The 288,358-nt window shown below is 35.6% G+C and overlaps 1 protein-coding gene, 1 long non-coding RNA gene and 1 other non-coding gene across 3 annotated transcripts; 2 read left to right on the forward strand and 1 right to left on the reverse strand.

Moving 5' to 3' along the window:
- The first annotated feature begins 29,321 nt into the window (after positions 1-29,321).
- On the forward strand, positions 29,322-242,643 carry OLFM3 (olfactomedin 3). The gene is made up of 6 exons (XM_077120087.1): positions 29,322-29,827; positions 208,484-208,630; positions 214,433-214,588; positions 219,178-219,397; positions 234,728-234,834; positions 235,959-242,643. The coding sequence occupies exons 1-6, from the start codon at positions 29,759-29,761 to the stop codon at positions 236,634-236,636; spliced, it is 1,377 nt and encodes a 458-aa protein (XP_076976202.1). The 5' UTR covers positions 29,322-29,758; the 3' UTR covers positions 236,637-242,643.
- LOC143651132 (U2 spliceosomal RNA) lies at positions 41,564-41,754 on the forward strand. The gene has a single exon (XR_013159869.1). It is a non-coding gene; the product is annotated as a U2 spliceosomal RNA (small nuclear RNA).
- Positions 106,289-125,966, reverse strand: LOC143649418 (uncharacterized). The gene is made up of 4 exons (XR_013158985.1): positions 125,872-125,966; positions 123,106-123,205; positions 118,865-119,158; positions 106,289-106,410 (listed from the first exon to the last, which is right to left on the reverse strand). It is a non-coding gene; the product is annotated as an uncharacterized LOC143649418 (long non-coding RNA).
- Positions 242,644-288,358: the final 45,715 nt, after the last annotated feature.

Raw genomic sequence — 288,358 nt, forward strand, 5'->3', positions numbered from 1 at the left:
ATTTTGAGGAAGATTCATCTATTTTATCTCTCAAAGTGTTTTTATCAAGAAAGGATGCTGGATTTTGCCATATGCTTTTTCTGTATTGCTTGAGATGATCATGTAGTTTTTTCTTTGAATTTTAATGTGCTATATTACAGTAATTTATTTTTGAGTGTTGAGCCACCCTTGCATACCTGGGATAAAACCTACTTAATCATGGTGTATAATTCTTTTAATGTGCTGTTGGATTTGATTTGTAAGTATTTTATTGAGAACTTTTGCATCTACATTCATTAGAGAAATTGGTCTTTAATTTTCTTTTCCTGTAGCATCTTTGACTGGCTTTGGTTTTAGGGTAATGTCAGCTTCATAGAATGAGTTAAGTAGCATTCCCTTTTTAATTTTTTGGAAGAGTTTGTACTGGATTTGTATTAATTCTTGTTTGAAACCTTGGTAGAAGTCACCTATGAAGGCATCTAGTCCTGGACTTATACTTGTTGGAGGTTCTTTTTGTGTGCATGTGTATGCTGTATGGCTGGAGTCACTTTTGATTCTTTTTCCATGTGAATTCTGTTATTGCAGAACCATATGTTGAAAAATTTGGGGGGAGTGGGGGAGGAAATGTATGAGCTGGAAATCATGGAAGGTTTTTAATGACCATTTCAATTGCTTGAAATTTACTTGATTGGTTTGTTAAGGTCTTCAATTTCTTGTAGAGTCAGTGTAATTGTTCATGTGTTTCTAGGAAGTTGTCCATTTTTGTAGGTATACAGCTTCTCAGTATTCTCTTATCATCTTTTTTTTATTTCTGTGGGGTCAGTACTAATGTCTCCCTGCTCTCATTTCTAATTTATTTATTTGCATCTTCTTTTTTTCTCTTTGTCAATCTTAGTAAGGGTTTGTCAATTTTATTGTTATAATTTGTTTCTCAAAGAACAAATTTTTAGTTTTGTTGATTCTAATTTTTTCATTCTCAATTTCATTTATTTCTGCTCTAATCTTTGCTATTTCTTTCATTTTGTTTGCTTTGCGGTTACCTTGCTATTCACTTTCTAGTTCCTCCATATATATACAATTAGGTATTCAACTTTAGCCCTTTTTTTTTTTTAATGTGGGTATTTAGGGCAATACATTTTCATCTCAGGTTTGTCTTTGCTGCATCCCATAAGTTTCAATATGTTGTCCTTTCATTTTCATTTGTCTCAAAATAGCTACTGGTTTCTCTTGTAATTTCTTCTTTGATTGTTTAAGAGTGATTTCAATCTTCACAAATTTGTAAGTTTTCCATTCCTCTTCCTATTAATGATTTTCAATTAATTCCATTATGATCAGCTAAAGTGCATTGTATAATTTCAATCTTTTAAAATTTATTGAAACCTAATTTGTGATCCAACATGGATATATCCTAGAGAATGATCCATGAAGACTTGAGGAAAATGTATATCCTGCTGTTGCAAGGTGCAAAATTATGCAAATATCTGTCAGGTCTAATTCATCTATCATATTATTCAAGTTCTCCATTTCCTTACTAATCCTCTGTCTTAATGTTCTGTCTATTGATGACAATGTTGCTCTGAAGTTTTCAACTATTATTTTAGGGATGTCTATTTCTTCTCAGTGTTGCCAGTCTTTCCCACATGTATTTTGGGGCATTCTAGTTAGGTGCATATCTATTTATGATTCTTATTTCTTTTTGGTGGATTGGCTCTTTTATTAATATATTATGTCCTTTATCTTTTTAACAGTTTGAATTTAAAGTCTATTTCTTTCTGACATTAGCATAGCTACCCTTGCTCTTTTCTGATTAGTCTCTTTGCATGAAATATCCTTTTTCAATGTATTAATGAATCTTAAAAACTTTAAGCTGAACAAATAAAGCAGGCATAAAAAATATATATTGCATGATTCTATTTGATGAAAATTTTGAAAAGCAAATATGATTGAAGGTAACAGAATATAGAGCTTTCCTGAGGCCAGGCTGACTAAAAAGAAGAATAAAGAAACATTAAACTTGATCAGTTTAATGATTTTATCTTCTTTTTTAGTGAGACACAACTTAATAACACAATACCAGGTATTAAAATATTTGCACTTTAAGTACCTTGTAAACAGTTCAAAATTATTGACTTTCCTTCTGTATAATATATACATTACTAAAAAATAAGAATTGTATAATCGTGAATGTCTCCATGTATATACCTAGAGCAAAAAAGAGAAAGCAACAAAAGTGATTTTATAAGTAAATAGTTATTATAATTAATATATGTCCTAATATTAATTATAATAATATTTACATACAAAAATCATGTTTGAGGTCATCAGATATATAATATATAGTTTTTTATTTTTAAAGTGAATATTCTACAGATACATATACTTAGGTGTGTGTTTATGTGTGCGGGTATCAAAGACATATATATATATACTTAATTCTTATTTTTTAATGCTCTTGTAATCTCTACCACAATTCCCGAATAAAAGAGCAGGTATTATTATTCAATATTGCATGCACAGATTTAGAGAAACCCTAAAGACAACAAACATCCATTATAGTTACTATTTTTGAAGCACCTTTTATGTACCAAGCACTTCAGATCTACCATATCATTTTCTTCATTCAATAGCTCATTTTGAAAGCATTCACCCAAGTATTTTAAAGATAAAGTAACTGTGATGTTTAAACCACACAGCTATTTTGTCACAGGAAAGGGATTCAGATCCTTTCCTTATGATATTTAAACTCAAGTTCTTATGATTTTTTTCCACTATGATATATGCTTCGTGACATTGAATGCCATTGCGTGTTTAAATTGCAAACACCTGATTTGGGATTTTAAGATTATGGTGACTGTATAATCCTCTTTATCATGTCTAATTTTGTCATTTTTATATATTATTATGTTAAATTTCATATTATTTTGGAATTTTAATAACATACTATACTTATTATTGAAAAATAGGAAATAAAAAAATAGGAAGTGAGTATTTAAAATATGAATGCATATCTAATGACCAATGTACTTTTACATTTAAAATAAAAACATCCTTTGATTAACTATATTAGAATCAGAATTATTTTCAAGAATGGATAATGATGCAAGAATATTAGTCATTCATTTTCTGTATTAAGGGGAATCTATGATTTGTTTTTTAAAGTATCAGGGCTTTCCTGAAACACCAGAAAATATACACCAGGAAAAATTAATGCATTTTAAATGTCTTTAAGTTAAAAGTAATGTAGCGTATGATAACAGGAGAAAACATTTCCTCATGCTCTGCTAAGCCCTCTTAGCTTCCCAGTCCATCTGCTCTACGATAAAGTCCACTCACGTGAAGATGTCTCAAGGATCTAAACCTTGGGCCCACACATCTCTTTTGAATTTCAATCCTGAATACTCAATTTCTCCTGTGTCTTACACTTAATATACCACTAAACACTATGTCCAAAATGAGAAGACTTATATGCCCCAAGTGTATTCTCTAAGTAATAGCAATACAACTCTACTGGTCCAATCCTCTAAGCCAAAGGTCTACAGAGCATTTTTTTTACCCACCCACATTCAATTAGTCATAATCCTGAGAGTTCTACCACTATTTCCTCAGTAGCATTCAGATCCTTCCTTGACCTCCCTTTCCCATTCTATATTTTTTTCTAAGGAGGAGTTTATGTACATTGTTATTTCTTTCCTAAATATTCAGAAGAATTCACTAGAGAAGACGTGGAGTTTTCTTTGTGTTCAGGTTTTTCATAAGACTTTAAAGTTTTTAATAGGTAGGAGACTGTGGTTATTTGAAGCTGTATATGTCCCAGAAAAACTTGTTCTTAAAGTTATTCCATTCCTGTAGTTGTACAACCCTGGTAAGTAGGACTTTTTGATGAGACTACTTCACTTAAGGTGTGATCCACCTTATTCAGGATGGGTATAAATCCTTTTACTGGAATCCTTATAGGCAGAATGAATATATATATAGAGAGAAGAGAAAGCCATTGAAGCAGGAAACTGAAAATAACAAAACCTGGAAGAAAAGGGAGAGACCAGCAGCTACAGCCACATGCCTTGTCATATGACAGAGGAACAAAAGATCTCTGGTAGCCCATCTTTGGGGAGAAAGCATTACCTTCATGTTTCCTGATTTGGACATTTTCTTGACTTGAAACTGTAGGCTAATAAATTTCCATTGTTTAAATGTAAAGATTTGGAAAGCTTTGGTCTTTTATGAGTTTGTTTATTTCATTTGTGTTGTAAAATTTATTGGTGTAAAGTTGCTTACATTAACAGCAAATTATCTTTAAAATATCTGTAGTGGTTACCTTTACATTCTTAATATTGAAATTTTGTGCTTTACCTTTTTTCTTTTTTTTTTTTGTAATGACTAGTTTTGCAAGAATTTATACACTTATTGATCTTTTCAGAGAATATAATTTTGAATTGGAGATATTCTTTATTATACATTAATTCTCTGTGCCATTGATTGCTGCCCTTACTTCTATTATTAGACTATTCTGCTTCTTTGCATTTGATTTATTGTGTTTTTTTACCTTCTAGAGATGCTAGAGATCTGGAAACTTAGGCCACTGATAATTAACACTAACAAGTTTAATGTTATCATTTCTAATGTATTATATAACAATTATATATTGTATTACATAGCAATTCTAATGTATCATTTCCAATTTATTAGAACATATTTTGAAATGTTTATTTCTTGGAATTCCATATGTTTGAGAAATATCTCCATTACTATTAGTTTCTAAATAATTTCTCATCTCTAGAATAATAATTTTTTTATTAATTAAAAAAAGAATTAACAAAACAATTAGAAATCATTCCATTCTACATGTACAATCAGTAATTCTTAATAACATCACATAGTTGCATATTCATCATTTCTTAGTACATTTGCATCGATTTAGAAAAAGAAATAAAAAGACAACAGAATAAGAATTAAAACATTAATAGAAAGAAAAAAAAAACCTATACCTCACATGCAGCTTCATTCAGTGTTTTAACATAATTGCATTACAATTGGGTAGTATTGTGCTGTCCATTTCTGAGATTTTATATCCAGTCACGTTGTACAGTCTGTATCCCTTCAGCTCCAATTACCCCTTCTCTCTTTTTTTTTTTAATTAACGGAAAAAAAGAAATTAACCCAACATTTAGAAATCATACCATTCTACATATGCAATCAGTAATTCTTAACATCATCACATAGATGCAGGATCATCATTTCTTAGTACATTTGCATCGGTTTAGAAAAACTAGCAACATAACCGAAAAAGATATAGAATGTTAATATAGAGACAAAAATAAAAGTAATAATAGTAAAGTCAAAACAAAACAAAACAAATCAAAACAAAAACCTATAGCTCAGATGCAGCTTCATTCAGTGTTTTAACAAGATTACTTTACAATTAGGTATTATTGTGTTGTCCATTTCTGAGTTTTTGTATCGAGTCCTGTTGCACAGTCTGTATCCCTTCAACTCCAATTGCACATTACCTTACCCTGATTCTACCTCCTGCTGGACTATTTTACCAATGACATATTCCAAATTTATTCTCGAATGTCTGTTCACATCAGTGGGACCATACAGTATTTGTCCTTTAGTTTTTGGCTAGACTCACTCAGCATAATGTTCTCTAGGTCCATCCATGTTATTACATGCTTCATAAGTTTATCCTGTCTTAAAGCTGCATAGTATTCCATCGTATGTATATACCACAGTTTGTTTAGCCACTCTTCTGTTGATGGAGATTTCGGCTGTTTCCATCTCTTTGCAATTGTAAATAACGCTGCTATAAACATTGGTGTGCAAATGTCCGTTTGTGTCTTTGCCCTTAAGTCCTTTGAGTAGATACCTAGCAATGGTATTGCTGGGTCGTATGGCAATTCTATATTCAGCTTTTTGAGGAACCGCCAAACTGCCTTCCACAGTGGTTGCACCCTTTGACATTCCCACCAACAGTGGATAAGTGTGCCTCTTTCTCCGCATCCTCTCCAGCACTTGTCATTTTCTGTTTTGTTGATAATGGCCATTCTGGTGGGTGTGAGATGATATCTCATTGTGGTTTTGATTTGCATTTCTCTAATGGCCAGGGACATTGAGCATCTCTTCATGTGTCTTTTGGCCATTTGTATTTCCTCATCTGATAGGTGTCTGTTCAAGTCTTTTTCCCATTTTGTAATTGGGTTGGCTGTCTTTTTGTTGTTGAGATGAACAATCTCTTTATAAATTCTGGATACTAGACCTTTATCTGATATATCATTTCCAAATATTGTCTCCCATTGTGTAGGCTGTCTTTCTACTTTCTTGATGAAATTCTTTGATGCACAAAAGTGTTTAATTTTGAGGAGCTCCCATTTATTTATTTCCTTCTTCAGTGTTCTTGCTTTAGGTTTAAGGTCCATAAAACCGCCTCCAGTTGTAAGATCCGTAAGATATCTCCCAACATTTTCCTCTAACTGTTTTATGGTCTTAGACCTAATGTTTAGATCTTTGATCCATTTTGAGTTAACTTTTGTATAGGGTGTGAGAGATGGGTCTTCTTTCATTCTTTTGCATATGGATATCCAGTTCTCTAGGCACCATTTATTGAAGAGACTGCTCTGTCCCAGGTGAGTTGGCTTGACTGCCTTATCAAAGATCAAATGTCCATAGATGAGAGGGTCTATATCTGAGCACACTATTCGATTCCATTGGTCGATATATCTATCTTTATGCCAATACCATGCTGTTTTGACCACTGTGGCTTCATAATATGCCTTAAAGTCCGGCATCGCTAGACCTCCAGCTTCGTTTTTTTTCCTCAAGATGTTTTTAGTAATTCGGGGCACCCTGCCCTTCCAGATAAATTTGCTTATTGGTTTTTCTATTTCTGAAAAATAAGTTGTAGGGATTTTGATTGGTATTGCATTGAATCTGTAAATCAATTTAGGTAGGATTGACATCTTAACTATATTTAGTCTTCCAACCCATGAACACGGTATGCCCTTCCATCTATTTAGGTCTTCTGTGATTTCTTTTAACAGTTTTTTGTAGTTTTCTTTATATAGGTTTTTTGTCTCTTTAGTTAAATTTATTCCTAGGTATTTTATTCTTTTAGTTGCAATTGTAAATGGGATTCGTTTCTTGATTTCCCCCTCAGCTTGTTCATTACTAGTGTATAGAAATGCTACAGATTTTTGAATGTTGATCTTGTAACCTGCTAATTTGCTGTACTCATTTATTAGCTCTAGTAGTTTTGTTGTGAATTTTTCCGGGTTTTGGACGTATAGTATCATATCGTCTGCAAACAGTGATAGTTTTACTTCTTCCTTTCCAATTTTGATGCCTTGTATTTCTTTTTCTTGTCTAATTGCTCTGGCTAGAGCCTCCAACACAATGTTGAATAATAGTGGTGATAGTGGACATCCTTGTCTTGTTCCTGATCTTAGGGGGAAAGTTTTCAATTTTTCCCCATTGAGGATGATATTAGCTGTGGGTTTTTCATATATTCCCTCTATCATTTTAAGGAAGTTCCCTTGTATTCCTATCTTTTGAAGTGTTTTCAACAGGAAAGGATGTTGAATCTTGTCAAATGCCTTCTCTGCATCAATTGAGATGATCATGTGATTTTTCTGCTTTGATTTGTTGATATGGTGTATTACATTAATTGATTTTCTTATTTTGAACCATCCTTGCATACCTGGGATGAACCCTACTTGGTCATGATATATAATTCTTTTAATGTATTGTTGGATACGATTTGCTAGAATTTTATTGAGGATTTTTGCATCTATATTCATTAGAGAGATTGGTCTGTAGTTTTCTTTTTTTGTAATAGCTTTGCCTGGTTTTGGTATGAGGGTGATGTTGGCTTCATAGAATGAATTAGGTAGTTTTCCCTCCACTTCGATTTTCTTGAAGAGTTTGAGGAGAATTGGTACTAATTCTTTCTGGAACGTTTGGTAGAATTCACATGTGAAGCCATCTGGTCCTGGACTTTTCTTTTTAGGAAGCTTTTGAATGACTAATCCAATTTCTTTACTTGTGATTGGTTTGTTGAGGTCATCTATGTCTTCTTGAGTCAAAGTTGGTTGTTCATGTCTTTCCAGGAACCCGTCCATTTCATCTAAATTGTTGTATTTATTAGCGTAAAGTTGTTCATAGTATCCTGTTATTACCTCCTTTATTTCTGTGAGGTCAGTAGTTATGTCTCCTCTTCCATTTCTGATCTTATTTATTTGCATCCTCTGTCTTCTTCTTTTTGTCAATCTTGATAAGGACCGATCAATCTTGTTGATTTTCTCATAGAACCAATTTCTGGTCTTATTGATTTTCTCTATTGTTTTCATGTTTTCAATTTCATTTATTTCTGCTTTGATCTTTGTTATTTCTTTCCTTTTGCTTGCTTTGGGATTAGTTTGCTGTTCTTTCTCCAGTTCTTCCAAGTGAACAGTTAATTCCTGCATTTTTGCCTTTTCTTCTTTTCTGATATAGGCATTTAGGGCAATAAATTTCCCTCTTAGCACTGCTTTTGCTGGATCCCATAAGTTTTGATATGTTGTGTTTTCATTTTCATTTGCCTCGAGGTATTTACTAATTTCTCTTGCAATTTCTTCTTTGACCCACTCGTTGTTTAAGAGTGTGTTGTTGAGCCTCCACGTATTTTTGAATTTTCTGGCATTCCGCCTATTATTGATTTCCAACTTCGTTCCTTTATGATCTGAGAAAGTGTTGTGTATGATTTCAATCTTTTTAAATTTGTTAAGACTTGCTTTGTGACCCAGCATGTGGTCTATCTTTGAGAATGATCCATGAGCACTTGAGAAAAAGGTGTATCCTGCTGTTGTGGGATTTAATGTCCTATAAATGTCTGTTAAGTCTAGCTCCTTTATAGTAATATTCAGATTCTCTATTTCTTTATTGATCCTCTGTCTAGATGTTCTGTCCATTGATGAGAGTGGGGAATTGAAGTCTCCAACTATTATGGTATTTGTGTCCATTTTCCTTTTCAGTGTTTACAGTGTATTCCTCACGTATTTTAGGGCATTTTGGTTCGGTGCATAAATATTTATGATTGTTATGTCTTCTTGTTTAATTGTTCCTTTTATTAGTAGATAGTGTCCTTCTTTGTCTCTTTTAATGTTTTACATTTGAAGTCTAACTTGTTGGATATTAGTATAGCCACTCCTGCTATTTTCTGGTTGTTATTTGCATGAAATATCTTTTCCCAACCTTTCCGTTTCAACCTATGTTTATCTTTGGGTCTAAGATGTGTTTCCTGTAGACAGCATATAGAAGGATCCTGTTTTTTAATCCATTCTGCCAATCTATGCCTTTTGATTGAGGAATTCAGTCCATTAACATTTAGTGTTATTATTGTTTGGATAATATTTTCCTCTACCATTTTGCCTTTTGTATTATATATATATCATATCTGACTTTCCTTCTTTCTACACTCTTCTCCATACCTCTCTCTTCTGTCTTTTCGGTTCTGACTCTAGTGCTCCCTTTAGTGTTTCTTGCAGAGCTGGTCTCTTGGTCACAAATTCTCTCAGTGACTTTATGTCTGAGAATGTTTTAATTTCTCCCTCATTTTTGAAGGACAATTTTGCTGGATATAGGAGTCTTGGTTGGCAGTTTTTCTCTTTTAGTAATTTAAATATATCATCCCACTGTCTTCTAGCCTCCATGGTTTTTGCTGAGAAATCTACACATAGTCTTATTGGGTTTTCCTTGTATGTGATGGATTGTTTTTCTCTTGCTGCTTTCAAGATCCTCTCTTTCTCTTTGACCTCTGACATTCTAACTAGTAAGTGTCTTGGAGAACGCCTATTTGGGTCTAATCTCTTTGGGGTGTGCTGCACTTCTTGGATCTGTAATTTTAGGTCTTTCATAAGAGTTGGGAAATTTTCAGTGAAAATTTCTTCCATTAGTTTTTCTCCTCCTTTTCCCTTCTCTTCTCCTTCTGGGACACCCACAACACGTATATTTGTGCGCTTCATATTGTCCTTGAGTTCCCTGATACCCTGTTCAAATTTTTCCATTCTTTTCCCGATAGTTTCTGTTTGTTTTTGGAATTCAGATGTTCCATCCTCCAAATCACTAATTCTATCTTCTGTCTCTTTGAATCTATCATTGTAGGTATCCATTGTTTTTTCTATCTTTTCTACTTTGTCCTTCACTTCCATAAGTTCTGTGATTTGTTTTTTCAGTTTTTCTATTTCTTCTTTATGTTCAGCCCAAGTCTTCTTCATGTCCTCCCTCAATTTATCGATTTCATTTTTGAAGAGGTTTTCCATTTCTGTTCGTATATTCAGCATTAGTTGTCTCAGCTCCTGTATCTCATTTGAACTATTGGTTTGTTCCTTTGACTGGGCCATATTTTCAATTATTTGAGCGTGATCCGTTATCTTCTGTTGGCGTCTGTGCATTTAGACAGATTTCCCTGGGTATTGGATCCAAAAGTTTGGAAGATTTTTCTGTGAAATCTCTGGGTTCTGTTTATCTTATCCTGCCCAGTAGGTGGCGCTCGTGGCACACGTTTGTCTGCGGGTCCCACCAGTAAAAGGTGCTGTGGGACTTTTAACTTTGGAAAACTCTCGCCGTCCGGGAGGTTCGCTAGCCGAAGCGGCTTTGAAGGGTTCAAGCCGGCCCGGGGTCCGAATACGGGGAGGGTTGCTGGCCGCCACAGCCCGGGAAAGCGCCCGTCCAAATTTCCTAGTTGCCCGGGCAACAAGCGTGGCGGGAGGGCGCCAGCGGCAGTGGCCCACCTGGGAGAGTGCACGTTCCCGGGGAGTCACGGGTTTGGAAGGGGCCTCCCCCACCCGTCACCATTCTCCGCGGCCTGGGGATTTCCGATCCAATTCTCTCAGTTGGTCCGGGGGGCCACGCGTGGTGTGGGCGCCAGCCGCCGCGGTTTCAGGGAACCGCCTCTCCAATTCTCCCAGCCGGCCCGGGAAGGGGGAAGGGAGTGACTCCGGCCGCTTGCCGCCCCCCCCGGTGAAGTCCGCACGCCTCGGCGATCTCACCCGAGCAGCTTCTCTCAGCCAGCCAGCCGTTCCAGGATGGGATACGCTGTCTTTTTTTTTTTTTTTTTTTTTTTTAAACATTTTTAAACATTTTCTTGTTTTATTGTATTCTGTTTCTCCGTTTTTTGTTACATGGGCTGGGGCCGGGAATCGAACCGAGGTCCTCCGGCATAGCAGGCAAGCACTTTGCCCGCTGAGCCACCGCGGCCCGCCCTACACTGTCTTTTTTATCTCTGTTGTGGCTTTGGGCGCTGTTCTGTATCGTTTCTACTCCCCTAGTAGCTGTCCTGGAGAAGAAACTAAGATCTGCGCGTCTTACTAAGCAGCCATCTTCCTAGAACAATAATTTTTTGACCCACATGTTATTTGGAAATGTATTACTTAATTTCCAAACAATAGGGTCATTTACTCTTTCTTTCTTGTTTTATTGATTTCTAACTCATTCCACTAAGATCAGTGATTATTTCCTCAATTGCTGAGTTTTCTTTATGATTCAGAATATAATCAATTTTGCTAAAGTTAAGCATGCACTTTAAAATTATGTGACTTTTGTCATGGTTGGATTCAGAGCTCTATATGTGTCCAATAGGCCAGCCTATAAATTGAATAGTTGATAAATTAATAAAATCACTGATTTTTCTCATTCTCCTATCAACAGTTGAGAAAGGCATGCTTAATTTTCTTCTTCTGATTATGATTTTATCTGTTTCCTTTTTTGGATATTCAGTTTTTGCTTTATATATTCAGAACTATTTTGGGTTAAATAGATTTATAGTAGACTTATCTTTCTGATAGATTGACTAGTTAAAAAATAAAAAAGTCCCTGTGTATATATAGTACAAATTCTTAATTTAAAATTTGATTTCTTGGATATGAGTATATCTACTTTTTGTGATTAGAGATTACATGGTCTTTCATTTAATCCTTTCAACTTTCAACCTTTCACAATCTTATTTCTGGCACATAGTTGCAGTTTGACATGAATTTTCTTTTAAGGATGCAATTCCACTGTAATATGATTTCTATACTGAGTGTTTAGAAATCTTAATGTTGTTGCTTTTAAAGTAATTCCTCCCCTTTGATTAGTTTTAAGATTCTTCTCTTTGTCTCTAGTTTTTCAACTATTTTACTATAATATACTTTAGATTTACTGAGCTTCTTGACTCTATGGCTTAATATCTTCCTTCAGTTTTATATAATTTTGTTACTGTCCTTCCCAATATTACTTTTCCAAAGTTTTATTTCTTTTCTTATGAGAACCAGTGATATACATATTAGGGAGTCCAAAATTAGGGAGTAAATTTGAGTTTACTAATAATTTTCTGCTGTGCCCTATATTATGTTAATTCCATTCAGTGAGAATATAATTTTGGATATTGCAATTTTCAGATAGTAGAACATTTATTTCATTCTTTTTCTATAGATTGTATAGATTCTTGAAAAGAATCTATAGATTCTTTTCTTTCATATTATCCACCTTCTTTTTCCTCTCTTTTGTTAAATATATTCATAACAGTTATTTTAAAGTCCCTGCCTGCCTATTTTAATATCTTGATCACATAGATCTGTTTCCATTATCATATATTTTCTGATAGCATATCTAATAATTTTTCATTGATTGCTAGACATAGTGCATATAAATTCTAGAGGCTCCAGATGATATTACCTTCCATAATACTGCATTCATGCTTTCTTCTGCTAGGCAGATAGATTGATGGACTATGTCTTAACCCATATAATGACTGAGCTGAATTGAGTCCAGGCTGCCACTTTGGAGAAACTAAGTGTTCTTCTAATTTCACTTTGTTCTTGATATAGCTTTTCATGATTCAACTGGGTATTTCCATGGGGTCTCTGACCCTTGGAACATCTTTTTTCTTCTAAGCACCACATTTCAGATATCTTCAGTTTGACTGATTAGCCTCTCACTTGCACAGATTTGGAAACCAACTGTTCATTGAGTCTCCTCAAATCTTCAATTTTGTTATTCCAATTCCATGTCACTGCCAAGAGCTGTGATAGTTTAACTCAGCAGTGCATATGTTCAAGCCCAGATTCTTAGCTCTCAGAATTGGTAAATAGGACTGAGGAAAATAGTAAGGGTTAACAACTAGTCCTTAAATATAACTCTCCATTTTATTTAAACAAATGATTTGTGTGTTTTGTCACTCTGTTTTAGATTTTCTCAACAGAAATATTTTTCTGCTACAAATAACTACACTTTACCTAGAAAGTATCCCTTATTATGGAAGCAAAATCACTCAAGCTTGAATTCAACAAAATTTCAATAGATCCACTACCTGATCCTTCGGTGTGAGATGCAATGTGGCATGTGGTTGAGGGTGATACTTTTCTTCTCCTTTTTTTTCTAATTGTAATATTTTCAACCCCCAACTCTCTTGGTTAAATTTCTACTTTTTCTTACTAGCTGTCATGTTCCCTCCTGCTGTTTTTGATCACTAACTTCTCCACCCCCCAAATTTTGAAAACGCAAAAAGCAAAAATCAAGTTTTGTTTTGTTTTGTTACAATACCCTCCTTGAATGTTCAAAAGAGCAAATGGCAAGAAAAATGGAAAAAAATGAAACTTGATCTCAGGGAAATGATAGACAACATAAAGGTACAAGTATAAGAATTATTGGTGCTGGAGAGAAGGGAAGAGTAAGGGAATAGGAAGGCTTAAGCTATAACGGGGGGAGAACTTCCCAACTCTTATAAAAAGACATAAATATCCAAACCAAACAAGCCCAATGAACTACAAATAGACTAAATCCAAACAGGTCTCAACATATATTTATCAGAATGTCAAATCTTGAAAAGATGCAAAAAAGTCATGAAAGCAGCAAGAGAAAAGAGATTTATTACATACAAAGGAAACTATATAAGACTGAACTCAGACTATCCAACAGGCACTATGGAGGCAAGAAGGCGATGGTATAATATATTTATGATTCTAAATGAGAAAGATTTCAAGCCATTAATTCTTTATCTTGTCAAATTGTCCTGCAAAACTGAGGGAAAGATTAAAATTTTCACAGACAAACAATAGCTGTGAGAATTAGTCAACAAGAGACCTGGACTTCAAGAAATAGTAAAGGGAACTCTCTTGGCTGAAAATAGATAAGAGAGGAAGATAGAGGAGGGTACAGAATTGAAGAGTATTAGCAAGGGTAACTTAAAGGATAAAAAGGGAGGGTAAAGAATATGTAGATCTGACAAATGAAAGCTATAAAATAAGATGCTAAATTCAAGAGTAATAATTTTGAGTAATAATTCTGAATGTTAATGGACTAAATTCACTAATTAAAAGGCACACATGGACAGAACAGGTTAAATATTACAATCTACCTATATGCTCTCACCACTTATCTTAGACTCAAGGATACAAACAGATTGAAAGAGAAAGGATCAAAATAGATGTTCTATGCAAACTGTAACCAAAAGAAAGCACAAGTAGCTATAGTAATATCAGATAAAATAGATTTAAATGTTATAATATCATAAAAGATAAGGTTGTCTAATGTTAACTGTAAAACCATTTGTATCTTATATTTAGAATTCAAGAAACTCTATGTGTATCTGTAGATTTTTCCATGTTTATCTTAATTTTAAATTGGTTTATGAAATTTACTGTACAATCACAGGCTTTATAGTGATTATGTGGATCTTTACTTAAATGTGCTATGGATAAGCTTATGGATAACCATTTTTGGTGGTTCTAAGTTTTTTGTTCTAATATCTATGTTTTGGTTCTAATATTTAAATAAAATATTTAAATCTAAAAAAAATAAGTACTCAGTACTAAAGCCTCACTGATAAAATAATGTGTTGGGAAACAGATGTTTCAAGTACAACAGAATGAAGTTATAACATAATTTTTTCTTCATGAATATATATATTATATTCCTCTGCATGTATTAGGGTTTTTAAAATATTTAATGCAGTTTCATGTTGACTTCAGCCCACTAACCTTCACCCCACGTAACCCTTCCTTATATTGGTGATCTTTTTTGGCCTTGTCCTTATGACAGGTTGTTGGGAATTCCTTTGGTCTCACTAAAGAAAACCATTTTTACCATCTTGTCTCATCTTTAAGTTTGTCTCTATCAGGATTAATACCCTCTTCCTGAGCCATTCAATAAAAACTAAAAATTCCTTTTACTTTTATAAACACTAGAGATGCCAGTATACCAAAGTACAAAAGACTAATTAACATACAATGATAAGGTCTCTGTAGGAGGAATGGTCAATGTGAGCCATATTTAGAAGATAAACTTTATAAATTTCTTCAAATGTTTTCTCACTGAACAAAAATGGTAATTCTTTTCTATAGATAGTCACTTCCCTTTAAATTGCAAAACTGGGTAATGAGAAATTTAAATGAATCCATGTCATGTGGACACATATTAAAAGGGATTATTTGAAGCCAGGGGCCTGTGTTGAGTTCTGATTCTGTCATCTGTTTACTATGTTACCTTAGGTAATGCAAAAGATAATACACACTCTTTTTGACTATTATTTTGCTGAAATGCAAAATAAGGATAAAACTACTTATCCTGCAGCATTGTTAAAAGGTATAACTGCAAAATCATGTAATCATTCATCTTTTATTTAGTTCCTATTTTGAGTACTATATCGAATGTTATGGAAAGAGATGTAGCAAATACAGTTCCAGGCCTACAAGCCATTAAAGTGCCCAGTGAAGAAAACAGAGACGCAGATGCAATTTTACAATTCAATGTGATAAATTCCATGACACAAGCAAGTATAAGATGCAATAGAAATCTAGATATGGTAAACTAAAACAGCCTAGAGGGGAATGGGAAAAAATAAATTGAGATGTGAAGTCAAATACAGAAGCTGGGAAAAGATAGTCAAGATAGAAGGAGCCATTTTTGTAAAATCTTCTTGTGAGAATGCATGGCATTTTGGAAAACTTACCAGAAGGAGAGTTAATGCTAGAAAGGAGGGTTGGCTGCAATGGCAGAAACCCTAGCCTGCCATGCAAGGGATTTATATATTGTCACAGAGTCAGTGAAGAATCAAATTTGCAATTTGGAAGGCTCGCCACATTCTTATTAAATGTTCAATCATGATTATACAAATGATAATCTCCTGCTGACCCTAAAGTCATAGATTTGAAGAGTATTAAAATTAATTAGAGAATAGAAACACAGCATAGCCTCACTATCCTAAATTTTCCAGTAACATTTCTCTTGTGTCTGACTAAAGACCAAAGGACTAGTCATTAAGCTCTATGAACCAAAAAAAAAAAAAAAAACACAAAAAACCAAATCAATGAGTTTTCATGCTATCCCTATGACAAACTACGTAATCTACCTAATTTCAGCACATTTCCTCTTCTTTCAACACTTCCAAAACAGTAAACTCTGAGTTTCTTCATAAAAGTCTATTTCAAAGTGCTACCATGGGTTGAAGGAAAACATAGATGTTGGGTGGATTGAAGGAGGTATGTGAACATAAGTTATGTAGCAGGACATGGGTTCATTTTTTCTTCAGTAGGTCTAACCTAGACTATATTTTCTAAGTTCATGAGTTTGTCATTCCAGCAAAAATTAAAATCCCTGATAAATAAATTATTTTTAATTAATTTTTATTTTATAAAAATCCATTTTTTTTTACTTGCTTTAATAGTCCAGCACCCTGGCTTAAGGTAAAATTATATTGGTTTTACAAGATACGCTGCATAAAACTATGTTGATTATTATCTGGAATTTTGTGATCATCAAGATTTTGTTAAAGTTGAATGATGGCTTAATTTTTCAAGTATTGAAGTTAATAATGACAGTTCTATATCCTAAAATGTTTTAAGAAGCTCATTTACAAAAACACAGCATTCATGCATTTGTATTGCCTCTCCTTTTTTGGGGGTAGGGGACCATTGTAATAATTTTCAATTAATTCTCAAAGATAATAGCTAAAGAATTAAAGAACTTTGAAATGCATGACAATAAGGTTTATATAAATGAAAAGATTCATATTATTTTAGAGGAGGAGTTTCTCTATGAGAATGGATATCTGTGTTCCCAGAATGGCGCCAATGATCTGATTGTCTGATTCTGGTACAAATTTTTTTGCCAAAATTAACATTTATAAAATAAAAAATTAATAGCTATAGTTTATGAGTATATTTTGACATCAGTTTTCTCACCAGCCAATCCTAACTCAAATGATCTTATTCTTTATAAATTTAAATTTTTTGATTTATAAAAGGTGAGTTTTTTTTTTTTTAACACTCATGAAAATACCTGCTGTTTTGTTTCTTTCTTTGTGCATTTGTTTTGGTTAATTTGTATTTGGGGGGATTGCAAAAAGGAACTTGTTCTAAAAACAAAATAGCCAGGTTTAATAAAAGGATAGAAACCAGTGGATCATTTTATGTAACAATCAAACACAGTAAATATTTGGAAACCTACAAACCAATGTTACTAAAAAGTGCCATAAAGATGCTGTCTCCCTTTGTATCATTAAAAAAAAGATACATTTCATACTTTTCTACTATTACAAAGAAGAATTTGTTGAAAGTACAGAAATTGATAACTTTCTTTCATTTTTCCTATTTTATTTATTTGTATTAAAATGAATGCATCAGGCTATTATACATAGAGACAGACTTGATACTTCTCCTTTTCCAAGCTCAAACCCAAATAAGAGATTTTAAACCCTAAGTATCAGCACAACTTGCAAATACCTCTAAAGTGGCAAGTACGTCCATAAAAGGAAGACTTATCTCTACAGAAATATTTTTCCTACAATAACAGAATATACCAGCTTGTCCTGGCCTGAGACTTCAAAATTATACATTTACAACACTGTCTATGAAAGTTGTTTGATTTGGTTCCAAAATCTAAGGGTAGAAGTTAACAAAAATAACAACTAGAGCACTGCATACAAACACACCAGGAATTTTCCCTACGTGATTGAGAAAGAGAGGACCTCATGCATTTGAAAATGATTAATATACCCTCCTTTGAGGAAATATTTCTGGTTGATGGCATGCCAATATGTTCAAATGAGAGAATGGTCATCAGGCTGTTGGTTTTCCTGAAATAGTTTTACTTCAAGAAAAAATACACGGTAGCTTTGTACAGCCACACGTAGCAGAATAACTTCAGCTTATTGGAATTGATGTACACTTTAAAAGTTACGAATCTGGAGTTTTTGATTGTTCAATCACACTTGGGTCTTGGCACTTGAGATTCCATATTCTTAATTCAGTGGGTTGGCTGGAAGTACTTTCTATTTAATTGTTGTTAGGTCCTGCCTGCACCTGGGCATTTTGGTAAGTATTTATTGTAAAATACCTTTCATAATCTTATTTAAAAAAAAAAGCTTTTAAATCAGTTGGCAAACTCCAAGCGACTTTGTATTTTGATCACATTCTGTAAATTTAAGAAAGCAACTTCCTGGTGGCTTTGTAAAAATAAATTCGTAAGAACTTCTAGCTCAACCATTTCAGTCATCTTTGCATTTCATTGTTTTTACTAGACTATTTTATGGCTCTGGAGAGACAGAATTTAATTTGTAGAAAATTGAGAGCTATGCAAATAATTTCTACACATAGAAACACAAAACCTGTCTGGTTGAGGTTTAAATAATTTCCTTTCTCCACTGTGATAACCGTCAGCTTTGCATCTATTAAGCAAATTCGTTTCAGCATTGCTAATGACCTATAAATGTATCTGCTCTGTGGATTCGCCTTTGAACCAGTACAACACTTTTCTGGTTCTTTCATTAATTAATAAATTAAATGAAATCTTTGGCACATGTTTAGTTTACATTTCTATGAGAATTGTGATTTTTAACATTTAGAAGTTATCATTTAATAGTTTTTACTACTTTAAAATAGTTATTTTGTAAAAATAATCATGGTGTTTTTTTAAGTGAATATATTCTTTAAAAATCAGTCTGCTTTAATATTTTCCCCGTGCCATCCTTTAATACTTATCCATATTCTACACATCTTCTAAAGGCCAGATCAAATATTTTCAAGATCAATGCTAAAATATTTTATTCCTCTGAACTCAGAGCCCTTATGAGTCAAAAATGTATTCAAAAATTGATTTTGCATTACACTGGGATATATTTGTCTTTGTAAGCTATTTAACTTTCCATATATCAATGCCTGATTTCTCCACGTGAGACAATGGTTTTAAGTGTTGGGACTCTGTCTTTGTTTTGTCCACAATAAGGCTTTGTACAGGGAAGGAGTGTAAATATTGGGTGATTTGATTTGTTGATTTAATTAATGCTCACACTGTCTGGAAAGGCTTGCAGATTTTGCTCATTATCAGAAAAACAATAACCTTTCTATGAACTAACCATATAACACCCAGAGTTCTAAGATCAATACAATTTTAGATTAATTAATACAAAATTAATTAATTTTGCTCATCCCAACAAGTTTATGTTTAGTGAACTCCAGTAGGTTACGGGGAATGCCTTCTTGGCTTGCTTTTCGCTTTTCTTTAATCAGGCTCAGCCTATTTTTAAGTCACTCTGCTAGTCTTCCACCTCCATGCCTGAAAAGAACACAAGCACCTCAGAGTTCTAAGCATGACTATAGACCTGTGTTTCTCAACTTGTTTTAAATTTGGCTCCCATAAGGAGATTAATTAAAGTTAAATTCTCCATAATGAGCATAATTAAGTACTAAGGAATAAAAAACTTTTCATGTGTGTAAATTGAGCTGCGGAGGGTGAGAATAATGGAAGACAGAAGACTTTTTCTTCCCCTCAAAACCAATTTTTTGCTCTGTTAAGGGCAATATTGCCCAGTTTTAGAACACATGCTATAAGGCCCTTTCTTTTCAGGTTTGCTAGAAGTTACAATTTCAGAGGACAACTTTAACTTTTTAAAAAATTTGTACCTTTTAAAAAGGTATGAATTCAAAGAACCTTTCAATTTTGGTTTAAATTTACACATGATTATGCTAACAAAATCTACCCCTCTTTTTCTTTTTTTTTTTTAAACACCCTCACTGCAACTGATTGATGTGAGGGTGGGGGAAAAGAGGGTAAAGAGAAAAAAATGCTCTTCTTTCACATTGATATTTTTTTGTTCTCTCACTATTATTTTTTACCATTTCTAAATAAGATGTTTTATCTATAAATTCTCAGGGAACAAGCATAATGCATACAAGTAGTCCGTCTGTTTGCCTGGATTCTTTGTACATGCCTTGCAGTTACCCTGGTTTGGTTAACTATTATCAGGCCCCCCAACAACACGGTTCACCTTTCGCTTCCATGGTATAATATGTCCGAGGAAATGCATAAGGCACAATTGGCTAAAGGCTCTTCAGTCTACTAATCACTATTTAAATAACAGATGTTCAGGGAGATCAGTGACCAATCATGTCACTTCTCTTAAAGTAAATCAATAATTGGCCATATCACTGCCATGCACATGTTCAGTTCACAACAAAGCTGTAGTTTGCTGCCTGCTTGCCTTCCAATGAGAAACTTACAAGACATTTTACTCAATGCATAAACAAAAGGCAGAACTGACCGAGAAGGTAAAAACACAGGAAGAAATGAAAAGTGATATCACCGGAAATGGAAGAAATGAAAAGTGATATCACCGGAAATGTAAATAAAGTTATAGAAGAAACAGCTGACCATGGACTACTGCCACTGACACTATTCCACACTTGAAATGCAGCCAGAGGAGTTCAGTGAAACTGAACTTATCAACAAAAGAAGAAAAGAAAGGAAAAAAGATGTTCTAGAGGAAGTGACGATGTCAAAACACTTCACATTAAGGGAACTCACAGATATTTCAGAACATTGAAAACACAAGAGCTAAAGTATTAGAAGCTGTTTCAATCTTAGAAAAAGTATGACACTTCTCAAAGACATAGAAACGTGTTTACATATGGTATCATATGTCATGTAACGAAACAAATTTCAAACTGCTTTTGATAATTGTTTTACGTACATAAAAAACTTGTTCCCGAGGTTTTAAATTACAATGCAGTAAACACCTACTAGTTTGATTCATTTCATTTAAACATTTACAAACCAAAACATGAAAGTTTGTAATGTTTTGGCAAACTTTTTAAAGGTCATAGAACAACTGTAGTTTCTCCAAAGGTTTCAAGATTTCATGGCGGTCGAGAACTCTGCCTACTGAGCCATGGTGGCCTGCCCAGTGCATACTCATTTTTACCCTCACATATTACTGGGTAAGGACTGCATAAATTCTATTCCTTCTAATTCACTACAAAGAACTTTGTGGCATTCATTCACTAACTTCCAAGTTCTGATAATTCTAAGTTCTTTTCCCATAAATGTACCTATATTATTTAATTTATATTTTCTATTACTGCAACATTTTATTAGACCATATATGAGTGTGGTTATTTAAGCTTGAATTTGATATGCTGATTCCTTAAAGAACTAGAAAATTAGCTAAAGGTGTTTTCTGAATTTTTCTTCCTATTTATCTCCCTTGCATATGAATGGGTTCTGAAATATTACTGGTATCCATGCTGGTAAAATTTTTTCTTTCCTTCTTTCTCTCAACTTTCTACTAGTATCTGCCTGTTATGGTTTCCCTACCCCTACTCAAGTCACCTCACACTTTATCTTGCACTAAGGCTGGTCTGGATGATAGATATTTTAAAACAGAAGTAGTAGCTGCAAGAAAAGCAAAAATGGAGAGATTCAGGTACTAGAAATAGAAATCCCTGATGTAAATCGGATTTCAAAATATTTTTTGTTCCATTGCCTCTTTTCCAAGCAAAGTTTCCGACCTATTCCTGACCCAAGCATTGTGGTAAAATACATTGCATAATTTTTTTTTCACTAAAATATAGACCACCTTCACATATGACCTTTGTGGAAAAAGACATCCCATTAGCATTTATTCGTAATTTTTAAAATTTATTTTCCTGTAAGATCAAAGGTGGAAAAGAGAACTCCGTTAATAGAAGGACAGATTTTTTCTGTCAGTGTTTTTCCTTGGATAATACACAGTAGAATGATTTAAAAGACTTCAAAAGGACTTTGTGTGGATGTGTGTTCATGTGTGTGGATGTGTGAAAAACAACAGAGTCAGACAACGATGTCTTGCTGTGGTAACATTAAAAAAATTTTGTTTGGATTTTTTACCTTGAACCCCCAAATATTAGCTATACTTGTCACATGGAGCCCAATTACTTACCTTTCAATAGCTTGCATGGTTCTTTACACTGGGACTTATATAAGCAAACTAGGATTACATAAAATTGTCTGAAGTCAGTTCCATGATAACTTGACTTTGGTATAAAGTTACCTTAAGCCTAATATCTCCTCATATAGTAAGGATATGCATTAGAAATCTAATAGAACTTCAATTAATTAGTTGGGATTCTTATTCAAGATTCAAGTTGTTTCTCAGTCATTTATGTGCATGATCCATATTTAGAGAACTTCTTAGTGCTAGAGATCCCAATTCAGATGGACTTAGATAGAGCTGAGAAATCTTTTCTTTCTAGCAAGCATCTCAGATCATTCCGGCTGGTGCATTGAAGGCTGAATTTTTAAAAGTTGAGAAAAGAGATCTGTCATTATTCAAAGCCATGAAAATCAAAGGCAATATAATGAAGGTGTTAAGCAGAGTTTATGGAGTCAGATTGCTTGACTTCAGCATTAAAACTCCATCTTTCAGTAAATGTGTGACTGTGGTTAAGCCAAAAATTTTTCTCTATGCTTTAGAGAAGCAAAATGGACATTAGAGCCAACTCTCTTTCAATGGGTTTTTCTGAGGATGATGTGAGATAATCTTTCTAAAGGATTTAGCATAGTGCCTTTTGCAGGAAATGCTAAAAAGCAGTCTGCACTGATTTTCTAGCTCCCCCTCAGGTTCTGCAGACCATCTTCATCAGCTTTCCCGGGGTCCTGATCCCATGTGAAAATTCACTGTAAGGTGCCCATGTATCAGAGTTGTTAAAATTAATTGCAAATTATTTGCAATGGCTTCTAGATTTACTCTGTTTAAATTTTGAAAGGCAGAGAATTTATCCATTGCTTCCTTCCAACACAAACTTTTAAATGAATATCCCTAGTTAAGCATTATATAGGAAATTTTCCTTTATCTAATTGAATATCCCTGCATCTCCTTGTCATTCGCTGCTTTCTCAGTTCTACTAAAGAAGTGGCAATGTGGTGGGAAGATGATCTTCTCACTTGAGACAAGGATAAATGTATTTTTTTCATTGAGCTGAGTAATACTATCAAATGATCCTATAACTGTGGAAGCCCGTAATTATATAGGCACATTTCATAGGCAGATGGATAGACTGTCCACCGCTCCTCAGTTGACCCTGCTAGTACTTAGGTCTTTACAGCATCTAAATTTTGAACCAAATAAGAGATAGATATAGAAGTTTGACAGATCTCAATAGTAGTATTATTTTTCATGTTTTATTTTTGTAAAATGTACCATACTTGATGCTTTTCAATGTTATTTTTATTCTCTATATTATATTGAAACATTTAAATCAAGTTTATTTTAAAAATAGATGTATGACATTTTATTTCTTCCTTCCCCATTGAGAGGCATTTATGCAGTTTCTCTTATTTCCATGTTACCGACAATTATGTGAAGCACATTTTAGCAGGTCTTCTTATGCACGTATGGTAGATTCTCTATAATATCTGCAAAGAATTATAATTTCTGTGTCTTAAGCTGTATACATTTTTAACTTTACTCTACATTGCTTAATTTTTCTCCCAATTGATTTTCCAGTTTTCATTCCCCCTAGCAGTATAGGAACACAACATTTTCTCACATTCCAGCCAACACTCAATGCTGTCAGCCTTTTCATTTTTGCAAAACTTAAGAATATGAAATGAGTGTAAATCTCTCTTTTTACTAATGAGATTGGGCATATTATCATATCTTTTCATTTCTATTGTGTTTGCAGTGAATATCGTCAAGTTAAATATTTCTTGGGACACCTTATTAAAAAATCCATATAATTGATAGAAAATATTTTAGGAAGAGATTATAGCAATGTAAATAGATTTAATAAATTTAAATTTAATAAATAAATAAATTTAAATTTAATTAATTCTTAAAATAAGTAGATAGCATCATAAATACCTAAGTTGAGTGTGAGAACCTCTGTCAGAATTCTAGGGCTATTAGTAATCCCAGATCATTTTAATAAAGTGTTAATGGTGGAGATGCTCTGAAGTTGGACATAAAAATCCAGGTGAATATTGTTTTATTTTAGGTTTACCTTTAATTATAAGGATCTAACGCTTCACCATCTCAACCCAAAGTAAGTATGGGGAGAGAAGTTACTGGGATTACTATCTTAGCAGAACCTAGAATTCCAAACTTCTTTTTCCCAGCCCTGTGATAATGTCAAAAGCTCTGCTAAGTTTCTAAGTGTCAGATGCTTTTAGTGGAAAACTGGTCCTAAAGAGCAGGCATTCCCTTCTATGATTCCATATTCATCCAGACTTTGGTCTGACATTTAATGAATGTCAATGCCTTCTAGCAGTTAGTATTGATATTTTACCTGGAATTTTCAATCATTCTCAGTTGAAGAGCTGAGTTGGTCCAAATTCTCTTCTATTACTGAAAGGAGAAAATATTTGTGTTTATTTGCAAATATGCAATTATTGCCTTTTCCCCTTTATCCCCGCTAAATTACATCTATATCAAAATCCACCTCAAAATCCTAGTTCAAACTGATTAGTGATTGGTAGGGGAATTTCCAGTGAGTGCAGAATATAACCCCTTTTGTTAGAGAGTTTTAAGTATGGCTGCCTTCAACTTTTTCCCTTCCTATGTACATCCTTACGTGGAGATTCGAAGCCAAATTATTCTGAGTTTAAATATGGGCTGATGTGAATTCTGAGACTTCTTAGGTGATGAGAAGCCTTTCAGATTCTGCCTAGACTTATTATATTTATTTATTTGTTTGTTTGTTTATTTTTAGTATGCTATATGATGGAGTCACATTTTGTTATTTTCCATGTGAGTATTCCATTACTGCAGCACCATTTGTTGAATTTTTGTTTGGTTGGTTGTTGTTTGTTTGTTTTCCTTGTTTGTTTTGGGGGAAAATGCACAGACCGGGAATCTAATCCAGGTCTCCCACATGGTGGACAAGAATTCTACCACTGAACCACCTTTGCACCTCATGCCTAGGCTTTCTAGAATATTAGCTCTTTGGATGCTATCTCAAAATCTAGCTGCAATGCTGTAAGAAGCTCAGTACACATGGAAGTATTCTAGTCAACAACTCAGTTGAATTCTCAGTTGACAATCAGAATCAACTGCTGCCATATGAGTGAGACATCTTGACATAACACATTTTATTATCTTGCTTAAATTCACTAAAGTAACCAATATCAGGTGACAATGAAAACAAAAGTAGACTTGCCATTTTATTCCTACAATAGAACTCTTCTGAATTTCTATTGTAGCACCTAAGAAACAAAGAGCTTCATGGACTTCTTCTCCATGTGCTATGGATTGCTAAAAAAAGATGTAGCTTACAGTGTAGTCAACATGAGTTTATGGGCATATGAGAGGATTTAATTATATAAAAAGTGACTAACTGAAAACAATACTCAGAATTATGGATTGAGATTAAGAATTCATTAAACATATTTTAAAAACAGATATTGGAATAAGTAGAATATTGTTGAGTTTGTGTTTGTTTGCAGCTTTAGTTTTTCAGTTGTACATTTTAATACAGCTTTTGAGTTATTACTGAACTGATTAATCTCTACAAATGACTAAGCTTCTCTTAAGGCAAGTAAAGTTCATCTGTTTTTATTTGTAGGATAATTACCATAAATTACTTGCTTTGGATCTCTGTGTTATCATTTTCTTCTATCATATTTTTTTGGAAAGGTTTCTTAGAATTTCTTATTAACTTCTTGTTACAAATGTTCTCCCAATACCAGGAAATACAGGAAAGCAGAAAGTGAAAAGGAAAAATGTGCCTATATAGGAGTTTTGGCTCACTCACTAATATTGTGAATCATATATGAGAATCATACATGAATGTTTCCAGAAGAAGCATTCGTGCCTTAGGAGTATACATGTCGACCTTAAAGTCATAAAATTGATATGATTATGTACTTTTCTTACTTTTTGTGGGTCTATTAAATACAGCTTTCAGAACTCAAATAAGCACGTGTACTTCCTGCTAATAGTGATCATGGTTTATTTACAGTGTGCCAGGCTGTGCCATAGGTTTGAAACTGGAGCAATGAACTCTGGCCGACCTAGTGATGAACTAGATTGTTATGTTCTCTTTATTACAGAACTTACACTAGAATAAGGAAGACACAAATAAACAATAAGCAGACACATTGATTTATGTTTACTCCATTTCAATAATAATATATTGAGCTCCTAATAATATACTGTCAACTCTGAAGATAAAGATGAATAAGATATGGACTATGTCTCCAGGAAGTACCAAACAATATATGTGTTCATAGCTGTAAGTATGAAATTCTAAGGTAGTACAGAGGTTAGAGCAAGTAACTTAGCAGGTTGGTCCTGAAAAATGATATTTGAGTCAGACTTGGTGGAGGTAGGGTAGAGATGAGAAAAGATAGAAGATATTCTGTCTACACAAAAGCACATGCAAAAAGCAAATAATATTTTTTAAATGTGGCAATCAGTAAATAGGGGATAAAAATGAACTATTATAACCTTCAAGCCACCTCACCCTTAAAACTTCCTTTTCAAATTGTGCAGTCATGTGAACGATTTAAAAATGGGTGCATTCTACAATTCCTGGTGCTGCTCATAAGCTCACAAGGTGTCACCCTGGTAACTCTTTTGTGAAGCTGCAGCTCAGGAGACAAGCTCTCACCATGACCAATGAAAAACCTAAAGAAGGAGTCAAGACTGAGAAAAACAATCAAATTAATTTGAAAGTGGCTGGAAGGATGGTTCTGTGATGCAATTGAAGGTTGAGAGGCATACACCACTTAGTCAACTACAGAAAGCTTATTTTGTAAGACAGGGGTTGCCAATGAGGCACATCAGATTCTGATTTGTTGGGCAGCCAGTCAATGAAACAGACATAGCATCACAGTTGGAAATGGAGGATGAAAATACAACTGATGTGTTCCAGCAGCAGAAAGGAGGTACCTAGTAAGAAGGAAGCCTGCTACTTTACTCCAGAGCTCTGTTCTTACAGATCAAGAACACAATCTCAATTAGAAAAGCTCCAATCTGGTTCCATCACATCCTAACTAAAACAGTATAATTTTCTCTATTCTTTCATTTTACCCTTTCCTGATCCTTTACTGTACATAAAATAACTAGTGTATTGCACAAGCATATTGTATGCTTTTAAAACTAAATGGTCAATAGTATGTTTTGATCAATGTCAAATGGAGATGGGATGTGAAAAAATACAGATTCTGTGAAAACACTCCTTTTCTCCATTGGTGGCATGTTCTTCAGCACTTTTCTTTATATTTCATTGCAAAATGAAGGACAATTTAATAACTTTTTTTTTTATGTAAGGCAGTCTGCCTTTGAAGCAGGGATAAGTTGCATAAAGGAAATGAAACTTACTTTTCCCTCCAAGTTGAGCATCTTGTCATATGATAAACATCTTGTTTTTTTTTAAATGGGTGAAAATTATAATTTTAGGATATTGGGCATGAATAATTGAAACAATTTCCTCTTTGCTGATTTTTGTCTGAGTGGGAGGGGGTAGGAGAGGGATAAATTTAGGTTAAGAAATAAATGTAAAAACAGAATAAAAGCGTCATCTATAGCTATGCTCTAGAAAGTTATTTCAATGCATGCCAGACATAACCCTGCAGTTTCATCTATTGCCTCAAAGCCAGAGTTATCATTAAATAAATTAACAGCATCTATAATTAATTCCACTTTTCAGCATTATTCTGCAATATCTTTTCTGTATGGTCCATCCCATCAACTTGAAATGCCACATTTATTTTCTTTTTGCTATTTATGTTTTGTAAAAAAAATGACCTAAAAGAATCACACATATATATATATATATACACACATATTCATAATATTAGGATAAAAATAGATACAATATGAAATAAATGCAATCTGATGCAAAAACGTTGGGGATTATGATTTTCAAAGGTGTTTGAATATTAACTGAGATTTCTGTATTAAAAATATTTGGAGAATTTTTTAGTATATGGTTGGTGCAGATTGTGTACACAGTGTATCTGATTTCTTAACCAATTTGTCTTTTATTTAATGTGGAAGTAAAAGGAAGCAAAATCTATAGCTCCAATTTAGATAATTAATCCATAAGAAACATCATTCCTAAAAAAAAAAAAATCAGCAGACGACACAGCTCAAGGGATATGAAAGGCGTAATTGCATGAAAGGAGGGTTTCAGAGAGGTTGCCAACTGTTCCACATCTTTTTACCTTATGGAAAAGAACTCTTACTTGTGCTAAAGTAAAAAAAATTGAAGTTGCTTGAGTATAGTGAAATGCTGCAGGTTGAGTGACAGAGTTAGTTTGCTATTTGCCCTTTCTCTGGTCTGGCTAAGAAGGTATTCCACCTCCTCTCTTAAGTCTTAGAAAAAAAAGAAGCACTTAGAAGCTTAGAAATAATCATTTTTCCCACCCCACTGCCCATCCATACACCACTTAATTCTTCCTCAGGCAAAATCAGAGGTCAGACTGACATACTAACAGGGAAATTGTATTTCTGGGTATGATTGTGCATGTGTGCATGTGTAGGGGGGTGTTTCAGTAGAGGTGATCACTATCCTGCTCACAAGCAAAAGAAAAATAATAAAGCTTCTTCATTTATTTTCACATAGTATCTTCAGATGACCAAACATATATAAACAGAGTCTAATACCTAATCAAATAGATTTATTTCATTGGGCCTTTCATAAATAGTGTAATATACATATATAATAGCTACTCATTGTCTGCCCCGGATAGAAAATACACACTGGTAGTCTGCACCGCAAACTTTTGTTTGAAACAAAGTCAGGTCCTCTGTCAATGACAACAGAAGGTTCCAGTGCACTATGACCTGTTTCATAATCCTGTATCTAGCCGACTCTCTATTTCTCTGCAGTTCAAGTTGCCAGCAGATGCTGAACTGGAGCGCGAGAGGCAATCCTTGCTTGGTTAACAAATTCCCCACGAAATACCACCCCAAACCCCCAGGAGCTGTAGTGATGTCATATCCGTTGCCCAGGTCGTCACACTTCTCTCAGCAGTTACACACACACACACTCTCTCTCTCTCTCTCTCTCTCTCTCTCTCTCTCTCTCTCTCTCTCTCTCCTCCCTACCCCCTCCCTCCCTCCCTCCCTCTCTCTCTCTCTCTCCCTCTCTCGTTTGCTCGCTCTCTGTCGGGCATTTTTCTCGGGGTGAAGGGGAGGTGTCAAAACTTTTGCAGTGGGCTGGCCAGAAAGCTGCGGAGGAGAGGGTAGAGTGTAGCGCGCGTTTTGGAGACGTTTCAGTATCTCGGTCAGCGCCCACTGCAGCCCAACCCACTCTCCTCAGCAGCCGGACTCCCAGCTCTGAGAATGCCTGCGGAATGATCGCCCCCCAGGGCGGCTGCCGCTGCTGCCGCTGCTACCACTACTGCTGCCGCTGCTGCTGTTGTTGCTACTGCTGCCACCGCCTCTGTCTCCACTCTGCTCCCTCTGACTGGCAGGCGGAAAGTGCAACTGACAAGAGAAAGGTCTCTGCAGTGCGAGCGGAGTGGCTACATAAAAGAGAGTAAAGAGGGGGCAAAACCCCAGATCAGAATGCAGGCGACGTCCAACCTTCTCAATCTCCTGCTGCTGTCTTTGCTTGCTGGATTAAATCCTTCCAAGGTATGGGCAATATTTTAACTCTTGTTTGAAATAAATGTGCAATATATAGCAAAACGACCAAAAATGCTAATCAATGTGACAAAACGGCAAGGGAGACAGTTCTCCCAGCTACCTTATGTTGCTTGGTGTGTACCCACTGCTTGGAAGCTAACAAGGTGAACTACCGGAGGAACAGTTCCTCAAGGTAGAGTCCTGGCAAGAGGGGGGAGCCATCAGGAGCGAATTCTATGTGTATGGGCAGTGGGCAATGCGGCTCTCGGGGGAATTGAGCTTATTCCGTGTCCAACTGCTTTATGTGCTCTTCGAAAGTGGACGGCTCATGCAAAGGAGTTTGCGATTGAAACAATGCAATTTGTAAACGTGTATTAGGAGCCGGTGAACCGTTTCTTTGCTGAAAGCAGGGAAGCGTTTTCATGCTATCCTGATCAATAATACTCACATCGCGGACGTGCTGCGGTTTGTAGCCAAAACATTTTGGGATGCTGCTTATAACACACAGGGCAGAACAGCAGAGCTACACTCTGCCGTGGCTTAGAGGCCGTTAGTGAAAGGAGCTTGTGTTTGCTTGCTTCTTTCTTTTCATTAAGGAAATTAGCGGGTACTACGGAAGTTCTAATTACCAGTGTTAAGAAACAAGAAGTGAGAATCCTATCAGACTAAGGAGGGCAAAAGAAGAATGAGTTGTCTCATAGCTGTTGAACTCTGAAAATTATCCACTACAGGCAATTAAAGTGAACGTTAAGCTCTTTTGATAAAAAGGATATGTGGGGAAACATTTTCTTTTTGAGAACAGTCTTGCTAGAATGAGGTAGTTTGAGAGTTTCAGCATTCTAAGAAAATCATAATTTTCTGGAGTAAGAGAAAAGGCATCTCAGTAAAAAGAGTGAGACAATTTGTCTATTATTTTACCTATTTAAATAGTCAAGAACAATTTTACACTGCAAGAAAAATAACACTGTTATAAAAAACATGTAAAGCCGGATGTTTGAATATTGTCATTTTTAAAGCTTTACATCATCCATGTAGTGTAGAGAAAATGTTTCCTTTCATAATTCAATAGAAATATGACTTAACCAAGCATAATCTAATACTGTGGTTGACTGAATATTTCTAGGCCTAACAGTATATGTAAAAACTTAGAATTATGTCATGTAATTATCCCCTTACCCTTTGCATATTTGGGGAGAGGATGATAATTAAATTTCGTTTTAAAGCTATGACTGTACCCATATTATCACTGTGAAAGCTTCACATGATGTGTGTGCCAACTTAATGATCTTAATGACATATTTTACATACTAAGTGGTAGCATTAAAGTATTTTACACGAAGGTAAAAATGTTGATTTTACCTGTATATTTTTATGTTGTTATACTTTTTTGTCTCCGCATCCATAGGGACATATTCCCCTACTACTCTCATTGGTAAAAACTTTTGAACACTTTAAATTATATATCCCATTTGCAATATCAATGATAAAACAGTTTTAGGAAGTAATTATTGAGTTGCTACAGAAAATCCATTTGAAAGTAAGTTTCATTCAAGTTGTTCTTTAAAATGGGTTCAGAAATAGGGTTTTGGTAGTAGTTGCATATGTGATTTGATTTATCTGTTATCTTTAATGAATAAATATCTTCAGGGATTATTCCTTATGCTTAATGTATATAAACAAAGTAAGTCTTCTGTTAAATATAGCGATAAATCTACCAAGTAACAACACATGTTTTGGTCAATATGATCTCCTCTAGTTTTGATGAACTTAACTGTGTGCATTCAATGGTATAAAACTTCCCTTCAGACTTAACTGTGGTGTTTGGTTTTTGTATTCCTGAGCTGAGAAATACATGGAAGAAAAGGAATACATTAACTTTTCAAATTGTCCTGCTCAGCTTCTAGAGACTACAATACAGTGTGAAAATGATAGAAGATGGTATTTTGTTCTACACTATATATGCCATTATAGAGAATATTGAAATGTTCATAGTAAGTAACTTTAATGTTGGAGAAGACTTTAGATTGGTAGGCAAGATGTTCTTTAAAAAAAGATGAATAGAAGCTACACTTGTATGTTTTATCAAGTTATTTCTCATCACCAAGCTATAGTGTCCACCCCACCTCAAATCACAAAGAGCACCATTGTGTTCAGAAATAATTGTCAATTAAGTTACAAACTAGGAATTTTCTCACATTTTTATTACCTTAAAAATTACTTAAGGATTTAGATAATAAAATCAGCATTAATCATGCAAATTATGCCTTGTGAAATTGAAATTAAACACCCAATAATATGATACCACAAAGGCCACAATTATTGAACACATCAGTAATAATTTATGTAAGAAGACATCAGTGTGCAGAAATTCTAAATAACTGCATGCTAATATTTTATGACTGATATATTTCATAATTACATTTTCAAATAAATTCATTTACCTTTAAGTAGTCTTCTATATTATTAAACTTTAATTCTATAGCAAACCTTTGTATAATCACACATGGAGACACAAGTTAGCAAAATAGCAGAGCTCTTAGAAGTGAACAGAGTCTTTTATAGATGTGGAATTGTCAGCATATCAAGTGGTGGAACTCTAAATGCTTCCTGAGTGTTAATTTACTTGCAAACAAAAAGACTTTCTAACAACAGTGCTAATGCCATTTCACAAGAGGCCATATAATGTTTGTGTTTATGATTTTGTTTGTGATTAAAGCTTACAGATCTTATGTGGTGTCTTATAAAGTGCTTATGTATCGCCATCTTATGGTAAGATAAGTTACTTGAAAATCAGTTCTACTTTTAAATGCAAAGAAAACCCAAGTTTCTATGTTCATAGGGAAAATTTTCCACATGTACTTACTTTCTTTTCTCTCATTATATTAGAAAATTGTCAAGGTTAGTATATTCCTTCAGCAAAAGAATGCAATTCGCCACTAATTAACTACTTATATTTTTACAGAGACAGATTATCAATATTCCTCCCTACAAAACTACTAGAATTATGTTTTCTTAATTAATCTAATTTACAAGTTTCCAATTCTATTTAGAAAATTCATGGGCATATCATTTTACGTATCTTAAGAGGTGTCAGTGAATTTCATTTGTATTAAAGTGTTTAAATTGTAGTCAATATGCTAAACTATCATTCAACAAATCCATTTTAAAAAACTGAAAGGTTTGTAGGGATTCAGTTATTACTCAGTTTCATAGAGAAAAGATATTTTTTGCGTAGGAAATTTCTGAAGGTGGCTGCTAGATGGCATCTCTGTGCTTTTAAACTGAAGGCTTCGAGTTCAGTAATGACCTTGATAGTACAAAGAGTGGACTTATTTTCCTTTTACAAGAAAATTTAAGCAGACTATTGTTTGAACATTTGAACAAAATCCCTGTGACTCAGAACCATCACTTTCTCTGCTCTGCTACACTGACCTATGAAGAAAAGGAGACATAAACATGTTTATATAGGTCTCAAACAGAATATTTACACTAAAGGCAGATACCAGTGAACAGTTAAAAAGTGGGAACTTGGACATTTCCACACATTGAATTTCCACGCAGTGAATACTGAACTTTAAAGCAGTCACACTTGCATCATAAATATACTGCAAAATGTTCTGGTAGGGAAATCATGTGTAGGTTGAAACAGCATTCGCTATCTTCTTACCTACAAGTATATCAAGGAATATCACCTTGATACTAGCTCCCAATACAGACACAAAAAACAGAACAATGAGTCAGCAATAATCATAAACATCAAACTCTTCTCACTGTCCAGAACAGTTCTGACAATTAAAACTCTTGCCCCAGATAAAATGTTTGCTTTAAAGCAATATAAACGCTACGGGAACTCAGAGAAATTCAGTAATCATATTCTCAAATGTTTTGTAACATGATGTACAATGTATAAGTGCCCCATGCTTTGGTATTGTTAAAGAAAATAATCAAAGACTTAAATTGCCTAGAGGTAGCATTTCTACATTAATCTAGATAAAGTTCTTATTCTTACCACTTTTAAATGAAACTGAGAAAGAATGAAGACAACAAGAAAAGTACATTATCATTGTCAATTTGCCTTAAAGTCACTTTAAAAACCCATCTCCGCCTGTGAATCCTGTGTCTGGAAACAGCTATGCAATAATGCTGGTTGGAATGAAAATTCGGATTGGATAGCATTTGCAAGGGACCTGTAATTATGCACCAGTGCACTCTGATAATGGTAAAACGTGAAAAGTTCAAGGCAGCACATCTATTTTGAAAGAGCAAATGGCTTCCTACTCTCATTTAACTCACATTTTTTACCCAGTTAAATTTTTATTTGGGAGGAAGCAAATATTCTTTCTCAAAATGGTGCTACTTTCTTTCATTTCTTTTTAAAAATTCTTATCCCCTGCGACTCTGGAGCTGTCCCCTTTATAAAGTGACTGCGGTGATGGTCAATGCTCGGTCGGGAGTGAAGCAGACAAGATGAGAAGCATAAAACAGAGGGATTAGTTCCTACTTTACCATTGACAATATATGCATATATATGACTTCCAAGAAGCTGTTTAACCTCTGTCGATTTCAAGGTCCTCACCTGTAAAATGAGTGGGACGGAAGAGCTTAAGACAGCTGTTATAAACTCTGGAATGGTTCTATTTAATAATCTGATCATTACATCAAAAAATTGACAAATACTTTTGTAGGATCTAGTTTAGAAGATCATAAACTCTATGAGACTGGTACTCACTTGGTGATATCACCAGGTAATCATTTGGTAATATCACAAAATTGTCATCTTTGGTATTTGGCATTCAGAGCCTTTTCTTCGCTTTCCTACTTCAGGCTGTGCTACCCTCACCTCCCTTCCAATCGTGGCACACGTGGTCCAAGTGTTCAGGCTTCCGTCCACTCATCTATCAACATTTACTTCTCTGAAGACATTATTCTGTAATCTAGTGGGACTGTAAGCCAACATGTTAGCCACTTCAACTGTAGGTATTTTATTAATGAAAAGTTCTTTAGTGAAAAATGAAATGAGAAGTTGTTTTCCCACAAAGGACTTCCCATGTCTACTGAAGAGGTACAGGATGTAACTGGGAAGGCTACTTCTTTCATTCTTCTGGGTTTTTTTATAAAGGAGTTTTAATCAGATATATCACATACCATAAAATCCACCCAAAGTGTACAACCAGTAGCTTTCAGTATAATCAGAACTGGGCAATCGTCACTACAATTAACTTTAGAATGTTTTCATTACTTCAAAAACTAAAACCCGCACTACTGAGCAGTCATCCCTCTATCTCTCTATCCTTCCCCAGCTCTACATGCCACAATCTAATTATCTTTCTAGATTGATTCATATTTACATTTTGTTGAGATGGAATCATATTATATGTAGTACATTGGGTCTAGCTTGTATTATAATGTTTTTTTTAGTTCTTATTCTTATTTTTATATAAAGAAGTTGCAGGTTTATAGGAAGATCATTTAAAAACTACGACGTTCCCAAATACCCCTATTGTGAGACTTTGCTTTAGTATGGTACCTTTGTTACAATAGATGAAAGAACATTAAAATAGCACTATCATGGGGTATGAGGGTAGTTCAGTGGTAGAATTTTTGCCTGCCATGTGGGAGACCTTGGTTCGATTTCCGGCCCGTGCACTTCCTAAAAAATAAACAAACAAAAATAACCAACAAAAATAAAAAAAAACAGAATATTCAACAAATGGTGCTGTAATAAAGGGATACTCACATGGAAAAGAAATGAAATGTGACCCCACCATATAGCATACAAAAAAATAAAATAAAATAAAGTAGCACTAATAGCTATAATCTACAGTTTACATTAGGTAATTTTCTGATTTATTATCCTATTAATAGGTTGGATTAATGTCATATATTTATTATACTTCATGAAAGAATATTCTGATACTTGACTTTTAACCCAGGCCATTGCATACAGGATTCACTGTGTTAAACAGTCCCATATTATATCTTCAATCTTTAATTCTTGTAGCATACATGACCCAAAAGTTTTTCAAATCATGAACACAGAATGTCCTTCCTTTTATTTCGGTCTTCTCTGACTTCCTTTAGGAATATTTTGTAGGTTTTGTGTACAGGTCCTTTATAACCTTGGTTAAGTTTATTGATAGATATTTGATTCTTTTAGATGCTATTTCAATTGGAATATTTTTCTTGATTTCCTCCTCAGCTTGCTCATTAATAGTGTATAGAAGCACTGCTTTTTCTTGTGTGCTGGTCGTTTACCCTGTCACTTTGTTGAATTCATTTTTTACCTCTAGTATCTTTGTTTTCCATTTTTCAGGACTTTCTATTATATATTGGAACATGCAATTTGGAAATAGTAAAAGTTTTATTTCCTTTCTTCCAATTAGGATGCCTCATTTCTTTTTCTTGTTTAATTGCTCTACCTAGAATGTCCAGTACTGTGGGTTCCTGAATATTTTAAAAATTCTTTGTGGTTAATTTTGGGATTTTAGTATACAACCTACATCTATAATCTACCAATTTGAAAAGATATTAACTTCGTTTCAATAGCACACATTCTGTGCTCCCATTTTTCCTGGGCTTCCCCTCCTTATTTTGCTTTTGTCCCACTTTACCAGTTTATATTTTTCATGTCCCTTATCAGGAAATGTACCTTTTTCTTGTTCAATTGTATCCTGATTCCTATATGAATTAGAGAGTAGAATTGCACATTGAGGAAACAATACTACCATGTTTTGCATTTACCGTTTTAATTGCACTTACTGATGATGCTCATTTCTTCACATTTCTTCATGCCATTCTCCCTTGTCTTTTCCTTTTAACTTGCAGAACCCCCTTTGGTAACTTTGTGCCTCTTGTTTATGAACTCTCCATTTCTGTTTGTCTTTGAATACTTTAAAATCACCTTCTTTTTGTTTTGAAGGACAGTTTTGTCAGCTACAGAATTTTTAGTGGGCAGTTGTTTTTCCACTTTGAATACATCATACCACTACCTCCCTGTCTCCATAGTTTCAGAGGAGAAATGGGGACTTTCTTATTGTAGATCCCTCATAAATGACAAATTGTTTCTCTCTTACTTTTTTCAAAATTCTCTCTTTATCTTCAGCATTTGACATTCTGATGAGTAATGTTTTTCAGAGTGGGTTTATTAGGACTTGTTTTGGAGTACATTGTGCTTCTTGGACACATATAATTATGCTGCTCATAATTGTTGAGAAGTTTTTGGCTATTATTTGGGAGGGATATTTCTAAAAGTATGACATATCCTGCTGTTGACTTTCCTATTCAGAAGGCAGGCATGTCCTTAAAAATTTTAGACCAGCAATTATTAGGAATACCTCAACTTTTGTACTAAGAAAATGCATAAAGGATATGGCATTTGATTTACTGAAGTAGTAATTATCCATCCTTTGCTTTTTTAAAAAACTTAATTGGCTACGGGGAAATTAAGAGACATGAAAACTAGACAGTTGTCTCGGTGGGTTAGCCTAGATTATATTCAGTCATTGTAATATGTGTGTATTTGCAAAAATGTGTATGTGTGCATGTGTACAAAAGTATTTCCCTAAGTCTGAAGTATTAAGGTGACACTGAAGTCTGTTTAAACACTCATTGTCATATGATCCAGATTCAAATCTAAAATATGGTGCTGAAATGGTGGTTCTTGAAATTTTAGTCCACCTAAAACTGGTTAGCCATCTATCCAATCTATGCCACTTACCCATTGAAAACATTATTTTCAGGGTGCTAAAATTATCTGATGATTTTTTAAAGTATTATTTTTACAATAGCATTTCCAAACTAATAACAGTGCATAAAGAACACTCAGCTTGAAATAACGACAACTGGTTTTAAGTCCTAACTGCAACTTTTCATGAAGTCTCTTGATTTCTCTGAAGTTCAGGTTTCATAACTATGGAATAAATAAAAAATCAATAAAACTTACATAGCTATTTATGAAATTAAATCATATAATTTATGTAAAAATATATTTCAAACCATAAAGTTCTATGCAAATAACCTATTTACATAAATCAACCTATACCCAAATCTAAAGTCTATTGTGCAGTATATGTTAAGAACTCATAATTATAAGAGTCTCTCTTGTTCTTTCAATCTTACTGTTTCTCTTCTCAGGTTTTGGAAAGGTGAATGCTATATAAAGTTAACAGCATGATTCCAAAGAACAGTCTATAATTTTGGTCAGAGCTCCAATTTTAACTTGTTACCTTAAAAAAAATGACATCATACTTGCATCCAAAAATGTACCTATTATAAGTTTTTAGGAAAAATACAAGGAATGAAGGATGATTGTATAATAGCAGAGCCAAATAACATCAAGAAAAAAAAGTTTTTAATCTAATGATGGAGAAGGAATCACAGAGAGGATGGATAAATTTAAGCAAAGAATTTGCCACAAAAAAATTGCTTTTTTGACCAACCTACAAAGCACAGGCTTCTTGTGTCTTTGCAAAGTATGCCAGAGATAAAGTAATTTAAATCCTCACAAAAGTTCAAGAATATCATTTAAGAAAGAAGGTTAAAAATGGGATTTCCTAGAGTTAGTCAATCTAAAAATGTTCAGGGCAAAATGTCATGGAGAAGCAAACACTTTAGGAACACTGTTTCCTGCTCTTTACTTCTGAATTACTCTCTTTTTCCCTCTGTTTGTTCTGGTCTTCTGCTGTTATAAGAAACACTTCTACAAAGTCCATGGAAAGACTCTGGCCACCCAATTAGCCATTGTAACAACATTTCTACTGATGCTGCTCGTTCAAAAGTAAGTTCACCCTAGAAACTTCGTGTATTTATGTGACAACCCGAAACTCAGTTGGAGCTCTGAAGCTATGAATGTCAGCAGTAACCCTGTGCTGGGCTGGAAGGATGTATGGACCCTAGAAAAGCCATGTTTTCATCAAAATCCCATTGAGAATAATCCCTATTATGTTTGAAACTGTAATTAGATGTGTGATTTCATCAAGAGTGGTTGTTAAACTGGATTAGGTGACGACATGTCTCCACCCATTTGGAGTGATAAGTTTCTGGAGTCCTATAAAAGAGGAAACATTTTGAAGAATGAAGGTGATTCAGAGAGAGCAGAGCAGAGTGACATAGCTATGAGAAGCAGAGAGCCCACAAGCCAGTGACCTTTGGAGATGAAGAAGCTGGTGGATGACACCACATTCGCCATGTGCCCTTCCAGATGAGAGAGGAACCCTGACCATGTTCCCCATGTGCCTTTCCAGATGAGAGAGAAACTCTGACTGCGTTCGCCATGTGCCCTTCCAGATGAGAGAGGAACCCTGACCACGTTCCCCATGTGCCCTTCCAGATGAGAGAGGAACCCTGACCACATTCCCCATGTGCCCTTCCAGATGAGAGAGGAACCCTGACCACGTTCCCCATGTGCCCTTCCAGATGAGAGAGGAACCCTGACCACGTTCCCCATGTGCCCTTCCAGATGAGAGAGGAACCCTGACCACGTTCCCCATGTGCCCTTCCAGATGAGAGAGGAACCCTGACCATGTTCCCCATGTGCCTTTCCAAATGAGAGAGAAACTCTGACTGCGTTCGCCATGTGTCCTTCCACTTGAGAGAGAAACCCTGTACTTCATTGGTCTTCTTGCGCCAAGTATCTTTCCCTTGATGCCTTTGATTTCCATTTCTATAGACTTGTAACTGGGACATTTTCTTGGCCTTAGAACAGTAAACTAGCAACTTATTAAATTCTCCTTTTAAAAAACCACTCTGTTTCTGGTATATTACATTCTGGCAGCTAGCAAACTAGAACAACCCCATATAGGTACTGTTTAAAAAGTTGGAAAAGTGATCCTACATTGAGTAGAGATATGAATAAAGCTGATTTGGATAGGACTAAGTTATATCAGAATACAGGGTAAAGGATGAAATCACCCATATTTTAAAACTTCAACTTCTGTGTGAGACTAAAGAGAAAGATGTTTATCGAGTGCAAAATACATATTTTGCCCAGTATATTTCCTAATTTAACTTGTATGGTCAGTTTAGTTGAAAACCATAAGTACATAGAATCTTGAATAGGGTGTGATATTTTCTTGGTTTGTCCAGGTTAACGTGATACCCTGATAAATCCCAAAGAAATTTGGGCTGTGAATAAAGAAATATTTGCAAAGCCCCCTTGGTCGGCTGGGGAGAAAGGAGGAAATATTCACCTTCCCCATTTGGAGAATTTCTGATATTCTTGGAAGCAGTGAGGACAAACAAAGCAATAGAGCAAGCCCTCGATCTTGGGATTTGACCCTGTGAAACTTATTTCTGCAAAGGATAGGCTAGACCTACTTAAAATTATGCCTGAGTCACTCTAGAGAGTCTCTTTTGTTGCTCAGATGTTGCCTCTCTCTCTCTAAGCTAAATTGGCAAGTGAACTCACTGCCCTCCCTCCTACATGGGACATGACTCCCAGGGGTATAAATCTCCCTGGCAATTTAGGACAGTAATCCCAGGAAGAGCCAAGACCCAGCATCAAGAGATTGAGAAAGCCTTCTTGAACAAAAGGTGGAAGAGAGAAATAAGACAAAATAGAGTTTCCGTGGCTAAGAGATTTCAGAGTCATGAGGTTATTCTGAAGGTTACTCTTATGCATTACATAGATACCCCTTTTTAGTTTATGGTGTATTAGCGTGGGTAGAGGGACATACCTGAAACTGTTGAGCTGTGTTCTAGTAGCCTTGATTCTTGAAAACAATTGTATAAACATACAACGTTTGCAATGTGACTGTGTGATTGTGAAAACCTTGTGTCTGATGCTCCTTTCATCCAGGGTATGGACAGATGAGTAAGAAATATGGATAAATAAATAAATAAATAATAAGGGGGACAAAGGGTAAAATAAATCGAGTAGATTAAACTAGTAGTGGTCAATGAGAGGGCGGGGTAAGGTGTATGGTATGTATCAGCTTTTTCTTTTTTTAAATTTCTTTTACTGGAGTGATGCAAATAATCTAGACAGTGATCATGCTGATAAATACACAACTATGTGATGATATTATGAGTCACTGATTGTACACCATGCACAGAATATAGGTGTGTGAAAATTTCTCAATAAAAATATTTAAAAAACAGAAAACAAGTAAGTTCATTGTAGTAACCCATGAGTTTATTCTTTTATCAATTTAATCCATGTAGTTAATACAAAGAGTAAAAAAATACGAATGCAACTAATAGAATATTTAAAATAGCCCTTTCTTATGAGAAACTAATTTTAAAGAAAAATATATTTCAAAAACACTTGCACACTGTACCATAATAAGACTAATTGTCTTGTTACTTGCTTATAAGAGGTTGCACACCCTTTGGGAGGGCGAAAATAAAGGAACAGTATAAGGACATCTCTTCACAAGGCCAAGTAATTTGAGCAGCACTAATAAATACTCAAAAGTATTTTTGAAATAAAGAAATAGTTTTCTAAGAACATTTATCTTTTTTTGCTTTAAAAACAAGATGCTGTAAATCCCATAGCATGGGGCCATGCATTCTGTTATTCTTATGCCAAGCCCTCAGAAGACTAAAAATAAACTTAGAGGACAGATCATAGATGCTATTGTGACCAGGCTTTTGCCTTTTCCTGGACGGTACTTTCCCTTTACCAATATGTCCAAATCTTACCTTTATTTTGAGATGCAACTAAAATTTCACTTCTTCCGTGAAATCTTCCCTCACACTTTCTTTACCCCAAGAGGAGGTAATTATATTAAACCAAGAATTTCTAGGATTGCTTCTCGTCCTTTTGATTAAGAGAAAGTGTAGTATCTGTTCTTATCAGTTTAATATCTGATACATCCTCTATCCGAGGACAATATATTAAACGGATTTTTGGAGCAGGGAGATGGAATAGGAGCTTGCTCCATCCACTCCACGCATTGGCTTGGTATTGCAGTACTTCCAAGAACGGTGCACCCCTCCCTCAATTGCGACGTGAACTGACAGACTTGATTTTTTTTCCCTGCTGTCCGGACTTTCTCCTTCTCTTTACCACAGCGGGATGTCCAGAGCTCCTTTCCGGTCTTTCCCCCTGAGCTGCTTGTGCTGTCCTTTCTCCTTCGTTTTCTTTTTTCTTTTCTTGCTGCTGTCACGTCCTTTATTCGTGGGGATGGCCAACCCAGGTTTCGCGCAAGTAGTAAATGCTAGGTAGTAAGTCTTGTGTGAGCACTTCACTTGTGCTGCACGCAAGCCCTTTGTTCACTACCTTCTTCAATCTATGAGAGACCTTCCCCTTCTCACCATCAACTGGGTCAGCTGCTAAAATCTTTAAAAAATAAGAAAAATTAAAAAAAAGAATTTCTAGAAGGAAAGATCCATGCTGTATTTATCTTTGCATCTGCAGCCACTAGTATTGGTTATGACAGAGAATGGGTGTTCAATGAACACAGAGAGAATTGAATTTTTAATTCCTCAAATTCACAAAACACTTTATTTCCAATCATTCTTATTATACTTATCATTTTTAAAAATTATATTGTTTATTATATTGTATCTTCCCTACTAATCTACAAGGTAGCTAGGGGCAGGCTCGGTGTCTTGGTCACTATCTTATCCTAGGCAGAAATGCCTGGCAACTAGCACAGTGCTTTATTCAGGTAAGATATTTAATAAGTATTTGTTGAATGAACAAAAGAATAAATTAAGAACAAATAAGTCAAGGAACACCTAAAAGACTTTCATACCTGGGTCAAACGATACATGAATATCATCCATGTTTTGTTTTTGTTTTTTTGTCCATGCTGCTATTAGACAAAGATATTAGAGAAAGAGAAGTTAGCTTGATTTTAAAATCTTTGGATTCAAGGGTTTAAAAATATCAGATCATTTATCTTGAAAAGTATGGTGAGCTTAGGTCTTTAAAAATTGTTGATTAATCCCCCTTTCGATTCTTTACTGCTGTTTTTGATTTGTGAAACTCTCTGGGATGCTACAACCTTAATACTCTTGGAAATCACTTGCTGTGTTTCATGATATTCATTTACAAAGTTAGTACACTTCCTATTCCTTGGTGTTTGAATAAATGTCTACTTTATTTGCATGGGTTTATAATTCTAAACATTTTATTAAAGTCTATTTATTATTCTGACTAAATTTTATGTAATGCCTCAGCACTGTTTAACAAATCAGTATATTATCTCTACTTATGTATCTTTTTTAGGAGACTGTGATAATCATGCTTGAGGATCTAAAATATTCTATTGAAATATTATCTTACTGATGTATTTTTTTAGTAATACAATTGAAGGAAACAAAATATTGTTTCCACATATGCACTAGATGCAATATATGAGCATAACAGCACCATACTGAATTATGATTTCTAATTGTTAAAAGTAAATATACAGTGGTAGAATGTTTGCCTTCCATGCAGGAGACCTGGGTTCGATTCCCAGACCATGCACCCCCCCCAACAAAGAAAATAAACGTAAGTAAGTAGAGTGAGATTCTTCTTAATAACTTCCAAACCTGATCAGAAAGTTAAAATATTCATGATTAACTTTATAGGTTGAAATGTTTGAGATTGTGTCAGTAGTAACATTATTAAATAGCACAAATAAACAACTACTAGATAATCCCTAAGGGAAGGCATAAATTGAATACACATTCTTTTCTATTTTTCCAACTTGGTTGAGGTAATTAAGAAATATTATCCCAGGTTGATTTAAATAACATTACTAAGGGGACCAAATCTAGATGACAGGATTTCTTCAAATAGAGAATTTGTATTGGGGAAATGTTGATTCACTGGCACCAAAATATCACTGTTGAAATATTGCCCTACAAAAAGCGCCATCACTTCTGGGAATTATGTCTTCTCTGCCTGTGGTTTCTTAGAGAATTGTGTATCTGGAATTAGTACCAATGGTAAGTACTTTTACACTTGCATATATTTTGTGGCACAATGACTAACTTCATAGTGTGTATCTTCGTGATATAAAAAAATTGAAATATTATCTGGCTTAGGACCCACTGGTGACTTTTTTATTATATATGTTATTTATTTTTCATATAGTGCTATAGATAAATTCTGCACTTCACAACAAGTTGATTGCTAGACAAAGACAAAAAATAAAATCACTCTGGTTTGATTCTGTATACCTTAAAGCACTCCAGCGATAAACAAGAGGAAATGTTTATAGAGTTATGAAGCTAGTGCCAAAGAGATAGCTGTTGTAATATAATGTCTAAAAACTAGGCAGAAACTTTTTGAGTTAAGAAGTCAAGTGAATGGAGTGAATCAGTAATTTACTCATGCTGTCCCTTATTGGTGCCAAAATGTCATCATTTTCCTTTCAGCCAGAAAAGGAATAGACTCCAGCACTAAATATTTCTCTAAAAATAAATAATGGAATAATAATTTAGGAAGTTATTAAAGAAATTATAAATGTCTATTGTAACATGGAGGCAAGCACATTAAATATAATTAAAAGAAAAAGAGAACCTGAGGGAAGGTAAGTGTTTGTGTATCAGGGATGTTTTGAAGATATTACAGACTATGCATAAGTCTGCCAATTGTGTCTTTAAACATTTCAGTTGAAGTTTGTTGCCTCCTACCAGCCACATAATTATTCTGTTATTAATTTGTGATCTGGTTACCTCACTATTATTGCTAATCTTTGACATTTTCTCTGGAATAGGATCTTCCTGGTTCATCTAATCTTTAATAGCTCTTAGTAAGAGGATATAGAAAGACAAGAAAACATTCTCAAGCTCCTTTTCCTTTCTTTAATTTAATCTTAAGTTTGCAGATAGAGAGCAATAGGAATTCCTGCATTTTATTCATTTGTGAATAATAATTTCTATGATTATTATAAATATCATTTATAAATAAGTTGCCATATTTTCCTTTCAAGGGACTCAAACTAAAAAATATCAATATAACATATAAAATGGAGGTAAAAGAAGAGACACCATATCAAATGAAGGCAAATCATATACTATTTATGATATTGTGGGCAAGCTGCTAAATTAGGAGTTAGAAAATCTGTGCCTAATTTCAGCTCTGCAACTAACTTTTTGTATGACTCGGGACAATTTCCTATGTTTTATTGGTATCCATATCTTCATGTACAAAATGAGGATGTTGAACCATATGTTCCTTGTTTTTAGCATTCTAAAATGTGACAAATTAATACCTCAAAATGTAATTCATCATCCCTTCACCCTCCTTCCTTTTACTCATAGTCTCTCAAATTGTCAAAATAAAAGATAAAATATAGGCTTCTTTTACTTTGCTACCAGAAGTCAAAGTTAATGTCACTGAAAAAATCATTGTCATTTGGTTGTATATATATATATATATATATATATATATATATATATATAGTTTCACAAAAGATAAATGTAAAAATATATAGGTTTATTTTCAGTTCCACAGAATGTTTGATGTCTACTTGTATCCCTTTTCAAGAGCTTTTGAAACTTAATTGAAAGGTAAATAAATGAGTGACCCTCATTGCTTTTCAAGTCTTCATGTTACAATAGTCAAAGCAAAAGAGACTCTTTGACTATAGGAAAATAGAAAGGTCATGTATTTCAACTCTGCATAAAAGGCAGGCATTTCCTCTATAACGTAGCTGATTTCCAAGCCTCTGTTTTATGTTTCTTATATTGGAGAGCAGGACAATACTCAAAAGATCAGATCCAAAGTCCATCAAAAATAATTTTTAAAAAGTTTTGCTATAAATTGAGTTACAATGTTCAATGATATTTTCTGCTACTGACTTAAGGATCTTTCTTTTGCTGAAATCATAAGAAAAAAGTATATTGACTCTAGTAGACAGAATAATGGATCTGCAAAGATGTTCACCTCCTAATCCATAGAATCTGTGAATATGTTACTGTGACCTCACATAGCTAAAAGGGTTTTCCAGATGGGACCAAATTAAGGATCTGGAGATGGGAAGATGATCTGGATTATCTGGGCGGGCCTACTATAATCACAAGGGTCCTTATATGATTAAAATAGGAGGCTTAGAATCAGAAAAAGGAAATGTTATAACAGAAGCAGAGATTGAAATACTGTACTTTGAAGATGAAGATAGGGACAACAGTCAAGGAATGTGGGCAGCCTCTAGAAGTGGACAACTAAGAAAACATTTTCCCTAGAGCTTCCAGGAAGAAATCAACTCTACCAACATCTTGACTTTAGTGTTTTGAGACTTATTCTGGATATCTGCTTGAAAAACTATTAAGACAATACATTTGTGCTTAAGTCTCGAAATATGTGGCGATTTTTCCCACAGCAATGGGAAACTAATACATTGGCCTACATGATATTAATGAATGTATAAAAATGAAAGTGTAAAAACCAATGTGAGTAAGTCAAATAATGCTATAGTCTACAGCTGTGACTTATGAAGGTTAGAGAGACATTGAACATGCAGTTACAGAGTACGGTTGGGGTCTGATATTTAGGAAAGAAATTTTATAATATAGAAATGAAATTTGCAAATTGGATAAGACTAATTGAATTACATAAGTTTGTATTTCCATAGTTAATGTTTATAAGATATAAAGTAAGTTTTTTTTTTTTTGGTTAGTAAAATCTGCCAATAGAATCACATGCTCAGTCTGTTAAGAACAAAATGAATTTCATTTCATTTCTTAATCAGCATAGAACTTTTAAAAGCTTTGATGCCAAGCTCTTTATATGGCTTTGTGATCTACCTTTTTTCACTGTGTCAGTGAAAATACTGATAAATAGGCTGCCTGTGCTTCAGTAAATGGCTCATCCCTGCCTTCAAATCCTCTTTCTTATCCTCTTCCTCCTCCTCTTCCTACTTCTTCTTCCTCCTCCTCCCCTTCTCTGTCTACTTCTCTCATCCTCCTTCTTTTCCCTCATCTACCTCCTCCTCCTCTTTCTCTTCCTCTTCTTCACCAGTAAAAACCTGATCTATCAAAACATTAGCACATCCTCAGTTCAAAGCAATTTCTTTAGAGAATCAACATATGTTACCCAGTAAGGACACAGCAAACTTTTGACGATTTTGTGGCCATTCCCACAAAATATAAAAAAGAGTCTCCTTTTATATACTGTTGAGCAAACATTTTTGTGTTGTTGAGTTTGCTTATTTAATTTTAAATAATTAAGATTTGTTTTAGCTTTAAGAAACTTGTAATAAGAATAATTAGTCCAGAAATAAGCTATTCTCCATAGTCTTGATTATATTATGTGATGAATAGGTCATTGGCATACATATTATAATCATTTTTTTACACATATTCATGCTTGACAGTAGTCTAAGAGCTTGAGATGAAAGACTTTGTTAAAAGGTATAGTTATTGCCCCCCAAAATAACTGTTTTACATTGGAGGATCTCTAAAGGTATATTAATAACTGTAGGACTGTATGAGTTGTCCAATAGCAGAGACTCCCGGGATAGGACACAAGTAAAGCATGGGGAATGGATATCAACATCAGAATGGGGGGTGGGGAAATGAGAGAAATTTTCCTGGAGGAGGTGGTGCTTAAAGGAGGATCAGCCAGGCAGGATGGAGAAGAAAGGGTATTCCATTAAAAGGTAACATATATGGAGTCACAGAGATATGAAATAGCCTTGAAGCATTGAAGAGCTTCTTTATATGAGTTGTGCTCTTTGACTTCTAATTATATTGGAATCAGGATCAACTGATGCAAAGGGGAAAAGGAGAGAATGTGTCATGGCATTAAACGGTACAAAAATGATTACTCAAAGGGTCCAAGAGTTGACCTCTTATTTTAAGTCTTATATAGATTTAAAATATACCTGAAATTTAGTTCTCTTAACCCCAAAAATCACAATGATAAAATAAACAAAGCACAAAACAGTATGTAGATATAAAGAACTGTATTTATCTCTCTATATCTATTCATCTATCTATTTATTTCAATTTATCTAGCTAGCTAGCTTTGTGACCATGTATCTATTTTAATAAAAAAACATAAAATACTGAAAAGAATCGCAATGTATATCTTACTCCAAGATCTCTATAATATTGCAGAAATTGAGTTCTCAGCCTTGTCCATATCATGACTGATTGGATCCCCAGTTTAGACATGTTCTTGGTCTTAGATGCCTTCTTGTGGGTATAAACCTGTTATGAATGGGATCTCTTGAAGATGTTATTTTAGTTGAGATGTAGCCCAGAGTGTATGTAGGGGCTGCTTAATTCAGATTATTGGAGTCCTTTATAAGCAGAACAAATTCAAACATAGAGAGAAAGCCATGGAGAGGAGCCAGAATTGCAAATCAACAGAATCAGAAGAGAAAAGAGAGGACATCATCATGTGATAGAAAAGCAAAGGAATTCAAGGATAGCCGGCCAGCCAGAAAACCACCAGCTCTGAGAGAAATAAGCCTTCTAGCTTCTGAAACAATGAGTCAATAAATTCTTGTTATTTAAGCCAACCTATTGTGTGGTATTTTTCATAGCAGGCTGGTAAACTTAAGACAAGTAGTGGCTGATGATTCTCTGAATTGTGGATGGCATCACAACTACCATACATGAAAATTATTATTGCTACTCATTTATTAAAATTGTTGTAATTTTTTTATAACAAGCCTGTTGTTTGGATGGTTTATTCCAAAGAAATGATCTTCTACTATATTTTCATCTGTTACTAGATGATTCTGGCTTGGTTAAATTGGCCTGAATTTGGCATCACCTTAAATTTTTAATCAGGGTGAATGTTGATTTCAAATTCCTTTTACCAATTATTTTTTTGTTATGGTTCAAATTGTATGTATCTTGGGGTAAGAGGAGTTTCTTTCATCTTTATTTTTCTTTTTCCTTCCTTCTTTCCTTCCTCACTTCCTTTATTTCTTCTGTTCATTCAAAAAAAAATACAATAAACTCCATCATGATATGAAAATTGGGGCCCAAAAGTTCAAATCATATAAAATCTGTTGACATAGCTAAGATAACAAGATTACTATGGTGAGCCTGATATGGAGGTTTGGAGCCAGTCATGGATTACATGAAATCTGCATTTTAAAGGATATATGCGTTAAAGATTTCCAGTATAACTTTAGAATGTCTGCATGTGTTAGCACTATCTATAATCTAGGAATATGGCTGTGACCAACATGACAGAAATCTCTGCCATAATGGAGTTTATGCTTTATTTAAAAACAAACAAATAAACAATAAATATTATATGGAGGGAAAAACAAAGCACAAAAGAGTAGGAGGCAGTGCCATGCTGTAGAGTGGGAGACAAATCATCAAAAAGTCCTCACAGTAAATGTGACACTGAGCAATGACAGAAAGGAAGTGAAATAGTGACCCACATAGTTATCTGGAAAAAGAGCACCTCAAGCAGTTAAAATTTTGAGTACAGACTCAATAAAGCAATAGCATGTGCAACATTTTGAGAAAAGGCAAGGAGGTTAATCAATGTCAAGTGAAATGAGCAAGAAGGAGACAGAGGAAATGAAATCAGCATTTTAGTGGAAGGGTGGATTATAGGCATCCCTGTAGATGGTTTTAAGACTCTGTTATGAGAAGATAATGTGGATTTTGAGCATAGCTATGACATGATACAATTTATTTTATAAAAGGATCATTTGGCTGCTATGTGAAGAATTTATTTTGGGAGGCAAGGAAGAAGTAGAGACACCAACTGGGATAAAATAGCTAGATGGGCGTTGAAGGTGACTAATAGAATTTGCCAATGAATTGGAAGTTTTATATGAAACAGTGGAGTCATAGATGAGTCCAAGATTTTTACTTGAGCAACTGGAAAGAAATATATTTATTGAGATGGGAAACACCAGGAGAAGTGATTGGGAGTTCAGCTTTGGACATTCAAGTTGGAGATGACTATTAGACATTCAAATGGAATTGCTGAATAGATAGTGGTATTTAGAATTCAGGGGAAAGATAGAAACTGAATATATCATTTGAGAGTAATCAACATTATTTAATCTTCTGAAAGTGGAGGGAATTCCAAAGAGAGTTCTTTTGTATATAGAACAAGCCTATCCACTAACCCTCAAATATTTAGGACCAAAAAAGATGAGGAGAAACTAGTAAAAAAGATTGAGCGGAAAGCCATGAGGTAGAAGGAAAACTTGGAGAAGTTATTGTCCTGAAAATAATGTGAAGAAAGTGTCTCACATAAATAAATATATTAAATTACCCTATGATCTAACTCCATATTGGTCAGGTAATATGAGAATTGAAAATTGATCATTGTCTTTAGAAATGGAAATCATTTGTTATTTTGGCTGATAGTTTTAGTTGTGTGATAGAGATTTTTCTATGCTAATGCTCATGCTAATAGATTCAAGGAAGAATTAAGAATAACTGGAAACAACAAACATACATAAGACTTTAGAGAAGTTTTGCTGTGAAGAGAAAATGTGGCACATGGAGGAGAATATGACATCAAGAGATGTTTGTTTTTGCTGATATCTGAAACATGAAAAATTATACCATGTTATAATGCTGATTGGAAAAATCCACAAGAGGTTGGTTCTAGATGAAAACACATATAATTCCTCTATAGCACACCTGGGAAGACAGAATGTTGATGGTCATGTAAATAGAAATGTGGGAGCATGTGTAAGCATCCTCGTATTTGCTTTCATTTTCTCAGTGAACCAGGGTGCATGACTATCAGCTGAGAGTGAGGATAGGTTATTGGTTCAGAGAAGGACAAAATCATGTCCTGAAAACCGCAATTAGCAGCAAGGAAAGCACAGCTTTTCCACTGTTGGGTTCATTGATACCGGAGTGTCACAAAGGGAACAGACTCAGCTTAGAGTGCCTTAGGGGAAGCTGTGTCCTAAGGGAAGAAATAGATTTCTAAGTAAGTACGAAGGGGAACCTAAGTTTCAGAGAGTTACACAGACATGAGGGAATATAGACTGTGAGTTTCTCACATGTTGCAGTCTGAGTTGAATTGATAAGCAATCTTTCCTGTTCATTGAAAACAAGTCTGAGTTTCTCCCAGGAACTAGTCATTTTTTCAATGACTCTCTGAGAAGCTTTAGCCAGCCCAGTTCTCTCTTGATGTGGAAAACATACAAAATCATCAATTACTTGGAGGGAATTCAACACAGATTATAATAGAAAGAGGGAAGATGCATCTTTCCCTTCCCTCTTCTCTCTGGGCCAGATATATCCTGGATCATCACCTCAAACTCAAAGAATGACTCATCCATTGAGTCTTTGAAGTGACTATGGTATAACCAGAAAAGAAAGGCAGAGTAAACAGAAAGTGGGGCTGTATATTTTAGCAAGATTCGGTCATGACTACACTCAGAAAATTCACTTGGAACATTTTTAAAATACTACAACAGAGTTGGGTTGGTGACTGAGGTAGGGCTATCAGCCTCAACATGTCAATTCTCACAAGTCTAAGGAAACATGTTGTTTCAGCCCCAGAAAACACATACAGGAGAATTGGGTTCACTTTTGTTTCTTTTATAAATCCCGAGACCAAAATAAAATATGATTTCAATATATTATATTAATGGGAATCATTTTGAAGTATTTATATTTAGCAATTTATTTCTGCTCTAGCATATGCCTAAACTCACATATGAAACTCACATATGGCCCTTAATCTATTATACAATGTCTTTCTAATTATCCAACAAGCATAAAAGAAGGAAAATGTTAAGTTCAGCTTTGTGTGACTAAAGCAAGACAAAACAAGATCTATGTGATATTTGTCTCATTTCACTTGCTATGAAATGACATTTTAATAAAGTAAAAAAAATGTGTGTAGTATAATAAAACATTGATGTTGAACTAAAAATCTGGAAATGGAAAAATTAGTGTGCCTTGTGTATGTGGTCATATTTGTATTTGAGTATGGAACAGCAAAAATTTGATCTGATAACTACTAGAGAGTAAAACCTCAACAGTTGGAACTTTAATTCTAGAACAAGTAAGTGAACACCATGAATAACAAAAAGTATTTTTAAGTGTAGTTTCATTATTTCCAAATCACATCATAATCCAGGTTGGTGCTGAAAATTTCATTCAAGCTGTTGCCTAATAGAGGCCTTTAGAATCTTAAAAATATATTCGATGACTTTCAAAATATTCTATCAATTAAATGAAAGAGTGATAGAAAAATATTTTCACAAGTGATTTAAATTCACCTGGAAATCCTGGTCACACTATTTAGGAAATCTTCAATACTTACTTCCTTGCTTCTTTTCTCCATTTCTTCCCTTTTTTGTACAAAGAGAACTTCATTTTTAGCTTACTTTACAATTATATGGTCCAAATGAAGGGAAATGACAATGAATAACTTTTATATTTGAAATTGCAACAAGTTACTCTTCCTGTATGAAGCATATTTCTCATGAAATCTCTCATTTCCTTGGCAACATAACACCTACATGGGATCATGCAGAAGTTCAATAAGCTAACATTCTGAAACACTGAGTTCATTGCCTGCATTTAGTAGTACTAAATGAATGGTGACTCATTTTCCAGTAAATTAGTGCTAAAAAAATGTTATTTGTTCTGCATATCCTACTTCTTCATTAATGTGCTAAATCTGTAACTGGGCATTATTCATTCATTTCAGTCATTCATTTTACGTTATTCTCAGTATGTTTGGCAACACGAGAAAATAAAGAAGCTTTCCTTTCATAAATTCTCTATCTGCTCCCAGCTCTCTTCTTATAAAATTCACTATTTTTAGTTTATCTCTTGAGGCAATAGTATTAAAGTGTTTATATTTGGGGAGCCCAAAGCCTTTCTGTACAGAAAATGCTATGCCTGTGAGGATAAATCAAGAGCAATTATTAAAAATCAAAGAAAAAGACAACTAATGATTTGCCATGAAGGTTAATAAACGAGGAGTAGAAGAAAGCATCTTTAAAAGTTCCATCTTGAATCACTTTCAGATCATCTTCTGATCTCTTGAATACTGTGTGATGGTGTCGAACATAATTTTCATGCAGTGAGACAGAATTGGATTAATTAATGACTTCTAAGGTCTCTTCCAATTCTGAGATATCAACAAATCTTTGTTAAGCACATGTTCAGTTCAGATGTCTCAGATCCAATATTTTACTTTGCTTGAATTCTCTGTGTCTGTTTTCATGTCACATTTGGTATTTCTCTAAACCACGTTAAGTGCTCAAGGAAAAGAGAAGTACAGGCAGATTTAAATTCAAATTGCCTTTGGTTGGTTTCTTTAGCAAGGTGGAATATCTCAAAGATCTCAAAGTTATTAAAGATGGCAGAGTACAATAAAATTAGCTACCAGAGCATCTGAGAATTTTTCCCAACTGTTACAGTAGAAATGTTGAGAATAAGGAAGAGTTGGCTGAAAACCTCAAATGAATATTATTTAATTACAAATATTTTAGATCCTTCCATTTTAATAAAAGGTATTAATACTAACCATAGTGAAGTATTAACACATATTTACATACCATTAAAATTTCCTGAGTTTATTGTTACCCAGTTTTCATTGAAAACATTATTGATAGCAAATCACTCAGGTTTGAATATACCAATATGTCAAACCAGGTTATCCACAAGGTAAACATATACATAGCAGTTCCCCTTTCAACATTGTATTGATAAATGCAACTTATTATACAATTATATAATTTACTAATAATGATTGTTTAAAGAATTTTAGGATCTCAATAAACATGAGCAGAATTGAAAAGTCATTTTTCTTGGAGTCCAGTATATACCTTCAATTCTTATTGTTACTTTTTTTGGGGGGTGCATGGTCTGGGAATGGAACCCGGGTCTCCTGAATGGAGGGCCACTATTTTACCACTGAACCCCCTGCGCACCCTAATTATTGTTTTTTATTTTAGGGAATTTACTTTAATGGTTAAAATCTTTCAGTACAGAGTTAAAATTGATCAAGGGTTTCTATTTATTAGCAGAGGGACCTTGAGAAATTATTTCACTTCTACAAGCTTCAACTTACACCTGGATAAATTTAAGGTAAAATTAAATCTACCTTACAGGATTGTTTAGGAGGCACATGAGAGAATATTTTCTGGTAGCATCTGGAACACAGTAAAACAGAGATACCTAGAGACACTAATGTCAGCTATAGCCTAATAGCTAATTCTATTATTGGTATTGGTATTTTTATTATGGGTATTGGTGAGTAAATGCCTCTTTTTAGGTTACAATTATGTAAGCCCTCTCCATTTGTGCTTTCTACAAGGTGGAAAAGGCGTGGGTGGCACCAGAAATCAGAAATAGTCTGTCCGGTCCCGGGCATCTGTCCAGTGGCCAGGTGGTGACTACGGTCCACCTGGATCCATGCAATTCTCCTGAGGCTAATACTAGGTCAGCGCCCCTCAATCTGGGCTTAAACACAGGAGTTATTTGAAATTATTTAAACATATATTAGGTAAATTTATTTTAAAGATGAAGGAAAATGCTAACAAATTCCCAAATCACTAATTAAAAATTTACTATATTGTGTCTTATTGCTCTTCTGAGGAATTCTATGTCTTAATCTGATGTGTTTTTCTGTCCTCTCCTTATCAATTTTTCAAAGAGCTTAAAGTGTCTTATTGGAATTTAATAATGTCCACTTAATCACTTATCTGCATTTGTTACTCATGTCTCAAATCCGTAAAAACTAGCTTTGCTTCCCCCTGTACTCTTTCCTATGTTGCTATTATTTTACGCACTTTATCTTGTCTCTATATTTTATTTTATTTTCCTGAATATTCTTTCCTGAAGGTAGTACACTGTGCAATGTGCTACATTCTGCTGACTTCCTCTCACTTTTGCTTTTTCTGACCATTTCTTTCTGTATGGAAATAACAATCTTTTATGGAAAAATTATATTCTGTTGTGTTTCAAGCCTTAGTGAGAAATGGTTTACCTTTGCTGCAGCAGTGGTCATTTCTAGTTCCCAATGGCATTTTCTTGACTGAATGGGACTATTTTTATCCTGAACCATCATTGATATTTTGGCAAAAAAGACTGACTGTAAGTCAGAAAGTCACCAGAAAAATGGTTCTCTTAGGAAACCCAGCAAACTTTTTCAGATGCTTTATGAATTCTTCTACAAGCAGCAAAAATGACACATTTCAAAAAACTGAAAACTTTCTCTAAATGCAGTTACTATGGATTCTTCAATGTCCACAGGATGTGGCTTATTGAAAGCAAACAGCATCACTGCACAGATGATAAGCTTAACTTCCTTTTTAAAACTAAAAGCATACCTGTGGTTTGATATGACCGTTAGCTTCTATCCATGGGACAATGCAGGGGTGCCATTGTGCCATTTTAAATGTTACTCTAAATGCTATTTTGACAAGATTCACACCACTGTCCCCAAACAGCAACTGTTTGCCTGGGATTAACCTGAGCATGGAGTCAATTTCAGATAATTAAAATAATTTGCTTCCTGTTGAGCAGGGAGAATTACATGCTTTATTTTCATTTGCGAAGACTCTCCCTCCATAGAGCACATAATGATGACCTCAGACCGGCTTCTATTAGTTGGATTAGAGGTATAATAAACTCACAAGTTCCACGGCAAACAGAGGCTGAGCAAGGGCTTTACTGACATTACCAGGAGTAGCCTCAACCACACAAACAGCAACAACAAAAATATGAAGTTCTGTTGAATCTCTTCTTTTGTGCAAGGTAGAACGAGGCACCCTGAAAACACAAGGAATTTTGTTCTCACTTCCAATTTATCTTTCACTCTGTGCCAGAGAAATGCTTCAAAAGCATGCCAAGAACAGTACTTATTTCAGGAGACGTACTTTCGATCTGTAGACACAGGACTAAATAAAAAAATAGGCAGATAAATAGCAACATGACTTAGTATTTGCAAATTGTCAGTCAGGAGATTGGTTTAGGCACCAAGGAAGAGGAAGTTGTCACATTATATAGCATTAGTTGGCCATTTTAGTATTAAATTAAAGCAGTGCCATGCACCAAAAAACAAAACAAAAATCCATACACACACAGACACACACAAAAGAATCACAATAATGAATTGGCAAAACATGGTAAGCTCTTATCATGTGGATACAAGAAATTTCCAATGTCATCATAGTGGCACAAAGATGGTTATGAAAGGAGAGCCACTGTCATTTGTTCAAAGTAAAGAAAGTGAAGGAGGATATCGCTGGCGCACCTAAACTTCCTAACCCTTGAGGCACGGACACAGTGACTAGAAAATTATAGAACTGGTAGATGATAACAAAATATTTAAATAGTCTGCTTATAGTTCCTAAAAATGCTTACCTGTAAGGAGATTTTAGCAGACCCATTTATCCATCCATTAAATAGTACTTTCTTGCATTAACTTATTCCAAAAGCCATTAATGAGTAAAATGTTACTCATAGACAAAGAAGTATAACACATAGACCCAGTGGATGAGGGTGAATATCTGAGAAATAATCGCAAATATTATCAAATATTTTCTGAGCACCTATTACGTGCCAGACCCTAAAATTTTGTTATGGTATCAAACTAACAATGGAAATGAGAAGGGCTGATTATCAGAAAGTCAAGTAAAATATCATATGCATGCAACATAATCTGGGGTTTGAAGCTGTCCAGAAAAGAATTTAGCAAGTGAAGGAAAAGCCTTGAACCGTAGTGATCTTCGGTAATGTTGGATAGTATAGCCTGTGTGATTTCAAAACCTGAGAGAAAACATTAAAGCAAAGCAAGTTTATTTTCCATCCACTTGTCTTACTAAAACCTCCAATAAACCCAAATTTTCTTCAGAATAAAACTTAGCATTGCATGTAAGATCCTCTCACTGTGACCTCATCTTGCTTTCTGGCCTACTTTGACACATTTTGCTGCTGTCTTACCAAAAGACGCACTATTCTCAAAACATTTATGCCTTTCTAAGTCCTTGTTTCTTTGCTTCATGCTATTTATTTTGTCTAAAAGACTCATTATCTCACTGCTCTCTAACTCTCAAAGCCTATTGGCTCATTATGGCTTCACTCAGCTATTTCTTCTTCCCTCAGACGAAACTAGCTTTTCTCTTCTATGGTCCTAAAGAACTACTTCCACTTCTCCTTCTCCACCTCCCCTCCCCTTGCCTCCTCTTGAAGGAATGAGACTTACAGATCTGTGAACCCTGTTTCTGTTGTACATATATACTAAGTTCAATAAGCCAAGCAGCTTGTTCTCCAAGTGAAAGCTTTTCATCATAGAATTGGTTTTAGCAAAGAATTGAGCTTATAAAACAGAATGCAGTCCTTCTAACAATAAATGCATGAAGGCTTTTTCAGTACTTGTGGATCCTTTATAAAAAGGGCCTCACCTGGGAAAAGTACTGGATCGTGCTTCAGAAACACTGAAGCTCTAGCCATGGGTCCACACCGGTGACTATGTCAGTTAAAAGGCAATGAACTTTCAACTCATCTCTAAAACCTTTTCAGATCAATGTTTTAAAGGCTAATCCCAAGAATTAGCCAATGAATGATAATACACATTTTAGCCAGTCAAAATAATCCACTGGAAAATGCTATTGATCAAGTAGCACAATAGAAGCATTTTTAATGTCAAAGACCAGTGCAGTAGGATGAGGGTGAGACACATGGGAACTGTGTTTTTTACATAATTTTTCCGTAAACCTGCAACTTTTCTAATAGTAAAAAAAGATTGGGGGCATGGGTGGTTCAGTGGTCAAATGCTCGCCTTCCATGCGGGAAGACTCTGGTTCGATTCCTGGACCATGCACTGCACCCACCCACCCCACACACACACAAATCAATGCACTAATTTTCAGTTTCGCTACAGAAATGCATGAAGAATAGCAGCGTCTACAACATTATCATAAATACATTTGGTGTTGACAAAGGCACAGTTTCCAGCATAAACTGAGGTTTTATTATCCCTCAAGGGTCCCAGTGGATCAAAATACCAGATCAGAACAAGAAACAGTAGGTGCCAAGTCACCATTACTTTCTCAAAGAAAGATGAAAGCAGTACAATTAAATGCAAAGGTTTTGAAACAAATTGAGCAATAAACCTAGCAAATACAAGTTTTGCTACACTATTACAGAACTGCAAAGGGAGAAAAATCCAACTGAAAAAAGAATTATGAACTATTTACTGAGCATATATATATATGTATCCACATTATATATTCTAAAATGTTTAAAAAACAAACAAAATTAGATTATCTACCTATCTAAACATAAACTCCTTGCAAGAAAAATATGAACTTCATTTTTTTTTGGAATATGCCCCATATTTCTCACAACTTGCTCAATAATAAAGGAAAATATATAAATAAAAAACAATCGGGCCCAAGCTATCTTTTCCATCAGCTCTACTTCTTGATCTGTAGTATCATCATGGACATTTAAAAGCAACACTAAAGGCTGCTCTGATTTGGCCTCAAAAACAACTTTCCTATTGAAAACAATACCAATGAACTCCAATTATACCACTTATTCAATTCAATTCAACTAATGTTTAAACTGAATGCAGAGGAAGATTTGCTTCACTTCATGAGGTTTTCTTAAATTCGTTTTGGTATTTCTGCATCTTTGTAAACAATTAATAATGCAATTTGACTGTCAAAAATCCATCTACAGGTGGGTCTGTTTTTCAATTTGCAGTAAGAAAATGATTTTACCAAAAGGAGGGGAAGAGACTTGGAAATGAAGCTCTTGTATTCTGAAGTACTCACAATCATGTTCTATATAAATACCCTTTTACAGTTTGCAGAAAACAGAAAAGAAAATACTAGGGCCATCCTAAATCCTAAAGTATATTTAAACAATCACTAATTCTATCATACTTGCATCACTGATGTGACATAAATCTGCCCTTTCCCTTCCATGTCTGTTACCACTGCTCTCGCTCAGGTCCTCTCACCTGGATGAGACCAATAGACGCCTATGTGTCTCCCATCCTGTATTTTCTTAGTACATTCTCAGCACCTCCCTCAGCATAAACTTGCCAACATCTAAAAATATAATTATTTCAGAATCCTACTCAAAAGTCTTCAAAGCATTTTCAGTACTTAGAATAAAATTTAAACTTTTATTCATGGAATATAAAAGACTTCAAGATCTGATCTTACCTGGCTCATATCCTGTCCCTCAAGTATTCTGCACATTACATACAGCAATAAGGTCCAGAGCATGATTTTTTGTCATGGCTTTCTATATTTTCCACTTACTATTCCTTATGATAGGAACAACCTCTACCCAATGTTATTCTGCTTTGCAAAATCATACACCATAATTCAAGTTTCAGCTCAAATTATTTCTCTTATGTGAAGTTTTCTCTTACTCCAGCAGAAAAATGGGGGGAGGGGCGTTCTTTTCTCACTTTATATTTGTGAACCTCATTACAAAAGCTAATTTATTGTAATACTCCCAATCATGTCTATGTTTGCCTCTCTGCTAGAATGTGAGGATCTTTAACTCACATTCAGAACTCTGTCTTCATTATTTTTACCCCCAAAGCCTGGCAGAATACAAAACAAGGAACAGGATGTAAGTACTAAGTAAATATTTATCAAAGGAGGAAGGAAGGGAACATGGGAAAAAAAGGAAAAATGAAAGGAGGGAAAAATGAAGGAAGGAAAGAAATAATTCTTTAGCAGGGAGTAGTTTCTAGGTAAAGATCAATGTTTTTATCTTCTCCCTACTTCTGCCCAAATTCTCAGCCCAAATATTTTTTTCATAATGGTATCTGAAGGAAATAAATACCAAGAATAATCTTAAAAATAGGAAAAAAAAATAGAGTCTGTTATCATAAAATGGCAACCTGTAGCCTGAAGGGTGCCTGATGGTACCCAGAGGAAACTCACATGTCAGTCAACCACTCCGGCCTAGACTTCCCCTGCTGACTTAGTGATAGAGATAAGAAGCTTCTTTTTTTTTAAAGACAGAGAGAAGGAAGGAAGGATAGAAGGAAGAAAGGGAAACATTTTTAAACATTTTCTTGTTTTATTGTATTCTGTTTCTCCGTTTTTGTTACATGGGCTGGGGCCGGGAATCGAACCGAGGTCCTCCGGCATAGCAGGCAAGCACTTTGCCCGCTGAGCCACCGCGGCCCGCCCAGAAGCTTCTTTTTTTATACCTACAACCAGGAACAACACTTCCTTTACTCCGGTCCCAATACCTTCTCATAGCTCTGACTCACTTATTCTCACAATCGTTCTGGAATTGACATCCTCTCCCACTTCCACATAGACATAGCCTAGTGATGGTGCAGAGAAAAAATAGCAAAAGTGGGAAAATCATTACGAAGGCAAATGCAGCAAAGATTTATACTCAAGGATGATATTCTGCATTGCTAGACCTATAAATAGAACAAAAAAATCCTATCTAGAGTGTCAGAATTGACTGCACATTATTGAAGTCTGAATAAGACAGGAAGAAAATGGGTCAATTAGACAAAGCAAAAAACCTACGTACTTTGACTTAGTCTACAAACCTTTATGGAAGACCTCTTTGTATAGGTCATTGTGCTTGTTTCTTTATGAGAATAAGAAGAAACGCAAGACATAGCTTAGCTAGTTTGTAATTTAGCTCAGTGAAACAACAATACAAATAGTCCTGTCATGCAAAGACAGCTCATTCTTGCCTACTAATACCTTTGCCTACAGAGCATTGGAAGAAACAGAGAATATGTAAACTGTGGAGTAGAACCAGGAGGAGCGATAAAAAGTCAGGAAAAGCTCAGTATAGCAGCTCCGACCCTTCACTTTCTGGTCTTGGTGCTTTTTGATTTTGCTTGACTTCATTGGTATCCTTATTCAGATTCTACTAATCAAGAAATTTGTGGTAAAGACATCATCCTTTAAAAGCTACAGTTATCTCTGAGAATAGTTATGAAGCTACTGCTTTTTGTTCACATATTACTGGAGTTTATACGATCATATAATATCCTTCCTATCACACAGAAGTGATTGAGAGATTGGGCCAATTTGGTGTAGGAAGAGGAGGAGGATCTAACTTTAGGGAAATATGAAGACACAGTAGCAAGGTAAGAGTTAGTTTTATTTATTTCTTTTCTATATAGGATAGCAGAAGTTTATGGAATATATGTGTAATATATAAGAAAATGGAGATCGTGTTCAAAAACCAAGTTTTCCAACAACAAAGAAAGGATGTCTGCTTTCGTTATGTTAAGTTTCTTTTACTCAGGATACTCTGCCTCCCAAATCCAAAATTCAGTGCTACACATTATCTATAGTATAGATTAAATGTGACTCCGTGCATTAATCAGAAAATGTAAGCTTCCTTTGTAGCGTAATTTCTATAAAAGCCATTTTCTCTGAGTTACAAACAACTGACTTGGAAATCTCTTGAAACCAAATCCATTATAATGTGGAGTTCCCCCCCCCCCAATAAAGTAATTGTAAAAAGGATGTCATAGGACCATTCATGCTGGTGAAAGATATATTGTGGATAGAGGAGCTACGAATTCATAGGAATAAGAGATTTTTTAAATATGTGAAGTCACACACAGCCATATATCATCCTTTCAAGTATGCAGGCTCACGGTGACAGAGCAGGATGGCAGGTCCCTTGTTTTGTTGCTTTTGCAGCTTTGTTGAAATCAATGTGTTACAGAACTACTGTTAAATGAATAAAATAAACCACTGTCCAGTTGTCTTCTTGAAACTTGGAACATGTAAAAGATTAAGCTAAGGATCGTCTCCCCACATTCAGCCCAAAGGGAACAGTCAGCTAACCTTTAACCCAAACCATCTGTGGTGAAAGGGAGGGAGATGGTGGCAGAAACTGGAGAGCTGGAGGGGATGCATGACACAAAGAAAGACTGACACCCAGCATTCACTCAATCTCCTCTAAATGAAAAAGAGTTAGATTTATACTAGTCCTGTTTCTCAGTATATATCAGGTTAGAGAAACACAGTTTAGGGGTGGGAAGGAGTTCTGTACCCCCGTTGGTATAACACTATAACACCATTCCCAAGATACTGCTTTTTCTTTTGACAAGGGCATTTCCAGGCCATGCCCTTAACACAGATGGTGTGTATCCTCCTGTTTCTTGTCATTTCTCTTCCAATGGCTAAGAGGCACATGACAAGGCATGACCTCGACCAGCCATCTTGGACTTAAGATGGAAGCTATGTACAATGGTTAGCAAAGCCCTCTATTACTAGCCCTTGATAATTAACCTCTTGACTTCAACATAGTACAGAACAAAACTTCTATCTTGTTTAGGTTAGTTGTATTATTCAGAGTTTTCTAAGGAAGCTGAACCAACTGGAAAATATCTGTAAATATTATGAGATTTTATAATATTTATGTAGGAATGCACAAGTTCAAATTTCCTAGGGCAGGCTGCAAACTGGGAACTTCAGTGAATGTTTTCAATGAATTTCCCAAGAGAAACTGGGCTGGCTGAAGTACAGATAGAAATTCTCTCTTCTGACTGCTGAAGTCATCCTTCTCTTTTTAAAGCCTTCACTTGACTGGGTGAACTTCTCTGAAGGCAATCTCCTTAGTTGCCCATAAATGTAATCAGTCATAAATACAATCAACCTTCTGATTTTTTAAGTCCAAGAATCGGACGAGTGCTTACTTGACCAAACAACTGGACTACACAACGTGGCCAACTGACACACGAACCTGACTATCATACCAGGGTATATATATATTTTTTGTCTTTTTGATACAGTAGCTTTGACTGTATTCTAACATAGGCAATTAGGAGCAAAACAATGTACACAGCACATAGAGGTTATAGTATTTGACTGTCAGAGTAAAGTGGGAATTCTTAGTTTTAAACAAGGAAGACATTCAAGAGTGGATATTAGGAGAAGGAATAGAACTCAGAAACAAACAAATAAAAATTGGTGAGTGATTTGGATTTAAATGGCAATTGAAGTATTGAGTAGGTATCAGATACCCAAAGATGGGGTAAAGAGGCAGGCAAGGTAGTGGCCAATGAACAGCCTGGAGACATTTCAATATGAATGGCAACTAGTGGCAGTTAATAGGCAAAAATGATAAAGGAATAGCCTGAGAGGTAGAGAAATAAAGTGCTAATGAAATAACCAGACTTGCCCTCATTTCCACAGGAGATATTCAGAATATTTCTCCTTTGGAAATTTATATTTTACTTATTTTTACATGTGAGTTTCATCCAATTATCATATATAAGAAATGTATTAATTGAAACTAGGTTAACAACAAAAGACGAAAAGCATTTGAAATATGTATAAAGCTCTCAAATCTCTGAAGCTCAGTTTTCAAAATTAAGCTCTCGTATCAATTTATTAATTGAACATCTGAGAACGTCAAGATAATATCTCAGGAAAGACCTCCTGATGCTTTGTTAGGTATGAAATAGAATGTCAGGGTTTACTTCTTGTTCCCTTGCTCTGACTAACTGATTTTCTGTCATCTTTTGCATTTTGCACATGCAGCTCAGCATACCACATGAAAACATTTTCCTGCTAGCTAAGCCTTTTACCTTCAGTAAGTGGATACCTACCATTCAGAGTCCTGGAAGGAAACACATGGCAAACTCAAAAGGCAAAGTTAATGTAGGATTCATTTACCAAAGTTTGACTGGGTTAAGGGAAACCAACAAGGGACTAGCAGGAGAGAGCAGCTACTTCTCTAAGCCTATTACTTGAACTAGAGAGACACATACCTATGGGAGAAAGTCACCAAAAATAAACCAGGGCTTTTGGTAATGGTACAGAGTTTGGGAATAAATATATTTACTTTACTTTCATCCTGGTTTTTAGTGTCCAAAGAGTGTCTCCCATTGACCAAATCCCATCAGAAGCCAAGAGATTTTTCAACACTCCCTAAGCCCAAACACATTATAGGAGATGAATGGAGAGTGGCTCTGGAGGGGTACATTGAAAATATATACCTCCTCGCTATATGGAAGCTTTTAGTTATAGTGAAGTGAATATTATAAATAAATATGCTGTGTATCCAAACTAATGATAAGGTAGAGTAAACCGAAGTTATAGACAATGTCTTGGTGTTTCCCCAGAATGAGACATTCATGGTTCTTGGTTTGATACCCAGTGACTCCAAACTCTGCATAAAGACATAGGACATCTGGTCTTGGATGTGTCTGCCAGATGGTGTGGGATGTTCAGAGATCTGGATAGCTAATTTTGCACAATAACTGCTTCTAATAGGAGTTTTATATTGAAACCTCTGACATTCTTTTACTAGCAGTGCCACTGCCAAGTCTAGCTATAATAAATGCCCATGATTGAATAGCTAATTCTCCAGAAATATCTTTTTTCTGTCTTCTTTTGAAATCTTTGCCCTGTTCAACAGCCCACATTTGAATTACACAGCTATTATCCTTTTGATCCTTTTCTGCCCTGAAGTGTTAGTTCACATTAGCCTGTACATATACATGATATCATACATTTACCTCAGGGGATCTGAAGATACTTTTTTTTTTGCCACAAATAACAAAAGCACCATTAACTGAACACTGAGGAATTTCCAACTACCCCATCTGTATTTTCCTGAAGTCCTTTAGTCTTTTAGTGGCCTTTAAACAAGATCCACTAAAAGAGTATCTGCCTGTGCAATTGTCCCACCTTTTAAACCTCACCCCAATTTAAACAAATTTTGAGATTTCTTCTCCCTTGAAGTCAGCACATAGCTTTCAGTCTCTTGTATTGATCAAATTGTAGACTCAGAAATGCTTCCTTATATATGTACCCACATGGCAGGACATACCCATCATTTAAATGATAGAAACTCCAGGGATAAAGAAGGGGATATGGCAAAATGCTTTCCATCTTATTCATTCTATATTTCCTCCCTTATCTTTCACCAGTTTGCTTTAAATTAAAAAAAAGTGAATTGGTCCCGTATACTGGCATGCTGATGTCCCTGCACTGAATTTTATTTTCTTTCAAACAATTGAGAACAAATTCTTTGGTCTCTTCCCTTCAATATAAAAAGCATTTCAATTTGTTTTCTAAAACTGGATGTCCAAAGTTACAACTATTTGATAATGGTGATGGTTCTTTCAAAGTTTTACATAACTGACCAACAGAAATAGGAAACTCTGTTGATGAATATTTCAAAACGTATTGGATTCTCCAATGCTGATTTTCTACTTAAAATACTTCATTCATAAATTCAAGAAAATGTATTCTACTCTAAATTAAAGTGTTTCCCACTTATAACTGTTCGGCAGTCCCCCATCATCATAAAAATAGATTGGAAACACTACAATGTGGCATAAAAATTCCCATGCTTTCCTTCCATCTTGTCTCTTGTTCTTACATTCTCCCGTACACTCCAGCAGTACCTGAAGTTATCCAACATGCTCTTTCTCACACCTCCTTGTTTTGGTACTTGCTGTTCTCCTGCCTGAAGTATACACACCAAGCTCACCCTCAGGCCTTCTTCCATATACATTTACCCCACCTCACCATCACATGCCATACATTTCCAGACTAATTTAAGAATCCCTTCTACAAAGGCTTGCTCAAGGTTAACTTAATTCAGAAGATGAAACAATCAGTGATCAGAACTATGTCGATGAAAGTAAAAGCCACGAAATCTGGAATAAATTTTATTTACTATTGAGTGATTAGCCATATGTGCCAGAATATGTGTACAAGAATATGTACATATTCTTGTATATGGCAATGTGAAAATGAGTAAGACTAGTTTATCCCTCTAGTTTGCTCCTTGGTGGAATAACCTCATTATAAAATCAATATTTGCAGCACATATTGATAAATTCTATGTTAAAATTGTAAGAGAATATAAAGTGAAACTTTAACATTCCTCAATTTCAATTATGAAATTAGTAAGGCAGATGACAGGATACCAATATGTGTATAGGGCACAACTCCAGTCCTGTACGTTGAATTTGCAAAAGGGATAAACACAAACCTCCCACATCAAATTCAAGGCTATAGAAAGGCTGTAAAAAAACTTTACTAAGAGGATGTAAAGACACTTGTTTACATCCCTCGAACCCCTCGTTTAGCACTGGGATAAAATAGAGAGGTCTGAATAAGGAAATTTTAAAAACTGATGAAAGACTTCTTCTAAAAGGGTCATGCCAGGCAGTGAGCTCCTGTCTCCCCTTTGGGATGTACAAAATATTACCTTCTAAACACAAATTCTAGTGAAGAAGCCTTCAAAAGGACCGATTTGGAAAACACTGAAGTGGGTTTTCAGCAATTAAACACAGAGAACTGACCCAATTGAAGAAAACTGCTGAAATGGATTGAACTCCCATCTGAAAATACCTAAAGGACAAGAGAAAAGGTGACTACCAGCTTTGGCAGCAGTCCAAGGAGAACGCTAATGGAATTTGCCTGTACACCGAGGTTTGTCAGGAAAAGGGATACATGAGAATTTTCTGCACACAACGGGTGGCAATGGGAGGGAAATCTATTTTGGGGCCTTTGGGGTCTGCTTTAAAAGGTGATCTAAAAGAGTGAGTAGATCACAACAGAAAGAGTCTGAACGTGTATTGCCTGTTCCTCAGGGTTGAGAAAGGAGCTGTACTCTGTACATGGATGCATTCACAAGAGCAACCAAATTGCAGGGAAAAAGGCCCAGCAGAGAAGACAAAGGCTTACAATGTAATAGTCAACTTCAGTCAACTGCAGCCCCACAGAGGGACATCAGATTTAACTAGCAGCCAGTCTAGTGAGCGCAGAGTCACTCAGCTAAGTAAGAACTAGCTTATCCCCTACCTCCATTCCCTCTCTAGGTATCACTCCTCAAACTTTGACATTGACAGGTAGGTAAGCAACTGTCCAAGAAAGGAGGGAATGAACAGAATGAGAGATGTCCTCATCTGTCAAAAAGAGCTGTCAAGCGGCAGTCTTTTAGTTTGAAACAACTCAGGACAACGAAGGGAGGAATAACACCAAGCAGTTTCTGCTCCTTGATCATTGCAAAGGACATGCTAATGACAGAACCAAGACTGTGTTTGGTATTTGAAGGAACTTTAAGAGCTGGTACTTTTGTCAACCTATAAAAGCTGTGGAACCCACTAGAACTTTAAGGGCCAGGGAAAATCATTCTCACTGAGTCAAATTTCAAGAATCAGTGAATGTTAAGAAGAAAGATTTTGGTCGTAATTCACACATCATTTACATTCAACAAACCAGTTAGAGAATGAAGCAGAACTTTTTCTCTAAAAAATCATTAGAGGGGATTTAATTTTTTATTTTATTTGTTGTTTTCTGTATTTAAAAAATGAAAGAAAGCAATACAAGAGTCTACTTTATCAATCATGACATGCATTAATTATTTGTCAAGGTTTTTATTAGAAGGAAAGTGCTTTGCTTTGTAGATCCCAAAAGAGGAGTATCTAATATACGGTAAAATGTCTGCACATGCTGTGGCATTGTTTTATATGAATTTTATAATTGTGGACTTCTATGAATTTTGCATTTCCTATAACTCTTAATTACTACCCCTTCCTTCCCCTTCTAACACTGAATGCCACTTTCCTTCCAAAATTAAAAAATAAAAAAAGGATATTCTGATAGCTGCTGACAAGAGACTATTAGTAAGCTTCATTGTTTAATTTTAGCAAACACTTCTACACCTATTATGTAGAAGGCAGAATTAGTGCTTTATTAAAAAACAAAAAGAAAGCAAGAAAGAAAGAAATAATTTGATGATCTTGGAGAATAAAGTGAAAAAATGGCAGAAGTGTCGATAAATGAAGGTGAGGCTGTTACCAGACAAAGGCCGTGGATTCTTTTGCCCGAAGTGCTCACTAACCAATTCGTTAAACATCAGGTTTCAAAGAGAGAGAGTTTATTACTAGGCACATAGTAGGAGAGCAGATGGCCCAGTGGCCAGAATCTGTTTCTCTGAACTGCAATAATTCTGATAGTTTTATTAGAGAAAAGATTGGCAGGGTTTAGGATAATGAGCACACTGGTTTCAGATGATGTAATTAGGGGTGATTTGATTCTTGAGTATGTGCAGATTGATTAAAGAAAATGGCAGAATGAAGTCTAGGTGACTTGTCAGTTAAAGTCTAAGCTACCGCATATGTCAAGCGGTCCCACTTTGGTTAGATCCAGTCTTGGCCATAAAGATAACTTTAGATTTGGGGTGGGTTAGTTCTGGGCTGAACCAAGACCCTTCATTAACAAACATTAGAAGCTGTCTTTAGTGATTATAAGACTCTAACATTGAAAAACTGGATAACCAGCTACAAATGAAGGTTAGTCACAAGGTTTTTACAATCATAGTGGCAGAAGATAAGGGCTATACAATCACTATCAGAGATCAAGGCTGCTGGATTACAATTTAGAGATTTTGGGAATTTCCCTCTGTCTACCCCAATATACCAGAAAGCAAAAAAGGAATATCTATATAATGATTCAGTAATCAAAATCATCCCTTAAGTCCTGATTTCTCTGTGACAATTCCTCCCTGTCATTTGATAATTATCTCTCAATCTTGAGGGGAAAGGGACATTGTTATTAGGGGCAAAGGGATGAGATGATGAAACCACTTGTTCTCGGAGAGTCCAGTATCTCTGAGTTTCAGAGCTTCTCTGGCATTGGAGAAATCTGGAGGTTTCAAGTATCTGAAAAATAAACTTAACTAAAATTTTATAGAGCACAAAAAATCTTTTAGGGTTTCCAGGAGCACTGTTAGTTGAGGTTTGCCATATTGTGGCAGTCTGCAATATCTGACTGAAACTTGCTTTAGCGTAACCTCCAGAATGACCTCTCAACTCGATTTGAAATCTATTAGCCATTGAAACTCTATTTCTTTACTTCCCTTCGGTCAACTAATCCATGATGCCATGATGCCAATGAATCTATGTTTCATTATGCCAGGGCCAGTTACATTCCATGATGCCAGGTCCAATTATGTCCAGTTATGTCCCATGATGTGAGGGCCAGCCATGTTTCATGCTGCCAGGGCCAGGCTTAGACTCCTGGAAATTATGTCCCACGTTGGGGGAAACTAAGAGTTTGACTTGGATAGAGAGCACATTTGAACAACGGAAGAGATTTTCTGGAGATAACTCTTAGGCAATAATTATAAGTAGGTTCAGTTTAATATTACAAAAATGAGTTTGTAAGATCAAGCCTCAAAACTGAGGCCTTGGCTTATTAAATTGGGAGCCCCTCTTGCTTAAGAAAATGTCAGGAATTCCCCAGGTGGAGAAGCTTAATTGTTCTATTTTTATCAGTCCCCAAGGGACTGTGTAAACAGTTTCATTTTCTACCCAAAATACTCTGAAATGCATCATTGCATAATATTAACGTGTACAGAACATAAAAATTGTGTTCCTTATTCCAGGTTCTATATCAAATAAAGCTGGTCAGCTGTTTAACTGACTAGACAGTTTAAATTAGATAGTGTAAATTTTGGACAAAATAAACATTTTTCTTTTTACCTCACACAAAAATTAAAGCTTTAAAATACAGACAATATTATTCTTTAACTTGTATATAGATTTGCCAACCAAATCAGTTTCATCACTTTTTTTTTTTTTTTGGTGCATGGTCCAGGAATCAAACCTGTGTCTCCTGCATGAAAGGCAAGCATTCTAACGACTGAGCTACCCATGCACACAGTTTCAACACATTTTTAATCAGAGTTTGGTCAGGTTCACTTTTTTTTTTTTTTTAACAGTTGCTGTATGGCCTTGCCTGACCTTCAGGGCTGGAGACCTAAATCTGAGTCTCAGATGTCACACAGATACTTAAACTTCCAGAGAACTACTAGGTTATATAATGAGCAAAGCATTTCAGAATTTAAAGATAACAGTTAAAGTTTACAATCTGAGCGTTTAATTTTTTTTTTTTTTAATAATAAAGCAACTTTATTTTATTTCTCCCTTTACATAGATACAATTGAGCTAGTTGTTTCCCAGCCACTGGTTAAACATAGATTTTTCTTATCAGACCTTTGTACTATAAACTGTGTAAGTCATTTATAAGGGATAAAGATATCCCTTATATCTTTTTTCTATTTTTTTATTTTTTTATTTTTTATTTTTTTATTAACGGAAAGAAAAAAAAAGAAATTAACACAACATTTAGAAATCATACTGTTCTACATATGCACTCAGTAATTCTTAACATCATCACATAGATGCATGATCATCGTTTCTTAGTATATTTGCATCGGTTTAGAGGAACTAGCAACACAACAGAAAAAGATATAAAATGTTAATATAAAGAAAAGAAATAAAAGTAGTAATAACAGTAAAAAAACAACAACAACAAACAAACAAGCAAACAAAAACAAAAAAAACCCTATAGCTCAGATGCAGCTTCATTCAGTGTTTTAACATGATTACTTTACAATTAGGTATTATTGTGCTGTCCATTTTTGAGTTTTTGTATCTAATCCTGTTGCACAGTCTGTATCCCTTCAGCTTCAATTACCCATTGTCTTACCCTGTTTCTAACTCCTGCTGAACTCTGTTACCAATGACATATTTCAAGTTTATTCTCGAATGTCCGTTCACATCAGTGGGACCATACAGTATTTGTCCTTTAGTTTTTGGCTGGATTCACTCAGCATAATATTCTCTAGGTCCATCCATGTTATTACATGGTTCATAAGTTTATCTTGTCTTAAAGCTGCATAATATTCCATCGTATGTATATACCACAGTTTGTTTAGCCATTCTTCTGTTGATGGACATTTTGGCTGTTTCCATCTCTTTGCAATTGTAAATAACGCTGCTATAAACATTGGTGTGCAAATGTCCGTTTGTGTCTTTGCCCTTAAGTCCTTTGAGTAGATACCTAGCAATGGTATTGGGTCGTATGGCAATTCTATATTCAGCTTTTTGAGGAACCGCCGAACTGCCTTCCACAGTGGTTGCACCCTTTGACATTCCCACCAACAGTGGATAAGTGTGCCTCTTTCTCCGCATCCTTTCCAGCACTTGTCATTTTCTGTTTTGTTGATAATGGCCATTCTGGTGGGTGTGAGATGATATCTCATTGTGGTTTTGATTTGCATTTCTCTAATGGCCAGGGACATTGAGCATCTCTTCATGTGCCTCTTGGCCATCCGTATTTCTTCTTCTGGTAGGTGTCTGTTCAAGTCTTTTTCCCATTTTGTAATTGGGTTGGCTGTCTTTTTGTTGTTGAGTTGAACAATCTCTTTATAAGTTCTGGATACTAGACCTTTATCTGATATGTCGTTTCCAAATATTGTCTCCCATTGTGTAGGCTGTCTTTCTACTTTCTTGATGAAGTTCTTTGATGCACAAAAGTGTTTAATTTTGAGGAGCTCCCGTTTATTTATTTCTTTCTTCAGTGCTCTTGCTTTAGGTTTAAAGTCCATAAAACCGCCTCCAGTTGTAAGATTCGTAAGATATCTCCCAACATTTTCCTCTAACTGTTTTATGGTCTTAGACCTAATGTTTAGATCTTTGATCCATTTTGAGTTAATTTTTGTATAAGGTGTGAGACACGGGTCTTCTTTCATTCTTTTACTTATGGATATCCAGTTCTCTAGGCACCATTTATTGAAGAGACTGTTCTGTCCCAGGTGAGTTGGCTTGACTGCCTTATCAAAGATCAAATGTCCATAGATGAGAGGGTCTATATCTGAGCACTCTATTCGATTCCATTGGTCGATATATCTATCTTTATGCCAATACCATGCTGTTTTGACCACTGTGGCTTCATAATATGCCTTAAAGTCCGGCATCGCTAGACCTCCAGCTTCGTTTTTTTTCCTCAAGATGTTTTTAGCAATTCGGGACAACCTGCCCTTCCAGATAAATTTGCTTATTGGTTTTTCTAATTCTGAAAAATAAGTTGTTGGGATTTTGATTGGTATTGCATTGAATCTGTAAATCAATTTAGGTAGGATTGACATCTTAACTATATTTAGTCTTCCAATCCATGAACACGGTATGCCCTTCCATCTATTTAGGTCTTCTGTGATTTCTTTTAGCAGTTTTTTGTAGTTTTCTTTATATAGGTTTTTTGTCTCTTTGGTTAAATTTATTCGTAGGTATTTTATTCTTTTAGTTGCGATTGTAAATGGGATTCGTTTCTTGATTTCCCCCTCAGCTTGTTCATTACTAGTGTATAGAAAAGCTACGGATTTTTGAATGTTGATCTTGTAGCCTGCTACTTTGCTGTACTCATTTATTAGCTCTAGTAATTTTGTTGTGGATTTTCTGGGTTTTCTATGTATAGTATCATATCGTCTGCAAACAGTGATAGTTTTACTTCTTCCTTTCCAATTTTGATGCCTTGTATTTCTTTTTCTTGCCTAATTGCTCTGGCTAGAACTTCTAACACAATGTTGAATAATAGTGGTGATAGTGGACATCCTTGTCTTGTTCCTGATCTTAGGGGGAAAGTTTTCAATTTTTCCCCATTGAGGATGATATTAGCTGTGGGTTTTTCATATATTCCCTCTATCATTTTAAGGAAGTTCCCTTGTATTCCTATTTTTGAAGTGTTTTCAGCAGGAAAGGATGTTGAATCTTGTCAAATGCCTTCTCTGCATCAATTGAGATGATCATGTGATTTTTCTGCTTTGATTTGTTGATATGGTGTATTAAATTAATTGATTTTCTTATGTTGAACCATCTTTGCATATGTGGGATGAATCCTACTTGGTCATGATGTATAATTCTTTTAATGTGTTGTTGGATACGATTTGCTAGAATTTTATTGAGGATTTTTTCATCTGTATTCATTAGAGAGATTGGTCTGTAGTTTTCTTTTTTTGTAATATCTTTGCCTGGTTTTGGTATGAGGGTGATGTTGGCTTCATAGAATGAATTAGGTAGTTTTCCCTCCACTTCGATTATGTTGAAGAGTTTGAGGAGAGTAGGTACTAATTCTTTCTGGAATGTTTGATAGAATTCACATGTAAAGTCATCTGGTCCTGGACTTTTCTTTTTAGGGAGTTTTTGAATAACTAATTCAATCTCTTTACTTGTGATTGGTTTGTTGAGGTCGTCTATTTCTTCTTGAGTCAAAGTTGGTTGTTCATGTCTTTCCAGGAACCTGTCCATTTCTTCTAAATTGTTGTATTTATTAGCGTAAAGTTGTTCATAGTATCCTGTTATTACCTCCTTTATTTCTGTGAGGTCAGTAGTTATGTCTCCTCTTCCATTTCTAATCTTATTTATTTGCATCCTCTCTCTTCTTCTTTTTGTCAATCTTGCTAAGGGCCCATCAATCTTGTTGATTTTCTCACAGAACCAACTTCTGGTCTTATTGATTTTCTCTATTGTTTTCATGTTTTCAATTTCATTTATTTCTGCTCTAATCTTTGTTATTTCTTTCCTTTTGCTTGCTTTGGGATTAGTTTGCTGTTCTTTCTCCAGTTCTTCCAAGTGGACAGTTAATTCCTGCATTTTTGCCTTTTCTTCTTTTCTGATAAAGGCATTTAGGGCAATAAATTTTCCTCTTAGCACTGCCTTTGCTGCATCCCATAAGTTTTGATATCTTGTGTCTTCATTTTCATTTGCCTCTAGGTATTTACTAATTTCTCTTGCAATTTCTTCTTTGACCCACTTGTTGTTTAAGAGTGTGTTGTTGAGCCTCCATGTATTTATGAATTTTCTGGCACTCCGCCTATTATTGATTTCCAACTTCATTCCTTTATGACCCGAGAAAGTGTTGTGTATGATTTCAATCTTTTTAAATTTGTTAAGACTTGCTTTGTGACCCAGCATATGGTCTATCTTTGAGAATGATCCATGAGCACTTGAAAAAAAGGTGTATCCTGCTGTTGTGGGATGTAATGTCCTATAAATGTCTGTTAAGTCAAGCTCATTTATAGTAATATTCAGATTCTCTATTTCTTTATTGATCCTCTGTCTAGATGTTCTGTCCATTGATGAGAGTGGTGAATTGAAGTCTCCAACTATTATGGTATATGTGTCTATTTCCCTTTTCAGTGTTTGCAGTGTATTCCTCACGTATTTTGGGGCATTCTGGTTCGGTGCGTAAATATTTATGATTGTTATGTCTTCTTGCTTAATTGTTCCTTTTAATAGTAAATAGTGTCCTTCTTTGTCTCTTTTAACTGTTTTACATTTGAAGTCTAATTTGTTGGATATTAGTATAGCCACTCCTGCTCTTTTCTGGTTGTTATTTGCATGAAATATCTTTTCCCAACCTTTCACTTTCAACCTATATTTATCTTTGGGTCTAAGATGTGTTTCCTGTAGACAGCATATAGAAGGATCCTGTTTTTTAATCCATTCTGCCAGTCTATGTCTTTTGATTGGGGAATTCAGTCCATTAACATTTAGAGTTATTACTGTTTGGATAATATTTTCCTCTACCATTTCGCCTTTTCTATTATATATATCATATCTGACTTTCCTTCTTTCTACACTTTTCTCCATGCCTCTCTCTTCTGTCTTTTTGTATCTGACTCTAGTGCTTCCTTTAGTATTTCTTGCAGAGCTGGTCTCTTGGTCACAAATTCTCTCAGTGACTTTTTGTCTGAGAATGTTTTAATTTCTCCCTCATTTTTGAAGGACAATTTTGCTGGATATAGGAGTCTTGGCTGGCAGTTTTTCTCTTTTAGTAACTTAAATATATCATCCCACTGTCTTCTAGCTTCCATGGTTTCTGCTGAGAAATCTACACATAGTCTTATTGGGTTTCCCTTGTATGTGATGGATTGCTTCTCTCTCGCTGCTTTCAAGATCCTCTCTTTCTCTTTGCCCTCTGACATTCTAACTAGTAAGTGTCTTGGGGAATGCCTATTTGTGTCTAATCTCTTTGGGGTGCGCTGCACTTCTTGGATCTGTAATTTTAGGTCTTTCATAAGAGTTGGAAAATTTTCAGTGATAATTTCTTCCATTAGTTTTTCTCCTCCTTTTCCCTTCTCTTCTCCTTCTGGGACACCCACTACACGTATATTTGTACGGTTCACATTGTCCTTGAGTTCCCTGATACCTTGTTCAAATTTTTCCATTCTTTTCCGGATAGTTTCTGTTTCTTTTTGGAATTCAGATGTTTCTCCTCCAAATCACTAATTCTATCTTCTGTCTCTTTAAATCTGTCATTGTAGGTATCCATTGTTTTTTCCATCTTTTCTACTTTATCTTTTACTTCCATAAGTTCTGTGATTTGTTTTTTCAGTTTTTCTATTTCTTCTTTATGTTCAGCCCATGTCTTCTTCATGTCCTCCCTCAATTTATCAATTTCGTTTTTGAAGAGGTTTTCCATTTCTGTTCGTATATTCAGCATTAGTTGTTTCAGCTCCTGTATCTCATTTGAACTATTGGTTTCTTCGTTTGACTGGGCCATATGTTCAATTTTCTGAGCGTGATCCGTTATCTTCTGCTGGCGTCTGGGCATTTAGTCAGATTTCCCTGGGTGTTTGACCCCACAGTTTGAAAGATTTTTCTGTGCAATCTCTGGGTTCTGTTTTTCTTATCCTGCCCAGTAGACGGCGCTTGTGGCACACTTTCGTCTACGGTTTCCACTAGTGAAAGTTGCTGTGGGTCCTTTAACTCTGGAAAATTCTCGCCGTAGGGGAGGTTCGGCAGCCGAAGTGTCTTGGAAGAGTGCCAGCCGGCCTGGGGTTCCGAATGCAGGGAGGGTCGCCGGCCGCCGCAGCACGGGAGAGCGTCCGGCCGAATTAGCTAGTCGGCCTAGGGCACCAAGCGTGGCGGGAGGGCGCCAGCTGTCGCAGCCCGGGAGAGTGCACTGTTCCCAGCCGGACGGGGGAGTCACGTGTTTGGAAGGGATCCCCCGGTCACTGTTCTCTGCAGTCTGGGGATTTCCGACCCAACTCTCTCAGTTGGTCCGGGGGGCCTCGCGTGGTGGGGGCACCAGCCGCTGCATCCTAAGGGGATCGCCTGTCCAATTCTACCAGCTGGCCTGGGAAGGTGGAAGGGAGGGACTCCGGTCGCTTGCCGTCCCACCCAGGAAAGCCCGTGCCCCTTGGTGATCTCACCGGAGCTGGTTCTCCCAGATAGTCAGCCGTTCCAGGATGGGGTACGCCGTCCCTTTGATCTCCCTCGTGGCTCCGGGAGCTGCTCTGTATTATCTCCACTCCCCCAGTAGCTGTTCTGGAGAAGGAAAGGTGAGGGTGGCAAGGCTGTCGAGGCTGGTGGCGGAGGAGCCGGTGAAGGCGGCGCATTTAATTTTTATAAGTAATTTTTAATGGAGCTACTTTTCAGAATAAAATCCTGACACAGTTGTTTTAGATTAAGAAACCATAACAGAGGTTTTGTTCTTTTTCACTATTACACATTTACCAGTGCTATGTTAATTAAGAGCTGAAATATATTTGTCCTGCCTTTCTTTTAAAGTTTTTCTTTGTTACAGTTGGAGCTCTGACCTATAGCTGTTACATATACTTTTAGAGAAGTATAGAGCAAAGCAGCGCAACTGACAATTTGGTGTTTCTCTAATCTGTAGTTTTTTAAGAATAACTAAAACCATGACTAACACCACCGTACCATTGCTTAACATCATACAGATTAGTATCAGCATATAATGTGGACAGTAAAAACATGGTCAAATTTTTAGGAAATTTATATAATCTCTAAACATATGCTTAATATTTACAAATATGTACCTTTACAAATTTAACCAGCAACAGGATAGAAAATCCCTTTGAACCATAACCTTCTATGCAATTGGTTAAACAATTTTAGCACCTTACTTATACAAGGTGAAAGAACAAATTATTTGTAATAGTTTTTCCCTTAACAGTGAGAAGACTTGTCTTCTGAAATAAAAGAGGAGAAGGCTAAGGATAATATTGTGATGTAAGAGCTTTGTTTTACAGACAGTACCAGGATGATTAAGAAAAACTTTTAAAAAAATGAAACTATACATTAAGAGCAGATTAACAATCCACATTATTCTAACAAGGAGAAAACTAAACTTTAGTTTTGTACAAATCCCTGCTTGACCCAAAATCTTTTTTTTTTAATATATGATGATAAATTCACAAGGCTTTTGATCCTGCTACTTGCTTCCAGTAATAGTATTCATGAAGAGCAGAAGAGACAGACATACTACAAAATAATGGAAGAAGAAAGAAATTCATGTTTGGGTTTAGAACACAGCCAGGCAACTATATATTTTAAACTCTGAACATACAAATAATTCTTTTATAATAAGCCTAAAATCCCTCAGTCCAATTCAGCACTACTTTCAAAGGTCAGAAAAGCCCCAAGTTTGAAATATAATCAGCTTTTTAATATTTAAGGGATTTATATCCAGAAATAAACTCAAATTTTTCTCAACATTATTCCCAACTGCCTAATAATATCAGGAATGTGTTAGCTCACAAAATCAAGTTATGGCTTCTAAAAAACTAGTTTAGAGCTCTATTTATTGAAATGTCACTTTCTTATTTAAAGGTCTTACAAGAGTCATCTCTTGTATGAGGCCTTAGGTCATTCTTTATCTATGTGTTTTTTAAATTTTTCTAGCATTTTTATTCCTTCGTTATTACTATCTTACATTATTCCCTTGTACAAGTATATTCTAACTAGAATATAAACTCTTTGCAGCTAAGAATTAGGTTTTCTCTATTTATGGCAGTATTTACTAATAGAAATATCCTGATTGACTTTAACAAAGCCATTACAAATTCAAATTCTTTTACATATTGAGGTAACAAATGGCCAAGTAACCAAAAGCCAGATTCTTAGTAATCTAGGTAATCAAGGTTATAAAAAATCCATTTATATTTCTTACTAAACCTAACCAATTTCTTAAATGGGGTATATTTAAAGCATTAACAGATTTTTAATTTTATTATACTTTATGCAAGCTTTATTACTAGGTGCAGGCTTAGTTCATATAACCTAACCTATATAGTTAGGCTATTTTAAAAGAAATTTTATAGCTACTAGCTTATTTTATCAGTTAGCATATATAGATTTAGGAAGAACACACCCAAGCAAAATAAATCACATTTTTTCAAGTCAAAATGTATCATAAAATTCTTTTTTTATCAGGGGGGGTGAAAAAAATCTTTGTTTTCATAATATCTTAAAATTACCAACAATTTTAAAAGTGCATTGACTACTAAGTTCTGGAAAAATATACTGCAATTGCTAAATTTATTCTAAGCATAACTTCAGGAAAAACTTTCTATATCTCTCAAAGATCTTTGATCTTACTTACTGGAATTGGTAATTAGATTTTATTCAGTTACTCTTATCCCAAGGCTATTTATATATTAATGATGACCTGATTACTAGTTACCACTGCAAAGCTATTATTGGAAGAAATATCAACAAACATAGCCTATTCTATAGCATTTTTATACTTACCATTTCTAATCTCCAGGCCCAATAAAAAAGAATTCTACACTGCACCTCATCTTTCCCCATCACTGCTAACGGTGGATGGGCCTTAGAGCAGGGACGGGTCGCACAGACAGAAAGATATCAGGCTTGTTGAGTTTTGTTTTGAAACTTTTAAGTGAGGGCTGTGGAATTTTAAGGGTTGTTATGCTCTTCTTTTAACTCTTTCCAATTATTAGATTTATTTTACTAAAAGCTGTGACCAGGACCATTAGAAAAGGTCTTAGCTTTTTCCAGAGGCAGCTCTTTGGCAGTTTTCTGCTACCTTAAGGAAATTTCAGGGGCGGCTTCTTTTTAATGTCCAGGTTTGTTTACAGTAATTACAAAACTAAGGTTTTGAATCTTGTGGTTCAGAGTTTCTCTTTTCAGTCTTCTACTTCAGAAGTATCAATTTATACAAAATTTTTATAAAACTGCAATTTTCTTAAGCAATTCCAATAGAGCCTTTTAAAATAATTTTTGTTACTTTGTTATTACCATCCTGAGGTATGAGAATATATATTGGACAGGTAAATAGACTCAGACACAAAATCAGTTACGCAAAAAACAGAAATAGAAATACTTTTGCGATGGACAAATAAAAGATTGAATATATGATCTCATATCCTTTCTACCTTTTTGCATAACAATTTAAACTGTAATATCTTTAACTATAATGTTAACGTTTCCATTTTAAATCATATTGAGGACAGATTATGCTACAGAAATAAAACCTTTTATTTTATAGACTCATAACCAAAATCTTTTCAATTTTCAATACAGTCTAAAGGTTGCCTTTTTAAAGGAATTTTCATAATCGGTAAACAGTTAAGAATATTTGACCAACACAAATGCAGTAACATACTAACCAATAAATTTAAACAGATACTTAACACATTATATTTAAGTAACACATTGAGCTTGCAAGAGGAAAGATTAGATTCTGAACTCCAACGAACTAATAGAGATTAGCAGCCATCTAGCCCCATCCAAGATTGATCCACTTTTCCATTTTGCAGTATAACTGTTATAAATGTCTATTTACTCTGTTGCATTCAACAGAAATAAAATTTGTCTCCAACTCCAACTCTGTATAAACCAGTTTATCTCTATAGGCCTGATTTTCTGCATTAAGAAATGATATTTATATGCCTATTTCATAAGTGTGCTGGGAATATTTCATAAGCCGAATACAGTGCTTAGCATGTAGAAGGCTTGATGAAAATACCCATTTTTACTATTATCCATGATGAACAATGTACCAATTGTGCCAGACTTTAGCCACAATTATGTCTCCAAAGTCAACGTAGTTTTAAAAAAGAAAAAGAAAAAGAAAAGGTGATGGAGAGGAAGAATGTATTGGTTTTTAGAATTATGTGTTTTCTGAGGTCTAGGAACTATCTAGTTCATTTTTATGTTTCTGACACCTATCATAGTTAATAATAAAGAAGATTTATTTGTGTACTATTACTGTAGTATAAATATTATTCCTATATGCATTATAGTCTCAGAGAGATACAGTTCTTAGGAGTCCAGGTCACATTCTGGGGGCATCTTATTTATATAGAAAAAATTACTTTATCTAAAATTGTACTCTAAATTCAATTAGAAGACTATGCATGCTGTATTCGGGTGGGGAGTGGAATCACTTTACCTCTAGAACCTACTCTCATGCTCATACATTTTAGTCAGGAAATTCTTCCTATGTCTTCTCCAAATCCCATCTTCATTGCCCTCTTGGAGATAGCAAACCTGTGGCCACCTGTTAAAAGTACCACAGTAAATGGCTTATAGGTCCAAAAGAATATTTAAGATACATCTTATCCTTATGCTCTTCTAGCCCCACAATCTACAATGAAGTATTGTAGAAGGAACCCTGAATTAGTAGAATAATTTTTATTTTAACATTTAAAAAATTGTGTGCTGAGAAAATCATTTGATTTCTCTGAGCCTATTTCCTCTGAGTAAAACGCTGCAAATGTCATCAGTCATGCCTACTACCTGAAGTGACTTAAGTGAAAAATTCAATACATAACTATGAGCTACGTAAATGAAAGGATTTATTATCATTCTAAAATTGAAATGATTTTTAAATGTGAAATTTAATTTTAAAAGTCCAAATTAATAAAGCATGGATAAAATTAACATTTATTTTAGGCTGTCAGAGTAAAGCTTATAGTTTCTTTTTCCCACAGTACTTTTAAAAGCTCCATTGTTTCCGGGAAATCAGATTGGCTACTACAGACTCAGAAAATGGAGTCAGAATAGTCAGTGTTCACCTTACAACTGTTCCTGCCTAAACACGATAGCACCCTAACATTTGTTCATTGAGTCACATAAATCACTGCTCAATCTTATCCTTTGCTCTGATTATGAATTAAATGCAAGCATTATGTTACAATCCTTTCTACCCATGGGATAGTTCCTGAATTAAGCATACTTAGGACAAAAGTACTGGTGAAAGTTTGTTTAATTTCCATTCTCATTTCCTTACTATTTCTCAATATGATTCTCAGAACTGGTGATTTATCCATTTTAACAGGCTCTAGCCTTTTAAAAATCCTCAACAGTATCCTTCCATTTTCTAATTATTCAGCTTTTTCACAGAAAGACTTCATTAATGTACCAGCTAGTCTTTATCATTTCCCTATATTTTTAATGGAAGAAAGAGAAAGTACACATAACCTAAGCATTAACTATTATGTAATTTCCGCAGCCATTCTTTGCTGCAATAGCTAATCACATATTATGTTTCCCCCATTTGGTAAGAAAATCATTAGCAACAACTATATTTTTCGGTTATTCTTTGGGTTAGACTTTTTATCTTTAATCTGTGAATTTCTCTGTGTGATTTACTGTGAGTTGCTTTTCATTTGTGTTCAGAGTTTGCTATGTAGCTTTTATACTGTCCCTTTGGAATTTTTTAATGTACTTGCCTTCTGATCTTCATTGTCTCTGGTGCTCTGATGAAGTACATTTCAAGAGCATTCAGTCTAAGTGCTTTTCAAACATCTTTCACTTTTCAGCAATCATAACACCCAGGAAAAGGCTTTGCTCATTACATGAGAAGAGAAATGCAGAGTTATCCCCAAGCCTGGCACAATAGTTGTAAAATCACCTTGCTCTTATCAGGCAGCAGTTAGTTCTGGCACCATGCTTTGAACGCACACTTCCATGTTTTATATTATTAAACGTACATTGAGTCCCCACTGGAAATCAGGCATCATAATAACACACTCCCCAAAGCACCACATGGACATTTTGCATCAGATGCAATCAGACTGCATAAAACCACAGAATACTTACAAAGGCCTAAGCACAGGCACGGAAGGAACACAGTCACACATAATTGACTCGACACCTTATCAACCTAATTTTGTTATTGTCAGAAAATGGTTTGAATTACAAAATGCAAGAGTATCAGAAAGAGAAGAATTGATGACTAGTGCTCTCAATGTTTCCTACTTCCAGCACTTAGAGATGCAGGAAAAACATTTCTCACATGACCATTTACTGGTCCTCTAGTACGCTATAAAGTGAAATGCCTCCAAGCATTTTCTCATGTTCACTCACTAAGTATGGCATTGCTCAGTCTCAATATTCTTTTAAGACCCACCTAAAATTTCATAATTTCTATTGCTCATTTCTGATCTTTATACTCCAGACCCACACACTCAACTCAGTTATTTGCTTCTTTCTGTATGACCTCATGGCATTTAGTTTATACCTTTAGTATGGCACTTATAGAATGATTAAGTAAATACTTGCATATTTTGCATATGTTTGCCTATTTCTTGATAGATCATGGGCTCTTAGAAAAATGGGATTGTTTTAGCCATCTTTTTATCCCCAAAATGGATAAGGTCTTATATATTATCAATATCAACTAATTATCAATAAAATAATTCAAATGTCATAACATTACTTTTAATTAGGTAGCTAGCTAGATAATCCGTTGTATTTATGGACCCTCATCTGAGCCGTACACCAAAATTTACAACACTATTTGTCATCTCCTTGTAGATATCCCTGAAGTGACTCAAATGTAATACATCTGAACTGAATGAATGGGTTCCCAACCACCTATTATGATAATAATATACCATGGACTTGTTATACTGTTTAGTGCACTAATGAATGTTACCACCCAAGCAGTTGAACAAACCAGAAATCAAGGAGGCATTTTATCATCTTCTTCTTTGCCATCTCCATGCCAATTTTTCATGATTTTGCCTCCCAAATATTTTTCAGTCTTTTCAGTTCTTTCCACATCTGACACTGGACCGTAATCCAGAACAGCAGCATCTTCTCCCTGTACTAACAAAATAGCTCCAAAGTGATCACACACCCACTCTTCTTCCCATAGAATATGTCATTGTAAATAGAATATTTAGTCACTTGAAGTTTCTCCATAACTAACCATTCCTCTTAGAAAAAAACTTGGGATAAAAAATCTTTAACTTGGCCTGTGTTTAACTACCTCTCTAGAATCAGATGGTACCACTCTCCATAATCCCCTATACCTTGAACTACTTACTGATCCTTCATAACAACACATTTATAATTATTATTTTGGAGATTGTTTGATTAATCTCTGCTTTTCCAATATTTGTAATTCAGTGCAATCAGGTATCATATAGTGACACTGTTATGCTATCTTCATAAAGATTGACTAGAGAAGACAAGGAATATTTTAAAAATTACTCTAACATCACCAATTTAAAACTAAAATTTCTTTCCAGTATTGCTTTCTGAGAAATTAAAATTATTCTTAAATACTCATTAGCTAGGTGGGAAATATACTGATTTAAGATACGACCATTTAAATTTGTGCTGTCCAATATGATAGCCACTAACTTCATGTGCCTATTTAAATTAATACTTAAATCTAATTATTCAGTCAAACTAGATTGAACTAGACCAAACTATCGAGATTTGAATAGTCATATGTAGTTTTCATTTATCACAGGAAATTCTAGTGGATAGCACTGATAAAAATCACTCATTCAACCAATATTTACTGACTACCAATTCTATGCTAATGTGTTAGACACTGGGAAACAAGAAAGCAAACCAAAAAGTATTCTTATATTTGTTATGGCAGGTAACACAAAAACAAAAATAATAATATAGTAGAATAAATACATTAAAAATAATAACAAAAATAATAGCAAAGATTAGTATTTATTGAGATCACACCATATTTGAGAGACAGTGCTATATGAGGTAGATACTATTATTCTCCATAGTTTGCAGCTGACATAAATGCTGTATCTGAAGCATAGAGATATTAAATAACTTGAAAAAAGCCCAAGTTTTAGGTGGTAGTACAGATAATCCAATGCCACAAGCTACATACTTAAGTTTTATGTTACATGAAACATAAACATTATTAATACAGTGCAATAAATACTGAGAGGTATATGCAAGCATTGTTATGAATTCCCAGAAGGAGTGGTATCTAATTTGTGGTACTTGGGCTGTGAAATGTAAGCTCTGCTAATGATGAAAAGATTGTTTTCAGGCAGAGAGCAGTGGGTATTTAAAATGTTCTTTAGATAATGTCCGCATATTGATATTCATTCACCCATATGACCATACATGTTAAATAGTCTCACATGGAGTGAAATATCCACCATTTCACTGATAACTCTCTTCCAATAGTAACGCACAACTTCAATTTTGATCTTTGAATGAGGGTGTATTCATCAAAACTTGTCTTTTTGTAATTACAATGTGTTTTTCCTCATTTAAGTGGCTACAGTAAAGTAATTATAGGTTGGAAAAAGAACAAAACCAAGTTATTTGCATTTCAGCTCTCTCAATTATTTTTCCAAATAAAAAAGTTCAATGTACAAAAGCACCTCATTTATATACCAAAACTTATATCCCCTATTAGCATGTTATGTGGAATATCAAGGCTATGTATAGCCTCGAAGTTATAAATATATTAACTCTTAGTTTTATTTAAGTTTTAGAAGCCTACTATACTGGACACTCACAAAACATTTGATGAATGAAGGCATCAATTTTCTCTCTCCTTTAATGACTGTTAATATCTTTTGGGTCTACTGTTCTATAAAATAAAATACAGATTATATCCTAAATTCCTTAATGTCTTTAATGAGACAGTAGAAGGTTAACATTAATTATAACCTTATAATTAATAATATAATAATAAATATTAATATGTGAATTAATATGTGATATTATATGACATATATTATGCTGGTCCATGAGACCACAAATTCTGGAAATTACTCATTAATTCCTCTGGAACTTTGAGATTTCTACTAGTAAATCACTGTGATCTCTAAAATCAATTCCAAAGATTATATTCTATAAATTTTATTATGATTTCTGCATTTAAACTTAGAAAATGTTTATAATTAATAGCAGTAGAATTATTTCATAATTAAAGGGTTATCTATCAGTCCTTTTTATTCTTTCAGCAAATTTTTATGGTCTCTCTGGTACTAAATGTTCTTCAATTCACAATGGGTAGAGGTGGCTTAAGGGTACAAAGACTAAGGAATGGAAAGGGGAACTGTGGTGTACAATGGACTTCTTGAGTGGCCACAAGAAGGAATGAAGTTGTGAACATGCAACTAGGTGAATGAAACTTAAGGACAGTGTGTTGAATGAAACGTCAGAAACAAAAAGACAAATATTGTCATGCCTCACTCATATGGATTAACTATAAAATAAAAACTCGGTGAACTGAAGTCAAGAGCACAGGTTATCAGGTTGGGGCTTATTGTAAACGGTCCTAGACTGTAAGTTCTTATAGCAGTCACATATATTCAGGAGTCGTAACTGTTAATTCTAAATTGCAAGATACTGAGCTGTTTGTTTATAACTGTTGTTCCCAGAAACTTCAGGTATTTGCCTAACTGAGACTCAGAGTTAGAGCTCTAAAGCTATGAAAGTCAACAGTATGCTATAAAGGAACTGTTTGAAAAATTGAAAATGGAACCAGACTTTGACTAAAGCTATTAATGAAGCTGATCTGAATAGGAGTAGGATAGCTCAGAATACAGGGTAAAGGATGATGCTGTCCATATTTTAAAACTTCAACTTCTGCATGAGAAAAAGAGAGATGTTTAGTTTATATTTTAGGTAGCACATTATCTAATTTAACTTGTATGATCAGTTTGGATGAACACCATAAGTACATGGAATCTTGAATAGGGCATGAGATCTTGTTGATTTGTCCAGGTTAGTGTGATGCCCTGATATATCCCAGAGTAATTTGGGCAGTGAATAAATAAATATTTGCAAAGTCCCCTTGGGGGCCCTCGATTTTGAGGTTTGCCCCTATGAAACTTATTCCTGAAAAAGAGAAGCTAAGCCTATTTATAATTATGCCTAAGAGTCACCCAGAGTACCTCTTCTGTTGTTCAGAGGTGGCCTCTCTCTCTAAGCCAACTCAGCAAGTCACTTCACTGCCCTCCCCACTATGTATAACATGACTCCCAGGGGTGTAAATCTTCCTGGCAACATGGGACAGAATTCCTGGGATGAGCCAGAACCTGGCATCATGAGATTGAAAAAGACTTCTTGATCAAAAGGGAGAAGAGAGAAATAAGACAAAATGAAGTTTCACTGGCTGAGAGATTTCAAACAAAGTTGAAAGGTTATCCTGATGGTTATTCTTATGCATTATATAGATATTAGCTTTTAGTTTATGGTGCACTGGAGTGGCTAGAGGAAAGTACTTGAAAATGTTTAGCTGTATTCTAGTAGTCTTGATTCTTGAAGATTATTGTATAATGATATAACTTTCACAATGTAAATGTGTGCTTGTGAAAGCTTTGTGTCTGATGCTCCTTTTTCTAGGGTGTGGGCAGATGTGTAAAAAGTATGGATAAAATAAATAAATAATAGGAGGGATAAGGGGGGAAATGTGCAGTTTGAAATACTAGTGATCAATGAGAGGGAGGGGTAAGGGATATGGGATACGAAATATTTTTTTTTCTTTTTATTTCTTTTTCTGGAATGATGCAAATGTTCTAAGAATTATCATGGTGATGAACACACAACTGTTTGATGATATTGTGAGCCATGCATAGTATACCACATATGGGCTATATGTGTGTGAAGATTCAACAATAAAAAAAAATTAATAAAAAAAGAAAAAGTTGCTCCTGATTAAAGTGGACTTAAGGAAGGTAAGCTAAAGGCAAGAATTAAAAGATAAATAAAATATGAATAAGCTTCTAAGGCTTTTGTTGATTATAAGAAAAATCAAAGAATAGAACAAGATGTTACACCATTCCCAATCCACACCCATTATGACTAGCTCAGATTAGACTGGCTTCCAAAAGTGTATCTTCATGATCATCCCTTCCTTCTAGATTTTAGAAGGATAGTTGTGAATTTGACTTCCTTTAACCTATCAATTAACACTGAAAATCAATAGTGGAGTGGACTCTTGTTTAGAAAAGGGTGCACATATGCATCATGGCAGGAGAGGTTTGGTTGGAAGTTTACTTGGAAAAGACTGATACTTCCTCAGATTGAGATTCACTTTGTCAAGTTCTCTTACCTGCAATTTGGACCAGAGTCACATTTATCTTCGTTAGTCAGAGGTCCCAGAACTGATAATCCCTGTCTTGGTGGTGCTCACCATTCAATGGGGAAGACAGATGCAAATCAGCAGCAGCAATACAGCATGGTAGTATTATGTATGGACAAAGAAATGAAAAACTCAAAGAAAAAAAAAGATGCAAAAATTGCCTTCCCATCTCTTTCCACTTCCTATGGAATAGATGGACTGTGTTTTGGAGACATTGTCCAATTAGAGAAATCATGCTTATTTTTTTGTTTTTTAGCAATGACCAAATGAACAGAACAGAAATTTGAACTGCTGAAGATCATTCAAAATATCAGTGCTTCCCATTGACATTAGTTTCTACAGGTAGAATAAATAAGTCACTACCTAGAGACTTTCAAAATTTCCAAAGTTAATTTTTATATTTAATATTGAATGCACTCATTAGCCTAAACAGTGTGCATTTCTGGCAGAGATGTCAAAGAAAAAAATGAATGATAAAATATTGGAAGATAAATAAATGTGTCTTCTAAGAAGAGAAGGTGGGAGTAGGGGATTATTAGCAAGAGAAAAGCATTGAGAAAGGCATGTAGCTTTAAAATAACTGATATTTGTGGGACCAGTGAAAAGTGTGTTGGTTTCAACCAAAGAAGAATGGTTCTGTGGATTGAAGTGAGTGAGCAGGGATGAGATTGGACTTTCTTGATTGGTTAGGACAGGATTGTGAAGGGCTTTATACGGCATATTAGAGAGTTTTTATTTCATCTTGCAATCAAAAAGCTAAAAAGTTTTTAAGCAGTTTTTCATTTGTTTGCTTGCTTAATAAGATTGCCATGGTAGTGAAGAGCTGTGGAGTGTAGACTGGAATGGGAAAATGCTGGTAACTGAGAAGGTAACAAAATTCTAAGAAAATAATGAAAAAGTATTTCCTAAAACTGTGACAGTATTAAATTGAGAGATGGCAGATATAAGAGAAAAAAAAAACATGAAGTAAAACTGATACAATTTGGTGACATATAAGGAAGTCTATTGTCTATTTTAAATGCTTTTGCTGCTTTATTGAAATACTTATTTCTCACAAAGTCATCATCGCTAAAGAAGATTACTATGGTGTTTAGATCGATGGTAGATGGTGATTCTTTGGATAGATATGAAGAATTCAAGAATAAGAACAGGCTTAGGTTGTGGTGATAATTGGAAATCATGAAAGTTCATTTGGTACCTGTAGTGCTTGAGGAATCTGAGGTATGTCCAAGAAGCAGTCAGATGAAAGATTACAAAGTGGTCAAGCCTGAAGATGTTTTGGGAGACATTAAATCCCAAAAGTAGTTGAAATCATTAGGCAAGGAAGATTATTCTGAAACTATAATTAAGAGTGAAGGAATATGTAATATATGTTATATATAGTTGAAATTGAAATATACATATAATATAGTTAAAAATGAAATGTTTAATATAGTTAAAAATAAAAAATAAGGAACATTAATAGGTAAGGAGAAGACCACAGAGAAAAGAACTCATCACTAATGATCAGAGAGCTAGGAAAAAAGTCAGAAATGAAATGGTCTTAAAAACCAAGAGTGAAGAAAATTGTAAGAAGGAGAGAATGGGTAAGAGTAGTAAACACAAATAGTACTGAAAATAGCTTATTAAATATGGTCATCCCAGTTTGGTAAAAAGTGTTTCCATAAAGCAACATAAGCAGGTTAAATCGAAAATAGATGTTAAGTCTTTGGAACCTTACTTATACAAGAATAAGTGACATAACTTCATACATTGAACAAAAAATAGTACAGGGTGGTGATGATATTTTTTGGATGGAAGAGATTATTTCCTATAAACTGGGTTAATCTCTAGTTTCCAATTCCATAACAGCTGAGGTGGCTACATGATTATACTCAGCAAGCCCAGGAATGCTTGAGTCCTGTCATGATCTAAACACTACTTCTGTCCCTGAGGTTCTTGATGGAGACATAGGTACCACAGCAGCAAAATGTTTAACATTTTTATCTTTATAAGCTTAGATTGGGGCCACAAATTTTGATGTGTGATTTTGGCTTGCCAAAATGGACCACATGGAGAATTACTTTACAGTATTTGGTCCACTGAACTAGCTTCATAGGGAGGTAGGCTGTATGATCAGCTCAGCCTTTCTTACCTTCCTTTCCCCAGAAATCAAACTGAGTTTGGTATGCAAAAAGGTTACACATCCCCGGGAGACAGGGTTATTTTGACCAAAGCAGACAGGACAGGAAGGAGACTCCCATAAGAGACAACCTTGAAAATAGTCATAGTTGGTTGAAATTATCTGAAAATCTCAATCATTAGCTTAGTAGCCAATAAAATGTTCTGAATTTGAACAAATCCACTCATCCTCCTTTAGGGTAGAATAAAAAAAATAGAGAAACTCTGATATTTACCTTTTCATTTAATTTATCTTCATGTTAAGTGATACATCTAGTTTTAATGTTTTAAGTAGAGTTACTGTCTTTTAGACAGAAGTCATTAATGACATGAAGGCAATAATTCATCTTAAGAAAGATATAAAATTATAAAGTGATATTTTAGCCTCAGATTAAAACATTTTAGTGCACGTGTTGCTCACAAACAAGAAGCAGTGTGGCGTGTCTCCAGAAGTTGAGTGGAATTTACTTTGATTTCACAATAATCATATGTTTGTGAGACTCAATTTACTTGTGCATCCTGTGTCCTTTCTAAAAAAAAATAACATGTAGAAGAAATACACATTCTAATTTTCAAAGAAACCTCCTTATAATGAAAGGTGACAAGTTGATTAATTTAACTCTATAACAAAAAGTGGAGAAGCTATTTGCTATTTTTTGCTGCAAGGCTATTCAAATTGGCAGGTAAGCCAATCAATTCTTAATTATAAAGAAATGTCATTATTGTAGTGTTAGAATTTTAAAATTCAAAGGTCATTTTAAATATATGTTAAACATGTATTTAAATCTTATATTCAAGTGTGTCCTAAGAATGAATCCAATTTTAAAATAAAGACTAACATTGCAATTCATAAAGATCAAAGTAGGAAAAAGTCAGACAGCTTAAAACAATTTCCCCTCCTTTCTTCTGCACAACCAAACCTTCCTCTTCCCTTAAAGTCTTTCTTACAGACTCTCCTCAGAACCTAGAATCTGAATTAGCTGTTTCCAATTATATGCATCTATATTTGTCACTCTCTTACGTATCTTTTTTATCCAGGAACTAACATGGAGCTAAATGTGTTGGACGCGTGGGTAACAGTGCCTGCTGAGCCCCTCATTCTGTTCTGCTTTTTTGAAGAAGACTATGAAGGGTGAACATATTTGGCTCATTCTTTTTTTGCACATAGTTAGTCATTTATTGGACTAAATTGGGTACATTATCTATTGGATGAAATGGCATGGACAAAATTGTTTTCACCAAATAAGATCAATGATAATTGCATAAATGAATTTGTCTGGTTTCCTCTGGAATTTAGACTAGAGATTACAAAGATGTTCAGCTAATTCAGTAGCCTGAAAGGCAGAACAGATAGACAATGAGCTACAGAGAGATGATTAAAAGTATGAATATTTAGAGGAGCAGCCTGTAAACTTTTTCTGGAAAGTGTCAAATAATAACAATTTTAGGTTTTTCAGGACATATGGTCTCTGTGTAACTACTCAAACTTGTCATTGTACCCAGAAAACAAGCATGGACAATATGTAAGCAAGTGACCATGACTGTATTCCAAGAAAACTTTATTTACGAATACAGACAGTGCACAAGATTTGAACACCCAAGCCCTAGTCTGCCAACCCTTGCTCTAGAGCAGTACTGTCCAATAGAAATACAATGTGCCACATATGTAATTTAAAGATTTTAAGTAATCACATTAAAAAATTAAAAGAAATAGGAAAAATTCATTTTATTAATATATTTTATTTAACCCAATATGTCCAAAGTGTTATCATTTCAAAGGAGTTATTGAGAAAGTTTATATTCCTTTTTCCATACTAAGTCTTTGAAATCTGGTGTTCATTTTATCCTTAAATGACATCTAAATTTAGGTTAGATTCATTTCAGGTGCTCAGTAGCCTTGCTTAGTTAGTGTTTATAGTATTGAACAGTGTAACTCTAGAACATAACAGAAATTATAAAAGAAGACTGTCCCCTGTGATGCCTTAATTTCCTTCTTATTTCCTTCTGCAGGAATGCTCAGTGACTGTTTGAGTAATTGTTTCAGTTTTGTAAAACTACCAGAATGCAGTATAGGAGAAATGGGTTGACATTTACAAAGGAATTTTATTAAGTTAAAAATTACAAATTTAAGGTTGTGACTATGTCCAAATTAATGCACCAGCAGGAGGATACCTTCTCAGAGGAAAGGCAGCTGGCATCCAGGGGTCCTCTGTCACATGGGAAAGCACATGATAATGTCTGCTTGCCCTTCTTTCCTGGGTTGGTTTCAAAATGGCTTTCTCAGTTCCTGTGGGTCCTTCTGGCTTCTTCTGGGGCATTTTATTTTTATTGTCTTAGCTTCTCTTGGCTCTCTCTCATAAAGGGCTTAAGGAAAAGATTAAGACCCACCTTGGATTGGGTGGGTCACATTCCCGTGGAAATAACCTGATCAAAAGGTCTCACCCATAATATGACTGCACCTACAAGACTGGATTAAATGAACATGGCTTTCCTGGGGTGCATAACTATTTCAGACCAGTGCAGTGACACTGAATATAACGATTTTTATATGTGACATCTGCTTATAAAAATGTACATGTTACTTCAAAGTAAATTACTTAGCTTTAATATTGAACTATCTTGTCTTAGGTAACTAAAACAAGGAATATGAAGTAAATAAAGCATCCTATCAATTAGTAGGCAAACCAATATGTAAACTAGTCAGTCAAGGAAAAATGGGAGGAAAAAAATCTCCTCCACCTGCCTTCTTCAGAGAGGCAGTTATTTTTGAGGGGTTCCTGTAAACAGGGTAGGTTTTTCCTAGGTATTATAGTGGTAAATTGTAAAGCCTATTTAGACAATGCCTGCTAATCAAAAGCACCAGGAGAAAACTAATTTTTTTTAAGAAAAGAGATCTATTGACTAGCTAAATACTGTGTATTCAAAATCTTTTCAGGTCATTTGAAGAACTTTAAATATGCACATATTTTAGTTTTATTTAAAAGGAACAATTGTCTGAAACAGTGTCTGAATTTACCATCTGCCTTCTCTATAAGGATAGAAATATGGAATATTATTGTCCCACAAAATGTAGTCATCTCTTTCTGTAAAGACAATCCTTTTACTATTTGTGACTAAGAAAGTTGAGTTTGAATGGCTTTGATGACTCATATTTAAAACACATCCATATTTTAAAGATGGGAAGATCTTGTAATTTACAAATCTGAATGGTTCCTTTATAAATGCAGAATATTTCAAAATGTATCAAGAGGAGAGCATGTTTGCTAAAGAAATGGCACCTGTGAAGTCTTGAGCCTGGCTGACCTTTCCTTCTTTTGGCTCATTTGAGATAAATGGCTGCCAAGAGTGACTAAGTGTTGAGGGGAAAAAAAAAAAGAACAAAGCTTCTTCAGAATTCAGAGGCACTTAGGGATTGAAGATAATTTCCTTTTACTGTACGAAATCCCTGATCATTCTGATGGTTAATTCAAACTAATCATGAATGAGAAATTAAGTCAGTCACTAGTTCATTATAAGGGCTAAACTGTATACATAGTTCATTAGAAGGGCTAAGCTGTATAGACCTGGAATACTGAGATAAGGAAGATGAGATTGCTCAAAAGCAGAGGTTTCTCTGCTCAATGTGCTCAAATGACTGGGGTTTCAAAGAAAGGAAGAGTTTATTGCCAGGTGCAAAGCAAAAACTCAGATGGCCTATTGGCCTAAAAACTGTCTCCCCAAACTGCAGTGACTCCCATGGTTTTATAGTAAAGTTTAAGCTACTGTGCATGTCAGGTAGACTAATTTTGTTCAGATCCAGCTATCTAGCAAGATAGTTTTGGAATTGGGGTGGGTTAGTTCTAAGCTGACTTAAGGCCTTTCATTAATAAACATTAGGGGATGTCTTTATTGGTCATAAGACTTCAAAGTTGAAAAACAGGATAAGGGGGTATAAGTGAGGTCAGTCACAAGGTTTTTGCAATCAGAAGAAAAAGACTACATAGTTATACAATCATTATCAAAGCTCAAGGCAGCTGGATCACAGCTCAGCAATTTCAGTTATTTCTTTCTGGCTAGTCTAATAATAATCACAATCACTTCTTAAGTCCTAACTTAACGGTTACAAGAAGACCACTGTTTTTCATTTAAACTAATATTTTGTTTAATGTAGTTTTAAACTACAGGTTTTCATACGTATTCCATTGGATGGACTATTAAAAATTAATAAACCAAAATTTATTCACTAGTTGCTGTTACCAGGCAAAGGCCATGGATTCTTTTGCTAGACATGCTCAGTAACCAATTTTTGAGACTCCAGGGTTTCAAAGAGAGAAAGAGTTTATTATTAGGCTCATAGTAGGAGAGTGGATGCATAGTGGCCCAAAATCTGTCTCCTCAAACTGCAGCAATTCAGATATTTTTATTAGAGAAAAGAATAGGCAGGGTTTAGGATAATGAGCACAGTGGCCCCGGATGATGTAATTAGGGGTGGTCTGATTATTGAGCATGTGCAGGTTGATTATATGCTTAGTCACAGAATGTATAAAAGAAAATGATGGAATGAGGTAAGGATGATTTATAGATTAAAGTCTAAGCTACTGCGCATGAAGGGGGGCCCACTTTGGTTAGATCTAGTCTTGGTCATCAAGATAATTTTGGACTTTGGGTGGGTCGTTCATGACGGAACTAAGATCTTTCATTAAAAAACATTAGGAGATATCTTTAGTGATTACAAGACTCTTAAATTGAAAAACTGGATAACTAGGTACAGATGAAAGTTAGTCACAGGGTTTTTACAATCACAGGGCCACAAGATAAAGGCTATACCACCATTATCAGAGATCAAGGCAGCTGGAAACCAATTTAGAGATTTTAGGAATTTTCCTTTGTCTATTCCAAAATACCAAAAAAAACAAAAAGGATTATCCATATAATGATTCAGTAATCAAAATCATCCCTTCAAACCTGATTTCTTGGTTACAGTTGTCTCATTTGATCTTTTAAAATGGATGACTGTGGTGGTTGCTACTGACATTTTTTCCAGTTTAAAATTGATTCATAAGCAAATTATAATATCAGTATTTATGCAAAAGTGATAAAAAAAGTGCTTTGGTGTTAAGTTCTTCAGTACTCTACTTGAAGCAGCAGAGGATACAAGTGTGTACATGCAAATGCATTTCAATGGAATTTATTTAGAAAAATAATTAAAAATTCATAAAGTGAAATGTTATATTGAAAGTTAATAGAACTCATGAATAATTTGAAAACGCAAATAAAATTCATCTAGTGGCAAATGAAGAAATCATTGGCAAAAAAACCTACTTAAATATGAGTCAAATCATAAGTTTAAATAAAGTCTCATGCAAGTCTTCACTCAAAAGAAAATCTGACCTATTCCTTCCGGTCTTCTCTGATAATTAATTTAGGGAGAAAGGAATGAAGTGTGGGAAGGAAACTCACTTTATAAAAATCTTCACATACATTATCTCCATTAATTTGCATAACATCGTTCGATGGGTAAGGAAAGCAAGGCTGAAGGAATTCATATCATTTATTATCAGGCTCAGTCAATGAAATGCAAAACTAGCGTGGAAATCCAGGATAAGTTAATCACAAATTCTTATTCTTGGTTTTACTGGTGACTATGATTTTTTTCAGGTAGGAGAACTCTGTTTCAATGTTAAAAGGGTTTGTATATTTCATAATTTTTAATAATTCTGCTCTACTTTTAGTTTGCATTTATTAATTTTCAGACCTACTGTGATAAATCCAATGTATCCAAGATTTCCAAAACACACTGCTTGTACTTTCCATTTGATAACCCTAACTGATAACATTGGTTGAGTACTTTACTGTATACCAGACACTTCTAAATGAGCTACACGCAGCAATTTATTTAATCCTCCAAACAACCCCAACTGTTTTTCTTTTGCTACAAAAGGAGGCACAGAGAGGTTAAATAGCTCACCCAAGAATACATTCTAACTAACACATTCTTACTAAGCCTGGAATTGAACACCAGCTTTTTAACACTATGCCACACCATCTCTGATTAATTACTAGAAATCCCTAAGAGCCACTCATATCAGAACTTAATTCTATACCGTATTTTATCTTTACTTGTAGAAGCAATTTTATTTCAGAATTGCTATGTATTTTTCTTGTCTAATCTCTCCAGATTGCTTGTTGTTGTTTTTAATCGCTTTTATTTTCATAAACAACTTTATTGGGACATAATTGATATGTAATAACCTTCACATTTTAAAGGGCACAGTTTTCTAAGTTGTATAACTTTTGACAAATATGTTCACCTGTGAAATCATCACTACACTCAAGATAAAGGACATATCCATTACCTCCCCAAATTTCCTTGAGTCCCTTAGCAACCCCTCCTTCCCATACATCCCTCCTTGGCCTCCTACCCTAATCAACCACTGATCTGTTTCCTGTAACTATAGTTTGTTTTAAAGAATGGGAGCATAGTGTACAAGCTCCTTTTTATGGTTTCTTTCATTCAGCATTGAGATTTATTCATACTGTTGTGCATATCAATAGCTCATACCTTCTTTGCATGCACCACAATTTGCTTTTCCATTGAACCATTGTTGGACATTTTGGTTGTTTCCAATTATTGGCTATTACAAACAAAGGTGCTATGAACATTTGTGCAGAATTCTTTGTTTTCTTTCTTCTTGGGTAAATACTAGAAATCAAATGACTAGATGACATGTTATAGTGTATGTTTATCTTTTTAAGAAAGTGTCACACTATATTCAAAAGTGTTTGTGCCACTTTTCATTTCCACCAGCACTTTATGAGATTGCAGTTCCTCTACATCCTTGCCGACACTAGGTATGATCTCTTTATAATTGTAGTCATCCTACTAGATGTGTAGTGGCATCCTACTGTTGTTGTAATTTGCATTTCCCAGTGACTAATGATGCTGAGCAACTTCTCTGACCTCTTTTAGTTTCCTCACATGCATATGATGATCAATATTGGCTAAATACTTAAGGAATACTCTTTGAAAATCTCCAGATTTCATTTTCTTTATGGCTCTTTTCTCTCTGATATTTTTCCCTGAAAACTCTAGTCCTCTTGGCTTCTCAGTTGGTTCTGTTCTTCTCAGGGACACTATCAAGCTTCTCCTGATTTACCTGTTCTTCACTTTGGGCGCTCACAAAATTTCAAATCCCAGATAATGTATCAGCTGTGTGGTCTTAGGCAATTTACATTACTTTCCTGAGTCCCTTTTGTTTTTATTTGTAAAATGAAGAAAATCATATATATCTCATGGTGCAGTGATCTTTGAATCATATAATACATGTAAAATGCTTTGCATAGTGACTGGAACATAGGAAACATCAACTATCATATATCATCTATTTGAATAAATGATCCCCAACAGCATATGTCTCAGGTACTGTTAATGATTATCTCAGGATGGGAAATGGAGGAAAACAGGCAAATGGAAACATGATATCAAATTAAAGGGAGTTAGATTCATCCATCTCTGGATGAGGAATAGTTTTCTCACCCGGGTTAGGCTCTTTCTCTTTGGACAGTGCTTGAGTAGGCACTATAAAAGCATGTCCCCTAGTCTTTCCTTTATCCCTACTGCTCAATCAACAGCACTCCTTCCTTTCAATTCTCACATTCTTTAATATAATAAGGTTATAGGAAGTTCTTACTAGATTAAGAGTCTTTGTGTGTGAAATTTTGTACCTATGTTCTAATCCATGGTAAATTTGTCTTAAAGTTTAATTCTCAAGGTCTGTTTTCTGGGTATTGGTAACAATTAAATGTAATTCCTGGGAAATAATGAAATATAAAATAGAAGTAGTCATATATTATTTTAAAGTATTGACATAACAATAGACTAGCCATTCCTTTGTTAACAAAAGCAGTAGGAACATAACTTTCAATGAAATAACATGTTGAAGTTATTTTACCATAAATTAATAGGCAGTGCTGCAAGAAGCAAACGTTTTATAACAATCAGAAACTTTAGTTAGTAATAGGAAAATGGATTTTATTTTTGAAATTTTATAAATTTAATCATATAAGATGTTCTTAAATGTGACTATATATATTATCAGTGATTCTTCTCTGGATATCCCTATGCAAATACATATTGAGAGATAAAACATATAAATATAGGTATAAGTGCGGATATATCAATATATATGTGTACATGCATAGTCCTATTTTTTATTTAAGAAAATATTCCGCTAAGTCCAATAAATAAAAGGTTAGAAAATTAAGTAAGGATAATAGATAAGAATATATCTAGAATACAGACTTTCTGTTTAGGACCAGTTCATTGTTTTAAAAGCTTCAAGGGGGTTATCACTTTCCTCTCTAATTTGGGGTTACTCCTTTTGTTGAACTTGTATTTTCCCCAAGAAACAAGGAGGTACTTTTAGTTGTTGCTTTGCCTCAACTGATATTTACATTCATGGTTGTATTAGTCCGTGTTCAAACACAGAAGCAGAACCAGCAGGATATATATCAAGAAAATTATTACGAGGGAATTGGCTTGTTTGTGGGGACTGGCTAGGAAAGTCTAAAATCCATAGGACAGGCTCTCAGAAAGGGTAATTTTCAACTTGAGGAATGGGCTAAAGCTGCTGCCTACAGTCAGAATTTTCTCAGGGAATCATTAGCTGTACTTTTAAGTGTACTTTCAAATGATTGAATCATGTGCACCCAGATTATCTAGAATAATCCCACTTACTTAAAATCAACAGAATATAAAACTTAATCACAGGCAAACATCTTTCACAGCAACACCTAGATTAGTGTTTGATTGAATAACTGGGGACTATAGACAAGCCAAGTTAACACATCAAAAAGACCATCGTGATACCCCAGTGTCGTGTTAGGGGTCATGACGCTAGAAAACTAAAGGGTTTGCCAGGTCCAGTATGTGCCTGAGCTCAGACACCCATTGATCATTTCACCCAAAGGTTCTAAATAAGAGTCAGAGTTGTAAATAGTTGCTTATAGCAGCCACTGATATTAACCAAAGAAGAAATTATGGTCTAATTGCAAAAAGACTTAAGGTCTTTCGTGAATATTTTTTCTCAGTTTTCATAAGAATGAAGAATGAATAGAAGTGTATCTTCTCCTAATGCAGTGCTATAATTCAAAAACCACTCTTCAGTAATTTATTCATTGTCTGCAGGAGTAAAATAATTTAAGCGTCTTCATATTATACCACATGCATCAAAGAACAATTCACCTATGATGACCAATTATGACAAGCAACTGCCTAATATTAATTGTGAAAATCGTGATGGTCCATAAAATAATGAAACCAAAAAGGACTATACCATGTAGAGTTCATGTTGATCACTAATACAGAAAGAACAGAGAAAGTTGGGGTAGTTTTATCGAGATACATAAGAATGGAGTTAAAGAATTGTATAGAAAATCCCTGCGCTGGTTTGAAAGGATTATGTACCCTAGAAAAACCATGTTTTTATCTTGATACATCTTGTGGAGGCAGCCGTTTCTTTTAATCCCTATTAGGCCCTGCAGGTTGGAAACCTGATTATGTTATATCTATGGAGATGTGACTCGCCCAATTGTGGGTATTAACCTTTGATTAGAGGGAGATGTGACTCCACCCATTCCAGGTAGGTCTTGATTAGTTTACTGGAAACCTTTAAAAGAGGAAACATTTCAGAAAGAGAGCTCAGAGCCACAAAAACCTTGAGAGCCCACACAGCTGGAGACCTTTGGATATGAAGAAGGAAAATGCCCCTGGGGGAGCTTCATTAAATAAGAAGCCTCAAGAGAAAGCTAGCAGATGTCACCATGTGCTTTTCAAATTGAGAGGGAAACCCTGAACTTCATCAGCCTTTCTTGAGTGAAGGTAACCTCTTGTTGGTGGCTTAATTTGGACATTTTCATAGACTTGCTTTAATTTGGACATTTCCATGGCATTGGAACTGTAAACTAGCAACTTAAAAATTCCCCCTTTTAAAAGCTGCTCTGTTTCTGGTATATTGCATTCTGGAAGAATACAGACTAGAACAGCCCCTTTCTCCCAATGTGGATATATGTATTTTGTTAGGAGGAAACATGTAGCAATATTACCCATGGAGCTAAAGATGAGGCTGCATTTGACAAAGTTAAATGTCTTTGAGTTTCAGTGATGTGTATGTGGGGAGAGGTTCAGATGTTTCATTTATTTTTGTTTTGGTTTGTTTTTGTATATTGTTATCACTGTTGTTTTATATAAACTCTCCATATATTAAACCTACTTGCTATAGCATCTCATTATGTCACTAACCCTCAGGCAGAGTTTCTTATACTGGGGTCTTTAGACATATAGGATATCCCTGAATATATTTCATAAGTGTTTTTGAGAGAATATTCCTATTTTATATGTATGCATGTCAGTATAGTTTTCTAGGGAAAATATTTACCTCTTTGATCAGAATCCCAAATATTTTCATGACTGTAAAATTATTTAGAAATTCTCTGGACTTGGTTACTTTTGTAATTGGAATGCAAAGTTTGTTTAGTTCAAAAGCTCTGTCATATAGGTTGTGATTTAATCTCTTTGAACCTTGATTTCTTCATCTGCAAAATGGGGATAAAAATATTTTCTTAAAAGGACTGTTTTAAGTAATAAAATGCTTTAAACAATAAAAAAGATAATGTATATAATGTGGTTCGCAAATTATAAGGTACTTTGCATGCATTAGTTGTATTGTTTTATTTTTTAAAGGTAAAGGAGCATGTGTTGGAGTTCTTTGAGAACTCTGAACAGCTAGAAATATCACTCAGCTGCTCTGTGGAAGAGCTAATATCCATGCCCCACTTGGACTGAACTGAGGTGGGCTTTATTTTTAGCAGATGTTACTTATATTTTAACTTAGGTATGTTTTTACTACTTAGTGGATTAAAGTGTCTGAAACATGATATACCTTCTGAAAGCTTTTAAAATGCCCTGGGATACTAGTTTTTAACTGTTTTTGGAGTTTTCATTCCTTTTATTTCATCATCATTAAGTAATAGCATTGCTAGAATTTGCTAAAGCTACTGCAATGCAATATACCAAAAATGGATTGTCATTTACAATAGGGATTTATTAACCTAAAAGGTACAATTCTAAGGCCATGAAAATGTCCTAAATAAAGCATCCATAGGGCTATACCTTCTCTGACGACAAGTTAGTGGAATCAAGATTTCCTGTGTCAGATACCAAGGCACATGGCTGGCTCTTTCTGGACCTTTGCTATATGTCTCATTGTTTCCAGCTTCTGGTTCCAGTGACTACCCCCTCTGAGCTTCTGTGGGTCCTCTCTTAGCATCTCCTGGGATTTTTCTCTCTAAGCTATCTCAGCTTTTTCTGCCTTTTATCCTCAAATAAAGGACTCCAGGAAAGGATTTACGTCCACCTTGATGGGGTGAGTCACATTTTAACTGAAATAACCTAACCACAAGGTCCCACCCACAATGTGTCTACACCCACAGGAATGGATCATGGCCTTTTCTGGGGTACATAACAGTTTCAAGCCACCACAAGCATCAGTAAGTGGGATAACAGAGATAGCCAAAAAATTATGCTGGCTTCAGCAACCTCATTAGTAGGCACAAATGAGTTCACATTAATGAGCTTGATACCCCCAAACAATATAACTATGATTCCTCTTCACCTTTAAAATTCTCCCCTATTGGAATATTTCCAGCATACCCCAGTGATTCTCACATTCAGCAGTTTCATCTTTAACACCAACTTCCCCATCTTTCCCTGCTGAGATGCACCACGGGCCATCATTTATAGCACCACTCTACTGCTTTTCACTCTCACTGCCATAATGTCACTATCATTTTACCAACAACTGTGCCACTGCTGTAGCTGATGATTTCTCTGCTCTGAGGCAGAGTCCTACTAAACCCTCAAGGCTCAGTTCTCTATGTACTGGTGCCTTTGCCCTCAAAATTCTCTGAATTGAAATAGGAAATAGTGCTCTTTCTTTTGTTAGGGTGGTCCCACAGGATAGCTCCTTGGACTCTATAGTGCTACAGAATTTAATGAAGCAATTCATTCATCAGTGAGGAAACCTTTTGAGCTTCAATATAGCCTGTTGTTCTCTAGCATACAAATATGCAGTTACAACACATATTCCAGAAACACTGCTGTAACCCCAAATATCACAGTTGATAGGAAGCTAGGTAAATAGATTTAGATATATGGAGATGTAGGTTACATAGATACAGATATGGATATGGATATGGATATGGAGTTGGAGATGGAGATAGATATAGAGATAGACATAAGATAGAGCTAGAGGGAGATAGAGGGAGAGATATCTGGGTAGTTATGGAGTTTGGAGAATGTCAAGGAAAGTGTGTCACCTAACTACCCACCTAACATATCTACACTTGCCTCCAACTCAGCTGGGACTTGCCGTGCACACACACAAAAGAGATGAACATCAAGGCCCAGATTTTCTCAAAGCTTAAGAGGAATGGGATTTGAAAAGGGTCTGAGTACAGATCCTTAACATAATGTCCTACAAGACATACCCACATACCACGCATCCTGAGAATAATACAGCTCTAATGTAGCTTTGAAAAATGAATAAAACTAAGAAACAAAAGAAAGTCCCAAAGACCCACATTTTGTTTTTCATCTTGTCTTTTATTGTCCCAGGTCTCACTGCTCTGTTCATGGCTGGAAAACAGCTTTCCATAACATCTGGTTTCAGTCCATTAAGGAGAATATACACATGTGCCTATCACAAATAGACTAAGAGTACATCTTCCCACAGCTTCCAGTCCATATAAACCTGCACACCTATGAGTAGATGCTCAGGACATTTAAATTAAATTGGGATGTAAATGTAAAGCAGAGTAAGATATTTTTTACTGATTTTGTTACCTGATTCTTACTAATCTCACCATAATTTTTATAGATTAATAGGGATGTTCTTTTTTATGACTGGCTTAAGAGTTCTCATTAAATGAAAATTATAAAACAGAAAGAATAAGCACTATATGGATAGAGGCTATGGTAACAAATGGTTTTTATAAAAGTAGATTATTCAATGGTACACTAAAAGAAACCTAAGCGCAATATCCCACCATTACAAAACAAAACAGTAGTAAGAACAAAAGACTTATATTAGAATCTTGCTTGAAAACTTCTACAACTGGGAACATTCCTCTTCTTAAGGAAGCCCAATTTTTCTTAATTGTCTGTTGAATATAAATATATTTCTCAAATGGTCCCAAACCAGCTTTTCTTTAACATTGCTTTCTGAAGCACACCGATTGCCTCTGCTACATTTTTCACATGATAGCCTTTCAAATAGTCAGAGGCAGATATCCTTTGCCTCCTCAGTTTTATCTTTTACCTTGTTCTAGTTTTCTAGCTGCCAGAATGCAACACACCAGAGACTGATTGGCTTTTAATAAAAAGGGATTTAGGGTGGGCCACAGTGGCTCAGCAGGCAAGAATGCTTGCCTGCCATGCCAGAGGACCCAGGTTCGATTCCTGGTGTCTGCCCATGTAAAAAAAATTTAAAAAAGTTTAAAAAAAAAGGGATTTATTTCATTAGTTCTTCAGAGGAAAGGCAGCTAACTTTCATCTGAGGTTCTTTCTTACGTGGGAAGGCACAGGGTAATCTCTGGGGCCTTCTCTCCAGGCCTCTGGGTTCCCACAACTTTCCCCAGGGTGATTTCTTTCTGCATCTCCAAAGGCCTGGGCTGAGCTGCGAGTGCTGAGATGAGGTATGCTGAGCTGTTTGGGCTGTGCTATGTTGCACTCTCTCATTTATGCTTCCAGCTAATTAAATCAAATGTCGTTCATTGCAGCAGGCACGCCTCCTAGGTGACTGCAGATGTAATCAGCAACAGATGAGGTTCACATACCATTGGCTTATGTCCACAGCAACAGAACTAGGTGCCTTCACCTGGCAAGTCGACGACTGAATCTAACTACCACATACCTCATCTGTTCCAATGAGTTTTACCAGCATTATCACTTTCATCAAGATTCACTCAAGTTCTTCAATAAGGCTCTTAAACTGTGTGGTATATATTTACTATTGTGAGTCATTGAGGGAATGAACTATGCATATCCATCTCTGTACTTCCAACATGTATGAATCACTGAGCAATGAACACATGTCCGTTAGATGAACAAATGAATGAAAAAAGCTACTTTAAAAATATTCTAATATAAATTACCTTCGACCACTTACTTCCCTATATAATATCATTCCTTCGTCCAAATGTAGTTTCTAAAGAAGTCTGTAAACAAACAAACAAATAAAAGCAAATAAAATTAATTGAGTTAGTTTCTTGGGAAAGAAATAAGAGATTTGATATATGAGCTGTAATCTTTCTCTCTGCCTAGCTATAGTACTGGATAGTGTTTGTGCCATTTGCAAAACAACTTATTTTCTAAGGCATGAAAAAGGTTTATTTTAATGCATTGCAGGTAGTTTACAAAATTGGTCTTCCTTGGCAGCATAATTTATAAGAGATACTTAAATTAAAAGTTCTTTCTTACGTGGGAAGGCACAGGGTAATCTCTGGGGCCTTCTCTCCAGGCCTCTGGGTTCCCACAACTTTCCCCAGGGTGATTTCTTTCTGCATCTCCAAAGGCCTGGGCTGAGCTGCGAGTGCTGAGATGAGGTATGCTGAGCTGTTTGGGCTGTGCTATGTTGCACTCTCTCATTTATGCTTCCAGCTAATTAAATCAAATGTCGTTCATTGCAGCAGGCACGCCTCCTAGGTGACTGCAGATGTAATCAGCAACAGATGAGGTTCACATACCATTGGCTTATGTCCACAGCAACAGAACTAGGTGCCTTCACCTGGCAAGTCGACGACTGAATCTAACTACCACATACCTCATCTGTTCCAATGAGTTTTACCAGCATTATCACTTTCATCAAGATTCACTCAAGTTCTTCAATAAGGCTCTTAAACTGTGTGGTATATATTTACTATTGTGAGTCATTGAGGGAATGAACTATGCATATCCATCTCTGTACTTCCAACATGTATGAATCACTGAGCAATGAACACATGTCCGTTAGATGAACAAATGAATGAAAAAAGCTACTTTAAAAATATTCTAATATAAATTACCTTCGACCACTTACTTCCCTATATAATATCATTCCTTCGTCCAAATGTAGTTTCTAAAGAAGTCTGTAAACAAACAAACAAATAAAAGCAAATAAAATTAATTGAGTTAGTTTCTTGGGAAAGAAATAAGAGATTTGATATATGAGCTGTAATCTTTCTCTCTGCCTAGCTATAGTACTGGATAGTGTTTGTGCCATTTGCAAAACAACTTATTTTCTAAGGCATGAAAAAGGTTTATTTTAATGCATTGCAGGTAGTTTACAAAATTGGTCTTCCTTGGCAGCATAATTTATAAGAGATACTTAAATTAAAAGTATGGAACTCCAATAGGAAGAGAAAGAACCACCCTTTCTCTCCAGTGCCATTGTCTCAACAAGGATGTGGGGTGGGAAATTTACCCTAGATAGAGTGAGACGGACATCTGGGATTTATCCTGGCAAATATGTTGATTCTCAGCATGGGGGGATGATTTGGACGAATACTTGATGGAGACACTTCAATTCTCTCCAGCCTCAGGGGAACTTGTTATAAACACCCCGAGAGAGACAGCTGTAAGAAACTGAGAGAATGAGCCTAATAAGAGTTTCCTCTTAAATATCCCAGGGAGGAATTTAAGAAACTTAGTGAACTGGAAAACCCAGCAGGGACTTCAGTAACATTTAGCGTAAGTGGGCCAAAGCTCCTTTCTCTCTTCTGCAAAAGCAGCATGTGTTGCAATGTGCATAGCATTAAGGGACATTTGTATTGATGAGCTCTATAGGTGCAGCCAAAGCCAGGTCACCTCCTAGTAGCCAGGCAAAGGCTGAGTCACAAGGCAGGTCACCAGGAGACAGAGCAAAGTTAGCCACAAAGGTTGAAAAGGACATGTTAAATGCCACCTATGGCCTTGCAAAGGAATAGGAAAACTCGGACGATTTGCAGTGATTCTGTTGCAAAGGGTCTCAGAGCTAAAGAACTGACTTAGTGCACGTTGATGTTCTTAGCTCTAGATTGTGCCAGAGTTGTCTTAGGGGCTAGGGTTATATAAGGAGCAATAGACGCATACAGAGCTCAGTGACATCAATGTCTAATAACAGCTTGTATTTGTTTAAGAATTATAACTTTACAAATACTGGGGAAATAAAAGCATGGTTAGTGAAGAACGTTGGAGCAATTAATTAATTAACAACTTATGGTGAATCAAAAACAATCAATTTCTCACCAAATTTCACAATGGCTACCAAAAAGCACCATGAACTATTCATGAAGTAAATATTGATTAAACAGTTACTAGGTGTGAAACATTGCTAAGAAATTTGGAAGACAGCAGTAAATGAAACATACAATTTTTCCCTTCAGAAGCCTACCTTGCAATGGAGAGATGCGGCCAAGAAATAAGCAAAGATGCAAAATCTATAAATATAAGTTTCTTGTAGCTGTTTAGGAGAAAAAAATAATGCATATAAGGAGGACCAGATATTGCGTATATATGCATATGTATATGGCGGTCAGGAAATGCTTCTCTGATAAGAAAGTAAATATTCATCTGAAGGAAGTTTGAAATGGAAACTTGTTATATTTAGGGTTGAGCATACCAGGTACAGGGAACAAGCAAGAGCAAAACACCAGCCATGAGAACATTCCTGAGTTGTTCTGTGAAGAGCAACAAGGTCAGCTTAGTCGGAGTGGACTGGACCAGCCTAGAGCAATTAGAAATGGAATCAGTGATATATGGGCGGCTGGAAGTGAGAAAGATGTAGACTTTGTGGGCCCTATGAAGATTTTATTCTGAGTTGGATGGGTAATCATTAAATGAGTTTTGTCCAGAGAATATTCTACCTGATGCCTGTTTTAAAAGGAATATTCTGGCTATGATGTGGAAAATGGATTTTAGGGTGTACAGAGTGAAAGCAGAGACTGCAGGAGGTTATTGCGGTATTTCTTGTGAAAGGTGATGGCTTTAACCAGGATAATAGTAGTTGGCAGAGTAAGATGGGGTGGGATCTTTGGATATAGTAAAAAGGTTTATCCCATTGCATTTTCTGCCAATGGATTGCAAAGGGTTATAGGAGAGAAGCATCAAGAATGACACAAAGGCTTTGGCCATTGAATGGCTGGAAGAATTGAGTGACCATTTACTGAGATAGGAATGACTACAGGAGAAACAGGTTTCTCGGGGGTGTGGGGGTGTGGGGGATAAGAATATTGGGCAGGAATCAGAGTTCAGTTTTGGATATATTAAGTTTTAGATGCCCGTTAAATATCTGTGGAAATATCAATAAGCAGTTAGATCTATGAGTTTGAAATTCAGAGAATAGGTGGTGACTGGAAATATAAGTTTAAGTATCATCAGCATATTGATAATATTTAAAGGCCTAAAACATAAGTATGCATACAGAAGAGAAGTGCAAGAATGGTACTTTAGTTTCATCCTTTATTTAGAGATCAGGAAAATGGGGGAAAATAGCAGAAGTGAATGAGAAGGAGTGGCCAATGAGGGAGGAGAATGGTATCTTGTAAATTAAAAGGAGAAACTTTTCAAGATGGAGACACTTAAATATACGAATCCAGTCAGAAGAAAAACTGAAATAAAATAGAGGAGAATGTTTATCAGATCTATGGAGAGAATGATAATTTACTTGTAAATAATAGGAGAAAACAAAAACTTAGTTTTGAATTTGCAACAATTTGAAATTTCTTTTCTAGAGAAGACATTTAAAATGTGAAAAATGGTTGCATCAAATAATTCATACATAATAATAGAAAATCTGTTAGCTCAAAGTAAAAGAAAATCACTGAGATCTAGCAAAGGATGAGCAACATAGATGAACCAGAAAAAATGTTAATTCAGCTAAAATATATTGGGAATACTCCTGTGATTTCAAGACATCAGAGGTTTAAAGACATGAAAAATAACTTTATTTTGAGCAGGTCACTATATATATTGATTTAGAGATTTCAGTTGAAGAAATATTTTCTGAATTTCTACCATGTTTCATGCATTTTATTAGGCAATGGGGATAAAGACACACACACACAAATCTATACAAGAATTACTAATTATCAGTAAACACACCAAACATACTACGACTCATTAATTAAAAAATAAGCAATATTTAAATACTATTTTCCCTACAAAATCAATAATTTGAAAAATAATGCCTTTTTCTGAAATTGGTATATAAAAATTAGAAATATGGTTTCCAGAATCAGATTTGCTGGATTCAAATCAACTACTAATCTAATTACTAGCTGTGTAACACTGAGCAAGAACTTAACCATGTTGATTTTCATTTCCTAATCTGAGATAATACTACTACTACTGATGACGTAGCTTTGCTATAAGTACATAAATCCATGTAAAGCCTCAGTTTATACTTAATAAATGCTATTTATTATTAACATTACTATCGTAATATAAAATTACAAGCAATCCAAATCTTCCATTACAGAGGCTAAGCTGAATAAAAAAAATTTGTAAAACAACCCATGTTATAATAAACAACCATTTAAAAAAATTTTAAATAACCATTTGAATAGTTGTTATATGCCAAATACTGTTAAAAAGTCTCTGTCATAGCTCTCCTTAAATGAAAGAAACCTTGGTCTTTCTCCTTTCCATTTTTCCCACATTCCTAGACTAGGACATGATTTATCATAGAAAGAGCAAAGCAAAAAGAAAGAGATATTTCCCTATACAGAAAAATAAGGGAATTTGAGAGTTTCACTTGAATCTTGTTAGCTTGAGGGAGATTTTTGAGAAATTAGGAGGAGTATAAGAAATGATTGGTTTGGAGAGGGAGAGATCCAAGAAAAAATTAGTTATCTGAAATCAAGTAATACTATAGAAAACAAGAAATTCCCCCAGCAGAGGAAATGGCTGACAAAAGTTGCAACAATGATAGTTGTTTTAGTTTCCTTGTTGCTAAAGCAAGTACCATGAACTAGTTTAGCCTAAACAATGCGAATTTATTGGCTCATAGATTTGAGGCTTGGAAAAGTCCAAATCAAGGACTCATCATGTCAATGCTTTCTTCCTAATGATTGTCATTCTGGAACTAGCTGCCAGCAATCCTTGTCTTTGTTTTTCTGTCACATTGCAATTCACATGGCAGCCCCTCCCGGCTTCTCCCCTCTACTCTGTGTTCTGTTGACTTTCAGTTTTTGGCAGCTCCTTCTGTGGCTTTCTCTATATCCGAATTTCATTGCATTTATGAAGGATTACTCAAGTAATAGGATTAAGTTCCTTTCTGATTGAGTTGGGTCACACCTTAACTGAAGTAACCTCCTAAAAGATCTTACCTAAAGTGGGTTCACACTCACCAGAATGGATTAAATTTAAAACATGTTTGTCTGGGGTACAGCTTTGTGTTAGTATTGTTTAGGGTAATTAAAAGAGATGTTTGGGTTATCACAGAATAGAGAGAGGAACACAATGAGGAAGACAAAAATTTCAGGGTTGAACTAAAAGGGAAAATTGGAATTGAACATTAAAATCCTAGAAAATCTGCAGAAATTTCTAAGAAACTTGCTTCTCTTTTGGGAATGGACTAGAGCCATTTTATTAATGATTAAAGCATAGGATCATTCCATATGGTTGGAGGACTAAGGGACATCCAAAAGCATCCAGTACACACTCATGTATGTTCTTATATAGATGTGGAAATATAGAAAAAATGTTCCTAATTTAGAAAGAGGATGGTAGTCTCAGAGGATACATCATCAGAGATGATGACCTTTGAAATACTGTGGAAGAAAAACAGGGATTTGTCTTAGTTTCCCAGCTGTGATCACAAATACCTTGAAATGGGTTGGCTTAAACAATGAGAATTTTTTAGTTCACAGTTTTGAGGTTAGGACAAGTACAAAATTGAAGCTATAGCAAGGTGATGTTTTCTCTCCAAAGCGTATGATGATTTGGGGCTGGCTGTCAGTGTTCCTTTGGTCCTGGACTTTTCTTCACATGACAATGCACATCATGACATCTTCTCCTTTCTCTTCCAGACTCTGTTGACATCCAGCTTCCTGTTTCTTCCCATGGTTTTCTCTCTTTATTTGAATTTCATTCTTCTAATAAAGGACTTCAGTAATCTGGATTAAAGTCTAAATTAATTCATTTGGCCACAATGTAACTAAAAATAGCATCTGCAAGGTCTATTTACAATGGGTTCATACCCACAGGGATGGATTAAGAACATGTTTTTCTGGGGTACATATTTTGATCTACCACAGGATTACTCTAGGTGGAAAATAGTGTGTTTATGTCCTGCAAATGGCATGTATAAAGGTCCAGAAACATAAAGAACATATGCGAGCATAAAGGATTTTGTAAGCTATGCTTTAAGCAATTTATCACTTTACATGATTCTTTTTTTTTGTTATAGAGAAAATTAGAAATAGGTATACTATTAATAAACTCTGTAAATATAAGTTACTTATAGGAAATGTCTTGGAAAACAATGTGCCTAGGTGCAACGGATTTTTTTTTTAATTCTATTTCCATACCAGTTTGAAAGGCTGTACAGACAGTTTCCTTTTCATTTTACTACATGGGTCTCCTCAAGAACTATACAGACTTGAAAGCTGAAGCCATCTGTGTTAGTTAGATTCAGTTGTCAACTTGGCCAGGTGAGCATACCTATATACCTAGTCTTGTTGCTGCGGGCATAAGCCAACGGTATGTGAACCTCATCTGTTGCTAATTACATCTGCAGTCCGCTAGGAGGCGTGTCTGCTGCAATGAGTGACATTTGACTTAATTGCCTGGTGCTTAAATGAGAGAGCGCAATGTTGCACAGCCTAGCAGCTTGGCATTCCTCATCTCAGCACTCACAGCTCAGCCCAGGCCTTTGGAGATGCAGAAAGAAGTCACCCCAGGGAAAGTTGTTGGAACCCAGGGGCCTGGAGAAAAGACCAGCGGAGACCATCCTGTGCCTTTCACATAAGAAAGAACCTCAGTGGGACTTCCGGAGAAGATGGCGGCTTAGTAAGACGCGCGGGTCTTAGTTCCTCCTCCAGAAAAGCAACTAAAGAAACAGAAACAATACGAAACAGCTCCCGGAGTCACGACAGAGACCAAAAAGACAGCGTACCCCATTCTGGAACAGCTGAACGGGCAGGGAGAATCTGCTGCGGTGAGCTACCCGAGGGGCGTGCGTTTTCCCGGACGGGGCGGCTGGCGACTGGGGTCCCCTCCATGCACGTGGCTCCCCGGTCTGACTGGGAACGTTGGATAGCGGGGCCCTCCCGTCACGCTTGGCGTTTCGGGCCAGCTGGGCAATTAGGACCGGCACTCTCCCAAGCCACGGCGGCCAGCGACCCCCGCCTCCACGCGCGGTTTCCCGGGCTGACTGCCGTGCAGACAGACGAGCGCCACAAGTGCCACCTACTGGGCAGGAAAAGAAAAACAGAGCCCAGAGATTTCACAGAAAAAGCTTTCAACCAGCTGGGTCCCACACCCAGGGAAATCTGATCAAATGCCCAGACACCAGCAGAAAATAATGGATGACGCTCGGAAAATTGAAGATATGGCCCAGTCAAAGGAACAAACCAATAGTTCAAATGAGATACAGGAGCTGAGACAACTAATGCTGAATATACGAACAGAAATGGAAAAACTCTTCAAAAACCAAATCAATAAATTGAGGGAGGACATGAAGAAGACATGGGCTGAACAAAAAGAAGAAATAGAAAATCTGAAAAAACAAATCACAGAACTTATGGGAGTGAAGGACAAAGAAGAAAAAATGGAAAAAACAATGGATACCTACAATGGTAGATCTAAAGAGACAGAAGCTACAATTAGTGAACTGGAGGATGGAACATCTGAATTCCAAAAAGAAACAGAAACTATAGGGAAAAGAATGGAAAAACTTGAGCAGGGGATCAGGGAACTGAATGACAATATGAAGCGCACAAATATACGTGTTGTGGGTGTCCCAGAAGGAGAAGAGAAGGGAAAAGGAGGAGAAAAACTAATGGAAGAAATTATCACTGAAAATTTCCCAACTCTTATGAAAGACCTAAATTTGCAGATCCAAGAAGTGCAGCGCACCCCAAAGAGAATAGACCCAAATAGGCGTTCTCCAAGACACTTACTAGTTAGAATGTCAGAGGTCAAAGAGAAAGAGAGGATCTTGAAAGCAGCAAGAGAAAAACAATCTGTCACATACAAGGGAAACCCAATAAGACTATGTGTAGATTTCTCAGCAGAAACCATGGAAGCTAGAAGACAGTGGGATGATATATTTAAATTACTAAAAGAGAAAAACTGCCAACCAAGACTCCTACATCCAGCAAAATTGTCCTTCAAAAATGAAGGAGAAATGAAAACATTTATAGACAAAAAGTCACTGAGAGAATTTGTGACCAAGAGACCAGCTCTGCAAGAAATACTAAAGGGAGCACTAGAGTCAGATACGAAAAGACAGAAGAGAGAGGTATGGAGTAAAGTGTAGAAAGAAGGAAAATCAGATATGATATATATAATACAAAAGCCAAAATGGTAGAGGAAAATATTATCCAAACAGTAATAATACTAAAAGTTAATGGACTGAATTTCCCAATCAAAACACATAGAATGGCAGAATGGATTACGACCCAGCAATACCACTGCTAGGTATCTACTCAAGGGACTTAAGGGCAAAGACACAGACGGACATTTGCACACCAGTGTTTATAGCAGCATTATCTACAATTGCAAAGAGATGGAAACAGCCAAAATGTTCATCAACAGACGAGTGGCTAAACAAACTGTGGCGTATACCTACGATGGAATATTATGCAGCTTTAAGACAGACTAAACTTATGAAGCATGTAATAACATGGATGGACCTAGAGAACATTATGCTGAGTGAGTCTAGCCCAAAACTAAAGGACAAATACTGTAAGGTCCCACTGATGTGAACCGACATTCGAGAATCAGCTTGGAATATATCATTGGTAACAGAGACCAGCAGGAGTTAGAAACAGGGTAAGATAATGGGTAATTGGAGCTGAAGGGATACAGACTGTGCAACAGGACTAGATACAAAAACTCAAAAATGGACAGCACAATAATACCTAAGTGTAATGTAACTATGTTGGAACACTGAATGAAGCTGCACCTGAAATATGGTTTTTTGTTTGTTTGTGTGTTTGTATCTTTTGTTTTTGTTTTTTTTTCTTTTTCCTTTATATATATATATATATTATTATTTTAATTCTCTTCTCTATATTAACATTCTATATCTTTTTCTGCTGTTTTGCTAGTTCTTTTCCTAAATCGATGCAAATGTACTAAGAAATGATGATCATACATCTATGTGATGATACTAAGAATTGCTGAGCGCATTTGTAGAATGGAATGATTTCTAAATGTTGTGTTAATTTCTTTTCTTTTTTTGATTAATAAAAAAATTTAAAAAAAAAGGATATGTGACAAGAAAATTTAGTAAGTCAAAAATCTCAAAACATGAAGAGTCATCAAGAGAATATAATAAAAAAAAAAGAAAGATATAACAAAAAAAAAAAAAAGAAAAAGAAAAAGAAAGAACCTCAGTGGAAAGTTAGCTGCCTTTCCTCTGAAGAACCAACAAAGTAAATCCCCTTTTATTAAAAGCCAATGCATCTCTGGTGTGTTGCATTCCGGCTGCTAGCAAACTAGAACACCATCAGTCTTGGGCTTTTGTTACAAACTTGTTTTCATTGGTCTTGGGCTACATTAATTAGAAATCAGTAGTCTACAGCTCACCAATATAATACACCTGTAAAATAAATACATATTTTAGGTGAAAATTCTTCAAGATTGCAACTGTGTATCATGTCCATGTATTATGCTTAATATAAAGCATTTTTAGAAAGTCCAAATGTTTGAAAACCACTGAAACTATAGATAATATAAGATTTCCACTAAAGAAAATTTTTTAAATCAGTTTCTTTGTTTTTTTTGAAAGTTTCACAGTAGGAAAATGTCGTTCTCTGCACCTTTCATATTCATAAATGAAATAATCCCAAACCATGCAGGTTTTGCCATGAGATCCCCAAATACTTTAATAAATTCCCATTATTGTGAAGGGACATTACTGGGTGCCATTAGTTGACCATGTAAGAACAAAAAGATGAGCTTGTCTCTTATTTTCTGACAAAGATAAATTGCCTTAAGTATTTTGCGTCTGTTTATTTGGCTGCCCGTGTAACTACAGAAGGATTCTCACGCCTGCTTTCCTGAGACAGGCTGAACTCAGGTAATCCCAGTGGACTGGGGATGAAGGAAAGGAGAAAGCACACACAGGTAAATTTCTCCCTGTTGAGAAGTTTGATTTATATGAGAAGAACTAAGCAATGGAGAAAATAAAAATAACTTATTTGGTTTTAATGACCCTTTACAAGAGCACAGTGTCTTTCCTGGTATCAAACTGCGAGTCTGGTAGAGGTAGCGAAGTGCTTAACATTGAAATAAAGAGAGGATTGATTTCATTTTCACTGAGATGGTTTAGAGACAAAAGCAATACCCAGGTAAACTCCTTGAAAAATCTGAAACTAGAAACCTCAAATATTTCCATATGCTGTTTAAATGTGCTTTGTATGGAAGTTAATTAAGTATACCAAGTTTCTGCATCAATTATAAGAAGTCATTGAGAAATAAAATATCAATTTATCTGAAATCCTCTGACATATTACAGTATGCATATTCCCCTTGGTAAAATGATATCTTTAATTCCTATTATTTTGATAAGACTTTTTCAATACTAACACAAGATTGACTGCCTCATGTAAAAATGCAGAAGCCATAACTCCTAGCTTAGCCACTTACTTACTGTATGCCCTTGAGGCAAACTTTCAAACATTCTGAATTTACATTCTCTCATCTGTAAAGTGAGGATTGTGATGTCAGCATCCTCTCTGAAAATGTAATTGACCACGCTCATCTTTACAGCCTTTTGCAAACTGCATGTCCTTTTTTATCACAGCATCTATCATACTTACTGCCCTCTCTCCCACTACAGGCTATACAGCTGTATGACCAGCCAAACTGCAGACACTTAGTACATACTTGTGAATGAATGAATGAATGAATGAGAAAATCATGGGGACATATGAAGTGCATTTTACTAGCATGATTTTACAGGTAAAGAAGCTGAAGCTACAAAAGTTTATTTGCCTAGGACCCAAAGCTAGAAGGTAGAGAAACTGAGACCTTGGTTTATGTAATATATTTCTTCTCACTCAACCATGCAGACTTCAGTGCGATTTATCCTCACAGAGCCTTTTGTGCTTTGCCTGCGGCCACTATTATATTCCTCCTTGCACTGTGAGATACACTTGCCTTGTCCCTTAACTGAATTGTAGATTTCTTGAGGACAGGAACATGGCTTACTCATGTTTGTATTTGAATCCATAATGCCTAGTTCAATAAACATTTGAGGAACTGAGAAATTTAATTTTCTTAAGAGATTCCAGCAGTCTCTCTGGATTGGTCTAACTGTAACGCTGTGATAATGGAAAAGAGTAAATGGTTTTCAACAAGAAGATTATTGTGCCTCCTTTATAGCAAATTCAGGGTCCCTGTTATTCTCTTACATTCATCATAGAGTTTAATGTGGTTTCTGCAAATATACCACTTTTTTCTCCAGAGGCTTTATTCTATTTTGCCTCATAATTTTTATAGAATTATTAGAAACTGTGAAATAATCACTCGTAAGTTCTCCCTCTGTTGGTCTTTATTTTATGTACTTCATAATCTGTAAACAATCCTTAAAAGATAGCTTCAACGTTTTGAACTAACCAGGCAAGAAAACATTATTGGGATTATTTATTGGGCAAAATATTCAGAAACTGTTTTATTCTTTTTCTGACAATTTTTTCGTAATTTCAGATTGATTTTGAGTGGCAGGAAGTTTAAACTGGGCATATTTATAATTTGAGTTTATAAAGCCTTAAATTTTTTCCTAAGTTATTTTTAATACATGTGAATTGCCTGAATAGGGGTTCCATAAGCTTTCTTTACACTGTCTGACTTGCTGACTATGTGGCAAACGGCCAAACTCCCGGAGCCTGAGGGGTAGAGATAAATAAGGAGGTTGCTAGAGTCCAGAGACCTGACAAAAAGGTCAACTCCACCAAAAACTGAGCCCAGTTGCTCTTCTGCATCAGATGAACAACGCTGTGACTCAACTAACGCTTTTGGCATCAAATAATCAGGACCCAAATATGCCAAGTGGGACCTAAAAGGCGTGGTTCCTTAGAGGCCCTTGGGTTTGGCCTACACTTTGGCCTTGGCACTATTGTAGTGATTTTACTCATCCAAACGTAGGAACAAAAAGAAAAGACGATTACACTGGGTGTGCTGATGACATTTTGCAGTGCCAGAATGATTGAATATCTGCTTAGTTAAGAAGTTTTACCTGCACAGTCGCTGCTGCTAGGAATCCATCACTAATGAGTTCAGGCCTATATATCATAGCTAGAAAGCATCTGACAGTTGAGTACAGTCCAACTCCTGGCACTTCAGGATTGTACTCTAAATTCTATGAGAATTCCTCAATGTACGCATGCTCTTTACAGAGAAGGGACAGCTGGCAAGTGAAACTGTGAGGACAATGAGGTATAGTAAAAATGCAAAACAAAACAACAACAAGAAGCAAGCATGCTTAGATCTGGAGCTACCAGAATGTGAGTCTCAGATCAGTCACTTATATATTGGCCTTTTGTGAATAAATTTAATATCACTGAGCTTGTTTCATCATCTTAAGATGGACACAATAATGCCTAGCTTACAGAGTTTTTAGAAGAATTAAATTACAAAGTATATATATATATATACAAATATATACAAAGATTATATATATATAGTGCCAGGCACATCATAAGCCTTCAGGATATAGTAGCACTTCCTGCTTCTGTAGTTGTTACAGACATGTCTTAACATAGCAGCGCCGCTTATCACCCTCTTACAATGACTGTGCCAGAAGAAAACACCTGGAAGGAATGACTGTGATATTCTAAGATCTTACTCAAGTTCTCTGTGTTAGGAAGTGGGAAAATGCTTATTAATTTAAGTAAAAGGAAATCTATATCCTGTGCAAAATTATGCCAGATAGATTTGTCAGCACAGCATTCCTGCAGAGAAGGAAGACACTAGTAGATAAGGAGGAGTCAGGAGTTATTCCTTTCATTCTGCAGATCTTGCCAAATTCAATGTGTGTTGAGTCATGCACAATAAAACCTCTATAATCCTGCAAAAAGAGCCTTTCTAGCAAATATAATGAGCGCACTTTTTGTTTGTTTTTCCCTGCTGAATTCTCCCTTGCTGTATTTCCAAAAGCTTGCACCTGTATTTCGAATATGTTTATTTCCCATGGCAATGGCCAAAGATGCATTATTCTAGTCTAACAATGCAAATGCTCCCATATGAACAAAGATTTCATGCAGTCTCTAAATAAAGCCTCTAACTTGGTTGGGGCAGCTTCTTAAAACTCTCATTCATTCATTTAAAAAATATTTTATCAAGTGCCTTCTGTGAGGCAGGTTGTTAAGAAGTTGACCTAGTGTTAGTTTTTTAATGGCACTTTTTTTCAAATGTCATTTATATACTCATATGACATTTAAAATCTATGACATAGCAAAAAAACTTCTTCTATCTTCCTGTTCTCTACAAACAACCACCATCAACCGTCTGGTTAGAGTTTTATCATTTTTTCTAATCTCTAAATATGTTATTAATTTTGCAAAAATGGCATTATATTATATAATTTTTAAGATTTAGCACAGTGAGTAAATCATACTAGTTATGCAAGGTACTTCTTTTTAATAAAATTTGTAGGCTCTGCGTTAACATGAATTAAAAGCATGAATGAAAACAAAGGGAGTTGGGAACAGACCTTGGGCTTTAGAAAAAACATATTTATAAGATTTCTGAAAGAAAATTTTCCACTCAATTACTGGCTTTAATCTGATTATCTTTTTACTAGAAGTTCATTATTCCACAAATTTTAAAAGATGGCCTGACTATGAGACAAGGCTTCTTAAAGGAAAATTTCCTGTGGCACAGTAAGTCTTTTGTCCACATTGCCAAGAAATGCTTGAAATAATTAATTTTCAAGGGAGGATAAAGAAAGCCATTCTAGATTAATAGAAAGCTGGCTCCTTTTGTTTCATTAAAGAAAAAAAAAAAAACTCCCAAAGACAAATCAGAATCATTTTAGGAAAAAAATGCCATTTTAGTTAAACCGTTTCAGTCAGTTTGCACTTCTTTTCTCCCAATTCTCCACCAGGCATTTACAAGCATAGAATTATAGAAGACTGTCATTTGCAGTCTCTTCTATCTGTTCTTATAAAAAATGAAAATGGTATGTGTAAAAACGAAAGCCTTCTTCCTTAGAAATCAGGCTAAATAACTTTCAGGATAAGTGTGGTTCTCAAATGCTTTTCAACTTCAGGGAATGGTGTAGCATTTACTTTTCAATAGGCAAAAGTGATTGCATTATGTTTGCAATTTTGTTGTCACTGCTGTTGTTAGTTTTTAAGAGGGCAATGCTAGTATTAAGAGACTTTCTTTTAAAAAATGCATTAAAATGATAAAAGCATCTTTTAATCCATGTTAAAAAAACTTTAACAGTTTCTATTTTTGTGTTCTGCCATATTGAAGAGACAATTGTCTACCATATGTGACATCTAAACAGCTAAATTTATACTCCATCTTTATAGAATTATAGCCTTATAAAGACATGAGAAACAACCACAACTAACCCTCTTCTTTGAACAAGTGAAGAAAGCCAGGAAGGAACACCTACTAATTGCTTTATATATTTCACCTCATTTAAATCTGATAACCAACTTGAAGTCAAAGTCATTAGTGTCAGTCTTTGATTACTTGTCTAAAGTCACAGGTTGGTTAATTAATTGCAGGACTGAGACTTTTCCTGGAGACTTCTATATTCACATAGGACTCTTCCTGCTATGTCAGGTTGCCTTGTACCATTGGTCTATTAAAGGCTTATATGAATATAGTCACAGCCTAAAAGAAAGGACCTGGGATACTGAATAATACTGTCAAAGACAAAACATAATAAACATGAGTTTGCCTGTGATATTGATATTGACTACTTTATTAGATAAAGATTAGATATCATTCCTGCTTTAATACCATTTATGGTGCCATGTCCTAAAAATAATTAGCCTATTCAACAAATATTTACTTGCATTCACAATGGACTAAGCCACGTTCTAGGTACCCAGAGTATTAACAGTGAATAAGTTTTACCAGTGCCCCCTAAGAGCTTATAGTCTAGTATAGAGCACAGCCCTGTACCTGCAATTATAAAACACTTTAATAAGCACTATAACTAAATACATCGTTCTATGGTACCTGTGGTAGTTTGAAGATACAGACCCTAGAGGACCATGTTCTTAAATCTATTCCATTCTTATGGGTGTAAACCCATTGTAAGAACCTTTTGATGAGGCTGTTCAATTAAGAAGTGACCCACCTCATTCAGGATGGGTCTTTATCCTCTTATTGGAGTACTTTAAAAATGGAATAAATAGAGAGAGTAAGAAAGAGAGAGAGAGAGAGAGCACCACAGGGGCAAGAAGTTGAAACCAATGAAATCTGGGAAAGAAGGAAGAGAACAGCAGATGGCTGTCGCCATGATCCTTGACATGTGGCAGGGGAGTCAAGGATCACTGTCAGCCAGTCTCGGGGCAGAAAGCATTTCCCTGATGATGTCTTAACTTGGATTTTTTTCCCAGACTCTAACTGTAAGCAAATGTATTCCCATTGCTTAAGCTGAACCATTTTGTGGTATTGCTTTAAGCAGCCTAAGAAACTAAAACAGCACCTAATTCAAATGGAGAAGATAAAGCTCCCAAAGAAAGGGATATTTAGTCTTGAACACTTCTGCTTAATATAGATCAATGCTTATCCATTTCCTACAAGATATATGGAAATATTTAAGCAAAAATATCAACAAAAAAAATTCCAAATATTTAGGCCTTTCATTATCTAACTGCATCTCGCCTGCCCAACATTATATCTATGTGCCACCATTCTACTCACCTTTCCAAGCAGTCTGTGTTCTACATGAACTTCATGTCTTTACCATAGCCTGGTTTACTCTGGCTCATCAGGACATGTGTACTCATCCAGCGAGGTTTAAATTGAATGGTTCATATTACCTTTCACATCTCTTGTTTTCCATCCTAAGATGTTTATTCATTCCCGTGTGATCCCAAGCACTCTTTATACATCCATACTGCAGTATTTCTAACATCATGGTGCAAATATTGACTTTCAACTTCCTGAAAATCTTATTCATTTTTGAATGTCCAACCCCTTGTGACTTTACTTGACCTATACCAAAACAAAAGAAATATTAACTGAATTTGTAATAATTGACCTCTATTTTTGTAGAGCTTATGATGTGATAGGAGATACTACATTTAAAGAGCTGTGGTATGGAAATAAATAAATAAATACAGTAGCTTAAAATAAAGCACCATGATAATTCAGCTTAGGGACCCAAGAAAGTCTCCCAGGGGGGAGTCGTCTTTTGAGTATGATGCGGAGGGATGCAAATGAAGTTACTTCACTTGACTTACTGTGAATGACTGGTACACAGAATTGTCAGTAAGACAAATGAGAGGGAGTGATAAAAGCAAATATACTTATAGAGATATATAATATGGTATCAGACAAATGGTATCTGAACCAAATACAGTTAGTTTTCCAGAACCCTAATATCAGCAATGGAGTTTGAACAGACATAATATAGTATAACAAAGTAAAACATGTTGCCGATTTTTTTTTTTCATTTCTTTGTCAGTACTGACTGGATGGATGTTGATACAAAACTAATCGACTTGATTTCTTATTTGTAGGGAAAAAACCTAAAAGAGTTATGAATTCCTTTCTGTTTTGGATAGTAGATTCTTTGCTTCCCTGCATGTCTAATGAGCAGACTACTAAAGTATGTGATATCTATTATTATGCAAATATTTCACTGTAAACATTTCGATAATCAATGCAAAATAGACAGATTCATGCCCTTTTACACTACATTTAGCATATCTGATCTTTTTTTTCTAAGTTAAATATACACAATAAAAAATTTCATCAAAGTTTTGATGAATGGAAAGTTTATCATTTAGCCCTGATAGTGTTTCTAAGCCAATGTTAAGTATTTTTAGTTCTGAACAATGGTTTATCGCATTTGGAACAGTATGTAGGTATGCCTTACAGACAGTGTAAACATTAATGAAATTGAGTAGAAATGTCAATTATCAATAAATTAAGGTCAAACTGTTTTTCAAAATATTTGATCTCATAGTTTTGTCTAAGTGGATAAAAAGAAAGGACAAATGTTTAGACTTTTAAAAATGTGTATGGAAATGTTAAGACAAAATCTTTTAGAGTCTTACCTTCAAATAACAGAATCTCAACCCACATTGAAGGGAAAACATTATAATCGCAGCTGCCTTAGAGTTGGACTTATGTACATAAAGTGAATAAGAAAATCAATTAAACTATCAAGAGAATTACAAGGAGAGACGATCCAGATAATTTAGTAATGAAGTTTTAGAACCTTGGATCTTTTTCATAATTGATGCAGTTTTTCTTTTTACTTTTTGTGCATACATTAAAAAATATATGCATTTCATTTGTTTGATTTAAATAGGACTTTTCCCCCAAGCTTTGCTAATTACATGAAACTTTAAACAGATGTTACCCATGCTTTAATTACATGATTTGCAAGATGGGGATAAGGATATATTTCAGGCATCCCTATACCCAGGTTGTTCACAAATTCAGAAATGCTGAAGTATTTGAAATTCCTCTGCAGAATTTGGTGCAGAAATACAAGTTAAAAATAAGTAATTGGATTGAGATTATAAATACACAGATATGAAAGGACATGACCACAAGGGGATCTTAAAATATTTATAAATTCTACCAAACTCCTTATATTATATTCAGGAGCAAATATTCAAAAGCAAAGGAATGATCACACAGGAAGGAATATATCCTTGTGTAAATTTTAAAATTAACATTCATGGGGGCGATCAGATTAAAGTCAGTCATTCTACAGAAATACGCCTAAGAAGTAAAGGGCACTGTTTGCTGCATAAGATTAGCGGGAACCCAGAAGCTGTCTGGAGAGACTTCCCTCAGGTTCATGGCTAAGATACAAAACCCTATAGTAAGATTGTTGGGATAGTATTCAGGTCCTGTAACTTTACTGGTTTGGGCTAGATATTTTCTGAGCTGCAGTCCCATTATCTGTAAATCAAGAAAAAAATATCACAACTGTTATATAGGTTTGCTATGAAGACAAAATGATTTTTGAATGTCAGCTGCTTAGAAAAGTTTCTCCCTTGTTAGAAGCTCTAATTATGTTAGCTATCATCTTTCTTTCATTTCAGAATTTCTATTCACAGTCCCATAGGTCGTGATTTAAAATGAGTTACCGTCTCTCAGGCACATCTGACATCTCTGAGGGAAAAATGTCCTAGGGAAAAACACATTTTTAAAGTGGACAAGTTTTTCACTACAAGATTTTTTTTTTTTTTTGTATGTGGGTCACATTTCATTCTTTTTCCATGTGAGTACCCACTTACCACAGCACTATCGGATGAATTTTTGCTTGTTTGGTTTTACTTTGTTAGTTTACTCGTTTGTTTGTTTGGGAAGTGCGTGGGTCAGGAATCGAACCCGGGTCTCCCACATGGCAGGTGAAAATTCTATGCTTGCACCTCCCTCCCACTACAGGAATTTTAATAACCCTTATTCCATAGAGGACCAATACAGGAGACCTCTGGCAGGTATTTACTGGGATAATTGCTCCTAAATGAATCTCGGACTACCCAGAGAAAGGATTAAGAAAGAGAAGGTAAAGTTAAGCAAAGGAGGATCTGTATGAAAGAAAAGCTTGACCTGTGAATCTGGGCCTTTCACAACTGCACTTAACTAAAATCAGGGAATCACCGCTCTCAAGGCTAACCCTACCCCGTTCCCTGCTAACCCTTACCACAATAATAGGTCACCTGGGGACTGTATATACTTGTTCAGAGCATGGGTTGTGTAGTCAGATGAGCCTCAGTTTGAGTACTAACTCTGCTACATAAACGCTAACATTTTTAAGCAAGTACTGAGAAGCAAGCACTTCACATGCATTAACTCATTTAATTCTGATAACAGTGAAGCAGGTATGAGGGCTATACTTACAGATGAAGAAATGAGGTGGAGAAGCATTAAATAATTTCCTGAGGCACCCATTTGGTAGGAAGTGGAAGCAGGGTTTGTACCCAGGCAACCTGACTAGGGAGCCTGCACATTTCCTAGCAGTGCAATTTTAGGCAGGTTACTTAAACTCTGAATCTGTTTCCTTGTTAGTCTATACAGGGTTGTTTTAGAAGTAAATGAGATAACTAACATCCTTAGAGCACTTAGCATGTTCAACAAGTTGTGTTCTCATTATTCCTTATGAATGACTTACTCCACTGTGTTTGGGTGGTAGAACTCTAAGGCTTGCTGACCCTTTGGTCCCAAATAGAAACGAGGTCCAGGTGCTGTCTCCTCAAGATTCCCCCAGTGTCTTGGGTGCTTCTAGCCTCTTTTTCAACAAGGGGCCAAGTGTGAGTCTCTTCTAAGGACACTAGTTTTTAATTAGACTTCTCTACTGCTGTGGCTCTCTTTCCAGCCCAGTGAAACTGTATACTAGGAGGAAATGAAGATACTTCCAGCAGCCTCTATTCAACCAAATATGTTCCTCTGAACCTTAGATTTATTATCTTTACTGTCTTTCTGTTGTAAAGACCCTACTCTGAAATCAAGGGAGCCACAGGACTAACCTAGGAGAGGCTGGTAGAATAAATGAGCATTAGTATAAATAAAAACTTAATTGCACTGAAAGCAGATTATCAGATTATCATTATCAATTATTTATCTATTATTTCAATTATCATGACTAATTTAAGAGGTTGAAAGATATTATTTTATTATCAATTATTCTTGTATACTTTCCATGCACCTCTAAAGTACTACGTGTCATGCTGAGAATAAGAAAAGTAGTAAAGACATTTCAGTTTGGTTATGTGAAGAATTTTCAGTCTAGGGCAGGAGAAGGTGAATAGTACAAATTACTTGGTTTATACAGTATCTTATACATAACGTTAGATGAAATGGAAACATGAAGAAAACAAACTTGTGAGGAAAAGAACACAGAACGGTTTTTTTGATGTTTAAGAAAATAAGTGCACAAATAAACAAATAAATTAAAAAAAAAAAAAAAAAGACCCCACCTCCTTGCTGTAGGCACCAGCCAGGCTGACAATGAGGAAGGGGCGGTGAGGTTCTCCATTGTTACTAAGGCACCTCCCACAGGTTGTCTGATGCAAGAACCTGACGGGAGAAGAAAAGCATTTAACCCCGTACTTCATCACCAGGCAAGTAAACCCTGACTGAAAAATACAAGCAAGTCACCAGCTCACAGCTAAGGTCCAGCCTGTGAATTTCTCTGCAATCAGATTCTAAACAGGCAATAAAAATAAAATAAATAAAACCTTTGCAATTTTGTTTCCACTGGATTTTCTAAGTGGAACTGAGGGCAGTGAGTAGAGTTTACTTCGAGTTAAGTTTTGAAATTGCAAACATCACTCTGGCTGAAGAAATATTGCCCTACATTTTCATTTTATTTTATGTACACCAAAACACTTTACATGCTTAGCCTACACTGAAGGGACCTTGTTAAGTACACCTTCAATGAGGTATCATTGAGCAAAATGTTATCAATAAATTAGAAGGTGGTAGAGCAATTCGTACTGTGTTCTGACAGAAGATTATTGTGACCAAGAGTTCTATAACTTGTCAAGTTGTCGTTTATATGCAAACCCAAATAAAGACTACTAATTACAGAAACACTTGAAAGTGTGGTACCCATATACTTTTTTTGTAAAAACGAATGCTTGAAAATGAAATGAAATTTTTAAAAAGTCTAAATTGCAGTTTTATTTAAAAGGATTAGTGGTGCACAAGAATGCCATCTAACCTAAGAATTAAGTCAAAATAATTGAAACAAATTTATAAAATGGAATGCTATACCATAAGGAAATTTTGTATTGCTGCATAACGTAAAATAATTTAATAAAAGCAATGCTGTGTGAAATAGCTCGTATTTTACTTGCAAAATTATGGAGATGAGAGGAGAAGCTGTAGAAGTAAATAAAAGTATTTAATTTCCTAACCTTTGCTTAGGGGCAGTCATCACTCTTTATTTTGGCTATTTTTGCTGCTGGTGTTACTTATTGAGGTATAAATTGCATTACATTTGCCTGTGCACGTGTGCGGGTGTGCGTGTATCTTTAACCACGTTCGCTATCTCAAGATAGAGAATGGAACATTCGTTGCATTCCAGAAGTTTTTCTTGTATCTCATTTCAGTCAATATTTGCCTCAAAGTTAACCAGTTTTCTCATTTCTAAACCTTAGATGAGAACAAAAGACTTGGCAAAGTTAAAACAATGCACCAAGATACCAAAAATGCAAATGTAAAAAAGGGGTGGGAACTTTTTAAAGTGCCGTGTTATTAATAATAGAAAATATAATTTAGGTGAAAACTATTAAACTGGAAAATAGAAAGCCCTTTATTAGTGATAAATATAGCTTTCTATGTGGCAGTCAAGGACAATCGTACCTTAAGAGCAATGAGGGTTTTAACTAACTTCTTGTCCTCGTCAGGAAATACAATGAGCATTATCGTTAAAACCCCAAGAGAAGTGTCCTTTTGCTGCCATTTCAGTACCTTTGTTCACTCTTGTTTACCCTGCTGGGGACAGGCTCTCCCCCACCGCTACTCACCCCTTAGTTCTAATAAATGACGCTTCTTCAGAGATCCCTTCTGATTCCCTGATACATAGTAGAACCCTTATTATACTGTTTGCCCACATCGTTGGGCACTTGGCACACTTCGTGATTACATTTTTCATTTTCTTGATTCTAGCTGACATTAATATGTAATAATACTCTTTTGTGGGAATAGAAAAATCTATTAAAACATTGAATAACAATACGAGTTTTTTAAAAACTTTAAAATATGAAACTATTATAATTTATGTTTAAAGAACTATAATATTAGTTATGTGATAATTCATGTAAAGCCCTCCTTCTCCACTGGACTATAAGCTTCTTGGAAGCACAGAACCCTGGTTGTGCTGGCTGCTGTGTTCCCAGTTTAAGTACTCACTTAACATGTCATAAGAATGAATATATGGAGCAAATGAATGACAGCATGAAAAAAGGTCTGCTGTTTTCACCACTATTATTCAACATTGCTTTAAAAATTCTAGTAAACATAGTTTGACAAGAAAAAGGTATAAAATATTCTGTTGCTGCTTTGGACATAGATGAGGTCATAGGACAAGAACCTTCAAGAAGCCTCTAAGATATTATAACAGAGACATGTTCTCTAATTGTCAGTCTACTAGTCTACTAGTCTACTAGTTGTTCAGACAACTTTCCACACCTTGTAACTGAGCTTAGCTTTTTTAGGTTGGATGAGTAGGCAATGGGGGTGACATTTAGCAAGCTCTAGGACATGGGATAAAATAAATGTTTTGAGCCAAGCATACTGTATAATAAGTAAATAAATACTTGCAATACTTTAGTTGTGAACCTGTGCATGCAAAGTGTGTGCAGTCTGTGCACGTACAGAAAGCATTTAGAACATGGATAGGGAACTCAGAACCCTTAGCTCGGTGCCTTTTTTTCTTCAAACCCTTTGTAATATTTTCACTGGACCAGACTCTTGCCAGGATTCTATTTATTTGGGGGGAATAGAAACCTAAGATGCTGCAGTCCATTACTGGGTGCTTCAAGTCTGGGTTCTCTCTGTTGTGAGTATCAAAAAGCTGAAATCAAGGTACCGGCAGCGTGTATTCTCATCTGGAGCTCAAGACTGAAAGGTTTAGGAGGCGAAAGGGTGAGAAAGAAGGAACATAGACAAGGAAATTTAAAGTGGGGGGGGGGGGGCGGGGAGGGGCGGTTATTTCTGCGCTCCCGGGCTGAGCTCACCGAAACCAAGATGAAGGGAGGTAAGTCAGCCCCTGGGTGATGGCATGGGCAGTTTTTAAGGTGATGTCCGGAAGGGGCGGTTATCCGGAAGTCAGGTGTCCGGAAGGGGTGGTTCTCCTGAAGTCAGGCTTCCGGAAGGGGCGGTTCCAGAAGCCATGTTGGGAGGGGCGACACAGCCTCCGCAGCTCCAGTTACAGTGCCCTTCTCTGTTCCCCAGACCTAACAAGGATCTCTTCTAAGAGCATTCCTCTTCGTGGCAGAATTCAGTCCCTTGAGATTGTAGAACTGAAGTCCCTGTTTTATGGCTGGCTGTCATCCAGTAACTAGTCTCAGCAACTAGAGGCCTCTCCAAGGTCCTTGTCCTACGACCCCATCTGTATTCAAAGCACCAACAACATATAAAAGCAATCTTATGCTTTGAATCTCTCTTTTCCTTCTCCTACCTGCCAAAGGAAACTCTGCTTTTGAAGAATGATTTAGGTTAGACATATTACATGTGATTCATTTTAAGAGCAGTTTGTTAGGGACTTTAATTGCATGTTCAAAGTCCCTTCTGTCACATAACACAGTCAGGAGAGTCACATCAGGGTGAGAAGGTCATGGGGCCATCTTAGAAGTCTGCCTGCTATATGAGTAAGGTAATTTACAGCCTTATCATCTCAGGACCCTTTCTTCCCTTCTCTGGTTTATTCTTCTTTTAACCCATTTATCAACATAAGACTCATTGTATATTTTATTCATATGTTTGTCTGTTTCCCCTAGCAGTATATGTTTCCCAAGGAAAGCAATTTTAATTGCTTTACACCTGCTTTGTAAGTGTAAATAGTTATTTTTTGAAAGAATGAGTATACGTAATAAATATTTATGATATTTATGCATTTTTCCTCCCACTCCACTACCTTTCTTTTATACATTCCAATACCTTAGGGGGTAAAAGTGTAGAAGAGCTATTGTGTGTGTGTGTGTGTGTGTGTGTGTGTGTGTATATATATATATATATGTATATATAAATAAAAGCTTTTCTACCCTTTTGTGTATATATATATATATATAAGATTAGATATTTATATATATATAAGATTATATAAGGTATACAAGATATCTTATATATATAAGATTAGATATTTTTCTGAGGACAATAGAGAGCTCATCAAAGACCAATATCTAGAACATTGACTTCCCCCCATTAAGAATAAATTGTAAATCATTATTTTTTCTCAATAACTAAAACAATGAGATCTGTCTCACTAAAATATGGCCATTTTCAGAAATACTGTTAGACCAACTACTTCACTGGCTCTGGGATTGGACTAGATAAATTCATCTATTTAGCAAATATTAACGAAATGTCTTCGTACTACCAGAGTGTATTCTTGAAACTGAGCATATAAAATAGACAGAAAATTCCTGCCCAAATCAGTTTACCTGCTAAAGAGAAGAGAGAGACCATCAAAAAACAAATAAGTACAGCAGATATAGAATGTTATTTTGTGTTAATGGCTATGAAGAAGATTAAAGCAGAGAAGGGGAATAGGCAACACTGGGGTAATGGGGTAACAATTGTGAGTTTAAGTAGAATAGTCAGGAAAGGTCTTTTCTGAGGGTAACTTTGGAGAATATGTTAGGAAGAAAGCCATGGTGTTTTCTACGGAAAGAACCTTCCAGCAAGGGAAAAATCATGTGAAAAGCTATGAGTTTGTGCAGGCAAGACCCAGTGAGATTCAAGTGAAGTCATTCAAGTGGAAAAAGCAGAAGTTGAGTGTGAGACATTAAATAGGAACCAGAAGTTTATAGGCCACTGTAACGACTTTGGATTTTATTCTGACTGAGTTGGAAAAAAAATTATAAGGCTGTGTGCAGACAAATTAAATTACTTGACTTACATTTAAAAAAAATTACTCTGGCTGTTGGGTTGAAAATATTTAAAAGGGAAGTTCCTACACAAATAGGGAGACTGGTTAGGATTTGCTGATGGATTGGAGGTAATGTGTGAGAGAAGGGAAGGAGGTCTGAGTACCCACAAGAATGGAGTTGCTGTTTACTGAGTTGGAAAAACCACTAGAACAATCCTTGGTTTGTTTTAGTTTGTGTGTGTGTGGAGGTGTGTGTGTGGGTGTGTGCAAGAGAGAGAGAGAGAGAGAGAGAGAGGTAAAGAGGAGAGAGGAGAGGTAAGAAGCTTAGTTTAGGATATGCTGAGTGTATAGTATTTGTGGAGATGCAATTGGCGATATAAACTAGGAAGTTCGGTGAAGGAATTGACCTCAGGGGACAGACACAGATTGGAAATAAAATTTTCAAGGTTGATAGCATGTAGATAATATTTAACTCACTGACCCTGGGCAATCTCACCTAGGCATGAGTGGAGGAAATAAAGAAAAGTAAAAATCTAAAGACTAGCCCCTAGGGCAATCCACCATCAGAGGTCAGGGGAATGCAGACAAATAAGCAAAGGAGGTTGAGAAAGGACTGGCTGGTGAGATAGTAGGGAAGTCAAGAGAGTCAGGTTCTGTATGTCAAATGCAGACAACATTTCAAGGAAGAGTGAATGATCATCTGCATCAAATGCTGCTGAGATGTCAAGGAAGATGAGGGCTGAGATTTGGCCTCTGAATGAGCAGTGAAGCAGTCATTGGTGACATAAAAAATAAAACCAGTTTATACGGAATAGCGTGGACAAAATATGACTGGAGTAGGTTAAAAATAGAATTGGAAGAGAGGAACTAAAGATACTTAGTTCGGAAAACTCTCAAGGCATTTTGCCTTCAAGAGGAGCAGAGAAATGGGAGATGAGGAATAAAAAGACCCCTATAAAGTTACTTAAAGATTACTATTACACAATTTAAAATATTAAAATTTACCTTTCAACTCTAGAATTTTATTGCTTTATACTTATTACAAGGAATTTCTAAGGACTGTATTGGTTAGGGTTCTCTAGAGAAATAGAATCAACAGGGAACACTCGCAAATACAAAATTTACAAAAGTATCTCACATGACCATGGGAGCAGCAGAGTCCAAAATCTGCAGGGCAGGCTGTGAAGCCGACGATTCCAATGAAGGGTCTAGACCAACTCCACAGGAGAGGCTCGCCAACCAAAGCAGGAAGAGAGCCTGTCTCTTCTGAATCCTCCTTATAAGGCTTTCAGTGATTAGATTAAGCATCACTCATTGCAGAAGACACTCCCCTTTGGCTGATTACAAATGGAATCAGCTGTGGATACAGCTGACATGATCATGGTTTAATTCTATGAAATGTCCTCATCACAACAGACAAGCCAGTACTTGTTCAACTGTACAAACAGGTACCACCACTCGGCCAAGTTGACACATGAACCTGACCATGACAGGGACCAACTGAAGTTTTATTATCTGATCGCGTTTGCTCTCTAATGAAAAGACTTTGCCAATTAACTTTAAGTAGCTGACATGTGACAATGAACAGAAAATATTCCCTATGTAAGTCCATCATCTATGATTTAGTCTATATTTTATCAGCAACTGTGCTTCTTTCATTTGAAGCTGAAGATGAGAAATTTTGCTTGTTTATTTAATTGAATATGCTAAACATTGGTTTTACAATCTTCCTTACTAATATTTAAGCATTTTTAATATGAGTTGATTAAGGTGACCTAAATTGTGCATTTTTGAGTAAATCAATGTCTACCTCTAAAATATAAGGTATAGTTCTTTATCTCTTTACCATATTCAGCCATGTGGTAAGCAGAATAATGGCCCCCAAATAATGTCCACATCCTGATCCCTGGAACCGGTGAATATGCTACCTAATGGAAAATGGGATTTGCAGATGTAATGAAACTAAGGATTTTGAGATGGAGAAGTTTACCTGTGTCATTGAGTGAATAAATGTTCTTGTAAGTGCAAAAAGGAGCAGGAGAGTCGGAGACAGAGAAAGAGCTGTGATGACAGAAGCAGAGGTTGGCATGAGGTTTGTGATTGCTGCCTTTGAGGGTGGCGCAGGTGGCCATGACCAGAGAAGGCAAGCAGCCTGTAGAAGCTGGAAAAGGCCAGGAACTGGATCTTCTCCTACAGCCTCCAGGAGGAAAACAGCACTGTCAACACCTTGATTTTAACCCCATGAAACTCATGTTGGATTTCTGACCTACAGAATTGTAAAAAAAATTTGTGTTGCTTTCAACCACTAAGTTTATGACATTCTTTTACAGCAACAATTGGAAACTCATATCCCATGTACTAGGGTTATTGCTATATTTGTCTAGAGACTTTAGCAAACTGAACTCCTTGAGGATAGCCTCTGGTCTTGGTCATCTCTTTATTTCTTATAAGTCTCCATAGTGCCTTGACTATAGCAGTCACTCAATGAATGACTGTTGAATTTCTTTGGAAAAAATAATTAATACTTAAACATTATATCAAAAATAATAATACTTTAAAAAATGTTTTTGCAGAAGGACTATGTAAAGGGAAGATTGATGAGATAAAGTATTCATTGTTCTCTCAAAGAATAAATAATTTATCAACATACATGAAAAACTTCTTGGATAATTATAAATTATCTGATCTTTTCTTATCCAGGAGAATGCTACTGTCACATCTGAACATCAGAAGAAATGCACTATTTGATTTCCACATTTTAAAAAATATAGCTGCATTCCAGATTATGTAGATTTTTTTAAATGGGAGAAGTAATAATGTAGTTCACTATTTCTTCTTTAAAATCTTAGTGTAGTATGCTATGTATGGAGCTTTACTTTATATTTTTACATTTGATATCTTATAGAAGATCAAAAATTTATTTGTAAACAATTGTGTTTTCTGAAAGCAAGTTCCCTTGAACACAAAAACAAGTCAGTGATTATTGTCATAAACCTGGCTGTATTCCGTTTTAGTCTTTCATTTGCAATATTAAAACTACAGCAGATGATATTGCAATTTAGGGGTAGTTTCAAAATCTATTAAGAACTTAACTCTTGATTTAGGCCCAAAAGACATGAACCCATCTTCTCAGTACATATGACAAATCATTTATAACATAATAAATCATAATAACATAAGTGACTCAAAATTAAAATGTGTGGATGATTCTTTCATATTTAACAAACAATTTAAATCTGTTAAACTACTTTCCTGATTGCGATTCCTATATGTAAATGATTTAATATGAAAATGTTCTAAGCTGAGTGAAACATTTTTCCTCATAATAAATTTAAAACATATTGTAGATTTTATTTGATCTCTATCAGAACTCTGAGACACCCACGTTACTTTAAAATCTAATTGATGTGTTTAGTTAGTTCATGTGTATGTCTCCTGTGCTACAAGTATACTCAGTATATATAACTTAATATCTAGCTGATTATAGGTGCTTAATAATATACTCATTACACAGATTTCTTGAACAACCACAAAAACTCTTCAACATTAATGATTTATGCTTAGCAACAATCTCCAGTCATATATGGCAGTCAGTAACAGATTCAAGACAATCTGCTACCAACAACATCTACACAAATACAAGACAAAGCAAGATTAAAAATAATATTATTCAGATACTGCACGGTAACCCTCATCCACAAAAATCCAATTGTTCTTAATATATTCTATTTAGAAGGCAGGAAATTGATCTATTTCAGAAATATTGTCAATGATCAGGCAGCCAGAGTACCAATTCCCCAACACGTGTCTTGTAATATTAATCCTCCGGGTTCATCTCCAAGACAATTAAAAGCAGGGACATTATATCTACCTCTTAGGAATTGTGTGAGAATCAAATGAAGCAATATCTCAGAGGGAAGAGCTTGGACTGCACAATCAGGCAGACCTGGGTTCAAAAATCATTATGTCTAAGCCTCTGCATCCTTGCCTGGAAAATGGGGATGGCAGCACCATCTTTGAAAGTGTGTTTGAACTTCTTGAGATAGGTTAAAGAATCTGAAACATACAGTATCCAGTAACTATTATTAGGATGTGAAAGTGACTGTCCATAACAATTGTTTAACAGTTATTAGAGTTCATTCATGATATCTTTTAATTAGAAAGATACCTGAGCTAGGAATCAAAGTTAACAGTGATGTACTTGGTTAAATCAATTCTGTGTTTATGACTCAGTTTCCCAAGTATACAAATGGATGATAATATCTGCCCTTTGCACCACTCAGACCTGCTGAAAGAATCAGACGAAGCAATGCAAATGAAAGCTTGTTGAAAGCTACAAAGTGATATTCTTAATAATTGTGTGATACTCATAATAACTTTAATAGCACCAACAAATATAGCATTAATTCATAACGTGTACGCCTTCCTACTGAGGACATTACAATGATTTATTTTCAGAATAGAAAATTCCAAATGATTTGGCAAGTATATAGAAATAGACTTATGGGAGGATGCCAAAGCAGGAAGATCCTCAATTCTGTGTGGTTTCCAGCTATGGGTGTGAAACCATTGTACCTTGCAAATATGATTATTACTTTAACATTCATCAATTTCCACATTTTTGAAATTTTGCCAATTTCTTTTCTAGGAAAGATGTTGAGCCATTTCTACTAAGAAAGGGTGTTATAATTTTAGTTCTTTAAATGGCTATTATCATTGACTTTAGGCTCTTCAAGATTAAAGAATCAGCTTTAAAAAATAAGAAAGAATTTTAAGATCAAGTCTGCTTTATCTCAATGGGGTACTTCTTCATTTACCTCAAAATAACTGAATCTCTCTTTATCAGCAACTTTAGCAAGTTAAATCTTTTGCTAGTTTGAAAATTGCTTTTTTTGGACAGTTGAAATCCTAAAAGAATTACACTGGAAAATTATTCCAACCAAATTTTTAAAAATCTGAACTAGAAACCATTTAAAAAAAATAGTAATTCCAATAGTTTAGTGAAGGACACTAAACAATTCAATATTCAAATATTTTTGTAGCCTGATAGCACAGTGGCAGCATTGTACATAAAATACTGATATTCACCTACATTTCTTTCCACTTAACAATCACTTGACTTTCTTTCTATGTAACTTTGTATTCTTACCCATTTCTATGAATTCACAAGCAACGTGTACTTTGCGTGAAATGCACAGAAGTATACTATGTAGTAATATGACCATAGCTTATATAATGTTGGTATGTGCATGATTTTTAGAGCTCTTGAAATTGTTCTTAATGTTTCTTGATCCTGCACTTGAAACATATGTGTTCATGTGTGTGTATATACATTTTAATAGGGCAATTGAGTAATGAATCAAGAAAAAATTAAAAATCCTTATCAAAGTACATAGTGAAGAATTATACAAACATTAGCCCAATTGTCAAATGTTTAAATTACTCTTCTACAAAGAAATCTTTCCAGGCCTCTTCTTCAGCTGAATGAATTTTCATATGTGAACTCCATGAGTGTGTGTGTGTGTGTGTGTGTATAACTTCAAACCTTTCAAATAATTTGAAAAACCACTTATTATTTTGACCAGTTTATTAAAGGTTGAAAGGTACCTCCTGCAGGCTATTTTTTTTTTTTTTTTTTGTGCATGGGCAGGCACTGGGAATCAAACCCGGGTCTCCAGCATGGCAGGCAAGAATTCTGCCACTGAGCCACCATTGCACTGCCCCCTCCTGCACACTTTTCACCTTCAACTATATCTATACATAAATTAAATCCTGCTATTTGATCCCTGCTTCATCAAAGCATCACATCAGAGCTACTTTCAGCATCATATGGTTATTAGAAAAGATACCCATCACGGCACAGGTCACTTAAATATCGTTGTAAAGCAGTGAAGTAATGCAATTGTACCAGAATAACCTTCTAAAAACTGGGCAGTCAGGCATGGGAACATATGGCTTAGTCCAGTTCAACAAATATTGTTGGATGGCAATCCTGGGAGAAGCAGCACTTTATTAAGTTGGCAAGAACATTGATACTGTATTAGTCAGGATTCTTAAAGAGACAGAACCAGCAAGAGGTATGTGTAACTATGACTTTTGTAAGGATTGTCTCGTGTGACTATAGCGATGAGCAAGTCCAAATTTCATAGGGCAACTGGGAATTCCAATGAAGAATTTGTTGGAATTCCCCAAGAGAAGTAGAGATGGAATTTCTTTTTTCTGACTGCTGACATCATCATTTCTCCTTTTAAAGACTTCAACTGACTGAACAAGACTTCTTTCATTGTTGAAGGCAATTTCTTCTGTTGATTTTATTGTAGATGCAATCAATTATTGATGATTTAAGTCCACCAAATATCTTCACAGAAACAATGAGCCCCTGTTTGCTTGACCAAACAATTGGACACCATAACCTGGTCAAGTTGACACATGGCCTTAACCATCACATTCTACCCTTTGTCAACTTGGCACTCATGCACATCTCCTTAAACTATACTTAATCTCTGAATAAAAAGGTGAACAGTCATATTTTTGTCTAACAGTACTCAACGGTCCTGCATACAACCAGAAACACACCAACTTTTCTCAGAATAGGGTCCAAGTCCTTAGGTAATATTCCCTCTTAAACTTGATATCCTACAACCTAAATACCATGACATGAAGTTAACACAACTTATAACATATGATAAAGGAATAAGATAGGGAAGAAAGCAAATACATTTGCTTTATGTGTATATATATATATATATAACAAAACAAAGAAGAAATATTCATAACGATTACAATCCCCATTTCTGTACTGGACACGTGGTCACAGCTTGAATTTATAACCACCTTCTTCCACTATCCATTCCATATTCCCTTTACCCATAGCAAGCACCTCAACTGGCCATGGTTCTTTGCCTGGTAGAGTGTCCCAAACCCTCATTCCTGAAGTTTCTGGCCCACTGATAATGCTGCTTGGATTGGGCTGTTGCAGTTTTCCATTGACTTTAATCACAAGGCATGGCAATACTAAGAGATGTTCTAGGGGTTTTCTTGCATTCCAGGCAACTCTTTATCTCCACTCTGTTGAAGCAGCCCTATTATCCCTTGATAGTCAGAATCAACCACTCCAGGGAGTAAAATAATTCCTTCCTTTGCCTGTTGATTTATAGGCATGAAGAATCCGAAATGTCCAGCTGGTGGTCTTAACTTCCATTCAATATAATCATTGTTGTGCCTCCTGGTGGAAACACTCCTTCTGGAACTGAGACCTGTAGACCAGCAGAGTTTAAGGTTGCAGTGCCATGGGGCAAAATTTTTCTAATGGATCACTAGGGTAATAGTGAGTGGTACCATTTCCATTCCCACTCCTCAATTCCTGGACCTGAGGCTATGGGTGAAATAGTAACATATAAAGTGGACCCTGATTTAGAGCATATATAGCTTGCTGGAAAACATTGCCCAACAGCCCTGCAAGTTATTGCCACCTAGTTGGCACTATAATAGAGTCTTCAAAGGTCATCCCACCATTCTATTAATACAGCTGCTTCACAATGATGTTATTATAGTAAGAACAATGAATTTCATGAGTATATGTTCATTCCCAGACTTCATTTGTTGTGAGTAGGTTCCATGATCAGAAGCAATGCTGAGTGGAATACCATAATTGTGAATAAAGCATTCTGTACATACATGGATGGTAGTTTTGGCAGAGTATTGTGTGCAGGGAAAGCAAACCCATATCCAGAGTATGCATCTATTCAAGGTAGAACAAAAGTCTGCCCCTTCTATAATGGAAGAGGTCCAATATAATTAACCTGTCACCAGATAGCAGGCTGATCATGTCAGGGAATGGTGCCATATCAGGGACTATGTATTGGTCTCTGCTGCTGGCAGGTTGGGCACTCAGAAGATGTTATAGACAGATTGACCTTGGTGAGTAGAAGTCCATGTTGCGGATCCCATGTAAAACCTCCATCCTTTCCACCATGACCAAGTTGTTCATGAGTTCATTGGGCAATAACAGGAGTGACTCGGGAGAGAGGCTGATTGGTATCCACAGAATGGATCATCTTAACCACTTGATTATTAAAATCTTTCTCTGCTGAAGTCACTGTCTGACATTATTGCATGTGGGACACAAATATCTTCATGTTTTTGGTCCACTCAGAAAGATTTATTCATATACCTCCTCCATATATTTATATTTTAGTTATGTAAATATTATGAGATTTATCATAGCAATTGGCTCACGCAACTGTGAGGATGGGCACATTCAAATTCCACAGGGCAGGCTGCAAGCTGGGAACTCCACTGAAGATTTTCAATGAATTCTTCCTTCTGACTTCTGAAATTGTCACTTGGATGAGACTTATCTCATTGTGGAAGGCAATCTCCTTGGTTGATCGTAGGTGTAATCAGTCACAGATGCAATCAACTTGCTGATGATCTAAATTCATGAAATATCCTTGCAGTAAACATCAGATCAGTGACTGACCAAACAGCTGAACACCAGTTGACACATGAAATTAACCATCACAGCCACTATCTTCAGTTACACACTCATTATACTGGGGGACATCGACATGGAAATAAATAATTTCAAAAACAATTTGGTAAATTCTAAGAAATGAGATTTGGGCAGTATGATGTGGGAGAAAAAAGATGGGAAACATAGCTCAGATGAAGGCTTGGAGAATAGCTTCATGACGGGATGTGTGTCAGCAAAGCAGACTTAAAGGATGAGTGAGGGCTATCAGATGTCAAGTCACCATGATGTATAGCAAATAATTTAAGATGTATGTAATTAATTACGTATGCCACAGTACTTTCTGAAAGAAAATGATACAAACAATGCACAGCCTACTTGGAACAGATTGACAAAAATAAGTGGAAGATGTTAAGAGGGTCTCACCGTAAATAATTAGTTTTTTCCATTTGATTTTCAGTGTTTAGCCTCCAGTGTAGTCTTATTTAATTAAATATACAGGGAATGTATTTGTAGTTTCACAGTGGATCCTGTGAGGAAGATCCAGATTTAGTAATGTTTTAATCTTTTCAAATCTCTTTAATTTTGTATTTATCCAATTCATTCCTTCTGAAGCATTGGAATCATTTCGTTTTGGTGACAAATTTTCAGATGATCTATAATCCTAGTGGTGATGAGAGTTATTGCTTTCTATTGCTACTTAATAGCCTCAGAGATACCAGTATTTTTGACAGTTGACTAGTGGGTATTGATCTTTGCTTTCTGTAAGACCTTTAGGTTTGAGGACTGAACTACTAACCTAGGGCTGCCAACAGCTACTATAAGACCATCGTTCCAAGACCTACCCCAAATGGCAATGCTTTTCAATAAAAAGCATTTCAGCTATAAAGCAAAAGTAAAATCTTTGGCAGTCTGTTATAATCAACAACAACAAAAATAATGCCAGAACACTCTCATTCATAAGCTAAAGTTTTATAAATTTCATGCCTTTCATTCCAGTCCAGATTTTAGATATCTTCTGTTCATTAGTAATAGTAATACTCCCTTTCCAAGAAATATTTATATGTCTTTCTTATAGAATTCTTGGCCTCGTGTCGGTTAAGGGAGTTTTAAGTTCCAAATTATTTAATGCAGAATTAGTAACCTCAAACTTTGCTGATCCAGCTTCCTCTTAACCTTTCAATTAAAGTGTCTGATGTGGAAAATCAATAGCTGTAGTTACATAATCTGTAGCCTTTCATGAGAGGGAAGATGGTGCAATTATGACTAAGCCAGATATATAATTATTTCTTTATATCCAAACTAAAGTTAGAAAGCTAAACTTGGAGAACTGCTTAGAAATTGTTTTTCTCCCTAAAGGCTTTCAAGACTATTCAAATAAGGCCTTCCCACTAATTAATCTTTTGGATTGGCATTGTAAGTTATTAAGAGGGAAAAGGTAGCATTTTCAATGCAATCTTTGCTTTGAAATTTCATGCTCTTATTGTTACTGATAGGCCAAACCTTAAAGAAAATATTTGAAAGTGAAATTTGACTTTGTAGCTTCCACCTCCTTCAGTTTTAGTTCCCTTCTCATGTTTTTAAAATTGTGGTGACAATTTACCCCCTTTGAGAGCTTAACTGATAATGACTTTCCAAAAGGTCTTTATATTTAATAGACAACTTTTAACATTGTAATAAATATCTACTGAAGGAAATTTGGATGATCATGGAAGATGGATGGCAGATAAGATCCTGGGCAGAGGCATCATCTGGGTGTTTTTCAAAGCATACAGAATTGGGAGATACTAGGTTGGGTGCATTTGAAGTTACATTTCTCACTACTCTCCCTCTCCTTTCCTCCACCCCCATAGACATTCCTGTGGCTTTTTCAACCTCTTGTCCCAAATGCCTTTACCCAACTGAAAGAGCCCTACTGATCAGTGATTAGGAATACAGACTCTAGAATGTTGGCTATTGGTTCAAACCGAGGTTCGCCATCAAGAAACTGTGACTTTGGGAATATGGCTTTATGTATCTAAACTTCCGCTTGTTCATCTTCAAAATAGAGTTGTCATACAGATTAAATGGATAGCCACGGGGGCTCAACTTCGCTGAAAACTCTCTAAACTCAGAACCTCAAAACCTTACTGAAGAACTTCAAAACTGCTCACAAAGGAATGGGAGAAGGGGACATTTATCTTCTGGCTCAAGTCTTTCTCTCCAGTTAAGATTTTCAGTGTCAAACTCCCCACATTTCAGGCTTGCACATACATGAATTCAAATGCTACAACGGGATCCAATGGGCATTTGAAAAGTGGCAATTGGGGAAGCTCCAGAAAATTGCCATTAGGCTATGTCCCTGCACAGCTCATCACCAGGGCAATGAGTAGAATGAGAATGGGGGCCAAAAGTATGTCAGGCCAGACCGAGATGTGGCCTATAAAACTCCCTCCACTCCTGGTTGTGTCTGTCATGCTTTATTGCCAAAGTTTCACTGCTTGTGAGAACGTATGTATTACTATCTTATGTATTCAGCGTGAAAATAACAAGACAACTTGAACTTTTAAATTACACCTTTTGAAATTATCTAGTTAGATAAGGTTAGTTAGATTCAAGATATGGTAGAGAGGCCAAGGAAGCAATTTAAAGTCTAACAGGATTGGGATAGTGTGAAGGCTCAAATCTCTACATTCTGACTAATCTTGGAGGGCTGTTGTGAGGTTAAAATTAGTTAAGAAATTTGAAAGTAGAAACTCAGAGCATGGAAATTTTACTCCTCTTCCTTCCACTTTATATGGTCAATTAGGTAGAAATACCATCAGAGTCCTTGAAATAAATGCTTTTCTCCCTACCAAATGCAAATAATGGGTCCATGCAGTCTAGTCATGTATTTATTTACCACAGAGCTTGAATTTGCCACAAGGTCTAAACTCATAGCTCTAGATTGGAGTTGTTTTTTTTTTTTTGGAATTGACTCTCTTTTTCATTATTATTATAATTATTATTTATTATTATTATTATTATTTTGGCATGGGCAGGCTCCGGGAATCAAACCTGCGTTTTCCACATGGCAGGCAAGAATTCTACCGCGGAGCTATCCTTGCACCACCCTAATCCTCCTTTTTATAAAACACTTTTTCTTTTTTTTCCTTTTATATTAAAAACTCCATTCAAATACCCTATTACTCTTTCCCCTTTATCTTCTATTGCTATTTACCAAAAATATAACCTCACTTATTTTAAACTGCTGGAGATTATGCCTTGGCCCTGTCAGAAATTTGCTTCTCTTTCGTTCAAAGGATACCCACTGAGTTCCCTCATAAATCATTGACTGCATTTATAATGCCTTTATTCACAGGACATCTACACATGAAACAATAATGAGCTTCATGAAATATTACCATTACCCATTCCTAGGCCATTGTGCTGTTTTCCTTCCAAAAAATTTTAATATTATGTGCAAGTTTGAAATTATTATGTACCCCAGAAGAGCTATATTTTAATCCTGATCCAATCTTGTGGGGCCAGTCCTATTGATTAGGATGAAACTTTTGTTTGGATTGTTTCCATGAAGATGTGACACACCTAAGTATAGGTGTAAGCTTTGAATTAGATGGAGATGTGACTCAAGGTGGGCCTTAGCTTACTAGAGTCTCTTAATAGGAGAAACATTTTGGAGAAACTTCAGATGCAGATGCTTGGAGAACAGTTGCTTCAGAGCTGACAGAGACGCTTGGGATGCTTGGAGTGCCAACAGAAGGAGACATGGGTGTTTGGAGATGCAGAGCCCAGAAGATGTCACCATGTACCTTCCCAAGAGATGCTAAGCAAGACAGAACCCAGAGTTGCATCCCACATTTGCTAAGTGAAGGCTCACTGATGCTTTGAGGGGAAACCACTGGCATCAGAAGCTGAAGGCAACCGGCCTAGGAACAAGACCAACAGACGTCAGCCCCACGTCTTCCTATGTGACAGACATTGGCCCTTCTTGAGTCAAGGTATCTTTTCTTAGATACCTTAGTTTGGACATTTTTCTGGCCTTAAAACTGTAAACTTGTAATGTAATAAATTTCTTTTTTAAAAGCCAACTCAATACTGGTATATTGCATTCCACCGACCTTAACAAACTAAAACATATTGCAATACCTCTATAGAGTGAACATAATTTCTGGATTCTGACCAAAATAAAAGAATTGCTCACTAGAATTCTAAGTTTCCTAAAGGCATCACTAAACCTTAGTTTTTATTTTAACTGCTCCATTTCAGAAGCCTTACATCATAGCCATTAGGTAATTTGGAAACAGAGGTGATTTCTATCAGGAATATAGGAGTGACTTCATTCCTTCATCAAAAGAATTTCAAAGAACTAACTCTGAATTGTCTATATTAGGATCTGTACAAAGAGAATTATTTAAATATGGCCCCAACCCTTCAGGACGTCACAATCTAAGTAAACATTGACAAGAAAAAACATAAAAAGATATGTAAAACCCTAATCAGAGAAGAAAACCAAGAAATTAACATGGCTGATAATGATTTTAATGCTAGTTTATGTATATATGTTTTGCACTTTCATAGTGATAGATTTTTTAGGACATGAGACATACATTCTATAGTCCATTCAGAATGTAATTTTCACATGAAAGGTACTCAATAAATACCTAATGATAATGAGGACTATTTAACTGTAGAGTTGAGGCTTCTTTGGGACAAGGAATAAAAGATCTTAACTTTTAATGATGTGCATACAAATTCGACGTGGTCTGGTCTCCCTCAAAAAATTTTACTCTTATGTAGCACAAAAAACCTTATTGGATGATTCTGTATTTTACCTGCATATCAAGTCTATCTTTAAGGCTATCTATCTAGCTCTGGGGTTCTTAACCATTTCCAAAGCAACACGCACTGTTTTTTTTTTTTTCTTTTTTTGTATGCTGTATGGCGGGGTCACATTTCATTAATTTTCCATGTGAGTATCCCATTGTTATAGCACCATTTGTTGAATTTTTTTGTCTACTTGATTTCTGTTTATTCATTTGTTTTGCTTGTTTGTTTGTGTTTTGGGGAAGCACATGGAACACACACTCTTTTCATTGCAAAATTTTTTAATGACCCCAAAAGGAATTCTTTGTAAAAATAACCTACCACCTACATACATAATAATATAACCTACCTACACCCAAATTTAAAAGTAAGATATATAATGCCTTATAAATGACCAAATTATAATTGCAGTATATAAGATAAGCAATTGTAATGAGGTAGTAGGTATTTCAATATTTGAAAATGCAAGGAATCAGGTGGCTCCATCTATCTGTACAATAACCATAAGTATGTGAGTTACATATAAAGATTAATCAAGTATGTGGTATGGGTAACTCACATATTTAGCCAACATGACATACCTGATAAAATATTAGTCAATTTTGCCATCAGTTTTCTGAATTTTACAAATGGTGAACTAGTCTTGATAAAGTTGGCAACAATTTATAATATTTCTTCAATATACATAGTAAATAGATTCCTGGAAAACCCAGTCAGTGTATGTTAAAAGCATATTTAAAATACTTTTCATTTATACAAAAGATAGTGTTATTTCTAGGATCTAATGACTACATTTAGCAAAAAAGATCTTAGCAAAAAAGACTGAGAAGCAATAGGATCTAATAATTAAAAACAGGATTTTAGCCTATAAAAGTTTTCTTATTCCTTGTCCCAAAAAGCCTCAACTTTATAATTAAATAATCCTCATTATCATTATATATTTATTGAGTACCTTTCATGTGAAAATTATATTCTGAGTGGACTATAAAATGTATATCTTATGTCCTAAAAGATATATCACTATACAAATGTCTATTAAAGCATTTGAAAATCTTGAATATGGCCAGGAATTTTTCTCCTGTTATGTGGGACTGTCCTTTGATCTGCAAGACTTGTAGTCTGTCTGCTGGTTAGGCAGTAAAAGCCATCAGAATGACAGAGTGGATTCCCACAGATGATGGAGAGAAGCCCCAGGGCAGAGAGTAAAAGATATATTATGCAGCTGCAATGAAGTGACAAATTCACAGGAATGACTAAAGAAAGAAGGCAGGCCAAGAGGAAATCTGGTGGGACACAAAAGTTGTCTGGCACACCACTGTATTGCCTTCTTGGGGTTGCTGTAACAAATTACTACAAAATTGGTGGTTTAAAATGATGTAAATTTATTCTCTCAGTTTTGGAGGCCAGAAGTCTGATTCCAGAGGGCCAGCAAGACTGTACTCTCTTCACAGGCTCTCGTGGAGGATTGATTCCTTGCCTCTTCCAGCATCTGGTGACTCCGGGCATTCCTTCTTAAAGTTCCTTAGTTTGTGACCATATCACTCTAATCTCTACCTTCCAACCACCCCCGCCTCATCTTTTCTGGGTGTCTCATTTAAGAACACTCCATTGGATTTCGGGTCCAGCCGGATAATCCAGGGATCTCATTTCAAGATCCTCGACTTTAACAGATCTTCAAAAACTATTTTCCCAAGTAAGATAACATTCCCAGGTTCCTGAATCTAGGTCATAGATGTACCTTTTTGGAGATGGGGGATGGGAGTGGTCACAATTCAACACACTGTAGCCACCTTCCATTCCAGGTTGCAATTGTGTCACGCCTCAGTGTGGAAGTCCAAAACATTCCCACTAATATCAGAAACGTAGTACTGTAAGCAGTATTGCCCCACTGAGAACCACCTGGTTTAACTGGTTTTTCTGTCTCCGTCTCTTCCTTCCACCAAAATGCACAACACTAGTCCATGAGCTCCGAGCATGTCTCATTGGTTCTCTCCACTTTTCTGGATGTGGCTGGGACTGTTCCTCAGGGGCTCTGCCTTCACCTTTTCACAGGTGCCAACACCATGGCAGAGTCAGGAATGACAGGACCATTGAGACAGGATTCAATTCTATTTAACAAGGCCTCCTATCACTGTCCTGGTCAAATCACTTAAACTCTGCGAAACACATTTTCATCATCTATAAAATGAGAGTAAAAGTGTTTTCCTCACAAACATGTGCTATGGTTAAATGGAATTATGCAGACAAAATCCATTTTTAAAGTGTAGAACATATGTAAAGATAAATGGTATTTTGAGTGTGTGATTTTGAATAGTCCATATTTGATGCAGAAAATGAATGATAAGATATTTTAATTTTGAAAATAGTGAATATTGTATCTTTATCTAACATTTTCACCATTTTTAGAGTATCTGGGAGCTGCATATACATAAAGCAATAATATATGAATAGAGGCTGGAAGATATGTAAAAAGTTTAATTTGACATGGATAAAAATTGAAAATTGTTTCGTATTACTTCCAATGTTTCTTTTAACATAAATGAAACTTTCTAAAGATCCCACGAACCTCCCACCTTTTCAAAAAGAACATTCTGAGCTCAAGTAGGTAATTACAAGACTTTCCAGATTGATTAGGGACTTCTGCCCCTTTTCACTGGGAATTAACCTTAGAGAAGATCATGGTGTAAGTTACAAAAAAAAAAAAAAAGGTTTTAACACTGCAGTAAATCATGATTTGTGATGTACCAAAACTTTAAAATGAATGTCTAGAAACATGTGATTTGGATCCCACCCTGAAGTCCCCTGTGGTAGCCTTGCCAGATACTCTGAGTCACTTCTGCAATGCTACTAACTGCCCAACAAACATCAAGCCAGAGTGACCTGGGTTTTTGTGCTTTTTTACTCTAAAATCTGAAAAGATGAGATTAAGTAAAGTCAAGCAGTCAGCAGGAGTAGGGCAGATTTTCGAATCCAGCAATCCATTGTCTGCATTTAATAACAGGTAGGCAAGGAGTGACATTGTCATTAAGATATTTTGCATTTAGGACATACAGATGTAAAGAGTGCTAATAATTGATGGGTAATTGCTGTGTGTGTGTGAGGAGGAGGGTTACATTTTAAATATATTCTCTATACAAATGAAACACTTGAAACTCTCACATTTTTCCTGTCTTCATATTTAAGAGATTGTCCAAATATCAATAAGCTCATGATTTTATCAGGATTCCATGGCAAAAAGAAAGGAAGAAAAATACCAGGAGATTTGATTGCTATTAAAATGGGAACCTGGTCGAAGTTCACATGTCAGATAATCACATTTATTTTATAGCTCAACTGTAATCCTTTTTCACTTCTCATAGAGAGTAGTTAGAAACTGCTCCTTATTTCAAATGAAGGACTTAAAATATGAAAAATACAAAATATAAATAACTGTGAGTGCTCTACGCAAAGACTTTTAAACTTTTAATTTAGTTTAAAAATAAAATATGCATGTGTGTATGTATTCTTGTATCTCATATTGTAATTTCATATATATGATTCATATACATACATATATATGATATAAATATATATATATACGTAGATAGGTAGATAGATAGACAGACAGACAGATAGATAGATAGATAGATAGATAGATAGATAGATAGATAGATAGATAGATAGATAGATACATTTCATATCCAAATCTGGTTACTGATGGTGATGGAGCCTGGCTGTCACATATTGAAATGTTTGAGGTTAGATTTCCATTTCATCTGTCAGACGCTTAGCTTTTGCTAAGAGTACTGTATAATGTCTATCTCTAATCTTCCATTGCTTGTAATAAGCTATTTATTCTTATTTTAGTTTTATGGACACTAGAAGATGTCAGGATTTTCCATGGTTTTATTGTTTCGTTTCAAAATTCAACAGTAGTCACATAATTACAGAAAGTTGATTAGGCTGGACTCAAAGGTTGCCAAGTCCTAAACCCAGCCTGCCATTGATGAGCTTTCTGTTCATGGAAAACTATTTAACTTTGTAGGGCCTCAGTTTTCTTACATGTGTAATAATATCATTAGAATGAATTACCTCTAAGACAATCTCCTTAATAATATAAAACACATGATAAAATACGAGCATAATTAGAAGGCAATGCACAATTGGAAATATTGAAACACACCACTTTCATTAAGGTATTTGAATTTTCTCACTATTACTCATCTTTGAATTAAACTTCAATCTATCATTTATAAAGATATAATTATGTCAATTCAGTAATTTAGCAATGACATATTAAATAAGGTGTATTTTATGTGTATATTTAACACAAGCATTAAAAGTAACAGAGGCTATAAAAATTTCTCCAAGAGAGTCTAGACCCTTCTTTCTCTGGAATTGATCTAAGTCCAGGAGACATCACCAATTCATGGGAAAAAGGTGGCTACTTCTCCTTTGGTTTCTCAAGGAGAAGCTGTTCTAAATTCAGCCATACTTCCGCTCTATTTAGAAAGTGGATGGGATATGGGAGAAATATTTTTCCTTGATTCCCAGGGGTTACTAGTTATTTAACCAGAGAGTAGGGAAAAGAAGCCCATAGAGAGTTAATAGTTTGAGAATAAATCATTCCCTGGTTGCACTGTTCATCCTCTATACCAAGTCAGAGGCAGATTATTTTAAATTATTAATTAGGCCTTAAAGATAAATGGGGGCCAACTGTTGAACATTCTCTAACCATGCGCCCTGACGTTTTTGCTATTCCCAGTAACTCTGCCTTGAAACTCTCACTGACTGCAGCTGTGGCTTCAGACATTAAAGGCCAGACACTATTCTGAAAGCCAGAGACCACACTTTTTACAGCGCCTCCTCCTTGGAATGTAGTCATCGCAATTTCTAAGGCTTTTTTTACTCCCTGGATTCTGGCTGTTAGTTTGATGATTGCTCCCCACTGAGAAGTTTACTTAATAACTCTGCTAAATCTGCAGGGGAACCCTTATCTGGCAAATTGTAGGCTTCCTCCGAGAAGTAAATAGATCTAGAGTAAAATAATTCTTTTGGCAATATAACACAGACCCAAGTTAACTTTTCCTCTCCCCAGTCTGGATATGGAATATTAACTTACATTTGGCCTGAGTCCATTATTGAATGTATCTTAAGTGATATTCTTATTTGATGACTACTTTTAATGAGATTTTGATGTTCTGGAAAGTTTAGTTAGAGTCTATTACAATCAAATGAATGTTTGGTTTTCTTCAGATTACTCTCCCGGTTTAAAAATTGCAGGGAGAGGAGTGAGGGTTTATTTCTTCCATAGAGGTATTAGAGTGTTGTAATGAGGAAGGAGGGATGGTACTGAAAATGCAAGAGTGTCCACATGTGAGAGTTGCTGATCAAAAGCTTATTAGTGAAAAACAAAAGGCCAGATGTCTGCTAAATATGTATTTTGATAAGTACGTACACACATATCAAATCCCTTCTTGCCATAACTTCACTACCAAAACCTTTTTCTTATGGAAATTGTTGTAAATGCCTGTTTCATTTTATTTTACCTTAGAACAAGCATTTTAAATAAACACCTCCTCAGACCTTCCCATCTTCTACCTACTGTTGCTTTCAAAGATCACATATTTTTCTGTGTAAATGACATGTGGAAAGTGAGTCATCTGAAACACTGGCTGTGGATTGCCTTGTTTTTGGTGTTGGGATAGTTGTGGGGATTGAAAGTAAGCAGGTGGGATGATCATTTATCTCAGCCATTTTTTTAAGATGGCTGTATTCCACAACTGTTAAGAGTTATTTCCAGTGATAGGGAGAAAGTTACTTGCCTTTATATGTTTGCCATCAGTTTCTACCTTCCAAGGAAATCTCTTTAGAAAAGAATCATCATCATTGAATTGTATTGCTGGTTACCAGCTTTTTGCAATTTTGTTCACAGCTTGGTGAAGTGCAGTTTTCGTGGATTTATCGAACCTTTATTTATTGGAGTGCCAAAACAGATTTAGCTTTCCTTCATATATTCCAAGATAAACAGTACATTTTAGGAATTGACAAACTCATTCTCGTCCAGTCTTTCTAGTAAATTGTGGACCGTGCATCTGAGGAGAACTTGCAATAGCTTCCACTTCAGAAATGGAGAATGGAACATTCCTCTCTTCCTTCCACCTCCTAAATGTTACAAATAACTTCTGAACAGTTTCTAAAATGCAGTCAAGATTTTTTTCCCTCCTGCTTGACGTGATAGGCTTTGCAGTTCTGTTCCAATTTTTCCTAACCATATCTTCTTCCATCTTCAATCACTCAAGAACCTCTCCTTTTAACTTGTTCACTTTACTGTTTTAATGATCCTAAGTAGTTTCCTCAAGTCAGCCTGTGATGGTGAAATGTACAGTATAAAGAACTATAATTTGGCAAACTATAATAATGGTTGGGCCACAGGAAAAGTACCCTGCAATTGCCCATCTCTTCTAGGAACTAATAATTGTTATAGAAAGGAGGAGGCTTGAAAAAATTTGGTTTTGTTGAAATAGAGGAAATATCTTGTCCCCATATTTAGAACTCTCTGAACAACATAGGAAGTTAAGTTCAGAAAAGTGGAGTAAAATGTCGACATGTCCAGATTGTATTAATTAATAAGACAGTCATTTCTCTATTGTACCAGAGAGTCATATTGTAATAATAATGAGGAATAACTTATTGTGACTTTTTAAAAGTGCTCTACCTCTTTACATATTATCAAGAATTGTTTCAAAGAGTTTTTTTTTTCAGATATCCAAATCCCTAAAGAAAGGTTTTGTATTGAAATACTTAAAATTGCAAGTTCTTAACTAAAAATAGTTTCTTGTGTTGTTCTTTGATAGGACACATGAGAATTCAGAGATTTTGACAGGAGCTATACACAAGTGTTCTTAAGCATCACTAATCATAAACAAAGTATAAAATAACAAAAGTAATAAAACCATATAGTTTCTAAACTTTCTGGGGTCAGTATTACCAGCCTCACCAACTGAGAGTTAACATCAGGCACCACCACAGTTCCTGCCGATGCTCAGGCCAGTTTCCTTTGTTCCATTACTGAAGGGGCCTCCATTTTCACTCTATTTCAGCCACATTAGACCTTTTCTCTCAAGCAGAACTATGTTTAATTACCCTCTGTATTTCCAGGACTTATCGCAGTGGTGCCTATTTGGTGCTTAATAAATATTCTTGAAGGAATGAAGTTTCACCCTTAACACAGGTCTCCATTTTCTCACTTAGTACCTCTGTCCCATGTGCTTCTTGTGTATCCAGACCCTTGTTTATTTCCTGTGCTTCCAATTAGCCCCTGTCTTTGGGATTTCCCTTCCTTTCCATCCTATACTGGATTCTAATGTCAGTCATTTTAAATATGCAAACTGAAATTAGAATGAAATGAAAATTAGAATTTTCTTCTCCCTTGTCCTTCTGCAAAATTTGTCTTGTAATTCCTGAAATTGTCTGCTATCTGTTCTGTCTTTTCTGCCAAATTCTGCAGGAAAAAGTCGCAACACCAAACTAACTATGTTACATTAGAAGTCATGCTGTCTAAACTCAACTGTGCAGCCATTGCTCCTGGGAAATCTCTTTTGTCCTGTATACAGCGGTGAGCACAAATCTCTACCACCCTTACATTCCCAACCCAGCCATCTAGTACAGTGGTTAAGCACGTGGGTTGTGAAGCCAGTCTTAGGTTTGATTCACCAGCATATCTCTGCCTGAAAGCTTTGAGCAAGTTAAATTCTCCAAAATTCAATTTCCTACCTTACAAATATATGTATTTGCAGTACCTACTCATTAGAACTGGTGGAAGATTAAATGATTTATTGCATATTCATGATTAAGCACAATTCCCGGCAAATAGTAACTCCTAAATAAATAGTAGTACTTTTTTTTTAATTGATTACTGCAGTTAATAGAAGCTATCTTTGTTTCCTCAACATATCAATTATTTCTGGCATATCCACTTCTCTATTTGTATATGTGATAAGCTTGACCTTTCTTTGCCACAAATTTCCCTTTTAATTTGAACTTTGTCCTCTGCCCATTCTAAATTCTGTGGTTTTTCTTATTTCATTTCCACCCTCAGTCTCTCCCTCTGCATTACATAGTTCTTTCTTTGGGTGACAAACATGCTCGACTTCCTCATTTCCTCCTTGTGATGCTACTATTTCAAGCTTCCACACCATCTGTCCCCTTACCTTGCTGCCAAATCTATGGTAACACAGCATATCTTGATTTCTCCACTTTCTCAGAATTCATTATTGCTCAAATTTCTCCCTTGCAATCAGAATTCAAACTAACCATTCTATTAAAATTATTCCCTCCAAACTACTACTGACATCTTAATACCAATACTGTCCTCCTTGAACTTTGGCTTCCAGTTCTTAGTACCATCACCATTCACCTCTTTTCTTTCCAAACATTACTTGACTACTTCCAGTACCAGCTATTCTTCTTCATTCAACTTTCCATCAATGATCTCTCTTGTCAAAGATGTGTTCTCCTTTAGCCCTCTCTACTCTCTACTAATGAGTAATTTCATTCATTCTGTAGTTTTTGATGCTACTCTCTATACAGATGATTCCTGAATCTGAAACCCTATTTATGGTCTTACCCCAAAATCTAGCTCAACGTTTGAATTGTTTATCAGAATCTTCATTTTGGTTTACCTGTTTCCACTGACTTTCCCACTACTTTTAAAGTACTACCACTGTCCTAGTTGAAATCTGAAAGTTATCTTTAATACCCTTTTCTCCAATTGCTCCCCAAACCAAATGTTTATCATGTCTACAAAACAACCAACATTTCTTATATACACAGCCTCCTCCACTTATACTTCCATCTTCCTAGTGCAGGCTCTCATTAGTCCATTCTGGGACTGTTGCGAACTTAGTTGGTTTATTTGCTTCAAATCTACTTTCCTATCCATTTTCCACTTTGCTGTTAATGCCACTAGCCATCTCGAAAACCTTTAGAGACACTGTACTTCCTATTAACTTAAATTCGAACTCCTTATTCTTGCTGACTGATTCTCTACCTAGCTTACCTTTCTCAGCTGACTACCATTATACCCACGTGCAAAGGCATCCTATACTATATAGAAGGGCAGTTTATTCTTTTTCAAATGCCTACCCCAATTGATGGCCTCCACTGCTTTCTCTCAGGTTTTTGCCTCCTTCTGATATTACAGTTCATCTTATGTGATTAATGAAATTCTTTGTATTCTTCAAGATGCAGCTCAAGTATAATTTTTCTGAAAATTTCCCTGGCTCTCCCAATTGGTGTAGCAACTGTTTATTTTCAATGTCTAAGACAATGTAAATGTTTCCTTTTTTTTTTTTAACCTGTCTTAACCAGTATTAGCATTAACCAGTTTCTTAAAGGAAGACATTTTGTCTTGTTTAGATTTGTATCTCTTATGCCATATAATAGGCCCTGAGAGATAGTGATAAAACGTGATAGTGATGAAATGTACTCATGTATAGGAAAATTGTTAAGGTTAAATAGAATGAAAGGGTATAGAGAATCCAAAAATGTCATAAATAACCACTGCAGTTCATCTTATTTTTAAAGCTTGTTTGTTTAACACTTTGCTTAAATATAGACATCCACTTTTAAAGGGAATTTCTGAATTTTCGGTAAATCTATAAAGTTAATATTTTAAAAATGTTCTCAAAATAGATTCCATTAACCTTCATCCCCAACCACTTTAGCGACCCACATCCATGACCCCTTCTAGCTTTGTCATCATAATTATGCTCCATGTCTCAAAGATAATCTCCAAACTTCAGCTCTCTCTCCCCTATTGTTTGACCTCAATGAGCCATCCAATGAACAGAGTACCATATTTTTTCCAAATTATCAGTCCTTTCTGAGATTCACTTCATATGCTATCTAGTTTTTACTCCATGAGTTCTTCATGCTAAATATTTTCTTGCCTTAATATTCAATTTGCTCGACTCCTTGTTTTTATCTCCCACAGCCAAACTCCCACCTACAAATGCCTTCTCCACACCACCCAGGTCATGAGCAATTAGGCAAGATCAAATATATACGTATAAACTGGATTACTATCAATTCAGGGCCCTTCCTTTTGAATTACTTTGGCTTTGTCTTAGCTTAAACATTACTTCCTCTGGAAAACGTATTGATCAAGAACACCATGGATTGTTACATGATATTCCCATAGCAACCTGTGCATGCATTTTATTCATTCTTTCAGTAAATATTTCGTAAGTCGGGCAGGCCACGGTGGCTCAGCAGGCAGAGTTCTCACCTGCCATGCTGGAGAGCCGGGTTCGATTCCTGGTGCCTGCCCATTGACAAAAATATATTTCTTAAGTCTATAACCATGTACTTGTCTGGATGATTAGAAGACAAAAATGAACAAAATAAACAAACTTTTGCTATCCCAGAACTTACAGTCTAGTGAGGGAGACAACAAATAACCTAAGTAAATTCATGTATGATATAATGCCCACCTGTAAGTGCTAGGAATAAAATAAAGCAGAGTAAGGGAATATCTTATTTTAAATGAGGATTTAAAAATTTTCCATGATGATTCAACTCCTATGAACTAACCTAAGATTTAAGTCATGATTCAATAAGTTAGGGAAGTCCTCACTCAAAAAGCATTAGAACACAGTTTGACATAAAGCTAAATAAATAAAAATTTAAATCATAAATGTTAAACAAATTATATATGAGTACATTTCCAAGCTTAAATTATTGATTTATATATTAAACTTAGAAACATATTTATCAATCAATTTCATTGGAAATTAAAGTTGTATCTTTATTTTCTTGCAATTTAAAATTTATTCTTGAATAAGTAATGCTTAGAATAATATTTTTCATCTATCTAATTGCATCCTTTGGGGAGATTCCTGTAGATTAAGTTAATGAGATAAAAACTATGCTAAATATTTAGGAACCTTAATTTATATGCCAAATGTTTACCAACAGCAAACAATTGTTGATTGTTATGTAGATAGTATGGAAATTGCCCACAAAGTTCCATTTCTTCTGGTATTCATTCTTTATTTAATCCCTTCTGCTTGAGTTTGGGCAAGCAATCTAGTCGTTCCCTTTGAATGAATTGAATATACAAAAATCATGGGATGATACATTCAAGATTAGGTTCCAAGGAGATTATGGCTTCAGTCTTGTTCCTTCTCTTGCTCTTTCACCTGCTCTTATTCTTTTCCTTGCCTCCCTGAAGGAAGTCAGTTGTCCCGACTGTGACTGTCTTATGGAAAGGGTTCCATAGCAAGGAACCCAAGGCAGTCTCCAGCCAAGAGCCAGTGAGGAACTGATGCCCTCAGTCCAACAAACTGTGAGGACCTGAATCCTGCCAACTGCCACAAGTGAGTTTAGAAATGTATCTTCTCAACTTTTGGGGAAGGTGCAACCCAGGCTTGATTATAACTTTGAAGCAGAGGCATCTAGCTAAGCTGTACCAGGATTCTTGACCCACAGAAACTCAGACAATAAAGTTTATTGTTTTAAACTAAGTTGTAGGGTACTTTGTTACACAGCAAAAGATACCTATTATAATATTATAATAACTTTTTTCTTTTCTACATTATGGAACCTATATAATACTTGTTGAAAGAATGAATTAAATAAATATTCAGGATTTTCTAATAACATTCGACTTTATGTATTTTCTTGTTACAAAAATGCATACCCAGGTGGGCCACAGTGGCTCAGTGGCAGAGTTCTTACCTGCCATGCTGGAGACTGTGTTTGATTCCTGGTGCCTGCCCATGTTAAAAAAAAAAAAAAAGCATATATGCTAATATAAATTAGTTCCCCAAATCACTCAGTATTTAATATAATCACTTAAACATTGAGAATTATATTTAATCACCCACTGTAATTGCAAAACTTCCAATCACTTTAAAATAGGCTGTTTTGCATGTGTTTGGAATCAGACAAATATCAAATGCTGGATCTGCTACTTTTTAGTAATATGACCTTGGGTGAGTTGCTTAAGCTAAATAAACCTCCTCAGTTTCCTAATAAATCAAAAAGATTACGCTACCCACATCAGAAGGTTTTTTATGAAGATTAAATTTAAACTAACTGGCATTGTGTTATTACAATATTATAATTAGGCTCTGACAAGATATATCTGAAAAAAAATTTTTTTCTTCAGAACCCTGAAACCTGGACTGAATGTTCCAATTTATCTTGCACTTTGAGGTGCACTGACCCAGGTCATATTAACGCCATTAAAAAAAGAAACCATGACCTAAGAATCTATAACTTTGCTGTGAGATATTTTCAAATTGTTCGTTTTAAGTGTGTCTCTTTGTATGTAGGTATGGCATGTATGTACATATGCCATTTATTTGTTGTCCTTGAAGCTTTAAGAATTGGAAGAACAGATTTTTTTTAATTTTGCCTATCAGGCAGAAATGACAAAGCACACAGAATTGGCATTAATTATCCACAACTGAAATATACTTATCCACCAAGTTCTTTCCTGAAAGGATCATTTTGCAACTGTGATGTAGCTTGAAAATTCCAAATGACTCTTTATAACTTCTCTGTCATTTACCCTATATTCTGGTCCATAGTTTGGAGACATGTTCCAGTAAAGAAATGTGTTTCTGTTAGTATAAAATTCTTTCTTTCCAAACTACAAACCTAAGGGAAAAATCCTATTTATTAAGTAAAGATTCTCTTTCCAAGTAAAATCACACCAAGGAAACATTGCAGTATTGGCTCCATATTAAAATCTATGACAAAGAAGGAAGTGAGCTATTTCTCTCCAATATTATCTTGTACATAGCACTTGCTCAAAAGTTATTAAATATTTAAAAGTCATCCTTCTAAAATTAAAAAAGTGAAATAATTTCTCTAAAATTTTTTTTCAGTTAAGTTAAAGACATTTCCAGTACAGATAAATAATAGGGGAAAGTGACTTAATGCTTTTGAAAATGTTTCCTCTCCAAATGCTAGCAAAATAATAAATGTCTGAAAGTATAATAAAACACATTTTTCTTTTGGACATGTAGTATTTTCTCAAGGTAAGTGTTGATCATTGTTTGAAACATATTAGCTGTTAATATGACTCATGAAGAATTTCATAAAATTTCCTTAGGAATAGGAGGGGTTCCTTTTCTGATCTTGCAACTGTACTCTTAATTGCAGTCTTAAAAGTTTGCATTTGCTCTAGAAATAAGGATTTTTCCACTTGCATCAGATTGGTTGCTTGTACTATATATATATTATACTTATAATATATAAGTATATAATTATATAATATATAATATATATATATAAAATATATAAATAAAAGAACAAATATATATAAAAGAACAAATATAGACCAATTTGATGTTTTAACATAGAATACCCCTGTAAAGGTTGGCAAATTTACAATTTTTCTATTACTATTATATTTAAAATTTTAGTACATTATTTCCATAATTTTCTACTATGGACTTCAGTGACTACAAACCCATTTTAAAAAGTACACATTTCAGTTCAATACATTTTTAACTGTTTTTTATTTTTATGTATACTTGAGAGCTATACTGGTAACTTACTAAAATATTTAACAGAGACTTATAATTTTGCATTTGCAAACCAAAATTAGGGAATATTTAAAATTTATATAGCATGTAATTTACTGTTCTACTGTCACGCTATGCTTAACCATTTTTTCAAAGCTCATTCTATCATATGTAAATATAAATTGTTAGAATTCTAATAAATTTTAGAAAGAATGTTTTGTTGTAAGTACATCATAATTGCTGTTTTATGTTAGTAAAGGTATCTACATTTTATGTTTTTATAGTTATTGATAAATTTTTAGGGTAACTGATAATGTTAATTTCAAGCCTGTAAAATTCTTGCATTATAACCATTTTGATTCTTTCAAGATTTTATCACAAATGATTTTTTTAATGATAGTTGGGACATGGGAGATCTGTAGTCAAACACCTGTAGCCCCAAACACTGGAGAAATTTTCTAGGGCGGGTTTTCCTCACTGTCTTTCTGTGCTTTGTAAGCAATGCAGATACATTTTGGAATGGACATCATGTTCTGAATCATCTGGTAACCATCTTTTATCCTTGTGTTGAAACAGGATTTTACAGTCTGCATTTACTCGTGTTATATTTTCTATTGCATTTGTTCTCAGGGAGGGTGAAAAGAAGTCAGGGTCTGATATAAAACAAAGATTTTACATCAGATAAAATAGAAAAAGTGATCAGGTAATGGAAATATTATATTGGTACAAAATGTTTCTAAATATAATTTAGGATACAAAAGTATCCTAAATTAAAAAACGAAAAGACCTGTACAACTGCAGCAGGCACTGTGTGGCATATTGTGAGTGCATAAACAGCAGCCATTTTTTCTAGAAAATACCTTATAGTGGTTCTTTGTAGTAAGTATCAACAGCAAATGCACAAAATAATTACCTTGACTTTGACAATGATTCAAAGGAAAATACAGCATTTACAACATGAAACGAGAAAGTCAATACCAACTGAGAATTAAAAGATGTTAGTATATCTTCATATTATTAAACCAAACTTATCACTTTAAATACAGGAAAGCAGCAGCATATGCCACATTATATTTTTATCAGCAAATTTTATTATTTTTTTTAGTTTTTAAATTTAAATTATAAATTCATTTTGCTTTTTAGTTATATAGGAGTAAATGAGTATTAAATATATTCCTAATCTTTGTGTGTATTTGTTGCATATATATTTGTACATGTGTTACTTTACAGAGAGCAATCTAAATAATGGCATCCAAAATTTTATAAATATTATCAATTCTATTACATATCTATTATATTTTATTCTATTTCATTTTTCAAAAGCTGTTCATGACCCATTACTAATTTTATAACAAAATCAATTTGCAGAACAATTTATAAAACCAAACAATTTGTAAAACAATGCTCCAGGGGTCTTGCCAAATCCAACCAACACCCTTCAGGAGGTGCCCTAACAAGGATCAAAGATCCACAGTTGAGCTCAACAGGAAGGACTTGGCTTTCAGTGGGGAAAATTTTCTAAGCACTTATTAATCTATGGGGCTACTATAACACACTTGGAAAATGAAGAATGGGGCATGGAATTTAGGCCTACTTTAACATAAGCAAAAAAATTACCATAATATTTATAAGGGTATTTTAATGCATAATTAGAGGGCAAAAGTCTAGCTTGAAGAAGGAATAATTTGGTCAGAGTATACTGATATGCATTTTTGTCTTTAGCATCAATGGACAACTGAATAGAATTTGTAGGTTTAGGATCTTAGAAGAATCTTTTACCAACAGAAACAAGATAACAGATTGGAATCTTGTAAATAAATAGAAAGGTTTTGTTCAGGGCTATGATAAAACTGATGAAGAGATGAATTCCATTAATTGAAGCTAGAAATAAAAGCTATGCAGTATTTGCAATGACTCCTAGACAAGGATTTTAAAACAGCTAAAACTTTGATTTTATTCAACTTGTTTCATCACCTCCCACCCACACCTTCCTGTCAAGATGACACCAGGGTGTTTGGTATTCATAGTAATATTAATATTAATTCATATTTATTCTCTAAGTGAAAAGTAAACAGCTCAATACTGAGTTGTCTCCTCTATGTCCTGAGAGTTCTGGAGAAAATAAACCTCTCAAGTACTTTTATACTATATGCAATATTTTCAATTCCATTTGGAGAAAACATTTCCAAAGAAACTAATTGCAAGCTTAGAGAAGACAGCTGTCCTTTTAATATGTTTAAAGATGATTAAAGTTATATTGTTTAGGGACAATAATTTAAGTTGCTGAAATACAGTCACAATTTATATTATTATTGCATTCCTTGTGCTGTGAAACAAATATTTAAAATGAATTTTTAAAGAGAATTCAAATATAACAAAGGCAAATACTAAAATAAACATTTATAGTGCTATAAATTCTAATTCTTTTCAAAGTAGAAAATATTAAATGAGTGTGAAGAAAGTGCAATTCTACTTGAGTTTATACAGCATAAAATGAAGAAGTCAATTTACTGAAAAATTATTCTTAGGGTCTAAATTACCTTGACTACATTTCAACACTGATTTAATAAACCAGATAATTGATATGCCTACCATTTTACAGGTCTCAGTAAATATTGCTAATGTCTCAAAAGGTATTGTTTTTTAAAACAGCGAATAATAATTGGGAATAATCATCATCCTTCTGATTTCTCACTAGTAAAGCACTAGTTTTCTGTGATAGAGCTTCTATTAACTTATGCTGGAAAACAATTGACAACTATCTGGTGCCAAAGTGAGGAGAATTTTGCTGGCCAAGCTTATCCCTGTCAAAGTGTGACAGTTTCCTTAGAGACCAAAAATTGCTTGATTCAGAGCTTTAAGGATCATTTCACCTACAGAAGAGGTCAAGAATTCAGCGATTGAGGTTCCTCAACCTTAAAACGAAGAGAAATACAGGTAAAATCTGTCATACAATCTACCTGGAAAAACTCAAGTTCAACTTCTCTGTTACCCTTCACTAAAAATACTGAGTAAAAATGACAGAAATTAGGAATGAGAAAAATGACCTTGGTTTTGTTATATAATTAGAGATTGAACAGGAAGGACAACTATTTACTTAGAAGCTGACTCTTTTGGTTTTAGATTTCCATCAGTCCCGACAATTTCTTTGCTTCAACCATGATAATGCTCAGAGCAACTCATGGAGGGTTTGGACAACAGTCAAACTAGTTGGCTACACTGTATCCATGTAAATTTTTCACCATTTTAAAACCCTGGGTAGGCAAAAATCTTTCATTCATGATAAATGGCTTCAGACATTAAAATGAAATGGAGAGAGAGCATTAAAATGAAAAGGTGTGTAGGGATAGAATGAGATGAGGCGACAGATAAAGAGAGAGAGGAGGAGAAAGAGAAAGAAGGAAGAGAAGATGTGAACATGCTGCAAAGCACATTTTCTCCCCATGTAAAATTTTTCAATTTAGGGAAAGGCATGATTCTTAGATAAATGTCAAACTTTTACTTTCTTTCTTTGTTTGCTTATTTATTTTGCAGGCTCTGGGAATTGAACCCAGGTCTCTGACATAGTAGGTAAAATTCTGCCACTGAGCCTCCACTGTACCGCCCAAACTTTTACTTTGTCTGCTTTTCGGTTGTTACTGCTCATGAGATTTTGTGGAGGAAATCGTTAAACAGAACAATCAATTTGACTAGTTATCCACGGGAAGACTCAGACTAACCAGCCTGTTATTAAAGAGGTTTGGGGGGATATAAAAGCTTTGTCACTTTCCTAGGCTGCTCCTGGGCACTCCGGTGCAGCCTTGAATCAGACTAAAGGTCTCTCTTGCTCAGCACACCTGTTTAATTTAGGTAGGAAAAAAATTAAGGATTCATTCAATATCAAAAGGAGCATCAGGGTGGTCTCGCTGTTGTACAGCAGGCTCATAGAGAACAGATACAGCTTGAGCTAACAGGGAAGGACAAGCCTAACATAATCAAAATTACAGCTTTAAAAAAACATAAAAAGTGTTGTCATAAGTATGTGTAATTCTACTATCCACCATGTATTTCCAGATAAATTTAAGATTTGGGGAGAAATAAGTGTTAGGTTAAATCATATGAAATTGATCATATGCAACATATATTTAAAAATGGCCATTTCGTATGGCTATATGACTAATACATAGTGAAATAAAACTAGATCTAATGATTTTCTTAGTAAATAGCGTCCATGTCAAACCTGAAATTTTAAACACTAGAAATGAATATTAAATATAGATAGCTTTGCACTTATCATCAGAAATTTGACCACTAACATATTTTCTTTGATAACTAAGCACTATTTGGCATTAATGTAGATGATCTAATGCATATAAATACAGGCCTTTATTATTTATCACATCATGCAGGTATTAAGTGGGTTTGTGACCCAAGTGAAATAGAACAAATCCATTTAAAATGGGGATATACAAAGAAACTGGTCCAAATAGAAAAAAATCTGTTTCCTATGGGTAATAGTTTTCTTCTTTTCTTCTGGTGCTTATATTTTAATTTATTGCTCTTATTTTAATATGTTGGTCCAGTAATAATTTTCATGTTTTTTATACTGTCTATCTTTCTTATAGGGAATGTTTGGTAAGATATATTATTATTTCAATCAAAATGAATCACCATTTAAAATTTCCTCTTTAAAAATTTGCAAAAGGTTTCAATTTCCCTACCTAACCCAAATCTGAAAACATTGTATGTTTTATACAGTAAATTAATGATTCATGGGATGTATTAAAGAGTATAAATTTAAAAGGTCTAGCTCAATTTTCTTAAACTCTTAAGGCTAAGTAGAAGGAATATATGCTCTTACCAAAACTATCTTCAGAGAGCCAACGTTAGTACAACCAGAATAATTAGGACATTAAATTTGCTAAATCACTGTGAAAACTACTATTGCAAGTAACATCTTGGATGAGAGATTTTATTAAGCCAAATTCCCAAGTTGTTCAAATGTTTGATTAGGCTGAAATTATGCTGTATTAAATAAGGCCTGAAAGACCCATACCAGCAACTGGAAAAAGGAAGTATTTACTGTGTGAAGATGCATTTGTTTCCACAGTGGTAACCTGTTCTGCTGTCTTGATTTGCTGAACTCTATTTTTATATTTTTTACCATATTTTCTCAAGTTATGTCTATATAGTGATTTAAGTAATGAATCAAGTGGTTCTTTCTTTATTGATTGTTATGAAAATTTTCTTGATATTCAGTACAAGTAAATATAAACCTTGTTTCCTTTTTTTAAATTTTTTCCCGCATAATGGACAATGACCTTAAAAAATGTGAAACAATGGAGTCTTTTATCAATATTTAATAATAAAGTTTTACCTTGATTGGAAAGATGAATCAATTAACCCCTTTTAAACAATTCACAAAATTCCTGAGTCCTTCTGGCATTTTGCATTGATTAAGATGTATTCTTTTGGGGAATATTATCCAAATTTTGGAAATTACAGAAAAGTTTAAAAGGTGAAATGAAAATAATGTCACATCTAATCCAGTAAGAATGTCATCACAATAGTTTTCCTCCAGATTGTTTTCCTTTTAATCAGGGGTGGATGAGCAGAATGGTTTAAGGATGTTTTAAGCATCGTCAAGACTATTACTTGTATGTACTATTTGTCCTCCTCTTTTTTCACTTAATATTACATCATAACCATTTTCCAAGATTGTGGAAAGTTCTTTGAAAAATGCAGTTTAATATTTGTGAAGCTAATATTTAAGACTATTTCTAAGTTTGTCTGGCCGCTATGATAAACACTATATGATATGCTTTGTTCCTTAAACGATAGAGATTTATTGTGTCATGGTTTAGAAGGATAGAAGTTCAAGGTATCAAGAAGGCCATGCTTTCTCCCCCAAAATCTCTAGTGTTCTGGGCTAACTTGCTGCCGTCCTTGGGTTTCCTTGGGTTGCATCTCTGCTTCCTGTCAGAGGCGCTCTCTCTTTCCTTTCTCTGCCCTTCTCCTTTCTGCTGCTTCTCTAACATCTTCCCGTGGCCCTCCTCTGACTGAGGTTATCTAAATTCCTGCTGCTTCTAAAGGACTCCAGTAAAATGGGTTCAGCCCACCCTGACTTAGTTGGGCCACACCTAAACTAAAAACAACAGCCTCCAAAGTATTCTTTATAAAAGGATTCGCACCTACAGGAATGCAGACTAAGATTAAGCACGCCTTTGCTGGAGCACAGAATTCAATCTACCATGGACTGCAAAATGATTAATTTAAAAATTGTCAATGACTGAATTTCTGGGATGTTTACAATTTAGTTGTTTTATGTTCCAATGTAGTTGTTATATAGATGGAGATGTTTGTTCTACTTTTGTTATTCTGGATTTTCAATTTTCTTAGGATGGGTTCTTGATAATTGTAATTGTTGGTTCAACTGATATGAAAATGTGTGGTTTTAAAACTGTAAAACTAGCATATTAGACTATTACAGACATAAAGAAAAGAGTGAAAAAAATCTTTCCACTTCTTCTAATGTTTTATCTCTTAGTTAAATGATTCTATCAGTTTTATTTATATCTTTACATAAATTACCAGTGCTAGTATCTGAGTAAAAATATGCATTCACATTTATTGCATATACATTTTCTTGTTCCCTTATTTCTCTGTGTTTTTAATCAATAAAAAATAATAATGCCATAATTACCCTGAAATCTGACTTTTCCCCATTGACCAATATCAAATCAGTATCTTTCCAAGTCAATAATTATGGATAAAACTCATTCATCTTAACAGCTTCATACTGCCACATAGTGTGAATGTAAAACAATTTAATTTTTCTCTTATTGATCGACATTCTCATTATTTCAAACAATACAGCAGTAAGCACGGTACATATACCGTACAATTTACATGCCTTCCTGCCCCAATCCCTACAAGCCAAGTTTCATAAGAGACTGCCAGATTCCCCTACTAAACTAACTTGAGAGATATTACTTTATAAGGCAAGGGAAAACTGATCTGGTTTTTAATAACTTCCTTTTTCCTGACTATTTATGAGCTCAAATATATTATCACAAGTTTTTTTTCCTCATTTTCTTATTCTATAAATTGCATTTCCATACCTCTTGCTTATTTTTCTACTTGATTGGCATTTTATTATGAAAATAGAGGAGCTGTTTGAATATTAAAGATTTTAACATTCTCTTTGTCATAGATGTACAATTCTTTTTTTGCAAGTCTATCATTTCTTGTTTTTCTTTGCCTACCTTGTCTTTTGTCACAACATACATTTTATTTTTCATTTTATGGTGTCAAAGCTGTAAATCTTTTATTTATATTTATGGTTTTTCTGTCTTGATTATTAAAACTTCTTCTGCCTGGACATTATACAGATATTCAAACTATATCTGTATTTTTCTAATGCATTATTGCTTTCTTTAAAATGGTGTGAAAAAACACAATTTTTTGGTAGACAGTTTGATAAAAAAAGGTCTAAATTAATTTATTCTAGAAGAGTAGCTAATTGTACCAATAATAATTATTAAATATTCATCATTTCACCTCTTAAAGTTTCTTAAGAGAGGATATTATGTAATTGGGGGTACATTATGTATAATTCATTGGCAGGAAAATATATCATACTTTATTTTCCTTATTATACTTAGAGGTTGTCATAATAAGACATCTAATAATTTTTGCTGAATGAATTGGAAATCATCAAAACATCAACAAAGAGAAAAACATTGCCTCTGGCAATCTAGTAAAGAAGTGTGTTTCAATTTTATATAAACAATCAAATGTTTGTGTATATATATATATATATTGTGTGTGTGTATATATATATATATATTATCTGTGTGTGTGTGTGTGTGTGTGTGTATATATATATATATACACTTAATATCTTACAGTGCTGTGGGTTGATGTGACTTAGCTGTCTGGCTTTACTAGGGGAATCGCATGTGTCTGCAGTCAAATGGAGTCCAGAATCATCCAAGAAGCTTCTTTACTCTCTTGTCTGGAACAGCCAATGGCTAGCATTCCCAAACAGTCCAAGAGAATAGGTGGAAGCTATGAAGGCTTTTATGATCTAGTCTCCAAAGACATGATAGAAACTTCCAACACATTTTATTTGTTACACAAGTTTAGCTCAAATTCAAGTTTGTAAGGAATATGCAAGAATATGAATATTGGGGAGTGTGTGCAATAAGGGAGGAGGCGCTTGCTAGCTTGAAGACTAACTGACCCAGGCATCGGCTGGGGTCTTCCTCCACTGACAGATTCAGATATTTCCTTAAATCGTGTTCTATGCCCTGCATCCTACTTCTGCCTTATCCAGTCGAACTTAAACATGTTTACTTTTCCAAGGTATTGAACTGAATGTAAAACACAAGAATTTTATTTGATGTATACACAAACTGTCATCTCCAATCTACCTAACATCCAGATTTCCTCCTTCCCAAGGCTTATCTGTGTCTTTGCTTAATGTTTTATCTAACCGGTGAGATTCGGTCCTACAAAATAAATGATTTAAAAGTAAGTATTAGTTATGCTTGGTTTTATAAGTCTCTCAACTTTTCTTCTACCTTTCTTGCACTTGCTTTTTTCTTCTTCTTCTTCTTCTTCTTCTTTGCCATGACCTCTCTTCTATTCTTCATTCCAAATATCGGTGGGAAAAAATTACCATTTTTGCATGCAGCAGAATTGAACTCTTTTGCCTACACCCACAAATGCAGCTCCAAGTCTCACTTTAAATATTTAAAGCAACTCAATTGAAACTTTTGTGTTATCTGTTATAGGGAACTACCTCTTACAAAAACCATCCATGGATGATTATAGAAGCTCTAAAAAAAAAAAGAAAGTAGATATTCTCCCAGGTAATTGATGATGTCATGAATGCAGATTCACAAACCCCATGAATCCCAGGTTCTGGACATATTTGTAAAGCTCTTGATAATAGTGATTCCAAGGATAGAGAGAGGCAATGCAGACCAGGGCAAAAATGATAACAAGAAGTATTTTACTGCCTTTTTGGAAGGCTTACTGGAAGCTCCCCCCATAGCCCTTTTTTTGTCTTTCTTATTCTAAATATTTTTATAGTCATGGATATATATTACTCTGAATGTATCTGTCTTTCATACATGTAGCCTATAACACTAAAAGTATGCATTCCTAAGAATGCAAAGATACAATAAAAATATCCACATATTTTTAAATTGCATACCATTTCTAAATTATACTACTCTACCTCCTCACACAACAAAAGATATTACAGTTATATTTAAACAGGTGTTGGACCCAGATGGTAAATCAAGTAACTAGAGCACGATTACAAGATGTGATGTAGTGATAGACATAAGACATTATCGAGAGCATTAAGGCATTTCACTGCCATGAAACTGGGATGGAAGAAAGGATTCTGAAGTACTCAACAGAATGTACACCTTCCACTATTTAGATGTCAGGAAATTATACCTCAGTTAAGTAAGAAATGACTTTTAAATTTTTATGATTACATTATTTGCACTAGTAGTAGAAACCCTGGAAGCATTTTTATTATTTTTACTTAAATAGCTTTCTTCAGAATTAAAAAGAACAGAAAGGCATTCATTATTGTCCTCAACCCCTAGAATCAAGATGGAAACATGATCAATATTTATTAATTGAGATATAGATTTCATTCATTTCCTCTTCCACTGGAATGACAACAGGCCCCTAGGACAGCCACTATAGGGTAGCACTGGCTGCTAGGAATAACCTCTAGGCCCTCTTGATTCTCATTAGTTATGTCTTAGTTACTATCTCTCTTCACTGTAACTGATCCTTGGTAAATAAACCACCGCCAAAGGCCTTGAACTAAGGAACTATGTCTAAGGACATTCTGACTAAATTCTTTGAACTGGAGTAGATATAGAAGACAAAATAGTTGAAACAGGAAAGAATTCAGATTAGGAACCTCCAGTTGCCATTAGCAGTCAAAATGTGAGATTCAGACAAATGTGGTCGGTGTGACATGAAAAGGGAGGTCAGCATTTTCTCAGAGCTGGGTAGTATGACTGAGGGCCATGTGAATGTCCTGTTCTAGGGCTGCTGTAAACTGTCATTCCCAGAGCTGAAGGACCAATTGGGGGTTCATGCACACATGTGGGTCTAGGAGTACTGTAAACTGATGCGCAGAGCTGGGGGGGCAGTGAGGCTGTGCGACCCTATGGGCAGGGAAGGCGCGCCACCTGGGTATGGAGGTAAGCGTCCATAGCCTTTATGTGCTGACAACAGCCTGCAAGGAACAGTGAGGGGGGAGGTAGTTCTCAGGAACCATGCAGGTGAGGTGGGTTGGGCTGCACTTGGGGTGGGGGTGTGGGGCAGGTACTCGCACTGGGGGCTGGTGGGATCTTGGAGTGCAGAGAATGGGAGTGATTCAGGAGTCTAGGGTGTGGGTTGAGTCCCTGGTCATGGGACTGCACTGGTAAAGGATAGCGCGTTCAAGGAAAGTGGCCTGGCTTACTTCCTAGTCCCCGCTCCCATCCCTGCACTCCCACAGACTCCGTACCTCCGTGCCGGTCTCCAGCTTTCTGCTTCTCAGTTCCTCGGCCTCTGCAACCAGGGCCATCTTTATTCCTATTTTCATTCATTCTTACATACACATTTTTACATTTAATATTTCTGAAAATTGGATTATTTTACAATCAGTATTTATGGCTAATGCAGCGTTCTCCCCCAAACACTGCTATTAATCTTACATTGCATCTTATATTCAATCATATCTTGTTTTTTTTTTTTTTTTGGCGGGGGGGGGTGCATGGTCTGGGCATCAAACCCAGGTCTCCCACATGTAAGGCAAGCGTTCTACCACTTAACCACCCATGTACCCTCCGTCTTATACTCAATTGTATCTTAAAATAAATGTTATACATATCATATGGCTAACTTTCCATATACTGCATATAAAACAAAACTGTTGAATACTATATTATGTGGTACAAAGTTCATTGGTGTACATGACTAAAGTTGTTATCAGTTAAAAAATGTTTATAATCCCTACATCTTTTCATTAGAAGGTTAGACATGAGGATAAATATTTAGGCAAGAGTACAGAAAAACAGATGGAGTTTCTGACAGTAAAAATTTGAATGCTTATTGTTTCAGCTGCTCTTTCTATAATCCCAGATTTTAGGGGGAAGAAGACAACATGAGTTTTTCATCCCCTGCATACTATTCTTCCTTAAAATATGGATGTGATTTAATAGAAACTTTATTTTTAAGGTGTTTATCCCTCCTAGAAATTCATAGAAAAGGAACTGCTGACTCTGTAAACATTTAAGAAATTTAGAAAATGCAGTGACCAAAGAGTTGTTACATTACTCTTTTATAAATTAAAAATTTTTTAATAGAGAAGAGAATATATTTGACTACTTGCTATTCAGAATTGTATTTATCAAAATGGCATTCAATCAATTCAGAGTTAAATCTCAGCTTCTAAATAAACCCATTTTTACTATGTGAATTAGTAATATTCTAGTCATGATAAAAGATGGGAGAAAAGGGGTTTGAAATTCGACTCAATGTCTTGCATCAAAAAGCAAAAAAACCTCATTAAATCCAGGATAGGCATACAAGATATCTAACAAATATCAAACAAAATGTTTTACAGAGAGAAGATGAAATGATATAGAGCACAACATCAAATAATTGAAAAGCAGCCAAAATATTGAATTGAAAGAAGATTATTATTTTAAGGAATAGTTTCTCATTTTTGCAAGATACAGATATCATCAGGAATAGGGAGAAATGTGAAAATACTTGGGAGGTCACAATCTAAACTGTGCTGTGTAGTCAGTAGCACACATAAAGCTTGATATTGACATTAAAATTGATAAATGCATAGACATTAGACCATACTTTATGCATTTAGACAAAAAAATTCTCATTAGTTCTCACAAAAGAATGGTTCCATAGACTACTGGAACTACTATGAAGAAGTTTGATGACTCTTCTTTAACTTTGTTAGAACCTCAGAGCTAGGGAGTTGTCTCAGTTCATTCTAAATCACCCCTTCTCCAGACCTCTCTTCCTTAGTGATATTCCTTGGAAATCTTACAATTGTTGGTCAATATGTCAACAAATATGTTTAGATCGTATATATTTTACAGCTCATGTGACTTCTCTAAAGTACAAGGATTACTGATTGGCTGATGTTTATGATCAACTTCAGCTAATGCTGTGCCATGACTGCTCTGTTAGCTGAGCTACAGCTGATCCTGAAGTGCACAGACAAATGTGCACCAAAACTAATCCTGAATCAGTTTCAAGGCACTCTGGTTGTCTTTGCTTTCTAAGATGCTATAGTAAGGACTTCTGCTACTGTTATGAGCTTGTTTTCTGAAATTCCACTTCTATGGCTTGAAATATTGACCCAGAAGACACATTGCTACTAAGGATGCTGCTAGCTCTGAAGTAATGACTTCCGGCATGAGTCCAGAGTAACGCTGAGGTCTTGCCTCTATGGTCCCACCCTTGCTACTGCCTAAAACCAACTATCTCAAGTCAGTGCTAAAGGGCAATGCTACAGATGGCATGATTCTTCATGACTACAGTTGATGCAGGCTATACATTTATAAGCTTTAGAAGTCACCTTACCTCTGATGTCCTAGGTTAATGGGTTGACCCATTACATATGAATGCATAAGTGCTTTGTGGACTCAAAATGGTAATGTTACATTCTGCTTCCCTCTGGCACTGATGAGATCCATAGCATAACATACTGGCAGAGGTTAGTATAAGAAAGTTGCCCATCGTTGCATGCCACCCAATACCCAAGAATAAAGTAAGTGAACACTGACCCAGAAAATTTGGAGTAAACAATCTTTCAGTAAATTTGTAACCTAGATTTCTCGGATGAATGTCTCTTTCTAAGCTATGAGGGGGGTTGGTCCAAGGGGTTGCCAACTTCCAAAGGCCTATGGCTTTGATTTGGTTGTGGTAGCTTTGGTGCCCAGTTGTGGTTTCTTTGGGATGTTCATTAAAGAAGGCGCTTAAATTCCCACTGTGTTTCAAAGGTATGTTCATTTAGTCCTATCAATGCATGGGCTGTATCTAAAACAATAACAGCTGCCATATGTATCCTAAGTCAGCTTCATAATAATCAAATCAAGAGAACTAATCCAATAAATGCTGAATTAATCTGAATAGTCATTAGACTTTATTACAATGATTTTAAAGCTAAACTAAGCTCTAGTGAAAAGTATGTTGTATAAAATTTGAAAAAGAAATAATATCTGAAAAAAAGTAAAGTCTAAATATTTAAATGCCATTTAACCAACTACTTCATTTTAAAATACTTAAAGTAAAATTACTTTTTAGAAATTCTATGCATACAATTTATGCTTGACATTTAATAATAATAATAAAAAAAGAGCGATATTGAAAGTAACACTGAAAACTGCAACCCAGGATAGGTTTTACCTATTTATCATCCCCTTCTCCTTCTAATATTCCAACATGATTATGCAACATTTTCTATGCCAACATTAAAATATGCAAAGTTAACTTCTTATGATACTTTTTTTGTCTGTGCTATTGCTGTTTTGGAAATACAGCTCTAATAAACTGGTTTCTAACATGTAATAATGGTGTCAATGAAAACTGATCATCTTCAATCAGGACAAAATACACTGACTTCCAACCTTATAAAACAGAAGACAAGTCACTATACTAGTGTCAGAAAGTCCAGATATAAGGAAGAAACTGAGAAGAAGATGAGAATCTAGTTTTCCCCAAAAGCCTCTACAAAGAGTACTAATGGTGCCACTCATGTTGGCTTTTCTTAAACAAGCAGGAGTTGAAATTTTCAAGGATTTAGCTCAACTCTAGTCTGCTGCAACTATCAACAAATTAGAAATAACCTTGGCTTGTATAATTTATTGTTATCAAATATTGCAATGATTATATTTAATAACTAACCTTCATATGCTATTTCATTCTTTACAAAGAACTTTCACATGTAACCTCATTTGTTCTTCAAAACAGCTAAATGAAGGATCCATTCCCTAGCAATTGCTTTTCAGAAATTGCATCAGTATATTTTTTTCCCTTTTTGCAATTGAGAAAGTGAAGTTGTAATGCAAGACACATTCCTAGTGCTGTGGCAGAGCTAGAATTGGAGTCTAGATCTGGCAGTTTTATGTGCTATATCCATTTCACTTCAGGACACTGTCATTCACAAGGCAATATGAACACAATTATGTGACTCAGTGATTTGTTACATCCTATAATGAAACCTCAGGACAAACCATGCAGTCTCTAAAATATTTTGACAGAGAGAATTAAGGTAGAACGAGGATATGAAAAAACTGAAAAGATGAATGACAATATTTAATTTGGAATTTTAATGCCAAAATTAGTCTTGCTTTAGACAAAGGTAAACTCGTATCATAACACAAACCAAACAGGAATTGGACTTATTTAATTTACTGTCCTACATTTCTTAATGATATTTATTTTTTAGCCACTCTTCATCTGAGAAGATATCCAAATGCTTTAGTAATGTACGTTTGTAAGAGCATTTTAGAGAGAATATTGTTATGTACTATGTCCAGCAGCCATTGTTTCTCTCAGACTGTTCATAGCCCAGGTGCCTCAGGAGTTTCATTTGGAAAAGGAAACTTGAGAACCCATCCAACAGTTGGCACTACAGCCGTCTGGCATTTGCCAATTCCTTTTAATACGCTTTGCACTCTAAGGCTGCTCAGAGCAGGTGGCTTTCACTGTAGGAACAGAGTTGTGGAAAGATATTCATGAAATGAATATTTATGAACAATCTCAATCTTCATTTCAAGTGTAAGGGAAAATAAATTTTAAAGAGAAAATCTTAAGAATCACTGATCTAAGGCACAGTCTTTTAAATATTTACAACCTTCTGTATTACTTCTGAAATCCTTTAATCTGAAGTACAGTAAATAAATTAAGAGAGCAGAACTGAATGTGCTAGAGAATTCTGATAAATTTTCCTTTAGTATGAGCAAACCAGGCATTTATGTAAATAATTTTCCCACTTTTACACTAATAGTTTTTCAAGCAAAGTTGAATCATTTTGCTTTTCAACTAAAATCTAGTTTGTGACAATCATTTATATGATGGCATTGATGTCTTTCCTTGCAGTTGTTTCAAATTGGCAAGACCATTCTGGCTAGAAGTTTGGTGTGCGGGCTTGAAAGGATTATATACCCTAGAAAGGCTGTGTTTTAATCCTGATCCACTTTGGGAGGCAGTGTTCTTTTTAATCCCTACTTAGCACTGTAGGTTGAGAACATGACTAGATTATCTCCCCAGATATGTGACTCACCCGGTTGTGGTATTAACCTTGATTAGATGGAGACGTGTCTCCACCTATTCCAGGTAGATCTTGATTAGTTTACTGGAGTCCTTTAAAAGAGGAAACATTTTGGAGGAAGTTTGAGAGCCACAGTAAAGTCATGAGAGTCACAAGAGCCCAAGTGGCCAGAGACCTATGGAGATGAAGAAGGAAAACACCCCCAGGGGAGTTTCAAGAAACAAGAAGCCTGGAGAGAAAGCTAGCAGACATCACCATGTTCACCTTGTGCCATTCCAGTTGAGAGAGAAATCCTGAACTACATCAGCCTTTCTTGAGTGAAGGCAACGTCTTGTTGGTCCCTTAATTGGGACATTTTTATAGACTTAATTTAGACATTCTCACATAGCCTTAATTTAGACATTCTCACAGCTTTAGAGCTGTAAACTTGCAACTTAATAAATTCCCCTGTTTAAAAGCTCTTCTGTTTCTGGTATATTGTATCCTGGCAGCTAGCAAACTAAAACATTTGGTATAAGAACTGATACTAGTTTCCAATTCAAATACATTCAAATTTTTTTTTTTTGGCCCCTGCAATGACTTCAAAGTGGAGACAAATGGTCTGATGACAAATTGGATAAAATATTTGAAATGGCACTGTTTTATAGAATTCCATACAGGAACTATAAAGTGCCACTTTTTGCATACACTTTGTTCATTCAACTCTTCTGTGTCCTAGAATACATATTTTAATTGTTTTTTCATATTGTTCACTAACTAACATATCAGTACTTTTCCTCCCAGTCTGGAAAAGATTATGAATTTAAACATGCTGGTGTATACAGAATCATTCTATTTTTCTTCATTAATACAGAATTTAATTACATTTTTCATAAATGAATTTCTTTAAAAGGATTTCACTTAGGACTATGTGGTTAAGAATAATTCTACTTAATGAAATTGTTAATCATGAGGGGATTCACAGTCATTGTGATGCAGATAATCTAATCCACAAATCAAAGACATTGAGATTTAAAATTCTTCAGTAACTTTCAGTGTAATGTCCATTACTCAAAACAGAATGGAAAAGTTTACAGACTGGCCTGTCAACTAGAACTGCATAGGAAGTTGGGGCAGGTGAGATGAGATTCCTTCTTCTTAAATTTTTATTTCTGAAAATTTTTCTTCTTCTTGTCCTATTTATTATCTCATACAGTACCACAACATGAGAAGGGATTTTACATTGGAGGTAGAAATACTACATTTCCATGTGAGCTGAGGGGAGGCACTTAATATCACTGAGCCTCAAATTCCTCATTGTAAAATAACATAACACTTGCCACAATTTCTGCAATGATCATACTCCTTCCTAACACGGAGTCTGACATTTGACAGATGCTCAACATTTGTTATATGTTACATTATTTTATTACATTTTTGAGATTTTTTTTAATTAAGTAGAGACACAAGAAAGAAATTGCCCATCATAATAGCTGTAACTGTTAGACATAGAAAAGAATAACCAGTAGATGTTTCAGACGTTCCATCCCACAAATGGGTAGTGGTAGCTGTACAGCTAATGTAATATAGTACATCAGTTGTGGAGCAGCATTTAATTCCACAAATATTTATTGGAGTTTCTTGTGATTTCCCTCCAGGCTATTCCAACACTTGTCTATTCACGATCTTATGATAGAACACTTCAAACACAATTAACTTTTGAAAATAGTATTCTACACAGGCAGTAGAGAAGACAACTTTAAAAACCTCAATATTAATCTGAAAGAAATTCTAAATCTTGAATCATTTCCCCTATTTATAGATTAAAGGACTGCAAAAGTATTGCAATTACTTCTGCTTTCAGAACAAACCTATATATGTTAATCAATGTAGATGAGTGAAAAAAATGAAAAACTAAAGGCTTATTGCAGTTTAAAAGTCAAGATATTCCTCAGCTAGATTGTGAAGTTGGAAATAACTTAATTTCATAAATAAAATGTCATTACTTGGGAATAATAATAATTGTCAATATTTATTGGTGAATAATTGAGCTGACAAAATATAAATGCTGGACAAGTAACGGTTTATGTAACCCAAGCAATAACTCTGAGTATCATTATTTTCCCCATTCCCCATTAAGGAAAACTAAAAAAGATTAACTGTGAGTTGATAAGATAGTGTGCCAGTTTGAAACTGTTGTGTGCACTAGAGAAGTTATGTTCTTTCATTTTCATTCAATTTTACTGGGTGGGATCTTTTTGATTAGGTTGTTTCCACAGAGATGTGACCCACCCAATTATTTGTGAGTGATACCTTTTGATTAGGTGGTTTCCATGGAGATGTGTCTCCACCTATCCAAGGTGGGTTACTTACTAGGGTCCTTTACAAGGGAAACATTCTGAAGAAATCTTCAGAGCCCATTCAGCCAGAGCCCTTTGGAGATGCAGAAGGAAAACACCCCTAGGGAATCCTTATGAAATGAGAAGCCAGAAGAGAATGCTAGTAGATGTTGCCATGTGCTTTCTGAGCTGACAGAGGTGTTCTGGACTCATCGGCCTTTCCTGAATCTCTGGATGCCTTAGTTTGGACATGTTAATGGTCGTAGGATTGTAAATGTTCGATTCAATAAACTTCCTTTTGAAAAGCTGTTCTATTTCTGGTATATTGCATTCTGGCAGCTTTAACAAACTAAGACAGCTAGTGAATGGCATAAACAGGATTTGAACCCAGGGCATTTGGTTACAAATATCCTAAATTCCACCATTTTCATCTTACTATGGAATAAAAATGAATTAAGAATCAGAAGAATTTAATTCAAACCCAGATCTACTTGTCATTTATTCTTCATGACCAAGGGAAAATCATAATCACTCTGAGGTCTTCTCCTTTTCTTTAGGGTGGAATCATTTAGACTTCACGGGGTTACTTTGAGGATTAAATGAGAGAGGACGTTAAAAGCTGTGACTTTAAACACCCCTAGCTTTTGTCTGGTCTGTCATAGATTTGCTTTTTGAAGTATAACAGGCTAGAAAATTATTATGCGCTACTTCTGTGCATGTGTGTCTGCTTGTGTTTGCGCACAATTGCTTCAAGGAAGTGATTCTTTTGACATAAATATACATGGGCAAAAATTTTGGAAAATTTCCAATTAATATTCATCATTAAAATATCTTATTGTGGTACAGGATATAACTTCTAACAATGGCTTATTGTAGTATAAGATCTATATATTTTTCTTTTTAAAATAAATGCTAGCATTTTTATTAACCTGTTATTTTATAATCCTAATCTTTATGTATCGAGGCAATTTTGTCCATGTGAGATCATTGTGATGTGTAAAAGCAACAGAAATTCGATATTATTTTGTCTCAGGGATTTTCTTGAAAGGGGATATGTTTTGCTCACATTTACATGGAAGAATCCATGTTTGAAGAAAGAAGAGAATGGAAGGGGAGCGTACAGTGGAAGTAAAAGGACACAAGGACTTTTCTTTTGCTCATATTTTTATTACCACATTCCATGAAATCACTCAGTCTCGCTTCAAATTTATCCTATATTGGAAGATGTGCATATCCCAGGAAAACATTTTCTTAAATTTTATCCACTCCCATACGTGTGAACCCACTGTAAGTGGTCCTGTTAATAAGGCTACTTCAGTTAAGGCATGGCCCATCTATTCAGGATGGGTCCTTAATCCTCTTACTGGAGTCCTTTAAAAACAGAATGAATGCAGATGGAGAGAGAAAGCCACAGAGCAAGAAGCTGAAGGCAATGAAGCCCAGAAGAGAAGGTAGAAACCAGCAGAGGCAGCCATGTGCTTTGTCATATGACAGAGGAGCCAAGGATTGTTGGCAGCCAATCTTCAGGAAAAATGCGTCATCTTGATGATGACTTGATTTGAATATTTTCCCAGTCTTAAAATTGTAAGTGAATAAATCCCCATGGTTTCAGCTGAATCATTTCATGGTATTTGCTGGAGCAGCCTAGGTAACTAAACCTTTAGCATGTTAACACTATACTAAAGGACTATATTTCATAGTAACTGTTTGAGAAACAATATTATTTTAGTAATTCTATTGTTTGTGAAAATCTAAATCATATAATCCAAAAATTTTAAGAGTAACCTTTCAGGTGATATCATCCTTTTAATGTGTCCTACTACCATTTGCCCCTAATTAAAATTAGCCTTCTTGAAAAAGAATCTGAGAATCAATACATTTTACTTTTTTTAAAAATTTATTGTTTTACTTTGTATTCATCAAGATATGGAGTAGGAGAATCTGCAGTAGAATTGACACAAAAGCAAAGATGAGAGAACCAGGCTTTGACTTCTCAAAAGTACCAAAATTTCAATCTCCATTACTGAAATTCAGTAATCAGCTACAACATTTTTATCCCCATTCCATGCTGCCTAGTTTGTTGCTGCCAAGTTGAGGCTTCGTTGCAGAATAATTACTGTTCATCATTTAACTTTGAAAGTCTAACTTCTGAGTAAAATAAGTTTGAACTAAAATAAGTGAGGTCTTTCCAGGAAAAAGAGATACATAGTTCTGAAGACACTGTTTTTAAAAGGTGAAACATATGCTGTAACTTTCATTTTTAAAAATAAATCTACCTAAGTAAAAGTATAGCACTTACTTCAAATAGATATATACATATAACAGCTAAATGAAACATAAGGTGCAAAGTTTGTTGAAAATTTTTGAATTTTAGAACTTTATATTTATCAAAATAATGACTCCAAGTCCATTCAGTGGGGAAAAAATAGTTTCTTCAACAAATGGTGCTAGAACAACTGGAAATTCACATGGGAAAGATGAATTTGGACCGCCACGTCTCACCATATACATAATTTAATTCCAAATGGATCAATGACCTAAATATAAGAGCTAATACTATAAAACTTTTTATAAGGAAACATAGTGAACTATCTTCAGAACTTGTATGTGACAATAGTTTCTTAGATTTTTTTTCTTTTTTTTGGCATGGGCAGTCTCCGGGAATTGAACCCGAGTCTCTGACATGGCAGGTGAGAATTCTGCCACTGAGCCACCATTGCACTGTCTAATAGATTCTTCGATTTTATACCACAAAAGAAAAATTAGATAAATTGGACTTCGTCATGAAAATTTGTGTGCCTCAAAGTAAGTTATCTGAGAAAATGAATACACAATATACAGGAAGGGATAAAATATTTGGAAACCTAATCTGATTAGGGTTTACTATCCAGAATATATAGCTCCTACAACTCAACGATAAAATGACACACAGCCCAATTAAAAAAAGGGCCAAAGGTTTGAACAGACATTTCTCCAAAGAAAGTATAGAAATAACCAATAAGCATATGAAAAGATATTCAACATTCTTAGTCATTAGAAAAATGCAAATAAAAACTACATGAGATACTACTTGTTACCCATAGGGATGGTTATTATAATAGACAAACAGAAAATGTGTTGCTGAGGAGGCGGAGAAATAGGAATGTAAGGACATTGTTGGTGGGAGTGTAAAACGGTGCATCAGCTGTAGGAAACAGTTTTGTGACTCCTCAGAAGTGAAATGTAGAATTACCACATGACCTGGCAATTCCATTTCTAGATGTTTACCCAAAATAATTGAAAGCAAAGTCTCAGGGAGATACTTGTACAACAATGTCCATCACAACATTATTCACTGTAACCAAAAGGTGGAAGCCACCTAAGTGTCCATCAACAGAAGAATGGATATAAAAAATATGGTCTACCCATTCAATGGTGTTCACCCATAGAAGGGAATGAAGCGTTGTTACATGCTACAACACGGATGAAACTTTAAGACATTATGTTGAAATAACTGAAATAAGCCAAACACAAATGGACAAATACTATATGATTTCTTATATGAAATACTTAGAATAATCAAATTCATAGACACAGAAAGAAGAATAGTGGTTAGTAGAGATGAAGGAAAGGGGGAATGGAGAGTTGCTTTTTAATGGGTATGAGTTTCTGTGTAGGATGATGAAAACATTCTGGAAATGGTGGTGAAAGTTACATAATACTGTCAATGTATTTAATATCACAGACTTGTTCAGTTAAAGATAGGTAGAATGATTTTTATGTTATGTGTATTTTCCACAATTCAAAAATAAATTATAAAAGAATATTCCCATACATAATTTAACATCATCTAACTGTTTGCTTCAGCCCCTTCATGGTGCAAAAAAGACTTTTATTTTCTTGCTTATATTCTGATGCTCCAACCTATTCCTTACTCTGCGGTCATAGACTTCTGGCTCTACAAACCCATTGAAGACCAAGCCAAAGACATGGGTGACTTCTATGGTCTGGTTGAACAATTCATGATAATCATTTTTTTCTATCCGTTTTCTCTACACATGTGACACTGTCTATGACTGACGTTTTCTCCTTCTTGACATCCAGAACAAACCTCTCCTCTCTTCCTCTTCCTACATTTCCCAGCCTTGCCCTTCTTTGTACTTGCTCACCCTATTTGCTCTGCCTATCTCTAAAGTAATTCTATCTCTGTGTTGTGTTTACAAAATCCACTTGAAATTAGCAAAGATGCATACTAGTACTGCTATGCTAATCATTTATGAAAAACTTCAAATACCTGAATAAATAAGTGATCATTGCATATTACCTAACTTGTAAAACTTTATATGCAGAATGCATCTATATAAACATTAATCTAAATGGATGGATGCTTATTTGCATAATATGCTGGGTTTATGTTAAATGCCATTAAATGTTCTTTGATTTTCCATGTTTTTTTCCAGCTATTATTTAAATTAATATTTAGCAGATTTTAAAATGCAGACTGCATTTCTAATGTACTATGACGTTTAACAAACCACTTAATGTTTAATAAAGCCAATATTTAAATTAAAGTACTAATCACTGCAAGCTAAAAAAAGGTGTTGCATTATGTATTTTTAAATGTTATTATTTATTGATTCAACATGAAAATTATGGCTCTTGAACAATGATACCAAAAGTATTTTATTTTGGTAAAACAGAATAGAATGGATATATTTAAAGAAGCTTTATTCAATTTAATACCAGGACAAGAATGCATTTTAATCCAAATCAATGATTTTATTTACTAAGATAAAAGTACTTGAATTCCTACTTCCAGCAGAGCAATTAGGTTCATAAAATAGAAATAATTGTATCATCTTCAATTATATTTACCAAACATAAATAGTGTTTCTTTAAATACATTTGGCTAAAGAAACAACTTTCTTGAGATTAGAGACATGCTATTTTATCTGGTTATATTTTTAATATACAAATGAATCATCATTAGTGCTCTACATATTGATGGATTCCTTCAGTTGATGAAATATGATTGCTATTTTCTCTTTTCTGTACAATTGAAAATGCAAACAGCTTTGTTGCATATAATGGCAAATCACTGAACTATCTCTTTGAAAAAGATTCTGGCCAAATCAAATGAACATTCAACCAACTGGAAATGTTGCATGAATTATTAAAGACTTGAATAAAAACTCCTTTATAAAGCAAATCTGGTAGAGTAAAATGTCACAACATTTCATGGTTTTGCTCTAATAGTTCCTGAACATGAACTCGGCATCTGTAGTGGGCATTACCTGGACTGATGACACCACAGCCAGTGTCTCCCAGGATTTGTCCAGGCTGTGTCATTATGGAAGTGTTGCATTTGCTGGATGAATACTAATGATTTCAGAGTAAGAAGGTTTATATGGTACAATGGTACAAAACTCTCTTGAATGATTTGTCATTCATTTGAAGGAAGTAATATGCCTATACCTCCTATGCTGATGCCCTCCCACATGTAAGGGAATATTACACACTTAAAGAATATACCAGAGTATCAAATAACATTATAAAACATTATAAAAGAAGAAACAAAGACCAAGGGGTCTGAAGGATAGATTGAAATTCCACTTTCAGCTTATGTTAATAAATATGTTGCTTTTTCAGATACAAAGATTGAAAAGGCATTGCCTTATTAGAACAGTAATAGTGACTTTGAGACTAAGCCTCTAGGATAAAATAAAATGTCATTATATGCTCCCATGACTGAGTTTTTCTAAACCAACTAATTCTTAAGGATTGATCCAACCAGACACTACTGCAATTTGGTCAGAAAACTAACAAAAATCATAACCGCATTAGCATATTAGCATAGTTTCAAAAATCTTAAAGTTCTAATAAATAAGCAATATTCACTAAACTTAGCATCATGTAAATACTATATAGCTCTGCAGCTTGCTACATTCAGCTTTGTTAACATACTTTGCAGACATCTTCTATTACTTTCAATACGAAATATTAATGATCTGGAAAAAATGTGTATGAACCAATGGAAATTCACATTATACTGACATCATTCCCCAATTAATTAATTGAGTATGAGCTAATTCAATATGTTTCCGTTTTTTAGGAGAGTGAGGGAAAAAAGAGCAGGGTTGAATTTGAAAATAAAGTTCAAAGGCCCTAAGCAGAAAAGAAGAGGTACTGCTGGCATTTAAGGCATTCTTCCCACAGAGTCTAAGACCATTTCTGCAGTAACAAGTTACTTGGAGATCCAAAAATGAAACCAAAATCCGTTTGTAGATGCTAGGCCCTATTTGGGAAAATTTACGGGAATTAAAAAATAAAAAATATCTTAAATTCTCATATCATGTGTACTGATGTGACAATTTTAACATGACTCATTACTCAGATATATATTATCATAAGGGCGAAATTACCATGTTCTGTTCTCCATACCAGCTTTGACTTTGACTGACAGAAGTTATTGAGTTATAATGGAAAATGTTTATGTCAGTTATAAACAGGATTCTTTAGGGAATGAATAATATATTTAAACTGTAATACTTTTCACCAATCTTGCAAAGAAAAGGAATGCATCAACATTTTTATGGATGAGCTTCATTACTTTTCTCTTATCTAAGCTGAGCAGATCATATCTGTAGCATTTTATTCTCTTCTGAGCATAGTGATATTGGCCAAAAAGAGTGTGTCCAGATGAGAGTAATCTTTTTAAGAGGCCCTGAAAGAATGTCCTACTAGGAATGTTAAAGAAGCCTGGGCATATTCCTCCTGGAAATAGACAAGCTTAGAAGTTTGAAGAGTCATTCTATAGCAAGAGAAAAGTGAACCCCTTGGTTGGTACACAGAAGGCAGAACTAAGATAAGGAGTAGAATACGAGTGTAAGAAGGACTTATGATTGGAAGTGTTTTAATATCAAATCATCTAGTTGCATAAAGTTGATTTTACAATAAAGTATTCAAATTGAAAGCAAGTCAATGTATCAGAGACATTGCCAGAGGAATTCCCTTATTGAGTGAAATACGGGGCAGATGATTTTTAAAAAATATTATTTAACTTTCTTAACCTTTATTCCTAATTATTCTGGAGTAAAATATACACTGTGATGCTTCTCAAAGCTCATTCAGTTCCATCAATTTTTCTGAAATATGTGTCCCATCAAAATCACTTGAGAAACTTTTGAAAAGTACAGATGCATTTTCAACTCAAAACTTATTGAATAGCATTCCTGGGGAAGTGGGTCCAGGAAATATGTATTTTCAAATGTGGCTGGTGATTTTGCTGCATATAGCTCACCATTCAAAGCAAAGTACACTTAAGGTCAACACAGTGGAATCCATCCATCTATTGGCCAGTTAGGTTTTCAAAATTGTGATATTCTTTGACTGAAGACTGGATACTTTAACTCTGGAGCTAATCTTATTACAGGGAGGTTTATTTGTGAAAGGAAAACTAAGGAGGATTAGTAGTTATGGCAATAATAATGACAATAGCTTACTGTAGGACAGCCATCGCTCTCAGCACTTCCTATGCATTTTGTCTCATTTTATTCTTACAAGCCTATGAAATAGTGCCAACCTTCCAAGCAGCATTTGCTATTTTACTGAAGGATGGGTTGCCAAGCCATCTTCTTCCCTAAAATCATAAGCTATCAGAAACTTTGCTGTTTGAAGTCAAATCAGTGAAAATGAAACAGCCCACTCTTGCCTGGAAGATTTGAATCACTTTGACACTGAGAAGCAGCCTCAATTTCCAACCCAGGTGCAAAGCTTCAGATAAGAGTTTTTCAGACACAATATTCAACATTTATCTTTTATTTTGTAGTTTCCAAGGAAACAGAATCCGGAGCCCACTTCTCAACCCAGGCCTGATGGTAAACCCTTTACATGGGGACTTGCTTTTCTTTGAATTATTAAATTTCTGCTTTATTTAAATTTTATCTAAACTCTACCCTCCCCCAAATCCTATTATAATCTTGTCTCTCCCTTTCATTTTAAGACTCACCACAATTTTTCTGGTGTGCAGTCTTCCTTGATTCAGCAAGTTAACAAACCTAATTTTGTTGGACTATAGGTATGTCCCCGGTGTTCTTTGTCAGATGTTTTTTGTCAGTAGATATCATAATGCTTAATCTAAAGTTTAGTAAAATGTGGTTCAGAAAAGTAGTGAACTCACTCAAGATCACACAGCAAGTGGCAGAACTGAAACTGAAAATCCAACTCAAGTTTGGGTGATTTCAAAGCCCCTGTACTTAACACTGTACAAAGAGAGACACAGAATGTTGGAGCCAAAAAGGACACTGAGGCATGCCATGCTGCTGACTTTTAATATGGTATGATGACCTCCCCTCCACTGTCACATTGGTATAGTTTTGTTTTTGCTCAACTCTCAGTTAACAACTTTTCAGTTTTTCCCTTTGGTCTTTACCTTCTGGGTATTCAGTGTGTTCACAGAACTTTCTGAACACCTGAAGCCTTCACTGAGACTCTAATACTTGGAACTCCCAGGCAGCAGCTGGAGCTCCAGAGCCTTCTTATTCATCCTCTCCCTGCTAGGTGAGAGTGTAATCAAATCAAACTAATGCATTTCGGAGCTGCTAAGAACACAGTGCATTGCATGCCTAGAGATAGTTAATGGAATCCTTCTCAAAAATGAGTGAATTCTATGAAAGCATTATCTTTCTTGCCCTTTGCTACCCCATCTCCAAATCAAAGTATGCAAGTGATTGCCGACTCTGTCTAGGCCTCTAGCAAACCCTGAATCATGGTTATCCAGATAAGTGTTACCCGAGTCCTGTCATTAGGTAGGAACACAAATCAGCAGTCATGAAAACTCACAAATGTGTATTGATTATATGGTTACTTATTTAAAGAATCCACTCTAAATCCCACTAAAATATCCTACCTACCTAACAACAGCATCTATCTTTAGACACTGAATTTTGGATATTGTAATTATCTACTGATAGTCAATGCAAATATAAAGTTAATCAAAATTATGCAAAGGACACAGAATTTCATGAAATTGATGGAAATATTGTGAGAGAATTGTTCTAATCAAATGCAAGGGGATTGTTAAAGAGTAGCTGGCAGATTTATATCCTAAAGGAATTGCTAAAACAATTCAGGAGAGAACTTATGGGATGAGCTCTTCAAAAGAGAATGATTTGAATATCAAACGTGCTGAAAAATTAAGGAAGTCCTTAAAGAGTTTTTCAAAAATAACACCTTTCATGATTTGCTATGGAACCAAATAATGCAGTTTTTAAAAAAATCACATAAACGCATACAAAATATTTCATGTATCCTTTCTTCATGCTAAAAGTTAATGCATAATTATGATTATATCCTCATAGCCATTTTATTTTACCTTTATTTGTCAAGATAAAAATTCAACTACAATTTTTCTTCATTTCTAAGAAATTTTAGTCCCCATTTAAAGTGGTTAATTTTAAATACCTGTTTTCTGTTAATTAACTCTCGATGGTGAGAACTATTAAACCACTTTTTTTCTTTGTGAGACACACATGTACGTTTGGGCAATCCTCATTCTCACTTTGCTTGCAAAACTAGCCTCTTTTTTTCCTTCGTTACTTCAGTTCTGCCTGCTTTGTGTTGTCCATGCAAATCAATCCTTCATTTGGTTCCACCTGCTCTCAATTGGATTTCATGGCTCTTTCTACTCAATTTGTGGTCTGTATACTTCTAAATCACCACTGCTGAATTCCAAATCAAGTTCTGCATTTTAATAAGATCTCCAAAGTGATTCATATAAACCTTAATGTTTAAGAAGTACCAATCTAGATGATTCCCAAGCACATTCTATAATAATGTATTCTGTGAAAACTAGAGGTCACACTTGACCTCTCTCTTTCCTCCACATCCAATCATACATTGAATCCTGCCTGAAGTCTAGTCCTTGTCTAATTCTTCCTCTGTCTTTCTTATTTCTTACCAAGATACCAAAATAGCCCCCTAACTTTTCTCTCAGCTGCCCTTGCCACTTCTCAACCACCACCCTCCCTCCAATTTTATTATTTTTATTATGGGCAGGTACCTGGATTCTAACCCAGGTCTCCGGCATGGCAGGCTAGAATTCTGCTACTGAGTCACCATTGCCCTGCCCACTTCCTCCAATATTTATTGCATGCAGCCTGTCTGAGTGATCTGTTTTTGGATAACAAATATGGTATTATCCCCCCTTTCATCAACTCTTCAAAGACATATTGTTGTGTAAGCTCCACAAGACTGGCTCTAGCTCCTGTACCTCTCCAACCCATCATGTACTCTTTACCCACATTCCAAGCTGTCTTGAGCTCCCCAAGTGACAGGCGATCTCTCCTACCTCAGTGATGTGCTTTCATACGCTGTTCCCAGTGCAAAATGATCTTTCCCTCCTGGTGCACTTGGGAAATTCTACTGAACACAAGTAAAGCCACTGTCATCCCACCCAAACAGAGATAATTTTTAACCTAGTTATATCAGATAACACTTGTACACTACATAATATTGAAATTATTTTTATAGGTATATTTATTCCTTGTTCCTGTCCATACCCCACTAGAATGTGAGATCTTCCATGAGAGTGGGCATTATTAATCTTTGATCACTAACATTTCATATCTAGCATAAATGGACTGATCATTAAATCCCTGATGAATGAAAAAAATGATTTGCTATGAACAAAACCTTGTTCCTCAAATAATTCAAAATGTAATTTTGTAGAAAATATTGGCAAACATATGTATATTTTGATAGATATTAATAAATATATTATGGAGAGGAAAAATGTGTAAGAAAGGAAATATATTTTTGTCACTGACACATTTATAAATTTCTCCAAGATGAAATTATCATTGAGGATTACACTAACCAGGTGTCACTTACTGAGCAGCAGTTATGAGTGGTCTCCAGTTTTTAAATTTAATAATTTCTTACAAATCTTATGGATTTCACTAAGAGATAAAATATAGCCTGAGAATGCATGTTTGAATGTTAAGAAAAAGTAACTTTTATTTTCTTTCATTTGTTGTAGAGTGTTGAATAGGTAGAGGGGCAGACCCCAAAACTTCTAAATATGAGGTGCAAATTATTATAATTATCTGCCCTTATAGTGTAGCCGTGTAGCGAAGACAATGGTTAAATGCAGGAGAACACATCAAAATCACCTCAGGAGAGCCATCCTTAGATCTTAATTCAGTGCATGACTCATTAAGAGACTCAATCAAGTTTGGTAAGAGTGAAAAAGAAGAGAGGAAGAAAAGATGGAAGGAAAAGAGGGAGAATGGGAGGCAGAGAGGAGAGAGGAAGAAAACAGAAAGGAAAGTTGGAGGGACTGACAAAATGAAAGAAAGGAGGGAGAGTGATTTGCAAAGATAATGCACTTTCAATAATGGCAAACAGCTCAACATTTGTCAGGTTGTAATGTTTCAACATATCTTTCTGTAGAGACCTGACAAGAAGCCTCCATGCTAGAATTAAATTTTCAGCACTATATGACTCTGAATATATGCAAATATCTGAATTTGAACTACTGTTGACATGTGAATGCATTTTTGAATACTATTTTGATAACGCAAGGGTACTCAAGAGCTTTGATCCTTCAGTGTCTGCCTTCCTTCTTAAAGAAAACGTTGTTTCCACGATAATCATTTCCTTTTCACAATCTCTTTCCACTCAATAGTCCTACATGACAGTTTAGGTAAATACCATGATTTCATTTTATTGATAGAAAGACAGGACAAAATATAAAGTACTAGTGCAAAAAAAAAAATGTATATTGACAGAAGAAGTGCTGAAGTATACAGATCTCTACTATTTGATGTATAAATCAAATTCCTCATGATGTATATTTTATTTTAGGGTACATAGTAAATATTTCTACTGTCAATTTCCCCGAGTGAGTTAGAAATTAAGAGCTCATCTTTTAAAACCTAGTTCAAGCACTATTTTTCCATTGAAGTCTTTCTTGGCCATATCAACCTATGATGTTAACCCCTCCTTCTTTTACTTCTCCTGTGTGTCACAATCCTTGCAAAATTGTAACTGCTCAGCTCTAATGTCCATAATTGCTTGTATTTTGTTTCATTCTCAGATTGCTAACATTACTTGACAGAGGAGGCTGTATCATACTAATCTTTTAAATATTAGTATAGTATGATACTGGCCTAATGAATGCGCTTAATAAATGCTTAATGGATTAGTGCCTTTAAAGGTTAATGTAATAATATTTTCTGCTTATGTTTTTAGGCCAACAGAAAATAATACATAATTAAGTTAGAAAATGTAGAGAGAGAAAAATATCAAGAAACAGAAAAATCAAACATTTATCTCAATGCCAAGAGGCAAATTTTTTCTCCTTTTCCTATGCATTATTTCATATTTCATTATTAGACACCTTTTCAGATGAATATTCACAGAGGTAGTTGTTTCAAGGCAACATTTTGTTTCCTTGTAAATCTTTAAATGTTGAATAATTCTTAATATATTGAAAGAACAAAAGGACAATTTAATGAGGTAATGAGTGTATACAGCTTCTTTTTTGTGGTGATTATATTGACAACTCCTATTATAAAATTGCATAATTCTCATGACACTTTAATGACAAAGCATCCTTGTCTTATATATTCCTGTCAAATCCAGTTCTTTAAACATTTTTCTATAACTATTTTGTCTGTCCAGGGCTTCCAACTAAAAAGCACTTTGTCTACACGTATGGATGAGGGACTAATGCTGACAAATTATATAGCTAATGCTACTCCATAAAAGCCACTGCAAGTCTCCTGCAAGCCATGTGAATTTGTTTTTAAAAGTAGGCTGCAAATATAACCTTTCATGCTTTGATATTTGGGGTTATTTAGTGCCACCAGACTTTTGGTTCTTGCTAAACATAGATTTCAAATTTCATGACAGAGGTAAGATTTATGAAACAACTTTTCAGAAAATTGCACATTTGAGGATTCTATTTTGTTTTTTCATGCTACCACTGTGAAAGGTCTCTTTTCAGATCACCAGGCAATTTCCCAAACTCCTCAAGATTTCTCTTCATAAACAATTTCTTTTGGAAAACCTTTTGGCAATAACTTGACACTTCAGTCTACCCTAGTGAGTTGGGCAAATTAGAAAAATCTGGAAATAAGTTCCAATGAAAATGAAGCAAGGGCCAAAACCCTTACCTGAATGTCTCTCTCTGGATGAAAGCTTTGCTGTGTCTTATTCAAAAGATAAATCCAATGCATGAAACAGGTTAGTTTTCATTTTTGTGCTCAGTCTTTTAAGCATTTGTCTACTGAGGTTATGCAAATGACTACAGTGAATGTCTCATCAAAATAATCCCAGTGATTTAAAAAAGGACAAAATTTGAAATCAGTATTTGCCATAATATTGATATTGTGTGAGTGTGTGGGTATGTGAGAGTTAAAGCATAAGAGTTATGAGCATAATCTAGAATGTGACAAATGGGGTTTGTATACTTTTCCTGGCATCCATTAGCTGTGTGACCTCAGCTAAGTTATTCAACCTGTCAATGCCAAAGTTCCTCATCTATAGACTTATTATAGTAACAATACCTATGTATTAGGGTTTCCATGAGGATTAAATGAGCTTGTGCACATGAAGTTCTTAAAACAGTGCCTGGCAGACAGTAAGAGCTGAATAAACGCAAACTACCACTACTATTAGAGAGGAAGCTCCTGAGGCAGGCCTGTGGGATGGACATGTCTTATACACTCCCTAGGGTACTATGAACAGTCAATATCTAAGAAACAACCATAGTAGAAAGATGAATATTATACACTTTAAAAACTCTTAAAGATAAACCTTAATGAGTAATTCATCCCAATGTTTTCCTGACAGCTAACTTACAACTTCTGTCCCTGTACTTTCTTCTGTGAAGATGGAGAAAAGATACATAAGCATTTTTTGCACTAGAATTGGGATGACCTGCATTGATTGGCAGATTACCTAGCAGGTCCTGTGATAAGCACTTCATATGTAGCAGTTTACTTTACCCCCACACATACATAAGAGGTCAGTTATCTCATCATCCCCAATTTATGCAGGAGAGATCTGGGGTCCCAGGAAACCTGGAAGTTAATACCATCAGAGCAGAGAGATAAGGTATCTGTGTGACTGCGGGAATAAAAGCTGAGTTCTTTAAGTGCGGCTCTTTATTTTGGAAAAGACTGCATAGGAAGCTCATTTTAATATCCTCATTTCCCAGCTGAGGAAGCTAAGACCTAGAGGATGATGATGACTAAGCAGAGGGAAAAATCGAAGTCTGTTTCCTTATAGTCTGAGGGTCTCATCCCTGTACCGTCCTGTAAGCCCCTTTTCTCTAGCCTGATCCTGGATTTATATTTTCTCATTCCTTCCATTTTTAATAGAAAAATCAAGGGGAAAAACATGCTTGCCCTGAAATATTCCTCCCACGCACATTCATTTTTTCCTCCTTTGAAGTAGCAGCATCAGCTGCCAACAGATGACCCCCCGGGCTTTAAGAGCATCAGTTTGCTTCACAGATGAAGGCAAAGATGAGAAGACAGAAATCTCTCCTATAAGGAATTTTGCTAATGTTTTTCACTCTAAATCCATTCTTTCATTAGTGAGCACTTTTAAGGCAATGCTGTAGCCTCAGGCAAGCATGGCAAGGCACTGCATTTTAGGAGCTGCGAGCGATCTCTAATGGATTGCCATGAGCCAAAGTAAAGGACAGGTGGGTGAATGGACACTCAGGTCTCTATCTTCTCTAATTTATTAGAGAAAAAATCATTTTCATAGTCTGGCTCATCTTCCTTATGCTATTAGAGACAAATATGATTAGCCAAAAGACAAGGAAAAGATAACTTCTCTATTTTTTTAGGATTCTTATGATTCTTAAGCCTTAACCAGAGAAGCCAGAGCAAGAGTTAGAGTCAGTATCAGTACTTTTTGGCTTAGATCAAAGGAATTACATTCTAAATCTGGAATTTGGAAGAGAAGGACATTCTTAGATATTAACATAAAATTTCAATATTTTCATACTATTTTTTCACTCATTTATATCCATCAGAGTCACACAAAAAAATATAGAAGTAATTCAATGCTTGTTATATTACACTGGCTTTTTTTGCAACAATAGCTTCTATTGTAATCTGCCACTGAAAACAGTCTCCTTTTATAACTGAAGGCAGACCAGGACCAAAATTGAAGCATATTCATTTATCCATTTATTTAATAAATAATTTTTGAGAATCTACTGCATGCTAGGCACTCTTCTAAGCTTTGAGAATAACTCAGTACAGCGAAAAAAGAGACAGCATTTATGCCCAAGAGTACCTTGATTCTAGTAGGGGGAAATAGATAATAAATAAGATGAATAAAGAAACACATAGTATACTAATTTGTGATAAGTGCTAGGTAGAAAAAATAAAATAAAAAGAACAGCAGTGCAAAAGCCCTGCAGTGAAAGATTATCTGGAATTTATGAGGAACAACCAGTAAAGATTTGTTGTTGTTTTTTTTTTTTTTTAGCATGGACAGGCACCGGGAATCCAACCCAGGTCTTCAGCATAGTAGGCAAGAAAGTTTAATTTTTTCAGGAACCATTTAAATGATTTTTCCCTTTTTTTTTTCGCATGGGCAGGCTTTGGGAATCGAACCAGGGTCTCTGGCATGGCAAGTGAGAACTCTGCCACTGAGCCATTTTTGTACCGCCCTACTAAAGAGTTTTAAGCAGAGAAATAACACGACCTGACTTATATCTTAACAGATCACTCTAATTGTGGTATTCAAAATGGTGTGAAGTGGTATAAGGTAATAAAAGTCATGGATTTTTTCAATAATTTAGCTGAGAAATGAAAGTGATTTGGGCCAGGATGTGGCATTGGGGGTGGTGCAAAATAGTTGAATGCCGGATATTTCTTAGAAAATAGAGACTAGAAAAAAAAAAGAAATGATTTAAGGTTGAAATCTAACGTTTTGGACAAAGCCAATGGAAACATGGAGTTGCTATGAACTGAAATGGAGAACTATAGGAATAGCTACATGTGCGGATTATTTTGTTTGTTTTTGCTCTGCTTATTTTGTTTTATTTTCTGTGGTAGGAAGGGATATCCAGAGCTCATTTTTGAGCATGTTCAATTTAAGATGTCTATTAAATTTCCAAATGGAGATGTCAAGTAGATAATTGGATATACAAGTCTGAAATCTTAGAAGAGGTCTATGAGGAAGAAATGAATTTGGGAGTCATTAGCATATAGATGAAGTCAACAAAAGAGACTGCGAAAGAGAGGTCAGAGAAAAATAGGAAGCAAAGTAGATAGATGTGTAGAAATTATTTCATGCAAGAGAAAGTAAAACTTTGTTGGATGTTGCTCAGAGGTCAAGAAAGATAAGGACACATAATTAATTGATTGCAAGAGTTAGCAAAAGGAAGGGTCACTGGTAGCCTAGACATAGCAGGATCAGTAGAGTGAAGAAGTATGGACAACAACCTGTTTAGGAAGCAAGAAACTGAAGACAGTGAGAATAGACAGTGTTTTCAAAAAGGTATGCCATCGAGGGAAATGGAGATGCTTGAAGAGAAAGTAGGATCCAGAAAGTACTGTTTGTATTTAAAGAGGAAGGAAGTGCTGTTGTGCTGCTGAAAATGATCCAATAAAAAAGGGAAGACTTAATGATGTAGGAAAGAGAGGGCAGAATTAAGAAAGTTGTCTTTGAGTAGGTGAGAGAGATGTAGTCTAGTGCAGTGTCCACTCAAAATGTGTTCCAAAAATGACAGCATCAATATCACCTGGAAGCTTTTAAGAAAGGCAATTTTTTTAGCCCTACTCTAGAGTTGTAAGTCAGACTCTTTGGAGTTGGTACCTACAAATCTGGATTTAACAAGCTTTCCAGATAAGCTTCATGGATGCTAGCATTTTAAAAGCATTGAGCTAGTGCCAGGAGAGAGAGCAACCTACTGACTCTATTATCCATACCTACCATATTAGTCAGGGCTCTCCATGGGGACAGAACAAATAGGACACCTATATATACATATGTAAATATTATGAAACTTATTATAGGACCAGGAAGATTGGCAAGTCTGAATTATGTAGGGCACGTCATCAATTGGGAATTCCAATGAAGGTTTCCACAAATTCCCCAGGAGAGGCTAGCTGACTGAAGTAGAGAGAGAAATTCTTCTTTTGACTTCTCAAATCATCAGTTCTTCCCTTAACGCCTTCAACTGATTGAATGAGATATCTCTCACTGCTAAAGGCAATATTCTTTGTAGACTGTAGATGTGATCCGCCATAAATATAATCAACAGACTAATGAATTTAAATCCACAAAGTATCCTCATAGTAATAATTAAGGCAGTGTTTACTTGACTAAACAACTGGACACCATAACTAAGCCAATTTGACACAGGAGCTCAACCAAGATGGTTCACCTTGTTAATGTGGTACCCATGCTCATATACTTAAGCCTTACTTAATCTCTAAATAAAAATAATAGCAGTATACTTTTACTTAACATAATTCAACTGTCTTGTACCTAACCAGAAACATATTAACTCTTTCCCCAGAGGAGAATGCAACTTGTTGGGTAGTATTCTCTCTTAAACATGATATCCTTTAGCTTAAATACTATGGATGACATAAAGGCAACACAACTTAGGTTATATGATAATGGGATAAAACAGGGAAGAAAACAAAGGTGTTTGGTTTAGGTATATATGCAAACGCATTCATAACCAAGTGAGGAAGAAATACACAGAGCCATTATAATTCCAATCAAATGCCTAGTGGGGTGACCCAAATCTTCATTCCTTAATCATCTGGGTCATTAGTAGTACTGCCTAGACTGGGTTGTTGAATTTTCCATTGACTTTAATCACAGGGCATGAAAGTACTAAGCAACAGCTTAAGGGAGGTCCTCTATTCCAGGCAAACTCTTCTTTACCTTCACTGTGTTGTAGCGGTCCTTTCCCCCTTAATAGTCAGGATCAATCATCCCAGCCAGTATATTAATTCCCTTCTTTGCCTATTGATTCAGAGGCATGAAGAACCCAAAGATGCCTGTCTTAACTTCCAGTTCAGTGAAACAATAGTGTTTCCTGGTGGAAGCACTCCTCTTTTGATACTAAGACCTATAGACCAGCAGAGCTTATGTTTCAGGGACAGGAAGCAATAATTTTTCTAGTGGATCACTAGGTGCAATAATGAATGGTGTCACTCCCATTTATACTCCTTAATCCTTGGCCTGTGAATCCTGGCTGTGGGAGAAACAGCAGCATAGAGTGGATATTGATTTAGAGCAGGTACAGCCATGCATGTTCTTGGAGAACTTTGTCCCAGCCCTGCAAGGTGTTACCATTCAGTTGGTGCTGAAACTGAGTCTTCTGAAATCCATTCAACTGTTCTACCAATCCAGCTATTTCTAGATGATGGGGAATATGGTTAGGCCAGTGAATCCCATGAGCATGGATCCATTCCCAAACTTTGTTTGCTGTGAAGTGGGTTCCTTGATCAGAAACAATACTGTGTGGAATGCATGATGGTAAGATAAGGCATTCTATATGTCCATGATTGGTGGTTTTAGCAGAAGTATTGCATGCAGGGAAGGTAAATCCAAATCTGGAGAATGTGTCTATTCCACAAAATAGACAGAACAGTCTCCCTTCCATAAAGTGCATTAGTCCTCATTCCAATTTTGGTGAGGCAATTCCTGCTCAATCAATGCCCTAACTTTAATGGCAGACACAATGAAAGGTTGTAATTAAATTTGCATTGTCATTCAGCCACTCATACAATAAGACTCTGCGTATGGTTTTTAGAAATCTTAAGTCTGCAGCTACAAGAAATAAGACTTTTCTTTAGGGTACATATATAACTTTCATGTCAGTGTTGTGGTACTTAAAGTCAGAATTTGGAGCCTTAAGTTCATCCCTTTCACTTACAGCTAAATATATCATATTTAGGAAAAACCAGTCAGCATCATTATACTTTTTAACTTCACACAATTCTGTGAAGGTATCAAATATACTGTTACTCAGAGCCTTAGATGATTTTTCCTTAAGATTCTGTTTCTCGCCTATCACTCCCAGTACCCAAATCTGCATTAGTCAGGATTCCCCAGGGAAACAGAACAGACAGGTTGTACATCACATACTATATGTTTGTATATGTAAATATTTTGAGATTCATCATAGGAATTGGCCCATACAACCATGAATATTGGCAAGTCTGAATTCCATAGTACAGGCTGCAAGCTAGAAATTCCAGTGAAGTTTTCAATGAATGCTGAAAGAGAAACTAGCTGGCTGAAGTAGAGATAGAAATTCTTTCTGATTGCTGGAACCATCAGTTCTCCTTTTAAGGCCTTCAACTAATTGGATGAAACTTTTCTCATTATTGAAGGCAATCTCCTTTGTTCATTGTATATGCAATCAACCATAGATGCAAACAACTGACTAATGATTTAAATCCATGAAATATCCTCACAGTAACAATCAAGCCAGTGTTTGCTTGACCAAGTAACTGGACACTGTAACTTAGTCAAACTAAGTTACACATAAACTTAACGTCACTCATAGGAACGCAGATAATTTGTTCATGTCAACAAAGGAGAGGATAGAGTGTATAGATACAGGTGAAGGTAGGTAGGTAGATATGGTATCAAAGCATGTGGAAATTCTCTTGTAGTTTTGTTTCAACTTCTCTATAAAGGTGGAAGGAAGGACATCAGCCATTTTTCTCTACTTTACCCAGAGAGTTACCTGGAGAGTTTGATGGCATGCAGCAAGGTTTATTCTCTTTGTCCGCTTGGCTGAACTACAAGTCAGGACATACCACAAGTCACACTCAGTTATGTTTTGCAACCAAAGTTTCAAAATTCCCCATCTTTTCAAGAGTATCAATTGTTCCTTCAACTGATCTACTTTTTTTGACGTGCTCCCATCATCCCATTCCTTACCACATATAAGATTGCCATTTACTAAGCACCAGACATGCTGTAGGCATTTTTAAATACATCTTCTAATTTGGTTTTTGAAACAACCCTTCCACACAGATACTTTTTTCACATTTTACAAATGAACAAATGGAGATTCAAAGAGACTACATCACATAGTCAATATCACCCAACTAATGAGTGGGAGAACCTGGAACATTTCCCTCTGCCGCTGAGGTGCCATGCAAGGTGAGCTATTTATTTACCTGGTCATTCACCCATCATACTCCCATCCAGGGTATAAAGCTATATAGTATCTCCAAAGAGATTTCAACATGAGAATTTTGTCTCCTGACTTATATTTTTTTCAATAATTGACTTTATTTCTACAGTAGTTTTAGTTTTATAGAAAATGTGGTCTTCTTTTTTATACCAGTTTTCCTACTCAATTTGTTAGCAAGAGCCCATTTTGTTCTTCCTAGAGGTCACTCTGGTTTAACTCTTCTTTTAGCCAATCAACACAGTTCATCTTTTAGTGTTCTACCCAATTACTACATTTTCCTCCTCCTCGCCTCCTTCTCCTCTTCCACCTTTTCCTTGTCTTCCTCCTCCTTTTTCTTTCACCTCCTATTTCTTTCTTTCTCCTCCTCCTCTTCTTCCCCCTTCTTCCTCTTCTTTTCCATCTCCTTCCCCAATTCCCCCCTTGTTCCCCCCTTCCCCCTGTTCTTCCTTCATCTTAATGATTCTTTCATCCCTATAGTTGTGTCTTTACAGCTACACCTAATATGCCATTTTTTTCAGTTTCAAATCATCCACAATAGAAAGTTCAAAAAGTTTTAAGTTACAAAAATAAGTCCATATGGATTATTTATTCCGTCTTAAATATTCTGTGGTTTAGCAAGTACTCTAAATCTTTCTCCTTATTTTGCCTAAAGTCAAGCATTTTTTTTGCCATAAGTACTCATTAACTGATTATTTTAACTATATTTTATGTAGCCATCACATTTATTCATTTATTTGATTGTGTCACATTTGCTTAGACTATATTCCCCAGATGCCTACAGAGAGCTTCCCTGTTCATAGCCCCCAAACTAGGAAGCAGACGTTGGGCAATAAAGCAGTGTTAAACCTTTGTGCTCCCAAATTAAGGAAATAAAAACACCACTGACAAAACATGCCAATATTATGTAAGCTTGCCTATAAGGTTTTCTTGGTCAATATTTATTTGTTTATTAATTATTTATTATATTGGCCTATCATAAAATACACTCTGGGTAATAAGAAGACAGACTTCTATAAAAAATAAAGTGAATAAATATATTAATCAATATATTTATGCATTCAAGGAATGATAATGAACTGTTATAGATTTTATAGCTATTGATCCACACTCAGATTCTAAAAAGAAAATAAGTACATAGTCAGGTCTCACTTTCTGCAAGATTATTATATTTGGTGATATTTCCATGGTTTGCTAGAGATTGAAGTTTTTTTTGCTTATTATTTTTAAAGAGGAGCATAATAATATAGATTTTTAAAATTAAAGATGGGCATAATAATGAAGGATATTATTATGAATTAAAGTATGAATAAACCTTTGACAGTTTTAAGATTGAGTGTTGCTGAATTAACCATTTTTGTCATCTCTGTGGGAAGCAGTATTTTTCACTAGTGCATTAAAGTTATGTGACCTAGTGAAATTAACTCTTTTCTGAACTCCAGCTGTGGGCACATTACCACCAGTGTCCCTTTTTACTACAAGAAACTTATATCTAATATGTGAGAATGTACTCTATCTTCTCGCTAAACTCATACTTCTTCCTATACTTCTTATGCTGATGAATGACATTCATCTTACAAACTCAAAACCTGGAAGTTCCACCAGGTCACATCCTCTCCCTTACTTCTCACATCTATTCAATCACTAAGCTGTAAATTCTATCTCAAAAAGCGATGGAATACATCCTTTTGTAGACCTTTGACAGTTTCTTATTCCAAGACACCATGATCTCTCACTTAAACTATGAGAATATACCAAGTTAGCTTCCTCACTCTGATACATTTTGTTTTTTCTCAACCACCACCTGACTACCCTACTTCATTAAAATGTCAAAGTAATAACACAAGGCATAAAATCAGGTCCTTGATGCTTTACTTAAAATCCTTGAAATATATAGAAGATAAAATCCAACCTTTGGGTGACCCAGAAGTCCCGAGACTAGACCATGGCTATTATTTCCAACCTCGCTTCTTGCCACTTACTCCATAATCCCTCACACTCTGCTTGTAGAATTTCTGCAACCACTGTTTCTTACCAGGAACATAGTCTATTCCTTCTACATAGAATAATCACCTCCCCATCTGCAAACTAAGACTCAACCTTTGACATGAAATTGTAATGATAGTGACTTCGCTAGATTATAGAACACTGCAAACTATTTAGCTCTCTAAAATTTGTAGTTATTTTTACTTCCCACAACTAATAATCATCAAAGTTTAAACATTTTCAATATCATGTGTGCCATTTGAACTTGTTCTAAAAACAGCACATTTTAGCTTTTATGCTGTTTATAAACATCATTGATTCATAAACTTTCACTTTTGTTCCCTTTCAATTCTTTAGTGCAGTTATTTGCATCTTTGGGATATTGCCAAAGTTCCATTTATGTTGTTTCTGTTTTCTTTCTTTATAATTTGCAAATGACAGTGTTGTTTTCCCCTGACTGTCAATCTTATATTCTTCTAAAGATGTTGAACGATAGTTCTTTAATAAGTATAATTACCATTTGCCACATTGTATATTAAATTATCCAATAATTGCGTTATATTAGTTTTCAGTTTTAGAAATTAAGCTTTTAAAAAGACACCCATCCCCCTTCTTTAGGTAGAATTCCAGGTGTATTTTACAAACATTTAGATTTGTCAATCTACTTGTATTTTTGTCGTTACTGCATTGTAATACTAATGTAAAATTTCACAGACATTCCCATGAATAGGCTGTGTTACTTACTCCAAAGTTTAATATGAAAATGGTTGTGCTTTTGTCCTAATTGGATTTTCATATAATGTAATATTTGAAAGCCAAAAAGAGGTAATATTTCCTGGGCACTGTGGTTAAAAAAAGCAGAGATTATTGAAATCATTTAAGTATGCTTTGAGGGAAAAAGAAAATAGTGCCTGATTTCCAAGCTAATAGATGTAAGAGAGATCTCAGGAGACATAGAATCCTCCCCAGTTTAAAGTTGTGTTGAGAATAAAGGGTACATACTCCTCTATAAATTTGTATGTATCTCTTTCAATTTTATTAAAGGTATTTTCTTTATTTATATTATCAAAACTGTTTAAGAAAAAAATATATCCTGGGCTGAAAATTCGGGACACAATTCCAGAATTCTCCTAAACAACCAAAACAATATCCATCTTTTATGTAACAGATTCTTTTCTTTTTAATTTTCCTTCATCCATATTCCTCTCTATATCTTCTCTTTACATTTTTATTTATAATAAATATATTGTATAAAACTGTGGCCACTGGCATTTCATTTGGGACCTGAGTTTTGCATTTGGGCAATTTGTAAAAGGAATAGAATAAAATTTTACCCATAAATTCCAGATTCTATATACTACTTTTGCCAACTGAGATCTAATAAAGAGATCATTGAATGTCAGAGCTGAAAGGGGTTTGGAGATTATGGAGTTCTCCAATATATTGTAGGGAAAAACTGAAACCAAGGAATATTAAGTCATTGCCCAGTTAGTCAGCTAATGAAAGGAGAACAAGAACCAGATCCTCAGACATCCTGAGTCCAAGTCCTGTGACTTTTTAAATAAATCACAAGTGCTTCTCAAAACTCAGACTTCCAGTATCAGTCTGTCATTCCACTCAAGGTGAAAAGAGAGTTAACTGAGTTTGTCGTGTGACTGAGCACCTATGAAGCATTCATTTTCAAAAGCAAAGCCTGAAACATGCTGAGATTTCTATAACAGGCATTTTTCTCCAAGTCTGCCTTTCTATCTGTTTCACATGGAAGCTGACCAGGGTATTGTTCTCCATAGGCAGTAATTATTCATCTTTCACTATTTTTTTTAAAAGCAATGGCACACACTGTAAACCTTGACAAACAAACATGCAGTCATAAAGACAATGACACTATTTTGAGATGGCTGATTGAAAAAAATGATTTCTTACTCTCAATCTCTGATCAACTTGGAAATTATATGCAGGCTTTATTTACATGCGCTGCCTAAAAGCACTCTGTCCATACTCAAAGAGATCTGTAGATATTAAGCTTGATGCTTGAAATGTGCACTTTGGCAGTCCTCCATTCAAAGGTGTATTTTTTATGAAGGATAAAGAGCAGCTGATTATTCTTACACAAACCCCACAGGAAATGGACTCTGTTGATGGTAATTGACTACAGTGGAGCTGGAACAGCTCACTATTCCCCCTCCCTCCAACCTCTCCTCTGATAATTACCAACCAAGCCACAGTGACAATTGTTTGACCATCCAGCAAAGTATCCAATGAGGAAGAAAGAGAAAGAAAGGGCATTTCCCATGAAGTTAGGGGAAGGAGGCTCTGGGAGGTTTCCCAGGTGATTAGAGCTGGGAAAGTTGATTTCCTTTCATGCTGTAGATGTGGTGCGCTGCAGTCACGCCTCTCACTGCCAGCCCAGCTCCAGGATGCTAATCGGTCACAATGAAAACTCATTAGCTCCACAGCAATGAGTCCTCCACTGCTGAAGCTTGGTGCTATGCTAAGTACCATGGCAATGATCTCAAACTGGATGTCCCAAACTCTCCCATCCTTGGTAGGACTGAACACCACAAGACTGTCAACGCCAGATACCTTAGTAAGTCACGACGATGGGTTTGGCTATCTTGGGGAGTAAATGTATGAAACGCGTGGGCTTTATTTTGTAAAGTGCAAAGGCTGAGATTGTACTTATTTGTTTCTGGGTCTGCTTCAAAACAGTATTTATGTGATAACTTTAATAATGAATATTTCTTTATGGATACTTTAAATTTGTATAAAAAATGGATTGCCTGAGAAATTAGTTGTGAATGGGAATACCTAGACTCTGTTAAATTGTTAAGAGTAAAAAGTTTTCAATTAACAATATTGATTTGAATTTTGCAGGGATTCTTTAAAAATATGGTTTGTTTCTTACTATTTTACTTCTTTTAATATCTGTAAAGTCTTGATAATTTCTCTACAGGGTATGCTGCCGACTATTCTTCCTTAAAATGCAATGTATATGACTATTTGCAATGAATTCAGTCAGGGAAACTAATGTCTTCAAGTATAAATGAATAAAAATCCCAGCAATTTAAAGCCTATCAAAAAGACTTAGGAAAGCTAAAGAACATGAATGATAGAAAACTCAATCAATAAAAGCAACTCCCTTCATTATTTAAGTTTCTATAAACACTTCTATTATAAGTTCATCTTTTACAGTCTTCAGTCACCCAAAATAAAGGGAAAGTGCTTTTGAAACCTCCCCACACTCTCACAAAGTCTTTTTTGGTAGCTTAAAGTAAAGTTTACTTAGTAACCTTCCACAACCTTTCAAAGAAAATGGAAAACTCTTAACTTTTCAATAGAAATCTACAAATTCAAATAGAAGGGATATCCTGGAAAAACAATTTCCCTGCTGCCAAATAAAAAGAATAGAAACAATAAAACTGAGACAGTTTTGCCTTATCTGGATTATTCTGATGGATCAGAAAAAGTCAGATACTAAAAGAAAAGAAACCTCACTTTTTCAAGACTTGTTTACTGATACCACTAATGATCTATCAATCAATTAATAGTAATTAACCAATTGAGCACAATCAGACCATATTAATTGCATAATTTATCTTATTCATTCAAAGTATCAACCACCAGTGTATCAGAACATGTGAGACACACTTTGACCTATTTTATGTTTTCACCTCCCTTGAGTCACTTATGGTACCCCAGAGCCTCTGTTATGGAAGAATTCTCTTTATCTACATGATTTGGCATCACAGTAGGGATATAAAGATTTTTTAGTTATAAAGAATCATGATGTATCATCAGCAAACAATTACAAAACAAAGAAATTTAAATTATTTACTATTTACTAAATCTAATTTTTGGTACCTGATTGTGAAAGAAACTTAGTTGTTAAATTAATTCTTTCAGGGAAATTAATCTAAAGTAAGAAATTCATGAAATGAATTCTATTTCAAACTTAGTTCCTTGAGTCTGAGATGTGTACCCTTTTGCGTATATAGACATTTGTTTGGCTATTTTCTGTTATTGTTGTCTGAGAATAATCAAATATTCAGAATTGTTCTTGATTATTATTCTTTTAGGACTTCTATTTATCTTGCAAATTTAAATTGAATTAAATTTTCTTTACTTTCTTGATGGTAATTTGTTGGTTGAACAGTATAAGGCATTGCTATCAGTCAGTGTATATTCAGATATAATCAAATCCTCCCTTGTATGTACCTACTTTTCAAAAAACAAAACACCGGAAAATTCAGGAAAGTCTGCACTAGGGCTGTTGAGAGTAAATGGCATTTATTAGAATGGAGAAGCCAGGTTTCTGAATCATTTTTCTCTTATGTGCTTTATAGAAGTGGGATGCTGCATAAAAGAGCAATACCTATGACATTTCCCCGCTTTAATTATTCAAGATAATTGCTCATGCCTTAGGATTCCCATGGTGAAGAATGAATGAATCGTATTTCCTAGATTAAGTTTATAAAATATTAATTCTGGGAAGGATCTTAGAAACCATCCGGGCCAGTTATATTCAAAATTTGTTTTAACAACAGAACTTTCTTTTTTGCTATTTAAATCTTATCATATATGTGTTGAATAAATATTTTCTGGATGACTGTTATTTGAAGTGGAAGTGTAATATGTAAAACAGGTCATGGTCCAAATTCTATGTGGGGGAAGTCTAGGAAGGGGATGTTCAATGGGCCCCCACTATCTGCTCCTTTCCCACACAGTCAACCTCTTGTCCCAGTCAGGATACTTCCACATAAATCTTAGACCTCCCAAGAGCTTAGTTGAAAATATATCCAATCTAAACCAATTTTCTCATTCTGCAAATGAGGAGATAAGTATAAGTGTGTGAATTTCCCCACCTAGTTAAATTCAGAGCCAGGAATAGAACCAAGTCATTGGACCTGCAGTCCTGCCCAAGGAGTCTTCTCACCTGCCTCCTTTGCTATTCCTCACTCTTGTCCCTATATGTCACACTAGACTCTCTGCCTTGCTAAGTTGTTTCCCATGCTTCTGAATTCTCAGTTTCTGTCTCCTCCTCCTACATACCAACACCATCCCCATGCTTTTTATGCCTTTCTTTATCTTGCAGGCCTCAGAGTCAGAGAAAAATCTATAAATTCGACTGCTACGTCCAATCCCCAAGTTTTTGCATTTATAAAAAAAAAGTACCTTTTGGTATTTCAGGTCTTGTGGCAGAGTAGCGTAAGGATGCTTTCTGGTTAGGAGAATCTTCCTGTCTCTCAAATAATTCTAGAAGGAATCCTATCTGCCGTTTCCCATAGGGCTGGCCAGCTTCTTTCCTTAGGTATAAGGCTTAATGGTTTTTTGACTCAATAGGTACGGCTATAAAATTGAAGGCTGGCCCTTCTCCTCAACTTCCTCTTCTGTTATCACTTTAAACTGTTTGAATGAGATGAGATTGCAACTGTGTATACACCAAGGGAAAAAAAAGAAAAGAAAAGTAGGTCTTAAAGTTTCTTTTATGAGCTTGTGTGGGATATGCAGATGGCATAAATTCAGATTTGCATTAATGTGAACATAGTCCATTTTTGGAATGGTTGTTTTGAATGACCTGAAAAAATGCATAAAGAAAGAAAAAGAGGGTTTGAAATATTAAGTGACAATAAAACCTGTCCTTGGAAGGTGCCTCCTTTAATACCCAGTGTACATTTCCTTTTCTCAAAAGCTGAAAGAGGTTTTAAAATTTCCAGGTATTTTTATCAGTAAATAGTTAAGCAAAGCTTCTTAATTGGAGAATAGATTCCCTTTTGTTTTTCTTAGAATCTTGAAAACCTCCTTTAGCCATTTTTATCCACCCCTGCCCCCAAACCACCTACCTCCCCCTTCTAATCTATCTACCCCGCCCGTCAGCCTTTGGAGGAGACAGAATAAGGAGACAGACCCTCAGCTCTCAGGAGGCTCACACTCCCTCTGGCACTCCTGTCTGATGCAGAGTACTTCCACTTGAGATTGAGCTTCTGAGAAATCCCCCATGCTGTGGTCTCCACACTAGAAATGACCTGGAAAAGAGCAATTTAAAAAGCAGAGGACATTCCATGGATACCAGCTGTTCCCAAACATTCAGCTCTACTATGTGGTAGGAAGAGGCCTTGAAGGGAACTATGGGCGTAGTCATTTGTTTGCTTTATTTTTAAAGTGCTAACTGGGTTTTCCTCATAAACAACTATTTCAAAGTATCAGTCAACTTTAAGTTCCATGAAATGAGTGAAATTCATTGAAACAAACTCTTGATATCCTCCAAGTGCCCAATCTTCAACTAACCACCTTGTTTCTAGTCCTGGGTGACAATATATGACTTCACTGTACATAAGATGATTTTCCTTCCCCAAATCCTTAGGCAATGTCCGTTTTGTGATAGAACAACCCAACCAATTAAGAGTAGAAGATAGGTGAGAGCAGAATGGCAAGTCTCCATAAGGACAGGGAGTATGATCATTGCCTTTTGGATGAAATTGTCACATGGGTCAAGAGCAGGTTTATTCTTATTTAAGGGCCTGAAGTAGGACTAGGACCAAAGAGGAAAAATTATGAAGAAAGAAGTCCAGGTCAAGCTCTGAAGCTTTCTACCAAAGGAAAGGCCAACTGAGGCAGTAAAATCCCTACTGGCCAAGAGTTCAAATGAAACACAAGGAAAATACCAGATTGTTCCAAAGAATATGGACAGAGGTGGCCAAGCTAAATTTGATGGTGTCTTTGGTCTTTTGTGTATCTGTTTACAGTTTGTTCTTAGAGCCTTGTGATTTTCTTGAGCAAGGACTATGCATTTCTTATTTCAGTTCCAAGTAGTCTTATAAGAAATAGGAAGAAACCTGCTATGCAGTGACATCTTTATTAACACTTCCTCCAGAACACAGCTTCTTTTAGCATGGTCTGTCAACATCTCTCTAATTCCTGTCCTCACATTTCTCCCCTCTCCACGATTAAAGCCTTTACTACACTAAAGCACATTTTGCTCTCTGAGACCAAAGTTATCCTCAGACAGAAAATTTACAAGGAGTTGTCATCACTCACGTATCTCCACTCTAAATCAAAACAGGTTTTAATAAGTGGTTTCTTTCTGTTTTATTTCCTTCACCTTGTGCACCAATTTCAGTAGCTTGATCCTTTATTCCTTTTTTGCCTCAGACTGTACTTTTATGAAGTATCCAGACAGCCAGCCTCAAACATAAGCCCTACCTAGCAATGTTCAACCAGTTGATTTTGTTTTATTCAATGGATCAAAACTTTGCCCCTTTCCTGTCCTTCCATCTGGCCCTTGCAATGATCACTCACTGTGCCTGACACAGGACTGTTTTTGCTGCTAACTGCTCTTGTCTCCATGCTATTTGGATAATGCCTTTGACTTACGGGTGTGTCCCCTCCCATCAACTGCAGAGGATTCTCTTTCTTCTAAAGCACAATTTGTATGGTTATTGGTGTACGGTTGCAGATGATCTACCTACATTCATCAGCACAGGATGAATGTAGAGAGCTCTGTCTAGACTGAAAGGTGAGGACAACTGGTATAAGTCCCAAATCTTATATTTAATGAGTGAATGGTGTATTAGTCAAGGTTTTCTAGGTAAACAGAATCAACAGGAGATACCTGTAGAAATTATAAAGGTGTCTCATGCAACTGTGGGGATGCACAGGTCCAAATTCCACAGGACAGGCCACAGGCTGGCAATTACTATGAAGGTCTTTGATGAATTTCCCAGGAAACGCTGGCTAGCTGAAGTGGAGATGAAAATTCTTTCTTCTGACTGCTGAAGTCATCACTTCTCCTTTAAAAAGCTTTCAACTGATTGGATTAAATGTCTCTCATTAAGAAAGACATCCCCCTTAGTTGATTGTAGATGTAATCAGCCATAGATGCAATCAACTTACTGATGATTGAAGTCCATGTAATGTCCTCAGAGTAATACTTGGGCCAGTGCTTGGTTGACCAGACAACTGGGCACCATCAGCTGGCCAAGTGGACACATGAATCTCACAGAGGTCTTGGAAAAATTCCTTAAATTCTGAGAATTTGAGTTTCCTCATAACTAAAAAAAATGATTCTACCTATTTCTAAAGGTAATTGGTTCAAAACAGTGAAAATAATTCAAGGAAAAAAAGGATTTTATAAAGAGAAAAACCCATAGCAATGCAAGAAAATTGGGTTTGTTTTTATTTACACCTCTTCAGGCCTCAGGATCCTTCTCTACTGGTACAAAACCCCCAAAGTTTTGGGAAAACTTTCGCACAGTAGCTTTTTGTTTGCAAAGCTTAGACTTTTAAATTAAATTATAAGCAAAGAATCCAGACTTGAAATCTAATTGTTAAAATTATCATTTTAATTCTCCTACTTAGAGCATTTTTAAATATTTCATGACTTTTGTAATATTAAAAACTGCTAAATAGTTCATTTAGTTCTTCTAGTTAACACAAAAGGTTCAAAGAGAATTGCATCAATAATCACTGTGATTAGTAATGCTTTGGATAATAATAAACTGTATGCACCCTCCAGTCCAATAAGTACTGGGCTTTACAGTGGTTTAAAAAATGCTAGCAGGTTTATCATCACCCTGTATGAAGGGGGATTTCAAATAACTTATGGTACAGTGTGGGGTGGTTAAACTTCCAGGCTCTGGAATCAGACTGGACAAGCACAAATCCCGGTTCTGATGATTCCTCTTTGCATGACTTTGAACAAGTTCCTTACCCTCTCTGTGTCTCACTTTCCTCATCTGTAAAATGGGCAAAATAACAGAACCTGTTCCACAGGTTATTGTGATGATCAAAGGAAATAGTGTGTATGAACTCCAAGTAATGGATAGAACTCCATAAATGTTTGTTGATACCACTACATGACTTTTATTAACACTTGAATATTTGCTCTCATAAGCTTAAATTGGAGCAAATATTTTCTAAAAGCTATCCAAAAAAAAAAAAAAAAAAACCTTTAAATATGTCCTTCTACCCGAGGGTCTTAGTTGGTTTAATTTGATTCCCTTTTCAGTGTCTGCACTGGTGCCCTAAAAAGAAGAACCAGACACACTCATAAGACCACCTTTACCCAAAACCCACATGACTTTAGTCACTCTTCTTTTATATTCGCTTTTCTTTTCTTTTGGATTACCTTCCTCTTGCCAAAGAGGTGATTTTCATAATTATATCATTCAAACTAACTCTGTGCTAGAGAAGGTCATGGCTCTCCTCAATGATTCTTACAAGGAGACAATTGGAAGTACAAACAAGGCTGGATGGAGTCTTTACTTTTATTAAGCTGACACTTCAGGGAGAATACTAAATGAACAGCAAACCCTGTTCACCTTTCTCACTTCCTTCATTCCAGAGAGCAGCTGACATCTTGCCCTGTCAGCTCCTCACTCGTTAGTCAAACACTTGGCAAGTGAACATCAATATTAATGCTGCCAGGTTTAATAATCACTGTTTGCACTGCTGTTAAAGATATTTTAATATTATAATTGGGTGGCCCCTGCTTCTTTAGCCAAAAGCTCAATTTATTTTAGTGACAAAACTTAGTTTTCTGACATTTTTCAGATTCATGTCCAATCTTAGAAAAAGCCTAGCTGAAACTACAGGACCTATGTCTTGATATATTAATCCTATATTCTGACTCAGTTTGACCTTTTAATTATATCATTGAACCTACTTTGCTAAACTGTTTATATTTCCACACTGAATATAATCTGTCCAGTTTTTTTTCATTTCTAATATAAAGAGGATGACAATCTTTAAGATAATCACTGATTCAAGTAATGTATAATTCTGAGTACTTCTAATAATGTATGATTTCTACTCTCATTAGATGTTTAGATATAGATATAAATGCTAGGGAGAAGAGATGAGGAGAGCCTAAGGGAAAGGAATGTTAGTAAATTGTCCCCCAAAATAAAAGTCTCCATATGAAATGCTAATGAACTATCCAATAAAAAAGTCTGAAAATAGGAGATTAAAAAGTAGGTCTGGCACCATTTGCTTGTCATTATAGATCAAGGACAAATGTATGACATCCTTAAGAGTTTCTTGAGCCTCTAAGTTATAGCTTTCCCAATATTTGCCCATGGTTATGTAGGAATGCTTGCCGGCATCCTGCAGTACTCGTCACTGAATCCTGTGAAAAGAAAAATGCCTGTGTATTGATTTACAGTATGATGAGCTGGGGGTGGAGTAGGATGAACAAGAGATCATCTGTTCCTCTGTGAATTCTGAAGACAGAAGACCCCACAGACAATGGTAGGCCTTAAGGGAGTAAAGTCCAAAACCTCAGATTCAGTTTCTTTAAGAATATGCCCCTGTTAGCTACGGTTCTCTAGAGAAACAGAATCAGCAGGAGATAACAGTAAACATAAAATTTATAAAAGGATCTCATGTAAGCTCAGGGATGTGGAGTCCAAGGTCCATAAGGCAGGCTGCAAACTGTGGCTCCAATGAAGGTCCTCACTGAACTCTCAGGAGAGGCTAGCTGCTTAAAGCAGGGAGAAAAGTGACTGTCTCTTCTGAGTCCTCCTTAAAAGCCTTCTGGTGATTAGATTAAGCATCACTCATTGCAGAAGACACTCCCCTTAGCTAACTGCAAGTACAGTCAGCTGTGGATGCCATCAACATGGTCATGATTTAAGTCCATGAAGTGTCCTCATAGCAACAGACAGGACAGTGCTTGCCTGACCAGACAACTGGGCACCACCACCTGGCCAAATTGAAATATGAATCTGCCCCAAACCCAGCAGAGCACTCCAGTCTGTCAGTAAACAGACCAGTCCAGTGACACTGAGAATTTTGCAAAGTAGCTCTCCACTGGCCTCTCATTCCTCATTTCATCTCACTCCTGATCCTTGAACTTCTAGCATCTTTCCTCAGCCTAGTTCCCCCAGCCTAACTTGTTAAATACTTTCATTTCTAGACTCCAGGTCTTCATCTTCCCCTTCTCCTGATCATACAAGGAATACCTCCCAGTCTGTTGAATCTCTGGAAACCATAAAAGCAAAGATTAAAGAAGACTGAAGGATTTTTGATCCAGGCTGTAGCAGTCAGGCCAGAGTTTACCCAGGAGGTCCATGGATATACCTGATATTTGACAGGAAATACCAATTCAGATCCAAGATGGATATGTTGCCTTGTAACATCTGTTGGGTAGATTTTTCAATATCTATATGATGCAACCTTAGAAGAAATTACCTGGATGTCTGCCATCCTTTTAATGTGGCCATAGCCCAGGGTTGAGGACGTGTACCCTAATGCCATATGTCCTTAGGCAGGTTAACCGATTTTCTCTTCTGTGAAAAGGGAATAATAATAGTTCCTGCTTCTCAGGTTGTTAGGAGGTTTAAATTTGTTTTTCTCTATGTAAAGTACTGATAGGGTACCTGGCAGGTAATAAACATTATGTAAGTTATTATTGATATCATCAGTAGTGTCAGAATTATTAATGTTATTTTTCTCAACTGCAAGGCAGCAAGGAGAGAAGATTTACATTATCTACAATGCAGATATATGTTCTATGGGCATTTAACATAAGAGATATTTTAAGAGATTATATAAAAGGTAAGAATCAAAGCTTCCTCAAAAGAATGTATAATACAAAAAATAATTTATATTCAATTTATATTCAAACACTGAAAATCAACAGGGAGATTTCAAGGATCTCTGGTTTTACAAAGTATAGAAAGCAAACTTCTGAGTTAAATGATATTCAACAAGAACTATTATGTATAAATAGACATATTCAGAGAATGGTGATTTAGAAAAGAAAACAAAAACATGATATATATATATATATATATATATATATATATATACACACACACACACATGTATAGACATCATCTACAAATAAATATTTATAGAATAGAGACATAGGTATCAAAAATATGCACACACACACACACATATATATAGTGGTCTTTTAAAGGTCTAAAGACATCTATAATATAATTTAATTTTCTTTTATTATTTATTACTCTATTCTGGAGTAATTTCCAAAATAAGACAATTGAAAGATTATTTAAAAGACAAATCAGAAAATATTTGAAAGGTAATATATCATAAATTGAGATAACTTACTGTAAATGAACAGCAATTTTAGAATAGAGTCTAGATAGTTAAGAAGAGAAGTACTTTATGTAAAATAAATGTCATCTGATGACAGAAAATATACAAATTGCTTTACCAAGACAAGTTTTACATCTGATGGACAGAAGCTTCCATTTTAATTTGCAAAAGAGAAACAATGTTCTTCATAATGTCATTTCTTATACCAACTACTAAAGAAATAATAATTTTATGTGAATCCATCTTCACAAAAAGCTAACCTAAAAGACAGACAATATATTAGCATGTTGCTTGGATGTCTCTCTCAAACACCTGATTGTTCAACAAAGCTTTTGTTATTGCTAGATAGACTCTAAATATTCATAAATTTTTGTTTGTTTGTTTCCTTGCTTGTTTCTGATGATTCCCTGAAGGACCTTTACCCTAACCTTTGGGTTAAAAAGACGCTTAATTATTAGAATCTAAATATTTTTCAGTTCCCAAAACACTGTTCAGTAACACAAAATTAGAGACATTCCCATATAAGGCCAATATCAAAATGATATTCACAGATACATGTAAGTAAGCTCATTTTTTTCTTCTGAAAGATGAATTATAGATATACCCAGCAGTTTGAACAAGATAATGAAATTCTGGGCCAAAAATAAACTAGAGGAATTTTCATGTGAACAAAAAATAAAGATGATATTACAAATTGGTTACCATAAATGAACCACATGTCTCCTGGCTATTGATTTTGAATGAAATTGGATCCTTAGATGTCATCTATAGATTACATTCCATGGAGTTGATTTTGGCTGAGTGAAATTTATTTAATACTTTAATTGCACATCAGTTTCTCTAGGAAATAAACTCTGAAACAGATTAGCATGGTAGAGTTGAGGACGTTTATTAAGGGGATTCTTAGCAACATTATCTGTGGTGGGGATGGGAGAAGGAGAGCAGGATTGCGTAGAGGGAGAATTTAGAGGTCACGTGATGCAACTGTGAGAAAGGTTTTAGCCAACCTCAGTGGGAATTCTGGATTTGGAGTGGCCCTTTCAAATTATCTGGAGTTAGGCCAAGGGGCAAGGCTTTGTATCCTTGTATCATCCAATGAATGAATGTGAACTGTCCCCAGACAGGGGGATTGGCCTTAAGAGAAGTGGCATTTTCCATCCAAAGAAATCCTCAAAGAAAAATGCAGCCAAGAGTTGAGCTGCTGACATTCCCAAAGGCTGGAGGAATGAGCACCTTTCTGGGATGTGCACCACAGAATACACACAACAATTTCTGCCTATGCGATGAAGAGTATATGTGCAAAGCAAAGTTCGTCTTGAGAAACAGCTAGATAAAATCACCAAGGGTTGAGTGAATTGAAGGATTATAAAGAAGGCATTCCAAGCAGGGAAAGTAAAATTGGCAGTATATAAAGACATGAATCAAAGTAGCATGCCTGCAAGACCTCTTAGACTGGAGTGAAGGTCTCTGTAGGGAAGTTTAAGAGGTAAAATTAGAAATATGAATGGGAAGGAGACAGTGGTGGAACAAGAATGCCACTTGAAGCTCAGGTTCTAAGGAAGTAGTGTGATGTGCACAGCGGTGATTTAGGAAGATCAATTTGACAGTCTATGCCAAACCACTCTCTAACTCTCTGGGATTCTGCATCCTCTGCAAAATAAACCTGATCTAATTATTTTACCCTATGTCTTTACGGGATATCTTTCCTTCCTTTTTAATAATCGGGCATTCAATACATAGGAAGCTCTTGAGGATAAAGCTTTGCTTCAGAATATCATACATGAATAATAACCAGAAAACAAAATGCCACTACTAATTGTTTACTGTTGAGAAGCACAAGCTAACAGATCTTGTTTGGTCCTATGTAATTAAGAGGCTATCAGATGGTTCTAAAATTACACTAAAATGTCAAAAGATGTCAAAAAAACATTAGAACATGGTGTGAGATCAATAAGCAGCTAATGATATAGACCCTAAGTTTAAAAAGAGAAAGGTTTCCTTCTGGGTAGCCGTGCTGCCTACTTAAGTTGTTAAGTACAAACTTTAATGATGAAAAACTATGCTTCATCTAATGCTGAAAGCCCCGTGTGCTTGCTATTGGTTTCCTCAGACTCAGATCAGTCCCAAAGAAGGGTGGCAAGTGTACAGCTCGGCACAGGACCCTGATGGGCGCTGTATTTGCACTGTGGTGGCTCCAGAACAAAATCTGTGTTCCCGGGATGCCAAGAGCAGGCAGCTTCGCCAGCTTCTGGAAAAGGTAAGTGTCCCTGTGGGCCCTGTCCATAGTTTTATTGAAATCTGCTGTTCTTTGAAAAGGAAATATGGGAAATCAGGTGATGCTGAGGAGCAGACCTATGATTTTGGTCCCCCTTCTTTAGTAAGCTCTTTCATGCTCCTTCACAGGGACACCGCAAGCGTCCTGTTATGTTGTTCTGTTCATATGGCTTTTTACTTTTCCCAACCTTTCCCTCTTAGTCTGGCTCTCTACTGTATGTTTACTTTCCAGGTAGTCTTTCTTTGGAAATAAGTCAGAAGTCTTATCCCAATGCCAGAGATACAGCCTCAACTCTTCAGACTATATTAGGCTCTCTGAGCTCGTACTTTTGGATCCCATTAACAACTTTGCAAGGAAGTTAAAATAATAGCATGCACTATACAAGCTAGCTGGACAGAGAAAGAATGAATACTTCCAGATATTTACTACCATTCTCTCCAATTCATCCCTTTGAACATTTAACTTTTCAATTTCATTCAGTAGCATTCTCTCTATATAATTTGTTTAAGTTGGACTCATAACAATAAATGCAGAATGCCCTTGATTTATTCTCTTTTATAGATAAGAGTCAGCTCATGAAAGGTTGTTTATGTTTAGCTTGGAGGGAAAGAAACCAATGAATAGTTCTTTCAATTATCCCCATACAGATTTTCACTGCGCTAGGCTCTGAATGTAGTAGGATGGCTGGGGTGGCCAAACTGATGGAGGGATGACAACACTTTTGAATTTTAAATAGTATCAGGATAAAAAGGTAAATTTGGTAGTATGTGCTTTTGAAGGGCATTAGGCTCAACAATTCACTCCATGCAATATCATTCCCATGATCATTCACATAAATATAGCATTGAATAGGAGCTTTTTTATAGGAAATTAAAAAGAAGCTAAGAAAATAAGAGCACCAAATTTGTTAGACACTTCTAGCTCATTCAATTTCAAATTTAACCATTATAATTTTCTTCCATTGCCATATAATAAAAATGTTTCCACTTTGTACATTATTTGAATGTCTCTTGATGTTCTGAGATTTTAAGACTTTCATAATGTTTACATACAAGGATTAGTCTGTTTTTCCTCCCCTTTTCATCAGAACTACCCTCACCTACTAGCACTGTCTTCTTAAGCCTTCTATTATAAGATTCCATTCTTCCACTTCCTTCAGTATCTGTCCCTCAGTCAAGAGCATCCATCTTTTAATTCCTATTAATAGCTCTACATAACATGTCTCTTAACTGTTAAAAATTGTGACATATAGATTTTTATTATTCTTGAACATTTTTTCCAATCTTGATTTTCTTTATTTTTATAAAAATTTTCATTTCAAATTTATAGTATAATTTTGTTTGGTTGCTAGGCAAGTTACTTATGTAAGTAAAAGTCATTTTTAAAATCCAATTTTGCTTTTCTGTTATTCTATTTGTCTTTTCCCTTGGATTATTGATTTTTGGCTCTAATTTTTTCTACTCAGAGCTATCTTTTTTTCTACATTCACTATGGTGAGTAAGACTTTCTTGCACACAATAATCTTCTTTGTCAGTATTATACGCGTGTTCTCACCCACAAACAGACTCAGACATTTCTTCAAAAATCAATCGGAGAAATTCAAATAAATGTGAATGCCAGGAAGTGGACAGTACCCTCTTTAGGTTAAAAGTGAAATGTGGTCCAGAACTCTGATAAAGCTGGGAATTAAGTGAAGGATGAATAAAGCAAAAAAAGTACAACCAGGAAGTTGGTTGAAAGCAACCATCAAACTTAACCTGACCTCTGCACACAGTATGTAATTTATTTGAATGTTTAAAAGAAATTCTAGAAAATCATACCTTTAATAAATTAAAAGAAAAATGTATTAACAAAATGAAGATTTTGTTACCATATTTAGCATGTGGCAGTGTCATGTCAGAGAGATAGTAAATTCTGTGCACTATTTTACAATGGCTTGAAGGAAATAAGTAACACTGGGTTCCTGCACTGATCCAAAGAAATCACTGATCCAAAGAAACAAGCATTCTCTATTCAGGCTGTGCCAGCCTCTTGCTGACTTCTTTATAGACTCACATATATTCAAGGTACCAGATGACAAATAGAGGTGTGACCTTTAAGCTGCCCATTCAAGGTTAACCAAGGGATTGATATAAAAAGGAAATGCTACTGAGTAGAATAATTTTAATTTAATAAATTTAATTTCATAATAGCTCCCCTCTATTACATTTTTATCCATTCCATTCAATTATCACCGCAGAGGTAGTTATCTAAGTTTGCAGAAAAGGAAACATAATTTTGGATTTTATGAAAAACTTTGCAATGCTGCTCAGTCAGTAGGTTGTGAAGCTAAACCCAGACCAGTTTCATTCCAACTCCATTTTCTCCACACCATTCAAACACCACTAGTGGTACCCAACCTCATCCAAATGACAAGCTGTCAAATAGTTTAATTGAATATTTATATCAATGTATATTAGAAAGATACAATTAGTTTCACCATATTTTAGGATATTTTAGGTCTTAGTATATCAAAACTAGAATTGTTCATCTAAAGAGAAAATATGTTTGTTAACTACATAGTTTCTCTGCAAGGTTGAAGATGCTTTGCATTTGTCTAGGTCAATATTTCCTAAACTGTGACTTTTGCAATAGAATTCTGTCAATATCCCCACTAATAACATAAGTTCTGGAAAAGTTGTATATGGTATCTCACTCTTGAAGATTTCCAACAAACTAATAAGAAAGGTTCTAAGAAATACAACAGAAAATAAATCTGTTTATTTTTGTTAAACTCAGAATTATCTTAAACGTATGGACATTTGAACTGTTTTTTTTCTAAGTAGCCTCTGAAACAGTTATGAATAAATTTAAAAACCTAAGTTAATTTGAGTTTAAGTTCAGAAAGTTCTCGGTCATTTTATTTATACAAAAAAAAAAAAAAAAGAAAGAAAAGAAAGACCAGGTGCAATAAAAAGAGTTCAAACAAATTATCAATGAAGAGGGCAATAAGTTTTCCAAATTATGTAAAGAAGGTCTAAGTACAGGGCCACATACAGAAAGCTGAACTTCAGAACATCAGAGACAAGCAGCCTAAAAGAGGAACCACAGTAGATAGTTGTCCTTATAGGTGTAATGGTGTGTATCAAGTCTAGTGTGTCATCAGGACATGCGAGGACAAAATTGATGCTCAGTGGATCCGTGCAACCAGTGGAAATGAAATTGTCCTACACACAGCTCACAGGAAAAGCAGAAGATGCCCCAGAAGCAAATCCTTTCCAATTTGGCAGCTCTATCTCCAGCCAGGACTCCAAATGACAGTGAGTCTGCAATATAGAAGGTCATAATCAAGTCTCAGCAAAATTCTTTCAGTACATTGTCCCACAACAGAAATAAAACTGAAAATTAACTTGGTAGGCTAACTCAGATACAAAATAAAAGAGAGGAAGTTTTAGTTTTATACAGAATATAGTCTCTTTCCACTAATTTTCAAATTGTATGGGCTCTGCATAGGCACATGATAATTTCTAGGAGGATGTTGGCCATGCCAGTGATGGGTATCTTCATAGACAAATGCCACATTCAAATGTTTGGACAGTTTCTCTTAACACAAGTAGCTTTTCTTCATTCGTACTTAGCCATAAATGAAGTTAGAAAATTATTTGGAGAGCATTGCATTTATCCAAGATGCAGTTGCCATACTTACAATATTGACTCAGCAAATTTGCATTGCAGTAAACAGGAAAAAAAATGAAGCTTTTTGATTACAGAAATTGTAATAAATTAAGAAACATTTAGCAGTCGCAAATGTTATAGCCTATTCAGTGAGAGAAGGGGAAAACCCTCCTTAAACTATTAAAGTTCTAATTACCTATTACAACCATTGGAAATCTAAGATAACTTTATTCAATAGATATTTATTGAGTACTTACTTTGCATCTGGTTTTGTGCAAGGTCTTGGGAAAAAAAGACAAATAAGACACAGCCTCTAACTTCATAGGACTCACAAGTGGAGCCGCTTCCCTGCCCCCACCCAACACACATATTGTACAATTGATTTTAATATAAACCAGACTATGTATTGTCCTGAAAAGGGCAGAATAACATAGGGCAGGACTACAGATCAAGACAGCAGAAGAAAATGAAGCAGGAATGTAGGGTCTTGTCTGACAGGAAAAGTGGAAGAACCAGCATGGGCCAAGGCAGAAGAATTCACTGCTTTCTGAATGTTTCAGTCTTGAGGAAAGTATGAATCATGGGCTTTTCATAGCTGGCTGGTCTACAGAGCTTTGGGACGTTTCCTGATGACAAGAGTTTATCTCTCAACAGATCATCCCTTCCTTATTTGTAATTCACCATTTTTCAAATAAATAGCTTTCACTGATTACATGAACAATGCATGCTCATTAAAAAAGAAATGGAATAATATAAAAATATATAAAACAAAGCAAAACTGAACTGACATCCCAGTAGTACCTTTTTGGTGACCATCCTTTTCATGTATCTTTTTGCATAGAAAATATATAATTCTATGCAAATGGTTTAATGCATATCATATTTTTCAAGGACCTCTTTTCCACAATACTTATTTTCTCACCTTTCTTCTCTTCCCACCTTCACTATAGAAAACTGCTGTTAACCCTCTAATACGTATTATTCTTAACTTTCCATATTTTTAAAAACTAATTAATCCCATTTTCTGTTCCATGTGTATGACAGAAGAATCAAATTGTAGAAAGTTCTTCATGTTTTGCTTTTCTCACCTGACAATAGATTATGGAAATCCTTCCACTTAGATCAGTATCTGTGCCAAGCAACCCTTCTCACACGTTAGTAGGCACAGTAATCACCTGGGGGGAGGGAGTTGTTAAAATGCAGATTCCAATAGCTCTGAGCTCAAGATTCTACATTTCTGAGAAGCTCTCAGGTGATGCCAAAATTGTACCTCTATAGACAACTGTGCAAACAGATTATGGAGATTTATTGTATTCATTATAGTATTTATTAATATCCCATTCCTCAATTCATTCAACAACTCCCATACTATTGAAAGTCTTCACTTTGTCTAGGTTTTTGTTGATGCAAAAATTACGGCAGCTTTTTTCTCCTCTGACTTTGATGGGCTTTATAGGTCCCCTATTTTCTAGTCCTATAGCCTGGGGCTCAGTGAACTGAGATGATGTCACCAATTTAACATGTGTTTGGTGCTTATTTACAAGCATCTGATACAGTTGCCATTTTTGAGGTCCCTTAAACAGTGTATTCTTCAATTGAGGAAGTGTCTTAGCACTTTCATCACTCATGTTGGCCAATTCCATCAGGAGTGCTTTCCACCCATTGTGGAAACAGCTGGGCTAGTATGAATCCATTCCAGGTCTTTGGACACTTCACCACCATCCACGGTTGTTAAGCGTCCCAGATTTTTAAGAAGTTAGCATCATTCATAAAGAAAAAACTTATTTTGACATTTAACGGTCTGAGCATTATAATCATACAAAGCCTTGGAATTGAATTTCTATTTTTAAAATTTGTATTTCTGATTTATTGATTTCCTATTTATATTTGGACATTTCTAATGTTAGAATATACTTCTTATCATTTCCTATCTAGATATAATTTTCTCTTGCTGAATTTTATGAAGGTTCATCATGAAAAGTTGTCCTTACAAAAATGTGAAGTGTGGGAATGCAGTTATACATTTGGCCCTTCTAGTTCCTCATGTTAAAATCATTTTTGCTCTTTCAGTAGTCATTGCATATACCTGTAAAGTGACAATAATGTACAGACAACATTCTTGTTTAACAGGTTCAGAACATGTCCCAGTCCATTGAAGTTTTAAACTTGAGAACTCAGAGAGATTTCCAATATGTTTTAAAAATGGAAACCCAAATGAAAGGACTGAAGGCCAAGTTTCGGCAGATTGAAGATGATCGGAAGACACTAATGACGAAGCACTTCCAAGTAGGTTTGACTTCTGCAATCTTGTCAATCCAAATGAGATAATGAATGCAGTAGACAGCCAGCATGGCAATCACCTAGAAATAACTGTCCATTGGCCTATACATGCCAGGTTAAAGACACACTGGGGACATCAGTCATCTCTCCAGTGAAACTGATCATTAGTTGGTAGGAGTGTATAGAAGACTTTCTATAAAAAAAATCCCCATCTTCTTAGGAGGATTTCTAAATAGCTATACTGGCATTTCAGTGTCCCTGATAGAATATCTCAAGGAAGATTAATAATTAAGTTATCAACATTTTCTGATGATTTTATATCTTGATAATATGAGGAGGAATATAGTGGAAATAAATTATTAAAAGATGCAATATTGCAATATCATTAGTATCAGCATATAAATAGAGGATTGTGTCATAAATTGATGCAAATATAGTCTTTTTCTAGATTTTCAGTGGTTTAGTGGCTGCAGTCTAAAAACGCTGAAAACGGAGAACTATTGCTTTTAAGCATACTGTGGACTTTTATTAAATATATAGGATAGTGTCATGAATTTAAAAATAATCTTTTTTTAAGTCATTTGAGCATCTATTAAAAAGAAATAATGTGCCTTGCAAAGGCTTAGCACTTCTCAGTTTATAAAATACACTGTGGTTGCCCACCTAATAGCCTCTATTTTCTTTGCCAATTAGGAAATGAAATTCACTGCTAATGGTGAGGGTGTGAGCCTGAATTTAAGCACTTGATCAAGGATCGAAGTACTTTTTGTGCATAATGAGAGGAAAAGCTTAGTCAAGGGCAGGCAACGGGGTCTCTGAATAGCACATTTTATTGTCGTAGAAACGGTCATGATTTTGTAATTTTCTCCAGTGTTATTCAGGAGCCTGAGTAGAGAGGTGTAGAAAACAGATTCCTGCACTGAACCAATTTTTAAAAGTTTTAGCAGATGGGCAAAACAGGAAAATAAGACAAGAAAGAGAGAGGCCGAAGCAATGACCCATGAATATTGAGTTGAAGAGAGAAGTAAGTAATACCAGGAAGTTAAGAAATTAGGACAAATTAGAGTAGGCCTAAAAGATAGAAAAAGTTAAAAAAAATTAATGGTAATGAGAGAATGAAGGAAGTAGAAAAATAGAGTATTGATGTGGGAAATAGTAGATAGAAATAAAAGGCTGGGGAAGAAATGAATTAGTTTAACCAATATTTATTGAGTACTGAAGGCATATAAAGTGGTATTGGACCCTCTGCTGGGTGTATAACAGGTAATCTGTCTTCTCCAAAAGACTTCTAACAAACAGGCAAGTGAAATTGATAGAAAATAGAAGCAAAACATCACTTATGAACAAAGGGAAGAGTAATTAATCTTGTTTAGAGAAGATCAGGGGAAGTGTAATGAGATTTGGCAATATACAAGAAAACAATTTTGACTAGTGCCCCCCCCCCCCACTCTCCCCTTCTCCCCCAAACTACAAAATTGCAGGAAGGATCAAGAAAGCCAAAAGGTTTTCAATGTCAACTTTCCATGTTAAGGTTTAGAGTATAGACTGTACAGGAAGAATGTGAACCTGATGCTGAAACCCCCACAAAGCAAGAAATAGGTAAACTGGTAATTAAGGCCCTTAAGGAACATTCCAGGAAAGATGACAGACAGAGTGGAGATGAGAAGCTGAGCGTATCTCATTTAAAGCATGCAGGCAAGCTCAGATGGATAAAGGAATGAAAAGTCTGCAAAGCCAAGGTACAGCTAGAGGATGCCAAGGCTAGCAGGGCTGGGAACATATGAGAAAGCATACACATCTATGGAAAATCTTGGGAGAAGAGAGGAAACAAAGAAACAAACAAGATACAAAGATGAGAGAAAGGGGGAAGTGTGGCAGTGGCTGAGTGGCAGAATTCTCACCTGCCATGCTAGAGAGCCTTGCTCGATTCCCAGTGATGCTTACCCATGCAAAAAAAAAACAAGGTGAGAGAAAGGAAATAATTTGTCTATACTATACTTTTGCCCAGCAGCAGCAGCCAGGCTACTAATAAGAAAACTTAGTTTTCAGGTAGCACCATGTGACATAATGATTTGGATTTTCCTAGTTCATGTGATTCAAGTGTATCCTGAAATTATATTTCAAAATCCAAATAGTAATAATAAATATTTTCCTGAACACTTATACATACTTGAGGCACAGTTCCCAGTTCTAAATTGTATTAGCTAATTTAATCCTCCCAACAATTCTCTAAGGTTTGCATTATTTTTATCCCCACCTTACAGATAAGGAACCTGATACCTAAAGAGATTGAAAAATTTGTCAGGATTATATATCTAATATCTATCAGAACCAAGAATCAAATTCAGAAAATCCAGTTTCAGACTTAACGGTCCCCATCTCTATGCTTCATTGTCTCTCTATGTAGACCATAACACTCTGAATTAAAAATAATAATTATTAGATGCTCAATAAATGTTTGTTGAATTTTTTTATTTATTCATTGAGTTCCACCATGAGTTAAGATTTTGCTCGAGGTGCTAACGAGCTATATTTGAGAAGAAATGGAACATTCTAAAAGTAAGTTTAATATTGAAGAATGCTTTTGAATCAAAAGAAAATCCTCCTCTGTTATGCCATTTTCAGTTTATCAAAAACCTTAAACAGGTTTTGTGTTTTATCTTCTTCGAGATGAAAAGCTTATGTTATCACTAGAAATTACCCCTCTTAAAAAAAGGGATCCTTGTTTTGCAAAGTATTCTGGCTACAGATTTTGTAACGAGAACAAAAAACATATGAGGAAATGAAACTGTAGATAGGATTAGCAAGCACAGACTATGATATTCTATTTTAACCTTTTAAGGATTTGATATATTTAGTGGTTGGACTTTTCACTGCTCTATGATTTTCCAGACCTTCAAAATTTACTGCCAATAACCAAATTATGAATTTTTAAAAGTTAAAATATATATATATATATAAATACTTTTTATTTATTCAGGAAAAAAGCTACCAACTTTTTGTCATTCAATTGCTCTATTTTTGATATGCCTCTAATAGAAAATAAAACCTTTTATTGTGACAGTCGTTACAATATGCAGCAAATGGTGCCAGTAGAACTATACTCATTAAAATCCTAATGAAGCCATTGTGTCTTCCTTTAGGGATGCCACAAGACTTCAAACTAATAAGTTTAACTCAAAATGAACTGCCAAAATCAACAGAGCTCTTCAGTTCTGCCTTTTGATTGTCATATTTACTACCTTTCCCATTATTATGATTCTTTTTACCCTCCCACTCAACATGCACATTTAGACAAATTCACAGAATTCCAAGCTTACAAAGCAAGTGAAAATTTCACACAAAAAATGTAAGCCCATAAATCATGGCAGCAATGGGAGCTCCTGTTATTTTAATGCATTTATAGTAATAACATCTTCTAAATGTAATTTTAAAATCCAATTTTCAGCTCCTTAAATTGGTTAGCATGCAGCACGGCTTCTGACAGTACCTATGGATTATTCTCAAATGATGGTAATAGTGACAGCTCTTTCCACAAAGGATATCATCTGCAATAAATAAATTTGCAATTGAATTGAGCTCATGGAATATTTTCTCTGATCCCATCACCTCTCACAAGATAAAGGGAAGAAAAAAAAAGGCAACACCTCTAGAAACTGCCAGTGATTCTGCAGGTGCAGTTCAGTCCACTGATGGCGAAGAGTGAGGGATAATGCTTTGGCAGCATCAGCTTCTCATTCTCTTGACAAAAAAAAACAATGTTTCTGGTTCAAAAAATTCTGTGTAACTGGCCCTTCTGTTACATAAACCATGAGTACCTTAAGCATTTCTCCCTTACAATAATGACCTTTAAATTACCTATGCTCAGAAAAGTGGAATCAGAGTGTGGGTAATAATGGAAATGGTAAACAGCAAAATACATTCCTTTGAGCTTTGGAAAGCTTTGCATGATTTACTGTGCTTGCTGAATTTGCCTTCCTAATGATGATGTGCTAAGATGGATGTTAAAGAAAGCTAGGAATACTGAGCAACGGTACAGTAGAATTATAGAGTGGTAGAAGGCCATGACTGGAAAAATTCTAAGTTTTAGGGCAAAGTTGACCCAGGATACAAAAATCCCTAAAATTACCCCCCCATAACATGTATAATCGATGACGGATGAGTAATTAGACACATCCAAACAGGGATATAGTATTTGCCCTATTTCCAATGACTATATTCAGTAATAAATTATCAACAGCTAGATACTGCTTCTCTTGTTCTCTTTATAAAATGCTACCAGAAAAGGAGAGAATACATGAACTCATACTAACTGCCATAGGAACTTTTGATAATTATGATAAAGGTCAATTTATTTTATAGAAAAGCATGTACCGATTTAAAGAGAGGTTCCTGCATAGAAAAGTTGAGATAAATGGATTTACTACCAATGATCGTGTGATTGCTTACATTTTCACAAGATACCAACCTTCAACTAAAAGCCAATGAGGAATTTTGAAGCTATTCTGATAATCTCCTTTAAATATCATATAAAAGAACGCAACTGCTTGATTTGTTTTAAATGACCCTCAGGAACAATTGACTGCTTTTCACAGGAGTTGAAAGAGAAGATGGACGAACTTCTACCCTTAATCCCAGTGCTGGAACAGTACAAAACAGATGCCAAGCTAATTACCCAGTTCAAGGAAGAAATCCGGAACCTGTCTGCTGTTCTCACTGGGATTCAGGAGGAGATCGGCGCCTATGACTATGAGGAACTACATCAAAGAGTGCTTAGCTTGGAAACCAGGCTTCGTGACTGCATGAAAAAGCTAAGTAAGTAGAACAATCTCATTTGTCTTTTCTAAGTTGTATTATAAAGTAGTTTCAATGTAAACTGCATTCTTACGTTTTGCAAATAGTCATAAAGTACCTAATTATAAGAAAACCACTGACTGCTAAGTGTAAAGTGTTCCTTAATGACTAAAACATGTTTCAATATTATTTGCTTAACAGTTGTCTGATTTTCAAAGCATGTCTTTACCATTTGCTGGTAGTCTGGCGCAGACAGCGAACTCCTTCAGCTACGCTAATGGAAATGAGCTTTGCTAGAGACAGTTAGTATGTGATGGTGGGTCAGTGCTTGGCTGAGGGAGGGGGTGGCGGTTTGGATAGCAGGAAAAGGTAGAGGCTGGGAGTAAATGTTACCCTGGGGCCAAATGTGAAGCAGCAATGAGTAAAGCAAACAAGTCATTCTGCCATCATGCATAGTTGCTGTCAGCGGCTCTGACTTACTCAAGAAATCAAAGCAAGGCAACCACTTAAATAGTGATTCCCCATTTTACAAGGGGCTAGGCGTGTGACATGGGTTCTGGGAACTTCATACTGACCTCCTAGAATTTGTGATTCAATCTGGTCTGAATTTACAAACTGTTCCATTGCATCTGTGAGCTAATTATTCAATATAAGTCACCATGAGAATAGTCTGTAATTTAAATGTAAAATGAAGAAGTGACTATGAATTGAACCAGGAGGGCACTGCTAATCCACATGGGCACAGAGTTTTAGTTTTTGACATGGCATGACATGACAGCGAGGGCAATTCAATAACTGTAAAAAAAGTATTCTCTCAAGGTAAAGAAACTCTTCTGGAATCAGAAATAAACTGAGGGGGAAGAATAAAGCATCTGGCAGACAAATAAACAAACAAAAACAATTGACCAATTTCTAGTGAAGAAATCTCCAGTGAATAAACCTAAGCTTTTAAAATAAAATTTAAAAGAACTTACAAAAACATTATGACTACTTCTCTTAAAAATACAGTTCAAACAATAAAAGGGAGTTAAATACAAAATGTCACATTTAGTTACTAACAACCTCAAAACAACGTGGGGAGCTAAGGGGCCCCCTGCAGTTCCACCCAGGATTTCCAAGAGAATCCAGCAAAAGTAATCTAACGGAAGTAATATAAACCCTAAGGCTAAATGCATGTACAGGAATCCTCAGCATTTCTTTCTTATCAGGCAAGGGTCACACTCTGTCAACTATAGATAACTATAACAAACAGTTATCTAGATTCCATGACTCATGCACGTCACTCACATTACTGCTGAAAGGATTCTTTGAAGTACAAATCTGAAATCCTGTGCTTCTGCTTTATATCTTCAATGGATTCCCTGTGTCTTAGGATGGGATTTGTGGCTTCAGAGGCTCTTCACCTGTGCTCTACCTCCTTCTCCAGTCTTAGGTCTTGCCATTTCCCTGCAAAAGTTCTATGACCCGATCGCATGTGTCCTACACTATCTTATCACAAAGCCAGTATGGGACATTCTTTTTACCTTCATCTGAAACATTCTTTCTCCTTTACCTGTTCTTGATAGCATATTTTCACATGCCACATGAGACGGGCTCTTTTTCAATCATCAGGTCTTAGTCTTGTTTTGCCAGAATCTGTCATTGCCCTCCCAGACTGGTCTATAGTAGGTGGTAGGTGATCCCAGATCTGGTATTCTACAAATGACTGGATTTTTCATTATCCCTACATGGGTAATTGAGCGTCTTCCTTTTGTTCCATGAGGACAAGAACAATTTCTATCTTGTTCATTCTAATGTTGCATCTCTCAACACTAGAAAAATGCTTGGCAAAGAAAAATTACTGAGTAAGTAACTGTTGAATAGATTAATTACATAAGGAGTCATAGTAACAATTTCTAAACTTTTCAACTGAACAAAAGATAGCCATTTCGAATGACAGGATGTGATCTGTTTTACTTGTTTAAAAAAATGCTTCTCTTTGACCACCTAATATTTGAGTTGAAAGGCATAAGGGTGATTAAGACAAAGCAAGAGGAAATCATTTATTTGACATAGCACTTTAAACCTCCTTTATATGCTCTGCTTTTGCAACTCAAGTTGTGGAATTTTTTGTTAATATACAATAGTTAAACATTAATGACATAAAGAAATTCTGTTGTTATATTCTATTTTTTTTTAATCAAGAAATACATTTAATTCAATGTACATATTAGTTACATAGCTTGACAAATGATGTCTCCACCAAATAAGACAAGAAGAAAATCTCAGTGCAGGGATTACTTATTGGTATTCCCTCAATGTTCAAGTTTTTTGGGGAGTTACAAAGAAGTATCCAGATGCATGTTTTATTAGTTTTTATAAAATATCTGTTTAAAGTTTTTCTGTAAATGACGGTACATGAGACTGGTTTCTGTAAAGCATTGTTTGTGGTGATTTGCCTTGAGAATTCAGTCTTTTATTCCTAGCATCCTACAATAAACCCAAGTGCAAAGGCTCTGTATTCTGAGATCAAGCATATGCTGAGTAAGTATGGATGCTACTAGAGCAAAGACAAGCAATAGGATGGATATAGCAGGTAAAGGCCTTGAACTTTAACATGCTACAGACATGGTTTTAGAGGATTAACACTTGAAAAACTCTGGACAGCTGTTCACTTTTAAAAATGAACTTCACTTCCCATCTATATTCTTAGGTGGTAATTATTTCTACTGCATTAATTAATACATGTTAATTTTATTTTAATTAATGAAAAACATAAAATCTAGCAACCAATACAAATACCGAACTGCAATGCAATCAGTATTCAACTTCCTTATTTAATGAGATGGTTGTTAGGAGTCAATTTGTATGACCTTACTGCCAGACCTTATAAAATATTGGAAATAGTTCTAACATGTCATAACCTTTTCCCTAGATTATTAGCAGTCATGGCTCCTTATTAACTTGATATTGAGGCCAATGCAACCATGAATCTAATCTATTAATGCTCTTTTTTGTCTCGAAAAGGGTTGCTTTCTCTATCACATTATATTTTTTTGTCAATCACTCAAAACCACCGACTGAGTATCTTTGGAGCAGAGTGGATATTTATCAACTAGACCACAATATCTAATTGAAATGTAAAGACATGGAGTTCCAATAAAGTGATATATAAGTCCCTGAATAATAAATAAATGAATCTTCACATTTTTCATTAAAAAAATAGAAAACTACTCCAATTTGAAAGGGAATGTCTGAAAAGATAGAAGTTGCAGAAGAAATCAAATGTATAATTTTGAGTGTGATTATAATTTATATAATTTAGTTAACACTATACTTAGTATTCAGCTTCTTGGGAATTGATGTAGGTGGGACCATGTTGTCTCTGTGTACCTTTTTAATTACATGCCTATTATTATCTCATAAGTAAATATCTGAATATCAAAATAATGGACAACATGAGCTCAGGTGAGAAAACAGATGTTAATCAACATCAGGATATCAGAAAAAAAACAGAGTAGTTCAGTGTTCCAAATGGGTCTAAAATTCATTTGCTTATGCTACTCAGCTGTAGAGCAGCACATTGGGTAATTATGGTGTAAGCAATATAGCAACAGGAGTGAGAAGACTCATTCATCAATGGCATCTTCACTGACCACAAAAGCCTCAAAACACAGCAGCCAATTAACAGAAGGTAGAAACAGACTGGGGAGAGACAGGATAAAATTGCAACAATGATGGATGCATTACCATTCACCTCTTCAGTGGATTTTCTGTTAGGTTAAATATCACAGTGTACATTACATGAATTTTAAGACGCTACAAAACAAACTAGCCTCATTCCCTGTAAGGTCTAAGTTACTATCAACCAGTTATTGAGAATACTTGGGCATCACTTACTCTCTCTATTTGAGAGTTAAGGGTTTGGAGAAAATAGAAATTAGAAAAATGTTTCATTAGCAAAGCACCCTAGTGGCTTGAATGAGGTAGAGTAATGCTTTTCCCCAAGTGCTAATTCTCTCCTGAGAGATGATGTGCAATAAAGTCCCCAGTGTTTAATTAAATTATATCCCATTCCTAGATATGCAGAATATCTATATGCATGTGAAAATTTGACTGATAAACCATAGTTAAACCTCTCTCATGCATCTCTCATGCATCTTGAGATAACCACTGGATATTTATTGTAGATGATAATAGAGCTTTCCAGGGCTCTCCACCCCACTCAGAAGGCGCACACACACACACACACACACACACACACACACCCCACACACACACACTTCTTAGTTCTACTTTAGGGCAATGGTTTGGTGCCATCTAGTGAAGCATCAGTTACATCTTGCTATTAACACAAATGGTTTTGAGACTTCATGTTTAACAGAAATATCCATAGTGTTTAGAAACAAGGGATCACAAATAATAAGATTTGACCTTAATCTCCTTTCCATGTTTTTGTCAGATTAGTTTGCAAAGGGCAAACTAAATTGTCTATGTGGTAATAGTCTTATTTGCACAATCAAAAATTTAATTGACAGACTATTGTGAGCTGGCATTTTTCTCTAGGTGTTTGGTGATGCAAATGCAGCCTCTTTCTAAGGTCACAAAGCTTGTATTTTACTGGAGACAATAGCCACAGACATAGATAAGCACAGCCATGTTGAGTGCCTACTGTTTGACAGGCACTATGTCAGCTATTTCACATCATTCTAATCCATATAATACTTCTGGGTAAGGCATTATTATTGGTAATCTATTGAAAGGAAATGTACAGATAGTTTGTGTTCATTTGCCTAAGGTGTATGATGAAGGAAAAATTCAAACCTTAGTCTATTTGATTTCAAAGTTAGAGTTCTCTTCTCCAAACATGCTGCCTTTTATGGGATATATACGATAATAGATAAATACTCTAAACACCTTAGTAAATTTAACTCAATTAGTAGGACCACCTCTAACCCAACTCCTTAAGAAAGAAGTCTGAGAGCTATCCTTCATTATTCCCCGAACCTCACTCCGTACCCCCTTATAATCACTATGCCTGTTTTGTAAAATGATTGCCCCCTCATCTGTCTTTCTCAAATCCATCCTCTCGTCTGCATCCTCACTTCCACCTCCATAATCCCTAATCCAGAGTACCATTCATCTATTCTCAGTGGGATCACTGCAAAGACTTTCTAACTACTCACCGTACCTGAATTCAAGCTTTCTCCACTACACAAGTTATTTAATCTTTCCCTAATGCAAATCTACTCATTTTCTACCTATCTTTAAAAGTCTTCAGTGATTTGCCTTAAAATGAAATCCAAACACATTTGTGTGGTTCACACAGCTGTCGATGACATGGACTCTGCCTGAATCTCTTGCTCTTTTCTCTCAAATTTCCACCATGCATTCACCTAACCTTTAACAATTCAGTTCCTCAACCATGCATGTTTTCTTCACCCTTTGGGCGTTGATCTTGCTTGCTCTCTCATGGAACACTCTTCTTCCCTACTTTCCCTAACCAAATTCTAGCACTACTTCATTGTACGCACCCGACACCAACTCTTCCGGGGAGCCTTCCCTGATTGCTCCTGTATGTGGCTGGATTCCCCCGGAATGTACTCCTATAGCCCTCGATTTCCTCCCCCATGGCACTTAACATGTTTTACGGAAAATGTGCATTTACTTTTAAATTTTTTAAAAATCTTTTTTTTTTTTGGACAAGTTGCCCATCCTCTGGAAGCCAAGGACCATTCCTGTTTTTTCCAGTTGACTCTTGCCACAGTAGACCAGATATATAATAATTAAAAAGAATTAATGTCCGTAGAGTGAGAAAATCTTATTTTTAAAATAAAAAAAAAGATTTCTGTTAATTTCAAGAAATACATTAGTGTACATAAAAATACATTTATGTTTATATCTTTTAGAAAACCCAAAAGCTTTGGGGAAAAGACAACAAAAGCACAGGCTGGCTTCATCTTTATTTTTGTTGCCATTTGTTCTTTCTTCCGTAGCAATGCAGCATTTTATTCAAAAATACCTGATGTCTTACTCTACTAGGCATCTAGAGCAAGAGAAAGGCACTGGAAATTTCAGTGAAATTATGAATTAACTGAAAAGTCTAAATGTACCTTTGAGTCAAACTTACCTAGGAAACTTAAGGGAAGGTTTAGCTAAGAAATTTAATAGGGGAATTTTAAAAAAGCATTCTTTCAAATTAATTTGAAGAGATCTTTCAGTGAGTCATTTGCCAAACAACTTTACTATACCCCAAATTCTACATTGCAACATAAAATGACAGTTTCTCCAGGTTCCATGTACTTGATGATAGATCGTTCTTCTCAACTCCTATAATCCTCTAGTTATTTTTAGCCATATTTTTGGTAATTGAATGATCATATCTTTCTTTTTTATGTCCTATATTTTTCCTATGTTACAACTAAATTGTAAGCCTTTTAAGTATAGAAAACATGAGCTTCCAGAGGCAACCATAAATTATCAAATTATTTGAAATTTCATGACATAATTCTGCTCTATTCAGTATGACATTAAATAAGCTTCCCTTTAAAGATATGCTAAGAATATAAGCCTATTCTTAGCATATTCTCTATCTCAGAAACAGTAGAAGAGGAGTTGAAGTACTTTTTAAAATAACGTACTGATAAAATTTCGCGAATTTTGGAAAATTGGGCTATTGAGATACATGCATACTATACTTGATCCCATTTATCAGACACCCACTGGAAACTCATTCTATTGCTCTATCCAATACAGCATCTATTTCTTTCACCCCATTCCCCTTAGCAGTGTAGCTGATAAATTGATTAGGCATGCAAAATTTTTAAAATAATATAAATAGACTTTACTTCCAAATGTATGGTAAAGACAATTTATTTTAAACAGTTTTAATATAGAGATTTTTAAAGATCAGATTACATCTACTATTGCTACATGAGTCCCCCAATGACCTTAAGTAAAAATAAACAGTATCCTGTCCATATTTACTGCTCCATTTAATTTGCTTTTATAGATATGGCCTTAGGGTTCAAATACAAGAGGTGTTTCCAATATATCGCAAAGTACATTTATATATTAAAGAAATAAACAAAAGAGAAGAAATATGTTTTTTGTACTTCATGGATCTAAACAATGGATCTTTCTGCTGAATCCCTAATAATATATATTCTCTGAACTGCCGATCAATACATATGGATTGTGACTGATCATAAAAATAATTAATGTCTAAAAGTCATCAAAGAAAGAAAATGATCACTTTCCTCAATAGATATAAAATGATATCTATTTTATATATTTTCTGAATATACAGAATGTGCATGTGCAATATATCATAAAATGCTGATATTTTCATGTTTCACTGCTGACAGAATTACACAGCAGGAGAAAGTCGATGAAGCAAGACTCTTAACTTCCTCCTTTTCCATCCACCTGTGCAGGAACATTTGTCTTCCAGGCATTTGGGGAAATTATCCTTTTTGTCTGGTTTTCTTTGTCTTCAAAGAAGGTGAGAGTAGCGTACAAAAGATGATTTATTTGAACAAAAGCTAGTTTTTGATGAGTTGAGAAATAGGAGTGACTTTTATGGTTTATTTTATTTAATTTTACAATTTCTGAGTTCCATAATAATCAAACGATCCCGATGCTTACTTAATACTAAGGGCCATAAAATTATAACTAAAATGGCAGCCAGACTTTACAAATTCCCGTAAGCTGATTTTTACTCATTTCATTTGACAGGATGAATTTTAGCTTAGAAAATCAACAACCATCTGTAAGGGAAACTCTGACTCAGAAGAAATCAGCATTCAGAACCTTTTTTGTCTGTTTCTTGCTTTGTGGGGAAAAAAGTAGAGGATAATGATGATAGATTTTGTTTCTTTGTTTATTTCACCACAGTCACAAATGGAACCTTCTACCCATCAGCATATAAGATTTTGATGATTCCACATCTATACAGTTTCCTTTTAGGTAGAATGACAAAAATGTCAGGTTTCAGACTTTCCATCTTATAAATAAGGAAACAACTTCAGAGAATAAGTGCATTGTCCACCATTATATGATGAGTTAATGTGGAAGCTAAGATTAGAAACCAGATCTCCTAACTGCCTCTTCAGCATTCTAACCTGAATGGAATATGCTACACCAGGAACACTTCCTGAAAAATTAATGGAGTTAGGAGCAGAGAGACAAAGGATAGATTGAGGCATCTTTACTTATGGTGACTAAAGATATTAACTACCATCTGCCCATGGGCTCCATTTCTTCAATTATTGTCTCATTTATGATGTTAGTTTCTCTCTCTAATAGATTATTCCTATAGGCAAATGAATCTTTCTTAAACAATGATAAAAACATCAGCACAATTAATTTTTCTCATCCCCGTAGTTACCTCCCCCCATCTCCCTACTTCTCCCTTAAAATAATCAATCATCTATAGCTGTTGCCTCAGTTTAAGCTTTACAGAATCAACTCATATCCAGTTTCTGGTCTCACTACCCTCTTCATTTGATTCCTGTGATTATCAATGACTTTCAGATGTCAAAAACCATGGTCACTTCTTTGATTTTATCTTACTACACATGCCAGTGGTAACTCCACAGTTCACTACTTCATCCTTCTTAAAATGCTTTCCTCTTTTGGGTTTCTTACCACCATACATTTTCTACTTTCCACTTATGGCTTCTTCTTGGATTTCTTGTTAAGTCCTATAAATACTGTAACACCACAGAGCTCTGTTCAAGGTGCATTTCTCTTCTCTGTGTATGTGCTCCCTCTAAGGCAATATCTAGCCCTTGACTTACTGTCCTGTCATCTCTGTGACAAAATCTGTCCAAGTTGTGTCCCAAAGGAGTGTCTGCTCCCTAAATTTGTATACTATCTTCTCTGCATCTCCAATGGCATGTATAATAGTCAAGAGTAACTTAACATACTCCATATTGAATTCTTGATTTTTCCTTCCAAACCCACTCTTCCTTTAGTCTTTTCACGTACGTAAATGACAGTACAGTCTGCCCAACTACACAAGTGAAAATTCTGAATATAGCCCTGGAATTTTATTTTGTGATTACTTTTTCTGGTTAAATATCACTACTCTGAGAGGTCCTTCCTACCCCCCAATCTAAAGTCATTCCTCAATCACTCTCTATCAAATAGCCCAATTTACCCTTTGCATTGAATTTATTCATATCTCATATGTTTAGAGTATTTGCTTATCTGTTTTTTAATTCTATCTTCCTCCAAGATGTAAACTTCACTAGAACAGTGATATCATGTCTTGTTCATCACTGTAACTATACTACCTAGAACAGTGCTTGATGCTTAATAAATCTTAGTTGGATGAATGAATAGATGAGTTAGTGAATGATACACTACTATTTGAAGGCCATGCATAAAAGCCCTTCTTCTAAGCAACTAAGGGTACAAATTTACAGTTCTAAAGCTATTAAAGTGTCCAAATTAAGGAATCAAGAGGAAGACAAATTCTCCGAGGAAAGGCAGCTGGCATCTGGGGTTCCTCTATCTGAAAGGCACTTGATGATGTCTGCTCATTTTTCTCTTCTGGCTTCTGGTTTCAAAATGGCTGTCTCAGCTCCTATGGATCCTTCTTGCTTCCCCCAGGATGCTTTCACTCTTAGTTTCTCTAAACTCTCGGCTGTGAGCTCTCTTCAAAATGTCTCTCCCTTAAAAGACTCCAGCAAGTGGATTAAGACCCACCTTGAATGGGCGTGGTCACATCTCTATGGAAACAACCTAATTAAAATATCCCACCCAACAATAGATCTGCCCCCACCAGATTGGATTAAAATAACATAGGCTTTTCTAGGGTACATAACAGATTCAAACCAGCACAGTCTGCATAAACTGAGTCTAAAAGATCATCTATACCCAGAAAATCTATGAACATCTGAAATAGGAATATATCTGAAGCAAATATGGGTTTTGTGTCATTTTGATTTGTCCATATTATATATTAAAACTCAGATAATAGACTCTACCTGTGGTAAAATGAGCAATTTTTCAGACAAAGCAGGTTAAAAACCTCACTTTGAGGTTTAATTGTACAGTTGATCATGTACAAACTTTAAATTAAACTATATAGCTACAAAATCTCTACTTTTTACTATAGAAACAACTTGAAGTGACCATAATTTCTTAATGATTATTTTCCATTTAGTCATTTCTTCTGGGTATAAAGTTTTGTGGGGCTGAATATTCCCTTATGTTTATATTTCATATTTATGATATTATATTTATATCTAGAACAAATTTTTATTCTGGCCTCTGTGATTCCATGTATTGTTTCTTTTCAAATGATCATGAAATAACATTCATTTTAAAAAGATTCTTTTCAAGAAATTTTAGACATATTTTCCTCCTGTAATTGATGGGTGTTCAAATGAAGCATATTTTCACTGATAACTTTGAAATAACATGTACCACAACTCTCTTTTTTTTTCAAAATGTTCTTCAAAAAGAGCTTACAGAATAGATCCCAGAGCTTGTCATGGGCTACCATACTATCCTCTCATATTTTTCCTTCTAGCTGCTCCAGAATATAGGAGGCTAGAGGGCTTAAATACTTTTTTATCATCACAATCGACTTTTTATTCTTTTTTTGTGAACAATAACATATACAAAAAAACTATTAATTTCCAAACACAGCACCACAATTAGTTGTAGAACATATTTCAGACTTTGACATGGGTTACAATTTCACAATTTTAGGTTTTTACTTCTAGCTGTTCTAAAATACTGGAGTCTAAGAGAGATGTCCATTTAATGATTTAGCATTCATATTCATTTGCTAAGGCCTATCTTCTATGTATAATTCCACCATCACCTTTGATCTTTCCATACCTCTCATTGGGGTTGTTTGGGCTATGGCAACTCTAAATTTTTGATATTGGAAAGGTCTGTCACTAATATGGGGTAGGGAGATGGAACTATCTGATGTTCTGGAGAGGTTGGGCTAGGTTTCAGGAACACATCTCTTTGAATCATATTTATAACATCTTTTAGTATAGCTCCTGAATATATCCTACCTGCTATGATCACTTATTTGCATTTCTTAACAGTGGAGTGAAATCAATAATAAATGTTTTTCATAGTAGGGACTCTACATTTTTAAAGCTGAAATAATGTGAGAGAGAAGTTGTTAAGTTAGAGCTGGAAGTTTAAAGAACACAATTTCAATTAAGCTCTTACAGAACTGAAACCAAATCAAAATACAGAATATTCATATCTTCCATTTTTGCAGACTATTTTCACCTTCCATTTTTACCTACTTCCTGGAACTGAAAAGAAACCTGACATATAAAAACCTAGAAATCATTTTGAAGTATGCAATATGCAAATGTGAATTTTACTTTTTTAATTTAATAGCTGATGTTCTTACAGCTATTTAACGTTTTGAAATTGAAATTTAAATATTTTGTGAACATAAAAAATTGAAAGGAGCAGAAAGGCTTAGAATAAAAATGCAGCAGTACCTTCCACCAGCTCTTCTCCCCAGAGGCAATCGTATTTAACAGTTTTAATTTTAGAGCTTCAGGTTGGTTGCTCTTATCTCTAATAATATGCTTATTTTCCCACTATTTTTGATTTATCAATTTCAAATATAGTTCACTGAATTCCCTGCTTTTCATGAGGTTTAGATCACTACATCACTCTACTTTTTTTCTTGCCTTCTCCTAACAAAGTTTACATGACCATTCACTGTTCAACCCTTATTGAATTTTGTAATTTTAAATCTCATACTTAAAATCCTATTTTCTTCATTAATTATAGGCAAACTCTCTAAACGTCACATTTTAAAATGTTAACACTGTTATGTCTACCTTTTTGTCCATCTCTTCTCCCATTTTTTAACATATCCTAACAATGTGAACTTTGTTTATCCTTCTGTTATCACAGTTAGCATCTTGTCTTTTAAGTCACAAGGCAGAGGAAATATGTGAAAATATTCTTAGTTTCTGGACTGATTCTTTGAGTTTCTATTATTATGAGCTCTTTGGAGTTATGCAGTGAACTGGAACATCTTCCTTTCCTCTTTGAGTCCAATATCATGATATCTGTATCATTCAAAGAAGAGTATCACAATAGTTAAGTTTGAATGAGTTCTCCTTTGGTATAGACAATACCCTCAGTTTTCCCTTGAGGTTCTCACACAGTCTATCTACCGATTCCTGCTACTTCTGAGATCTCCTCCTAGAGTTATTATTCATTCTAGACTAATTGTTCTCAAGATCTATTGTACAGCTATCATTCTGGGGCAAGAAGTCTTAGTTTTTCTAATTTCATGTCTTCCTTTGTCTTGGTTTGCCCCCTTATTTTGCTGAAACACATTCTCAAATAACTTCTAAAGAACGCAGGCATTATAATTAAATAATTGAAGATTTGCCTGTCAGAAAATATCCTGATTCTATCTTTTTCTGATTTTTTTTTTTGAAATATAAGGAGTTGATCATGATCTTACATCATCCATCCTTGGTAGCAAGAAGCCCAATGCCACGCTCATTCTTGTCCTTTGTATGTGGTCAGTTGTCACTCATTCTATCTGAAAAGTTTCAAGATCTCACTTTTCCTACTCTACTAAAATCTCACAGTGAATTATTTTTAGGGATGGAGCTATTTTTTATTCTTGATATTGTATATCCTTTTAATTTGAATATTTATGTTCTTAACACTGGAAACTTCCTATGTTTCTTAATAATTTTCTCTGTTCTCTTTCTCTCCCATCTCATTTTAAAATCTTGCTCTTAATGTTAAATATTCAGGATTGGTACTTTCATTTCCGTCATTTAAAAAAAAATTGGGGGGTAACTATTTTTACCTTCCAATATGTTGCTTTTAAAAAAAAATGTAATCATATTTCAAATTTCTAATATTCTTTCTGTTTCCCTTTCACAGTATGCTTTACCTGCTTAGTAGATGTAATGTTGTCTCATATTTCTCTGAAGAAACTAGCATCTCATCTGCTCTGTGTATCCTCTCTCTTTTTGTAGGGACCCTTTTTCCCTGCACAATTACCTTGGTTGTTTATATTGTAAGTGTTCTGACAATATCCAGTAACCCTTGCCTCTCCCGTCATTTTAGAAGATTTGAACAACAAATTTGCCTGGAACCTCTGTATGTTTATATATATATCTTAACACTTCATTTGATTACCACTTGTTTTACTTTCCCAAGCTGCTCAAAGCGGATACCATGAAATGCATTGGCTTCAACCATGGGAATTTATTCGTTTACAAGCTTACAGTTTTGGCACCACGAAAATGTCCAAATCTAGGCATCGTCAAGACAATGCTCTCTCTGTTACATGGCAAGGCCCATGGCGTCGTCTGCTGGTCTCCCCTTTCTCTTCCGGGTTTGGCTGCCGTCAACTTCTTGCTTCTTTGGCTTTCTCTCTCTTTGTCTGAATTTCATGCTCTTTCAAAGGACTGTAGTAAGAGGATTAAGACCCACTCTGAGCCACACCTTGACAGAAGCAACCTTATCAAAAGATGCTTCTTATAATGGTCCACAACCACAGGAACGGTTCTGTGAAGAGAACCATTGATATTCTAGGGTACATGGTATTCTAGGGTGCATACTATTCCAACCACCGCACCTCTCTCCATCCACCTCTGCCCTATAGAAATTTGATAACAATTTCTTTTCCAGTGATGATGCTCATACCATTCTCTTTATTTATTGTTATTTTTTTAATTTGAATTATTCCTTTGCTATAACTTTGATGGTCGGGATATAATGGATATAAAACATGTATCAGTCTATCACCTAAAGCCAAAATTACTTTCCAAAATTTTACCTGATTAATTTTGCTGTTATATTTTCTTCAAAGACAGAATTTATCATCTAATGAAAATCACATGCTGTGTTTTTGTAGTGTGTGTGTTTGGGTGGGTATCTTCTTATTCATTTTAACCTACTTACGTTTAAATGCCTTTTAATACTTAAGCAATAATAAAACATTTTCTGTGTGGCTAATTTCATAGTATGACTATTTCTTATCATCTGTGATTTTAGAAATATTTACATAGACACCATTAAAGATCATATGGTTTTCACTAATTGTACTTTACAGTAAGAAATACTCGATTTGATCCATTCAAAATAGATTAGCTCTTTTTCTAGTTGAAATTGATATTTCTTTACTCACATATTGTTCACATCTTTATACCAAATTGAAGTGATTTTTCTAAATAAATTTAATTCAAGATCTTGCAATTCAATATAAATAATGTTATGACTTATTTGCTCAGTTTATGAAATTTGAGGAAATTATAAAAGTAATTTATTATGTAAAGATGACATCACACCTAGTTTTGAAAAAATATGTCCAATTCAGGTTTCATGAAACACTAAACATTACTAAATATATACTTATCACTGAAGTAATAGTGAAAAACATAATGTTATCATTCATCATCTAACTGTATAGCTTAGTATTCTACCAATCGCAAATTATTCTTATGAGGAGCATATTTAGAAAAAATTAGCCATGTAAAATCCAAGCTAGAATTAGTTTTTCCTTGATTTGCTTTGAGGATCTGTTCTTTTCCTTCCAAATCTCACAAGAATGCCATGAGTTGCTGTTGATTTAGCACTTATGAATACCACACTTTCCATCAATTCTTGTTGACATTGAGCGTGGCAAAAATATTATGATTTTTCAAGAAAGTGATAAGTTTTTCATCAGTGATTGCATCTATTGATACATTAAATCTTTCTCATGTGATAGGGTGTGACTTTTTGTCCTTTTATGTACATGTCTGTCTTACCAGTCCCTGCTATCTGTACATTTAACCTCAGAATATACCTCTCTTTCAGGTTTATTATGGCTGAATTTTCTATTAATTTATACTCTATAAAGATATCTTTCACAGGAGCTTCTTATTTACCAATACAAATTGCAAATCAGTTTGTAAAGTGTTTTCTGACTTGTATAAGTAGTCCATTATTACAACTCATGGGGAGGTGAAGGGTGGGAAGGAAGCATATTAATCAGGTAAACAGGCCCATAGGCCATGTGTTTAATTGTTCCAGCTTCCTTATTTAGAGAAAGCAGCTGCTGAATTGGTAGAATGATGATGACTTTACTCACTTATTACTTTCCATAGTGTACAACTCATTTTCCACTTTAAAATCCTTTATTCTAGATTTCAAGCATTAAAAATGCAACTTCTCATGGTTGAAATTCTGGTTAAATGCAAAACATCCAATATGAAATGATCATTCATTCATCATATGTGACATTAATCCCATGTTCATGCTTTGTTTTATGATCCCTTTCTTTGTTATGGTTATGAATGTGGGTGTTGGAACCAATGACCATGTTCACCCAACATATTTATATTTTTCTGATTTCAGCATGTGGCAAATTGATGAAAATCACAGGCCCAATTACAGTCAAGACATCTGGAACCCGATTTGGTGCTTGGATGACAGATCCTTTAGCATCTGAAAAAAATAACCGAGTATGTTGCTTTAAAAAATGCCTTTTTTAATGTGCTATGTTTTATTTATACTTCTCTGCACTGGTCTATTTATTTTCATCAAGGATATTAGTTTTACTTTGAAAAGTGTTAAACTGTTTGAATATATTTCCACTTTGATAATAATAGCATCTCTAAAGACAGATGCTATCTTTTTATTTTAGTAAAGTGTTTCTTCCTATACTTTACCAGTATAGTGAGTCTAATTTTTGTTGGTTTTAGTCTTATTTTATGATCAGTGATTAAATAGGGCTAATCACAAGAATAGAAATTCCCTATATACTCTTTCTAAAACCTACTCCTTAGAGTGAAAAAAAAAAACACTAAATAAATAACAAACTTAAGAGCTAACCAATTCACTAAACAAGCTAAAATATCCCTGGAGTTTACAAGTAATTTTAAAAGAAACAGCATGGAAAGTTTTGGGGGTATTTTCTTAAGTTGGCAATGCCTTTATTATGTAAATCAATATGCTGGAAACTTACCATAGCTCTATTTATGTTTTAATTCAGAATTCAATATAAATTAAGATTCTCAAGGGTCATATCCAAGTGAGATTTAGTTACTAAATTACTAAAATGGTTTCATTAAAAAGTAGTTATACCTAGAAACGATCCAATGAACAAGTATTAGTAGAAGGATCTGTGATATACTTGAAGCAGAAATAAGTTGACTATATAAAATTAGGCCATAAATTCTTCAGAGCAAAATATGGAATAAATATAACTTGCTGAAGGTAAGAATTTTGCAATTATAAATGACCACATTGATCTATCAGGTAATTTAACAAAATGATATGATTTGCATTGGCTTATGTTTGCCTCACTCAGTAATATGTACTGAACGTCTAAAAAGAAAAAAGAAAGAAAGAAAGAACAAAAAATAAATCAACTTCAAACCAGTAAATTCAGTCTCCTTTCCTCATAATCCATGCCACCATGTTTTGCAAAAGCCTGCAAAACTATAACATTGCAACAGGTCAGCAGTAGGTTAATGTGGCTTCCATAGCCTGAAAATTTTGATATTAATACATGCTCACTCTCACTGTCTTTATTTCAAATTCTCAGAGAATTTTGTCCTCATATTTGTTTTCTCCTTCCTCTTAGGTCTGGTACATGGACAGTTATACTAACAATAAAATTGTCCGTGAGTACAAATCAATTGCAGACTTTGTCAGTGGGGCTGAATCAAGGACATATAACCTCCCTTTCAAATGGGCAGGGACTAATCACGTTGTCTACAATGGCTCACTCTATTTTAACAAATATCAGAGTAACATCATCATCAAATACAGCTTTGATGCAGGGAGAGTGCTTGCCCAGCGAAGCCTGGAGTATGCTGGTTTTCACAACGTCTACCCTTACACATGGGGAGGGTTTTCTGACATTGACCTCATGGCTGATGAAATCGGGCTGTGGGCTGTTTACGCCACTAACCAGAATGCAGGCAATATTGTCATCAGCCAACTTAACCCGGATACCTTGGAGGTGATGAAGAGCTGGAGCACTGGCTATCCCAAGAGAAGCGCAGGAGAATCTTTCATGATCTGCGGGACACTGTATGTCACCAACTCCCACTTAACTGGAGCCAAGGTGTATTACTCCTATTCCACCAAAACATCCACATATGAGTATACAGACATTCCTTTCCATAACCAGTATTTTCACATATCCATGCTTGACTACAATGCAAGAGATAGAGCTCTTTATGCCTGGAACAACGGCCACCAGGTCCTGTTCAATGTCACCCTTTTCCACATCATTAAGACTGAGGATGACACATAAGCAAATGCTACTTGGTTTTCATTGATCTAAACAGTGTCGTTTGTGATAAACTCTATAGCACCCATTCTGTTTTTCCTTCATATAATCTTTTCATAATTTCTCCAAAGCATTTTTATTGTAAAATTTGTGTTTCAAAAAACAGCTGAATCTATTAAAATAAACTGTTGGAAACATACCTAAGCTTCTAAATTTACAAGGCCTATTACGTCCTCGTCATAAGAAGCACTGAAAAGAATTTAAGTGGCTAAAGTCTTAGTTTTGCAAAAGATTAATGATCTGCCTTACATTAGAGTCAGAGACTAATGGTGGCTTTAATGCATGAACACCTTTATCTTTTTTTAATTCTGTTATTCTTTAATATCTTTGCTCCACACCGGGAAAAATTTTGGTAGGAATTAAGAAATCAAGAGCATTTTCCATCCATTTATTTCTAAAATAAATAAGTATTGTATTTATTTGGGTAAAATAATAATACCTATTTGCTGTTTCACAATTCTCTGATGCGGTGCTGTACAGTCATTTTTAAATCTTGCTAACATTTTATTGGCAATATGTATTTCTACCATTATAACCACCACTGTGCAATTGTATCTCTTCACTTCTGTGAAAGTAAGTAATATTTTTTATAAAATACACTGAAGTTTAATCTCAGTAATTATTGTGGATCAATTTTGAAATATGTTCAAGAAGGAAGCATCTTTTTGGCTGATCATTTTACATAAGCATTATAACTAAAAAGAAAATCAAGCCAGATCCCTTACATTGAGTCTTTATTTTAACCCAAGTTAATTAGACAAGCTGACATTGAATGCTAAAACTGATTCTTTATGGCTTGATCATTTCTGTTCACAACACTTAAAGTCACTCATATAATTGTTTGCAAAACATGCAGCTCAGTCACAAAAATCGGGTTTGAGTTTAGTCTTCTATGTATTAAACAACCAAACAAGTTTTATTGTTCATAATTCAATATATTGGTATTTTATTTTATATTTTACACTCAACTTCCAATAACGTAAAATTTTGTATCAGGACTCTTGATGTACATGAAGCACATGTAAAAACTCTTTAAAAGAAAATTTCTATAATGTTCTACAGATTTATGTTATGAACCCTGGAGAGTTATTGCCAAATGTGTGCAAAATGTGATGGGGGCTCTTGGGAGTTGCTTGTGTATTTCAAATGTAAAAATCACCAACTCAGAAAAAATATGATAAGACAATCCCTTGTTACCCTGATTCATTTTATGTGCAGAAATAATATAACCAAAAAAAAAAAAAAAGCTCTAATAATACTTTATGCTATCATCTCCACAAAACATACCATCTATATAGCAAATATGTCACTGAGTTTGGTTGTACTCTCCATGCATGAAAAATACTTACCTAAGGGGTTGTATTGTTTAGGTTGATTTTACAGTTGAAAAGGTATTTTCCCTAACAAGTAGTATATAACTTAAGTTGTTGCAAATGTTTAGATACACACATATGTACTGCTATAATTTTCTTTGCAAAATAAAGACATAGTAATTCAGGTAAGACATTGTGAAAAAATGATAATGCTAAGGGTAATTCACATCGAATTTCACAAGTAAAACATTATTTTTGAATATTTCATAGACAAAATTGTAGGATTAAATGACCTAATATTGAATTTAAATAACTGTTACATTTGAAGATTTCTCCCCCTACACCCAAAGTTTATTATGATTTAATGATCATTCTAGGTCTTTTTTGCAATATTATCTTCTCTTTTAAAAGGTTTAATTAAGTTCTGTTATTGAGAATTGGAAAACTTAAGAGATTATTTAGTCATTATACATATGCTACAAATATATTCAGCTAATATTTTGTATATCAAGACTTTTTACAGAGAAAGAAAGTCACATCGATTTCAGAAATTAATGGATTTCTAGGTAGATGGCCTCTAGTGGATATATGGATCTTTATGATTTGTTTTTTTAAAAATGATGTTCTATGGTATCAAGTGCATTCAAGCCCTGGATGATTACAGCTTATTTGTGAGGTGTGCAGTTTGTAAAACACTTTATTGTTCTCTGTGTAAGGTTTCATCACCATATCCAATTTGTAGTGTATGTGCTGCTAGAGTAAGCACAGATTTTATTATTGTCACTAGAAGTGGAAGTAACATGAGTTTAAACATGTGATTTGCATTAAATATTTACAGTTTAAAAAGCATTTTTCTTAATAAATTATTATCAGTTTTGTGCCTGAAATAAATCAAGAACTTATTCTAATAGCTGTTTTTTAAAAAATTCTCAACAAATAAAATACATTTTATGGAGGAAGCAATGAATATTAGTAAATCATCCAATGAGTAAAGAAATCCAAACTCAGAAATTTTAAATCTTGTGTGAATTGTGTTATATGTGGTTTCTGAGTTAACCAGATCATTAACAAACATCCACGTCATCAGAAGAATAATATTATTGTGATCTGATTGTGTTTGTGTATCATCCGTATTTGTAGCACTTGAATAGTGATGCTTATAACTTACACCTCAAATAATAACTCTGATTTCAGAGAATGGTAGTATTTCAATGCATTATCCAATATGTAAAGATAAAAGAGAAAATAATGGCCAGTGCCTAAAAGTGGTATATCAAGTGATTAATTAAGATTTATGATAAACTCAGAGTCTCTGATACCTATTCCCGTACTTATTGGTAGACTCATTTCACTTCTATAATTAGCAGCATCCTGTCTGATAAATCTTATCATCTTCTTCTCAGAAATGTTAACAACTTATCATGGTTCCAAATAAGAGCAAGTTCTTTATATCTGAACATCACTACCAAACTTAGAGTACAAATTGCTCAGTCAGAAGAATTAGTTTAGAAGTGTAAATATATAACAGCTTGCTTATGCTCATCTCAAAGTAAAACCAGTTATGTTCCTACTAAAATAAGGTTTACATGCAATAAACCCATAGCTTTAGTCTCCTTAAGGATTGATCTTCAAAAAGTCCTAACAGATATCCTAACATTCAGAATTACAAAATTTCTACAAATGTTAAATGTGAACGTATTTGGTAGCAAAATGTGTCCCTTCAAGTGAGAGCAATTATGAAAAATGTTAGCCACTGACAGGGTTGTTCTCACACCTTTTAGACATGTGAAGAAATTTTAAAGCGATATCAGAAATAACACCTTGCTGACTTACCTTAAGTATGCTTATATCTTTGACTACACCATTGTGTTGAATGAATGAATATTCATTCATTTGTGACCTGTTAAGAGACCACACATTTGGAGACAAAGTTTACTTCACCTTCTTGGTGATCACATGGTAAGTGGACCATGAAAAGAACGAATCTAAAACTGTCTGCTCAGGACTGTGGGCAGGTAGCATCCCTTGAAACTTGGATGCTATAAGATGGCACAAAGCCTTCCTAACTGACTACCTATAGTTTGCTGTAGTCATTTCTGGAAAGACCCAGAGCCACTGAATATTACTCAGTTCAGTAGGCTGTATCTACACTGAAATCCAGATTATGGAAAGATTTCTGTTGCTAAAGGTTATCTAAGCTCAGTATAAATCTGTTAACTAATAACTTGTCGTGATCAGTGACTCTCCAGAAAAAAATCTATGGCATAAGATGATCTGCTTTCTTAGATGGTACTAGAAAATTACAATGAAAATATTAGCTTGTCGGGGAGAAAAAAAGCAACTTCACTAAAATCTTTCAGTTATTTTATAAGAAATTATGAATTTCATTTACAGAATCACTTGAATAAAAGATAGAAAACTATTTGCTCTACTGTTGAGTCAATCAGAAAGAAATCCTCTCCCAAAACTGACTTTTCCAAGCTGATTTATTTGACTCACATCTTGAAATTCTATCATACAGATTATCCCTTTTGGTGAACTATTTTGTTAAGTTTATAAGAATTTTAATCTTGTTTGAAGTCTGCCTTGTCTCCAAAATGTAAAACTTGTTAGCATAAAACTTTAAAACTCTCAAGTGCCAAATAAATTTTGCAAATGTAAGGTTTTAAACATAACTGGAGGATAATACAAAAGAAGGGAATAAAGTTTCACCTTGTCAATTTTTCATAACTATGACCATTTTTAAACAGTTTTACTTAGCACCATGAAGCAATATGGTGAATATAGAAGAGTTTACAGGAACATCTTTGTGCTATTGGATGTTTGCTGGTAAACATACATGCATGTCTAATACTGAGTTTTAATCCTTACCAAAGCTCTAGTGTGTCCAGAAGAGCTTCCACCTATTTTAAAGAAATGGTTAAATATTACCATAATATATAATTTGTACCATAATTCAGACTTCTAAATATCGTATATATCAGCAAACATTTCCAGAAATTAAGTATCACATGGCAAGTGTCTCAAAAATGGATTAAGAAATCAGCTGAAGCAAAGAAGCACTGGCCATTTTAAATTTAAGTATGTCATAGAAATTAATCATGTTGCTGAACTCAGAAATAAACATTGTCAACTCATTGTCTATACCACTCGCGATTTCATGTGCTTACTGTCCACCAGTAACTACATTAGTTATTCATTTATAAAAAATACTTACTGACTGAGCAAAACTATATACGATACAAGTTTTAGATGCTAGGGATACAACTCTCAAAATAAGTAAGGCATTCATACATTTAGATCATAAGGGGAATAGATCGCAACAAATATTCGTGAAAATAAGTGTTGATTATACTAAACACATGGGGAAATAAAGAAGTCTGTATGATAAACAGTGACTGGGTGTTTGCAAGCGGTAGGAAGTGATATTTGAAGGGTACGAGGCAAGCTGAGCAACAGTCTGCTATGGTAAATTCATTGAAGGAACGAACGTCATTATCTGATCCACATAAAAAGGCTGACCTCCTCCTTTCTGTTCCTAGAAATTTGTGGACCAAATATTCCTTAATGTCTTTCTATTTCAGAAGTTGTTTTGTTGTTGGTTTCTTTAACTTGTAGTTCAAGGTTATGATGCTGCGAATGGCTAACCACCCTGAAAATATATGCTAAATTTAGTGTTTATATGTGTTTGTGTGTTCTTTCATGTAGAGGCTTTAAAGCTAACATTACATATTCAAAGAAAGCCATGACCCAAAACACCATTACTATGTCAATGCAAATCAAATTAAATACCACAATTACCACATATCTTTATGTCAAGCACTGAACTTCAGATTGCATCTATTTTGCAATCCCAAGAATTTCAGCTTGCTTTGAGGAGAAAGAAATCGACATCTAGTATCTTTTTTTTTTTTTCAGAAGAACTCAAGATTAAGCTTTTCTCTATAAAACTCTGAAGATATTTTTTATATGTAAAGCAAATCCAGTTATTTTTCTGTAATCCAGACTTTAGGGCATGTTCTTGCCAGATTCAGTGACCCGAGAACATCTATTAAGAGGTCTGTCCAACATTCTAACATGGTCTTTTGGCAGCACCATTGGACTGACTGGAATTGAACAGATATGGTATTGCGCTATCAAATTTAACTGCAAACACATAAACAGAAAAAGAAAAGGTTTTAACCTTTCCTCTTGGTTTAGAAGCTATTGTATTTGGCTTGCATGTAATCTATATTACGGAAAATGAAAAGACATTCTTGTTAAAAGAGAAAACTCCAATCACATTTACACTGATAAAGTCAAACTGAGTGGAGAATGGAGTTTGCTTCTGTCAGTGATGTTTACTTTGATATTTGTCCAAAGTACTAAGAAGACTTATTCATTAGCTTCCACTTCAGTGTGAACTAAGAATAATAGAAATAAATATTTTCACTCTCTCCCCAATGTCTTTATTAAACTCCATTAGAAGCTACTCTTGGAACATGAAGTATGCTTTGAAAAAGGAGAACACGTTCTTACATAAGTAATGGGCTCTTATATTCAAATGATATTCTTTTCCCACAGGTAAAGTTTGGCTCAGCAAAGTGGTTAGGATTTCTGATTAATTTGTGATTAGCTTTTCTCACCATTCCGCCTTAGAAAATTTGCAATAAATAAAACAAAACTAAACAAATTCATTCTGTTGCACATTGCTTTCTAATTTTCAAGGTTGTTTCATATCAATTCTTACATGTAAGTCCTTACATCAGCCATATGGAATAAGGAGGGCAAACACTATCCCTATTTCACATACAAGGAAATAGAATATTTATGCTTTCAGTGTTCCCTTTTCTCTATACATTTTCTACAGGCACCTCACATTCAGTATGTTTCAAACCAAAATCTCCATCTTTCCCTCACCCTGCCCCTTAATCTGTCTCTTCTCTATGTCCAGTAACAGAATCATCAGCCCATCTTGGCTTTACTTTTCTCCACATTATTGTTTCTTTAAAAGCACCTACCTATCTCATCACTAGACTTCTGTGAAAAAAATAAATCTAATCATGAAGTCAGTGTTTATTCTAGGTATTTGTTCTGAACAATTATCTTCTGTGTCCAGTTCACCAGTTGTTACCTGCTCTCATTTGTTGATGTTCTGGTCCTCAGTTCCACGCCCAGCATCTGGTGATCTGTTTGAAAATGTTTTTTTAATTTACTGGCCCATTTCTTCTTCTGTGTAGTTTTACCTTGTGCTTTGACCAAAGATGGTCTGTACCAGCTATGGCTTTATGAAATGCTTCCTGACCAAACCCAAGCCCTACTTTCCAAGAATAAAAGGGTGGGGTATACACCCTCACTCATAACCCACGTTCAAGACTGACCCCTTACTTCTTTTTCATTAGATCCCTGTTTACCCTTCAAATTCACTTAAAGTACCACTTTCTTCCAGAATCCTATTAAAAATTACTCAGTTTGTGTGTGTGTGTCCTTGTAGTATTGTTCCTATATTGTCAGAATTATCACATCACATTATAATGATTTGTTTCCTCCAAGTTAGTGTGAATGCCTCAGGGGGTGGGGGGATGAGTTATTTTCCTTGTATACCCATTCTTGACATAGTATCTGACACAGGATAATTCCACAGTGAACAATAAAAACCAAAGAAGTGTAAGCGTGAGTGGTCAAGTAGCCCCCTGACTATACCTAAAAACACTGAAAACATTCTTCATTCTAGAAGCATCATTTTTTCCAAATGTTTCTCTTATTATAAATAAATTTTGATCTCTAATTTAAGTAATATTCTAAATACAGGAAGTGTTGAGAAGGTAAAATCTAGGCTTAGTTTAATCACATGGATGGTTTCAACTATTACTGAATGATTTCCAAGTCTATTCATGTCCCCATGATACTGTTAGTCTTATTCCAGAACAAAACAACTTAAAAGAGAAGCACTACTTATTTGCATCATTTCTTCTCTTAACACTCCATTGTAAAAGGAAAAATTATTTAAAATTTTCATCCACTCAAGTTTTGATTCCCTACTTTGTCTTTTTCCCCTGTAAACAAAGACTTTCCTTAGAAATATGCCTTGTCTTTGGCATATGAGACAGGGTTTCATCAATGGGACATGTGCCACTAGGAGCCATTCTTCCTCCATTATCTTCCATCCCTCCTTCCTTATCCTGTATTTTCAAGGAATGCATCACAATAAGCATGATGCTGATTAATTATTTAATAATTCTAAGTAAGTGCATCTGGTAATCCTTCTAAGGAGCATTAGTGTAGAGCAGTACTTCATACAGAACAAGCAACTTTTCCTAGAGGCAGAAACTTTGCTCTGAAATTTCTACATGTCATTGAGCAAGTTGCTTTGTTTCTTTGAAATGAAAGCTTGAAGCATGCAAGGGTAGTTCAGTGGTTGAATTCTCGCCTGTCATGCAGGAGACCCTGGTTCAGTTCCCATCCCGTGAACTTTCCAAAAAAACAAACAAAAATTCAACAAAGTTGTTGCAATAGCAGGATATTCACATGGAAAAAGAATGAAATGTGATCCCAACCATACAGCATACAGAAAAGATGTATGGAATCTTGACTCTATAGAAAGTTTTCATAAGCTGCTCTTTAGAGTCAAAGGTTTCCATAGGGATACCTCAGAGTCTACCATGAAGGGATAGAAGAACTTAATTGGGGTGGAATAATGAAACCCTCTCCAATCACCTCCAACAGAAACAGAATCTTTTACCTACTTTTAAATATGCTTCTATGTTAAGCTTTTATTGTCAGAAGACATTTTGTTTTTTAAAAAAAGTATAAAAATTACTTAACTAGAAGATCGCCAAGGTTTCTCTCAGCTCTAACTTTCTACTAATCTATGATTCTAAATGATTAATAAAGATTGCATGAACTAAGTCTCAGATGCTTGTATAGTATATTGAAAAGTAAAATGCAAGCGGGAAAAGAGAAAGAAAAATGAAAGTTTCCTAATTAATTTTCCTAAAGTTTTCAAGTAGTTTCTAGAAAGTTACCTATATTGCGTAAAAACTAAGACAAACATTTCATATTGTTTTCTATTATCTGACTAAAACCTGCTAATTAATTATGGGTCATCTCCCCAATAACTCATTTCTAAGTCCATGGTTCTTTCACCTTTACACTCCTGTTAAGAACTCATCCATTCTTATGGTTTCAACAACTACTGAATGACTTACAAATCCATATATCACATCTCTTAGTCAGAATTTCTAGCTACTTAATGATACTTACATGCAAATGCTCCATCAATTTAATGGTAGCATATCTACTAATTTATACTAGTTTTCATAGGGGGTAAAACCTAAGTCTTTAACACAATATGTACAACCCTTCATCACCACAACAAATAAATACCTCGGTTTTGCTCCTCATGGTTCTTCTGCTATTCCTTCTACCTATAACACTATCCATAGTATCTTTCATATATGATTCATTCTTGCCCATATTTTAAGGATTAGGCTAGATTTAGCCTTTTCTAAGAAGCTTTCCTAACTATGCCCTTAGCTGGGTTATTTGCGCCTTCCTTCTCCTGTCAAATGATCTAGTACTTACTTCTATCACAAAACTTTTACTCAAAATAAATATGTTTATATGTTTGCCCTAAATTATTCTCCTGGGGTCAAGAGTGACATCTAGATTGCCATCGTATTCCCTGGTTGTATTAGTTAGGGTTCTCTAGAGAAACAGAATCAACAGGGAACACTTGCAAATATAAAATTTATGAAAGTGTCTCACGTGACTGTAGGAATGCAGAGTTCAAAATCCACAGGGCAGGCTGCGAAGCCGACGACTCCAATGGATGGCCTGGATGAACTCCACAGGAGAGGCTCACCAGCCAAAGCAGGAATGCAACCTGTCTCCTCTGAGTCCTCCTTAAAAGGCTTCCCATGATTGGATTTAGCATCACTAATTGCAGAAGACACTCCCCTTTGGCTGATTACAAATGGAATCAGCTGTGGATGTAGCTGACGTGATCATGACCTAATCCTATGAAATGTCCTCATTGCAACAGACAGGCCAGCACTTGCCCAATCAGATGAACAGGTACCACAACTTGGCCAAGTTAACACCTGTCCCTAACCATGAAAGTCCACCCCTTGTCAACTTGGCATATATATATATATATATATATATATATATATATATATATATATATGTATATCACCTTAGACCATACTTAATTTCCAAATGAAAACAAATAAGCACACCTTTTTTCTTTTACCTGACAATACTCAACTGTCCAGCATATAACTGGAAACACATTAAATCTCTCCAGAATAGGGTGCAAATCCTTGGGCAACAGTCATTCTTAAACTTGATATCTTACAACTTAAATAGTATAACACAAACAAAACAGCATTACAGTCCTCGTTTCTGTAACTGATCACGTGGTCGAAGTTCATATTTATCACTACCTTCTTCCACTACCCATTCCATGTTCCCTTTCCCCTCAGCAAGCACTTCAGCTGGCCGTGGTTCTTTGCCTGGTGGGGTGACCCAAACCTTCATTCCTGAAGTCTCAGAGCCATTAGTGGTCCTGCCTGGATTGTGTTTTTGCAGTTTTCCATTGATTTTAATCACAGGGCATGGCAGTACTAATAGACGCCCCAGGGGATCTCCTATATTCCAAGAAAACTCTTCTTTACCTCCATTATGTAGTTGCAGTCCTACTTCCTTCTGATAGTCAGGGTCAATTACCCCAGACAATAATGTAATCCCCTTCTTGGTGTGTTGATCCAGAGGCATAAGTAGCCCAAAGTGGCCAGGTGGCAATCTTAACTTCCAGTTCAGTGGTATCACTGTTGTTTCTCCTGGAGAAAGCACACCCTGTTTTGGAACTAAAACCTGTAGACCAGCAGAACTCAGGGTAGCAGGGACAGGAAGCAAAAATTTTCCTAGTAGATCACTAGGAGTAATAGTGAGTGGCACCACACCCATTTCCACCCCTTGGTTCCTGGATCCATGGATCCTGGCTATGGGAGAAACAGCACCATACAGCGGATGCTGATTCAGAGCATACACAGCTTCCTGGAGAACATTACCCCAGCCTTTCAAGTTTTTGCCACCTAGTCGGCACCGTAATTGAGTTTTCAAAAGGCCATTCCACCGTTCTATCAATCCAGCTGCTTCTGGATGATGGGGAACATGGTAAGACCAGAGAATTCCATGAGCATGCGCCCATTCCCACACTTCATTTGCTGTGAAGTGTGTTCCTTGATCCTAAGCAATGCTATGTGGAATACCATGACGATGGATAAGGCATTCTGTAAGCCCACGGATAGTAGTTTTGGCAGAAGCATTGCGTGCAGGGAAAGCAAACCCATATCCAGAGTATGTGTCTATTCCAGTTAGAACAAATCGCTGCCCCTTCCATGAAGGGAGTGGTCCAATGTAATCAACCTGCCACCATGTAGCTGGCTGGTCACCTCGGGGAATGGTGCCATATCGGGGGCTGAGTGTGGGTCTCTGCTGCTGGCAGATGCGGCACTCAGCAGTGGCTGTAGCCAGGTCAGCCTTGGTGAGTGGAAGCCCATGTTGCTGAGCCCATGCATAACCTCCATCCCTACCACCATGACCACTTTGTTCATGAGCCCATTGGGCAATGACAGGAGTTGCTGGGGAAAGAGGCTGACTGGTATCCATAGAACGGGTCATCTTATCCACTTGATTATTAAAATCTTCCTCTGCTGAAGTCACCCTCTGGTGTGCATTCACATGGGACACAAATATCTTCATGTTTTTAGCCCACTCAGAAAGGTCTATCCACATACTTCTTCCCCAGACCTCTTTGTCACCAATTTTCCAATTATGTCTTTCCAAGTCCCTGACCATCCAGCCAAACCATTAGCAACAGCCCATGAGTCAGTATACAAACGCACCTCTGGCCAGTTTTCCTTCCAAGCAAAATGAACAACCAGGTGCACTGCTCGAAGTTCTGCCTACTGGGAGGATTTCCCCTCACCACTGTCCTTCAAAGACACCCCAGAAAGGGGTTGTAATGCTGCAGCTGTCCACTTTTGGGTGGTACCTGCATATCGTGCTGAACCACCTGTAAACCAGGCCCAAGTTTTCTCTTCCTCAGTCAATTCACTGTAAGGAACACCCCAAGAGGCCATAGCTCTGGTCTGGGAAAGAGAAGGTAATGTGGCAGCAGGAGTGGAAACCATGGGCATTTGTGCCACTTCTTCATGTAACTTACTTGTGCCTTCAGGACCTGCTCTGGCTCTATCTCGTATATACCATTTCCACTTTACAATAGAGTGCTGCTGTGCACGCCCAACTTTATGGCTTGGTGGGTCAGACAACACCCAACTCATGATAGGCAACTCAGGTCTCATGGTAACTTGGTGGCCCATGGTTAAGCGATCAGTCTCTACTAAGGCCCAGTAGCAGGCCAAAAGCTGTTTCTCAAAAGGAGAGTAGTTATCTGCAGCAGATGGTAAGGCTTTGCTCCAAAATACTAAGGGTCTGCGTTGTGATTCTCCTATAGGGGCCTGCCAAAGGCTCCAGACAGCATCTCTATTTGCCACTGGCACTTCCAGCACCATTGGATCTGCTGGATCATATGGCCCAAGTGGCAGAGCAGCTTGCACAGCAGCCTGGACCTGTCGCAGAGCCTCCTCTTGTTCAGGTCCCCACTCAAAATTAGCAGCTTTTCTGGTCACTCGATAAATGGGCTGGAGTAGCACACCCAAATGAGGAATATGTTGCCGCCAAAATCCAAAAAGGCCAACTAGGCGTTGTGCCTCTTTTTTGGATGTGGGAGGGGCCAAATGCAGCAATTTATCCTTCACCTTAGAAGGGATATCTCGACATGCCCCACACCACTGGACACCTAAAAATTTTACTGAGGTGGAAGGCCCCTGTATTTTTGTTGGATTTATCTCCCATCCTCTGACACGCAAATGCCTTACCAGTAAATCTAGAGTAGTTGCTACTTCTTGCTCACTAGGTCCAATCAACATGATATCATCAATATAATGGACCAGTGTGATGTCTTGTGGGAGGGAGAAACGATCAAGGTCTCTGCGAACAAGATTGTGACATAGGGCTGGAGAGTTGATATACCCCTGAGGTAGGACAGTAAAAGTATATTGCTGACCTTGACAGCTGAAAGCAAACTGCTTCTGGTAGTCCTTACTAATAGCTATTGAGAAAAAAGCATTTGCCAGATCAATAGCTGCATACCAGGTACCAGGGGATGTATTGATTTGCTCAAGCAATGATACTACATCTGGAACAGCAGCTGCAATTGGAGTTACCACCTGGTTGAGTTTACGATAATCCACTGTCATTCTCCAAGACCCATCTGTTTTCTGCACAGGCCAAATAGGAGAGTTGAAAGGGGATGTGGTGGGAATCACCACCCCTGCATCTTTCAAGTCCTTAAGAGTGGCAGTAATCTCTGCAATCCCTCCAGGAATACGGTATTGCTTTTGATTTACTATTTTGCTTGGTAGGGGCAGTTCTAGTGGCTTCCACTTGGCCTTTCCCACCATAATAGCCCTCACTGCACGAGTTAGAGAACCAACGTGGGGATTCTGCCAGTTGCTCAATATGTCTATGCCAATTATACATTCTGGAACTGGGGAAATAACTACAGGATGGGTCCGGGGGCCCACTGGACCCACTGTGAGACGGACCTGAGCTAAAACTCCATTGATCACCTGGCATCCATAAGTCCCCACTCTGACTGGTGGTCCAGAGTGACGTTTTGGGTCCCCTGGAATTAATGTCACTTCTGAACCAGTGTCTAATAATCCCCGAAATATCTGATCATTTCCTTTTCCCCAATGCACAGTTACCCTGGTAAAAGGCCGTCGGTCTCCTTGGGGAAGACTTAGAGGAATGTTAACAGTATAAATTTGTGGCAGTGTAATAGGTTTCTCCCCCATAGGGACCTGGCCTCCCCTTCATTCAAGGGGCTCAGGGTCTGTAAACTGTTTCAAGTCTGGAAATTGGTTAAGGGGCCGTGACTTTGTGTTTTTGTAATTCACGTTAGACTTCTGTTCCCTTGACCTAGAACTCTTTTGTTTATACAGCTCCAACAAGAATTTTGTAGACTGCCCTTCTATTGTATTTCTAGGCACCCCATGATTTACTAGCCAATGCCACAAATCTCTGCGTGTCATATAATTTTGATGCCTCCTTTGAGTTTGTTGTCTATTATAATACCCATGTCTACCCTGTCTTTGGTGATTAAGTGCTGCCACCTGGCCTCTGCCAACTTGGGATCCTGTCATCCCCATTGTGTTTAAGGATTCCAGCTCAGTGACAGCAGTTCCTACAGTAATATCTGACCTACAGAGAAGTGCAACCACAGAGCTCTTGAGGGATGATGGTGCTAGTCTCACAAATTTATTTCTCACTGTTCTGGTAAAAGGTGCATCCTCTGGACATTCCTGGGGTGTAAGAGCAGGCTTTGCATGATAAATCCACTCTAACATCCCAATCTCTCTAAGCCTCTGGATCCCCTCATCTACATTATACCAGGGCAGTTCTGGCATTTCAACCTCAGGTAATGTTGGCCACCTTTTGATCCATGTTTCAACCAACCACCCAAACAAGCTGTTAACACCTTTTCTAACTGCTCGAGCTATAACATTGAATGCAGAATCTCTGCTTAGTGGGCCCATATCAATAAATTCAGCCTGATCCAGCCTTATATTCCTCCCACCATTATCCCACACTCTTAAAATCCATTGCCACACATATTCCCCTGATTTCTGTCTATATAAATTGGAAAACTCACACAGTTCTTTTGGAGTATAATGTACCTCCTCATGTGTGATACTTTGTACCTCACCTTTAGGGGCCTGTTGGGACTTTAGTCTAGTTATAGGTCTAGAAGAAATGAGGGGTGGTGGGGGTGGGTCATGAAAAGAATTAGAAATATCTTCCAAGCCATTTGCTTCAGGGCTTTCATTTGCAGTTTCATCTGGTGAAACAGGATTAATAACTCTAGGGCTAATCCCTTCAGGAGGAGGTTGGGTGGCCAATTCCTCAAGGCAGGCTGGAGGTGGGGCGGCTATGTCCTCAGGGCAGACTATTACAGGGTTATCTAAAGAAGGCTCAGCATGGTCTAGGGTTTCAACCTCACCCCCAACATCATTATCAATCCATATGTCACCATCCCATTTTTCAGGGTCCCACTCCTTTCCAATCAATGCCCTCACTTTAACGGCAGACACCATGCAAGACTGAGATTTCAGTTTACGTTGTAAAGTCGCTACTCTAACAATAAGATTCTGAGTCTGATTTTCAGAGATCTCAAGTCTACGGCCACAGGAAATAAAATTTTCCTTCAGGATACTCATAGAAACCTCTACATCTTTCAGACGGCACTTAAGCTTCTTGTTTGAAGCCTTAAGCCCATCCCTTTCACCCTTTAATGTAGACAGTGTATCTAACAACAACCAACCAACATCTCTATAACTCTTATTTCTACAAAACTCTGTAAAGGTGTCAAAAACATTATCCCCCAGAGTCTGGCTTCGTACAAGAGAAGCATTAGGAGAATTGAATGATGATATTTTGACTATCTCCTTTGCCAACTCAGTCCATGGATTGGGAGTGTCATTCTGATTACGGGAATCAGAGTCCTTAGTGTCTCTGAGCCCAGTCAGAGTAGAAAACCATACATAAAAACCCATTTTTAAGATTCTGTTCCTTAAGAACCACTCCTGGTACCAAGATGTATTAGTTAGGGTTCTCTAGAGAAACAGAATCAACAGGGAACACTTGCAAATATAAAATTTATGAAAGTGTCTCACGTGACCGTAGGAATGTAGAGTCCAAAATCCACAGGGCAGGCTGCGAAGCCGACGACTCCAATGGATGGCCTGGATGAACTCCACAGGAGAGGCTCACCAGCCAAAGCAGGAATGCAACCTGTCTCCTCTGAGTCCTCCTTAAAAGGCTTCCCATGATTGGATTTAGCATCACTAATTGCAGAAGACACTCCCCTTTGGCTGATTACAAATGGAATCAGCTGTGGATGTAGCTGACGTGATCATGACCTAATCCTATGAAATGTCCTCATTGCAACAGACAGGCCAGCACTTGCCCAATCAGATGAACAGGTACCACAACTTGGCCAAGTTGACACCTGTCCCTAACCATGACACTGGTAAACTGTAAATTCCTACTTTGCTGGCTCGAACATCCAAACCACTATATTTCATCAATAACACAATATTCTCCTGGACACATTTAGCTTTCCCAACACCTACATTCCCTTTGTGCAAACTATCACTAGAAGTCAAAAATTCGTTGTTTTTTACTCAAATAATGTTTCCTCACCATCTTACTGACTCACTCTATTGCCACAAGTGATACAAGTTTTCACCATCTCGTACCTACAAAATGTACTGCAAAATCCTGCTAACAGTTATCACTGCCTCTAGTCTTTCCCCCACAAAGTCTGACCCTCATTCTTCCATCAGGTTCATCTTGATAAAGAATTATGATGCTCCCCTACTCATTAATAAATCATAGATTTCTGTTTCCCATTACATCAATTTCAAGGTGCTCTAAGTTCACCTGACATTAACAATTCTATGTATCATTGTTTCCAAGCACACTTTCTTTAGTGCACTTATAAAGTCCTCTTCCTTGACCGTATCCATACTATATGCGTTCTTCCCTCCAACGCGGAATTCACTTTCTGAATGCTCTTTTCCCTCTCTTCTCAATTCTGATCCAAATCTTTATTTATGTTTCTTGACCCAGTGTAAAGTCCACTCAGTTCAAACAATTCTGTGGGAACATCAATATTAAAAAGCAAGTTAGAGCCCAGCAAATTTGAAAGGAAATGTGGTCTTTGTCTCTGCAGAAGCACATAGGGATTTTCATGGAAAATCATTTAAAACACAAACACATAAAATGTTTCCTTCATTAATTTTAAAAACTTTAATAGTATGACAGTGCATGTTTTGAGGGTAGGTATCTTTTTTGTTGTGTATGTGTGCATTCTTGCTCTTCTCTTATCATTTCCATCTAAAAATATTTCTGCTCAAAATTTGAGACCTTAACACAATGTTTGTTTTAACAGCTATGGAAATAAAATTAAACTCAGAGACATTACAAGATATATATATATATATACATATATATATATATATATATTAAAGCCTTCCCTTGACCATGTAGCCCAATTAATTACTTTCCCAAACATTTGTGAGCCATTTTGTTAAACTAACCTCTGTCAGAAGCTGACTACTGGTACCGTAAAATTTCCTCAAATAAATCCCATATTTGAACCATCATTTCACCCAATCAACTCATAGTGACTATGTTACTCTGGAGGAATGATACAATTTCAAGCAATTCTAAGATATACAGGTACAGCCTCCTCTAATGAATCCCCAAAGGAAACTGGAGTATTTATTACAGTATTAATAAGTTTGGTCTATGCTGAGATTCCCACTTGGAACCCATAACCTCCCTGGATTTTCCTTCAGGTTAATTTTGAAACTTCTTGCATACAGTGAAAGGTTCTTAATAACTTAATATTTTAGTTCCACCAAAAATCAGATCAGAATGTGTAAAGAAGAATGGAAGGAAGGAAGTGTGATAATAAGAGAAGCCAAAATAATCTTTCAATAAGAATCAAAACAAGAAATTTCAGTTATACACAAGTTGATTCTGAACTGAGTCAATCCATTCATTCAATCTGCACATATTTACAGTATGTCTATAAAATACTAGGTACTATAAACCATGGCTACATAAATTAACAGAAGGCATATTTAGGGTCTTCTTCTATGAATTTGCAGTACATAGTACTTGGCTGGGTTTGCCTTGAATTTCTTGAAAATGGGAGGTAGACATGGACAGCCGAAGACAACAAACAGCTCTACAGGCCACTATGTACTACATAGGTTCGTGTCTTCTACTATCTCCTTTGTTAACTATTTTCTGATCAGCTCATCTGCAAGATTCAACTTCATATCAATGAAAAAACTTATGTACTCTAACTTTCAAACACTGTCAGACAGCCAGTAAGCACCACCATGGCAGAGACTATGGCTATCTTACTCATCTTCTTATTTGCAGTTAGGCACTGCAAATTAGTGCCTGGAATATAGTAGTTTCTCAATGAACATCTGTGAAAGAAGGGAACAATCATTTGTTACAAATCAGCAATTAAACTAGATATTTCAACATCTGATCTTATTTAGTTATTTCCTCATTAACTTCTAAATTGTTTTGCATCATTTTATGTTTATATTAACAGAATGAAATATTTGTTTAAAAGAGATTCCAAGTCATAACTCTGCAAATACACCAAGCTGTCTGAGTTTATTCAGCTGTTCAATGGTAACAGTAGGTAAGTCATGCTCATTATAAAACTGTACTATTAATGCTGTTACAACCACAATTACTACTATAAATAATAGTAATAATAGGACTAAAAATAGCGATGCTAAATTAACCACAATAGGGGAGATTAAATTTATTTTTTGAATCAGATAACTGAGACAAGTATTATGAATGCAGAATTAAAATTTTTACCTGTTCTCTAAATGTTGTCTATGGAACCATAACCAAAGAATGAACTATTGAAAGAGAAATTTGCTTTCTCTCTAATAAGAACTAAGATGAGTCATCTCTTATTTTGGCCCCCTTGCCAGAATTTTAGCTTTCCATTCTTACAGCTAGGCTGTTTAGCCCTTCTGTTCCTACATCTTGCAGGCAACTGGAAAACACTTATTTTTCCCTAGGAGAGATAGAGATTCACGATATGAAGTCAGCATTTCCCTTAAAATGATCAACATCTGTTGCAGTTATAAGTAACTTGCCTTTAGAATCTCCCCCAGAACATCTCAGAGAGATTTCCCTATACCTATTGCTTCAGGCAAAAAAATAACAGAAAAATCTTGCAAGAGAGATGTAATAATGTTCTAAGGTAACAGAATATAGTTGAGTAAAGAGACAAGGTTTGCAGTGCCATATGACGTAGGTATTGATTCTGATTAAATTGGACATATTGGGCCATTTGCTCATGTTCCCGTTATGTGTAAGTTCTGATTTTTGCTGAATGCCACAAAAGTCCCGTAGTATAAAGAACAAATAAGAAAGGATAGGTTGCATTCCAGAAGATTATCTTCTCATTTCACCAGCAACTTACAGATATTCAAGTAGCCAGGGAGCAAAATTTAATCCTCTGACGAATCATGCTGAATTTTGGTCCCCAGAAGAAGAAAGTTCTGCTTTTTCCTGCTATTGCCATGCAGGCTGAGTTAAGATGATTTTAACTTATTTTACAAAATACCGTCTCATTGGTTGAATTCCTCATTCATTGCCTGCATGAAATACAGGCTTTTTAAGCATAAAGAATGGTTAAGAATTCACAGTTCTTTGTAAGGTATGTTAATCAATGCTGTATTAAAAATAGAGGTACACAATAAGATTGATATTTTGAGCAACTATCCCAATGAGTGAGAAATTTTTTAAAAGGGTAACCTGGATATGGTTTGTCTCCACTGTCTCCACTGGCAGGGGTCAAGAGGGGACCTTGCTTGCTAAGAATAAAGCTATCCCTCTGTCCTCACCACATTGATAAAGAATGAAAGCCCCTAGAATTTTGCATGCTCCTCGGAAGAGCTACCTTTCTCTTTGCCTCATTGCCCAACATTCACAGCTTGAGGTCATCAGGTCTAACCTCATTATGTCCTCAAGAAGCCTAGGACCAGAGGTCAGTCTAATTCCCTATGGCATTGCACATCTACTTACTCACCCACTCAGAGTGTCGATCCTAAGCAAAATCTCCAACTTTTCAACCACTTCTTTCAATACCCCCTTTACTTTCTTGATCTAACTGAAATCTCCCTAGAGTAGTAGTTCTTAATCTTCATTCTATTTACTGGAGAGATGAAACTCCTGGTTGCTCTTTCATTCTGGTCTCTGGGATCCACTCCCATAGATCCTGATTTAATTAGTTTGGAACAGGGACCGCTAGTAGTATTGCTTTTAAACTTTCTGAGGAAATTGCAATGCAGAGTTGGTGTTAAGAACCTCACCTGAGTCTGAAAGAAACCTGTATCTACTCTGAGGACACAGCTTTCCCTTTCAAAAGAGGTCTATGTCTTCTCACAATGACCCTCATACACCTGGGCCTGGAGGTGATTTTGGGTCCTCTCTGTTCTTCATTGCCATGTATTGCCTGTTCTCCCTCCTTTTACCCTAATACTGCCCTTACTCAGTTTTGAATGTCTTGTCATCACACCTCATTGCTTCACCACTCATTATGCCTTCTTGCAGAAAGCTCTGCAGATTCTCAAGTCCCAATCCTTTTTTTATTCCAGAATTTTACTTCTGGGTTCATCATCACTCTCTCCAACACAACTGCAGTAGATGATATTGCCAACACCGGGGCCTGTCAATTCCTGGACCTCTTCCCTACCAATGATCTTTTCCTGACTGCTACCTCATTCACTCGATGTAGCCCAGAAAATGTGTGCATACACAAATTCTTTTTCTGTGGAAACATTCTCTTTTCAGGGAATCATCTTCCTCTGTGCTCAGACAGCACTACAATTTTGTCTGTCACCCAAAAAGCAAACAGTGGTCAAAATCACCAGAGAAATATTTGGAAGATTGAGTTAAGGCTATAAATGGGTTGATTAGGAGAGGATGTATGATATCTCTAGACCAGACTGTAAGCCATATTACCACAGGGCATTAGAAATTTTACATATTGAACATAATTCTTGACATAACAAAATGTTTTGCCATGGTTTAGATTTTTGTTGCTGCTGTGAAATAAAGAATTAAGTTGTTATCCAATTTATTATAAAAAGATGACCAATTATCTCATGTATCAACATACCTCAAGGAAGGGTCTCTTTAGGCAATCAATCACTGTTCCAGTTAAAATAAATGTGTCTTAATCATACCAGAAAAGGGAAAATGATTTCAATAATTGCAGTTGGTATTTCTATAAAGACTTTCATCTTAAAAGTGCAAAACACTAATTTAATTAAACTTCCAAACTACTCCTGTGAAGTGGGTTTTATTATTTCTATTTGACAAAAGCATTAAGTAAAGTCACTGAAGATTAACTCACTTGCCTGTGGAATTAGTAGAGGAGGTAAGAATAAATCCTGAAATTTCAGATTATCCTCTATTGTCTGCATCAACAGTCTCTAGTGTTTGCACTATTATCCAAAGTCACCAGCTTGACTCTTGTTCATAGTAAAAGCATTAGGATTTTAATTCTTCATGAACTGAGAGAATTTGAGGAATAAAGTATTCAAAAATGCTTTTGATTTTCATTCTTTGTATCCCACTTTATGCATTCTAATATTCATTTTGGGAATATTCTTGTGGTATTTTCTTCCTTTTCTACTCAAATTCTTTTTGTCAACATATTCCTTCTTTTTTTTTTTAATACTCAGGTGGCCTAATCCCAAAATGCAAGGTTATTTGCTTTTAATTAAGAAATTTGTGTCAAAGTTTCATGGAAAATTTTCAGAATCACCACCTAATCTTTTCTTAATGAAATGGAACTAATGACTGTTTTGTTTGCATTAGTAGCCATTTTTGCCTTATATGGATTTAGAGGAATGTGCTTAATAAAGTTAAAATATCCTAGAAAGTGTTCATTATCCAAGTGATGAATATTTAGACATTTTCTAGGGTGAAAAGTCCATAATTATTTTAAATTACTATATAAATTCATTCCATCTTTGCCATAAAACAGTTTCTAACATTGCTTTCTAATCTGTCAGCCAAGAGGTCTGGAAGGTCCCTCAAAAATAAATCATTTAAGAGTCCATAGGTGGTTTAGTGGTAGAATGCTCGCCTTCCATGCGGGAGACCTGGGTTCGATTCCCAGACTATGCCCCTAAAAAATAATAATAAATTAAAAAAAAACATTTAGAAAAAGTAACTTCCAGTCTTAACTCATCACTTAATATCCCATAGGCGTCAAGAACAACGAGGTCAAAAGTGTAAGTTCAAGATATGATATTTATCACTAAGCATTTTCTATCTTAATTAAGGAAACAGAAGAAAGAGACCCATTGCTATGTACAAAAACCCAGACACTCATTCCTGCTCAGGAAGGATAAATTTAACACAAAAATAGATATACTTAAAATTGAAGAAAGACTTCCATTTCTTAGAACAACACTAATTTTTTAGCTCATTGCTAACTTCAGTTCAGTTTGACTTGTCTAAAGTCTCTTCTTCTCTGTGTAAATTCAAAATACAGCCCCATTTTAAGATTCAAAAGGAAGTGATATTATGGGGTAGAAATTTCATTCATAGTAGAAATCAAAAGATTTGAAATTTAGTTCAGTTTTGATAGTCCATGACACTATATAATCTCAAGAACTATATTTAATCTCTTTCCCCTCCTGTTTTTTCAACATTTATCATCACTTCCAGATTCCAAAATATCTATGATTAAAAGACTTGAGAACTTTCAAAGAGGGCAAAATAGGATTGGCTGCTCTGTGAAACAAAGAGAGAAGAGACAGAGATAAAAGACCAGGACTGCAGCTCACGAGTGTGAGTGACAAGAGAAGGTCTTCTGCATTATATAGGGAGGTCCTGGATGAAAAAGTGGAGAAATGGAGATGGACAAAATGGGGTGAGTGAGCTTAAGCATGACCCCACTGGAGGCAAATGGCAGTGCATAGAAAGTGCAGGTCTGAAGAAGCAGACTGCCCCTCTCTGTACTAGTCTGAAACTATTACTTACCCTAGAAAAAACATTTTCTTTCAATCCTGACCCAATCTGTGGGCCCAGAGCTATTGTTTAGGGTGGAATCTTTGATTAGATTGTTTCCATGGAGAGTGACCAACAAAATTGTGGGTATGGCCTTTTGATTAGACTACTTCCATGGAGATATGGCACATCCAATTATGGATGTGACCTTTTGATTAGATGGAAATGTGACTCCACCCATTCAAGGTGGGTCTTGATTAGTTTACTGGAGTCCTTTTAAACAGGAAACATTTTGGAGAGAGCTCAGATGCAGACACAGGTACAGATATATGGAAATGCAGAGGCCCCGGGAGATACCAGGAACTGAGAAAGCCGACAGAAGTTAGACAGGAACCAGAACCAACACAGATGTAGGCATTTGGAGATGTTTGGGGTGCTGACAGAAAGAGCAGACACCTAGACATGGATGTTGGGAGATGCAGAGCTCAGTAGACATCACCACACTTTTCCATGAGACACTAAGCAAGCCAGAACTCAGAGTTTTGCCCCAGAGAAGCTAAGTGAAGTTTCATCGATTCTTACAGAGAAAACCACTGGAATCAGAAGCTGGAAGCAACAGAACTGGGAACAAACAGATACCAGCCTCTTGCCCTTCCGTGTGACAGACATCAGCCTTTCATTAGTTAAGGTATTATTCTCCAGATGCATTAGTTTGGACATTTTTATGGCCTTAGAACTGTAAACTGGTAACTTAATAAATCCCCTTTATAAAAGCAAACCCATTTCTAGTATATTGCATTCTGGTAGTATTAACAAACTAAAACACTCTACTCCAGCCTACCCCCACAGCTAGCATGGGAGATATTTCCACATAGTTCTGCAGCTGGGAGCCATGGGGAACCCAAAAGCATGCCCAGCCACCCACCGTTAACCAGCCATGCCACTAGACACCACAAACAGCTACCCCACTGGGCACTGTGACAAGCTGCCCTGCTAGGTGCTTTGAACAGATGCCTTGCTCCACCCTGTCTCATACCAGGTCAGCTTCCCCACCATGTGCCAGGAACAGCCACCTGCCACATGCCAGGATTGGTTGCCAGGCATTTCTGGGCTGGATGTGGGCAAGGTCTGCTGAAATACACAGCCCCACAGCTCTAGGTCATCCCAAGAGTGAGCCTGGTGGCAACCAGACCCATCAGGCCCAAAAGTGAAGTCTCCGCTAGGATGTGCACTGATCAATTCCCAGTCCCCAGGGTTGGTAACTCTCAGCACACACAGAGATCAGCAGCTCTGGTTGGAATTGTTTTATGTCTCCATATTTCTCAGACAACAACTGCCATCAGAGAGAGACAGGTCTGAGGTGAAGAGGTGGCTCAAGATTGCCATCTCTTGGGAAGTCTCAAGTAGAATCGTCTCCCCTCCATGAGTTCTATGCCTTGGTTTGGAGGGAAATTACTGACAAACCAAGTGCAGAAGGGGGCCTTCAATGCAAACCTAAACAAGCACAAAACTTTAGACAAGTGAAGGAAACTAATACACAAAACAACCTTATCAAGATAATCAAATGCCCTGAATGCAACATAAAATCACAAGGCATGTGAAAATTTAGGCAGATATAGCCCAGCCAAATCACCAAATTAAAACACCAGAGGGGACGTAGAATTTGTAATAACTAATCAAGGATGTTCATAAAGGACATATAAGATATCAAGAAGACATTGGAATAGCATAAAGAAAAATTTGAAAGAATAAATGAATTATTAGAAAAATGGCAGATCTCCCAGAGATGAAAGATACTGTAGACCAAATTAAAAATATACAACAGACACACAACAGCACATTTGAAGAGGCAGAAGAAAGAACAAGTGAACTAGAAGACAAGGACAATTGAACTTAAGCATAAAAAAGGACAAATGGCCAAAAAAATATGGATCAAATGGAACCAGATTTCAGGAAATCAGAAAATAAATCCAAATAGACCTACTCCAAGACACACACTAATTCAGATTGTCAAATGTTGAAGAGAAGCAGAAAGTCTTGAAAGCGGCAAGAAGAAAGCGATTTACTACATATGAGGGAAACCACAGAATACTGTTTGGATTACTCAGCAGGCACCATAGAGGTATCTGCCCTCAGCTAAGGGGAGTGTCTTCTCAATGAGTGATACTTGATCTAATCACCAGAAGGCTTTTAAGGAGGATTCAGAAGAGAAAAATCATTCTTTCTGCTTCAGCCAGCCAGCCTCTCCTGAGAGTTTGCTGAGGACCTTCATTGGAGCTGCCAGCTTGTGGCCTTCACGATGGATCTTGGACTCTTTTATCCCCACACTTGCATGAGACACTTTCATAAATCTTATATTTACAGATAACTCCTGTTGATTCTGTTTCTCTAGAGAACCCTAGCTAATCCAGCTTGATACTGGGAGTTGTTCTTGAGAAATGGAATCTTAAAAAGTGAGTTTTTACAGTTAGTTTTCTACTCTGACTAGATTCAAGGGCACTAATGACTCTGTTTCCCATAATTAGGATGGCACTGATAATACATGGGGTGAGATGGCAAAAGAGATAGTCAAAATATAGCCATTCAATTCTGCTAATTGTACACTTATACAAGGCAAGGTTCTGGGTAATAATGTTTTTACACCTTTATGGAGTTTTGTGGAATTAGGAGGTGTAAAGATGTTGGCTGGTTGTTATTAGACACATTGGATACAGTGATGAGGGAAAGAGATGAGCTGAAAGCTTCAAGTGAGCTTATCTCCCTTATGACAGATGTAAAAGATTTATTAGTGCCCTGAAGGGAAATCTTATTTCCTGTAGTTGAAGACTTGAGATCAATGAAAATCAGACTCAGAGTCTCATCGTTAGAGTAGCAACTTTACGACTTAAACTGAAATCTCAATTTTGAGGGTGCCTGCCATTAAAGTGAGGGCTTTGATTAGAAAGGAGTGGGACCCTGAAAAATGGAATGGTGACATATAGATTGATAATGATGGCTGTGGAGACATTGAAACTCTGAGTCTTTTCTAGATAACCTTGTAATGGACTGTCCTGAAGATATAGTCACCCCACTTGCAGCCTGTCATGAGGAAATGGCTTCCTCACCTCCAGTCAGTCCTGAGGAGTTAGCCACCCAACTTCCACCTGAACAGATTAACCCTTCAGCGCCTATGAAGCCTGTAATTACCCCCGTGGGGAAATAGACATTGCTCCTCTGCCTGGAGTGATTAATCCTTTTTCACCAGACAACCTGCAAAGGAATGCCTTGAAGTAATTGTCTTGAAAGACACTTCAAATAATTTTCATGACCCATCCGCACTACACCTCTTTTCTTCCAGACCTATAACTAGACTGAAGTCCTAACAGTCTCCGAAAGTTGAGGTACAAAGTGTCACCTATGAGGAGGTAGACTATACTCCAAAAGAACTGCATGAGTTTTCCAATTTATATCCACAGAAATCAGAGAAATATGTGTGGGAATTGATTTTAAGGGTGTGGGATAATGGTGGAAGAAATATAAAGCTGATCAGGCTGAATTTATTGATATGGGCCCACCAAGCAGAGATTCTGTATTCAATGTCATAATTTGAAGGGTTAGAAAAGGCATTAACAGTTTCTTTGGATTGTTGGTTGAAACATGGATCAAAAGGTAACCTAGGTTGAAATGCCAGAACTGCCCTCATGTTATGTATGTGAGGGGATCCAAAAGCTTAGAGAGATTGAAATGTTAGAGTGGATTTATCACAGAAAGTCTGCTCATACACCCAGGGAATGTCCAGAGGACATACCTTTTACAAGAACCGTGAGAAATCAATTTGTGAGACTAGCTCCATTACCCCTGAAAATCTCTGTGGTCTCCCCACCCCGCCCCATCTGTAGGTCAGATATTACTCTGGGAACTGCTCTCACTGAGCTGGAAACCTTAAACACAATGGGGATGATCGGATCCCAAGTTGGCAGAAGCCAGGTGGCAGCACTTAATCCCCAAAGACAAGGTGGGCATGGCTATCATAATGGACAGCAGACTCAAAATAATCTGACTCACAGAGACTTATGGCACTGGCTAGTAGATCATGGGGTACCTAGAACTACAATAGATGTGCAGTCTACTAAATTCTTATTTGAACTGTATAAGCAAAACAGTTCTAGGTCAAGTGAACAGAAGTCTGCCTTGAATTACAAAACAGAGAGTCATATCTCCTTAATCAATTTCCAAACTTGAGACAGTTTACAGACCCAGAGCCCCTTGAAAGAGGGAAAGGCCAGGTCCCTTTTGGGGAAGGACCCTATTACACTACCACAAATTTATACTGTTACTGTTTCTCAGGGAGACCTATGTCATTTTACCAGGGTAACTGCATTGGGGAAAAGGAAATGATCAGATATTTCGGGGATCATTAGACACTGGTTCACAAGTGATATTAATTCCAAGGGACCCAAAACATCATGCTGGTCCACCAGTCAGAGTTGGTGCTTATGGAAGTCAGGTGATCAATGGACTTTTAGCTCATGTCTGGCTCACAATGAACCTGAGTTAAATAATTTTATAGTTATTTCCCCAGTTCTAGAATACATATTTGGAATAGACATACTGAGCAACTGGCAGAATCCCTACATTGACTCTCTGACTCTTGGGGTGGGAGCTATTTTGGTAGGAAAGGCCAAGTGGAAGTCACTAGAACTGCCCCTACCTAGCAAAATAGTAAGTCATAAGCAATATTGAATTTCTGGAGGGATCACAGAGATTAGTGCCACTCCAAAGGACTTGAAGGACGCCGGGGTGATGAATACGACCACATACCCACTTAACTTTCTTATTTGCAGAAAACAGATGGGTCTTCAAGGATGACAATGATTTATCATAAACTCATTCAGGTGGTGACTCCAATTGCAGTTGCTGTTCCAGATGTGGTATCATTGCTTAAGCAAATCAACACATCCCCTGGTACCTGTTATGGAGCTATTGATCTGGCAAATGCTTTTTTCTCAATAGCTATTAGTAAGTACCCACCAGAAACAGTTTGCTTTCAACTGTCAAGGTCAGCAATATACCTTTACTGTCCTACCTCAGGGGTATATCAACTCTCCAGCCCTATGTCTTAATCTAGTCTGTAGGGACTTTGATTATTTCTCCTTTCCACAAGACAACATGGTTTATTATGTTGATGATATCATGTTGTTTGGACCTAGTGAGCAAGAAGTAGCAACTGCTCTAGACTTATTGGTAAGGGATTTGTGTGTCAGAGAATGGGAGATAAATCCAATAAAATTACAGGGGCCTTCTATCTCAGTGAAATTTCTAGGTGTCGAATGGTGTGGGGTATATCAAGATATCCCTTCTAAGGTGAATGATAAATTGCTTCACCTGGCCCTTTCTATGACAAAAAAAGAGGAAGAACACCTAGTTGATCTCTTTGGATTTTAGCGACAACATATTCCTCATTTGGGTGTGCTACTCCAACCCTTTTATTGAATGACCAGGAAAGCAGCTAACTTTGAGTGGGGACTTGAACAAGAGGAGGCTCTGTGACAGGCCCAGGCTGCTGTATAAGTTGCTATGCCACTTGGACCATATGATCCAGCAAATCCAATGGTGCTGGAAGTATCAGTAGCAAACAGAGATGCTGTTTGGAGGCTTTGGCAGGCCCCTATAGGAGAATCACAATGCAAACCCTTAGGATTTTGAAGCAAAGCCTTATCATCTGCTGCAGATAACTAGTCTCCTTTTGGGAAACAGATTTTGGACTGCTACTGGGCCTTAGTAGAAACTGAATGCTTAACCATGGGCCAAAAAATTACCATAAGAACTGAGCTGCCTATCAAGAGCTGAGTGTTGTCTGATCCACCAAGCCACAAACTTGGGCATGTGCAGCAGCACTCCATCATTAAATGGAAATGGTATATATGAAATAGGGCTAAAGCAGATCCTTAAGGCACAATTAAGTTACATAAGGAAGTGGTCCAAGTGCCCACGGTCTTCAGTCCTGACACATTATCTTCTATTTCCCAGACCAGAGTCTGGCCTCTTGGGGAGTTCCTTACAGTGAGTTGACTGAAGAAGAGAAAACTTGAGTATGGTTTACAGATGGTTCTGCATAATATGCAAGTACCACCCAAAAGCAGACAGCCGCAGCACTGAAACCTGTTTCCAGACTGAAGGATAGTGGTGAGGGGAAATCCTCCCAGTGTATTGCATTTCTAGCAGTGCACCTGGTTTTTCATATTGCTTGGAAGGAGAACTGGCCAGAGGTGCATACTGAGTCATAGGCTGTTGTGAATGGTTTATATGGATGGCCAGGGATTTGGAAGGGGCAGGACTGGAAGATCGGTGACAAAAAAGGTTGGGAAAGAGGTATGTGAATAGACCTTTCTGAGTAAGCTAAAAACATCAAGACATTTGTGTCCCATGTGAATGTGCACCAGAAGGTGACTTTAGGAGAGGACAGTTTCAATAATCAAGTAGATTAGATGACCCACTCTGTGAATATCAGTCAGTCTCTTTCCCCAGTGACTCCTGTTTATTGCCCAATGGGCTCATTAACAAAGTGGTCATGGTGGTAGGGATGGAGGTTATGCATGGGCTCAGCAACATGGACTTCCACTCACCAAGGTTGACCTGGTTTTAGCCACTGCTGAGTTCCCAATATGCCAGCAGCAGAGACCCCCACTCAGCCCCTGACATGACACCATTCTGTGAGGTGATCAGCTGGCTACATGGTAGCAGGCTCATTACACTAGACCACTTCCATCATGAAAGGGTAGCAATTTGTTCTAACTGGAATAGACCCATACTCTGGATGTGGGTTTGCTTTCCCTGCACGCAATGCTTCTGCCAAATATACCATCCGTGGGCTCACAGAATGCCTTATCTACCACCATGGTATTCTACACAACATTGCTTCTGATCAAGGAACCCACATCACAACCAATGAAGTGCAGGAATGGGCACATGTTTACGGAATTTTCTAGTCTTACCATGTTCTCCATCATCCAGAAGCAGCTGGGTTGATAGAACAGTGGAATGGCCTTTTGAAAACTCAATTATGGTGCCAACTAGGTGGCAATACCTTGCAGGGCTGGGATGATGTTCTCCAGGAGGCTGTGTTATATTCTGAATCTGCATCTGCATCCATTATTTGGTGCTGTATCTCCCAAAGCCAGGAATCAAGGGGTGGAAATAGAGTGGCAGCAATCACTATTACCCCTAGTGATCCACTAGGAAAATTTTTGCTTCTTGTCCCTGTGACCTTGAGCTCTGCTGATCCATAGGTTTTAGTTTCAGAAGGGGGAGTGCTTTCAACAGGAGAAACAGCAATGATTCCATTGAATTAGAATCTAATACTGCCACCTGGTCACTTTGGGTTACTCATGCCCCTGGTTCAGCAAGCCAAGAAGGGGTTACTTTTCTGGCTGGGTGATTGACCCTAGCTATCAGGGGGAACTAGGACTGCAACTACACAATGGAAGTAAAGAGTTTTCCTGGAATGTAGGAAATCCCCTAGGGCCTAGGGTGTCTCTTAGTACTACCATGCCCTGATATTAAAATCAATGAAAATCTGCCACAACCCAATTCAGGCAGGACTAACAACGGCTCTGAAATTTCAGGAATGAAAGTTTCGGTCACCCCACCAGACAGAGAACCACGACCAACTGAGATTCTTGCTGAGGATAAAGGGAATATGGAATGGATAATAGAAGAAAGTAGTGATAAATATGAGCTATGACCATGTCATCAGTTACAGAAATGAGGACGTAATGGTATGAATATTTCTTCCTTGCTTTGTAATTAGTATCTATGCATTTATACATAAACAAAGTATCTTTGTTTTCCTCTTTATTTTATCCTTTTTGTCATACACATAAGCTGTTTTATTCATGTAATAGTATTTAAGTTGTAGGATATCAAATTTAAGAATGAATATTACCCAAGGACTTGCACCCTATTCTGGAGAGATTTAATGCATTTCCAGTTGTACACAGGACAGTTGAGCACTGTTAGGCAAGGAAAAAAGAAGAGTATGGAGAGAGACTACCAAATCTATGATCAATTGAATTTATTGTGCCCAGAACCTCAATCTTCTGTAACACACAACCTAAATGAACTTACTTGGATAGCTCATTTAAACAATTCAAAAACTTTAAACGCAGAACAGGAATGAGGCCTTGTAATTCTGTGTAGCTTAATGTAATACCTGGATACACCCTAGACTATGGTGGGCTGATAATTTAAAAGTATTGGTAAAGTCCTTGAGGGACTGGAGAATAGATATGGAACCACCAAATTTTTCCACCTAGGAAACTCCTGGTACTCTCTCAAACATTAGAGACTCCAAAGAAAATAAACCAAGTCTTTAATTTTGAGGCTTGCCCTTACAAAACTTATTTTTGCAATGGAGAAGCTAAGGCTACCTATAATTATGCCTAAGAGTTGCTTCCAGGAAACTTCTCTTCTTGTTCAAATGCAGCTTCTCTCTCTAAGCCCAACTCTGTAAGGAAAATCATTACCCTCCCCCCTACGTGAGACATGACATTCAGAGGTGAAAGTTTCCCTGATAATGTGGGACATGACTCCAAGGGATGAGCCTGGCCCTGCACCATGGAATAGACAGCACCTTCCAGATGAAAAGGAGCAAAAGAAATGTAACAAATAAGGTATTAATGACTAAGAGAGTTCAAATGGAACTGAGAGGTTATTCTGGAGGTTACTCTTATGCAAGCTTCAGCTAGATATTGCTAATTGCCACAGATTCCCAAACCCCCAATCAGTGTCATACCTGTTAACCCTAAAGAACACACAAGGCTCTATCTGAGAGTTGCATTTGCTAAACTTACTTTTCAGAAACCTAAAACCTTCAGATAGTTCCTAGCCCAGATAAATCCAGAAACCCAGAGGTTCCAGTCTCTCCAAAAACATCAACCAGTTCTCTCCCCAATGCCATATGTCAACCATCCTTTTTCAACATGAAAAAATTAGAATGGGAATAGCCCAAAGAAACCTCAAGATTGGGAGAAAGATCAAAGGACAAGGAGGTGTTATACAGAGAAGTTAGGATTTAACAAATTTGTATCACTACTGAATCATTATATTGATATTTCTGTTTAGCCTCCAGTTTCTTTGAGCAGCTAGAAGGAAACACCTGAAATTGTGGAACTGTAACCCATACCAAACTTTGAAATCTGTTCTATAACTACTTGTTAAAATGGACTTTTGAACTTATTGCGTTTTTGTATGTATGTTATATTTCACAATAAAAAAAATGTGAAAAAAATATTATGAGCACTTCAATATGTATATTTAAGGAATAGCAGTAAAATATAGTCAGCACCAGGGCATCTCTCTTTTTATCATCAGCATAAGACCATGTATTTCAAATACAGTGTACCATTTAGAACTCTTTAGGATAGAAGGATGTATAAAGTATGTTTGAGTATCCTTATTTAGACCTGAAAACTATGCAAAATAAGGAATTTCTCAGAAAATCACAACAATATGTATCTTTGAATGCCTTTTTTTTTTTTTTTTAGTTTTGAAAGGTAGTTTCTTAATTCTACTGTTTAGGCCAACCAAAGCTAATAGACTTTATGGCTTTGAATAGCTCACATAGTTTAAACCCAGAGGCCATTTATGAGGAATTCCTTTGTAAAAATGGTTTCTTATTTATACGGTATTTTCTATTCTTTTTCATCTGTGCTCATGCTATTATATATTTTGTCATTAGAGTAAGTTTTATGTTATATTTTATATATTTAGTTATTTTTAAGTTGAGCTACCTCACAGATTATAAACTTCTTACACACCAGGATCAAGTCTTTATTCACATATGTTTCTCTAGAGTTAGCATAGTGCCTGGGACATGGTATAATTCAAAATGTTTGTTAAAACATGTAAAAAATTTCACCTATAATTGCAAATAATAATTTGATTTCTCCAGATGTTTAAAGTTTCTTCTTATTTTTGGAACAACATGGAGAAATGAGGAGTGGGTTATAACATATTCAGATAACCACCACAGCTTTTATTAACATTTTGGCCCTTTAGAACTCCGTATGATTCAGTTTAGCCACTCTCTAATTAAATGACTCTATGGATCATTTGTAAGTGTCTGGGCTTATAGATTAGTACATGGCTATAAAACATGACAATATATAGAGATAGTACATGTGATCGTCTAGAATTCCAAGAGGTAATCACCAATGATCTGTGGAAGTGTTATGGGCACAATTACTTCTTTGTTACAAGAGTAAGTTATTTTTTCCCTTTTCCTGTCAAATGAGTATCATAAAGCAAGAAAATAGTATAAGTCAGGGACGGTCCATCCTAAAATTAATGAAAGCCAATACCATAGCAAAGAGATAAAAATTCTGCCCATTTTTTTAAATGATAATTTAAAAATATCCAGGCATACACTAGCCTTTTATTCCTGATTTATTCTTGGTATGGTAGAATAATCTGAAGATTTTCCCAATAAAGTAGGCCAAACCAGTGGAATAGTCCTAGCCTGAAGCTAAAAGAGTTTGTTTTTAAATCCTTGTTGTTAAACATGACCTAACACTTTTAAAAGAATTCTCACACATCAATACTTTGGTATAGGTAGTCTTCAGCCAGTTTAGATCTGAGGACAATAGGGCTCATATGCATTCCAATGGTGCCCTAAACCACTGGTTCGCAAAGCAAAGCAAGGTCCTCAGTCTTGCAGCCTCAGCCTTACATGAGGGCTTGTTAAAAAGGCAAAATTTCATGTCCTCACCTCAGACCTACTAATTCAGAAATTTGGGGATGGGGCCCAGTAACCTGTGCTTCACAAGTCAACAACGTGACTCAAAGTCTAAGAATTACTAGCCTAAGCTCATAAAGGAAGTTGATGATAAAGCTTTTGCTTTAATTCCTTGACTACCATCTTTGTTTTAAGTCTCTTGATTTTGTCCTTAATACAATTAATGATTTTTTTGTTGAGGACATTAATAATAACATTGGAAATAATGATAAAATTTCTATCAAACTCTATTATATCAAAGTCTACTATCATAGCTAAAATATATCTTGGACGCTCTTATGTTAGCTTCAATGCACAAAAAAAGACATAATGTAGAATCAAGAGTTGTCATCTTGATTTTCTTAAATTCTTCATATAAATCATTCTCATGAATTCATTTTCATGATGTCCTCTAACTCTCTCCAGTTCCTTCATTGCATTTCTGTTACCTCCATTTTATCTCTTTCTCTCTGGCCTCTTTTTATTAGTTGTGATCATTGCTTACACCTGTTCTAGCCCAGCTTATCTTTTTGAATTAATTTTAACGCCAAGTTGTTTAGATAGAATTTGAAACTGCGAAGGAGATTTATAGTTCAGGGAGTATCATCTGGAGAAGGACCTAATTTATTTTCACAGTTATGTAAAATTTAGATCTCGTGTGTCTTTAAAACCACCTGGAAGCAGCAGCAATTGTATTTTATGGGCTGGTCTGCAAAAATGATTTAAAACAGATTCTAGATAGCAGGCACTTTTTCTTACCCCACCTCCCTCCCAGGAAATATGTGAATATTTTTCTCTCCAAGAGAAAGGAAAGGAAATTAAATTAGATGGTTACAAATATGAACAAAATCAGAGTGCCCTACCACATTAGGAAGTAGTGCCCTTCATCAGGAATATGTTACCAAACAACTCACCAAATGACTCCATTTATCTCTCTACATAAGACAGACATTTTGTTGCCCTACAATGTAAGTAAAATAGAAAACGTTTCCCCATCAGGAGTGTTACTGTTCCCCAGAAATTCTCACCATGGTCATCTTATTTTCTTTACAAATACAGCCCATAGAACAGAAACACTGTTGAAGGGTTGCCATGTGGTCATTACTCTGGCAGGCCCAGATGAGTTAGCCAACTTACCATTTACATTACTGTGCAAATGCTGCTCACTTACATCATGTTTAAGTCATAAGAAGGCATTGCATTTAGATGCAGAAGACCTACTGAGTTCAAGTGCTGGTTCCAATAGTCACTAGCTAGATTACATGAGATAAGCCACTTAAGCACCTTGAAATTTAGTTATCTAGGCTGTAAACTGAGAATTTGATAACATTGTCCTCCCACACAAAGAAGTTTAAGAATAATATGAGAATCAGTGATTCTCAAATTGGGTGCTATTGACTTTAAGGGGACATTTGAAAATTTGGCAACATCTGGAGATGCTTTTGGTTGCCACACTGGAGGAGAATGGGGCTACTAACATCTAGCGGAAAAGACACCAGGGATGCTGTTAAACATACTGCATGCATAGGACAGCCTCCCATAACAAAGACTTATCTGTTCCAAAATATCAGTGATACTAAGGCTAACAACTCTGGATGAGACAGTGTGTTGGTTAGGTTCATGCGTCAACTTGGCCAGCTGATGGTGCCTAGTTGTCTGATCAAGCAAGCATGACCTAACCATTACTGTGAGGACATCTGGTGGACTTAAATTATCAGTCAGTTGATTGCACCTATGGTTGATTATATCTACAGTCAAATAAGGGGAATGTCTTCCCCAACGAGAGAAGTTTAATCCAATGAGTTGAAGACTTTCAAGGGAGAGGTGATGACTTCAGCAGTCAGAAGAGAACTTTCATCTCTACTTCAGCCAGGCAGCTTCTGGGGAATTCATCACAAACGTTCATCATAGTTACCAGTTTGTGGCCTGCCCTTTGGAATTTGGACTTGTGTATCCCCACAATTGTGTGAGGCACTTTTATAAAAATCTCATATTCGCAGATATCTTCTGTTGTTTCTGTTGCCCTAGAGAACCCTAATACAGATAGTTTGTGTGAAACTTCTTTGTAAATTAAAAAGACAGTTATTTAATAAATATTTACTTATGTCAGGCACTGTCTTAGAAACAAGGTGATATTCTTGTGTTAAACCCAAATGAACAGAAATGAGACTCTGAGTTTCAACATCCACCTCTTAACCCAAGAAAGAACTTCTAAAGAACTTCTATTATATTTCTTTTTTACCTTCCAATGCCTTTTCCAGTACCTTGAGTATAGTAGGAACAGTCCATGGTTTCCTTGCTTACTTAGCTGATTCAGTCAAACAAATTGCAAAGGTCCCAAGAAAACTGGCAATTTCCCTGTATCAGACATTCCCAGGGCCATACAAGAACTAATAATCTGCTTTTCTATCTTCAACAACATTTATCATAGTTATATGGACATAATATATAGTCAATAAATATTTCCAGAATCAATTGTGTGATATCATTCATACTTTTGTAACAACAACAAAAAGAGTTGAACAAAGTATTAAATAAATAAAAATGATAACTTATACTGCAGAGTATGTACAATATACCAGATATTTCACATATGTTTATTTAATCATAGCAATCAATCTTTGAGGCACTCATTAGTATTCTCTCATTTTACAGATAAGGAAACTGAGACAAAAAGTTTCCCAAGGTCATATTAGTATTTAGAGACAGAACTGGGGTTTGAACCCCAGAACAGTTTGGCTTGAGTCTGTGTGCTTTATCTACCACACAAATGCTAATAAAGCCTAGAAGTACTAAACCCAAAATTCATCCAGCAAGGCTTCAGCTATGGAAGGCATTGAGCACAGGAAAATTAATAGTTCTCCTCAGTTTGGGAAAATATTAAACTAAAATAGTGTCCACCTGATTGACAGTTATTGGCCAGTTCAAATATTTGGACCACTCACAATGCTATCATTCCCTCTAATGAAGCTGTAGTACTTAAAAAACAAAGCCCTTTGGTTTTGTGTGTGTGTTTGTGCATGTTTTATTAGAAGATATTGGGATTATAAACAGCTATGCATAAGATACAGGGTTTCAATGTAACAGCTGTGCTGGTTTGAAATGATGTACATACCCTAGAAAAGCCATGTTTTAATCCTAATCCCATTTTGTAAATGCAGCCATTTCTTCTATCCTTATTCAGTACTGTTTGTTTGCAACTGTAATTAGATCATCTCACTGGAGATGTGACTTAGGGAGTCACATCTTGATGTGATCTTGAGTGATGAGTTGTTAAAATGGATTAGATGGTGATGTGGCTCTGCCCATTCATGGTGGGTCTTGAGTAGTTTACTGGAATTCTATAAAAGAGGAAACATTGTAGAGAAAGGGAGATTTCTGAGAGAGCAGAGAATGACATAACCATGAGAAGCAGAGAGTCTACCAATCAGCGAATTTTGGAGATGAAGAAGGAAAACACCTTCCGGGGAGCTTCACAAAACAGGAAACCAGGAGAGAAAGCTAACAGATGAAGCTGTGTTTGCCATGTGTTTTTCCAGATGAGAGAGAAACCCTGACCATGTTTGCCATGTGCCTTTCCACTTGAGAGAGAAACCGTGAACTTCATCAGCCTTCTTGAGTCAAGGTATCTTTCTCTGGATGCCTGTGATTGGACATTTCTATAGACTTGTTTAATTGGGACATTTTCTCAGCCTTAGAACTGTACACTGACAATTTATTAAATTCCCCTTTTTAAAAGCCATTCGTTTCTGGTATATTGCATTCCAGCAGCTAGTAAACTAGAGAACAACAGCCCATATTAACATGTTGCATCAATTGGTGCATTTGTTACAATTGATGAAAGCACATTTTTTAATTGTAATAATGATAGTCCCTGGTCTAACTTAGGGTCTGCTGTATTGTGCACTTCCATGGATATTTTTTAAATTTTATTTTATTAAATATACAATCCAACATTTCATTTTTTTACCTGATTCAAATATATAATTCAGTGCTGTTGATTATCTTCACAATCCACTACCATAACTTTTCCAAATAGAAACTATTCAGTATAAGCCTTAACTCCTTTTTATTTATCCCCACTTCATCTTCTGCTAACCTATATTCTAGATTCTGGCACTAAGATTTTGCCTATTCTAATTATTTTAAATCAGTGAGATCATATGGTATTGGTCTTTGTGTGTCTGGCTTATTTTCATGCAACATGATGTCTTCAAGGTTCATCCATGTTGCTTCATGTATCAAAATTTTATCCATTTTACCGCAGAATAATATTCCTTTGTGTGCAAAAACCACATTTTCCTTAACCATTCATCAGTTGATGGACATGTGGGTTGCTTCTCTCTTTTGGCAATTGTGAATAATGCCACTATGAACATTCATGTGCAACTATCTGTTGGAGTTCCTGATGCAATTGTTTTTAGTATAGACCTAGAAGTGGGAATGCCAAGTCATGCAATAATTCTATACTTAACTTTCTGAGGAACTAACAAATTATCTTTCATAATGGCTGCATGATTTTACATTACCACTGGTAAAGAATGGCTGTTCCTGTTCTTCTATATCCTCTCCAAAACTTTATGTTTTATATGTATATTTTTAAATAGTAGCTCTCCTGGTGGGTGTGAAAATTTAGCTCATTGTCGTTTTGCTTTGCATTTCCCTGTTGGTTAATAATGTTGAGCATCTTTTCATGTGCTTATTGGCCACCCGTAGGTCCTCTTTGGAGAAGTGTATATTCCAGTCTTTTGCGCATTTTTGAAAATTGGGTTGTTTGTCATTTTGTTGTTGAGTTTAAGATTTATTTATATGTTCTGCATATTAAATCCTTATGCAATATGTGGATTCCAAACATTTTCTCCCATTGTATAGGATGTCACTTTATTTTCAAAGTAAAGTTCTTTGAGGCACAAAAGTTTTTTATTTTAATGAAATCACATCTACTATATTTTTCTTTTTTTGCTTGTGCTTTGGGTATAAAGTCTAAGAACTATTGCCTAACACAGATCAAGAAGATGCTTTTCTATTTTATCTTCTTGGAATTGTATATTTCTTGTTCTTATATTTACATCTTTGATCCATTTTCAGTTGAATTTTGCATACGGTATGAGGTACAGATTCACCTTCATTCTTTTGAAAATGGAGATCCAGTTTTCCCAGCATCATCTGTTGAAGAGACAATTCTTTCCCAATTGGTGGTCTCTGACCCCTTTTCAAAAATCAGTTGGTCATAAATGTGAGGGCTGATTTCTGAGTCCTCTACCACCTTTCCTAATTTTTAAAATGCCTTTGGCTATTTGGGGTCCCTTATCCTTCCTTATAAATTTGATGACTAGTTTTTCCAATTCTTCAAAGAAATCTGTTGGAAGTTTGATAGGGATTGTATTGAATCTTTAAATTGCTTTGGGTAGAATTGACATCTTAACAATATTTTCCAATTCATTAATACAAATTTATTTAAGTCATCTTTGATTTTTTTTTAGAAAGTTTTTGTACTTTTCTGTATGCAAATTCTTTACATCATTGGTTAGTTTAAGTTGTAGGGACTTGATTCTTTCAGTTGTCATTATAAATGGAATTTTTTTAATATCTTCTTCCTTGTCTATAATTAGGATATAGAAACACTGCTGATTTAGAGCTATTTTGTATCCTACTAATTTGCTGAATTCATTTTAAGCTCAATGTATTAGTTTGTTAAGCTGCCAGAATGCAATATAGCAAAAATGGAATGGCTTTTATAAGGTGAATTTACTAAGTTACAAGTTTACAGTCCTAAGTCTATGAAAATGTCCAAACTAAGACATCCAAAGAAAGATACCTTAAATCAAGAAAAGCCAATGGGTCTGGAACACTTCTGTCAGTTGGAAAGGCACATGGCTGACATCTGCTGGTCCCTTGCTCCTTGGCTACACTGCTTTCAGCCTCTGTTCCTGTGAGGGTTCCTCACTTTGCTTCTCCAGAGCTGACTTTCATCTCTTGGCTTCCCTTGGCTCTCTGCAGATTCTGGCTTGCCTAACAACTCAAGGGGAGAAGCATAGCAATGTCTACTGGGCTGCAAACATCTCCAACATCAATGCCTTTCACCAAGCTTTGGCATCTGTGTCAGCTCTCTCTCATGTCTTCAAAATGTTTCCCCTTTTAAAGGACTCCAGTAAACTAATCAAGACCCATCTTGAATGGGCAGAATCACATCTCCATCTAATCAAAATATCACACCCACAATTGGGAATGTCACATCTCCCTGGAGATAATCTAATCAAGAGTTTCCACCTGGTGCGATGCTGGTTCAGTGGCAGAATTTTTACTTGCCATGATGGAGACTTGGGTTCAATTCCCGGTGCCTGTCCATGTTAAAAAAAATGTTTCCACCTTACAGTGTTAAACAGGATTAAAAGAAATGGCTGTCCCCACAAGACTGGATCAGGATTAAAACAAAGCTTTTCTAGGTTACATAAGAGATTCAACTTGACACACTCAACGAGCTTTGTTGAAGATTTTTTCAGGATTTTCTAAACATAGAAACATTTCATCTACAAGTATGGAAAATTTTACTTTTTCTTTTCCTATGTGTATGTCTTTTATAACTTTTTCTTGAACATATATCTTTCTCTTTTGTTATGCCTAAAATTTCCAATACAAAGTTGAGTAACAGTGGTGACAGTGAGCATCCTTGTCTTTTCCTGGTCTTGGAGGGAAAGCTTTCAGTCTTTCACCATTAAGTAGGATGTTACCTGTAGGTTCTCATATACAGCCTTTATTATGTTGAGAAGTTTCCTTCTATGCCTAGTGTTCTAAGTGTATTTAACAAGAAAGTGTGCTGGATTTTGTTTAATGCCTTTTCTGCATTAATTGAATTGATCATGTGTGTGTTTTTTTCCTTCATTCTGTTAATGTGGTGTGTTACTTTAATTGATTTTCTTATGTTGAACTAACCCTGCATACCAAGGATAAATCCAACTTGATCATGTCTTTTAGTATGCTGTTGGGTTCAGTTTGCTAGTATTTGGTCAAGGATTTTTGCATCTATAATCATAAGAGATATTGTTCTGTAATTTTAATTTCTTGTGATATTTTTGTCTGGTTTTGGTGCGAGGATGACGCTGGCTCATAGAATGAATTAGAGAGTATTCCCTACTGTTTTTAGAAAGCATTTGAGCAAAATTAAAGTTAAGTCTTCTTGGAATGTTTGGTAGAATTCCCCTATGAAGTTATCTGGTCTGGGATTTCCTGTGTTGGGAGGTTTGTGATTACTGATTTGATCTCTTTAATACCAATTAGTTTGTTGAGATCTTCTATTTCTTCCTAAATCAATGTAGATAGTTCCTGTGTTTTTAAGAATTTTCCCATTTCATCTAATTAATTGGCATACAGTTGCATATAATATCCTTTCATAGTCCTTTTTATTTCAGCAGGGTTGGTAGTAATGTTCTCTTTTTCATTTTTGATTTCAGTTATTTGGATAATGTCTTCTTTTTTCTTTGTCAGTCTAGCTAATTGTTGCTCAATTGTATTGATCTTTTCAAAGAACCAAATATTGGTATTGTTGAATCTATCAGGTTTTCTGTGTTTTTGTTTCTATTTCATTTATTTCCACTGTAATCTTTGATATTTCCTTCATTCTGCTCTTTTTGAGTTTAGTTTGCTCTTTTTCTAGTTCTTCTAGTTTTGATATACTACATTAGGTCTCTGATTTGAAGTCTTTCTTCTTTTTTTATGTAAGATTTTAGAACTATAAGTTTACCTCTCAGCACTGACTTTGCTGCATCTCTAAGTTTTGGTATGTTGTATTTTCACTTTCATTTGCCTCAATATATTTACTGATTTCTTTGTGATTTCCTCTTTAACTCATTGGTGGTTTCAGAGTGTGTTGTTTAACTTTTATATATTTTGAATTTTCCTTTTCTCCTACTATTAGTGTTTTCTGCTTCATTCTGTTGTAGTCAAGGAAGGTACCTCTTATAATTTCAATATTTTTTACTTTATTAAGGCATGTTCTGTGGCCTAAAGTATGCGCTTTCTTGGAGAATGATCTGTGCATGCTCAATAAGAATGTGTGCTCTGTTGTTGCTGGGTAATTGTTCTGCATATGTTTGTTAGGTCTAGTTGGTTCAGAGTATTGTTGAAGTCTAGTATTTCCTTATTGATCTTCTGTCTGGATATTTTATCCATTATGGAAAGTGGTGCATTAAAATCTCCTACTGTTAATGCAGAACCGTCAATTTTTCCCTTCAAATCTGTTCATATTTGCTACATATATTTGAAGTTCTGCTGCTAGGTGTATAAGTATTTATAATTGTTATATATTCTTGTTGAATTGACCCCTTTATCAGTATATAATGACCATCTTTGTCCCTTGTAACAATTTTTGCCTTCAGTATACTTTATTTGATATCAGTATAACTACTTCATCTCTACTTTGGTTACCCTTTACATGGTATTTTTTTTACCATTATTTCTCTTCCAACCTGTGTAAGTCTTTGAATTCAAGATGAATCTCCTATAAGCAGCACATAGTAGGGTCATGTTTTCTCTTATTCGCTTTGCCAAACCTGTTTTTTGACTGGAGAGTTTAATCCACTTGTATTTAAATTTACAGTTAAAATTAAAATTTAATTTAAAATTACATTTTAAAGTGTCACTGCTGATAATGCAGGAATTTCTTTGGTATTTTACTGTTTAGTCTTTATAAATCTTATACCTTTCTGTCCCTTAATTCATCCATTAGTATTCATTCACCTTAATGTTATTTCTTGACCTTTTTTTTTTTTTGGTATTTTACCATATTGAATCCCTTCAAATTTCTAACAAGGTGTATATTCATATATTTTCTTTATGGCTACCATGAGGTTGAAATTTATTATCCAAAATAAAACATTTTATTTGATATCAAGTTGACTATAATAGCACACATGTACACTGATCCTATATCCCTCCATCCTCCCACTTTTTTTGCTGTTGTTACAAATTGTATCTTTGTATATTTTATATCTAAAACTATATATTTATTATTTCTTTTTATGCACTTGCATTTGAGCACCTGTGAGGTAAGAAAATACAATAAAATAGTAAAGACATTTAAAATCACATAAAAGGCTACCTTTACCAAAGGTCTTTATTTCTTTTTACTGTTGTGAAACACTGTCTAGCGTGCTCTCCTTTCAGTCTGAAATGTCTTTAGCTTTGCTTTTATAGCAGCTCTAGTGGCAATGAACTGTTCAGCTTTTGTTTATTTAGGAATATCATAATCTCCTCTTCCTTTTGGAAAGAAGAGTCTTGCTGGATATAAAATTATTGGTTGGAGCAATTGTTTTCTTTCATCACTTCAAATATTTTACTGCTCTGCCTTCTTATCTGCATGATTTCTGATGAATGATGGGTATTTAATCTAATTGCTTGTCCCTTATATATAACATGTTGCTTTTCTTTTGTCATTCTCAAAAGTCTCTTCTTGTCCTTTGCATTTTACAGTTGGATCCATATGTGATAGGACATTTTTTTTCACATTTATCCTGTTTTGTATTCTCTGGGCTTCTCTGATGTGCACATTTACATCTTTTGCTAAGTTTGGGAAGTTTTCTATCACTATTTCGATGAATATTCTTTTTGCTCCTTTTTCTCTTTCTTCTTCTGCTATTTCTATAATGCATGTATTGGTATGCTTTGTGGTACCTTAGTAGTGTCAGGCTGTTTTTGCTTATAATCATTATAATCCTTTTTTTTTCTTTCTGATCCTCATCCTGACTCATTTCAATTGCTTTTTCTTTGAATGTGCTGATTACTTCTTCTGCCAACTCCAATCTGCTATTGAAACCCTCCTGGGAATTTTTTACTTCAGTTATTTTGGTCTTCAATTGCAGTAGTTCTTTTGGTTCTTTTTTTTTTTAACAGAACATTACCTTTTATCTCAGGAATCAGTAGAGGGTGGGGCATCAGTATCTTCAAGTAAATTGTTCATGTCTATTTTTGAAGACAGTTGTTTTTTGTATTTTGTAACTTTGTTATTTCATGCATATAATTTTTTTTTGAGAAATATGTTTTAATTACCCTGAGGCCAAAGATCTACTTCCTAAAGGGAGGAATGTCAGTTTCCCTTGGGAATGAAAGGGAGCCTTCCAGAAATTCACAAAGCCAACATGATTCCATGAAAAGCACAATGAGTTAAGGCCTGGAGTGTGAACTCTAGCCTCAAATCAGCCAGCAACATTAATTAGCCAGACAACTTCAAGAAAGTCACAGAATCTTCCTGGTCCTCATTTTTGTACAATATATTAGCTTTACCTACCTCACAGGGTTTTTTCTCTGTTGTTCTTTTTTTTTAATTGCATAATATAATATATATACACATCAAAGAAAGAATAAAGCAATAATTTTCAAAGCACTCTTCAACCAGCAGTTTCAGAACAGATCTCAGAATTTGACATGGGCTAGCATTCCATCATCTCAGATTTTACCTTTTAGCTGCTTCAGAACACTGGAGGCTAGAAGGAATTTTTTTTTTCTAATCATTGCAATCTACAATTATTTTCTATTTTGTGAAAAATAATATACACACAAAAAAGCAATACATTTCAAAGCACATCACCACAATTAGTTGTACAACAGACTTCAGAGTTTGGTATAGATTATAACTCCACAATTTTAGGTTTTTACTTCTATCTGCTTGTGCTGGTTTGAAAAGGTTTATGTAACCTAGAAAAGTCATGTTTTAAATCTAATCGATCTTGTGGGAGCAATGGTTTCTTCCAATCCTATTCAATACTATAGATTGGAAGCTTGATTAGATCATCTACATGAAGATGTGACTCAATCAATTGTGGGTATGAAACTTGAGTAGACAGAAACATGTCTCCACCCAGTCTACATGGGTTTTGATTAGTTTACTGGAATTCAATAAAAGAGAACATTTTGGAGAAAGCTTCAGAATGTTGCAGAACCATGAAGCAGAATGTTCATCAGCCAATGACTTTTGGAGATGAAGAAGGAAAACACCTCCCAGGGAGCTTCATGAAACAAGAAGCCTGCAGAGAAAGCCAACAGATGCCGCCATGTTCACCATGTGCTCTTTCAACTGAGAGAGAAATGCTGAACATCATCAGCCTTCCTGATGCAAGGTATCTTCCCTGGATGCTATAGAATGGCCATTTATATAGATTTGTTTTAATTGGGACATTTTTTCGGCCTTAGAACTGTAAACTACCAACTTATTAAATTCCCTTTTTTAAAAGCTGTTCAGTTTCTGATATATTGCATTCCAGTGGCTAGCAAAGTAGAACACTGTTCTAAGATACTGGAGACTAAAAGAAATATCAATATAATGATTCAGCAATCATATTTGCTTGTTAAATCCTACCTTCTCTGTATAACTCCACCATCAACTTTGATCTTTCTCCAACTCTTTAAGGGTATTTGAGCTATGCCCATTCTAACATGGTCATGGTGGAAGGGGCTGTCAATACAGGGAAAAGATGGCTGGAACTAGGTGATGTTCTAAAGAGACTGTCACTCTGCATTTCAGGATTTATCTGGTCCAGGGATCCATTTGAAGGTTGTAGGTTTCTGGAAAGTTACCCTAGTGCACAGACCTTTGTAGAATCATATATATTGCCCTAAGTGTTCTTTGGGATTGGCTGGAATGGTTTTGCTTGGGGTTTGTCAAGTTATGGTAGGTAGCAATATCTAATTGAAGCTTATATAAGAGTCACTTCCAGAGTAGCCTCTCAACTGTGTTTGATCACTCTCAGCCACTGATACCTTATTTGTTACATTTCTTTTTCCCCTTTTGGTCAGGATGGCATTGCTGATCTCACTGTGCCAGTGTCAGATCCATCCTTGGAGTCATCTCCCATGCCACCAGAGAAACTTTCACCCCTGGATGTCATGTCCCACAAAAGGAAGAGAGCAATGATTTCACTTGCAGAGTTAGGCTTAGAGAAAGGCCACATCTGAGCAACAAAAGAGGTCCTTTGGAAGTAACTCTTAGGCATACCTATAGGTAGGCTAATCTTCTCCACTACATACATAAGCTTCACAAGAGCAAGCCTCAAGATCAAGGGTTTGGACTATTGATTTGGGAGTCCCTAATGTTTGAGACAGAATCAAGAATTTCCCCAGTGGTAAAGTTTAATAGTTCCATATTTTTTCTCCCATCCCTCAAGGGACTTTGCCAATACTTTTAAACTATCTGCTTGGTATAATCTGGGATGCCTCCAGGCAGTACGTTAAGCTATACAGAGTTAAAGGCACTCACTCTTATTCTGGGCTCCCTATGTTTGGATAATTTGAATTATCTATCGACAGTTTGAGTTAGATTATGTGCTACAGAAAACTTAGGTTCTGGACAAAATAAACTTTTCTTCCTTTGGTGTCAAAGAGTAGATGAGGTTCTAAAGTATAAACAATGCCTTCCTCACCACTGTGTTTTAAATTACCTTAATCCCAACCTGATCAGCTTCATTTTCATCTCTAAATATGATCATTACTTTTAAAATTTCTATTTCTTTATTGATATTCTCATATAATTAATTAATTGTTTTCCTGATATCATTTAATATTTTCTCTTTATCTTCTTGAGCAAATTGAGGATCATTATTTTTAACTCATTGTCTGTTATATACATAAATCTGGTCTTTACATTGATGTTTTTTGGATTTTTATTCTCTTCCTTTGGATGGGCAACCATTTCCTGTTTCTTTAACTTGTAATGTTTTGTTACACAATGTACATTCAAATATTTTAAAATGTTAACTCCAGAATTTATTTCCTGACTAGATGTCTACACTGTGAGTTTGTAACCAGCTGGTGATATGACAGAATTTTTTTTGACTATCAGAAGCTAATAAAACCAAACAAATCTAAGCAAAAAAAAACAAAAAACAAAAAAAAAAACTTTTCACAGACTTTACAAATTAACTTTGCATTGACTGGAACTGTCCATCTGAGTTCAACCCTACTGCAAAGAAGTCAACCCAGAGGCCGTGTAATCTCTGAGCTGTGTTTTGTCCTGAGTTTATGCTTGCTAGTGGCCTTAGGAGCTCCCCTGCTTACAAGAATGTTACTATCTCTCCCACTTCCCAGGAAACAGATCTTCTCTCTCTCAAGCGTTTTCCACTGTAGGACTTAAACCAGTTAAACCATTTCCCCAGGTCATCAACCACTTCAACTGTTTTTTATACTGTTTTTATTGTCTCAAGCTGCTTTTGGCTGGAGGGCAAATTTTGTAAGCTGAGCACACCAGAGAAGAGTTTTTTAATTCAGTGTTTTCAACTAGAACAAGGCCTGTGAGGTGGCTTGAAGCTATGACGTACCCCAGAAAAAGACTGTTCTTTTAATCCATTCCTGTGGGTGTAGACCTATTATGGTTCTTTTGATTAGGTTATTTCAATTGAAACATGACCCACTCCATTCAAGGTGGGTTTTACTGGAGTCTTTCATAAAAGGATAAAATGAACACAGAAGCTAAGAGATGAAATTAAGAGAAGCACCCAGAGAAACTTAGAGATAGAGCAGCCAGAAGCAGAAAGCAATGAAACTGGGAAGAGAAGGACCAGCAGATGCCAGCCATGTGCTTTCCACAGCTCTGAGGAAATTTACTGTTTTTAATTCTCCTCTGCCACCTTTGTTCAGGGTGGGTGGAAAAATATCTGCCCTCAGAGCTGGGCCCTCACCAATACAAAGTAATCAAAAGCTGTGAACAACAATCATTTCATGCCCCCTTCTTCTCCAGCCAAGATCTTGGGGAACTGGATTTTTATGTCCCTTTCTGGCACCAGCAAGCTATACCAGGGCCTGGTTCCCACTATTGCCTGCCATGAGAAAAGGGAATGGGTGCCTCAAAGAGGGCAATTTACTGGTATTTACCAGCATCTTCCTCCCTAAATGTTATTATGTGTTCTATTGGACTTTGAAGTTTCAATATAGTTGATTCAGACAGTTATTGTCTGTTCAATAATTGTTCTGGTAGAAGGACTGATTCATACCTAGAACTTTTTGCTCCACCATCTTCCCACGATTCTATCAGGATCATTTGGTTTTGATCAAACTGTTTAAATGGCCAAGTATGTAACCTTGTTGCCAAACTCATGTTTGACATTTCTGTGGCTTTTTGAAAGAGAAGTTGCTGCTTTCATTGTGCCCTTATGAATTGTGCAAAATAGCCCATTACCTCTGGTTCTTGCAACGGGAAACTTCAAAGGCACACTGAGAGGAGAGGGAGAAACACTCATCTAAATGGCAAGCTGCCAGCGGGCAGACGATCTAACTGGCACACTGTACAGAGCTATGGGAGAGCTGTGCTTTGTAGTCTCAAGAGCAGACTTAACAATTGCTTTATCTGCTTCCCTGTTTTTCCTCTCTCTTCTGCCAAATGTGATTAGATATGCTGCAAAACTCTCACTGTGAAGTAGGTTCTCTTTTACAAAAACTCATTCACATATCTCTCCTTTGCCCCAAATTCAGAAGCTCAGTTCAGTTTCAAGAACCTTGAAAATAACAAGACCAAAAAGAATAGCCTCTTAGTAAGCAAACATTGAAGTTCACTAAATCATACATTTTGCCTGTTAAATGGCATTAAAGTCAGCTCTTTCATTCCTGCTATAAAATTCATTTAAAATCAAGCTGTCTTTTAGACAAAATCTGCTGAGAGCACAGAAAGGATCTCAGATTTACTCATGCAAAAGATCTCATTTTAACAGTGTTTGTGACATGGCTCATTGACCAATCCTTCAAATCATAACTATGAACAACAGCAAAAAAAAATGCCTTCTACATATCACATAATTTGCTCATAAAACAGATGTTCATTTATTCACACAATATCAGCATTTTTTAAAAATTCCAACTTACTCAAAGGAGTGTGAAGTTTATATTAAAATAAAATTGTACCCAAAATTTTAGTAAAAGTTGAAACTATATATTGTAATGGCCAATACAGATGGTCTTCACTCTCGAAAGTTTTGAAAGGTTCTCATTAATACAGAGACATAACTTAATTAGTCAAAGTCACTCAGACATTAAATTAAAAGTTTTATAGCCTATAGTCATAATAATTGGTAAGAAATTAGTAAATGTGCATGTGGTGACTTGAAATTTCGAACAGTTTTATATAAACTATGTTTCCCTCATTACTACCATATGGGATAGCTATGCAGAAATTATTTGTTCCCATTAAAAATTTTCTAAGTTATAAGAAATTTAAGTAACTTTCTTATCAACTATGATCCTTACTGGTAGAAGTGAGAATTAAACCGTTCTCTTGAGTTTCAGTTCAGTTATTCTCTTATTAGATCAATAGTCCCTTGGTGGCCTGTAATAAGGTGGGCATTTACTTGTGAAGAAATGAGAAAATCAAAGCCAATGTATTTTATAAAGCTAATTTTTTCTACTTTAAAGGATTGTCTTTTATTCTTTCTGTCTGTTTGTGCAAATGTTCTTTTTTGTTAAATGATCATCTTTCATCATTTTGTTAAATGATAGAGAGAAGAATGACAGCAATTTGTATTTCTGAATGCTTTCTTGGTGTAACAGTCTGAACTCCTTCAGTTGCACATACATGTCATTTAACTCAAACTGGCTTAGCTAATAGGAGAATTTATTGGCTCACGTAATGAAATAAAATCCATATTCACGGCTTTAGGTATGAATGGATCCAAGATTCAATTAAAATGTTTGTAGGACTTGCTTGGTTCTGTCTTGTGTTTCAAATACTTTATTCTCAGATTTGACATGATGGCCTGAGAATATACTTATATCATCCTTACTGTCATCCCTAAAAGTGGCAAGAAAACTTCTCTCTTCCTATTATTTCCACAAAAATTCTTATTTCTGTGGTTAGGTAGAATGACTAATCCTGGTGACTAATTAGTTGTGGTGCCTAGAGGAAGTAATGCTCTAACTGTCCATCCCTAAGCCCATAGATGGAGTCAGTCCTCATGAACAGCATGAAGTTGCCCTGAGGAAGGAGTGATTCACTAAGCAGGGTGCTGTTTACTAGAGAGAAAGTGAGTATTTTGGTTTAAGCAATGACATCAGCTGCCTGCCAGTTTTGGCAAATAACACGATGGATACCCTATATCATCTTCCTAACTTTTAAAACATTTACTCCTTCAAGGCCCAAAAGCTAGAAAACACAGCATTCCTCTACATGTCCTAATAATGAGTGAATTTTTAAGATGCCTATTAAGTAGACACACAATAATCACTGGAAGTCTAAACAGCAAATGGTGCATTATACCAAGAACAGCTGTTTTTTTCTTGGCTTTTTAAAGATCTCAAAGTTCAACTTTTCCCCACTGATAGCCAAAGGAAAGTTTCCAATTAAACACTTTCTTATCAAATTTTGAAATACAAAAGAAATTCATTTATTAAAGAAAATGTTGCTTATAAGCTAAATTATAATTTACTCTCATCAAAATTGAGGGAATAAAGGAGAAACTTATTCCACCATTTTGTTAGCTCTTCTTCTTAAATTAAATTCTGTTTAAGAAAAGAAGCTCTGGGTGGCAATGGTGGCTCAGTGGCAGAGTTCTCGCCTGCCATGCCAGAGACCTGGGTTCAGTTTCCAGTGCCTGCCCATGCAAAAAAATAAAAAAGAAAATAAAAAAAGAAAGAAAAGAAGCTATCCTTGAGACCTGGTATTGTTTGTAACCTGCATGTTTTTTTGTGTGTTTTGTAATTAAAAAAAGAAAATAGTCATCTTATGAGCTGTTTTATATCCCTAAAGGCAGCTGAATATTTATTATGAGCCCGTATTTTAAATATGATATGAAAGGAATGAGCAGGTCTCATTTCCTTTAACATATATGCACTCTTTTGAACATAGCATCTTCACAATTGCAAATAAGAATTTTTAAAGATAAACGTTTTCATGTAGAAACACTACTATAAACAGAGTGAAATAATCTCTTCTTATGGACAACATAGATACGTAACTGGAGGAAACTCTGAAAGGTGAAAACCTCAATTCTCTGTTGCTCCTAAAGCTATTACTAGGTTAATTCCATGCACTGTAAAATACTTAAATAACTACATCCTAGGCCCTGGACACACATTACCTCTGTAATCACTAATAATTTGTTTTTGATTACTACCATTTTACTAAAAACATTTTCTTGATGACCTCCTCCTTGCCACATCAAAGGGTTTTTTTCTCAGCCTTCATTCTCCTTAACCTTTTAAAATATATGATGTTTTAAATGTATTTTTTATAGTTCTCCTTTCCTTAGACAAATGCTCAGTCTTGCTTTTCCACTGTGTTTATAATAGCTTTGCCCCATAGATCTTTTCACTTCTTTTCCTTAAATACGGATAATGTTAGGGAAGCTGATGTTTTCTTCAACATCTGTTCTTCTATTCAAGAGTATCATGAATTCTAGTAAATCAAAATGGCAGCATAAGATGCACCAGTGTGCAATTTCTATACAGAGTCTATGAAAAGCTAGCAAAACCTGGCAAATCTATTTTCCTCAAAATGTAGGACAATAGTTAAAAGGTTGCAGTAACTGAGCAAGTGGTGAATCAAGAAAATACAGCTTTAAAAATGATACGAGGGCAGTGTGACGGTGTCTCAGTGGCAGAATTCTCGCTTGACATGCCAGAGACCTGGGTTCGGTTCCTGTGCCTGCCCAGGCAGAAGAAAAAAAATGATAGGAGAAGCTTGTTAACCCCTTGCAGACCCTTTCCCCACATCTTCCCTGGCATGGTAGAGAGTCAGCCTGTGCTCCCAATGTAGGTCTTTGGCCCTGTTCCAGAGGGAGTGGAGTGACAGGTAAGCACATACTGAGGGGGCTGTATGTCAGTCCCAACCTGCTGAATGGCAGCCTGAAAGAATGCACCAGAAAACTTGTCATTGGCTCACCCTCCCAAAACTGGCCCTGCAGGCAGAAGCAGCCTGTGGACACATAGGAGAGTGCAGAAAAAAAGGAGTCAGAGCAGTCAGGTACAAAGAATTACTTGTCCTAACTAAAGATAAATAAATAAAGTACCAAAAAAAGGGGAAAAGTCAATTTCATAGGGAGTAGATGAGATATTCAGATTCCTATAAATGGGGTGATCACTAAGTCCGGCAGCTAGCAAGTCCAGGACAAGATATAGATTCTGAAAAAATAAAGAGGACTCAGTACTTCTCTTTTGACTTGGGCTCATAATCTTCTTCATAGGAGGGCTAAGTCTGAAGGAAAGAAACAGCCAATGCAATGCCTATTAGTAAAGATTATGAGAGGTGATTTTTTTGTTTGTTAATTTTGTGTTGTACATTGGTTTCTCTTGACACTCAAAGCAATTTCAATCATATCACTAGCTGACTACAAAAATAAGAAACAACAGTTCAGGAACCAAATCTCAAAGATAACATTTTACAAATTAAAATGCATGTTGTGCAATAAAAGATTACAAGATAAAGAAAGAAACAGGAAATGATAGCCCATCCAAAGGAACAAGATAAAAACTGAGAAACCATCAAGGAAGAATATCAGGCATTAGATATATCAGTAAAAGACTTTTAAAAGAAAGAGAGAAAAAACATAGATCTTCCATGTTCTCAAAGAACTAAAGAAAACACACAGGGAGAACTAAATGATATCAGGAAAATAATGCATGTTGAAAACAATATGAATCTCAATAAAGAAATAGAAATTTGCAAAAGGAAGCAAACAGAATTACTGGAGTTCGCAATGACAATAACTGAACTGAAAAATACCCAGGAGCGTTTCAACAGCAGATTGGACTTGACGGGAAAAAAATAAAATCAATGAACTAAAAAGCAAGGTAGTTGAAATGATTTGGGCTGAGGGCCAGAAATGAAACTGTGTTAGAAAAAGGAAAAGTAGACTAAGAGTTCTGTGCAACACCATCTAACACATCAATAAGGGTACTGTGGAAGTCTCAGAAGGAGAAGGAAGGAAGGAAAGGTACAGAAGGAATATTCAAAGAAATCATGT

The sequence above is a fragment of the Tamandua tetradactyla genome, chromosome 11 (assembly GCF_023851605.1).
Source record: "Tamandua tetradactyla isolate mTamTet1 chromosome 11, mTamTet1.pri, whole genome shotgun sequence".
Classification (NCBI taxonomy): Eukaryota; Metazoa; Chordata; class Mammalia; order Pilosa; family Myrmecophagidae; genus Tamandua; species Tamandua tetradactyla.

What these genes read in the sequence shown, in the direction of transcription:
- OLFM3 (XM_077120087.1), top strand. Translation starts at nt 29,759, where the DNA reads ATGCAGGCGACGTCCAACCTTCTCAATCTCCTGCTGCTGTCTTTGCTT. An exon ending in TGACTGCATGAAAAAGCTAA is followed by an intron (nt 219,398 to 234,727) that starts GTAAGTAGAACA and finishes TTCTGATTTCAG; the next exon opens with CATGTGGCAAATTGATGAAA. An exon ending in CATCTGAAAAAAATAACCGA is followed by an intron (nt 234,835 to 235,958) that starts GTATGTTGCTTT and finishes CCTTCCTCTTAG; the next exon opens with GTCTGGTACATGGACAGTTA.